Source organism: Schistocerca cancellata, chromosome 2 (genome assembly GCF_023864275.1).
Source record: "Schistocerca cancellata isolate TAMUIC-IGC-003103 chromosome 2, iqSchCanc2.1, whole genome shotgun sequence".
In the NCBI taxonomy this organism is placed as follows: Eukaryota; Metazoa; Arthropoda; class Insecta; order Orthoptera; family Acrididae; genus Schistocerca; species Schistocerca cancellata.
In genome coordinates this window covers 423,228,593-423,516,950 of record NC_064627.1, presented here as the reverse complement: position 1 = coordinate 423,516,950, position 288,358 = coordinate 423,228,593, and the positions used below count along the sequence as shown (strand labels likewise).

Genomic DNA, 288,358 nt, shown 5'->3' with positions numbered 1-288,358 from the left:
GTAACGGTGGGCAATCCACCCCTGGTAACGTTCTTACCTTAAGGTTACGCCAACGCTTCTGGGGAACTACCCTCCGCCCATGCCTGTCTAGCGATTGTGTGAGGTACTTTCAAGGTCAGGGTATAGCCCCATAACGTGTCACGTGTCCCTCCCATGGATGTAGGGTACTTGTGTGAGCTACTTTTAAGGTCAGGATGTAACCTAATAACCCGCCCATGGCCCTCGGGCAGTTGCGTGACATAAAAATGTTGTTTCTCGAGAGAAGTCATTGTCCTGCTGAGGCTGTTTTTATTTTTGAAATAAACACTTTATTTCACAATTTTTCGCTGTTATTGTGGTGTCACCGCCAGACACCACACTTGCTAGGTGGTAGCCTTTAAATCGGCGGCGGTCCGTTAGTATACGTCGGACCCGCGTGTCGCTACTATCAGTGATTGAAGACCGAGCACCGCCACACGGCAGGTCTAGTCTAGAGAGGCTCCCTAGCACTCGCCCCAGTTGTACAGCCGACTTTGCTAGTGATGGTTCACTGACTACATACGCTCTCATTTGACGAGACGACAGTTTAGCATAGCCTTCAGCTATATCATTTGCTACGACCTAGCAAGGCGCCATATTCAGTAATTAGAATGAATTCTGAACAGACAATATTGTGAATCATGTACCGTCAAGAGCGACGTTCATCCTTAATGGATTAAAGTTAAGTATCCAACTAGCTACGTCCGCTTTCTGAATTCTAATGCCTTGTCATGTTCCAGACCTCACGTCAGTATAGTTCTTCCCTCCTCACGCCAGCCTGCGTGAGCTAATACGCGTGCATTTCGGCCTCCTCTAGTAACATGGTGTTGGCTCTTCTGCCAACACTACAGTTATCTAATTCACCCCATTGGGCATTGTCAAGCTACGTAGGTGTGAATTTTCTCTGTAAACTGATGAAATACAGCCGTTATGCACGTCTTTGTCGCCGCACTGGTATCAGCCACACTAAATCCGCTGGTTTACATCCGTTGATTCACATCGGTTTGCTGCAGAATCCTTGAACATTTTCTCAGTTTGAATATATTAAATTTTCTTGAGGCCGAGAATCTTATGTCTGCGAATCAACACGGTTTTAGGAAGCATCACTCGTACGAAACTCAACTCGCCTTCTTCTCATATGATATACTGCGAACTATGAATGAAGAGCAACAGGCAGATTCATATTCCGGGAAGCGTTTGACATGATGCCCCATTGCAGGCTGTTAACAAAGGTATGGAATAGGTTCACAGGTATGTGAACGGCTCAAAGACATCTTAAGTTATAGAACTCAATATGATGTCCTCGACGGCGAGTGTTCATCAGAGACAAAGGTATCGTGAGGGGTGCCCCAAGAAGGTTTGATAGAACCGGTATATTCTCTACATACACAAAATATTCGGCGGACAGGGTAGGCAGCAATTTGCAGTTTTTTGACGATGATGCTGTGTTGTACAATAAGGTGTGAAAGTTGAGTGGCTGCAGGAGAATACAAGATGACCCAGGCAACATTTCTAGTTGGTGTGATGAATGGCAGCTAGCTCTAAATGTAGAAAAATGTAAAATGTTGCAGTGGTGAACTATGAACTATGTATCTAATTAGCTGTCCAGTGACAATGTTACTGATCATGTATCACAACTGACTGTGCAAAACGTGTCCACACATTGTTCCCTACAACGTATTGTCAGATCTTGTAACCCAGTGTCGTCCTATATGATGAAAAACGAAAGCTGGAATAATTAAATTTTATGGTCCACCACTTACGAATAAAATGATTTCAAGGCGGTATTTTACATAGTCAATCGACACAACGGTCAAAAATTACTCAGGTTCCATATTTGTTCAATCGGTTTTAGATGTCCACAGGGACATTAAAGAGAACGAATAATAGTTAGTATCTTCAACATAGCAAAACACTAATCTACACACATCCGCTTCCCAATACGATCCTGTTTACACAGCACCTCCATAAGCGTATTACGTTTGTATCTTTCGATTTTTTCTTAGTATAACATTTTAGAATTTTGTATGGTGGTATCAAGATACCTTTAAGTGGACATCATTAATGGATGTCTCTTACAGTCGAACCGCAGACTGTACTTTAAAAAAATGAGAGAGAGAGAAAGAGAGAGAAGAAGAAGAAGAAGATGTAGGAAGAGACTGCCAAGACTGGGACATGTGTGCATGTTACCATCTGATAGTTGCTACGACATATGCGTATGATGCAGTCCGTTGACTGGTTTCTGATCTCCGCACTAAAAGAGGATTCCCTGGAAGAGCGACCTCATACAAGGGCTTGTTGAAAAGTATGCCTCCGAATTTTTTATGTGAACAATGCTTTTTAAATAGAGCAAACGTTATTAACATTCTACTCCTTATTCTTCATGTCTACATATTTATTTCTCAACATAGTCACTCTGACGATGAACTAGTTTTCCTACCAAGAGACCTGTTTGTTCAAAAAATGGTTCAAATGGCTCTAAGAACTGTGGGACTTAACATATGAGGTCATCAGTCCCCTAGACGTAGAACTACATAAACCTATGTAACCTAAGGACATCAGCTACATCCATGCCCGAGGCAGGATTCGAAGAATCCAAGAGCTTCTATATGTTATGGAAACAGATGAAAATAGATTGAGGTCAAGTCATGACTGTATGTCTGATGATCGACGACGGTGAACCCAAGGCGTCGGATTGCTGCAGCAGCGCTGGTGTGTGGTCTGGCACTGTCATGTTGAAGGAGAGGGTTCTCCATGTGTGGACGAACTCTTCCTCGGTTAGAAACTGGATTACAGCTCGCTGTTTCTCACGCACCGACGTAGTCATGTTTCATACTGTGATGTTACACACTACCATTCGTAAGCCCATTACGGGCAGAGGGTTGCAACATGTGTCCGCGAAGCGGGAAAGTCGACCGAGTAATATGCATGACGTATAATACCTCAGCAGATATAGAGAACAAAATAAAAAATCGGAGGCATTACTTTTCAGCACGCCTCATAATTCTCTCAAAACTCTGCTTGGTAATTTTAGGGAGCATGCGGTTGCGATAGCCTGTGCACAGAGGCCATAGCAACAAGATACGATGGATAGATGGAGCGAAAACTAGATTTAATGACGTGAAGGTCTGTATCACTTAACAGTTTGTACGCAGAAGATAGTGTTACGTAAAGATTTAGCGCATTATTCATTTTTCTCACATGCTTCGATATTGGATTTGGGGTAGAGCAGCATGTACTTTGCGCCTCTTCCATTTGCTTCAGCAGCCTCGAAGTAATTTCTTTAATAGTGATCTGCCTAATTCTATTCGATACCTTCTGCCGGAGGTTCGAGTCTTCCCTCGGGCATGGGTATGTGTGTTGTCCTTAGCATTAAGTTAGTTTACGTAGTGTGTAAGTCTAGGGTTTGATGACCTCAGCAGTTTGGTCCCTTAGGAATTCACACACATTTGAACGTTTTTCTATTCGATACATCCCACATTTTCGTGAGACCTGTGGAGTAACAAGATGCACATTTAGATACACTGTAACTATCGTCTTTCAGCATATCCACATAGGTGTTTCTTAATATTATCAACAGGAAATCTATACCAAGTACCTTCAGCCCTGTTGAACTATTGGCAAACTCTGCTGTAACAATTACAAAAATACATCTGCTAACGACAATAATGTAATCATATCTCAAAATCAGGAAGACGAAACTTTTCTGTAAATGTCGAAGGCAATACAATTTTTTAATGGGTAGAATATAGGTGGATTAATAGTTTTCGAGAGCAATTATTAAAGAAGTCCTTAATTTTCCTTAGCTTAGTACGGTTTCTTCATGGTATTAGGTATTGACTCTAGAGTAGATTATATCCCTCCCCCCCGTCCCTTCCCCATGGACACTGCACGAACTCATCCCTTCTTGATGATTGATAGTACGCTGTTTTATCTACTCTAACATATGCTTTTCAGCTTCTGAATCACATCAGTTTTCCGAGACGATCAAGTTGTTTGTATGGGACAGTACCGAGAAAATCAGATTTGTCACGCCTGAATGCCACCTTACGGTATGTACTGTAGTAGAGTGTATACTATCTAGTGCCCTGCTCTATTTGCGTGAAAAAACTTCCGTCAACGCACAATTCTAACTGCCAAAGCCAAACATTACATATGCACTAAATCACACATATGAATTGTAAATAACGTTATTGCGTCCGTACTAATTATGACTTGAAGTCAGGTAGTCACACAGTGTCATTTTGTTAACAACCACAGCACAGACTTGCATTATCACTTTACTCCACAGTGATACAATATACCTGACAAGCTACAATACAAGCTTCACTTTAATACTTCTAAATTTACACCCGAGGCATCAGCTGTAGCATTAGATGTGTTGTGTATATTGGAGCGGTTTACTGTTGAGAAAAAAATCAGGACAGTACATTGCGGCGCTTTCTACTTCCTCACACACAAGTCTAATGAAATGACTACTTTGAGGCATTAGGGAAGTTTACTGGCAGCCATTCTTTCGACGGGTGTGGAGCATGATGTGTATTAATGGACTCTCTACCACACACCATAAGGTGGCATACAGGTGTTAAGAATATGATTTTCTTGGTACAGTCCGTGTAGACACTACGATCGTCTCATAAAACTGTTGTATTTAGGAGAATGTTTCAATTCCAAGAAAACGTATGTAAATCACATAGTGCACAATCAGGCAATTAAAAGGGACAAGTACGCACTGTTTCGATATGTGGAGCGGGGGGCGGGGAGAGAGGGAGGATGTACTAAACCCTCGTAAAAATCTGATATAATGCAGAAACTATTCCGAGCACACTGTAATTAAATTAAAGGCTTCTTTTATCATTGTTCTAAATAACTGTGAATCTAACTCTGTCAATATTCTCATTATTAAAAAACTGTGCTCTTTGAGATATCCAGCAAATTTCGTCAACCTTATTTTCAAATATGCTACTCTACTACAAATCCATTATCTAAGCTTGTGGGAAAAGTGAATAATCCTCTAACCATTTACAAATCTCGTTCCTCTGCATGTAATATTGTTTTGGTACGTCAGTGGCACTTGTCTGTCTAGTAGGCTCTCAGAAACCAATGTGGCCTGAGCTCCCAGTTGGTGCACATCGACAGCGCAGAAAGATACGTATATAGCTTCTTTTCTGTGTTTACTTCGTAGATTCTTACTTAAATTGCATGTGAGTTTCGTATACAAGGTGTAATTTCGAGTTTTAGTTACTGTAATCGTGAATTTAGGCAGATTGTAGTGCAGTCGTTAGGCATTTGTACAGGTTAGTTCACACATTCTTTGCGTGTTTCCCTTGAGTTATCTAGGCATGGACTCGTGTTTCAGTAACTGTTGCTCAACATCGATTAGAATGGACAGGGGCTTTGATTGCTGTGTTCGGATGGGGCTGAGCTGGCATCCCTTCGCTCACAGCTGCAGGCGGCGCTGACTTCGGTAACGCAACTTGAGGCTGTTGCCAATGGGCACCACTGTAGAGAGCTGGGCTTGGGTATCACGGGGATGTCAACCTCGTCCCGTCTGTCCCCAGATCGGTCTGCTGCTGTGGTTGCCCCGGTTGCTGCCCGCAGTGGGGCTGAGCCCTCGCCTGTGGTTGATTGGGAGGTCGTTCCAAGGCGTGGCAGGCAGCGAAAGGCGTCCCCGGAGGCTGATCAGAAAGCCTCCCCAGAGCGTCTGACAAACAGGTTTCAGGTACTGTCTCTGGCTGAGCCACATGCAGCTGCCTGCCCTGTTTCAGAGGATGATTCTCAGCCTTCAAGGTCCGGGCAATTGCAGAGGGTGGGCTTATTGGTAGTTGGGAGCTCCAATGTTAGGCGCGTAATGGGGCCCCTTAGGGATATGGCGGCTAAGGAGGGGAAGGAATCCAGTGTGCACTCGTGTGCATTCCGGGTGGAATCATTCCTGATGTGGAAAGGGTCCTTTCGGATGCCATGAAGAGCACAGGGTGCAGCCAGCTGCAGGTGGTGGCACATGTCGGCACTAATGACGTGTGTCGCTTTGGATCTGAGGAAATTCTCTCTGGATTCCAGCGGCTATCTGATTTGGTGAAGGCTGCCGGTCTTGCTTACGAGATGAAGGCGGAGCTCACCATCTGCAGCATCATTGACAGAACCGACTGTGGACCTTTGGTGCAGAGCCGCGTGGAGGGTCTGAATCAGAGGCTCAGACGGTTTTGCGATCGTGTTGGCTGCAGATTCCTTGACTTGCGCGAGGGTGGTGGGATTTCGGGTTCCGCTGAATAGGTCAGGAGTTCACTACACTCAGATGGCGGCTACACGGGTAGCGGAGGTTGTGTGGCGTGGACTGGGCGGTTTTCTAGGTTAGAAGGCCTCGGGAAAGTACGGGGTGGGCTGCAATCTCAAAGGGTGCATGGCAAATGCAGGACGTGCTTGGATCAAGGAACAGTCGTAATTGTAGTTGTAAATTGTTGTAGTTATGCTGGGAAAGTCTGTGAGCTTCAAGCGCTAACAGAAAGCACAGAAGCTGAAATCGTTATAGGTACAGAAAGCTGGCTAAAGCCTGAAATAAGTTCTGTAGAAATTTTTAAGAAGTCTCAGACGGTGTTCAGGAAAGATAGATTAGGCAGAATTGGTGGTGGAGTGTTTGTGTCTGTCAGTAGTGGTTTATCTTGTAGTGAAGTCGAAGTAGATACTCCGTGCGAATTGGTGTGGGTGGAGGTTATACTTAACAGCCGAACTAAGTTAATAATTGGCTCCTTCTACCGACCCCCAGACTCCGATGATATAGTTGCTGAACAGTTCAGAGAAAATTTGAGACTCGTAACAAATAAATACCCCACTCATACGGTTATAGTTGGGGGGGACTTCAACTTTCCCTCGATATGTTGGCAAAAATACTTGTTCAAAACCGGTGGTAGCCAGAAAACATCTTCCGAGATTGTCCTAAATGCTTTCTCGGAAAATTATTTCGAGCAGTTAGTCCACGAACCCACACGAATCGTGAATGGTTGCGAAAACACACTTGAACTCTTAGCCACAAACAATCCAGAGCTAATAGAGCGCATCGTGACTGATACAGGAATTAGTGATCACTAGGTCGTTGTGGCTAGGCTCAATACCGTTTCTTCCAAATCCATCAGAAACAAAAGAAATTTTATGTGTCACTAGAAGCCTTCCTAAGAGACAATCTCCATTCCTTCCGAACTGACTATGCAAATGTAGACGAGATGTGGCTCAAATTCAAAGATATAGTAGCAACAGCAATTGAGAGATACATACCTCACAAATTGGTAAGAGATGGAACTGATCCCCCATGGTACACAAAACACGTCCGAACGCTGTTGCAGAGGCAACGGAAAAAGCATGCGAAGTTCAGAAGAACGCGAAATCCCGAAGATTAGCGAAAAGTTACAGACGCGCGAAATTTGGCACGGAATTCAATGCGAGATGCCTTTAATAGGTTCCACAACGAAACATTGTCTCGAAATTTGGTAGAAAATCCGAAGAAATTCTGGTCGTATGTAAAGTACACAAGCGGCAAGACGCAGTCAATACCTTCACTGCGCAGTGCCGATGGTACTGTTACCGACGACTGTGCCGCTAAAGTGGAGTTATTGAACGCAGTTTTCCGAAATTCCTTCACCAAGGAAGACGAATGGAATATTCCAGAATTTGAAACACGAAAAGCTGCTAGCATGAGTTTCTTAGAAGCAACTCAAATCGCTTGATACGGGAAAGTCTTCAGGTCCAGATTGTATACCGATTAGGTTCCCTTCAGATTAAGCTGATACAATAGCTCTCTACTTAGCAATCATATACAACCGCTCGCTCACCGATAGATCTGTACCTACAGATTGGAAAATTGCGCAGGTCGCACCAGTGTTTAAGAAGGGTAGTAGGAGTAATCCATCGAACTACAGACCTATATCACTGAAGTCGGTTTGCAGTAGGGTTTTGGAGCATATACTGTATTCAAACATTATGAATCACCTCGAAGGGAACGATCTATTGATACGTAATCAGCATGGTTTCAGAAAACATCGTTCTTGTGCAACGCAGCTAGCTCTTTATTCGCACGAAGTAATGGCCGCTATCGACAGGGGATCTCAAGTTGATTCCGTATTTCTAGATTTCCGTAAAGCTTTTGACACCGTTCCTCACAAGCGACTTCTAATCAAGCTGCGGGCCTATGGGGTATCGTCTCAGCTGTGCGACTGGATGCGTGATTTCCTGTCAGGAAGTTCACAGTTCGTAGTAATAGACGGCAAATCATCGAGTAAAACTGAAGTGATATCAGGTGTTCCCCAGGGAAGCGTCCTGGGACCTCTGCTGTTCCTGATCTACATAAATGACCTGGGTGATAATCTGAGCAGTTCTCTTAGGTTGTTCGCAGATGATGCTGTGATTTACCGTCTAGTAAGGTCATCCGAAGACCAGTATCAGTTGCAAAGCGATTTAGAAAAGATTGCTGTATGGTGTGGCAGGTGGCAGTTGACGCTAAATAACGAAAAGTGTGAGGTGATCCACATGAGTTCCAAAAGAAATCCGTTGGAATTCGATTACTCGATAAATAGTACAATTCTCAAGGCTGTCAATTCAACTAAGTACCTGGGTGTTAAAATTAATTGGAAAGACCACATAGATAATATTGTGGGGAAGGCGAGCCAAAGGTTACGTTTCATTGGCAGGACACTTAAAAGATGCAACAAGTCCGCTTAAGAGACAGCTTACACTACACTCGTTCGCCCTCTGTTAGAATATTGCTGCGCGGTGTGGGATCCTTACCAGGTGGGATTGACGGAGGACATCGAAAGGGTGCAAAAAAGGACAGCTCGTTTTGTATTATCACGTAATAGGGGAGAGAGTGTAGCAGATATGATACGCGAGTTGGGATGGAAGTCATTAAAGCAAAGACGTTTTTCGTCGCGGCGAGATCTATTTACGAAATTTCAGTCACCAACTTTCTCTTCCGAATGCGAAAGTATTTTGTTGAGCCCAACTTGCATAGGTAGGAATGATCATCAAAATAAAATAAGAGAAATAAGAGCTCGAACAGAAAGGTTTAGGTGTTCGTTTTTCCCGCGCGCTGTTCGGGAGTGGAATGGTAGAGAGATAGCATGATTGTGGTTCGATGAACCCTCTGCCAAGCACTTAAATGTGAATTGTAGAGTAATCATGTAGATGTAGATGTAGATGAAGCGATACGGACCGCGAGTTGTAATCTACTTTTTGCCCCATCTATATCTCTTACTTTGGTATATGCAGGGCTGGACGCCTGCATATTCGTCCACCACACTTCAGTCTATCCCTCGCGGACCAGGTAAGGAACCTGCCTCACCTCGGAAATAGTTTGTAATGGTAATGTGTACAGTCAAGCTGCCTGCAGCCGCCAAGTTGTCTAGACGTTCACTCTCAGACATTGTGTCTAGTTTAGTTCTGGTAACAAAGTTTTTATTTCAAAGAGTGAATTTCATTACTACCAGTGAATCATAAACGACATTTTTCCTATGACCTCAACGCGAGGTCTGTGATGAGATTAGTAGAATTAGCGCCCAAGCCACCTCAAACGTAATCTCCCAAAAATTACCCTGCGAAGTTTTGCGAGAACTGTGTTGTCGCTCTTTCAGGGAAGCCTGTTTCACTGCGGAGATCAGAAACCAGTTGAGGGACTGCTTATGCGTCTGTCCGAACTATTACCCGACGGAACTGTAAAATAGACAAATACTCCCAAATCTTGCACACATGTCCCAGCTCTGCCAGTAGTTGGTTGGTTGTTTTGGGGAAGGAGACCAGACAGCGATGTCATCGGTCTCATCGGATTAGGGAAGGACGGGGAAGGAAGTCGGCCGTGCCATTTGAAAGGAACCATCCCGGCGCTTGCCTGGAGCGATTTAGGAAAATCACGGAAAACCTAAATCAGGATGGCCGGACGCGGGATTGCACCGTCGTCCTCCCGAATGCGAGTCCAGTGTCTAACCACTGCGCCACCTCGCTCGGTCCTGCCAGTAGTATTTTCTCGTTCTTTTTAAAATAACCTGAGACACACCCATTGTTAGTGTTCACTAGTAGATGTCTATGTACTAACGTGGGCCATTGTAAGACATTCCACTAAGGGAAGGTTAAGGTTATAAACGCGGTATACATGTATGGGGCTGCTGTGTGATGATAAACGAAATCGGAAGCTGACATTTATAAATTATTACTTTTGTTTATTGGAGATACTGGTAATTATTCGTGTTTTTCAATGTCCTTGTTGACACATACATTGATCAGCCAAAACATAATTACCAATGGCCACCGGGACGTTGGAAGCCGCCTGGTGGTGTTGCGGTAACGTGATGCGGTACGAAAGTACATAAGCGGAGCAGACGCGGACCGGGGATCACCCTACTGAAGGTATGGGCTTCAAATGGGGAAAGCCATTGAGACAAGCGACTTTGACAAATGGCAGATTATTATTACGCAAAGCCTGTGAACGAGTATCTGGAAAACGGCGAAGCTAGTTGAATGTTGACGTGCTACTGTCGTGAGCATCTAAGGAAAGAGGTTGAAAGACAGTGAAACTACCACTAGGCACTAAATAGTTGAACGTCCATGACTCTTCCACAACGTGTGGTTCGAGGCTTGTCTGCTCTGTAAAGTTGAACAAATGGTGATCCACGGCATCTCTGCCGAAAGAGCATAATGCTGGTACACGCCCAAATGTTTCAGAGCACACCGTTCATCATTTATTGTTGAATATGGAGCTCCGCAGCGGACTACCCTACGTGTTCGCATATCGACCCAACAACATCATCAACTACCACTGCAGTGGGCACGAGACAAAACATGATTCGACCGTCGCTCAATAAAACGTGTCGGCTCTTCAAGCGAAACACATTTTTGCTACACTATGTCGATGGTTGTCTCCACCAACGCCGTCATCGAGGTGAACTGCGGATCGAAACGTTCAGATCGCCGCGGATGGAGGCTGTTGGGAGCAGCGTTATGCTATGGGAACATTTTCCTGCGCTTGCATGGGTCCTGTGGTAGTAATTGAAGACACGCTGATGGCTACAAACCACCTGCATCTCTTCATGGTTGATGTCTTTCCAGACGGAAATGTCATATTTTAGCAGCATAACTGTCCATGTCTCAGAGTCATAGAAGTGCTACATTTGTTTGAGGAGCATTATTGTGAACTGACGTTGATATCTCGGCGACCAAGTTCACCTGACGTAAATCGTATATATCGCTATAGGGTGGAAAGTTCGCCTATGCAGTTCAGCGGCCCGTTATTTACGTGACGTGTGTGTAGGCATCTAACGTAACATACCTCCACACACCTACAAAAAAACTGTCGGTTCCCTGAAACACTAAATCAGTCACGTATTTAGTTCCAAAGACGGACAAACACGAGGGCGGTCATGATGTTTTGGCTCATAAGTGTAAACCGATTAAAAAAATTTCGAACTTGACTAATTTGGGACCGCTGCATCGACTGACCTTGTAAAATACAGCTTTATTGTCATTTTTTTCATTATTGAGGGGGGATGCAAAAATTTTTTATTATTTATTTTGGATTTAGTTTTTATTCAGAGAGAACATTTGTGGGTAACAGTATTTGACAATACATCACCGGAACCAATATGAGGACACATGTTGCACAATGATATGTGATAAACGATCACTGGCACTGTCATTATACAGCCCAACAGATACACCGATCATAGTTTACCACTGCATATGTAAACAAATACAAAGTCCAGAATGAGATTTTCACTCTGCAGCGGAGTGTGCGCTGATATGAAACTTGCTGGCAGATTAAAACTGTGTGCCCGACCGAGACTCGAACTCGGGACCTTTGCCTTTCGCGGGCAAGTGCTCTACCAACTGAGCTACCGAAGCACGACTCACGCCCAGTACTCACAGCTTTACTTCTGCCAGTACCTCGTCTCCTACCTTCCAAACTTTACAGAAGCTCTCCTGCGAACCTTGCAGAACTAGCACTCCTGAAAGAAAGGATATTGCGGAGACATGGCTTAGCCACAGCCTGGGGGATGTTTCCAGAATGGAAGTGCTAGTACTGCAAGGTTCGCAGGAGAGCTTCTGTAAAGTTTGGAAGGTAGGAGACGAGGTACTGGCAGAAGTAAAGCTGTGAGTACCGGGCGTGAGTCGTGCTTCGGTAGCTCAGTTGGTAGAGCACTTGCCCGCGAAAGGCAAAGGTCCCGAGTTCGAGTCTCGGTCGGGCACACAGTTTTAATCTGCCAGGAAGTTTCAAATACAAAGTCAACGATACCATAACCGTTGTTACCGGTTCCTCACTGTCATGTGGAAATCATATGAACTCACCAATATGTAGCTGTGGAATGAAGTTTCGAAATATAGGGAAGGAATAGTACACTTTTGGATGATTGTCCACTTGTGATATAATCATTTTAATAGTGACTCATTACTGAAAATATTCTCAGATGTTAGGGAGATGCATGATATGTTGTTGTTATTGTTGTGGTCTTCAGTCCTGAGGACTGGTTTGATGCAGCTCTCCATGCTACTCTATCCTGTGCAAGCTTCTTCATATACCATTACCTACTGCAACCTACATCCTTCTGAATGTGTTTAGTGTATTCATCTCTTGGTCTCCCTCTACGATTTTTACCCACCACGCTGCCCTCCAATACTAAATTGGTGATCCCTTGATGCCTCAGAACATGTCCTACCAACCGATCCCTTCTTCTAGTCAAGTTGTGCCACAAACTTCTCTTCTCCCCAATCCTATTCAATACCTCCTCATTAGTTATATGATCTACCCATCTACAGCATTCTTCTGTAGCACCACATTTCGAAAGCTTCTATTCTCTTCTTGTCCCAACAAGTTATCGTCCATGTTTCACTTCCATACATGGTTACGCTCCATACAAATACTTTCAGAAACGACTTCCTGACACTATGTTCGACATCAACGAGCAGTAACCACTCACGGACGGCAGGTGGCAAGTACTAGCAGTGGAGGATAGATAATGCCTGTCCAGGGGACGTGGAACCTGTGCAGTCGTTGTCGCCATGTGGAAAAGAGGCGACGAATCTGACGTCCAAATGGGCGTGATCATTTGATTTCGGACGGAGTGTGGAAGCAGTTTAGAAACAGCTATGTTTGTAAACTGCTCGCGTGTCGCCGTGGTTAAAGTAGATCATGCATGGCAAAATGGCGGTATCCAAAACTGGCGCTGAGGCAGCTGTGGTGCATCGCAGGGGTGGACGATGGCTGCGGAGATGTGTAGGAGCAAATAGACGTGCAGCTGGTGAGCAACTGACCGCCTAGATGGAGCTACCAACTATGTCTCCTCGACGACCGTGAGGCGAACATTGCTGCATATGGACATCAGTAGCAGGTGCCTGGTTCAATGCACCCATGCTGACTGGACTTTGTCCGCCAGTACCTTGATTGGACGTCCACTGAGCAGCGACAGGTGAGCTTTTCAGATGAAACATGTTTTATGCTCCATCGGCGTGAAATGTCTGAAAGTAAAGACCCCACAACGAACACGGGGAGTGTTCGGGCCGGAGGAGGGAGCGTTATAGTCTGGGGAATGTTTTCGTGGCATTTCCTGTGTGATCTCGTAATTCTGGAAGGAACAGTAGATGAACACAATTATGCATCTATCCTTGAGGACCATGTCCAGCCCTACATGCAGTTTCTTTTTCGTAGGCGCGATGGCATGCACCAGCAGGACAATCTACGTGTCACACGGATCGCAGTACGTGTGCGTGGTCTGAAGAGCACTAAGATGAGACAAGATGAGTTTACCGTACTCCCGTGGTCACCAGACTCCCTGGATTTAAACCCAATCTAGAATCTGTGGGACAACGTCGATCGAGCTGTTCATGCCATAGGTCCTCAGCCGAGAAACCTAGCGCAGCCGGTCGTGGTGCTTGAGTGAAGCACAGGCTTCACATGCCTGTCAGTAGCTTCCAAAACCTCACTGACTCTATTCCTGAAGGTCTCGCACCTGCCAACATTGCAAAAGATGGTTATTCAGGCCTTTACAGGTGGTCAAATTTGGTCTCAACGACCACGAGAGGTCTGCGGTAGCCCAAGTAATGCCACCTCAGAACATCACTTTATTACTATCTTTCTGCACACGTGAGACACGGCGTTTAAGGCATTCTATATTACCAGGTTGTCTCCAGACACGTTGAATGCAATTATCAGGTTACAAACAGATCTGAGTTTCGTCCCTAAGCAACACCCAGCGCCCATCCTGGACGTCAGTTCTGCGTGATTCCTTCTCCATGGTGTTTTACAGTTCGCCACTGTCGCCAGGGATGGTTAATCGCATCTGTCAATCATCTCAGAACAGTTTGATCCAATATATGACGTCCTGTAAAATCTTATAACGCCTAAGATAGTTCTGGAGCCCTTAGGTCAGGCTTCCCTTGATTCAGAAGTCGTAGATATCGATCGTTCTATGTTCGAACGTGTAGTACTTGAGTAGTATAAGTCCTCAATAACACCTGTCAATTACAACCAATTTCATGGCTCCAGTATATAGCTTTGGCACCGATGCACACGTTGAGCAACTTCTGTTTGTAGTTTGGTCATGCGGACCCGATCAGTGGTAGTGTTTCTCCGTGGCATGATAGATGTTTACTCTGCTGTTCCACAAAGGTCACTAATGCATCCCTAGTGGTGCTTCACTTTAAACTGAAATGCTAAAATCCATCTGAGTGTGACATTCTACTCGTAGGTTCAAAAATGGTTCAAATGGCTCTGAGCACTATGGGACTTAACATCTGAGGTCATCAGCCCCCTAGAACTTAGAACTACTTAAACCTAACTAACCTAAGGACATCACACACATCCATGCCTGAGGCAGAAATCGAACCTGCGACCGTAGCGGTCACGCGGTTCCAGACTGAAGCGCCTAGAACCGCACGGCCACACCGGCCGGCTACTCGTAGGAAGCTCTCATGTCAGATATGTGTATGTTTACAAACTACATCAGAGACTATCTTCTGATCGGTACAGGAATAATCACAATAGCAACACACCTGCTCAACATATCAGTGTGATGGAAAACTATTGTTGATATACGTAGTTCCAATGAAAAATTCTGTTTGTATCCTGATAATCGCAGACAATATGTATCGCGACAAACTGGTAATATCGAACTGCTCCAACACCGTGTCTCACATATGCAACAAAGTGATGTTGGAGTGCCATTGTACACTGAAGCGCCAAAGAAAGTGGTATAGCCATGCGTATTGAAATACATCGATAGGTAAAGAGGCAGAATACGGCGGTGCGGTCGGCAACGCCTATATAAGTCAACAAGTGTGTCACAGTAGTTAGATCGGCTACTGCTGCTACAATGGCAGATTTTCAAGATTTAAGTGAGTTTGAACCTGGTGTTACAGTCGGCACACGAGCGATGGGAAACAGCATCTCTGAGGTAGCGAAGAAGAGGCGATTTTTACGACCATTTCACGAGTGTGCCGTGAACATCAGTAATCCGGTAAAACATCAGATCTCCAACGTCGCTGCGCCAGGAAAAAGGTCCTGTAAGAATGGGACCGACGACTAATGAAAAGAATCTTTCGACGTGACAGAAGTTCAACCCTCCCGCAAACTGCTGCAGATTTCAAAGTTGGGCCATCAACAAGAGTCAGCGTGCGAAACATTCAACGACACGTCATCGATATGGACTTTCGGAGCCGAAGGCCCGCTTGTGCAACCTTGATGACTGCACGACAGAAAGCTTTACTCCTCGCCCGGGCTCATCTACACTGACGTTGGACTGTTGATGACTGGAAACATGTTGCCCGGTCGGACGAGTCTCGTTTCAAATTGTATCGTACGGATGGACGTGTACGGGTATAGAGAGAACCTCATGAACCCATGGGCCCTGCATGTCAGCAGGGGACTGTCCAAGCTAGTGGAGGCTCTGTATTGGCGTGGGGCGTGTGTAGTTGAAGTGATATGGGACCACTGATACTTCTAGATAGGAGTCTGATAGGTGAGCTACCTGTCTGATCTCTTGCATCCATTCATGAACATTGTGCCTTCTGGTGGAATTGGGCAATTCCAGCAGGACAATGCGACACTCCACACGTCCAGAATGGGTACAGAGTGGCTCCAGGAAGACTCTTCTAAGTTTAAACACTTCCGCTGTCCACCAAGCTCCACAGACATGAACATTATTGAGCGTAGCTTGCAACGTGCTCTTCAGAAGAGGTCTCCCCCTCCTCGTACTCTTACGGATTTATGGACAGCCCTGTAGGATTTTTATGGTGTCAGTCCCCTCCAGCACTACTTCAGACGTTAGTCGAGTCAATGTCACGTAGTATTGCGGCGCTTCTGATGCTCACTGGGACCCTACACGGTATTAAGCGGGTGTAGCAGTTTATTTGGCTCTTAAGTGAATCTGATCACCACACACTTGGTGAGGGCAGTCTCACTGCTCTGCGGTACAGCGAAGAGATTCTGAAACCGATTTTGGTGACAATTTCAGCTTGGTGGATGATAACTCGCGTGCTCATGTTTGCTGTTTCTGTGAACACATTCCTTCACTGAAAATGTGCGGGATCGACAGAAACGAGTCGTTTTTGGATGTCGATAACGACCACGTAATCCGCGTAGCTTTCGGAGAATCGCTATTGAAGAGTACGCCATAACGGAGTCAAGCCTGAACCCTAGCAACGAAATGATCCTCCACGTATTAACGTTGTCCTGAAGTGCCGCGACAAACCTCCGGTTTGAAGCAGACGATTTTGCTGTTACACAAATGTTTGTTTGTTTGATTTGGTGCCAGGACACGTCGCAAACGAATCTAGATGCATGGCTCAGAGCCATTTTTGTTCCTGTGCCATGCATTACGAAAGAAACGGGAGATGCGAAACTTTTGTTGATGTGTGTATGTTCTGCCTTCTGATGTATCATAATGGGTTTAGGAAAATTAATTTGAATGTGTATATATACTTTGAATGAACTGCTTTTGCGGTAATAAGTAGACAGACGAAAGGCTTTATATAATGATGGCGTTTGACGCGGGACCCTCACTTGGCAACGTTTGCAACGCAACATCCGACCTCGTCTGCCGTGCCTTTCACTTTTAAAACTTTTTTCGGCTACACTGCGAAATGTTTTAACGCCAGCCTTATTGAACGTTATGTTACTGAAGTCGTATTTTCAAGAACTTCGAATGCATATTCTTCTGACCGGCGCTCTCCAGGGTGGCCTAACGTATTGTATGCTGGACGTAACGTCTCGTCTAGTCGTTCACCGTAATTCGGAATTCGACCATTTGAAAGACAGAAAAGCTTACGTTAGAAGTTTGGGATACTTCTAAATCAGACTATCAAGATCGGACCAAACATGATTCTGATCCCCAGATTGTACAAAAGTATATGACTGCTTCATTATTGTGGATTTGTGGATACAGAACTGCTGGCTGATAAATGTGTTCCATAGGGTTTAGATCAAGGGAATACAGTGGACAAGATATCGACGTGATTTTATTATCGTACTCCTCAATGGACAATAGCAAAATGGTTCAAATGGTTCTAAGCCTATGGGACTTAACATCTGAGGTCATCAGTCCCCTAGACGTAGATATACTTAAACCTAACTAATAAGGACATCACACACACCCATGCCCGAGGCAGGATTCGAACCTGCAACCGTAGCAGCCACGCGGTTCCGGACTGTAGCACAATTCTGGTCTTGTGAAACGGACAGTTATGTTGATAGGAGACGTCATTGCTGCCTGGAAAGTCCTCCAAAATAGTGGATTCAATTAACGATTTAGCAATTGCAACAGTTAAACTGGGATGTGGTGTACAGGGAGCCTGATGCTAATTAAAAATTTACCGTATTTCATGATACCTATGTGGGTATATTTGAAAACAGTTTCTCTAAGCAAACAGTGAAAAATAACTGTAAGAAACACGTAAAAGCCATGACTTACTAAAGGGATAAAATTATCTTCTAAACAGAAAAGGGAAACGTATCTTATAGGTAGGAGGAGTAAAGATCTGAAACAGTCAAACATTATAATAACTACTGCACTGTATTAAGAAAAGTTATTAGAAAGTCCAGAAGTATGTGCATTATGTCTGAGATTAGTACAGCTGATAATAAAAATAAAACAATTTGGTATATTGTTAAAAGGGAAACAGGGCAACCAACAGCACAGGAAGACTGTATTTCTATCAAACCAAATGAGAATTTTGTAACAAGAAGTGAGAAGTAGAAAACTTTTTAATAATCATTTTTTAAACGTTGTGGAGAAAGTTCATTAGACAATGCAAGGCAGTATATGGAAGAGCCAATACCTATGCAATTTGATAAAACTGAAATTTAACCCACCTCTCCTACCGAAATTAGGAAAATAATAAATTCACTCAAAAGAAAAAGATCACATGGGATTGATGACATTTCCAATAGAGTACTAATATCTTGTTCCCAACAAAAAAAGTAGGATTCTCAGTCATATGTAGTAGCTCACTGGAACAGAGCATTTATTCAGATAGATTGAAATACGTTACTGTTAAACCATTGCATAAAAACGGGGATAGGTCTGATGCTAACAATCTCACTTCTGACAGGTTTATTCAGAATTCTTGGAAAAGTTATGTATTCAAGAGTAGCATCACATTTTTAAAAATGAAGTACTAACAAAATGTCAGTTTGGGTTTCAGCAAGCCTGCTCAACAGACTTCGGTACCAATGTGGTATTTACATAGTCATATGTGGAAAACTTCCTAAAACTTACGTCTTCTCTGGTCGGCTCACAGTTCACTGGGATATTTTGTGATCTCTCAAACGCTTTTGATTGTGTGAATCATGAAATTCTTCTAGATAACCGTAAGACTGTGGTATGAGTGGGACAGTGTACAAATGGTTTAATTCATATTTAACTGGAGAACTGCAGAAGGTTTAAATTAACAGTACAAGTAGTCTGCAAAAATCAGCAGATGCCTCTAACTGGGGAGGTGTTAACAATGGTGTCCCATAGGGTTCAATTTTGGGTTCCTTATTGTTCTTATTGTATTAAAGACTTGCCACTATATTTTCATGAAGATGCATAGCTAGTTCTTTTTGCTGATGATACAAGTATAGTAATCATACTCAACAAACAAGAATCAACTGAGGAAATTGTATATAATGTCTTTCGGAAAATTATTAAGTGGCTCACTGCAAATGAACTCTCACAAGATTTTAAGAAAACACAGTTTATAGAATTCTGTGACATAAATGGCATAACACCATTGACAAATATAGAGTATGAACAGAAATCTGTTGCTAAGACAGAATATTCAAAATGTCTGGGTGTGTGCATTGATGAGAAATTGAATTGGAAGAAACACATTGATGATCTACTGAAATGGTTAGGTTCAGCTACTTATGCTGTTAGGGTTATTGCAAATTCTGAGCATAAACATACCAGAAAATTAGCCTACTACGCCTGTTTTAAAAAAAAAATGGTTCAAATGGCTTTGAGCACTATGGGACTTAACATTTTAGGTCATCAGTCCCCTAGAACTTAGAACTACTTAAACCTAACTAACCTAAGGACAGCACACACATCCATGCCCGAGGCAGGATTCGAACCTGCGACCGTAGCAGTCGCGCGGTTCCGGACTGAGCGCCTAGAACCGCTAGACCACCGCGGCCGGCGCCTGTTTTCATTTACTGCTTTCATATGGTATCACATTTTGAGGCAATTCGTCATTAAGAGAGAAAGTATTCATTGCAAAAAAGCATGTAATCAGAATAATAGCTGGAATCCACTCAAGATCACCTTGCAGAAATTTATTTAAGGAACTCAGGATATTCACAATACCTTTGGGATACATATATTCACTTATGAAATTTGTTGTCAATAACCCATCCCAATTAAAAATAACAGCCAAGTGCATAGATACAACACTAGAAGAAAGGATGTTCTTCACTATTCTGGAATAATCTCACTTTGACACAGAAAGAGGTGAATTATGCTGCCTCAAAAATATTTAGTAATTTGCCAAATAGCATTAAAAGTCTGACAGACAGCCAACCTACATTTAAAAGCAAATTAAAAGAATTTCTGAACGACAACTTCTTCCACTCGGTAGATGAATTTTTAGATATGAAGTAGTAACTGAAAAAATTAAATTATTTTGTGTAAAGAAAACTTACGTTAGGGTAACACATCCCACATCATTACAAAATATCGCATTCATGATCTATGGAACAAGTATTAATGTATGTATGCATGTATGTATGTATGAAAAAAATCAGGCGTACAGGCATCCATGTGGTCGTCAATGAGGTCCAAATTATTCGCAGCTGTGATGGTGCCTTCGAATGCCACAGTATGTTCCAAGGAAGCGCAGGTGAATACTCCTCGTAGCATAAAACTGCTCTCAAAGGCTTGTGTTTGTGGCGAGTTGCATGTTTCAAGCAGACGTTCCCTTGATGACGTTGTATCCGGACACAATCATTGTTCTGTGTAAAAAGAAACGTGATTCATCAGTCAAGGTACAAGTTCACATAAGGGTCGTCTGCTGCGGAACCGCATGTTCAGCAATGTACCCTGAACGACGTACTCCAAAACAGATGCATACCATTATACTTTGATTTCAGGTTTTCCCTGGATTGCCATCTCTCCTACTTTACAGTGCAGGGAGGATTCTGACCTCCACATTATTTGATAAGGCTTGGACGTCCAACACGTTAATACTACTCTTGGTTTCATCATCCTTCAATTTTCCATAGATGCTCACGACAGCAGCAAGTGAACAGCCGATTAGTTTCCCAGTTACTGTGTCACTCATTCCCTGGCTCCGGGTCATAACATTATGTGCTTTATCAAAGTCTCCTGCGTTAGTGCATTTGCTCATTTGCACCTCTATCTTCGCTGGAGTGATTCCACAATCATTTCTGCCACACCTGTGTATAAGGGACGATCAAAAAGTTTCCGTTGCTGCAACGTATATGCAGCTTAGTACGATTCCGATGCGGGTATAGAAGCATCGACATGTAGACAATGCATTAGTGTGGCATTGATCTTTCCGACGTGCCTGCTGTAAATGTGGAAACGTGAACTACGACAACGTCATTAACAAGTGGGTCCAAACAGGACGAACGTGCTTTTATTCTGTTCTTGACAGTAGACATGCACCGAAGAATAAAGTATGTGTGTCAGAAAACACCGTTGTGTTATGGTGCGACAATGGGCGCTGCTGCTTCGGGATAAGGCATTTCCTCATACCGCAAATGTGAGGCATATGTTGTGTCAATTCAGGTGCGAGAAACTCAAGCAACCGCCCTATAAACTCATCTCTCCCCAGACGATTATCAGTCATTCGGTCCCTTACAAAAGGCCTTGAAGGCTCAATGATTCCTGTCGGACGAGGAAGGGCAGCAGGCAGTTACGGACTTCTCTTTTACCAAACGGGTGTCTTCAACCTGGCGCGCCGTGGGATGATTGCCTCAATGCTCACGGCGATTTGGACTGTACGGCATTCGAACGGAAACATTTTATCGACTGCTATAGTTTCTTAGCACATCACGTGTTGGCTACACTACCAGGCGACTTCGAGTCACGAACTGTGCATTGATGGTAATGTTTTGGCTCAGCACTGAATGCTGCCAATGATGCCACCTCATCTGTGAACGTTTTGGTGTGAAGATAGGTTACTAAAGTGGTCAACAATTCACGTGAATTGTTTTATGACTGGATTTAAATAAGAAGTCCTACAAATTTTGACTACCGTACGCTGGACTCACCGCGGGTCTGGTATTTAACCGTGACGCAGAAAGATCACAGTGTCCTCCGTTCTTTCAGTTTTCTCAAGCTGCATTTTCAAATTTAGTTTGCACCAACTGCCTTGTAGCAGTGGTAACACCGCTTCCCGTCAAATCACCGCAATTATGCGCTGTCGGGCTTGGCTGTACGTGGATGAGTGACCATCTGTGTCTGTCCAGCTCTGTTGGGAAGTGGGGTGCACTCAGCCCTTCCGGGGCCAATTGAGGAACTACTTGATTGGGAAGTAGTGACTCCGGTCAGGAAAACTAACAATGACCAGGAGGGCGGTGTGGTGACCACATGCCCTTCCGTATCCGCATCCAGTGACGCCTATCGCCTGAGGATGACACGGCGCTCGGTCGATACCGTTGGGCCTTCCGAGGTCCGTTCGGAAGAAGTATAACTATTCGCAGGGTATGCAATAAGCTATTAGTAGTGTTTGAAACTTTCCATAATCATAAATCGATTCCTGTATTGTCGGGTTTCTCAGTGGCCATGATTTCCACAAATCATCCGCACGTCACATTCCGCTGCCGAGATAACGAGCAGCTGCTTCGTGGAAGTACCATGGAGATTTTTACAATGACGTCAGCTGGAAAACCAGTGGTCTCTACACTCTCTACGTTTTTATTTCATTTAACATTCTTCTTATTAGTTAAGAACTATGACGCTGACCGAATGGCAAACTCGATTTGTGACAATGCCGTGTCACCTAATTGCTTCTGCACTTTGCCGCTTTAACAGGTTTTCTGCTCGTTGTTGCGAACGATTCTCTGACGGTTTTTTTATAGGTGGGTTACTACACACTGCACATGTTACGATTTCAAACAGCATTTACAAATCATATTCAAACGAACCCATTCTTTTACATGTTACTGCAACAAAGAATTTGTAATACAATTTAAATTATTTATATATCTCATAAAAGTTGTATACTTACAATTAATTATGGGCGTAATATTATCCAGCATCCACTGTTAATTCTATTGACACATTCTCATTCTTAAGATTTTCCGTGATTTCCCTAAATCGCTCAAAACAAAGGTCTGGATGGTTCTTGTGAAAGGGCGCGATCGATTTCCTTCCCCGGTCTCTGATGAGCTTGATGTCGTCGAGAGGTTAAACCGTTTCCTTCCTTCCTTCCAAGTCCACAGCTAGGTGATCAATTTCTTGCTATGATGGCGCGGTGAGAAATAATGTCTTTGAATTTTTTATGTGGAAACTACTAAAGCTTATCGAATGAGACAAACGTTGTTAACATTCTAGATCTTTATTCTTCAGGTCTACGTATTTATTTCTTAACATAGCGCACCCTGGCGAAGAACATATTTCTCCAAACAAGAGAGCTGTTTGTTCTTGTCGTCACTGCAGAATGTCTGACGTTCCTGACGGAGCCGCAACCTCATCCCTGCTTGCACCGCTTCATCACCGTCAAAGTGAAGTCTTCTAAGGTGTTCTTTAAGTTTTGGAAACAGATGAAAATCGGGTGGGACCACGTTGCAGCTGTATGGAGGATGATTGATGGCAGTGAATCCAAGATGTCGGAGTGTTGTCGATGTCGCAGCTCTCGTGTCTGGGCTGCCACTGACATGCTGAAGGAGAGGGTGCTGTGTGAGTGAATGAATTCTTAGAATTCGAGCTCACAGTTTTATGAGTGTCTTGCAGTACCTTTCAGAGTTTATGGTGCTGAATTTAGTCATAAATTACAAATGCACCACCTCTTGAATCCCCCAGAATACTGTGAGCATGGTTTTGCCTGCTGATGTCATATTCTTGAATATTTTTGGCGTAGGTGATCCTTTGTGCCAGAATTCCGCAGATGTTCTCTTGTTTTCGGGGTCAAAGTGGTGAGCCCAACTGTCATCCCCTGTCACAATGTACTTAAGGAACCCATCACGCAAATGAAATTGTTGTCAACGTACAATCGCTTCTGTTTCATGTCAGGAGTGAGCATTTGAGGCACCCAATGTGCACACAGTTTTCTGTACCGCAGGTCTGCAATGAAAGCTTGCACAAGCTCTCGTGATATTCCACACTTACCCGAGATCTGTGGGTGTGTTATCTGATCAAGCTGTTCTTGATGTACTACCGCCAAGGGCTGTAATAAAGAAGTCAATTAAACAAATCTGCTGCCTACTGATGTCTAATTTACTCTCCCTGCATGACAATCAAAGGGAAATCTAACGGTTCAAAATGGTTCAAATGACTCTGAGCACTATGCGACTTAACTTCTGAGGTCATCGGTCGCCTAGAACTTAGAACTAATTAAACCTAACTAACCTAAAGACATCACACACACCCATGCCCGAGGCAGGATTCGAACCTGCGACCATAGCGGTCGCTCGGTTCAAGACTGTAGCGCCTAGAACCGCACGGCCACTCCGACCGGCGAAATCTAACGCAGTTATATCTCATGAAGTGAAGGGTAACTGAAAACTGGATGTGCAGTGATTCCAAAGTGAAACCAGAACTTTAAAGAATTAACTGTTTACTATTTGCCAATTTCTTGGTTGAAATGGCTCTGAGCACTATGGGACTTAACATCTGAGATCATCAGTCCCATAGAACTTAGAACTACTGAAACCTAACTAACCTAAGGACATCACACACATCCATGCCCGAGGCAGGATTCGAACCTGCGACCGCAGCGGTCGCGCGGTTCCAGACTGAAGTGTCTAGAACCGGTCGGCCACACTGGCCGGCGCCAATTTCTTCTTGTATTCATTGCTTACTATCATAATAGGCTAATTTTGTGAAAAATTTTAAAATTATTATTTTTATATTGTTGGGACTCAAAGGGCGCGTTATTATGCTCGTCATTACATGGCTCCATTCAAGGAAACGAATAGTACAAATTATAAGAGGCTGTAGGCAGCAAGTGCCTGCAACTACATGACAAAACAGTTACCATGCCAAATGTCCAGCTTCCGATGTCTAAACAAGGAGAATGAGGTGACTATGGCGACATCCCAGAGTTTTGTGACGACGGAGTAATCGCTATTCAATAAGCTTCTGACCTCAAATAACAGGTCTCTTGCTAACTTCTGAGAAAGACAGTGACCAAGTTGTACCTTCTGAAACACACAAAGCAGGTAATGCCTTCGTTCCTCAGAGGTTCACCATCCTATCGAGGCGCCAACCAAAGCAAAGGAGGACGTTAATGTTTGAAGGAGCTTCTTTGAAGAAGATGGTGTCATTCAAATTTTCGGCTAATTCTAACGTTTGTCTTATTTTTGGAGAAATGTGTAAGTTCTCTCACAGTGATTGTGTCGTAGATCACATTCTGGGGGTACTGCTCAGCAGTATATAAGAGATTTCTTTACTCTCCTTTGATGATTTTTTCTTGTTTGGGACGCACAGTTATAATGCACTTTTTAAATGAAATCACTTCCACCGTTTGAGTGTAAATTTTTAATATTTATTTATAAGGGGTGCTCAGAAAACTTCCATTTGAGCGGGTTTCTGCAGCATATATGCTATGTAGCGCGACTCCAATGTGAGTACATAAGCACCGGCATGTAACAAGCGATTGTTGTGACACTCATGTCTTTCCAACGTGCCTGCAGAAAACATAGATACGTAAGTTACAGTGACAGTTATTACCAAATGCATCCAAAGAAGACCAACATGCACGTAGTCTTCTCATGGCTGCCAAAGGACAAACACCGTTAGGCATCCATTGCAGCATGAAGATGTGTATCGGGCAGCAAGTCTTTCGAAAACCACAGTTGTGGAATCGTGTGCAAAGTTCCGTCTTGTCACTATTCGACACAACACGCCAGTCGATCTGTGAGGCCAGCCTCAGTTGACAGGCTAAAGTGGGAGACGCTCGAGCACCCGCCCCATGGTTGCGGTCTCTTCCCATGCGATTTTCACGCCTTCAGTCCTTTGAAAACGGCCTTGAAGTGTTGACGATTCCTGTCGGCGTCTTTACGAGGTGTTTTACCAAAAAGGTTCCTTCAGTTTGGTGCATCGGTGAGACGATTGCCTCAATGCTCACGGCGATTTTGCCTCATTGGTATACCGATTCTGGACTGCACTGCCTTCGATCGGATACTTTTTGACAGCCGCTTATACTTCAGTATCGAAATTTCGGCTGCAGTGCCATTTTCAATTTCAAGGTGAGTAAAGTAAATATCAGTCACGTCTGAATGACATCTTGTCGTCAAAGTACACTACTGGCCATTGAAATTGCTACACCACGAAGATGTGCTACAGACGCGAAATTTAACCGACAGGAAGAAGATGGTGTGATACGCAAATGATTAGCTTTTCAGAGCATTCACACAAGGTTGGTGCCGGTGGCGACACCTACAACGTGCTGACGTGAGGAAAGTTTCCAACCGATTTCTCATACACAAACAGCAGTTGACCGGCGTTGCCTGGTGAAACGTTGTTGTGATGCCTCGTGTAAGGAGGAGAAATGCATACCATCACGTTTCCAACTTTGATAAAGGTCGGATTTTTGCCTATCGCGATTGCGGTTTATCATATCGCGACATTGCTGCTCGCGTTGGTAGAGATACAATGACTGTTCGCAGAATATGGAATCGGTGGGTTCAGGAGGGTAATACGGAAAGCCGTGCTGGATCCCAACGGCCTCGTATCACTAGCAGTTGAGATGACAGGTATCTTATCCCCATGGCTGTAACTGATTAACGGATCGTGCAGCCACGTCTCGATCCTTGAGTCAACAGATGGGGACGTTTGCAAGACAACAACCATCTGCACGAACAGTTCGACGACGTTAGCAGCATAGACTATCATCTCGGAGACCATGGCTGCGGTTACCCTTGACGCTGCATCACAGATAGGAGCGCCTGCGATGCTGTACTCAACGACGAACCTGGGTACACGAATGGCAAAATGTCATTTTTTCGGCATCATGATGGTCGCATCCGTGTTTGGCGACATCACGGTGAACGCACATTGGAAGCGTGTATTCGACCGCATGTTGCAGGTCCTGTACAGGCCTATCTGGATACATAAAATGTTCGACTGTTGCCCTGGCCAGCACATTCTCCAGATCTCTCACCAATTGAAAACGTCTGGTCAATGGTGGCCGAGCAACTGGCTCGTCACAATACGCCAGTCACTACTCTTGATGAACTGTGGTATCGTGTTGAAGCTGCATGGGCAGCTGTACCTACACACGCTATCGAAGCTCTGTTTGACTCAATGCCCAGGCGTATCAAGGCCGTTATTACGGCCAGAGGTGGTTGTTCTGGGTACTGATTTCTCAGGATCTATACACCGAAATTGCGTGAAAATGTAACCACATGTCAGTTCTAGTATAATATATTTGTCCAATGAATACCCGTTTATCATCTGCATTTCTCCTTGGTGTAGCAATTTTAATGGCCAGTAGTGTATTACAAAATACAGCGCGGGCAAGTCAAGAAGGGGCTATAACTGTGCTTCGCCTTTTATTTCGTCTTTTCTCCTTTCTTTTGTTTAATATTGTGACTGCGGAAGGACAGAATATTGACTATCGAAAAATTTCGCATCGTTTAGCAAACCAAAATTCTGATGCTTTACTTTGAAGACAATTATAAACCCTTTGCGACATTCGGCCCATCCTGTATTACGGAATACTAACCAGTCTATGTTAGTGACTTGGTTCTTTCTTACCTCAGCACGCCGTTGCATTTTGCGGCACTTTGCAGCGCAGCAGTCGATACTAAAAAAAAAAAAAAATGGTTCAAATGGCTCTGAGCAATATGGGACTTAACATCTGTGGTCATCAGTCCCCTAGAACTTAGAACTACTTAAACCTAACTAACCTAAGGACATCACACACATCCATGCCCGGGGCAGGATTCGAACGAGACTGAAGCGCCTAGAGCCGCACGGCCACATCGGCCGGCGTTTGTTACAGCATGGAGCTTGACGCAGTTGCTTGGAACTCGATAACAGCCATGTAATGCATAGGTGTTATTGCAACTGACTTTGAACATCGCTTAACGAGTTCTATGTGTTGAAATGACGATGGCCAGATATCGGCATAAATTAAAATGATTAAGCGCCCTAAACTGCATTATTATGTAGACCCCCTCAGTTCTGCTCTGAGCCGTTACCTTCCACGTCGCTTTGCTTCCGATCCACCGGCTTCCTTACACCTGTCCCGTTCTGATCGCAGGGCTGCTCTAGTCGCTCGCTTAACTCTGACCCTCTGCAACTGACGATTAGAGACTGAAATCGAGTTGTGTAGCAGATCAAGTTTTTGTTCAGCCTACGGGATTTATAGTTCAAGTTGTTCCCCAATGCCACATTAGCTGATTAGTGAAATGTTTCCTTCAAAAGTCTCCAGCGGACTCTTTCATTCTGCTGCATTTGAGCCATTGCCCGTGTCCAACGGGCTTATCAGAGACGGAACTACTTGCTGAATCAACACCGTGTCAAAATGTTGTCTTACCGTCCGTCTTTCATTAACATAGAATCCAACAAATATGTTTTGCTGTTTATTCTCACGATTGAAAGAGAGTGGTGTGTTTCGCTTATCTGAGAAGCATTTGCCTCCTCGTTCCCATGTTTCAGTATCTTGATGTGATGTTTAAAGCCTTCCCGGCGTACTGATTGTTCCATAAAAACATTGGAGAACCGCCGGATGTCAGTAACGTCCTGCCACGATGCTTCGGCGCAGAGTCTTTTGGCCATCTTCAGGTGAGTACCACTGTAGTAGTACTGGCGAGTACGCGATGAGCTCTGATATCGATACGCCAAGCTTTCACCGTGGAGGGCGCGAGGCGCAACGCACAGAATTGTTATGAACACACACTCTGAGCAGCGCATGCGCAATGTCACCTCAGTATGGCTTTAAATAGCAGATCTCACCGCGTACTCGCCAGTACTACTACAGTGGTACTCACCTGAAGATGGCCAGAAGACTCTGCGCCGAAATATCGTGGCAGGACCTTACTGACATCCGGCAGTTCTCGCGTGTTTTTATGGTACTTTCAGTATCTTATTTGACAAAACTGTGTTCCAGTTGTTACAGTGCTCTCACTCGCTCTAACTCCGCTTGTCGCGTAAGCTGAGGGCTGGTGTATTTGTAATTTGCATCCTTTTGGATCGAGTACGACAGCAAAATATTCACTGCTGTACCACACGTGTAAGTAAGCAGAGACTCTGACGCAATGATGTATATGTTGACTCGTTAGATTTATTGCTGAGGTCTGCAAGGTTAAGGGCGTAGCGGAGTCATTACCTCGGAATTTAAGATTTATCTAGAAACACAGAATTTATGTCCATCTCTCGAACCAGTCATCTGAAGAAATTTGCTCAAATAAAAGAAAAAAGACTCTTAATGTGTTAGGTATCTGTAATAGCTCGTAAATGCAACACTTATCCTAGTAATTCTAGTGATACCATCATTATGAGCGACAAGGTCGTGAGTTGATTTGCAAGAGCGTTGCTCGATTTAGTCTAATAACTGATAATTTCTATTGCGGCCATTGACGTCTTGCGCAGTCCTAGAAAATTGCTCGTTGGCCGTGTAATTGCTTTGATGTACAGCTTTTTCGTTTCAGGTACGTGTAACAACAACACTGCAGCGTTTATCTGAGATAATAGATTCAGATAAATTCTCATGTTTATAGCTCCGCATGCAATTGAGAACAAAACAGATAAATAGGAGATAACGGATGCTCTGCGTTCTACGTAATGCGTAGTATGCTAACTTCAGAGACAAGTGTTAACCACTATTGTTGGTCCAGTATACCTACCACCACGGAAGCGGTTTTTAGCTGGTGCCCTGGCCTCTCGAGGCGAATATCAAATTACTTCCTCATTCCCGTCCAAAACCACGGAAAACAAATCGTTAAGCACGAAAATACACAGGCTGAAGTTTACATGATTCCGTACCGAGCTAGATGGCGCAGTGGTTAGAACACTGGACTCGCATTCGGTAGGATGACGGTTCAAACCTGCGTCCGGCCTTCCTGATTTAGGTTTTCTGTGATTTCCCTAAAATCGCTTCAGGCAAACGCCGGTGTGCTTCCTTTGAAAGGACACTGTCGATTTCCTTCTCGAACCAGGTGGGACCGATGACCTTGCTGTTTAATCCCTTCTTCGCAAATCAACCAACCAACATGATTCCCTTATATACTGAAGAACCAAAGAAACTGGTTCAGTTGCCTAATATCGTGCAGGACCCCCACGAGCACGCAGAAGGGTCGCAACACGACGTGGCATCGAGTCGACTAATGTCTAAAGTAGAGCTGAAGGGAACTGACACCATGAATCCTTCAGGGCTGTCCATAAATTCTTAAGACTAAGTGGGAATGGAGATCTCTTCTGAACATCACGTCGTTTCAGGACATCCCAGGTAAGTTCAATAATGTTATTGTCTGGGGAGTTTGGTGACGAGCGGAAGTGTTTAAACTTACAAGAGCGTTCCTGGAGCCACTTTGTAGGTATTCTGGACGTGTTAGTGTCGCATTGGCCGGCCGGAATTGCCCAAGTCTGTCGGAATGCACAATGGACATGAATGGATGCAGGTGATCAGACAGGATGCTTCCGTCCGTGTCATCTGTCAGTGTCGTATCTACAGGCATCAAGGGTCACATAAAACTCCAACAACACACGTCACACACCATTACAGAGCCTCCACCAGCTTGAACAGTCCCCTGCTGACGTGAAGGGTCCAGGGATTCGCGAGATTGTCTCCATTGCTGTACCTGTAGATCCGTTCGATACAATCTGAAACGAGACTCGTCCGACCAGGCAACATGTTTTCAGCCATGAACAATCCAATGTCGGTTTTGACGGACCCAGGGGAGGCGTAAAGCTTTGTGTCACGAAGTCATCAACAGTACACGAGTCCAAAAGCCCATATCGATGATGTTTCGCTGAATAGTTCGCATGCCGACACTTATTGATGGCCCATCACTGAAATCTCCAGCAATTTGCGGAAGGGTTGCACTCCTGTTACTTTGAACGATCCTCCTCAGTCGTCGTTGGCACAGTTCTTGCAGTGCGATGCCGGAGACTTGAAGTTTTACCGGATTCCTGATATTCACGGTACACTCGTGGTATGGTCGTACTAGAAAATACCCACTTCATCGCTACCTCGCTACCTCGGAGATGCTGGGTCCCATCGCTCGTGCTCTCACTTAAATCTTGATAACCTGCCATTGCAGCAGGAGTAACCGATCTAACAACTCCGCCAGACACTTGTTATCTTATACAGGCTTTGCCGACTGCAGCGCCTTATTCTCTCTGTTTACTTATCTCTGTATTTGAATGCGCATGCCTATACCAGTTTCTTTGGCGATTCAGTGTAGATACACTATGTGATCAGAAGTCTCCGGTCACCTGGCTGAAAATGACTTACAAGTTCGTGGCACCCTACATCTGTAATGCTGGAATTCAGTATGGTTTTGGCCCACCCTTAGCCTTGATGACAGCTTCCACTCCCACAGGCATATGTTCAATCAGGTGCTGGAAGATCTCTTGGGGAATGGCAGCCCATTCTTCACGGAGTGCTGCAATGAGCAAAAGTTTCGATGTCGGTCGGTGAGGCCTGGCACGAATTCGGCGTTCCAAAACATCCCAAAGGTGTTCTATAGGATTCAGGACAGGACTTTCTGCAGGCCATTCCATTACAGGGATATTATTGTCGTGTAACCACTCCTCCACATGCCGTGCATTATGAACAGGTGCTCGATCGTGTTGAAAGATACAATCGCCATCCCCGGATTGCTCTTCAACAGTGGGAAGCAAAAAGATGCTTAAAACATCAATGTAAGCCTGTTCTGTGATAGCGCCACGCAAAACAACAAGGGGTGCAAGCCCCCTCGATGAAAAACATGACCACACCATAACACCACCGCCTCCGAATTTTAATGTTGGCACTACAGACGTTGGCAGATGATGTCCATCGGGAATTCGCCATACCCACACCCTGCCATCGGATCGCCACATTGTGCACCGTGATCCGTCACTTCACACAACGTTTTTCCACTGTTCAATAGTCCAATGTTTGCGCTCCTTACGCCAAGCTAGGCGTCGTTTGGCATTTACCGGCGTGATGTGTGGCTTATGAGCAGCCGCTCGACAATGAAATCCCACTTTTCTCACTCCCTCCTAACTGTCACAGTACTTGCAGTGGATCCCGATGCAGTTTGGAATTCGTGTGTGATGGTCTGGATATATGTGTGACTGTTACACTTTACGACCCTCTTCAAGCGTCGGCGGTCTCTGTCAGTCAACAGACGAGGTTGGCCTGTACGCTTTTGTGCTGTACGTGCCGCTTCACGTTTCCACTTTACTATCACATCGGAAACAGTGGATCTAGGGATGTTTAGGAGAGTGAAAATCTCGCGTTCAGACGTATGACACAAGTGACACGCAATCGCCTGACCACGTTCAAAGTCCGTGACTTTCGCGGAGCGCCCCATCCTGCTCTCTCACGATGTCTACTTACTGCTGAGGTTGCCGATATGGAGTATTTGGCAGTAGGTGGCAGCACAATGCACCTAATATGAAAAACGTATGTTTTTGGTTGTGTACGGATACTTTTGATTACGTAGTGTAGGAGACCGAACAGTCAAAAAAAAAAAAAAAAAAGAAAAAAAGTTCAAATGTGTGTGAAATCTTATGGGACTTAAATGCTAAGGTCATCAGTCCCTAATCTTACACACTACTTATCCTAAATTATCCTACGGACAAACACACATACCCATGCCCGACGGAGGACTCGAACCTCAGTCTTCCCCGCTCGTTCAGGCAGAACAGTAATCGTAAGAGAATCTACTCGCTGATGCTAGTATCTGATTTACGACGAGCAAATATTTATTTCATGCGCGCCCTTTAGATTTGGAAGACGTCTGAGTGAAGGGGTACATTGGTTAAGGTACTGGACTTCTATTTTGGAGGCCCAGTATTCAAATACCTGACCGGCCATCCTGATTATCTTCTCCATTTTTTCCCTGAATTGATTAAACTGAATCCCAAGATGATTCCTTTGAGAAGGACACGGTAATTTCTTCCCTACTCTTGCCATATCCGTGATTTTTCAACTTATTTACTGATTTCGTCGCTAAAAGCACGCTAAACCATAATCTCCGTCCCTTTTTTCCAAGAAGAACAGGTATCTAATCTCTCACTTTCTTAACAAGAGATTACTTATTCCAGAGTACAGTGCTTCTAGTGTGAGCCGAAACATAACCACCTGAAACTCCCTGGCAGTTGAAAGCTCTGTACTGGACCAATATTCGAACTCATGTTTTCCACGGGAAATTGCATAACCACCTGAGCTATCATTTTTTTACCATTTCTATATAATACTTACTCAAAAATGAATCAAGACTAGTATATATGTTCTGCAAAGCTAAATGCATAACTGTCAAGAATAAGAGTATTGTTGTAAAATAATTGCAATGATAAATAGTGATTAGGAGTACTATTTAGTACTAAATATTTGTTCATTTAAATACTATTTCAATCTAGAACCAATGCGTATAATGGTAATGTAGTTTGAAATTTCACTTGTTAGCGCAAAATTACAAGAATAATGTCGTCTGCTTTAAACAGTATTCAATCAGAACCAAGTAATTTCTGGTCTATTTAGTGGCATTTACTCACAAAATGGAGAATACATTGTTCAGTTTTCATTATGCGCAACCATTACGTAATCTAATGTCTTAACTTATCCTGAGGAAATCGAATAGTTTACTTTCACTAACATATCGTTTTTATACTCATTATGGAGAATAACTTGCTACAAACTGTATTTTCTTGCACACATGTCCTTTCTATGAAAACGTTTCGCTGGTCAATAATAATTGAAAGTGTCTTCCTTCTGAACAAATTTTTTGATACTAGAGACTCTTTTATAAGTCATTTGTGCTTTAAGAGAACTAGGGTATTGTATGAACCCCAGGTTCTAGAGACTCATTCTTGCTCTAGATGTTTTATAAATCATTTGTGCTTTGAAAGAACAGGGGTCTTGTTTGAACCCCATATGTCAGGTTATTTGTCTCGTGAGATTATCAATATATGTGTATCACACTGAAAGCGTCTTGTACGAGAGAGGACTTGGCACCGTAATTATTTACGCAATGTGCATAAAAACCAATTTAGTCTCAGATTTTTTGTTTAAATATTCAAATATCGCTTCCCATAGTGAGATTCCTGCTAGCACCCACAGTTTTACAGTCAATATCAACTGGCATAACCTCCAAAAAACTCTTCATCAATTTGTAGATCACCATATACCAATTTGTAGAGTTTATTTAGAGGTGAATGCTCAAAGAATGATAAAATCAGATGATTCTGAAATTATATGCTCAAATTCTGGAAATGACAATGCTCCATCACCGTCAAAATCAGCTCCTTCTAGGATATTTTATACAAGGTACTGCATATCTTATTCACTTAGCCATTGCAGCCCTGTCAAACGTGGTAACTTTACATTCTTATTATGATCAACTTTCTCTCGAACAAGAGATTTTACTTTTTGATGTGCATACAAAACCCACTCTTTTGTGACGTAAGTCAGACCCTGATAATCTTGCAATTCTTCATCCCTGAACCGGCTTTGCCCCTGTCCAACCAGCTTCACATCCACCCATAAACCAGACCTTTCTCCTGTATCACGTGTCTGTCAGCATATGCTTTGTAACATTTACTGAATTTTCCGTCGTTAGCCGTGGCGCCATTGCATTAGTAGACTGTTCTGTCTGGCGCCACTGGCTCAGGTCTAGTATCGACTATCCCTCTTGCGGTTTCAGTGCCAATATCTGTGAGGAAGAGTTGGTATATGTGGGTTGTGTCCTTAGAAGGTCTTTGCTTGCCGATATATATTCACCGGGGGCAGCGTCGACTACAAGTAGCAGGCCGACATTCCGACGGTGTGTTGGCAACATTCGTGTCGGACGACCGCTCGTGGCCTGGCTGCCCCCTTCTACCTGGCAGTCATCGGCACCACTCAGTAACCGCTTCGATGCACAGTGGATCCATGGAATTGCTTGTTGATAAAGGGGAGGAACATTCTGTTATCCTCGTCGTGATTTGTTTCTTTGTCTACCTGCCCTCCTTATTATTTTCTGGTTTGTACCCGACCCTCAGAGTTTTACTCGGTCGGCCCTTTGGTCGTGAATATAGGCCGTAGTATTGTAGTAAGACACTAGTTGTCGTTTGAAAATTTGTCCCGCTATTATACTGCCTTTCCTTTCTGGTTTCTACCATATCATTAATGTTCTAATTAATCAGCTCTTGGTCGTAAATACAGCCGGGAGTATTGTACTAAGGCACATGTTGCCGATAAATAAAAGAGGGACCCTGTGGTTAGATTTAGCTGTTAACCGGTTCAGTTCTTTGATTTTAATTGCATTTTTCAGTCATTAGTTATAAACTGAACAACCTGTTTTACTAAACTGTTTGTTTCCGTGTTTGAAAGACCGGGTCATTATTGGTGTATTTTAGTTGGATCTTGTGGTTCCATCGAGTGGGTTCTCTTGTAATAAGTGTTCACATGTGATGTTTTAAGACGTTCCTTCAGAGCGGTCTTAATAACTGACAATCAGCTTAACTTTGAAAATACTAACAGCCAACTGTCACCAGGGCTTCAGTCAAAATAAAATTGTCAGAAGGGTCGGGTTTGGATACTGTCGCGCCTTGGTTGCCGATTCAGATTAAGAGGTTGGTTGCTTTGAAGTAAGCCTTATCATTGTCATATTTTTTTCTAATCTATTTAACCTTTAAGCAGAGGTACGCATCTTAACCCCAAACTTTCGACGTACAGCTTTCAAATTAAAGGTTAAGTCATCTGTTTTGAGTAATTGGATCACTCTTGTATCAGTGGTGCTTATATAGTTTTCATGTGCTGCAGAAGGGCATTTAATGAGACAGACTGTGTCCAGCGCGATAGTAAACACCAATGTTTCACTCGATAACGAGCGGGCTGCATGTCCGGTCATCTTATAGTCATTGTCATATTGTTTTCTGTTTCGCAGTACAGCACATCAGATTTCTTTTGCGAAAATTGAAAGTTATTCAACTTAAGGTTTAAGGTCAAAAGAATTTTGCAAATATGTTCATTTTCCTAAAGAAAATATTATGGTTAAATGCTTCGATTATCTGTAAAACACAGTATATATATTGTTAAATAAACAGATTGTGTGAAAAGAATGTTACATTGGTGGGTTCTCCCTTCCGCGTTTCCCTTAATTCCAGTAAGTACCACGTATCACGTCACTGTTTGGCAGAACACGATAATAATATTAAAAGGGAAAACACTTCCTAATTTTCTACAAAATTATATTGGTCACGAATGGCTTTCGGCTTCTCAGGCCGTCTTCAGTTGACAACTTACTTTTTAATTGGTTTCACCTTAAATTCGCTACCCAAGCACGACCCGTCGTCACAGCTGTACTTCGACCAATACCTCATCTCGGGCTTTCCACACTTCACAGAAGTTCTTCTGCGAAACTTGCAGTACTAGCATTCCTGGAAGAAAGGATATTGCGGAGACATGGCTTAGTTGGCGTACTTCCCTAGGGAAGGCAAAGGTCCCGAGTTCGAATCTCAGTCCGGCACACAGTTTCAATCTGCCGTGAAGTTTGATAACAGTGCACTCTCCTCTGCAGAGTGAATATCCTCTATGGATCATGGTCATCTGCTTAATAGCATGTTGACCACCTTTGGAGCGCAATGCAAGAGATGCTGCGTGGCATGTATTCAACACAACAGGTCCGTGGTAAGTTTCCGGAGGTATGTAGCACCAGACATCTAGACAGAGATCACGTAATTGCGGACGGTTAATTTGCGAGGGCGGAGATAGCACATGATAGTGTCTCGGATGCGTACAACTGGGTTCAGATAAGGCGAATTTAATGAGAAAGACATGAATATGAGTGACTACATGCTCCTCAGAACACTGTAGTGCGGTTCTGGCCTTGTGACACGGACAGTTATCGTGCTGGAAGATGGCGTCGGGAAAGCCATCAACTGAGAATGAATGTTGTTGAGTCAACATGTAGCCACCTGGACTCGTCTTCTGAAGCCCAATTTTCAACAAAGTGCGCTGACCGATGTGCTCCCAACACTCGTGCCTACTCCAGCGTTGTCATCTGCCTTCATTTCTGCCACAGGCTGCCTCCTATTCTGCTATACAGAGTTGGGGAATACTCCGACGTCCACGTTCCGGTTAAACGTTGACGCTCAACCCATTATCGCTTCTTCGTGGTTTCAACGTCTTTTAAACTCTTTTCACAGATGCCTACGACAGCAGCATGCATACAGCTGACTAGCTTCGGCGTTTTCTAGTCCCCGCGAGATGGTTATCTGCCCTTTATCAAAGTTGCTTGTGGCAGTGGTTTTCGCCATTTTCGGTCCGAATTATCGCTTGAATGATTGACCTTTAGCTTTTGCTCAGCTTACCGTAGTATCATTGTACTTCTACTTGGAACTATGATATCGTCTTGCAACATTTTATCAATTTCCTCTTGCAAGACCTCTTTTTGCCCCTGTGGTGTTCTAAAAGGTCTCTAACATACTACCCGACCACCTGCTTCTGGTATTAACTTTATCTCATGTCCTAACACATTTGTGTGCATCAGTTGGTCTCCTGGCAAGTTAAATACACTCCTGGAAATGGAAAAAAGAACACATTGACACCGGTGTGTCAGACCCACCATACTTGCTCCGGACACTGCGAGAGGGCTGTACAAGCAATGATCACACGCACGGCACAGCGGACACACCAGGAACCGCGGTGTTGGCCGTCGAATGGCGCTAGCTGCGCAGCATTTGTGCACCGCCGCCGTCAGTGTCAGCCAGTTTGCCGTGGCATACGGAGCTCCATCGCAGTCTTTAACACTGGTAGCATGCCACGACAGCGTGGACGTGAACCGTATGTGCAGTTGACGGACTTTGAGCGAGGGCGTATAGTGGGCATGCGGGAGGCCGGATGGACGTACCGCCGAATTGCTCAACACGTGGGGCGTTAGGTCTCCACAGTACATCGATGTTGTCGCCAGTGGTCGGCGGAAGGTGCACGTGCCCGTCGACCTGGGACCGGACCGCAGCGACGCACGGATGCACGCCAAGACCGTAGGATCCTACGCAGTGCCGTAGGGGACCGCACCGCCACTTCCCAGCAAATTAGGGACACTGTTGCTCCCGGGGTATTGGCGAGGACCATTCGCAAACGTCTCCATGAAGCTGGGCTACGGTCCCGCACACCGTTAGGCCGTCTTCCGCTCACGCCCCAACATCGTGCAGCCCGCCTCCAGTGGTGTCGCGACAGGCGTGAATGGAGGGACGAATGGAGACGTGTCGTCTTCAGCGATGAGAGTCGCTTCTGCCTTGGTGCCAATGATGGTCGTATGCGTGTTTGGCGCCGTGCAGGTGAGCGCCACAATCAGGACTGCATACGACCGAGGCACACAGGGCCAACACCCGGCATCATGGTGTGGGGAGCGATCTCCTACACTGGCCGTACACCACTGGTGATCGTCGAGGGGACACTGAATAGTGCACGGTACATCCAAACCGTCATCGAACCCATCGTTCTACCATTCCTAGACCGGCAAGGGAACTTGCTGTTCCAACAGGACAATGCACGTCCGCATGTATCCTGTGCCACCCAACGTGCTCTAGAAGGTGTAAGTCAACTACCCTGGCCAGCAAGATCTCCGGATCTGTCCCCCATTGAGCATGTTTGGGACTGGATGAAGCGTCGTCTCACGCGGTCTGCACGTCCAGCACGAACGCTGGTCCAACTGAGGCGCCAGGTGGAAATGGCATGGCAAGCCGTTCCACAGGACTACATCCAGCATCTCTACGATCGTCTCCATGGGAGAATAGCAGCCTGCATTGCTGCGAAAGGTGGATATACACTGTACTAGTGCCGACATTGTGCATGCTCTGTTGCCTGTGTCTATGTGCCTGTGGTTCTGTCAGTGTGATCATGTGATGTATCTGACCCCAGGAATGTGTCAATAAAGTTTCCCCTTCCTGGGACAATGAATTCACGGTGTTCTTATTTCAATTTCCAGGAGTGTATATCATTATACGCCGTACATGTTTCCATTATGGTGTTCCTTTCTTCATTATTTAAGTGCTCAACTCCAAAATTCCCTTTCTACTTACTTCTCCTGAATTTTATTTCTGGCCTTACTCTTTTCACTCCAAGTGCCTCTTCAGGTGGCACTAACTCGGCCACCAATACTGAACACTTCATTGACAGGCTCTCCGGTGTAGTGTTTAGCGCACTCGTCATGCATGTGCCATCTATTACTGATACTACTGCTTCTGGTACATACTTTCCTCGTCTAACTTCTTGCTTAGGAGAGATCACTTCTGATACATTGCTTAAGTCTACATTCACTTTAAAAATTTGCTCTTCTCTTGGACCCATTATTATTCTTTGTTCGTTCTTCGTCTGCTCTAGCGAATTTTGTCCCGCACTAACATTTCCCTACTATCGCAGCTCCAACCGTAATTGAATCACCACCTTGTTTCACGGCTTCTCCTGTCTGCAAACCGGCTCCAGCCGCATTCGGCAACACTGTTCTCTGTCTTGTGGCTCCAACCACAATCGGACCAACAAGTTGCTCTCTAGTGGGTCCAGCCGCTTCTGTGTTAAGTTTTCGCTTATCTGCAGCTCTTATTGCCATCGAACTGGCCCCTACCGTGTTCGACACACCTTTTCCTCGTTCTGCGGCTCCGACCGCAAATGAACAAACGCATAGTTTTCTTGTAGCTCCTACCGCCATCAAAACGGTACCTATCGTATTTGACATACCTTTTCCTCGTTCTGTGGCTCTGACTGCCTGCGCTAGAGTAACTGTTCCTCGTGGCTTCTGTCACTCTATCATTAACGTTTTTCTTTTGAAATTGTCTCCTTTGGAACTGTAGTTCCCTTGAAGTTTGCAACCCGATTTATTTCTCACGAATCCATACACATTTCGAACCATAATTTATCACAGCATTTAGTCTGATTAGGAAATCCCTTCCTAATAAGCCCTCAAATGGCACATCTGCCGCTGTCCCTGTAACATTAACTGTGTGCCCGACTAACAGAGGCCGCGCGGGATTAGCCGAGCGGTCTTGGGCGCTGCAGTCGTGGCCTGTGCGACTGTTCCCGGCGGAGGTTCGTGTCCTCCCTCAGGCATGGGTATGTGTTTGTCCTTAGGATAATTTAGGTTAAGTAGTGTGTAAGCTTAGGGACTGATGACCTTAGCTGTTAAGTCCCATAAGATTTCGCACACATGTGAACACTTGACTAACAGATCTTGTAATTCAGTGTCTATAGTGCCTTCCGTCTTAGCACCGGTATTAGCGATCCGTCTGTTCCTAAAACCTGCCTCTGGATTACACATTCCTACATTCCATAAACTTTCCCTTTTAACTAAATTGATTTGTGCGCCACTATCTATTCAAAAGCTCATTGGGTTCCGTTTTCCTTTCGTACACCACAATTCTACAAAAACTTTCTTATTTTTGCAGTCGACCATAAATATCTTGCCTGATAGGGTGCAATGCGACTGCCTCATTACGCTTCTTTTCAGAATTTTAGTACTTTTCTTGTTTTTTTATATAATTACATTGTTAATCATTCGAAAAACTGAGTATATGACATGCAACCAACAAACAAAAAAGTTTTTTAACACGAAATATGAAAAAATAAAAGGAATTTCTAAATTTAAATACTTGGAGAAATCATACAAGAAAACTCTCTGGAAATAGTTGGAAACAAACTTCGCTGTCAAGAAATGATAACTGCATAAGATTAACACAAATTATTTATAATGAAAAATCGATTTCTAAATTCAGTCAGCTTAGACATTGCAGCACTGTAATCAAGCCTGACTGTCTTTATGGAGCAGAAGCTTTAATTTTAAATAGAAAGACAGATATTGAAGAAATTCAAACGAAAGAAAGAAAAATTATTAGGAAAATATTAGGCCCCAAAATTATTAATGGAGACACTTACAGGCTGAGAAGTAATAAGGAAATTGAGGAATACACAGACACACACGGAGACGTGAGAAAATGAATTCTTAAATTTTATGGGCACATTAAAAGAATGGCACTCACTAGGATGACAAAACAAATAGTAGAATTCTCCGAAAACGGAAGTAAGGCCAAAACTGAGCCAATTAAATGGATCGCTACGATTAAGGAGGATCTTAAAGTAGCCGCTATAACTCAGGCAAACGTTACAGATAGAAAAACATTCAGAGAAAAGATATGTGATTAGAAAGTTGGTAAGAGGAAAATTAGAAAACGGACTGGAACAAGGTGATCTGATGAAAGAGAGAGACTTCTTTCTGAAAGGATGAAACAAATTTGGACACAAAGGAAGGCCACTGTCAGAAGCGACATTGACTGATTGTACCTCGCGTGGTCCTATTGAGCCCATTTGTGAATAATAAGAATAATAATAAACTGTTAATTAAAATAGAGAAACAAAAGAAAAAACACAAGATACATAAAGTCCAATTGGAAAAAATACTATATTTTTAAGAAGAAAATAATACACGAAAGGAAAGATTTACATAGGAAAGAGGTCCATTTACCTAGCTATTTCAAGTGGGACGGGCTTCGGTAAACATTTCGAGCCTGTCTCACCTGAACTGGCGTATTCTATTGTACTATAGCTACTATTATACGTATTTATATTGTGATGTTACATCTAAGCGATTTGTGTTTAATGTATGACAGCGCTATTTGTTACTACGATTGCTTCCTCCACTTAACCGCGTCTTAAGCGGGAGTGTAGCCTCGGGAGCTGACCAGAAACCCGCCTCACCGAAGGGCGCTTCTTATTTATGTTGTGCCCTTGTGTTTGTTTATTTATGTGTTATTATACAGCATATGTACGTTTATGCTCAATTTTATAAAGTTTACATGTTTTACAGTTGCATCTTATACATTTCACAAATTACACCTTTCTATGTTTGAAAACAATGATCCAAAGAACTAAATAATTACTTGTTTTACTTGTACAAGCCGGCCTTGGTGGCCGAGCGGTTCTAGGCGCTACAGCCAGGAACCGCGTAACCGCTACGGTCGCAGGTTCGAATCCTGCCTGGGGCATGGATGTGTGTGTAGTGTCCTTAGGTTAGTTAGGTTTAAGTAGTTCTAAGTTCTAGGGGACTGATGACCTCAGAAGTTAAGTCCCATAGTGCTCAGAGCCATTTGAACCATACTTGTACAAACAGGAAAATTCCTAGTTTTCTTTCATATTTGTATTACTTGTAGTATTGTTCCAGTCGTTAGATCTGCTACTATGTCGTATATGTATCTTTTGATATTGGATTGTTCATGACATCATCTGAATCTATATGTTCATCTGTTTCCATATCAGTGTTTTATATCTCTGTTGTTCCATGCATCATGTTGTGGTGTAGGGTGAGTTTCGGATTCTCATCTTCTATATGGTTCTTGTTGCTTGTAAGTCTTGTATAGCGCTCTTGATATTTCATAGGTGATTTGATTAAGCATGCTCCAGTTATCTGGGTCTCTTAAAGTATGTCCTATGACTTAAATTTCTGACGTTGGCCTTACATGTGTGAGTGTGCCACATTTTAGTCTTATGTATTCGGGGGATCTATGTTGCCCACAGTGACACACATAACGTTGGCTAAGGCCAAAGCGGTGCAGATGTGTAGGGTAGGGGCCATGGCCCGTCAGGAAGTGTACCATACTGCGACTTGAGTCAAAGTGCCTGATGTTCGGGGAGAAGGAGAAAATCCGACGGCCCTTGTCAGATGTTGCCCATTCTTTTTTCCACGTCTCAATCTTCCAAAGATTTAATTGCTTTTTTCTGTAATCTGCTTTCGTGTTATATACCTTACCCAGTCTTTCCTTTTGAGCCAGTATACTGCTGCTCTAATCGTTATGTCAATAGGGTATGTTGCAAGTACAAGGCATAGGGCTTCCACGGACGTGGTGCCAAATGACCCTGACATTCTGAGCAATACAACTCTTTGTCCACGCCTCAGAATGTTTTTTTGGGTTCTGAGTGACAGTCGATGTGCCCAGGCACTTGCTGCGAACCACATTATAGATTCAAAGAGGGCTGTATTACACATTCGCATTGTCTGCAATAATAGTCTACAGTGAATTGAGTTTTGTGAGTCGAGTTTGTGCATTAGTCTTGCCGCTTTTTCAGTTGTAAGTGTTATGTGCTCGTTAAATGTCAGTCGTTCGTCGAGATGTATCCCTAGGTAACTTCTTGTTATTTTCCTCTGTATGCTAGTGTTGTTCAGCCTAGTCGTGGGGTTTCTCTGCAAGGCTCCGTTGATCAGTAAATATACTGACTTGTTTGCCGCAATTGTGGGCTTGTTATGGCTGCAGCAGTCACTTATTTTTATAATGAGTTGTGTAGCCTTGCCTTCGAGTTACATTCTCGTGTTTGCAGTTGTTACTGGCAGCAAGTTGTCAGCATAGGCTACTATACCCTTTACTCTTTCATCTCCGTGCAGATCGTTTAAGAGCGCTTCTACGGAAATATCCCAGAAAATTGGTCCACAGATTGAGCCTTGTTGGCATTCTTTAGTTATTTTCTTGATACCCTTTTGTGTTCCTGTTTGCCATTGCACAACCTTATCTTTGCAACAGTCGAGTAAGATACTGTATAAGACTGTTCGTGTCTGCATCTCTCGTAGCTTTGCGAAGAAGGCAGGTCACCAAAGATTGTTAAAGGCGCCTGCTATAGCTATTGCTATTGCTACTGCGTATTCTTCTTGTGTGTCCTGTATCATTTACAGTGCGTGGTTAACTGCATCGTCTATTGCGCTTTTCGGTCTAAAACCGTACTGATGTGTACTAAGACCGAAGATCGTCCTGTGTGACTGCAACCGATTGTGCAGGAGCTTCTCCCGCACCTTAGCCAAAGCGTTCAAGAGGCAGATGGGCCTGTAAGTCTTTGGGTGTGTTGAGTCCCGATACTCTGATTTTTTGATGATCACTACATTCACTTTTTTCTACATGGCAGGGACCCTATCTTGCACCAATGCTACATTCAGTATCTCTGTTAGAAAGTGGATGGCCTGTCCAACAATATTTTTCAGTGTTTCTGAGTGTATGCGATCTAAATCGGGAGTCTACTTATTCTTTAATTGTTTCATTGCTGACGCTACCTCTTCTTGGGCAAATAGGACAGTAACGGGGGCCATTGCGATGTTGAAGGTCATTCTTCTTTTCGTCATCAGAGAGAAACTTCTTCAGCAGATACTCGGCTGAACATCTTCTGCTCCTAGTAGAAGTGCCGTATGTGCGCATAAGAGCTGACAGTACTGTCGGCGTCTTTACCTTGCCTGTTAGACATTTAAATGGTTTCCCCAATGTATTGTGTTGTAGCTGAATTTTGAAAAAATTGTTCCAGTGGTCCTGTCTGGTCTTGTATAATATATCTTTGCTTTGCATCACGTTATAGTTCCAGTCTTACCGCCCTCTCTTGCGCTGTTTCTGCTGTTTGGTAATATTTCATTTTGTCTCCAGAATCTTTCCTTAGTTTTGCTAGCTCAGTGGAACAGGGGAGTTTCTGTTTCGGTGCACAGTCGGTCTTTAGGATAGCTAATTATTGTGCTTTTTGAAGCAGGTCCGTCACAAAGTGAGCTTAATAGTCTATGGTACCATTGACTGTCTGGAGGAAAAATTCTCCAACCTCGTTCCTTAATTTTTACCAGACTCCCTTTTTTAGAAGGAGTCGTTCTTTTTGTGACGCGAAGATTCTGTGTTCGTGTTTGTGAACTGTTTGTGTGGATGAGTGTGGCATTGTGGTCACTGCGTGCCGCATTTTCTAGTACTTCCCATTTGTTGACGTATTTGGGCTTGTTTTGAACTTTATTTTGACTTCCTCGTAGAACTCTTTCTGAGAGATGTGTTCACTTAAGTTGATGTCTTATAGTTCCCACAGGAAGTCCTGATCATTTAGAGTCATAACCTGATACACTGCAAGGAGAGATCGGAATTTCCTCGGTTCTTCACATCTAACATCTATTAGTTGGGCTGTCTTTTCTATGATTTTCCTTTTCTCTGCTTGTTTTTCCGTTTCTAAGATTACTGTGTTCGCTATGGATCTGACTGCTTTTATTTTTACTTTGTCTTGTCTGGGACTGACTGTTTTAGTGATTGTTTCACGCATGACCTATGTGTCTTGATTCTTTTCTTTTTGAAGAATAGAGCACTCGACTGTTTTGATTTGTCTTGATTTATGCGTTCTTCTACTTTTCTCTTCGGTTTTGAAGCTGAGCTAGAGGCCACAAATGCCACAAAAGAGAGTGGATTTGACCTATTTTCGGTTCCTAATCTTTGATTTTCTGAGGTCAGTTATTTCTGATTCCAGATGTTGAATTCGTTCCACCGAATCTGCTGCATTGTCGTTAGCTAATTCTTTAAGTAAACGCTCATTTCCTTAACTCCTCATTCCGCCTTTCTAATTTTGCTTCAGTGATGACGAGTGCGTAGACTTTTTTTTCACTGTTGCTAGTATAACCGTTAACGTTCTTTTATGCCTCAGTTCATCTTGAAACGCCGTAAGAAAATCGTCGACTACGATGATCTTTTCCACAGAGCCTCTGTAAGGCTGTGGCTATATTTAACCAAAACCTGACAGAAGGGATGCCTAATGCATGCTAGAACACAGAATAGCGGTGCCTATTTCTGCCAACCCGACGCCTGGCACCAAAATTAATTTGTCGCTTCTGTAGTGTCCTGCGAGAGGATCGGGATGGGAGCTGACGCTGTCTGCAATTGTGGAGTGGCTCGTCCAGTTCATAGGCCTGGTGCCTGAGAGTAGAACCTAGAATATTTTAACGTAAGGAAACTCTGTGGGAAAAGGAAGAGGAACTCTCAATAATAACTGAGACTAAACGATAAAGTAGGACTGGAAACAACTGTCCAATCCTACGAGGAACTAACACATCGACTAGTTGTGCAATTCTGCGTGTACCCTGTGCGGCTAAGTGCCTCGAGAAACTAAGTCCCGTCCCGGGGGGCAGGGTAAGGCAGGTACAGCGTCTGCTGCAAACTGAGATCAGAATCTGAATCTGAATTCTCAGCAGTACTATCCTTAACACAAAAATGCAGTTCCTCCTGTTTCCTAGCCTCCCTGCTGACGTTAGGTTCTTTAGTGGCACACCTTGTGCAACATTCTACCCTCAGCAATAGATTCACAATACTTACGCAGCTCATTCGCGACACATACACGACAGGGTGTTATGGTATGAGAGGTATAATGTTTCTTCGGCGTGCTGCTTTCCTATCTCCGAATGCTATACACCCATCGGTCAACGTTATTGTGACACCGTACTTCATCACTGCGTGCGTCTGTTCAGGGTTGCATTCGGTCTCATCTCATTTTCATGAGTGACAATGCGCGACTGCATCGAATAGTGCAAATGGAGGACCTCTTGGAATCAGACCGAATGAATTACCTTGCCCATTACAACGATTTAAATTCCATCAAGCACTTGTGGGCTGCTTTGGGGAGACGCACTGCAGCGTGTTCACGTGCACGAACGACTGCCCAGCGGCTGTCAAACTTTCTGGTGGGAGAATGAAACGCTCTACCACCAGTACTTCCTACCAACTTTGCGCCCAGCATGGAAGCACGTTGTAGAGCATGAATTGCCATCATCTACATCTACATCTACATCCATACTCCGCAAGCCACCTGACGGTGTGTGGCGGAGGGTACCTTCAGTACCTCTATCGGTTCTCCCTTCTATTCCAGTCTCGTATTGTTCGTGGAAAGAAGGATTGTCGGTATGCCTCTGTGTAGGCTCTAATCTCTCTGATTTTATCCTCATGGTCTCTTCGCGAGATATACGTAGGAGGGAGCAATATACTGCTTGACTCTTCGGTGAAGGTATGTTCTCGAAACTTTGACAAAAGCCCGTACCGAGCTACTGAGCGTCTCAGTGGTGGTCACACACCGTATTAAGAAACATTTCCTGCGCTTTATAGTTCCATGTGGCCATTATAAACCGCTGTGATTTTGGTGTAATTATTCTCTCTGAATATAAGTGTTATTTCTGTCTATATTTCTGTCTATCTTTCATTTACCTTCTGTACTACACTGTAGCAATTCTTTTTGTGTATGGACTACGTCTGATCGAGCTATACTACATGGTAGAGACACACCTGCGAAAAGCGCTTTCGTCCTCGGGTTGTGCGCACCAGTGTACTTGTCGGACAAGCGATTATACTGTTGCCAAATTGCCTTTTTATCATCTTCCATTTTCTACAGAAAATATGTGCAGGACGAAATTTTGTTAGAAACATTTTCGTAGTGTTTGTATGCTCCGTGGCGTCAGATTCCACGAAATTTACTGGACCCTGTATACACTGATGTTGCATGTTCCGCAGTCGTTACTTTTCCTTTGGGTTTCCTTACAGTAAAGTGCATTCTGCAGAACATATTTCTTTAATTCTTTTGTTTCTGAAGTATTTTTCATTGTATTAATGCGAAAGATATATCAATCAAAACCATATCACTGAAGGTCAAGCCATTACGTAATATATACCTGCCTCAGTTAGACCTTCATGGAAAGTAAGTTCCATTGCAGAAAGGAGACTACATTCATAAATGTAAATTTCTGAAAACAAGTTTGTTTGGTATTAAAGACACATTAGTGGTTGAGAAGCGAAATATGATATACAGCGCTTGAGAATTACCTGACCATCATTCCGTGCTGATTGGTCCTCAAAGTCAAAGGCTTGCTAGAGCTGGTGCTTCCATAGTGGCGGCTCTAAGTCACAGAATACTCTCAGAAGAGCTGCCTACTAAGTATGCAGCATTGGAAGCCTGTTCATAGATGTTTAGAATTTTGTCAGTTGCAGAGTTATATATAACAGCTGTTGCCTAAATACCATCTAAAATACGTGCTACTTCTGCCAGCGACTCCGGTTCGGAATCAATCCAGGCTTATGTTTGGTCTTTTTGGTTCTTTCACTGAATTATGTCCAGATCAGTAGAGCTTCCTTGCGAAATTTTGTGTGCTTAACACTGAGATTCACTTGGTACTGGGACCTTCCACACCTTGAAGTGGCAGCTGCCGATCGTCGAGACGTGAAGAGGTAACCCAAGGATAGCTGGTGCGAATCACAGCGTGTGACTACGTGAGAATGTAATACTCATGTACTTCGCCCACGTGATACTATGTGTCTGTGTCTGGTGGCGGTCACTCTGATCTTGAAACAAAACCCCACCGTTGAGCCACGGTGTAGACTTAGGCGCATGTCTGTGTACGTTTCCCCTCTTTGTACTTTTGTTGGGAAGAAGGGTCTCTGGTAACTGAAAGAAACGGGGGACGGGGATGGGTAAAGAGAAACGCATTCTCGTTGTCAGGGAATGTGGATGCAGCTGGAAGTAATCAAAGATGTGCACTTTGTAATGCCAGTCGGTTCTGTTTAAAATACATAACACAACGACTTCAGTACTGTGCAGACGTTGCATAAATGTGACTATTTTTTTTATAAAATACCGGTGCAGAAACAGGTTTAATATCTCAGTAAGTATGCCTAGTCTATGAAACTAGAAACTCTCGCAGGATTACGGTCGAAATGAACTGAAGTTAATCTCAGTCCACCCCAGGCGCTTGCTGTTCAGCTGGGTTGCTGTTGATTAGAATTTTAAGCCGATTACGCTAATATAAACGCATTTTACTCATTCTCTTACTGCGCAGGTATGCAACGGAGATACTTAAAGTCCTTGATTTAAGACGCCTAGCTGTAGTGCAACTATTGGTTCTAGAAATGCTGTAATATTCAAATGCAAAATAGCAGTTGTATAATGAAAGAAAGGGTGCTACTCGACTATTTAAAGTAACACAATTCTGGCAGTACTCGATTTTCATTCTATAATGTTAATTCATTTGGCTGCGCTGTTCACATACTAATACTGTAGTACTAATACTGTAGTACTATAGTACTAATACTGTAGTACACAGGAGAATCTCTTTGACAGGCAGATCACACAAGTCTCGCAACTGATGTATCGTGAGCATAACGATATTTTGTCCGGGCAATAACATCTCAGTTAAACTTCAAATTTTACGCTAAAAATACCGCCATCAGCATCCATCGCACAAGACATTACTTTAGTCATCAATCTTTGTGGTTCACTTCACAGTTCGATGCTTATGGCCTAGTCAACGCGGTGCGGCAAGTTTTCACCAAAAAAAGCCTCATCCTGTATGGATTGTTTCAAAATAAATACGGAAAGGCAGCGCCTGTCCTGCTCCGTGGTAGAACTGTACACTCAACAAGAATTAATTAATCATTACCGCCATCTACATCTACGTACATACTCTGCAAGCCACCTGTATGGTGTGTGGCAGCGGGTACGACGTACGCTTGTACACTACTAGTTTATTACAGTTTTCATCATTAACTGCAACTGAATGCTATCCTCCTACTTGCAACGATACTGTTGATGTCATGTAGATCACCTACAAAAACATCGTTGGAGAGAATCCTTCCAACTCTGAGTTTCCTGTACAAAACACTACACCGTAAATCGAGTCATCTACAAGGACGCCGAAGATACCAGAATCGGTATGCCAATCAGAGAAAGCCGCTGTGAGCATTGAGGTAATCATATCACTGACGCAAGAGGTTTAAAATATCCGTTCGGTAAAACACCGTCTACTGCTGCGTGAATAACTCTGTAACTGCCTGCTGCGTGTCCTCCTCCCCCAGAAATGGTCGATCCTTCAAGGTCTTTTTTAAGTGACCGAATGCGTGATAATCACTTGGGGACCGATTAAGACTATAGGGCGAGTGCTCGAGTATCTGCCACTTGAGTTGAAGTAACTTTGGTGTTACGACATTTGCGAAATATGGACGTGGCGTCATCGTGAAGCAGCAGCACACTTTGTCACGCAGAATTCCATAGCAGTGATATTTTGTTAGGCATGCTGCACCGTAACTATTTTTCACTCTCCGATGTATATCTACCGGTGTCTGTATTTCGGCAGCCAAGAAAAGAATAGCAGCACGTTGTTAGGTAATAATGTCGACATAGTCCACGTTGTCCATCTCTGTAGCTGTGGAGTCAGAGCCGCAGATTGCTAACCAAAGTGGTCCGGGTTCCATTTCCGGCGGGATCGGTGAATTTCTCCTCTCGGGCAATGGATGTTGTGTTGTCCTTATCTTCGTACCGTCATAACTGACACGAAAATCGCCAGCAGGGCATGACATTACAAGTCTAAGCCTACTTTACTTTGTACCAAGGCACAGTTGGCCCTAACGGATCTTTTAAATTGGCGAAACACTCTGTCGTATCTTTCAGTGTTAAGAGGCATGAGCACTTCCCCAAAGACAATACACACGCACGTTGCTCCATTCGCCTTACGCACGTCAGAAAGACAAGAATGCTACACTTACCCCTTGCCTACATGTCGGTGCTTATACAGAATGTATGGGGTACGAGTGCAGATATTGTCATCACTTCTACCTTAATATGTACCCACTTCAGTGTGTCAGTTGTTTTTTCTCTACATCTAACAGTCTTCCTGCAAACACATCACATAATTTACTAACTGATGTTTTCCGCTCGTCCTTAACTTCCCCATTAAGTGGACCACACCTGACAACATGGACAAACCGTTCTGCATCCAAGTGTCCACACTTCAACTTGCTGCCCATGGGAAAATGACATTTATGGCTTGGTCTTGCCACATGTACTTGGAGGTACTAACCAACCCAAAAACGTACTGCTCTTAATAGCTATAATTATTAGTCTGCGAATTACCTAAGTACTGATGTAATGTTGTTCGTTATGCTGTCACTAATAAATGTCGCCAGATATATAATTAGTACCTCCCGACCACCCCAGCGACACATCTCACTAGTACCGTGTTACGTTGCATCTTGAGGTGATAATGACTGTGGAAACAGAGTTCACAAATGTCTTCAGACATGCCGTAGCCAAATGAAGTCACTCATTGACGATCAGCTTTCATCTATGATGGGAGGAAACAGAGGGATGCTGAATTCTTCATTCACCCATTGTGCCAAATGGGATGATGTAGAGGCCCAGTCGACGTGCAGTAGGATGCCTGAGTGCTCATAGACTGCGGAGCTTATACATGCAGCCCTGCCGTCACGGCTGTTGTAATCATGGAAGATGAGAGTGTCCACAACGTAAACATTATGAAGCAGTAGAAAGAAGGGAAACAACAATCAATAAGGTTGAAATACCTACACTCTTGTAAAGCTAAATGACTGGTCCCACGTCATGGTTTGAGAAACACGCCAAAAACGACTTAAAACTACCTCCAGCTTTAACTCCATACCCCACACACAGCAGGTTATTCACCTCATTGGGCAGCTATAGTATCGATACATTATTTGAAAGAGACAAAAGTCGCAACTGGTAGGACCACAGTAGACACCTTCAGTCAGCTCCTGTACAGTTTCCGTGTTTTTTGGCCCATTGAAGACGTGCACGTTTATGTGCCGTTGTGAGCAACTTCTGTTATGTGTCGACAGAAGTGCCGACACAGTGTTATTTTGAAGGGGCCGAATAGGCACGCTATAAGCTCACCCAGAATCTCGTGAAGTCTGAAACAGGATGCTCAATGAATGCTAATAAGAAAAGTACGTTGCTTTGGGAATACTTAACTTTAATCCATCCTTTTGGTATACATCGTTTATGGTGAATACAAGTAAGACTCTCTCCAGATATGGTTAACTGCGCCTTGCTAGGTCGTAGCTATGGACTTAGCTGAAGGCTATTCTAACTATCTCTCGGCAAATGAGAGGAAGGCTTCGTACGTCTAGTCGCTAGCAATGTCGTCCGTACAACTGGGGCGAGTGCTAGTCCGCCTTTCTAGACCTGCCATGTGGTGGCGCTAGGTCTGCAAGTACTGACAGTGGCGACACGCGGGTCCGACACGTACTAATGGACCGCGGCCGATTTAAGCTACCACCTAGCAAGTGTGGTGTCTGGCGGTGACACCACAACTTCCATTGCTTGCAGTCCCTTCGCACAACGTTCATTTGGAAACTGGAGGAGATGGAGTTGTATTTACTGACAGAAGAAATTCCTGGCTGGTTTGAAACAGGTTATCATTGGGAATGATTCTTCAGACATTGTCTGTTAGGACCTTTTCACTACATTTGTTCTTACGTAGTGTTACATAGCCGTGTCTGGTACACCACTTGTTGTAGATATGTTCGACAGTCCGAGTTGATGCAATAACGAATAGAGCAACTTCATACACGGTGTGGTTGCGCCCGTCCAAATACGACAGCACTTTTATGCTGTTCAGTCACGATGCAACATCGGCCCACCTCAGTGCGCTGATTCCATACCACATTCACTATGTGAACGAAAGTATCTCCATAATCGGCTGAAAATGACTTGCAAGCTCGTGCTGCCCTCCATCGGTCATGCTGGAATTCAATATGGTGTTGGACCACCCTTAGCCTTGATGACAGCTTCCACTCTCACAGACATACGTGCTGCAATGTTTCTTGGGGAATGGCAGCCCATTCTTCACGGAGTGCTCCACTGACGAGAGGTATCGATGTCGGTCGGTGAGGCCTGACACGAAGTCAAATGTTCAAAATGTTCAAATGTGTGTGAAATCTTATGGAACTTAACTGCTAAGGTCATCAGTCCCTAAGCTTACACACTCCTTAACCTAAATTATCCTAAGGACAAACACACACACACCCATGCGCGATGGAGGAATCGTACCTCCGCCGGGACCAGACGCGAAGTCGGCGTTCCAAAACATCCCATAGGTGTTCTGTAGGATTCAGGTCAGGACTTTGTGCAAGCTAGTCCATTACAGGGATGCTATTGTTGTGTAACCACTCCGCCACAGACCAGGCATTATGAACAACTGCTCGATCGTACTGAAAGATGCAATCCCCATCCCCGAATTGCTCTTCAACAGTGGGAAGCAAGAAGATGCTGTGCTCTGATAGTGCCACGCAAAACAACAAGGGGCCCCTCCATGAAAAACACGACCACACCGTAACACCACCGCCTCCGAATTTTACTGTTGGCGCAACACACGCTGGCAGATGACGTTCACCGGGAATTCGCAGTACTCACACCATGCCATCGGATCGCCACATTGTGTACCGTGATTCGTCACTCGACACAACGTTTTTCCACTGTTCAATCGTCCAATGTTTAAGCTCCTTACACCAAGCGAGGCGTCGTTTGGAATTTACCGGCGTGATGTGTGGCTTATGAGCAGCCGCTCGACCATGAAATCCAAGTTTTCTCACCTCCCGCTTACCTGCCATAGTACTTGCAGTGGATCCTGATGCAATTTGGAATTCCTGTGTGATGGTCTGGCTTGATGTCTGCCTATTACACATTACGACCCTCTTCAACTGTCAGCGGTCTCTCAATCAACAGATGAGGTCGGCCTGGACGCTTTTGTGCTGTACGTGTCCCTTCACGTTTCCACTTCATTATCACATCGGAAACAGTGGACCTAGGAATGATTAGGATTGTGGAAATCTCGCGTACAGACGTATGACACAAGTGACATTCAAATCACCTGACCACGTTCGAATCCGTGAGTCTCGCGGAGTGCCCTATGCTGCTCTCAAAAGTGGCTCAAATGGCTCGAAGCATTATGGGACTTAACAGCTGAGGTCATCGGTCCCCTAGACTTAGAACTACTTAAACCTAACTAACCTAAGGACATCACACACATAGATGCCCGAGGAAGGATTCGAACTTGCGACAGTAGCAGCAGCGCGGTTCCGGACTGAAGCGCCTAGAACCGCTCAGTCACGATGCTGCTCTCTCACGATGTCTATTGACTACTGAGATCGCTGGTATGGAGTATCTGGCAATAGGTGACAACACAACTGCACCTACAAATATGAAAATCGTATTTTTTGTAGGTGTACGGATACTTTTGGTCATATAGTATACGCACCACTTAAGTGTCGTGATTTACCTCAGTGGTAGAGCGTTACATGGCCGCTCGTTACGTTCTACACCATCGGCAGTCTCCAAAAACCAAGGAAAATTATATTTCAATGTCCGGTCTTCAGCGCAGTCTTTGTAGACGGCACAAAAGCTTAGATTATAAAATACTGTAGAAAGCAGTCGGTCATGTCTTCTTCAATGGAACCGTCCTGACACTTACCTACAATGATTTGGGGAATCACGTTTAACTTAAAACTAGATGGCCACACGGGGTTTTGAACTGTTGTCCTCCTGAATGTGAGTCCAGTGCGCTAACCACTGCGCCATCCCGCTCGCTGCCAGAGAGTTCCAAAGTAAATGGGACGACTACTATCTTGTCCAGAGACCTTATTTCTCGTACTTTTTAATCTATAAATAATACGTTATCAGGATAGCCGTACCTGACAGACGCGACAGTAGCAATAGTGGTTTCTGTTTTATAAAGAGAATTTAGTTAATTTCTGATCTCACGTGCTTCTGCGACGAAATGAATTATATCTGTGTATTTTAAACTGTTGATAACGTACTCTAACGTAGAATAAGTTTTATCCGTACATGTTAATGCACTTGCATTGTGTGAGCTCACTTTGGAGTATAGTGAAAACTGGAAGCAGCGCAGCAGCAGAACTTAGATTGTACCCAGCGGACCCTTGGGTCAGTGATTGACGGTACTGTTGAAGTCACGCATCGCCTAGCAGTTAGTGCCAGCGCTGTTGATTCATTCTGCTGTAGCAGAGTATGTGCCGATCTGCAAAATACCAGAACGCAGTGCCACAGTGAAGCGATGAGCAGTGGAGAGCAGTCCGGTGAGGGACAAGGAAGCAGCAACAACTTAGAGCCAACGTTGGGAGCATCAGGTTGAGAATTCATGTATGGGGACGGGCCACGGATAATGTGCTAGCGAGTCCTGTTTTTACATTCCACGATGGCTGGCTTAGAGAGCTGGCAGGCGAGTAGTGGACCCTGGGAAGATCGGATTGTTTGTGGCCGGCAGTCAGTGATAATGGTCCCGTGGATCGAAGACGGGTTGCCTGCGATCATCGTGCGATTGAAAGCTAGTGGAGGCATGGACAGTATGCAGAGAGCCAGCGAGGTAGCACAACGACGAGCGAGCAACCGAGACTGGAGTCAGCTGGACGAGAAGGAGCAGCAAATTAATGTGGACAGCTGTGGAGGCAGCCTGGTGGAGTATGGGCCTGAGCTAGCTGCAAATTATTATCAACGTGTCGCATTGGTTCCTTTTCCTGACAAGTGGAATGTGCCTAGTGTCTCGGCTCCAGGGAAGACTGTGCGGATGAACCCAGGAGATATTCCACCTCCATCGTTTCCTGCTCTACATTACCTGTCGTACAAACGAAAACTGGTTAAAGATTGTGGTGGATGCACAACAGTAACTGATCAAAGTCTGTAAGAAGGTGGATGCTGTGTAGACCGTGGCCAACAGGTTTCAAGTTGCTTCCTGGGGCTGTTGTGGCGTTGGGACACCTGTGGCGAATGCTTTGGCACCCCTGGAACATATAGTGTCGCCTGAGATCTTTCATGTTGCAGCACCTTCTGATTTGCACAGCCCAGCTGGCCGATGTTTATCTGTTAGAGAATCGTGGACAGTGATGCCGCCGCAAATCTCTGGATTGAATGTGAAAGTGGGTATAGCTGTCACCTTACACCCTAATAGCCTAATGACAGATCTGAGACATTGCCCACTGCTGAAAGTACATCTAAGCCAACACACGGCATCTGGTCTCTTGGGATTGAGACTGATCTATCTGAAAAGTTTGAAGGAATACTAGGGGCTTGGGAGATCCAACATTCGGCGGTTTAGGGAAATAATAGGCAGGTCGGGAAAGGAGGGTAGTGTCCGCTGTTTTCGCTTGCCAGGTGGTGATATGTGCTGTGGTCGACGATCTACCATCTGCTACTGAGTCACTGGGAGCGACAGGGTGCACATCTTGGCCCATGTCACCACAGATGATGTCTGTCGTATGGGTCCAGAGTACGTCTGCGGTTCCTACAGCTGGCTGGCTGCTTTTGGTGAAGACAGCTAGACTCGCTCGCATAGCGGAAGCAGAGCTAGCGTTTTGCAGCATTTTTCCCAGTATCGATCTCCGTCCTCTGGTTTGGAGCTGAGTTGAAGGCTTAAATCAGAGACTTGGTTGGTTGGTTGTTTTGGGGAAGGAGGCCAGACAGCGAGGTCACCGGTCTCATCGGATTAGGGAAGGACGGGGAAGGAAGTCGGCCGTGCCCTTTGAAAGGAACCATCCCGGGATGGAGCGATTTAGGGAAATCACGGAAAACCTAAATCAGGATGGCCGGACGCGGGATTGAACCGTCGTCCTCCCGAATGAGAGTCCAGTGTCTAACTAAACCAGAGACTCAGATAATTCTGCAACAATACTGGATGCAGATTTCTCGACCTACACTAACGGCTGGTAAATTGTAGGTCTCTCTCTTAATAGGTCACATATGCACTACGTACAGGAAGCAGCCACTAGCTTAACGGAGTGCATGTCGCGTGCACATTAAAGGTTTTTAGAGTAGAGAAATCCCTCAACAGGCCCGACAAGATACATTCTGATTCCAGACACAGAAGAAGAATACCGTCTCCATTAATTTAGAGGAGTAGCATTCGTCATGGCTGATTGGAGATAGAACATATTTTTATTTAACTGCAGGAGTGTCTACAGAAAGGCCCCGGAACTCATCTCGTTTATGAACGGTAACAATGTCTACGCTGTATTAGCAGAAAACAAATTTTGATAGAAACAAAATTCTAAATTCGGATTGGATTTTGTACCGCGAAGCAATATTGGACTTCGGCGGCGCTGGCGTAGGTGTGTTTATACCAGTAAAAAAAAAATAGAATAATATCTAGAGAGATTGGTAAAAAATTAGAATTCGAAGTAATCTGCGTGATGGTTCGTTGGTTTGTGGGATTAAAGGGACCAGACTGCTACGGTCATCGGTCCCTTTTTCCAAAACTTAAAAACACCTACACAGAATAAAAACGTACCATGGAAGAAACGACAGACGACACAGGAAAAGAAAGACTTAGACAGAGGCCAGACAAAACGAATTAAAATCACACAGAGGGTGACAGTGGTTGGCCGACCATCGAGGCAAAAAAGGAAAGGCCAACCACCGAGAAACACACTAAAATCTCAGTCTAAAATCTTAGGCCAAAGTCCAGACTCAACACAAAAAAGACAAACACTTAGATTAAATGATAATAGCCCCCTGCCCGAATAAAACTCAAAATTAAGCCTGTCATGGACATGTCATCTGTTAAAAGGGCAGGGAGCGTATCAGGCAGCGCAAATGTCTGCCTGAGCACAGCTAAAAGGGGACAGGCCAACAAAATGTGGGCCACTGTCAAAGCCGCCCCGCAGCGACAGAGAGGCGGGTCCTCACGGCTCAGTAAATATCTGTGCGTCAGCCAGGTGTGGCCAATGCGAAGCCGACAAAGGACAACCCAGTCCCTGCGAGTGGCTCGCATGGATGACCGACACACAGTCATCGTCTCCTTGACAGCACGGAGTTTATTGGGTGCGAGCAGATTGCGCCATTCAGCGTCCCAAAGGGCGAAAACTTTGCGGCGTAAGACAGCTCGCAAATCAGTCTCCGGGAGGCCAATGCCCAGAGTTGGTTTACTGGTGGCCTGTGTGGCCAGGCGGTCAACATGTTCATTGCCCGGGATGCCGACATGACCAAGGGTCCACACAAAGACCACAGAGCGGCCGCAATGGGCAGGAGTATGGAGGGACTGCTGGAAAGCCATCACCAGACAAGGGCGAGGAAAACACTGGTCGATAGCTCGTAAACTGCTCAGGGAGTCGCTACAGATAACGAAGGACTCACCTGAGCAGGAGTGGATATACTCTAGGGCACGAAAAATGGCGGCCAGCTCAGCAGTGAAAACGCTGCAGCCAGCAGGCAAAGAGCGTTGTTCGTAATGGTCCCCTAGAGTGAGAGCATAACCGACACGACCAGCAACCATCGAACCGTCAGTGTAAACAACGCCAGAGCCATTATACGTGGCAAGGATGGAAAGAAAGGCCTCCGAAGGGAGTGAGTCCTTCGGGCCCTGTGTCAATTCGAGCCGAAGGCAAGGACGGGGCACACACCACGGGGGTGTACGCAGGGGGGCCCGGAAAGGAGGTGGAAGAGGGAAAACCCCAAGCCCGGAGAGAAGCTCTCTGACGCGGACCGCGATCGTACAACGCGACCGGGGCCGACGTTCTGGGAGATGGACGACAGATTGAGGGAAGAGGAGACGATAATTAGAATGCCTGGGCAAACTACAAACATGTGCAGCATAAGCGGCCAGTAAACGTTGGCGCCGTAACTGCGTGATGGTGCATGTTACAGATGCATAAAACATGTATATCAAATACTTATATAATCCCACTGATTCAAGAGCAGTAGTGGCGTAACATTTTACGTAGACTTGGAGCAAATTTCCTGGAGATGTTGTAGTATTATGTGGAGATTACAACTTACGAGCCATAGACTGAGAAATCAAGTGATTAACGCGGGTGGTACTGACAGGGTGTCATGTGAAATTAATCTAAATGAGCTATCCAAAAATTATCTTGAGCAGCTAATCAGAGAACCGATTCGAGCAAATAATCTGGTCACCAGTTGGACTGAACTTATCGGCTTAGTTAATGTAGTGATCGTAGGGTCATTAAAACATCACTGAATATGGCTTTGCATAAGAATATAAAGAAAGGTACGAAGATACTTCTGTTTAATAAGTGCGACATAAAGAGATTTTAAAAAAATGGTCCAAATGGCTCTGATAACTACGGGACTTAACATCTTAGGTCATCAGTCCCCTAGAACTTAGAACCACTTAAACCTAACTAACCTAAGGACATTACACAGATCCGTGCCCGAGGCAGGATTCGAACCTGCTACATCTACATCTACATCTACATCTATCTACAACCATACTCCGCAAGCCACCTGACGGTGTGTGGCGAAGGGTACTTTGAGTACCTCTATCGGTTCTCCCTTCTATTCCAGTCTCGTATTGTACGTGGAAAGAAGGATTGTCGGTATGCCTCTGTGTGGGCTCTAATCTCTCTGATTTTATCCTCATGGTCTCTTCGCGAGATATACGTAGGAGGGAGCAATATACTGCTTGACTCTTCGGTGAAGGTATGTTCTCGAAACTTTGACAAAAGCCCGTACCGAGCTACTGAGCGTCTCTCCTGCAGAGTCTTTCACTGGAGTTTATCTATCATCTCCGTAACGCTTTCGCGATTACTGAATGATCCTGTAACGAAGCGCGCTGCTCTCCGTTGGATCTTCTCTATATCTTCTATCAACCCTATCTGGTACGGATCCCACACTGCTGAGCAGTATTCAAGCAGTGGGCGAACAAGCGTACTGTAACCTACTTCCTTTGTTTTCGGATTGCATTTCCTTAGGATTCTTCCAATGAATCTCAGTCTGGCATCTGCTTTACCGGCGATCAACATTATATGATCATTCCATTTTAAATCACTCCTAATGCGTACTCCCAGATAATATATGGTATTAACTGCTTCCAGTTGCTGACCTGCTATTTTGTAGCTAAATGATAAAGGATCTATCTTTCTGTGTATTCGCAGCACATTACACTTGTCTACATTGAGATTCAATTGCCATTCCCTGCACCATGCGTCAATTCGCTGCAGATCCTTCTGCATTTCAGTACAATTTTCCATTGTTACAACCTCTCGATACACCACAGCATCATCTGCAAAAAGCCTCAGTGAACTTCCGATGTCATCCACCAGGTCATTTATGTATATTGTGAATAGCAAAGGTCCTATGACACTCCCCTGCGGCACACCTGAAATCACTCTTACTTCGGAGGACTTCTCTCCATTGAGAATGACATGCTGCGTCCTGTTATCTAGGAACTCCTCAATCCAATCACACAATAGGTCTGATAGTCCATATGCTCTTACTTTGTTCATTAAACGACTGTGGGGAACTGTATCGAACGCCTTGCGGAAGTCAAGAAACACGGCATCTACCTGTGAACCCGTGTCTATGGCCCTCTGAGTCTCGTGGACGAATAGCGCGAGCTGGGTTTCACATGACCGTCTTTTTCGAAACCCATGCTGATTCCTATAGAGTAGATTTCTAGTCTCCAGAAAAGTCATTATACTCGAACACAATACGTGTTCCAAAATTCTACAACTGATCGACGTTAGAGATATAGGTCTATAGTTCTGCACATCTGTTCGACGTCCCTTCTTGAAAACGGGGATGACCTGTGTCCTTTTCCAATCCTTTGGAACGCTACGCTCTTCTAGAGACCTACGGTACACCGCTGCAAGAAGGGGGGCAAGTTCCTTCGCGTACTCTGTGTAAAATTGAACTGGTATCCCATCAGGTACAGAGGCCTTTCCTCTTTTGAGCGATTTTAATTGTTTCTCTATCCCTCTGTCGTCTATTTCGATATCTACCATTTTGTCATCTGTGCGACAATCTAGAGAAGGAACTACAGTGCAATATTCCTCTGTGAAACAACTTTGGAAAAAGACATTTAGTATGTCGGCCTTTAGTCCGTCATCCTCTGTTTCAGTACCATCTCGGTCACAGAGTGTCTGGACATTTTGTTTTGATCCACCTACCGCTTTGACATAAGACCAAAATTTCTTAGGATTTTCTGCCACGTCAGTACATAGAACTTTACTTTCGAATTCATTGAACGCCTCTCGCATAGCCCTCCTCACACTACATTTCGCTTCGCGTAATTTTTGTTTGTCAGCAAGGCTTTGGCTATATTTATGTTTGCTGTGAAGTTCCCTTTGCTTCCGCAGCAGTTTTCTAACTCGGTTGTTGTACCACGGTGGTTCTTTTCCATCTCTTACGATCTTGCTTGGCACATACTCATCTAACGCATTATGTACGACGGTTTTGAACTTTGTCCACTGATCCTCAACACTATCTGTACTTGAGACAAAACTTTTGTGTTGAGCCAACAGGTACTCTGAAATCTGCTTTTTGTCACTCTTTCTAAACATTCCTACCCTTTTTAATATTCCTATTTACGGCTGAAATCATCGATGCCGTAACCGCTTTATGATCGCTGATTCCCTGTTCTGCATTAACTTTTTCAAATAGTTCGGGTCTGTTTGTCACCAGAAGGTCTAATATGTTATCGCCACGGGTCGGTTCTCTGTTTAACTGCTCAAGGTAGTTTTCAGATAAAGCACTTAAAAGAATTTCACTGGATTCTTTGTCCCTGCCACCCGTTATGAACGTCTGAGTCTCCCAGTCTATATCCGGCAAATTAAAATCTCCACCCAGAACTATAACATGTTGGGGAAATCTACTCGAAATATTTTCCAAATTATCCTTCAGGTGCTCAGCCACAACAGCTGCTGAGCCAGGGGGCCTATAGAGACATCCAATTACCATGTCTGAGCCTGCTTTAACCGTGACCTTCACCCAAATCATTTCACATTTCGGATCTCCGTCAATTTCCTTCGATACTATTGCACTTCTTATCGCTATAAACACGCCTCCTCCTTCACTGTCCAGCCTGTCTCTGCGGTATACATTCCAATCTGAGTTTAGGATTTCATTACTGTTTACGTCTGGTTTCAGCCAACTTTCTGTACCTAGTACTATATGGGCGTTGTGACCGTTTATTAATGAGAGCAGTTCTGGGACCTTTCTGTAGACGCTCCTGCAGTTTACTATTAGCACATTAATATTGTTATTCCCTGTTGCATTTTGCCTACTCCTACCTCGCCGCATCTCAGAAGGCGTCTTGTCGGGCCTAGGGAGGGGATTCTCTAATCTAAAAAATCCCCATGTGCACTCCACACGTACTCCGCTACCCTTGTAGCCGCTTCCGGCGTGTAGTGCACGCCTGACCTATTCAGGGGGACCCTACATTTCTCCACCCGATAGCGGTGGTCGAGAAATTAGCACCCCATATCTCTGCAGAATCGTCTGAGCCTCTGGTTTAAGCCTTCCACTCGGCTCCAAACCAGAGGACCGCGATCGGTTCTGGGAACGATACTGCAAATAGTTAGCTCTGATTTCACCCCGCGAGCGAGGCTTTCCGCCTTCACCAATTCCGCCAACCGCCTGTACGAACTGAGGATGACCTCTGAACCCAGACGGCAGGAGTCATTGGTGCCGACATGAGCAACAATTTGCAGTCAGGTGCACCCAGTGCTCTCTATCGCCGCCGGTAGGGCCTCCTCCACATCTCGGATGAGACCCCCCGGCAAGCAGACAGAGTGAACACTGGCCTTCTTCCCCGACCTTCCCGCTATTTCCCTAAGGGGCTCCATCACCCGCCTAACGTTGGAGCTCCCAATAACTAATAAACCCCTCCCCCCGTGTGCCTGCTCGGACCTTGCTGAAGGAGCTGCCACATGTCCACTCACAGGCAGAGCGGGCGATGCCACACGGCCAGCCTCCACATTGACCCTCCGGCTCGTGCGCCGCGAACGCCGCTGAACCCGCCACTCCCCTTGGGGAGAGGGTGGCCCAACCGCGCCCGGTACCCGCGAAGATGTCTCGACAGCAGGGACAGTGGGTGAAGCATGTAACACCTGGGGTGTACCTTGCGACGCACCAGACTCCCCACTGCCGCTACACTCCGAGGCAGCAGCCTGAAGACGGCTGACCGCGGCCATCAACACGCTCAGCTGTTCGCTAACAGTGGCCAGCTCCTCCTGCGTCCGTACACAGCAGTCACCATCCTATCCATCCTAAGAAATCAATTTACTGAAGAGAGTTAATCAAACTTTAACTAGACTGCTAATTCACTAAAGGCGGCTGTTTATTCACTAAACTGTGGTTGCTAGCCACTTCTTGTAGAAAACAATGAAAATAGCACTACCTGTCTCTGGACTGTATTGAAAACAAACACTAGCACTACTGGCACTATGGTTGACTAAAGGGACTCTCTCTGACTGTATTCAAAACAAACACGAAATCTATGGAACACTATTAATAGCACCCGACAATTAAAGCTTCCTAAAAGCAAATACTCACGGAAGAAGAAGTGACAAGTAAGAAAAATACAATTAATACTTAAATTAAGGTAGCTCGCTGCACAGCAGACGTGGGGCAGGCGGCAGTTACGACGACACCGTAGCAGTCGCGCGGTTCTGGACTGAAGCGCCTAGAACCGCTCGGCCACCGAGGACGGCAAACACATTTCAGATTACCCGAGCGATCAACGCGAAAATTTTATTTACATCACTGACTATTGGGTATCAGTGGATGGGAGAGATGCACCGTGGTTCGGCAACCATGTTAGAAAGCTACTGTGCAAGCAAATTTAAACGTAGACATAAAGCAGAGCTGAGGTTGGGGCGCCGTCCAAAAACTCATTTTCTACATTGGTGGTATCAACAAACTGGTCTCTCGATGGGGCAACGGTGTTCGTTGCCAGTGTGACTATAATGAGAAATAAATATGTAGGCATGAAGAATAACGTTTGTTTTATTTAAAACGTTTTGAGAGTTTTCACATTAAGCATTTGGAGGCATTACTTTTCAGCACGTCTTCGTGTAAGTATGCGTTGGAAGGTATATTATAGTGGAACCCCTATACAAAACTAATCTGGGACAGATAGAGGAAAAGAGACTGACAGAGGAAAAGAGAAAAGCAGAAAAAGAGCAGCGCGTTTCGTTACAGGTTCCTCTAGTAAGTGCGAAAGCTGATGCTGAGTAACTGTTTGAGGGGACCAAATAGCTAACGTAGTCAGTCTTCTGTTCAACCCACAGGATAGAAGCAGTGAACTCAACCCATCTGCGTTTACAGTAAATTCCGTGTGCTAGAATGAGGAAGTGTAAATATTTGTGTAGTGTGTATCTGAGCGGAACAGGAACCAGCCGTGTATTCACCTTGTGAGCCACCTGTAAGCTGGCGCACACACTTACCCCTCATCGTTAAACCGCCGAGTGTATCCAATCGGCGCAAGGTGTAGCTTCCCGACCCGGAAGCGGTCGTATTAACACGCGCAGCTACCAGTCGGGCGGCGCGAAACGGAGATGCGCAGTCACCTCCAGTAGCAGAGGCCAACCAGTATATTGTTTACTACTGCGCACATCTCGCGAAAAGACCATGAAAGTAAAATTGGAAAAATTCGAGCTAAAAATGAACAGAAATCGTTATTCCCGCGAATCGTTGGCAACTGAAACAGGAGAAGGGAAGTGACTCCGGTACACAAAGTACCCTTTGCCGCACCGTAAGGTGACTTGCGGAGTATGGAAGCAGAGGCAGACGTAAAGGCAGAATATCATCAGTTTCTGAAATACCGTATCTAGGACACAAGCAGTTTTGTTTATGTAATACCAAGTCGAATCGTTTAAAGTTTCTATTAAAGCTAATTTTTAATTACTTGATGAAATGCGGATAGAGAACTACGAATCATTTTCATTATTTCCGTGTCGAATGTGGGATCCATACACTTTTTGTTTGGAATACTGAATTTATAGTTTTTCGGTTGTGAATGTCAAAATAACTTAGACAAAGACCTGTGCTCGTAGCCTCGTAAATCCTGTATCGTATCTCAACGAGGTCTAAAGTTATTCCCTATCGAGCAGCGTTTTCTGCAGATTTCTTGATCCGGCTCACCTTCAGTTGGCGGTGAAACTTACTAAGATCAACTTGACAACTCTTACGTAAACAGCTGAGGAAAGCGTTTTCCTGCTTCTCAGACGTATGAGAGGGCAACTTGTGCGGCAGGTTCCCATTGGATTACATAGGAGTACCTCGAGGTCAGTGTAGTTCCACTTCATTACTCAGACTGTCCCAAACGGATATTGCTGGCAGTAGGCCAGGCTTAGTAGGTTATATGAAGCAATAAAGTATTTGGTTATTACTATTTTGTCAAAAACTGACATTTTGAGCCCGTGGCTGTGTACAAAATATAGGTTGACTCTTACACACAAGATTACAGCAACCAGCCACTTTTTACAATGCTATTTATTTATTTATTGAAACAACCCCGTTATCAGTTTCGAACCGATAAGTTTATCTTCAGACGGCTAGTTCACGTTTTACATTCCATTCCCCATTTGACGAAACTTCCTTGGGGTCGTGGTGCCCTACAACCAAAACAAAATGTTAGACAACGTCTTTTTAATTGTAATTGTGCTTCGTGACTATTTTAATGATGTAAACAAATTATTATTATTAAATGGAAGATGTTTCGATTACTTTCAATGAAGAATCCGCGTCATTACGTTAAAGTGCAGGTAGTTTATCATCTTGCAGCAGCGAAAACTATATAATGCACAAACTATCACATAAAATCCAAAAACCATCAGCCAACAAAGCTGTGTACCAGATAACCATGCAACTTACACAAGACACAGTAGAAAAGAGCAGAGAATATATTGCACTAACTTTTTTAAGGAGCATATCCTATAAAATAAGCAACCTATTTAAAAACACAAACGTTAAAATAAGCTTGTACACAAACATCAAACTTCAGCAGTTAACAATTCACAACTTAGAAAATAGCAAACCCCCATACAAAAAATCTAGCATATGCCAACTCAGCTGTCAAAGTTGCCCCTATTACTATAAAGGAAAAACTGGAAGAAGTATTGAGACACGGTTCAAAGAGCATATAGATGCCGTACGTTTGAATAACATTTCAAAATCCACATTTTCCATGCACACAACCACCAACAGTCATGGAATAAAGAGCACTGAAGACCATGTGCAAGTATTGCACCATGCTGAGAATGAATTTGCGCGAGGAGATTGAATTGTACGAGTATATACATAAAAGCAAATCACCACAAAATCTCCTCAATGAACAAACCGAGTTAACCAATGCAGGCTTTCTCGAATATGTCATTCACCTCCTTTCCAATTTAAAGTAAAAAATAAAAAAAATCCACTTGTGTAATATTTATATATGCACATCCATCCAACCCATTTACTGCGCTTTCAATGTGTGCCATAATTTGTCCATAGTTGTATTATTTATTTATGTACATCTGGCCCTTTTCATTTACTTTTGTTCCAATGTATACCATAACATTTACGTAATGTCACTGCAGTAGCAATTAATAACTGACTGCTTTATTTGTTTATCTTAATTTTAATCATTTCTCTTTCAGTGTAAATAGTAAGTGACGTAACATTAGCAATTTGTAAATTTCTACTGTCACATACATGTACATAATGAAATATGTCTGAGAGTGGAAGCCTTTGGCATTGTTCTGTTGTAATATCGCCATCTTTGTATACATACCTCCATGTGATGAAACTTTTAAGTATGTGAGTGGTGCTTTACATTATGTGCATATATATACACAAAAACTGCATTATACATTTTTCGCTGCTGCAAGATGATAAACAACCTGCACTGGAACGTAATGGCGCGGATTCTTCATTGTAAGTAATCGAAATATCTTCCATTCAATAATAATAATTTGTTTACATCCCTTAAAATCGTCGCGAGGCACAGTTAAAAAGACGTTGTCTCACATTTTGTTTTCGTTGTAGGGCACCACCACCCCAAGGAAGTTTCGTCAAGTGGGGAAACAAAACACGAAATGTAATGTAAAACGTGAACTAGACGTCTGAAGATGAACCTATCGGTTCGAAACCGATAACGGCGCTGTTTAAATAAATAAATAGCATTATAAAAGTGGCTGGTTGGTGTAATCTCCTGTGTAAGAGTCATCCTATATTTGGTTATTAACATGTAGTTGCATATTAGTTGTTTCATCTGAAATTCCAGAGTATGTGGTTACTTCTGTCTTAGACATAATAAATACTAGCATATTATAGCTTGTTTTCTACAATACTTACTACGCCTTAGAATTTTCGTCAGTAATGAAAATAATCTCGTTATGGGGGCGTTTTCAGTTATCTGGGAACAATGCTCCCCACGTCCTATAGCTCATCTCATCGTCGTAAAATCCAGTTGTATAATGAACACTCGCTGTTCACAATTACGTCTGACAATGAATCCATGACTGGAATCGCAGAATAAAACCTTAGCTATCTTGCAACTACAAATTGTGAGACCAAGGAAAACAGTATCCAGTCGCTGCTAATAATGTTACTAGGAACAAAAAGCCATGTTATCGATTTTGAACGATCATTGTCAGACGGTGTTCACGATTACATTTTGTGTTCCTGCTGGTGGTGGTGCCATCTAAAACCCTGCGTCTTTTTATGTTTGTATAAACATCTGTGTGGCCGAGGCAAATGAGTCTATGCAGCTGTACACTGTCCGTATTTTCAGAATTTATAAAACTGTCCAATCTCGTTTACTATTCAGTAAAATATGAACGTTTTCGAAGTCATCCGACAATGCTGTATAAAAAGACATGGGATTTTCGATGGCACCACCACCTCAATGAACTCTTACGTTACCACCAACAGCCAGCATCGCATATACGCCATAAGCTAAATGTAGTTTTAATCGCCATCCGCCGTCTTACGGTGAACGAGTCGTTTCGAAACCGGCAGTGGAACTACCTATTCTTAATAAATGGCATCTGGAAAACAAGAAAACCGACTTATCTGTATGAAAAGCTATTTTAACTGAACTAGCGACCGGTTTCGTGGCATTACAAAAATACCTTCAGGTAAACACCTAGATATATTGTATTTACCCCCCCAGTATAAGCATAGAATCTTAAACGATGCTGTAATAGATGATGCTCACATATATAAAGAACTACTTGCACGAAATGTAATGCCACTGGGGTTTATTAAATTACCTCTGATACCTGTCACACGCGATATGTTGGACAGATGGGTAGAGGGTTTGACATCAGGGCCAACGAACATTTACATTTAACAAGTTCAGAATCGGCCTCGAGCAAGCATTTAGATGAAAAGGGACGTTCGATCACTAATATGCCCAATAATTTAAAAGTACTGCACAGGGAAAATGAGGGCCATATCCTCAACATATTTGAAGAAGTGAACATCATGCGTTCTATAAAAAGCTCATGCTCTTCCATCTTTATTATATTTCTTAGCATGTTTTCGCTGTCACACAGCCTCACATATTAATTTTCTCCCACTGCACTTTAGGACATTACTGCTAGGCTTTATCCCTGCTCATTTTAATCATTTTTAATATACTTTTAGTTTTTATCGTTAGTTTAGCAGACGCTTACGCTGGTTTATTTATTATTCCTACGCAATTTCTTTTACTATTCCCATTCATGATGTTATGTTAATAATTTTAGAGAACTTATTCAACCTTTTTTGTCGAATTTAACCCAGCCAATATCGGGCCTTTCCGTGTTCTTGTCTCTAGCCGCTTACATGCGCGCAGTCTTGTCTCTGGCGGATGCGCTTGATTTCTTAGTTAGATGATCACTTTCGCACCTTTAGTATTAGAAAATTCGAGGTGGTGTCCTCTGGGTATCGTGAGATCGAGTTCTTGAATAACAATGAGTTTCCTAAACCGGGTTCATCGTTTTTACTGTTCCTTCATACCGTCTGCATTGTTATTCTATTTCTAGGTATTGGTTTATATACAGTGGAAACCCAGCATTGGATCTATCACTAGTTTTCAATATTTATCTTCCAAACTAGTCGACATTTACGTCTTCAGGTTAAAACTTGCGGTAAGTTGTTTCTGTTTGATACTATTCTACATGATGTTCGATACGACGATTCGCTATCTGTAGTGTCTGTGTTGTTCAGAAAGTACGATAAAATGTTCCTTCGCGCATCCATGCTCGAAGGAGAGGCACTGCGATGAATACAGCCGTTATGAAATACACTTGCTACACCACGAAGATGACGTGCTACAGAGGCGAAATTTAACCGATAGGAAGAAGATGCTGGGATATGCAAATGATTAGCTTTTCAGAGCATTCACACAAGGTTGGCGCCGGTGGCGCCACCTACAACGTGCTGACATGAGGAAAGTTTCCAACCGATTTCTCATACACAAAAAGCAGTTGACCGGCGTTGCCTGGAAAACGTCGTCGTGATTCCTCGTGTAAGGAGGAGTAATGCGTACCATCACGTTTCCGACTTTGGTAAAGGTCGGATTGTAGCATATCGCGATTGCGGTTTATCGTGTCGTGACATTACTGCTCGCGTTGGTCGCGATACAATGACTGTTAGGAGAATATGGAATCAGTGGGTTCAGGAGGGTAATACGGTACGCCGTGCTGGCTCCCAACGGTATCGTATCACTAGCAGTCGAGATGACAGGCATCTTATCCGCATGGCTGTAACGGATCGTGCAGCCACGTCTCGATCCCTGAGTCAACAGATGGGGACGTTTGCAAGACAACAACCATCTGCACGGATATTTCGACGACATTTGCAGCAGCATGGATTATCATCTCGGAGACCATGGCTGCGGTTACCCTTGACGCTGCATCACAGACAGGAGCGCCTGCGATTGTGTACTGAACGACGAAACTGGGTGCACGAATGGGAAAACGTCATTTTTTCCGATGAATCCAGGTTCTGTTTACAGCATCATGATGGTCGCATCCGTTTTTGGCGACATCGCGGTGAACGCACATTGGAAGCGTGTATTCGTCATCGCCATACTAGCGTATCACCCGGCGTGATGGTATGGGGTGCCATTGGTTACACGTCTTGGTCACCTCTTGTTCGAATTGACGGCACTTTGAACAGTGGACGTTACATTTCAGATGTGTTACGACCCGTGGCTCTACCCTTCATTCGAACCCTGCGAAATCCTACATTTCAGCAGGATAATGCACGACCGCATGTTGCAGGTCATGTGCAGGCCTTTTTGGATACAGAAAAAGTTCGTCTGCTGCCCTGGCCAGCACATTCTCCAGATCTCTCACCAATAGAAAACGTCTGGTCAATGGTGGCCGAGCAACTGGCTCGTCACAATACGCCAGTCACTACTCTTGATGAACTGTGGTATCGTGTTGAAGCTGCATGGGCAGCTGTACCTGTACACGCCATCCAAGCTCTGTTTGACTCAATGCCCAGGCGTATGAAGGCCGTTATTACGGCCAGAGGTGGTTGTTCTGGGTACTGATTTCTCAGGATCTATGCGCCCAAACTGCGTGAAATTGTAATTACATGTCAGTTCTAGTTAATATATTTGTCCAATGAATACCCTGCATTTCTTCTTGGTGTAGCAATTGTAATGGCCTAGTGTACATGATATGTATTCGCAGTTGCTAAAGTGAAAAACCATCGGCTGTATAATGGAAGGACGCTAATGAAAACTGTGCCGGACCGAGACTCAAATCCGGGCACAGATTTTCACTGTCGTCCTTCCATTATAAAGCTGGTGGTTTTCCACATTCACAACTACGAATTCATTTCATTTCAAGTACATGATGTTCTCGTGTTTTGGTTGGTTGTCCCATTGCATTTTATAGTAGGTCTTACGAATTACTTACTTTCAGTTATATTTTAGACATGCTACCTCCTTAGCTGTTTAGTTTTGATTGTAAACTGACGATGATTGTTGGATATTCCCTTTATACACACTGTCACTCATCTTATGGTCTGAGATATGGAGTGCCTTCTATTGCAGTTACGTTTAAAATTATACGCTTATACAGTAGAGTAAATATTATGGTGATGTTTTTATATCTGGGTCTTCACCTGAAGACGTGGCCATAATGCTATTAAGCCGGTCGTAAATTCATCAAAAACAATTTTCATACAGCTGATGCGGTTTTCTAATTTTCAAGACACATATTCACAGCTGTGGTTGCCCTGGCTATATAGTCTTTTGCTTAATAAATACCACTGTTAACACTAGCTGCTTCCCATATTTGTTTTATTGTATGAATCAACTTGTATTCTTCCACGGTCGCGCCAAGTCAATTTTCGACAAAACGGAAATAAGATATACATGTATTATGTCTTAAAAAATCTAATATCATGTTACTGGATATTATCAAACGTTGTCATATAGCATCAGCGAGACGCGTAAAAGACACGCATCAGGAATTTACTAGTTCACTCTGGTCCAAAAGTGACACCTGCTCTCGTCCTTTCTCTCTCTTTTAAACAGCAATATTAATTCGTACTACAAAACATCATTCACTGGACTTTATTTACCTAACGACGGCAAATTAAATTAATACATGAAACACGCATTAGCCAGTCAACCTAACAGCCTTGAGTTAGCAAGAATGTTTTATTTTCATACGGAAAGTGAACGTAACGATCCCATGCAAGTTCCGACAATCGCTTCCAGCCTTGAGCACATCGAGCAATACCATGTACTAAGCATGCATACCCATGGGATAAGCAAGTTTCATTTACACAGTTTATTGAAAGATAGAACGGGTACACCAAGGTGAGATATTTTCATGACTTGACTCACTTAACCGTCGTAATACCGGATCTCTCCAACAATGGGCTGACTATAACAGCTGATCAACAACAGGGATGCGACGTAATGATATCACATATGCCCATTAGTTACAAACCGATCGCACTGTAGCAGCTAACTACTCCAAATAAAAAAGATCTTTCTCTTGTAGGGATAATTTAATGATGTTGGAAGTATCGTAAGTATATACAGTGTGTTACAAAAAGGTACGGCCAAACTTTCAGGAAACATTCCTCACACACAAATAAAGAAAAGATGTTATGTGGACATGTGTCCGGAAACGCTTACTTTCCATGTTAGAGCTCATTTTAGTTTCGTCAGTATGTACTGTACTTCCTCGATTCACCGCCAGTTGGCCCAATTGAAGGAAGGTAATGTCGACTTCACGTCATCAACACAGATTTTCTGTGAACGTTTGGGCAGGCATTGTTGGTGATGTCTTGATTGGGCCCCATGTTCTGCCACCTACGCTCAATGAAGCACGTTATCATGATTTCATACGGGATGCTCTACCTGTGCTGCTAGAACATGTGCCTTTTACAAGTACGACACAACATGTGGTTCATGCACGATGGAGCTCCTGCACATTTCAGTCGAAGTGTTCGTACGCTTCTCAACAACAGATTCGGTGACCGATGGATTGGTAGAGGCGGACCAATTCCATGGCCTCCACGCTCTCCTGACATCAACCCTCTTGACTTTCATTTATGGGGGCATTTGAAAGCACTTGTCTACGCAACCCCGGTACCAAATGTAGAGACTCTTCGTGCTCGTATTGTGGACGGCTGTGATACAATACGCCATTCTCCAGGGCTGCATCAGCCCATCAGGGATTCCATGCGACGGAGGGTGGATGCATGTATCCTCGCTAACGGAGGACATTTTGAACATTTCCTGTAACAAAGTGTTTGAAGTCACGCTGGTACGTTCTGTTGCTGTGTGTTTCCATTCCGTTATTAATGTGATTTGAAGAGAAGTAATAAAATGAGCTCTAACATGGAAATTAAGCGTTTCCGGACACATGTACACATAACATATTTTCTTTCTTTGTGTGTGAGGAATGTTTCCCGAAAGTTTGGCCATACCTTTTTGTAACACCCTGTATATCAGAGCACTGAAAGTAGACGACAGGGGAAAATTGAAAGTACAGTCGAAACCGATGTCCTGAAAGCATCACATTATAGCCGAAGAAAATTAAAGGATGCAATGTCATATCTGACGCTTCGTGAGTGCGTGCTTATGTCAAATACACAATCCAATGATAAATGGTAGAAATTCTACTTCACTCTAACATCGTTTATCATTTAAGACGGCTCTCAACAGTGGCAAAAGCCATTGCTTGTGTGAAAATTGCACCATCGCTTCATTCGGACTTCATGTTTAAGTCTTTGTTCGCTCGTATCTTCCCGGTCAGCAGAATATCAGGATGGAAACGTCAATTCCACCAGCATCATTCATAGCAAGGCATTATGCTATAACAACCAGCCATTAATCTGCGAAAAGTATTGTGTAAACATGTGAATCATCGAAATATACTCCTCAGGAGTTTGGCCATAGCATACAGCATACCTCGAATTGTAACGCAGTACATATTCTTACACAGACGTGAATTTCTTAAAGAACAGTGGCGTGGCTCCAACTCAGCTGTTTCTTAATTAACAAGTACTTACTTTATTAGTTTCGCAATATTAGACAATTTACAGGTTGTCGTCACCCATAATATTTGAGAATGGCCTGTAACATTGAAACTGGACAATCATAAGAAACGTAATGAAGTAAATACTTGTTAATAAAACCAACGTCGTAGGTGAAACCGTGACACTGTCCTGTAACCTAGAAATGGGGCCAACTGTTGTGGATATACACTAAAGGGCTAAAGGAACTGGTACACCTGCCTAATGTCGTGTAGGGTCCTCGCAAGAATGCATAAGGCCGCCATACGAAGTGGCATGGACTCGACTAATATCTGAAATAGTGCTGGAGGGAACTGACACCATGAATCCTGCAGGGCTGTCCATAAATCCATAAGAGTACGAGGGGGTGGAGATCTCTTCTGAACTGTACGTTGGAAGGCATCCAAGTAAGGCTCAATAATGTTCATGTCTGGGGAGTCTGGTGGGCAGCAGAAGTGTTAGAAGTGTTTAAACTCTGTTCCTGGAGACGCTCTGTAGCGATTCTGGACTTGCAGAGTGTCTTATTGTCCTACTGGAATTGCCCAAGTCCGTCGGAACGAACAACAGACATGAATGGAAGCAGATGATCAGACAGGACACTTACGTTGAAAGTTAACGATGGTGGAGACTGTTTAAATGACTGATCGTGTTGGCATAATTTTAGCGTTCAAACAACATTTAAAAAAACAGACATGAATTATGCTAGACAAGTTATTGATTGAATGCCATAAACAACTAACAGGTGTCTTAAGACTGCACTGGACAAGGATCCTGGGTTGGCAAAGACGGTTTAATTCTGGCCCTAAAAATGTGGTTAACGTAATCTGAATTAATATGACACTGAGCAGACTTTGATTGATCAAATCTACTGATGTTCCTCTATATAGGTGCAGCTGAGAGCTCACAGAAACAGTCCTGGACGATACGAGCAATGTGAACATGGGCCCTGCCGTCTTGGGACACAGCATCATCACTAGAGAACAGACATTGTACCGTGGGATGAACCTAATCAGCCAAAATGGTCACATAATCCTTGGCAGTAATGCGACCTTGCAGTGCAACCATGGGGCCCCTGGAATACCATACGGCTGCCCAAATCATCACAGATCACAGTTTTACTCTTCCGACCGAAATACGGCCAGAAGTTGGTAAAAATGTGCAACGAGGTTCATCCGACCAAATGACTTTCCTTCATTGCTGCATAGTCCAAGTTTTATGATTTTTCGACACCAGCTTTTCCTGTTAGGAGCATCTGGATCTCTGATGAGTGGTTCTGCAGTTCCAGATCGCCCTAAAATTCACTGGTTCTGAAGCTCATGTGAAGCTAACTTCATGCTGTTATTCGTTCTCACAGGGTACGTGAGTTCGACCTTCAGTTATGCAGTGACTTTTGTAGCTGTCGTTCTCTTATCTTTCGTCACAGTTCTCCTCAATCGCTGTCTGCCACGATCACTCGACGCCCACTTTCGTCCACGTTGTGACTCGTAATGATTTTCTGCTATCCCTATACGCGGTACAAATATTCGATACGGTGGCCCTTGAAAGAACAGGCACTTCGGCTCCCTTAGTTACGGAGGCGCCCACCGTAAGAGGACCAACAATTTTCCCGCGTTAGAGTTCATAGTTACAAGGTAATGCACTCACAACTACACTGCTGTGACCACGACTGACACTTGGAACGTATTGCAGATATTGAAAAGGTGCCTTTCGTGGTCAGATACAACAGCGCAACTTATAGGTTTGACTATCATCCGCATTTATGTTCAAGGATGCATTTCTCGCGCTGTTTCGAACTGCTTCCATCTGTCTGCCAACTTCTTGCTCGCAGGCGTTAGATCCCCGGATATCTGCGAGCTCGTTGTCATGCTGGAAAGTATTGAAAATATTGTTGTATAAACTGCACACACTGCTACAGTGTTTTATGCCACGTTCTAAACAGCACTGTGCAAAACGGAAAAGAAAAATAAATTCAGAACTGAAGAATATCTGTTCTCACTATGCATTTCAGGTACCATGACACTGCTGACACTCTGTTCGATAGTGAAGTGGTCACAGGTGTGAGTGCTGGCTTGTTGGTCTCGTCGTAGCCACGAATACAAACTGATAACAGCTGACGGTGGGTAGCTCGTCACAGACAACGCTATCTCATTTACAAGGTAGCCCCTTGTCATTCTCTGGCAGGACTCTTAGGAGATTGGTTCGGACAACACGATTCCGAATTCGCTGGCTCCCAAGGTCAGTATTGTTGCTCTACTGTCGAGATAGCAGAGTTCAGTGCCTCTCAAAGGTTTCCACTTGACAATGGCACCACGCCGAGGAACACAATTAACTAAACAAGAGTCCCTGTATCCGACATCCGCCTGAGCGAGCCCCCAAAATAAGTTTTTGAACTCCTACTGCTTCTTCATTATCTCAGTGTGTCAAAGCTTTTTCACAGTCACTGATAGGGTGATATTCCCCCACGTTGAAACCATATTTGATAAGTGCCCGTTCAGTACAAAAATATTCGTTCATAGTGTAGCTACGGCGAGTGGCTGTCAGTAAAATAAGGCAAATGTCAGATTCTATGAATTATATGGCTACTATTTAAATTATACTGGAAATAATTCCGTGTTATTAGGAATGAAACCAGTTGCATAAAGATTTCTTCAGTATGTTTGAATTGTGGCTTTTGCTTTCTATTGCGTGAATAAAAATCTTTCACATGTGCGGTCACTGACGGTTAGATGAATTTCGTTGCAATGGATAGCGGAGGCAGAAGGATAATGAATATAGACTACAGTTACGACGTTAGAAAGGTGAGATAAATTCAAGCAACCATCACTTTGTCGTTCCAGTGAGGAGTGCGTAATCTGGAACTGATTGACAGATTTGGAGATTGAAGCTAATGGGACTATAGTGAAGGTACAGATGTGAGGTATCTCAGTAGTCACCGTGTTCTGCCATTGTACTTAACTGTAGACAAAATAATACTTCTCTTGCTGTAGCATTTTGCGGGCGTGGAGTTTCACAATACATAATTTAGCTATGCCTAATTCATCACTGTCTAGCTAGATCGATTAAGAGTGTCAATTATCAGGTACTTAGTTGCTATTGTGGTTAAAATGGGAACTCTGTCTTTAAATGAACATACGAATCTTAGAGAAAATACCGAGGCCATTTTCGTAATACGGATGGTAATCCTCAACACTCCTTCAGTCATAATTATAAGACAAGAAAGAAGAAGTTGCTTTATACTGTCACACGACACACCATTAAGCTGTATCGTACTAGGATTTTTGCGGGGTTTCATAACCTAAACGCTTTATTTCCTTGTAATATTTCTGTTATTTACCACTGAGCGTACCGTATAATTCTAAACTTTTTTATTGATGGTACAACCGCAATTCATAACTATCACTCTAGACAGGGCATAATTAAGCGAATTGTTTCTTGGCGGAAATGGGCCCTATGGTTACAGTTAAAAGCCTGACTCTCAGTAGCATCAAATCTCAGTGTAGTGGTTTTGTACGCGCAATTCCACGAACCAGAACGTTCTATTTATTTGCAGTTAGAACCTGATAAGTGAAGTGCAGGTGAATAGATTTATGAGATTTCGTAAAGATGGGAAGCTCACATACTGGTCACTTTTTCATCAGTTCACGTAGCAATTAAATGCAGCTCCTTTTACAATAGGAATATTGCCCACTGTCAGCTCCAGACTTACAATTGTGTTGCTGCAATTTTCAGCCCTTGGTGTTATAGACCAAGATCTTGGGGCTTCTTAACATCACACATATAAGAAACTTCTTGTTTGAAAGCATGATATCAAGGCCATGTGATAATTCATGAACAAGATGACAGTTATTACTCTGAACTTCTCATAAAAAGCGTCTAGGTTTTATTTATGCCTTCATTATCTCGTCAGTACAGTCTTCCTACATGCTGACCTGCTGCAAAATTATGATGGGCGATGATGACAACCAACCAGATTGTGGTACCACGTCCTCCGGAATTTCCCACGTTACAGTCCTTATGGCTGGATGATATGCTCCTCGTTCAGTCCACATCGCCTGGTGTCCAGAATAACTTGTTACGCTGAGCCAGAATTTCTCTCAGAATAACACGATGTTGGTCTCCATCGGAATATTAAAAACACAATCACTGTTGGGAATTGTTATGGTTGGTTGTCAGAGAAACGCACGTCAAGGACATCCGAGGATAGAGTTTCACGCTGTACAATCACTGTGAAATGTTTTTCGGAAAAACATCTGAAGCAATTTGTTATAGGATAGCAAAGCTATTTATTTTCTCCAATTGGGGCATCAAAACGTACGAAACCTCCACCGAATTGTACACCACTTACGAGCTCCACAATTCACACACATTTCAGCTCCTGCAATAACAGCAACTTCTGTTACTCGTAGAATGCTACGTTTCACATTCGCATCGCGTTCGCAGCGCTGGTGGCACTTTCACGTGGCTCAAGCTGACCTGTGAGGTAAATCTGTTATCAGACGTAGCCAGTTCACTAATACTTCTCTCATTAAAGGCAGTCCACAACTTATTTATACAGGACAATCTCTAATGACGTGTTTCTGAATGCACAAGGAACTCACAGCCAATAGTACAAGATTAGAATGAAATTAAACACCACATGTACGGCTCAGTCACTGCCATTATTCTCCAATGCTATCAGGCCAAATTTATGGACAACACGTATGAACATGAGGTATGTAAGCATCTGTCCACAAGCCCACCTTTCACTGGTAAGAATTTGTGGTGTCACCGCCAGACACCACACTTGCTAGGTGGTAGCTTTTAAATCGGCCGCGGTCCGCTAGTATACGACGGACCCGCGTGTCGCCACTGTCAGTAATTGCAGACCGAGCGCCACCACACGGCAGGTCTAGAGAGACGTACTAGCACTCGCCCCAGTTGTACAGCCGACGTTGCTAGCCATGGTTCACTGAGAATTACGCTCTCATTTGCCGAGACGATAGTTAGCATAGCCTTCAGCTACTTTTGCTACGACCTAGCAAGGCGCCATTACCAATTGATATTGTGATTATAAAGCCTGTAAAGTAATGAGAGATGTTCTACAAATGTGGATTAAAGTTAAGTATTCCAGAAGCTACGTACTTTTCTTTATAGCATTCATTATGTATCCTGTTTCAGACCTCACGCCAGCCTGCGTGAGCTTATAGCGTGCATTTCGGCCCCCTCCAAAAAAACAGTGTTGGCACGTCTGCCGAAACATCAGAATTATATACACTGAAGAGCGAAATAAACTGGTACACCTGTCTAATATCGTGTGACCCCCGCCCCCCTTCCCCCCACCCCACCACCCCGCGAGTACGCAGAAGTGCCGCAACACGACTTGGCATGGACTCGACTGATGTCTGAAGTGCTGCTAAGGAGAAGTGACACCGTGAATCTCGCAGGGATGTCCATAGATCAGTAAGAGTACGAGGGGTGAAGATCTCTTCTGAACAGCACGTTGCAAGGCATCGCTGATATGCTCAATAATGATCATGTCTGGGGAGTATGATGACGAGCGGAAGTGTTTAAACTCAGAAGAGTGTTCCTGGAGCCAATCTGTAACGATTGTGGACTTGTGGAGTATCGCATTGTACTTCTGGAATTGACCAAGATCGTCGGAATGCACAATGGACATGAATGGATGCAGGTGATCAGACAGGATGCTTACATACGTGTCACCCGTCAGAGTCATACCTAGACATATCAGGGTTCCATATCACTCCAGCTGCACACGCCCCACACCATTATAGAGCCTTCACCAGCTTGAACAGTCCCCTGCTGACATGCAGGATCCATGGATTCATTAGGTTGTCTCCATACCCGTACACGTCCACCCGCTCGATACAATTTGAAACGAGACTCTTCCGACCAGGCAACATGTTTCCAGTCATCAGTAGTCCAGTATCGGGGTTGACTGGCCCAGGCGAGGCGTAAAGCTTTGTGTTGTGCAGTCATCAAGAGTACACGAGTGGGCCTTCGGCTCCGAAAGCCCATATCGATGATTTTTCGTTGAATGTTTCGCACGCCGACACTTGTTGATGTCCCAGCCTTGAAATCTTCAGCAATCTGCGGAAGGGTTACACGTCTGTCACGTTGAACGATTCTCTTCTGTCATCATTGGTCCCTTTGTTGCAGGATGTTTTCCGGCCGCAGGGATGTCAGAGATTTGATGTTTCACTGGATTCCTGATATTCACGGTACTCTCGTGAAATGGTTGTACGGGAAAATCCCCACTTTATCACTACCTCGGAGATGCTGTGTCCCATCGCTCATGCGCCGACTATAACAACGGATTCAAACTCACTAAATGTTGGTATCCTGCCATTGTAGCAGCAGTAACCGAGCTAACAACTGCGCCAAACACTTATTGTCCTATATAGGCGTTGCCGACAGCACCGCCGTATTCTGCCTGTTTACGTATCTCTGTATTTGAATACGCTTGCCTCTACCAGTTCCTTTTGCGCTTGCAAAAACCGTGAATCTTCTGTGCATAAAAAGGGATAATTAGCTTGGAATAAATGAACCACGTGTATCTTTAAAAATATGTATCGATATCAGCGAGGATATAAAGAACGTTGCGATGACGTGCGAAATCACTGAGAAGGCTACATACACTAACCTGCTGCGAAACACGAAAAGAAGACTCTGCCTTGAATATGTTTGTGTGTTCCATGATATTTCGTTGCATGCTTCTGGCATTTCTATCTGCCAAACAGTGATGTGCACTACCTAATAAAAGTGCGTCTATTAAGTGATTTCTCCAATACGAACTTCTATTTTTGTTCCTTTATTGGTAGTATGCAGAAGTCCAATAGAGATCTAAAGAGCTAGTTAAGCAAGCACTTCGGGGCTTACTCTGTTGTGTCGATCGCCATGTTGACACCGGTGGGTAGCGTGTGTAAATTGAGCGACGTGTCCCTTCACAAACACAGCTGGGCTGTCGACACCGATACCTCGTTATACCTCGATACCGCGTTGCTTCACACAGCTACTCATCCCATGCGATACCTATTACGTTTCTCGTTTACAATGGAGAATGCATCTTTATCTGACTTCGCTAGTAGTCAGTGGCAATGATTATGCCGTTTAGTGTCCTGAAGCGAAAATAGAATCCTTGTTCACGACGGTATAAACAGTACGGCACTTCTTAGACTCTTGTTCGTTAAGGTGGCTCTGGCGGGGCAGCTTCACACGTCTGTAATGATGAGCTACGAAAAGTGATTTTGGTTATGTTTACATGGCAGTATCTCAGTGTTGCCACAGTGTTAGGAAGTTATGGTTTTCAGTCAGTTTTGCGTCAGCCATTTGGATTTTGCTGTTGAAAGCTGCCAACAACGCAGGTGGCTGTCAGTGAACTTTTCTCAACGTACGTAGTGAATAGTGTGCATTGTTTCTTCAATGGTATGATGAGGACTCTGTTTCACTGTGTCGACAACAAATTTCTTCTGCTACTTGCCTTGGTGTTGCAAGAGCGACTGGCATCCCCCGGACAATGCGATACGATGTAATGTCTGGAAATATTTTAGCTGTTCCTGCAATGAGAAAAGAGTACAATTAGGCGCAGTATGATTAACACCATCAACCCCCCGCCCCCTTTTCATGAAGCATCGATCTCACTATTGCCGTCTGCCTTTGCCTTGCGTGCCTCAAAGATACAGAGAACCACAACGGAGGGATATCAGTTGAGAGGCCAGACAAACAGGTGGTTCCTGAAGAGGGGCAGCATGTGTTGTGTTGCTGTTGAGCTGGGCGTGCATAGGGCGTGGACATGGGCAGCAGCCAGCAGCATGTATCTATGCATTGTACTACTGAAGTAGCTATACGTTATACAAAGTGTTCTGTATATAACAAATTTAAATTTTTTTAACATGCTGTGTGTTCACTGATACAAGGAAATATGTTCCACTCCCTGCTCCAACCTCTTAGGATTTTTTTTATGTTCTTCCTCCGGGCTAAAGCTATCTCCATACCAAATTTAATCGAAATCGGTTTAGTGATGAAAACGTATCAGACGGAACTGCTTTCGCATTTATAATATTAATATGGACGTATGGATATAGTTAACAATCGCAACTGTTTTGTCTAGAAAGATATCGGGTAAATTACTGGATTTATTAAACATGATTGTATACTTACGTAATAGCATTCTAAAAGTTTTGAAAGGATGAAAACAGGTCGTCTGTTAATATTTTAAAAGAAATTATTCACAAAAAGACGGTAACTTCGTTAAATTTGAGTGTAAACGAGCCTGTAGAATGAACGCATACTCCTCCATGTTGTCATGTATCGATAAGACGGTTTTGATATTCATTGTTTTCTAGTGTCTTCGAAACAGGTTGCACCGTAAACAGTATATAGAGCTATATACTGATCAGCTAAAACATTGTAATCACTGTCCACCGGGAAGTTTGATGCCTCCTGGTGGCGTTGCGGGCACGTGACGCTGTAGCAAAAGTATGTAAGCGGAGCAGACCGGGACGGGGGATCCTAGCGAAGATATGGTCTGCCAATGGGGAAATACATTGAGATAAGCGACTTTGACAAAGGGCAGATTATTTTTACAAAGAGCCTGTGAACGAGTATTTCGAAAATGGCTAAGCTAATCGAATGTTCACGAAAGAGGTAGAAGGACAGTGAAACTACCACTAGACGCTAAATGGTTATGGGACGTCCAGGACTCTTCACAGAACGTGGAGTTCGGAGGCTTGCCTGCTCTGTGAAATAGGATAGATGGTGGGGATCTGCGGCATGCTGGTGCACGCACCAGTATTTCGGAGCACACCGTTCATCGTACATTGTTGGAAATGGAGCTCGACAGCAGACCACCCCTACGTGTTTACAAGTTGACCCGACGACATCGTCAATTACGATTTCAATGGGTATGGGACAAACGGGACTCGACCGTCATTCAATGGAAACGTGTTGGCTGTAACCTCCCCCTCACTTATCGACCTTAATGACAGTGAAAAGTTAAACCGCGTGTACCTAATGGAAATTTGGGAAAAGCAATCGTCACCGACGTTAATCTGTCGGTAAAGAGGGAGGAAAGGGTTACATCTAAATGAAAGGAAAAATGCAAATGAAACTGGTGGAAATTAATTTGGAAAGCGGTAAAGTTAATAAAGAAAGTAAATGTGCAGCCGTTACGTTAACAATTAACTAGCGGTAATTAGGTATCTGAGATTTAGGGGAAATCACGGTCGCCAGTCCTAAGGACAATTACTATAGTAACTGAAAAAGAAAGGTTATTACATATATAATTAGCACTAGAAGCGTGGCAACTGAAGATTGACACGTGTAGTGTGAAAACTGAAAGTTTGTCAGAAGTAATAAATTTCGCTACACCCTGACTTAATTTAGCAAAAGAATTAATAAAACCGGAAAATCGAAAGTTAATTTAGTGACTGAAGTTAATAGTGAGCTTTCTTTCTGAAGCACATCGAAATTCAGTAAAATGAGATTTGGGGGAAATCACGGTCGCCAGTCCTAAGGACAATTACTATAGTAACTGAAAAAGAAAGGTTATTACACATATAATTAGCACTAGAAGCGTGGCAACTGAAGATTGACACGTGTAGTGTGAAAACTGAAAGTTTGTCAGAAGTAATAAATTTCGCTACACCCTGACTTAATTTAGCAAAAGAATTAATAAAACCGGAAAATCGAAAGTTAATTTAGTGACTGAAGTTAATAGTGAGCTTTCTTTCTGAAGCACATCGAAATTCAGTAAAATACGGTTAGTCTTGGACTACCTCAACAATCATTTCAAAAGCTACTTGAATCTACGCAATTTAGAAATAAGAGATTTAACTTTGAACTTGAATTAAATGATTCTGAACAATTAACAATAGTAAAATTTAGTACGTACCAAGCTGAGCTGCAGTCACAGGTAAGCTAAAATATGGTAACAAAACTCGCACTCTTAATTTGTGCTTGTGTAATCTAAATACTGTAGCCAGCTATGAATACTTTAACTGAACTTTGAAATTAAAGCAGTGAAATAGAATTAGCTATATTACTTTAATGCTGGCGTTTGAATTTCAACGACACTCGGGTTCATTTCGGAAAAGGAAGGGACCCTGCTTGGTAATACAACTGGGACAATGAGCAACAAAGGTTCATGCTACGTTGCTGTAATTTTGTGATTTGAATAGTTTTAAAAGCTTAGGTCCGCCATACAGTTCTAAAACTTTACGTGCTTCCAGTCTTCCTTGTTGGTTGATTGAAGGTTTGAAGCTGTCGATCGAGGAGGTGGCGACAGTCACTCATTGTCGGCCGTCGCTGTGGCAGAAGCTGGATGTTGGCGCGCCTTCTTCTCGACACGGTCACCAGACGAAACGGGCTCTTGATGTGCACCGGCTAATGCTTCCCGTCCGCGACACCATGTCAGAAACTATCATCGCAAGTCGAGCGCAATTACATGCTGCCAAACCCCGAAAGCGCGGCAACTCGCGGGAGCTTCACACAACACCCCTGCTCCACTCGCTACTCCAGCCAGACTCCCTCTGCTCAGCCCGCGCTCCACGCGACAGAGTTAACACTACCAAAGACCCTACACACTTTGATTCTTCACACGACCTATCGATGTAATCGTTCGATAGCAGTTTTCCCTAGGCAAGACCCAGCGTAAAAATATAAATAATATTTACGAAACAAACCAATTATACATCGACATAAATGCATAAATATATATATACAAATAGTAAAACAATTACAATATACGAAGACACAGAAATGTTATATATTCAGGTAACAAAAATAAGGAAAACAAATTTATAGTACGATAGATGGAAATAGGAGGATATGCATTTCCGGTGTTACATGGCTCTTCAGATGAATCACATTTTTGCTACACTAGGTCGATTGTCGTCTCCACAAACGCCGTCATCGAGTTGAACGGCGGCTCGAAACGTGCAGAGCGCCAAGGACGCAGCCTGGTGGGAGCAGTATTATCAGTATTACGCCATGGGAGACATTCTCCTGCGCTTGCGAATCATCTGCATATCTTCATGCTTGATGTCTTACCCGACGGCGATGTCATCTTTCAGTAATATAATTGTCCGTGTTTCGGAGCCAGAACCGTGCTACTGTGATTTGAAGAGCATTATAGTGAACTCACGTTGATGTCTGATATAGATCCTATGGAACCCATCTGGGTCGCTATCGGGCGCGGTCACCCCGTACACAGATCTGTGGCTCGTTATTTATGCGTATTGTATGGCCTATGCGTAGACATCTAGTGCCACATACCTCAACAAACCTACCAACAAACTGTCGGATCCCTGAGACGCAGAATCAGTGATGTATTTCTTTCCAAAGATGTACAAACAAGCTTTTAATCAGGCGGTCATTATGTTTTGGCTGATCAGTGAATAACTCCTCTAAATTCGCCGTTGTCGAAGGTCATCAAAAAAGCACATCTTCCATTTAAAAGGAATGGCCATTTAATAACTTATTGGAAGTTGCGAATATAAGTATTATTACACTCGCCAAAAATATTCTCTCGTTTACACTCTATCTGTCTTCAAGGCATTTTTTGCTCATACTGAAGCATTTGTAAAATATTAGCCCGTGTTTGTTTATATGAGACATGAATGCTGTTAAACGCTTCAGACAGGTGTATAACTGCCTGAAAAATACTGGTGGATTTATGTACTAATCTATTTATTGTGTTGATGTTAAAATTTAGATTTACTGAGTAGCTTAATGTGACTCTTAAGAAACATCCAAGCGTTCCCCTGATGTGGCTTAATGTAACTTTTGGAAAAAACCCCTTTGGACTGGCCGTTGGGGAATGAAAATACCTTCACGTTTGAGCAACTCAATTATGACTTAATAGTAATGTGATCAGAATCGGAGCTACTTTTAAATGTCATAAAAATATAGAATAAAATTTAAAAATCGGTCGTTGGCAGCAGACGTTGACTTTTGATCATCCTGAAGTTCCAGAGATTCTAGCGAGCTGCGGAACAGCGTGACTACGAAACATTTATATCAGCCTTTTTTGTGTTTTTTTCTGTGCGCCTGTATCAGAGGCAGCGAGCGACCAGCTCCCTCTGGCAGCACAGCCAGGCGTCGCCGCAGAATCACTTCGTTCCGGTGTGGCGCGCTTGTCGTTCCACACGGCTGCGTCTCGTGTGCAGCTGTGAGCGGGCGCACCTGCACCCAGGGCGCGCTTATCTCACGCAACACAAAGTCGTGCGCACCGCCTGTCCATTGCTACTCTCCGTTCTCTTGTGTTTGTTGTTTCGATTGTTTATGTACTATACTCTGGAAATGAGCGTGATAGCCAGGTTACCATTCACCGCGAATTGTTTGGAAGCAGCTGAAAACTGTAGACTAGATGTAGATGGAAGCGCAACGCTTCACCACGGAGAAAACTGGTAGAAACATCCTGGTTCATATTTACGGTAATCTGAATTAGTGGGCTCTAGCATGGTACGATCCTTTTTGTGTTTTATTTGTTTATTTATTTTACTCGTTACTCTTCTGAGTAATTTTACGCGCCCTGCCACGTAGTCCTCTCCTGTCGCAACCTCTTCATGTCAGAGAAGAACTTGCAGCCTACGTCCTCAGTTATTTGCTGGATGTACTCCAATCTCTGTCTTTCCTCACAGTTTTTCCCCACTTCCTGTCCTTCTAGTCCCATGGGAACTATTCCCTGATATATCAACTCATGTCCTATCATCCTCCCCTTCCAGTTGTCAGCGTTTTCCATATATTTCTTTCTTCAGCGATTCTGCGGAGAACCTCCTCAAAAAAAATGAGTTCAAATGGCTCTGAGCACTATGGGACTTAACTTATAAGGTCATCAGTCCCCTATAACTTAGAACTACTTAAACCTAACTAACCTAAGGACATCACACACATCCATGCCCGAGGCAGGATTCGAACCTGCGACCGTAGCGGTCGCGCGGTTCCAGACTGTAGCGCCTAGAACCGCTCGGCCACCCCGGCCGGCAGAACCTCCTCATTCCTTACTTTATCAGTCCAGCTAATATTCAACATTCTTCTTTATCACCGCATCTCAAACATTCTGATGATCTTCTGTCCTGGAACGAATGACAACCTCAAAACATTACAGAATCAGCTCTGGTCCGAAATGCACTATCCACACACTACGAGCTGAATGCATATTTGGACCACTGGTGAACTAGACATATTGCATCATTTGAAAAGAAGCAAAATAATGACTCGACGAACCACGCAACACGCCTTCTTTCACTTAAGTACTGATCTGACGGCTGACACATGTGACTACATACTTCGTAGGAAAGCTTCTCATTTTAATAAAAAGGAAGTGTATGATTTCAGAAACCTTTACAAGTCTCGAAGCTTTATGATGTATACATGCAGACTGAAGAGACCACCGTAAATTTGTAACAAAGCCGTGAGTAAAACCTCGTCTCCAGCTCAGCTGGCAGATGGACTAACCACTACCCTACTGTGCTTGCGACTGCATATACAAATCATAGATGTTTGAGACTTGAAAAGATCTTTGGAGCCATATATTTTCATTTGATTAAAAGCACTTTGCCTGGATTTCAGGCAGGAGCCCTTGTTTAGTTCGATGTCGAGGTAGTATTTCAAAACCGTTGGAGAGCCTCTGCAATGGTGCTCGAGTTTAAAGGGAATACCAAGTGATACAAAATTGTTAAGGCTTTCGTGGCCACTTGTTGACAAACTGTCTATTGGCTTCTGTCTCGGGTTCTTCGGCCGACTTCCATCTGTCCATCTGATGATTTTACTGACGTTTCGCCAGCACGAGTGCCTAGCTTTGTCAAAGCTTCACCCTCCACTGCTGGTGGTGAACTGGAGCCGAGCTCGCGGCCGCAGACTATATGTACCTGGCGTGCCAACGTCCGTGGGCTTCTCCGCGGTTATTTCCGGTGCGGTTCTCCTCTTGCTACCCGCGACGGTCGTTCGCTGCAGTACGGAAAGCCAGGATCCGTTTACCTTAAGGCTTTCCTATTTCTTGTTGAAGCTGTTCGCGTGTTTTTGTATTTCTACGGCTTCTCTGAACAATCGGGTGTGATAGCGCTTCTCTACAGCCAGAACTTCCGTGTCGGCGAAGTTTATTACGTGGTCGATCTCACTCAGTGCGGGCTCTGCCACGGCCGATTTCTCCACCTGCCCCAACCTGCAATGTCGCTTATGTTATTTGATCCTGGTGTTGATTGATCGTCCAGTCATTCGGACATAAACTTTTCCGCATGTGCATGGTATACGGTATATTACCGACATTGCAAGTGGGTCACTTATCTCCTTTGCCGATCTAAGACACTCTTTGATCTTCCTTGCCGGTTTGAAAATCGTCTTTACGCCGTGTTTGCGCAATATACGGCCGATTCTGTCCGTCACTCTGGGAATGTATGGCAGAAAGGCCGTACCCGACATTTCTTTTTCTGATTCCTTACTTCGCCGAGTGTTTGGCTCTGTTACACTTCTAATATAATTTGTGGAGTACCCTTTGCCCCTTAGACCACTTTCCAGGTGTTGCACTTCACGTCTGAAGTGCTGCAGCTCACATATTCGTCCTGTTCGCGTTACGAGCGTATTAATAATGCCTCTTTTCTAGCTCGGGTGGTGGTTTGATAGTTTGTGCAGGTATCGGTCCGGGTGTGTCAGTTTTCGATACTCGCTGTGTCCCAGGTTTTCGCCATCCCTTGTAACCAGCACATCTAGAAATGGCAATTTTTTGTCCTTTTCTACTTCCATGGTAAATTTTGTGTTGGCATGGAGGCTGTTCAAGTGTCTTAGGAAGTCACCGTGCTGTTCTTCTCCATGGCTCCACACAACGAAAGTATCATCGACGTATCTGTACCACACCTTAGGTTTGCAAGTCGCTAAGCCCAGTGTCTGTGCTTCGAAATGTTCCATGGCCAAGCGGTTCTAGGTGCTTCAGCCCGGAACCGCGTTGCTGCAACGGTCGCTTCGAATCCTGTCTCGGGCATGGATGTGTGTGATGTCCTTAGGTAATTAGGTTTAATTAGTTCTAAGTCTAGGGTACTGATCACCTCAGATGTTAAGTCCCATAGTGCTTAGAGCCATTTGAACAATTTTTGAAGTGTTCTATGAAGAAGTTGGCCACCACTGGACTAAGAGGACTACCCATGGCGACGCCTTCTAGCTGTTCTTAGGAATTGTCATTCCACGTGAAATAGCTCATGGTGAGACATGCATGGAAAAACTTTGTGATGCCTTGCAGGAAAATGGAACCGATGTGCTCCGCACCGGAAATGACGGCGGAGAAGCCCACGGACGTTGGCGCGCCAGGTGCATATAGTCTGCGGCCGCGAGCTCGGCTCCAGTTCACCACCGGCTATGGAGGGTGAAGCTTTGACAATGCCAACCACTCGTGCTGGCGAAACGTCAGTAAAATCATCAGATGAACGTCGCACGAAGACCCCTAGACAGAAACCAATAGGTGGTTTGTCAATACCAAGTGAACTGGGGCGTGAATGGGAATTTGGATTGAGGATGGAGGCATTCTAGGCTAGTCCGTCCAGTTGTGCAAAGCCGCTGTGCCAGTGTTGCGTAGAGGTTAGTGCATCTGCCTAGTGAACAGGAGACCAAGTTTCGAACTCTAGCCTTTGAACAAACTTTCATTCGTTCCTTAAATCTTGATCTATACCTTACTTTTAGATGTTCTGATGATAGGCTGCATCCGAAACGCGTCAGTAAATAAGAAGTTTTGAAGAGCAAGTGGTTACCCCAGCGACCTACTCAGCAGTGGGATATGTTTCCCCAAGTTAACACCTTCATTAACTGCTGACCAGTTTCTGTGTTGTCTGGTCCATTAAAATGTGCAGCCTTGTCTGTTGCTGCAAGCATTGGCCCTTTGCGTGGTGCCGCAATCGAAGTATCACAAGCATTTCCACTCATAATGTTCTTTCGGGACGTGGTTGAGACGAACCTGCATTTCAAAAATGTGTGTGAATTCTTATGAGACTTAACTGCTAAGGTCATCAGTCCCTAAGCTTACACACTACTTAACCTAAATTATCCTAAGGACAAACACACAACCATACCCGGGGGAGGACTCGAACCTCCACCGGGACCAGCAGCACAGTCCAGAACCTGCGTTTACTGACAGCTGCTACTCCTATCGGATTTGAAACTAATTGTCATTGGCTAGGCATGGCATTGTCACTGGTCACTGGCGGTTAGAATTTTCTTACGATCACTTACACTGTGTTACATGGTTGCAAGTGGTACACCATTCCTCGTAGACACGTTGGACAGTTCGGGTTGACACACCAACAACTTGGCCAACCTCATACAAGGTGTGATCATGGCACGTCCAAATACGACGTCTCCTTTCTGCCGTTGTGTCATGACTCATATTGTCATGAAATCACTGCCATAATTTATTTCAGCGCCGGAGGGTCGCATGACCTCCTGGAGTGAGTTGTGGCCATCTGTAGCGCTCCATAGTGACACTTGTGCTCTTTCCAGTGGGTGAATAAGAATCTTCCAGCGATCTTGTACTCACCACCGGTTTATCAGCATGTTTTACAGAACGCAATATCTTCTTTCACACGCGGTTATAGGGATACTCACTATTCACTACTCTTCAGAGATGCTGTTTAGCTCTTAGTTTGCAAGGTCCTTATTAAAGGACGTTGTCGTGTCGTTAGCAAACAGACATAAGCTGTGAATTGGTTACCTTAAATTTTGTCAGTGAGGTGTGGCTCAATGCTTATCCTCTACCACATCCTCTGTATCCTCACAGCGAAACTTCTTACTGGTGTACGATGAATTTTTACGTGTATTTCATTCCAGCCCTCCTTACCCAACGGAAAACGATGATTAACATTAAAGACGGATCACGAGCTGGTACTGGGCAAGGATGTGGACAGAAAATAGCCTTGATCTGTTCAAAGGAAGCATCACGGTTTTCGATCATGTCACTCACAACACACTACGGAGAACCGAACGTTCAGCGGGCTAGCTTAGTGTCAGAGAGAAATCCAGAGTAAAGAATTTAAAAGCAATCAGGTAGATTTCGTTAGAATGAAATGTCAAAGAGGTAGAGTGGGTAAAACATACAAATGCCGCACCACTAGCCCCAAAAACAAGTGTACATTAAACGTATTCAACCTCTGAAACCATTCGTAACAGAGCATGTGTCGACATGAATTTTTTGTTCCAATTAGCGTTCCTGTTATGTCCCTCGTATTATCCTCTTGGGACACCTTGTATACATAAATGATATGACAGAGAGAATGAGCAACAGTCTGCGGCAGTTTGCTGATAACGCTTTTGTGTACGGGAAGGTGTCGTCGGTGAGTGACTGTGGCAGGATACGAGGTGAATTACAAGGTGTACAACATTGCTCCCGCCGTTTGCAGATAGGAGGCGACAACGGTAAGTAGCGGTCGAAAGAAACAGATCGCATACTTCAGGCAGTTAGCTTGGACCTCGGTCAACATAACCTCATTCAAACATTGGCCGATTTGTGTCTGCATCATAAAGTTGTAATTGATTTAAAATGTCAGTTTACGAGCCTAATTCTCGTCATTTGCGGGAGGTGTCACTTTTTTGTTTCAGTATGAAGAAAACAGCGTCTGATTCTCATCGAATGCTACCAAGTACATATGGTAAGGACGCTATTAGTGAAATAATGTGTCGTTAGTGGCTTCAACGCTTCATGGACAGTGATTTTAACGTTGTAGTCCGCCATAGTGGTGGAAGAGAGGATGTTTTCTAAGATACATAATTGGAGACATTTCTGAGTGAAGACTAGCGTCAAACTCAAGATGAATTGGCACGATTAGTGGGAGTGACACTGCAAGCCATTTCAAAACGTCTCAAGGCTATGGGCATGATTCAGAAAGAAGGAACTTGGGTTCCGTATGAGCTGCAACCAAGAGACGTTGAACGGCGTTTGTGTGTTTGTCAACAGTTGCTTCAGAGGCAAAAACGGAAGGGATTTCTGCATCACATTGTGACCAGGGACGAAAAAGGGTTCATTACGATAACCCTAAACGCAAAAAGTCATGGGAATATCCTGGCCATGCTTCCACGTCGACGGCCAAACCGAATATTCACGGCTCCAATATCATATTCTTCATTTGGTGGTTTCAGGTCGGCGTTGTGTACTATGAGGTGTTAAAACTAAGTGAAACAATCAGAGGTGCTCGTTATCGAACGCAATTAATGCGTTTGAGCAGAGCGTTAAAAGACAAACGGCCGCAATACAGCGAGAGGCACGATAAGGTGATTTTGCAGCTCGACAACGCTCGATCCCACGTTGCAAAAGAGGTCAAAACGTACTTGGAAACGCTAAACTGGGAAGTTCTACCCCACCCGCCGTGTTCTCCAGAGATTGCTCCCTCTGACTATCACCTGTTTAGATCAATGGCGCGTGGCCTTGCAGACCAACACTTCCGATCTCATGAAAAAGTCACAAATTTGATGGATTCGTGGATCGCTTCAATAGATGAGCAAGTTTTTCAGCGCGTGATTCGTACACTACCCTAAAGATGGGAGAAATCTGTGGCCAGCGATGGAAAATACTTTGAATGATACATGTGTAACCAATTTGTTTCATTAAAGCGCCAAATTTTGGGGAAAACCGGCGGAAGCAAAGTTGTACACCTCGTAGAAAAAAAATATAGTTCATGTGATGGATGACAGAAAAACTTAACATGAATTTCAAAGGCCAAATGGAGAAACTTGAGTTAAAGGAAAGAAAAACTTTAAGAAAAATCATTGGTCCAAAATTTCAAGACAATAAGATTATATACATCAAAAATGAAACTCACTACAAGAAAATTGAAAAAATTTCAGATTCTATGCGAAAAATGAGAATAAATTTTTATGGTCATCTTCTCAGAATGAATTCCAACAGATTAACTAAACAAATCTTTGACTTCTTCCGTAACCGCAAAACGAAACCCAACTGGTTTAAAGAAACTGAGAAAGAACTAGTAGAATTAAAAATTTCAGAAAATTCACTTATTGATCGAACAGCTAAATTAATTACTAAAGATGAAAACATAAGGCTCCAAGACAAATCTACACAAAAGTCCAAACCCTTCATCTCGGAAGAAGAGAGGAGTAGAAGATCAGAAAGAATGAAGAAATACTGGGCCCTAAGAAAAGAACAACGCACAAAGAAATAATTGATCCAGCGTACCCCAAAGAGGGCGAAATGAAAGAAGAAGAAGGATACAGTTCTCTTTAAACGTAGAAAAAAGTAAGTTAATACTGATGCGTAGGAAAAATATTCCCAAACTTTCAAATACAGCATCAGTAGCGTTTTGCTTGACACAGGGGAGACGAATGGTCGACTCCGGTTTATTGGGCGAATTTTAGGGAAACGTGGTTCACCTGTACAGGAGAACGCCTAGAGAAAACTAGTGCGACGCATTCTTGAGTACTGCTCATGTGTTTGGGATCCCCACTGGGCAGTATTAAAGGAAGACCCCGAAGCAATTCAGAGACGGGCTGCCAGTTTTTTTACCGGTAGGTTTGGTAAACACTCAAATATTACAGAGATACTCCATGAATTCAAATGAGAATCAGTGGAGAAAAGACGACGTCCATTACGCAGAACATTACTGAGAGAATTTAGAGAACCGGCGTTTCAAGCTGACTGCAGAATGATTCTAATAACGTACATTTTGCATAACCACCACGGAGATAAGAGAAATTAGAGCTCGTACAGGACCAAATAGACAGACGATTTTCACTGGCGGTATTTGCCAGTGGAACAGGGAATGAAGTGAGTGGTAGTGGCACAAGCTCCCCTGCGCTATGCACCATAAGGTGGCTTCCGAAGTTTGTATGTAGATGCTATACTGCTGTCTGAAGATAAGTCTTTGTTTAAGATTGTTACCAAAAATCTCGACAATTGCTTACCGTAGGGTTGGTGAAGAGTGGCAACGTGTTCGTGTCGCTCGAGGCGGGTGTTTAACTTGGAAGCTGGCCGTCTGGGCTTGCCCTTTTACCCTGTGAGTGAGCATTTGGCCGTTCTTTCAGCAAGGTCCGAACAGACACACGGGGCAAGGGTTCGCTAGTAAACGGAAGCTCCAAAGTTACGCGCGTCGTGGAGCCCTTACACAAATACCGTCCACGTCCGGAAAGAAAGCCAATGTGCATTCGTTATGTTTGCCGGGGGGCCGCATTCGAAGTGTTGAGGAGGCCTTGCCTGCGGCTATCGAGCGTGCAGGGTGCAGTCGTCTGCGAGGTCTGCCACACGTCGGCACCCTTGGTGCTCGTCTGTTGGATTCTGAGGCCATTCTCAGCTCATATTGGCTGCTGGCGGAAGTGGGGAAGATTGCTGGCTAGCTTCATGTGTTGGGTGCAAAGAGAGCTCGCAATTTGCAACATTGTTCCTAGAGTAGATCGGAGTCCTTCTGTTTGCAGCCGAGGTGGAGGTCACAGTCAAGAATTTCGTTGACTCTGTCACGGTCTTGGCTGCCTTATCTGGTGGAGAATTCTAGGTCAGGGTTGCATCACACAAAGGAAGCAGCTATTCGGGCATCAGAATACTTGTGGAGCACACTATGGTTTCTTTAGGCCAGGCGGTAGTTTGAGGTACACTGCTGAACAAGTTCCAGTCGACATTCAGATAGTGGAATCAGACCACGATCAGAGTAAAAGCATTTCGACAGTCAAAGTTTTATCAAAAAATTGTGGAAGTATTCGTAACGAAGTTCTCGAATTTACTGCCTTCGGGAAATCCGTCATGCTCACATTATTCTCGGTACCGAGAGGTGCCTGAAAACCGAAGTGAAAAACTCTGAAATATTTACCAAGTCATGGAATGTGTATCGAAAAGACAGATAGCGCAATAGCAAGGAGAGCCTTCATTGTAGTCGACAAAAATATTGTTTCTGTTGAGGCCCAATTTGAGTTATCTGGACGCCTATAACAGGTCTAGTTGAAATAGATTTATTTTTTTATTTTATTTTTATCGGCCACCCAATTTCGCCGTGAAAGTTTTAGACTCATCCAAAGATAGTCTACGTTCAGTAGCGCGGATACACCCAGACCCTGCAGTATTACAGTTGGAGTCACGAACTATGGCGGAGAGTTTAGGCTTGCTCTGCGCACCTAGGTCACGTATTCTCCGACAGCCAATGAGCATTCGGTAGTTTTTAGAGCGCTCTGCTGTGAATGCCGTGGCTAATGTCAGCATTAAACGTGATTGCAGCGAGTTATTTAGTGAATTTCGACTCCATTTGTTGCGAGTTGTCCTTACTGATTGTGGGGGTAAGTGACAAATTCTGCATAAGCAAGCGAAAGACATAATTTTCAGGATATGCTCTTTCTTCAGGCAAAAAACAAGCGCATGCACGTATCCCAACTGTCGTTTGGAATCGCCAACAATGAAATCCCCGTCCATGCCTCGACATGTGCGAATCGCCATCGTTCGTGGATCGGACCCATCAAGTATAGACCAAGACGTGTATGGATTCACTGCAAGAGGTGCGGACAGGCATTCTTTCGAAGTGCCATTGAACACCTTTCCCGAATACTATCTTGAGCTGCTAGTTCAAGAGCCCATACGCAATGGAAATATTTTAGACATTGTTCATATAAACAGGTTTGGCCTTATCGACGGCGTCAATATATGGATAGGGATTAGTGACCATGATGTCATCATAGCGACTATGGTTGATAAACTTTATAAATCAAACAAGAAGGCTAGAAGAGTATGTTTGCTATAAAGAACAGATAAGCAGTTTTTAGCATCCCATGTACACAATGAATGTGTATCATTTAGTTCCAGCATGACGGACGTACAGGAATAATCGACAAAGGGAAAACGGATTTTAAATCGCGCTCTGGAGACCTATCTGCCGAGAAAGTGGATTAAGAACGGAAAAGACCCACCCTGCTTAAAATACAAAATTCTGAACATATTGACCAGCACTGATAAACACTTCGTTGCAAATGATGAGAGGCAAAAGTTAGTAGAGATTCGATCGATTCGTTAAGCAAACTACCACCGCCATATCTTATCAAAAGAGCTTGCCGAGAACCAAAGAAAATTCTGAACTTACTTAAAATCGCTTAGTGGGTCGAAATCGTCTATTCAGTCACTCGTTGACCAGTCTGTTCTCGCAATAGAAAGTAGTAAAAGGAAAGCTGAAATTCTGAAATTCGCGTTTAAAAAAATGTTCACGCAGAAGGTTTGTAGCAACATTGTCGTTCGACAATCGCACAGACTCCCGTATGAAGGACGTATCAACAGACATCCCTTGCGTAGAGAGGCAACCGAAAGAATTGGAAACAAATAAGTCGCCAAGTCCGAAAGTAGTCCCAGTTCGGTTTTACTGGCCCCTTACTTAGCTTGCATTTATCGTGAATGTCTCGCCCAGCGCAAAGCTCCAAGAAACTGGACAATAGCGCAGGCGACTCCTGTATATGAGATGGGTGAAAGTACGAACCCGCCAAATTACAGACCAATATTCTTAACGACGGTTTGCTGCAGAATTCTTGAACATATTCTCAGTTGGAGCGTAATACATTTCCTTCAGGCGAAAAAGCCTTCGTACACAAATCATCACAATTTTGGAAAGCATCGCTTTCGCAGCTCAGCTTGCCCTTTTCCTCATATGATATCTTGCGAGCCATGAATGAAGGACAACAGGCAGTTTCCATATTCGTTTATTCGTGAAAAGCGTTTGACATGTTGACACACTGCACATCGTAAACGGAGGTACAAGCATATGGGACAGGTACCAGGATATAAGAGTGGCTCGAACACTTCTTAAGTAATAGAACTCAATACGTTGTCTCCGACGGCGAGTGTTCATCAGAGACTAGGGTATCGTCAGGTGTGTATCAGGAAAGGATCATAGGGCCGCTGATGTTCTTGATGTACACAAATGATCTCACGAACATGGTGATCAGCAGTCTGGTGGTTGCTGATGGTGCTGTGGTGTGCGGGAAGGTGTCATGGATGAGTGCCTGTAGGAGGCTGTAAGATGTCTTAGACAAAATTTCTAGTTGGTGCGATGATTGGCAGCTATCTCTAAATGTGGAAAACCGTGATTTAATGCAGATGAGTAGGAAAAACTACCACATAATGGTTGAATGTAGCATTGGTAGTATGTTGCTTCACATATTCTTGAAGACTAAATATCTAGGGGTAACGTTGCGAAGCGACATGAAACGGAACGAGTGTGTAAGGATTTAGATAGGGAAGACGAGTGGTCGATTTCGGCTTAATAGGAGCATTTTAAAAACTGTAGTTCAGCGGTAAAGAAGACTGCATGTAGAACAGCAGTGAGACGCATTCTTGAGTAGTGCTCAAGTGTTTGGGATCCTTGCTGCTCTGTCGCTGCTGGAGTACTGGTTATTCTTCGTGTTTTACTGCCCCTGTTAATTCATATCGATAAAGCGAATATCGCACTGTACTAATTTGGGACCGCTCTTTGTAACAGGAAACAACCTATCGCTTTCCGTCGACGCTGGGCATCGCAAGATAGACGCGATTAGCATTATTTGGACTGAGTCCAGCTAAACATTGCAACATGGAAATTGCAAATATCTGCCGATATATCAGAGATAATGCGTCTGATGACTTTTAGGAGGATACATTGTAAGTAGGCTGTTTAGGTTTTCTTATTGGCAACGTTACGTAGCGCTCTGTATGAAAATCACTGGCTGTGCTGTGTGCAGTCTGTGGTTGGTTTGCATTGTTGTCTGCCATTGTAGTGTTGGGCAGCTGGATGTTAACAGTGTGTAGCGTTGTGCAGTTGGAGGTGAGCCGCCAGCAGTGGTGTATGTGGGGAGAGAAATGGCGGAGTTTTGAAATTTGTAAAAATGGATGTCATGAACTGCTGTATATATTATGACTTTTGATGACTATTAAGGTAAATACATTATTTGTTCTCTATTAAAATCTTTCATTTGCTAACTATGCCTACTAGTAGTTAGTGCCTTCCGTAGTTTGAAACTTTTATTTAGCTGGCAGTAGTGGCGCTCGCTGTATTGCGGTAGTTCGAGTAACGAAGATTTTTGGTGAGGTAAGTGATTTGTGAAACGTATAGGTTAATGTTAGTCAGGGCCATTCTTTTGTAGGGATTTCTGAAAGTCAGATTGCGTTGCGCTAAAAATATTGTGTGTCAGTTTAAGCACAGTCTTGTATAATTGTTCTAAGGGGACGTTTCAACATGTACACTAAGGGGACTAAAGTAGTGGGACACAACCTAACAACGCATCGGACATCCTTTTTCCCGACGTAGTGCGGCATTTCGACGAGGCATGGACTCACTAAGTCGTTGGAAGTCCTTACAGGTGCAGGATTATGTGCACCAACTGACCTTTCGATTGTCTCCCATCAAAGTTCGATAGGATTCATGTCGAGCGATCTGGGTGACCCAACCGTTCTCTCAAATTGTCCAGAAGTTCTTCAAACCAGTCGCAAACAATTTGGGCCCCGTGACCTGGCGCATTGTCATCTATAAAAATTCCATTGCTCACTGATTGCATATTGTCTCCAAGTAGCTGAACATAACCATTTCCAGTCCATGATCGATCCAGTTGAACCAAAGGGTGCACAGTGCCTTGTTCACAACTTGAGTTCATGGCGTCGTCGGGTGTGCGCCACACTCTAACACTACCATCAACTCTTAATACCCGAAATCGGGACTCATCTGACCATACCACTGTTTTCCAGTCGTCTAGGATCCAACCGATATGGTTACGAGACCAGGAGAAGCGCTGCAGGCGATGTCTTGATGTTAGCGAAGGCACTCGCGTCGCTCGTCTGTTGCCATAGCCATGAACGTCAAACTTCAATGCACTGTCCTAACGGATACGTTCGTCGTAGGTCCCACACTGATTTCCGCGGTTACATCAAGCAGTGTTGCTACTCTGTTAGCGCTGATAACTATACGCGAAACCCGCTGCTCACGGTCGTTAAGTGAAGGCCGTTGGCCATTGCGTTGTCCGAGTTGAGAGATAATGCCTGAAATTCGGTAATCTCATCACACTCATGACGCTGTAGATCTCTGAATACTGAATTCCGTAACGATTTCCGAAATAAAATGTCCGATGCGTTTGGATCCAACTACCATTCCGCGTCCAAAGTCTGTTAATTCCCGTCGTGCGGCGATAGTCACGTCCAAGACCGTTTCACATGAATCACCTGAGTACAAGTGACATCTTCACCAACGCACTGCCTTTTTATACTATGTGAAAGCGATAGTACAGCCGTATGTATATGTTCATATCGCTATCTCGCGACTTCTGTCATTTCAGTGTATATAGGGTGGGCAAAATAAAGCTTGCCCGGAAATTATTTACGAGATGTGATTGACTTTCGTTGACGAACGTCACAAGAGATGCTGGAAACGGCCTCCGTTGACGTCGATCCTGCGCAGTGCTCGAGACACTGTCCTCAAACTGTGAGACATGCGTAGCAGCTCTGCCTGTTGGAAAGCAGCAACAGCGTTTTCAGTGTTTCGCTGTAGCTCTTCCAGTGTGTGAGGACTATTTGAGTACACCCCACTCTTTAGTTTTCTCCACAGGTAAAAAACACATGCAGAAATATTAGGTGACAGACGTCACTAGGAGACATTTCTGTTTCTGCTCACTGACCTATCCTCACCGAAACCATGGATTTGTGACAAGTTTGTCGAAGTGGTGCGTGAAGTTCCGTCTTGCTGAAAATATGCATACCGTTGTTCGTCTTCAACGGGTTAATTTACAAGTGAACTGAACAGTTTTTGGACATCATATTTAGGAGTGACAGTTGGGTGAGGGGATCACATTACGATGCGGGTTGCAAACAATGCATACCAAACACCAGCTCTGAGATTACTCAACAGCTCTTCAAAGTACTTACGGGGATTTTCTGATGCACAACAATGCATGTTCTGTGAGTTCACCGGCTGAACTCAGAAACTGAGGATCCAGAAGTCCATATTCCACTACACTCAGAAACCACCGACAGAACACGTGAAAGTCCGACTGGAAGCTTTAACTCCCACGGAGTATTAAATCTGTAAGGAGACAGATGCAAGTTCCTTTGGCACGACTATCTTTTAATTCGCTCTTGCATAAATAAACGGCGTTGATATTTCTTCGGCTTTGCACTAGGCTTTCTGTCACTTAACCAATATTTTCTTGTACGATCATGAGTCAGTGTAACTGGTGGCAATTTGTTGTTCCAGGCCATATTCGGTGTAAGTGTATGAGTATTCTCTGTTATAAATCGAATCGACGAAATTAAATTTGTAACGTAATCTGTGCTGCAGGCAAGGCACCCGTTAATCATTGCATCAGCAGGCACTGATATTTCATCTCCTAATTTACAAGTAATTTTAAGGAGTGTTAAGCTTTTAACTTGTATATGTAGTCGCTTTTGCGATAAGTTGAGATTTCCTACTCTTAGGCATTCTCGCCTGTAGCCTTATTTGAGCAGATTAGTGTTCACTTCTGGTGTGTGCTGGCAGGGTAACGTTGGTAGCGGACGACGTGTTCCCGTTCCCTGGGCCTGGAGCAGAGACGAGTTCGCTTTCTGCGGCGACGGCACTTACGCCATCGCACGATGTATGGATGGCCGGAAATCTGGTGCCTCTACCAGCCATATCGCAGTGGCTCAAATTAAGTTGATCGCTTGTTGCATACCACGACTGAGAGTAGCCGATTAATCGGAAACCATTAGTCCGTCCTATTTGGTGAACTCAGTATGCCATGAGGTTTAGAGCGTATTCTGAAAGCCCGAAGTTCCTCCTCGCTATATCTGCTCTTTAAATACTCATTTAAACTTTGCATGCTTATTTGCCACTCCAGAAATGAGTTAAATTTTAAGGCCTTTTACTTATCAATATAAACCACTGAAACTTTCCTTTGATCCACAGTTATTAGCTACCTCCACTCGTAAAACTTGCATGCTTGTTCCTTGTCGGCTGTGGTAGCCATCTGCTGTAATTCTCTGCTTACCTTGTGTTTTGGGCAATTGTATTTTTATTAAGAGTCACTGTCAACGATTCTGCTTGTGTGTACCAGTTGGGAGTCACATTTAAATTGCATGTCCTCCCAGCTTATCTTGTATTTTGCCGCGCGGGGTACCGCGCGATCTTGGGTGCCTTGCCACGGTCCGCGAGGCTCTACCCGTCGGAGGTTCGAGTCCTCCCTGGGGCATGCGTGTGTGTGTTGTTCTTAGCGTAAGTTAGTTTAAGTTAGATTAAGTAGTGTGTAGGCTTAGGGACCGATGACCTCAGCAGTTTGGTCGCGTAAGACCTTACCACAAATTTCCAAATTTCTATCTTGTATTTTGGGCAATTGTATATTTATTTAAGGGTTATTATCAATGTTTCTGCTGGTGTGTACCAGTTGGAAGTCACATTTAAATAGTATGCCTTTCAAGCTTTGCCTGTATTTTGTGGGATTGTGTATCTTATTGCTTAAGGGATTTTTATTGTGGCTCGTTCATTGCTAAGGACTCTCTAACAGCCACAATCAGTGGTGTGACTTGTTATCCTTCCTGTATTTTGGATGGGCGTAATCCATTTGTGTAACGTGTTAGCCATGCTTGGTAATTGTTAGTACAAGTAGTGGCTATCATTGTAATTCATTTTACTGACACGAGGGTTGGAACTTAAATAGTGGCAACTGTTTATTCACAGCCGACACAGAAGAGTTACATGTTCACAACTGTTACTGTCCTTCTAAATAGTCACCAACGTTGTGTAGAACCCCTTGACAGCCATGTGGAAGGTGTAGTGTACCGTTAGTAGAGACTGTTCTGTTGATGGTGTGAATGGAGCGGCCTACTGCTTGTCGAATCTTTGGAAGAGTTCTGAAGCGAATGCCACGAAGAGGTTGCTTCATCTTCGGAATCAAATCAAAGTCACAAGGACTTAAGTCCGGGGAGTATGGTGGATGGTACAGTACTTCCCAGTCCCATCGACCGAACAGAGCAGCCACAGCTTGCGCTGTATGCGCCCGCGCATTGTCGTGCAAAATGATGGGTGGGTTGCGTAGAAACTCTCGTGCTTTTTTCGCAAAGCTGGTCGCAGGTGATGCTTCAAAAACGGCAGTAATACTGTGCATTGACGGTCTGCCGTGGAGGAACGTAATGCGTTAGGATAACACCATCACTATCGTTCACGAGAAGCACAATAACTTTCACCACACTGGGGCTCTGACCCACTTTAGACTCTCGCGGCGACCCATTGGACGCCATTCGTTGGATTGGCGTTTGAGGTTTGGCTCGTACGATGTGGCCCATGTCTCATCCATTGTTACGACACGGCGTAACAAAGCTTCTCCTTCGCGCTCGTAGTGCTCCAAGCGCGTCTGAGCAGTATCGTAACGCATCCGTTTCTGCATTTCCGTCAAGTCATGTGGAACCCATCGTGATGCAATTTTTCGCATGCCCAGGCGTTCCTTCAGGATGCGAAGCACAGTCGTATGCGCTAATCGGGTTTCGTGGGCAAACTCACGAATCGTATGGCGTCGATCACTGTCCACGCAGCGCGAGGTAGCCGTGCGATTTAGGGCGCCTTGTCACGGTGCGCGTGGTTGCCCGCGTCGGAGGCTCGAGTCCTCCCTCGGGCATGGGTGTGTGTGTTGTCCATAGCAGAAGTTAGTTTAAGTTAGATAAGTAGTGCGTAGGCCTAGGGACGGATGACCTCAGCAGTTTGGTCCCATAGTCCTTACCACAAATTTCCAACTTCTTTTTTTTTCAGTGTCCAATAACGCGGCAACAGCATGCACTTTTTCTTGAGATACGCTAGGACGATCTGCCCGATGCATGTCTGCCACAGTTTGCTGACCTTCGTTGAAGGCTTTTACCCAACGTGCCACTGTTCTAAACGGCAATGCTGATTTCCCGCACGCCTCTTGAAGACATTGATGCCACTGTCGTGCTGTACGACATCTGGCGCATTCCATCTTGATCCAACTCCGTTGTTCCTGTTTCGAAAACATAGTGACACCGTTAAGTTAGACCGCTCGCTCACAATTGACTGTGTTTCCCTCGATTGTGCGCACGCCGGTGATGTGGGACGGGAGAGTCCATTTGATTGGAGGTAAGGCAGGTATGTCAACAACGTGTGCTATCAGCGACAATAGTAGATGCCATTGCATAGTGTCTCCACAGCTGTGTTGCCACTATTTAAGTTCCAGCTTAATTGTTTGTTGAACCTGCTTGCAGCAACACCTAGTTGCTGTGACTTCTTTCTTGTATTTTTGAACTGTACACTCCTGGTTTCAAGCCCTGCTCTTAAATTGTTAAAGTTTGTTATTAATGAACTGAGCCTGTACAAGTTTTTAAATGGTTGCCAGAGTTGTTATTCTTTTAACAGTTTTTTAAATTGTGATTATCATATTGTTGTTAACCAATAAAGTGTATTCCATGAAACATCAAATGACGAAATATGTGCGTCCATCTTCCACTGTTTTTTTTTTTTTTTAATTATCCCAACCCTAGTTGTGAAGTATCAAACATATAATTCCAGTCCCCCATCACAATTAAATTTTCGCCTCCCTTAACTATCCGAACAGATTCTCATATCTATTTGTACATTTCTTCAATATCTTCATTATTTTCGAAGCTTGTTGGCACATAAACTTGTATTACTGCGGTGGGTGTTGGCTTTCTGTCTATCTTAGCTGTGATAATGCGTTCGCTATACTGTTCATAATAGCTTACCTTCATTCCTGTTTTCTAATTCATTATCAAACCTAATCCTGCATTATCCCTATTTCACTTTGTATTTATAATGCTGTATTCACCTGATCAGAAGTCCTGTTTCTCCTGAAATCGAACTTCACTAATTACCGCCATATTTGACTTCATCCTATCCACTTCCCTTTTCAAATTTTCCAGCCTACCTGTGTGTTTAAGGGATCCAACATACCACGCTCCGATCCGTATAACTCCAGTTTTGTTTCTCCTGATGACGAAGTTCTCTTCTCCACCCGGAGATCCGGATATGAGGCTATTTTACCTCCTTGATATTTTACCCAAGAGGATTCCTTCACCATTTAACCATACAGTAGAGCCGCATGCCTTCGGAAAAATATTTTGCTGTAGTTTTCCCATGCTTTCAGCCGTTTGCAGTACCAGCATAACAAGGCAGTTTTAGTTGATGTTATAAAGTCAGATCAGTCAATCATCCAGACTGCTACTCCTGCAACTACTGAAAAGGCTGCTCCTCCTCTAAAGGAAGCACAGGTTTTTCTGACCTCTCAACAAATAACCCTCTGATGTGGTTGCATCTGTGGTACGGCTGTCTACACTATGTGATCAAAAGTATCCGGACACCCCCAAAACATACATTTGTCGTATTAGGTGCATTTTGCTGCCACCTACTGCCAGGTACTTCATATCAGCGACCTCAGTAGTCACTAGAAATCATGAGAGAGCCGAATGGGGCGCTCCGCGGAACTCGCGTACTTCGAACGTGGTCAGGTGATTGGGTGTCACTTGTGTCATAAGTCTGTACGCGAGATTTCCGCACTCCTACACATACCAAGGCCCTCTGTTTCCGATGTGATAGTGAAGTAGAAACGTGGAGGGACATGTACAGTACAAAATGATATACACGATAAAACAGCACGTTTTCATGGCCGAGTCTTACGCGAAGTACAATCTGTTGAAAACGTATACGGAACCGTTTGCGCAACACGTTAAGAATGGAAGTGTTATGGCAGCCACGAACCATGTACCCCGCCGTAGGTGGAGTGGCTTGCGTGCGTCAGCGATATACACTATGTGTATGTCATTGATTGTTTAGCTGTCGTGACACAACTCGTATACTGCCTGAAGATCACACATTGTGTCTAGAATTCTCAGCCATGGAAAAAGTAATTTCTTGAGCAATTTGTGGCGCAATTGGCCGCTTGCCTCTCCTAGGAGCAATTCCGAGATTGGCAGTTAATTCGAACGTCCGAACAGCGTTCTTCAACCCCGGCGCGTGAAAAGGGCCTCTGCGTATTCCTTTAATGCATCGATAGTCGCGAAGAGCAGTAGCGCTATTGCTGTTGTTTTGATAAAACAGCTTTGTGAGTGAAGTCCTGTTGACCTCGTGCCAATCCATGTTGACTGTAACGCATACTTATGCTGGTGTTTCAGCTCTACGGCCGTATCAGTATCGGCACCTAGCGGCAAGTCATGACACTAACACTACTGATAACACAAATCCTGCAGTGCACATTCTGAATGTCATTCCTACAAAGTTGGGTGCCAGTTAGGTAATAGTTTTTCGTCAACGCTGGTCCAAGTAGAAAAAATTTAGTTATAACCAGCCTGTATATGGTTCGTACCCTGTCTGACCTGTGCCAAAGATGCTATCATTTTATAAATTCTGGGCAATGTGGAGCTTCCATTTCTGTCACTTTCATTTCTGATTAAGCTCTGCATATACAACAAATCTGGACGAGATCGATGATGACGAGTAGGCGCAGTTCCCTTGTAAGAAGATTAGTGATCCTCCTAGTGACCTTGTTTTTTACGCCGTCACTTTTGTCCCCCTTGCCGTCTAAATTTTGGTGGTAAAATTTTTTACACGACCTAGTTTCGAAACGACCACCTCAAGGTCGCGCGCCTATTGTGTAATTAGCGACGTCGGCCGAGATAACGGCTGTAACTGCATGTCAGTACCAGTCGTATAATGCGGGGTGCTACGGAGATATCACGTGACGAGCAGCGTAAGAGGAAGACATGAGGGAGGACGTTCTTTGTGTGAGGTGTGACGTAGCATCACTATCGGCGCGTCCCTGTAACCATCGCCACGGCCAATAGTACGCCGGGTAAATATTGTGGAGGCGGTCCACGGCGTGGCGGAACGCGATGCTGACCTGCACTGCGCCCGCTTTGTTTGTTTACGCTGCGCGCGCATCCTGTGACGTGGCCAGACGGAGGCTGTGGTGGGGCGCCGCGGAGCGCCTAAGTAGTGGTCGCCGAGCGGGTCTCGGCGCAGTCTACTGTCAGCTGAGCTCGCGGAAGAGAGCCGAGCCAACCCACTTCAGAGATGGCCAGCTGCTTCGCGCAACAAAGCGCCGAGTGTCCGCTGCTGCGACTCCTGCAGAAGGCGATCGACGTGTTGGCGAATGGCATCACCGAACTCTGCCGCCGCATTCGCTCCGTCTTCAGACGTAAGCGCTCCCAATTGTTGCGCCTTAGTTACTTATTTAGCAATGTAGTGCTTGCAAGTAGATCTGAGTAATTAACGTGAACGTACTTGTAACACAATGGTATAGCTTCAGGTTTTTCACACTATGCTGGAATGTGCTGGTCTTGTAGTTCTTTTCTTTGTCGTGTAAGGGAAATAATTTTTAGGTAAACAATTTGGTTTCTTGTCATACATATCTCACAGCATTAAAAATTAATTTTGATCAACAATTTGTTTCATTCCTTTGAGGTTGTACAAATGAAATTCCAAGTCATCCAATCGGCTCATAGAGGGTGTATGTTCTCTTTTGATTGCCTGACGTTACAACACTACTCCTGTGAAGTTAAAAGAATGAAATGAATTGTTTGTTTTTAAAATGGAGTTATAATGCTCTGAAACACATAAGTAAATGATCGGAATTTAGTTTCTTTCCTGTACAGTGAACTTTTTACCCTTATAAAATAATACTATAACAAGCACAATTTCGATGGCGTTTAGATTTTCCAGCATTTGGTGACGTCGATACGTTCTCGTGTGGCGACATCTAAATGTTTTCATACTTCGGCAAGCGGTTTTTTCGTCACCGTTAGTCTTTTCCAAATTTAGTACTGACAGTGCATGTGCCCGTAACACAATACTCTAACAAGTACAAATGCATATGAAACGAGCAAATGTATACATATTCGTATAATATCTAAAATGCTACTTTACTGGTTTCCAGAAATATCATCTATTTTATGTTAACATGTATTTCTTTCCATTTTTGTTTACCACTGAGATTTCCTTGATATATTAAGCTTTCGACTACATTTTTGTAGTCTGTGACCAGTGGCAGTGTACTGTGTCTTATTGTTGATGTGTGTCTTCATACACAGATATTCGTTGCTGGTTGACACAACAAATATCAGTTAATTGTCAGAATGATACAAAATAAATTTCTCGTCTCATAAAGCCAAATATAAAGTGTTTCTACAAGAATTGGGTATACGTAAAAGGTGACGTTATTACCCATTCTGAAGACAAAAGAAATCGTATAAACATATTCCTGAATGTTTCCTTATAAACAGTTGTCTCACGCTGTCAGGAATGAGAGAGCCCAAGTGACAATTTTCATTTGCAATTCACATTAAGAGCTTGCTATTCTTTTCAGCTCGTGCAGATAAATTCTGTGCCACTAAACGCTGCTGGTATTTGTTTCCTAGTTTAAAGCGCACTAAATAGTTCAAATGCAAGCGAACAATTAGTCTCTTATTTGTAATGCTTATCCGTAAACTGTAGTCTTGAAATAATGCCAAAAGGTGATACTCTAACGTGGGAAGATAGTGTACTGCGTGGCAGTGAAGTGTTTGGCAGCTCTCTAGCCGTGAGTTTGTTTATTTGCATGGTATTTTCTCATCAGGATAGTACGCTGTATTTTGCTTGACATAGGTCTTTTAACGATCTTATGTAAGGAAGTAACACCTCCAGCGCCGGGACACAAAGTATTCACAACAATAACTCCGGAACACCTGATAATGCCCTTCAGCTGTAGCTTTTATTTATTCAGGTTTCTAACAACAGCTACGTATTCACTGGATCCACTATCAATAATATACTGCAAATATAATACTTCCTTATCTACTGCATTCCCAAATACATAAAGAGGAAGGTTATTGTCTGTATGCCTCCAGAAGTGCCCTGATCTGTCGTACGTTGTTTAGATGCTTCTTAGTCAGTTACCCAACAATCAAAATTATAACATTGCTCCTCTGTCCCACAATAGCGTTCCGTGAAAATAAGGTCGTCTTTCTGCAAAATATCGAGTAGAAAAGCGGAAAACAGACTAATTTTGCGAAGTACTCAGTGGAGGTTTACATACTGGGAAAAGAAACACATAACAAAAATTAGCATTAACACAAGAAACTAAAAATTGTTTAAATAATTTCATACTGTGCTGTTACTGAGACACAAGTAAGACGATGTTGTTCATCTTTTTGCATTTATTGCGTTCGTTGCAACATATCCATTGAGTTCTGGTAAGGACTGTCGAGATTACCTCTCATTGAATGTAGCTAACTGAACAATTTTGTAACTATTAATAATCAACATTACGTTGTCAGTTATGTAGATGAGGAAAACTGGCTATGACTAAGCGGACACGTCACACCAGTAGCGCTTTCTGCGAGAGTGGCTAGAGCTTACGCTACTGGTCGACTACAAGGAAATATTCATGTACCTGTCTATCCAGTCCCGGCGTGCTGCGTCATAGATGCAACGGTCTTTCTTTCCTGTTTTGATCTAACAACGCCTGCGGCCTGCAGGTCGCTCCAGACAGCGCAGCAGGCGGACAAGTGCTTCGCGGGTTGCGTCACTTACAGGCGCACTAGTTTACATCTCCCGGTCTGTATTGGAGATCGGGAAGTTACCTCAGCGTCATCAGCACTTAAGTAACAAAATTAGATCATTCGCTTGCATCCTGGATCCGCTTACATGAACTGAAGGAGCTCTTGTTGCTCGCTTCTACATTGTTAATCGAGAGAGGAGATATAATGGCCATAATGATTACCTAACGCAGCGAACGTAATTCCTTCGCATCCCAGCAGTATATTTTACATTTGCATTTGCGCATGAATGAGCTTATATATTCGTATGAGTTTCACGTATGTCTCGATAAAAGAAATGACGATACTGAAACTCAAGTTATCAGCCATTGATGGGCCTCACAAACTCACAGCTTTCCAGTCTAAACTTAATGTTCTAAATAGCTATCAACTTACTGTTCGTAGCAATCGTCTAATCACATTAGAAACACAGTTGTTGATTGTCATTACTTGAGTAGTTAACATAAAGTGTCTAACCAGTGGAAACGCCAATTGTACCTGTCCGGTAGGGTTTTGAAACTCGGAGCTCTCGTAAAGACATGTCAATCCAAACTAAACTGTTGCTGGAGAGTCATTTTTAGTTCTAACAGGCATTTGAGACGAAATACAAAGTTGCCCAAAATTTCGGGTTCATCTAGAATGCAGTCTTAGTTGTAGGGACATCTAATAGCATTGTTGACTTTGGTAGTATTTTTAGTTAGCTATTGCCATTTTTATAACTCGACAGTTACAATCGTGAGACTTACGCTGCATTTATAGAGAAAATACCTTAAGAATATGCAGGACAAAGCAGTTTATGAAACTTTACGAGAACTGCTGATTTTTCGATGCAGGAAGAAAATTCATATTCAGCTTCAGCTACTGCGGAGCTCTGTCAATATAAGTGTAATCATTAATGTTTTTGCTTGAACATAAGCACGGATTTCTTTGTATTACGAAGCTTTGGTAGCAGGCTTCTGTATACACTTTCATGTCGATTATTTCATTTTATTTTCCTTCTCTCGTGTATTTATAGCACATGAAGCCACCTTGAATGCTATCACTGTTGATACAATCATCGTCAGCAGTTGTTCTGCCATGCGGCAGGTGCTCTCCCTTCTCGAGCATTTCTATTCAGTTGGGTGGAGATCTCGCTTTCTTCCATTACACGGTCCGTTAATTGGTATCTCCTTCTTCTCACCCTCTCTTTCTCTTTACTGTTCCTTCAATTTCTTGCTGCAGTAATCGCGGTATTACAGTTTGTAGCCTACTCACACTTCCAGTACGTTAAGCCTTCTTCCTCATCTTTCTCAACGTCCAAGTCCATGCACAAAAAACTATTTTCAGTACACACAGGGGTTTGAAACAGTCTGAAGAGCTTGTGAGGGTATTGTAGGGTAGGTAGTGCTGATAAATAATTGTTAAGAAAAAAATTCGATACGTTTCGCTTTTCCGAGTTAATTAGCATTGAAGTTAGCCAATCAGGTCGTTGTGCACGAAAATTCATGCTACCCGCCAGATACAATGTCAGTTGTTTTCATAGTGTAGATGATACCGCACGAGACTGCTCAGCTTTTGACTAGGGTTGCATCCAATTTTTGTGTAGCTCTTTTGTTCGGTTTTAGGAAACCAAAGGCAAAACACGTTCAGCGATACCAGCTCACTTGAATTTATGCACTAAGCACCATAATTGTCTCATTTAGATGCTAATTAACTCGGGAATGGCGTACAGTATCGGAAGTTTTTTCCTAACCATTGTTCTTCAGCAAAACCTACCCTGCAACATGCTTGCAAGCTTTCCAGACTGTTTCTGATCATCATGTTAATCATTTGGCCCATATCTCCCTTAGGTTATTATTCAATGACCAACTAAACAATTTTTTATCTTTGTTCAACCGCTCCTTAGCTATCGCTATTTTCAATCTAATTTTTGTTTTGCTATAGCACCAAAAATTTTCCTTGGATGAAAGTCTACGGCGTCCGTCATGACAGTAGATTCTGACGACCCCAGGCATGCTGTCGGTTAACCGTAGTTCCCGACATGGAGTAATATAAGACGAAACCGTAGGCGGCACAGCGCGATACAGAGAATTCAAAGAATTAGCTCCGCGAGTGAGATGTTTGGCAGAGTGTATGTATTTTCATCCTGTACCTGTGTAGATACGGACATACACTGACGAGTTACAACACTATGGCCAGCGCCCACCCCGAGATTGAATGCTGACTCGTGACTCTGACAGCACGTGACGTGGTAAGGTAAGCATTTGAGCGGAATAGAGACGAATGGGGAATCGTTCTGGTGACAATAAGTCGCACAAATGGGGAAATACACCGGCGTAAGCGAATTTTACAGAGGTTAAATTACTTTGGTACTGCACCTGGGACGAGCATCTCGGAAACAGCGACGCTGGTCGGCTGTTCGCGTGCTATGGCTTGAGCATCTATGGAATATAGATGAAGATGAAGAAACTATGAATAGGCGACAACAAATTGAACGTCCATACCTTATCACAATAAATAGGGATCGAAGGCCTGCCCGTTCATTTTAGCGCGATCTGTGGCAGATCTGGCGACAGAGTACGATGCTGGCGGAGGCACAAGTGTTTCGGAGTACACTGTTGAGTGCACATTATTGAACCGGTGTTTCGCAGCAGAAAACCGCTACCATGTTGATCCAACAGCATCGTCAAATATGTTTGGAGTGAAATCAGACAGTGGGTCAAACCAGTTCGATGGTAGTTTACAGATACGTAGTCATCCAGGCGAACAGCTGTTGCCGGCCGGGGTTGCCGGGCGGTTCTAGGCGCTGCGGTCTAGAACCGCGCGACCGTTACGGTCGCAGGTTCGAATTCTGCCACGGGCGTGAAGTCGTTAGGTTAGTTTGGTTTAAGTAGTTCTAAGTTCTAGTGGACTGATGACCTTGGCAGTTAAGTCCCATAGTGCTCAGAGCCATTTTTGAACAGCTGTTGGAAGAATTCACCGTGCCACGGACACAGGCCTGTAGGAGCAGAATTATGTTATGGGGGCGGGGGATTCACCTGGGCTTCCAAGGGACCTGCGTAGTAATCGACGGCACCATGACGACTGTGGACTATTAGGGACCACCTGTTTCCCATTATGAAACTTTCCTGGCAGATTACAACTGTGTGCCGGACCGAGACTCGAGCTCTGGACCTTTGCCTTTCGCTGGCAAGTGCTCTACCATCTGAGCTACCCAAGCACGACTCACGCCCTGTCCTCACAGCTTTACTTCTGCCAGTACCTCGTCTCCTCCCTTCCAAACTTTGCAGAAGTTCTCCTGCAAACCTTGTAGAACTAGCACTCCTGAGAGAAAGGATATCGCGGAGACATGGCTTTGCCACAGCCTAAGGGATGTTTGCAGAATGAGATTTTCACTCTGTAGTGGAGTGTGCGCTGATATGAAATTTTCCTGGCAGATTAAAAGTGTGTGCCGGACCGAGACTCGAACTCGGGACCTTTGCCTTTCGCGGGCAAGTGCTCTACCGCAGGAGAGCTTCTGCAAAGTTTGGAAGGTAGGAGACGAGGTACAGGCAGAAGTGAAGCTGTAAGGATAGGGTGTGAGTCGTGCTTGGGTAGCTCAGATGTTAGAGCACTTGCCCGCGAAAGGCAAAGGTCCCGAATTCGAGTCTCGGTCCGGCACACAGTTTTAATCTGCCAGGAAAGTTTCATATCAGCGCACACTCCGCTGCAGAGTGAAAATCTCATTATGGATGTATCCTATTATGCTTGATGTCTTCCGCAACATCTATGGCATGCTGCAACCGGACAACAGTTTGTGTCACAAGGCCAAATGGTGCTGCAGTGTTTTGAGGATCAGCACAGTGAACTCACGTGACGTCTTGACCATTAACTCCGTCTTGTCTGAATTCGGTGAAACACAACTAGGATGCTATCGGGTGCCAACTCCGCGCTCACAAACCACCCGCCCGTAAAAGACGGGAACTGTGTGTACGCATCTGGTGCCACAAACCTCTGGTAACCTACCAAGTACAGGTAGAATCCATGGCACGCAGGATCACTGCAGTATTACGTACCAGAGGTGGACCAACACACTTTGAAGCAGGCGGTCGTAATGTTTTGGCTGACCATTGTATGTTGCCAGACAGCGGCTGGCGAGGTGCGTCACGGTGCTGGGAGAGCCGGCCTGCGCAAAGCGTTGGTTGTTGGCCTTGGCGGCGGGCAGTCCTAGCAGCAGCTGAGCCACGCGCCGCAGCCAGCTGCCGGCGGCTGCAGCTGTCCCTGAACTCCGCAGCCGCGCCGGTCGTGCAGCAAGTACCCCGCACTGCGGGTAGACTGCCCGCAGGCGCCAGCTGCCATCTCCTATCCAAACCAGAGCAGTCACTTATCTGGCAAAGTCTCTCGGGAGGAGCACTCGCGTAGCTTTTGGACCGGCTTAACAAGGGGCCACTTTGTAGCGCTGCTCTATGGTTCGCAAGCAGAGCCTTAGCTGATACTGATGGAGCTGCTACAGAGCGAAAACGCTCAGGAAGCTCTGCTCACCTCGTGTAAAATAGGATATTTCGTTAAATTCTCAACGAGATCTGGCGGAAATTGTGATAGATGCTTGCTGCCTTCTGCATAACTTCGTCAGAGAATGAGGTGTATATAAGTCTGAAAACATATTTTCTGTTGCTGGGCTCGAGGATGAGATGCCAGTAGACAACTCTTTACCTGGAAACTGTACTAAGTGCATCCGAACAACATTTTCTGATAACTAGGGCTACTCAGAAAGTAATAGATGATTTATAACAAAAAAAATTAACGATATGGACGAACGAAATTTTGTTGTATATATTTTAAAGGTACACTGTGAAGCTGCTTTTCTACATATTCGCCTTCAAATTGAGGCAATTATCGTTTGTTGCACAAGTTTTTCAATACCGTCTCTGTAGAAATCTGCGCCTCCCAGTGCAACCCCTGGTTTATACCGTCGTGCAACTTGGCGTCAGTATCAAAGCGCTGTGTAGCGATCCATATCTTCATTGCTGGGAAGAGGTGGTAGTTGCGAAAGTTCCGTAATAATGAAACGACGATTTTTACAAATTTGGTCTCTGCTTTTCATCACCAGTTTGTTAGTCAGAAAGGTAGACATACCATTGCAGCCCTCAAATGACCTTTCTAAAGGCTATACATGAAATTTTTCTAGAACATTAATATCGTTTATACTTCAAGAAGACAGCTGTTGTATAATAGTTGGCACTTTCTCCTTCCGTTCTCGATATGGTATCATGTGTTACTTACTCCTATTCTGGTGTTCAAATGCTTCAAATGGCTCTGAGCACTATGGGACTTGACATCTGAGGTCATCAGTCCCTAGAACTTAGAACTACTTAAACCTAACTAACCTAAGGACATCACACACATCCATGCCCGAGGCAGGATTCGAAACTGCGACCGTAGCGGTCGAGTGGTTCCAGCGCCTAGAAACACTCGGCCACAGCCGCCGGCTATTCTGGTGTGTGCAAAAGATCGAAGGATAGTATTTTGTACTTCCCTCCAACCCACACCGTACAGTGGCTTACGAATGTTACGGTGTTCGTGAGTAGACGAAAACATCTTTCATGAATGCGAATGACACCGTTGGCTGCTAACTCATTTATAGGGGGTGGGAAGATGCACAAAATCTATGAAGACTGAGGGGTTAACGCTCTTCTATCCGTAGAATCATCCCAAGATATAAAAATACCATCCTTTTTTTCAGTTGATTGTCCCTATAAGACTACTTTTTTCCTTAAAGAGGTGCATATGTAATATGTTGCGCTGTCTTTTCTGGAACTACCTCTCAGACTATTCAGAAGTGTAATACTTTTGATAAACTAGGAATGAAATCATTGCAACTTTGTCACCATCTTTCTCCTCCAAATGCGAAAATATTTTGTTGACGCCGAGCTACATAGAGAGAAATGTTCGTCATACGGAATGATATAGGTGTTCTTTTTTACCGCGCGCTGTTCGAGAGTAGAATAATAGTTACTGTGCAGGTGGTTCGATGAACTCTCTGCCAGGCACTTAAGTGTGATTTGCAGAGTATTGATGTAGATGTAGATCTAGAATCTGAGTGCGAGTAGTTTCGGCCCCTGTAATTATACACGTTCCAACGTTAGCGAAGTGTTTAGCGCAGGCCATTTTGAACTGAACTACGAAGATAATTTAACTAGATAGTTAATTTAACTAGAGAGGAGAAACAGAAGCTAGAAGCTACAGGTAGGCGACAGTGTCCTTTAAGGACGAACATTCTGCTTCCAGTATGAATGAGCAAACAAATACCACAGATCGATCGATATCCGTATGTTTGCTTCCGGCGATAGTCCTTATTGGAGTTTATTCTACAGAGATATCAATGTCCGGCGCCACGGGTCAGAGCCGAAGGTCACTACTCCAGGGCAGCACTGTCTGGGGTTGTTTGCCATTGCCCGTATAAATCGGACGAGTTGATTTGTAATTTATGATCCACTTCTATAAGGAAACATTGTGTATCACTGTTTGGGAGAAACATATAGTCGATAAGACTACTATATCCATTTCTGTGTGTTCTTTTTTCTTTATTTTTTCGAGTATAGTTCCACAGAATTTGTTGAACGATAAATGAGGCAAGGAGTCCTCTGTTCGGAAATCGATCTACACGCTATTTTTGGTCTGTACAATCGATCTGCACGCTGTTTTTGGCCTGTAAATAGTCTTGAGTTTATCTCTGTTTGAATTATGTCTGCAACACGTTTAATTTAATATAGAGAATGGAAAGTAACTGATTTTTCTCTTTGGGTGTTCAAGGATTTACGGTCATTGTCGAAGTAGAAAGCGACACAGTTGTAGAGCAAACTCTTGTAGACGTTGTCAGCTGCCTATCCATTGCTATTTTAAATTTAGGCCAAGGGGTTAGATTTTCCAAGCTGTTTGTTACTGGGTTTTGTGAAGGTGATTTCCAATTTCGTGATCACAATCACTTTTTTATTCTTGCTTATCTCCACAATTTTCATCTTATACTCAGTGTGGTGTCTAGGAAGCGTGCATACTCGGTTTGCTAGATAAACAATTCAAACAAGTCGTATTAATGAGTTTTGTTACAATAAGATAATTTACAATACTTAACTTTTGCGATTACACAGATATGTCGCAAGCAAAGGGCGACATTCAAACTAAGGAATCTTCTTCGTTACAGACAATTCTCAAGTCTCTGATACATAGAGAGTACAAGCGAAGTAACTAGAGTTTACGTTGCTGTAGAACTCGCTAATCTTGAAGCTGCTATTGAACTGGGTTCTCACCACTCTGTCGCGGCGCTTATGTCCTCTTCAACTAGAGGCCGCTGCTGTCGCGTTGACGTCCTGAAGAGGGGTCGGTCAGCGTGCTATTGGCTGACTTCTCACAGCCGTCTCTTCTCTTTCGTTACCCACTGGCGTGCCGGCGCTTAACTTTACGCCGTAACAGTTATGGTCTTGAACCTGTATCAAGGGAAACAACTGAGTCGTGCTGTGGTGTAAATATACGAGTGGTAAAAGATTGCTTATAGGTGACAAGAATGAGCAGCCTAAATCAGTAATTTTTTTCTGAAAATTTTCCCATCTTATAAAAGTGAGAATTCCATATAAATGGATTTTCTTATTTAGCTGATAGTGATTTGGAGCACATTATTATGACCGTCACCTCAAGAAAATGTATGGAAGCATTTATAAGACTACAAAACCAAAGTCTTATGGCTGTGTATGTCCATCTTTTCAGAGCTGGTTGCGGGACTCGACTGTTCGTTAGAGGATGTCAAATGAAACACCTTTAAACCGTCTAGTTTCCAAACTTATTTTATTTAGTTACCAGTTTTGGCTATTTACTACGCCACCTTCAGGCCAGTGACCGACATGTTGGAAGATTCCACCTCGGTTCTGGTCAAAACAGGGGCCAGCAATACTAGTGTTAGAAGATGGTTCTGGTCAAAACAGGGGCCAGCAGTACTGGTGTTAGGAGATTTATGGTTGCTATAGCGATCACTTTAACCATCATCTGCCAATGGTGATATATGGTTCTATCCTTTGTTAATCCTAGCATATATCATGCGATGTGTCGCTGCTTCCACATTTGTTGTTTGTGAAAAAAATAAATATAGATATGGTTTCCATTTCATATTAAACTGATAGTCCTACCCCCTCTCTCCCCCCTACCCACTCCTTACAAACGCGACTGGGTTAGTTGTTTCTCCGGTTGGAGGAACACAGGGATACACGATTTGCGATAGCAAGAAGGCATGTCGTTTTCGAATCAACCGTGTTGGACAGTTTCACTTAAAATGGGTGTGTAATGAAAATTTGTTGAGAGTGAAATTGGCTTTATGAATATAGAGCTGCCACTGAAAGATTTTTTTTTTAAAAAGAAAGACAGGACTGCCAAGGAGATGCAGGATGAGTTTATTTGTTCGAGATTTAGTTTATGTGGCATTGTCATGTCCTCGTCAACGCAAACACTCATACTAGCTTACAAGCGCCAGCCGTTCTCTCGCCCTAACTAGACAGTATGGCCTTTTACATGGACCAGAAGCAGGTAATTCAGTGTAGGCTACCCATTTAACAAACAGTCATATTGCTACTCTTCAGCGATCGTCTCTTTCTTTTTCAAATAGACAGAATTTTCCGAACATTACCTTCAGAAAATACATCGTTGATGATGATCATGACGTGTTCTGGTCATAACGCAGATCCGTCATTGCAAGTTCTGCATTTTCCACTCCTCCCGGTTTTCCGCCATTCTTTTTGTAGCTGTTTCGGATTAATTAATCTTGATGTCAGTTAGCTGATATCTTCTTCTTTCTTTAGTACTTCTCAGTAAATCGTGAGCAGTTTCATCTGCAGTGGCGTGTTTAAATTGCGACTGACGGAAATGGGCGAGTGTAGATGAGTGTGAATATTGAATGGAAACGGGGGCGCGTGGTAGTGTGGCGTAAGGCGGTGAGAGGAGCAGGAACTTCAGAAAATACATCGTTGATAATGATAATGATGATGCCGGAAGTGATGATGCGTTCTGTCCATAATGCAGGTCCGTCACTGCAAGTTCATCACTTTCCACCCCTCCCTGTTTTACACCTTCCTTTTCGTAGCTGTTTGTGGTGCATTAATCTTGATGTCGTCAATTGTCTGATATCTTCTTCTTTTTATGATACTTTTCAATATATCATGAGCAGTTTCATATTCAGTATCGTGTTTAAGTTCCAATTGACGAATATGGGCGTGAGTAGATGGACGTGAAGACGTGAATAGAGAGGGGGGAGGTGGTAGGTGCGTGTGAAGGGGTATGGTGCGCGGGTACTGGATGACGGCCGTGTCCATAGAACGCTCAGTTTCGACAAAGAAACTGGAAGGAATAACTTTGGCCGGTTTTCCTGAAAAACATACTAATTCGGTTTATTCTTACAACCATGTTGTGTAGCTTGCTGCTTCGTAGTCAGAGCACGTGGTCTGTGCGCTTTTGTGGTGTCTTGTGGCTTAAGTGGAGGCGGTAGCTTGTGGTGGTGGTGGTGGTGGTTGTGGCGAGGGCAGAAGCCGCGGGTGCAAGCGCGTCGGTCGGTGCCGCAGGCTGGCGGTGCGGCGCTTTCCCCGCCGACGTGTCCGGGCGTCGAGCCCCGTCGGGCCCCCTGCGCTGCTCCGTGGAGCTGCCGGAGCACGCGGAGGTGGCATCGGCGAAGCCGGCCCTCGAGTCGTCGTGGGCGTCTCCGTGCCCGTCTGTCTGGGGCGAGGCGCCTTCCGCCACCGACTCCTGGGACGAAGACGACTGGGACGCTCGCAGCTTTGTCAGCGCCGCCAGCTCCGTCGGGGGCGCCATCTTCTGAGCTCCACCGCGCTAGTACGTCCCGCCTCTGTCCTCTTCTCTGCTATACCTCTTGTCCGCTTTAGACTTCTGTCTGCTCCAGTAGCTGCCCCGCCCTTCAAACTGATCAGTTGCTATTGGCCAGAAGCTCCATTGGCTACAGTTGTTCTTCGTAATCTTCTCCATAATTTTCGAAACGAAATTCTGTTTTCAGGTTCTTAACTCTTAAAGTATCTGATCTGGTCACAGAAGTTCCACACTTACTATGTCGTTTTCATTTTTTTCTTTATATGAATCTTTTTACGTTCAGTTTCACGCCTGCACCCTCATTCGTATACAGGCTGGTTATAACTGAACTTACGCTACTTGACAGGGGCCCCCATGAACGAGTGCGATCGTAGGAAAATGAAACTTACTGGAAACAATTACGAGGATTGGAAATATAATAGTGGCAACTATTTATTTACAGCTCATACAAAATAGATGTGTGTTTCAAAGTTTTACTAACCTTCAAAGTAGTCACCGGCGTTGTGCATAACTCGTTGCCAGTGATGTGGGTCGTAGGATACTCTTAGCAGTGCCAGTTGTGGTGACAGAGTGGCGCGGTCTATTGCCCGACGAATTTGTAGCAGTTCTGAAACGAATGCTGTGAAGTGTTTCCTTCAGTTTAGAAATCTAGTTGAACTCACGAGGGCTTAAGTCACGGGAGTGCAGTACGTCGTATAGCACGTAGCAGCCCCATCAGTCAAACAAATCAGCAAAAGCTTGCACTGTACGTGCTTCAGCATTGTCCTGCAAAATAATGGTCAGGTCTTGCAGAAAGTGTCATTACTTCTGTCTCTATGCTTTCCATTTTTGGAACACAACCTACGACCAGCTTAGAGACAGAAGTGATGACACTTTCTGCAGGACCTGACCATCATTTTGCAGGACAATGCTCAAGCACGTACAGTGCAACCTCTTGCTGATTTGTTTGACTGTTGGGGCTGCTAAGTACTATACCACCTACTGCAATTCCCTGACTTAAGCCCTTGTGAGCTCAACTCGATTTCTAAACAGAAGGGAACACTTCCCGGCATCCGCTTCAGAACTGCTAAAAGTTCGTCGGGCAATAGACCGCTCCGCTCGAACTCTCAACACAACTGGCACTGCTAAGGGTATCCTACGACATCCACATCTCTGGCAACGGGTTACACAGAATGCTGATGACTACTTTGAAGGTTAGTAAAACTTTGAAACACGTATCTTTTCAACAAGCTGTAAATAAATAGTTGCCACTATTGAAGTTCTAACGTTCGTATGAGGCCATGTGAAAGAGGAATAATGCATAAACCGTTGAAAGAAACACCTTTTAATGAGAGGGTAACATTTGTTAATTGCGTACCATGTTTACGATTGGGTTCACGAATATTGTTCAATGTGAAGACCATCCGCGTCCACGACAGCCTGAAACCGCACTAGAGATACCATTTCACAACTGTTCGCAGCACTTTTCGAACGGTAGACTACGGAATGTTCAGCTGTCATTTTAGGGCTCGTACACTGCTTCAAGATCACACATTGCGTCCAGAATTCTTAGTCGTGGCAACAGCAATTTCTGCAACAATTTGTGGCGGAGTTGGTGGTCGGCCACTCCCAGGAGCAATTCCCAAATCTTCAGTTAATTCGAACTTGTGAACCGCGTTCTTCAACCCCGGCACGGTAAAATGGCATCGACCCTCCCGATTAGCAGCAGCACTATTACTATAGTTTTGACAAAACGTTGTTACGATGAAAGCTCTGCTCACCTTATCTACGCACGTGTTGACTGTAGCGCACACTGATGCTCCTGTTTGAGCCCTACCAGTACCCGCCTAATGGCAAGTCATGATACTAACACTACTAACAACGCAAATCCTGCAGCGCACAATCTTATCATCATTCCTGTTATCTATATGGTAAATAGTTTTCCGTCTACGCTGACTCAAGTAATAAAACTTCAATTGTGATCAACTTGTCTATAGCCAAGCTATAGAGCTGGATTTGGCATCACTGTTGATTCACTAATTGCGAAAAAATATCTATAAATAAAATGAAAACAAAGTACGACTGAGGCATTTCTGTTTCCATAATAAATACTGTTCTCTTTTCTTGATGTCAGAAATGTTGATTTATCATATCAAAACATACACGTCTATGCCTTGTTGTCCCATTGACACCTTCCACATCACGGCTCCACAAGCCGTACATACCACCACATATTTCGAAACTACTTCTCATGTTCCAGTCTGTTGTTTCTGTACGCAAAGTAGTACATGCCATCAAATTGAAACACAAGTTTCCCCCTGCGAGTTAATCTGCACACTGCGTAACTACTAGTTATTACGTTACTCTTAATTACTATTCCGTAAAGGAACAAGGGTACTTCTAATAATGACATTTTACAAAACACAGTCTCTAAGGAACTGTTTCTGCGGCATCCAGCGGTTATTAAAAGTGTACGGCAAGCTCGGAATTCAGTGTCAACACTAGGTGCCGGGGTAATGGAAGGGAAGAGATGCGTGGACTCACTGGCTATCTGGAGGTTACATGAAAATGTAGCAGAATATGGGAATGAGCCACCTACAGAGGCCGTCCAACAAAATACTGCCTGACAAGAAATTTCATTGTCACCCACGGAAAAAAGAAGAAAAGTATAGAAAGCACTATTTACATTTAACAGCTCTAAACGTAATTTGCATAGCCTTTACAAGGTCTTTAAATAACTCTTCAACTTTAATTGCGATGCTTTTTAAGTTACTCTTTCTTGTTCTACCAGTGTGAAGCATTCAGACCGTATTCGTGTCTTAATGAAGTGATAGTCTTTTAGGTACAGAAGAACTTTATAATGATAGGTAATATACCATTTTGAGTAAAATCTGTGACAGAAATAATTAGGTTCAAATTCAGTTACGTACCTCCTTACCACTACACCTATACCACTTTCCTTAGAATTTCAGTTCAAGCTACAAACTTGTCCTTCCTAAACCTTCCAGACCGTGTTTTAAGCTGCAGGCGAAGATTAAAACTAGGTAATTTATTTTGAGTGAACTTTTTGGCCTTGATGTCAATAGAAAAGCCAGCAGCAGACTCAGTGGAAACACGTTGAGCTGGCACAGATGTGGCCATTTCCGTGAGGGTAATTTGAGTGTGTGTGTGTGTGTGTGTGTGTGTGTGTGTGTGTGAGTGAGTGAAAACAGGTTTTGGTGCCCTAAACCCCAGGCTATGAATAAATTTCACGAAAAAGACGCAACTGTCTCCGAAACCGGTTCCCCAATCTTCGCACAGCAGATCAGTGGCCAACGATAATCACAATCACAATACGAGGTAAATATATTTTCTCTGCAGTGTCATTTTCTAATAACTTTCTGACTGCTCGATAAATTTAAGATGGGTATTTACACCCGATGCTTTTTATTTACACTTGACAACTGCATCATTAGTGCTCTGAAATTATACAATGTACACAGTATGCTTGTAAATGAGTTTCTGTCATTGTTTTGCGTAATTCTTTGAGCCAATTTGTTGAATTTTACCCACCCATTTGACTGACTAGTTTATGATAAATTTTGGTATATAAAATGCGTAACTCTTCTTGAGTACACACAGGGCTCTTACATCGGAAAGTATGATTCCGTAGCATTCAAAGTTTAAGTTCGGTTTGAGACGGCAGAAACTATGGTTATTCAAGGTCATTATGCTAGGAAAACATTTTTTCTAAACTCTCGGGCTGCAATAGTAAGGAACATTTTAAACGGAGACTAACCTAGTCCATGTTCCTGCAGTCATTCATGAGAAGAGCCTGAAGGCTACGCAGCCCACATGGCAGCTCTGTGCAGCAGGTTGCATAGATGTAAGTTACGCATCAGTAATTCGAGCTGTGAAATTGTAAACCCTTATTTGCCTGCGCTGAGATAACGTTAGTGTGAATTCACTGTGAGGGCACAGAGTCGTGCAGCAGGGCGTAAGATAAACGTAGCGCCTGCTTGAGTCAGCGTGGGTCAACGGTCCGACGACGCGCGGCGTAGCTTGCTTGCGTTTCACACACTGACACTGTGCTGGCGTGGAGCAGTCGGCTTGTAATGGACCGCCTGGGGTATGCGGGGCTCATCTACTGATAGTCGGCCAGAGATAACTGCCGCGCCTTTGTCCCTGGTGGTGACTAAGCGCGAGTGAGAACAATTGATCCTTACCGCTCTCAGTGCGATGAGTAAGCTCTCGACACATCCGCTGCTGCTAATATAGCTGCTGGAGTAGACAGATGGCGAATGCTATCCTTGGCTTGTTGCCATATGTGCTGAATATCTCGCAAAGACCTCCTGATGATATGTGATGTCTCCACACTGCACGAAATGAATCCAGTAGCGACTCTTTCACCTTCATGTGTTCTCACTGAAGACGTTAGATGAATATTTTACTTACATGTACACATCTAGGCTGGTGTCTTTTAGTTTGTTTTCGAATCATTTCTTATTAACGTTCTTATTAGACAAGAGCAGTGGTCCTGACACATCTGAACTTAAGGTGAAATATTGTTTCCGTTTTCTAACAGCTTGTTCGGAATATACTCGAATGACACACACACACACACACTGTGTGTGTGTGTGTGTGTGTGTGTGTGTGTGTGTGTGTGTTTGTGTGAGAGAGAGAGAGAGAGAGAGATTCCATTCTCTGCCTATCTCTTAAAACTCTTAAAATTCTGTGTACGTGGTGTTGCATATTTTGTCCATACTTATCATCTATGGTACCAGCACCGGCATTTAATTTTATTAGTTTGACTGATTTTTTGACCAATAATTTACATTTTTACTTTCTCTGACTTTAAGAAGAAGCCTGTGTATGTTTATTTAGGAACAGTGCTAGTTACCGATTCCTCAGTTTTCCTGACAACGCAGTTTGGGGAAAGGTGAGGTTCCTTTTCTTTTATTGTCTTTCTGGCAGATCCCATTAAGCCATATCACTTGTGTAAAGTCAATTATGAGGATACGACCGTAAGGGCAATACGACACCCAGTCCCCGAGCGGAGAAAATCTCTGACTCGGCCGGGAATCAATCGAACCCGACTGAAAGGCGAGTTGCGGTTACGAGTATTTAATCCCGGCCGCAGAGAAAAGTCTATTCCTTTTCGAATCTTTGCAGATATTCTTTGTTTCTCGTCCTTCAATTAACCGCCTGTCTTGAATGCTGAACTTCAGGTGTTACCATTCACTATAGCTATGACAGCGTTGACCACAAAACGTTGCGGTAAAAAAAGGAGTCTAACTATTTATTCAATGCGACTGACAAGATACCGTGTATTACACACTAGAAATACGTATGTACTGAATGGTATGAGAGAACGTGCGAAGTATATCTACATCAGTGGTACTATTATGGACACATTGCAGAAAGAAGTTTCTCGTTTGAGAACATGGATCAATAGAAGACAAGAAACAGATACTTCCTTTCGGATGATCCTATGAAAAATTTTATTCGCACTGAAACTACCTGGCAGTCTGAAACTGTGTCTTGGACCAAAATTCGAAATCTGAACCTACATCTTTCGCAAACAAATACTCGACCATCTGAGCTACCCAGGCAAAACAGTACACCCCACCCCTCCCAGTCCCCAACAACAGTCCGTTCTATACCACCTTCCAAACTGCACAGAAGTTCTCCTGCACACCTCGATGGATTGGTATCCCGGAAGAAAGGAGAAGCGGAGAAATGGATTAGCTACAGATTAGTAGATTTTTTCGAGAATGAATTTTCAGTTTGTAGCGGAATGTGCGCGAAATATTGGACATTAGATTAAATGAATTTTTTTCCGGAAATTGGTTGTTGGTGACTGCCATCAACGGCTGCTTGTTGACCCTATGCAACGTACTATTCAGCTCATGTACTTTCAGAAGATATTTCGCCAGTACAAGGAAAATAATCTTGAAAATATGGATAATTTCTAACATAACTCTGTACCACTTAACGCCAGTTGCTAATCAATGGAATACTTATGATACGTGCTGGAGAGACTTGGAACCGAGCTATAGCGTTTTTCTGCAGTGGTGTGGGCAGCTACTGGAGCCATAGCCATAAAGTATACTGATTTCTTGGTGTTTCTTCCTTCCCCCTATTGGTATGCCTTATGAATATCGTGTGGATGCATAGACTGGTACCTGTAAGAGGCGCGTGCCGTCGTGTTTCAGGGTGGGGCGGGAAGCGGCGCTGCTTCAGCGCGCAGGAGGTGGAGAAGCGGGTGATGCGCCTGGCCGGAAACCGCCGCAGTCAGCTGGCGAAGGAGGTGCACGCATTCGTGGCAGCCATTCGGCGCAGGCCGCTGCTCCAGCCCGACGGCGACTGGAAGGCAGCCTTCGACGACACGCGCGACCAGATGAACGCCACCAGGAACTACCTCGCCCGCAAGGTCAGTGATTCAGCCATTCGTGTATTATTATTATTATTATTATTATTATCAGAGCTATTCGGAAAGTAAGGTCCGATCGGTCGCGAAATGGAAACCAATGTGAAAAGATTTTCACCAATTCTCTACGCTGGTCTGCAGCTCGTTATCTGTGCCAAAAAGTTGTCTTCATAGCCAGCGGTACATGTGAGGAGAGATGATACTCAAAGGGAACCAATTGCGGGCTGTATTGTGGTTGGTCAAACTGCTCCCATCACAAACGCTGCAGGACCATCTTCATTGCTACTGCAGAGTGCATCCTAGAATTGTCGTGCCGAAGGAAAGGCACGACAGTTATGTTATGTGGTCCGCACGACATCAGGCGAAATCTCTCACCAGGCTGTCATACTTGGCGGAAGACGCTGTTTCCTAGGCATCTTTTCGTTGTCACTGTGTGCTCAGAACTGGAAAGGTAACTGCCAGGTAAAGTGACGTTTCAGAGTTTGTATCAATGTTCTTTTGGCAGTCTGCTTTCACTTCGTTAGTTGAAAGTAGCAAACCTATAGAATACATGTATAGATAACACAACACCTATTTACCTATGGACTCCGTAGCTTTGCTACTAACGACGCGGAAGCAGCCTACCAAAACAACATTACTACACCGAAACGTCATTTTGCATGGCAGAAAAATGTTCTCCCGTGCAACACTTTCACGCGTAATCTGTTAAAAGAAGCCATTAGTGGGTTTCGGATTCGGGACCTTTCGCACAGCGACCTGACGCTCTACCAACTTATCTGGCAGAGATATTTTCCCCGATTGTAAGTGTTCATCGGAGGTGAGGGTATCATCTGGAGTACCCCAGTGAAGTGTGATAGGTCCGCTGTTGTTTCGTATCTACATAAATGATCTTTAGGATAGGGTGGATAGCAATGTGCGGCTTTTTTCTGATGATGCTGTGGTGTACGTAAAGGGGTCGTCGTTGAGTGGCTGTAGGAGGGTACAAGATGACTTGAACAGGATTTGTGATTGGTGTAAAGAACGGCAGCTAACTCTAAATATAGATAAATGTAAATTAATGCAGATGAATAAGAAAAAGAATCCCGTAATGTTTGAATACTCCATTAGTAGTGTAGCTCTTGACACAGTCACGTCGATTAAATATTTGGGCGTAGCATTGCAGAGCGATATGAAGTAGGACAAGCATGTAATGGCAGTTGTGGGGAAGGCGGATAGTCGTCTTCTGTTCACTGGTAGAATTTTGGGAAGATGTGGTTCATCTGTAAAGGAGACCGCTTATAAAACACTAATACGACCTATTCTTGAGTACTGCTCGAGTGTTTTCGATCCCTATCAGTTCGGATTGAGAGAGGACGTTGAAGCAATTCAGAGGCGGGCTGCTAGATTTGTTACTGGTAGGTTTGATCATCACGCGAGTGTTACGGAAATGCTTCAGGAGCTCGGGTGGGAGTCTCTAGAGGAAATCAGGCGTTCTTTTCGTGAATCGCTACTGAGGAAATTTAGAGAATCAGCATTTGAGGCTGACTGCAGTAAAATTTTACTGCCGCCAACTTATATTTCGCGAAAAGACCACAAATATAAGATAAGAGAGAGTAGGGCTCGTACAGGGGCATATAGGCAGTCATTTTTCCCTCGTTATGTTTAGGAGCGGAACAGGGAGAGAAGATGCTAGTTGTGATACGAGGTACCCTCCGCCACGCACCGTATGGTGGATTGCGGAGTATATATGTAGATGTTGATGTAGATTTAGACACACAGACGCAGTTTCCCTTTGCTCCGTAGTTCTGGTGTTGCTTTTACTTACCGTTTATTCATCTTCTATTGGACGACAGCACGCATCACTAACTACTCTCGACACAGTGTTTGGTAGCGATGAGAGTGTGACATCTGGAGGTTTTGGTGTTAGCATACTGTCGACTTCCTGTACGGCACGTGCACCTCGTCTTAACTCTGGCTGTTGTTGCGCCGCCCGGGTTCCCGGGTTCGATTCCCGGCGGGGTCAGGGATTTTCTCTGCCTCGTGATGGCTGGGTGTTGTGTGCTGTCCTTAGGTTAGTTAGGTTTAAGTAGTTCTAAGTTCTGGGGGACTGATGACCATAGATGTTTAGTCCCATAGTGCTCAGAGCCATTTGAACCATTTTTTGTTGTTGCGCAGCTGGGCACGGGCGGCAGCGAGGAGGAGGAGGACGCGTTGGAGCGGTGCGTGCAGAAGCTGCTGTACGAGCCGGTGTTCAAGGAGCTGTATCACCGCGCCATGCTGGGCCTGTGGAGGGAGAGCTGCGTGCGCGACATGGCGCTCATGGTGCGCCGGCACCGGCGCGTCGGCGTGTCGCCCGCCTGGTTGGGCGCGCCGCCGATGTCGCCCGCCGCCACGGAGCGCGTGCGCGCCACGCTGCTCAGGATGCAGTCGGCGCGCCTGCCGTGCGACAAGCTGGACTTGCTCGCCACCGCCGCCGAGGACGCCACCAAGATCGTGAGTACTACTCCGCTCCCTCCTTTCTCTCTACCTGTCCTTTCTATCTAACCAGGCGTTCGTGTTAGGCCAGGCGGAGTAGTGCATGTATTTTGTGACCCAAAGGGTTCTTTCTAAACAAAGTAGAGAGCTGAGGCACAGTGCAGAACAGCGCAGTAGTGCGCCTTTGTTGCGTCTGCGCCTGTGGTGTTGAAAACAGTGCACTGCGCGCCTCGCGTAGTTTCGGAAAACTGAATCCCTCCCGGAATCCGAGAAATCCAGGCCTCACAACGCTACAAGTCTTCTTTTAGCGTGAGCAGGCATTGCGTGCAGGGGAAACAGCGACTGTTGTTAAAGTTGTTAAGGACAGCTACAAGTCGCATTCAATGTACTATGAGGTGACGACAGCCATTCGATGGCCTTATGCACATATACAGGTGATGGTAGTATGGTAGTATAAAAGGTCAGTCCACAGGTGATTCGTGTGAGAAGTTTTCAGTCGTGATTATGGCCGCACTACGGGAACTAACACTTTGAAACCGGAATGGTAATTGGGAGCTAGATGTATGGGACATTCCATTCCTGAAATCGTCAGGAAATTTTATATTTTGTGATCCACAGTGTCAATAGAGTACCGAGGATAGCACGTTTCAGGCATTACCTCTCACCACGGACAACGCTGTGGCCGACAGCCTTCATTTAACGAGCGGGAGCACCGGCGTTTGTGTAGACTTTTCTGTGCTAACAGGCAAGCAACACTGCGTGAAATAACCGCAGAAACCAATATGGGACGTACGGCGAACGTGTCCAGTAAGATGGTGCGGCGAAATTTAGCGTTAATGGGCTAGGGCAGGAGACGACCGACGCGAGCGCCTTTACTAATAGCACGACATCGCTGCGGTGCCTCTCCTGGGATCGTGACTGTATAGGTTGCATTCTAAATGACTGGAAAACAGTGGCCTGGTCAGATGAGTCGTGATTCCATTTGGTAAGAGTTGATGGTAGGGTGTTAGTGTGGCTCAAACCCCACGAAGCCACGGACCCAAGTTGTCAACGAGGCACTGTGCAAGTTGGTGGTGGCTCCATAATGGTGTGGACTGTGTTTAAATGGAATTAATTGGGTCTTCTGGTCCAATTGAACCGATCATTGACTGGAAATGACTATGATCGGCTACGTGGATTCCAATTACAAACATTCAAGTACTTCATGTTCCCAAAAAACTATGGAATTTTTATGGATGACAATGCACGATGTCACTGGGCCAAAATTGTTCGCGATGATTTTGAAGAACGTTCTGGAGAGTTAGAGCGAATTATATGACTACTCATATCGCCCGACAAGAATCGCATCGAACATTAATCAGGTATAATCGACAGGTCAGTTCGTGCTCAGAATCCTGCACAGGCAACGCTTCAGCGATTATGGACGGATATAGAGGCAAAATGGCTCAGTATTTTTGCAGGGGCTCTGAGCACTATGGGACTCAACTGCTGTGGTCATAAGTCCCCTAGAACTTAGAACTACTTAAACCTAACTAACCTAAGGACAGCACACAACACCCAGCCATCACGAGGCAGAGAAAATCCCTGACCCCGCCGGGAATCGAACCCGGGAACCCGGGCGTGGGAAGCGAGAACGCTACCGCACGACCACGAGATGCGGGCTATTTTTGCAGGGGAGTTCCAACGACTTTTTGAGTCTATGCCACATCCAGCTGCTGCGCTACTCCGGGCGGAAGGGAGTCCGACACGATTTTAGAAGGTATGCCATGACCTTTGTCACCTCATTGTACTATGTTGACAGTTTGTGCTCACTTTAACAAGAGATTCGTCTGAAAGTGTGAAATTTACTGTTCAAAGTAGTTGGCTAAGCACATTTCCGACGTCGTCAACCACCCACTTTGAACTGTAATGCCGGCCGGAGTGGCCGAGCGGTTAAAGGCGCTACAGTCTGGAACCGCACGACCGCTATAGTCGCAGGTTCGAATCGTGCCTCGGGCATGGACGTGTGTAATGTCTTTAGGTTAGTTAGGTTTAAGTAGTTCTAAGTTCTAGGGGACTTATGACCACAGCAGTTGAGTCCCATAGTGCTCAGAGCCATTTGAACGATTTGAACTGTAAATTCCACCGTTTCAGACGATTCTTCTGTTAAACAGAGTGAAAACAGTCAACACAAAATACTGGTTGCGACTTGTGCCTGTCCTGACAGATGTAAACTACGATTCCTTTTTACTCTACAGAGAAATGCGATTCACCCTGCACGCTTCTTAATAACCCCATGGTCGTGCCTCCAATTTCAACTGTGGAACGTCGAGCTCTACGCATAAACGTTCTTCAAAATTTTCCTAATTAAATTTTCTAAAACTAAGTACTTAATTCTATTTTCCTAATGGATGATATAAGAGAATAAGTAAAACTACATTAAGTTTTTTTGTAAGAAGTGTAAATAAAACTTACCTCAAGGACATAGCCAGATTCCTTCTCTTCCACTTTCGGTATTACGAGGGGACTTCAGAAAGCAATGCCTTATTATGGCAGGTTATTAACTTTGCAGCACGTTTCCCATTGCCAGAAAATTTCAATCGAACGTTTTGATCCCCCTGTTATGTGTGCCGTAGCAGAACTGCTTCTTCCGGTAACTGGGATCACACACTCTCCTGACAATATGCCGTTATTGTTGTGCGACGGCCTCCGCGCGGGACAGCATGTGTAACTTACTTTCTGAAGATGCCACGTAAAACCTTCAGAAAATATTTCTGCACAGGACGCTGAATCTCGTGTAACTCAAAATGGTTCAAACGGCTCTAAGCACTATGGGACTTAACATCTGAGGTCATCAGTCCCCCAGACTTAAACTACTTAAACCTAACTACCCTAAGGAATCACACACATCCATGCCCCAGGCAGGATTGGAACCTGCGACCGTCGCAGCAGCGCGGTTCCAGACTGAAGCGCCTAGAACCGCTCCGTCACAGCGGCCGGCTCGTGTAAGTCACTCCGATCCAAACGGAAGTAGTTGCTGAACAGATTATCTTAAGTCAGACGTCAAAGAGAATTCAGTGACTTCTCCTATTGTTCCTGTATCTTCTTTTTCCATTTTGAATTACTCTGTTTGCAAGTTACTCAATATCAGCGTCTCCATTTCCTCATCAGAAACCACCTCTGAATTACGATCCGTGAGTTCAGCCATTGCATCACGACCTAACATCGCACGACAGTGGGTAAGAACGTCCCGTTCCGTGCTCGTGCAGTGTTGCATAGCATTACCTGCGTTGTGCTTTGCTGCCACGAGTCACTTGCTCACACTCTGCTCGAGAATGTGTACAGCCATCCGATTATCGCAATCGTGGGCCACTCGGCCCCTTGACGCGTGACAGTGGTCTCCGTTCCCTCTCGGTTAGGCTCCCTTTATGACCACCGTTCTTACGCCGTGTTACATGGCTGTCAATGGTACACCATCCCTTGTAGACATCTCGGACAGATGTACAGTACTCTACTCAATTCCTTTCCTTCTTTCAGTGAATCGGTGCCTAATGCTCCGTTTGAAACTCTCAACAACCTCTGTTTCTTTCAACTTAGCCTGGACTCGTCTCCTTAATTTTCTACTAGAATTATTCAACACTGATTTTCAGTTCAGGATAAGCGGGTCGATTGCAGGGATGCTAACGTGTCTCTTTTGTTTCTTGTCCCCAGGCAGAGGAGGAGAACGGAATCATCGTCAACTCTGATAACTTGATACCACTGATCAGCTGGATACTGATGGATATCGGCATGGTGAGTAAAACCAAATTATAAAAGTTGACTGGATATTAAGATAAGGAATCTATCGTTCTGAGAACTACCTTCTTAAAACTTTCTCAAGTCTGAAGGCTCCCTGCGTGCTTAAACAACTGTAAACAGGAAATATACTCATATTAGTTGTTAACAGTGCTTGAAAACTGAAATTTTCCAAGACTACCGTGACGGGTTGTCATAATTTACAGTACTCCAGGCCATTTTGCTTTGTGTTGGAGTACTGAACCATACGTGTAATAGTACGAAAGCGAGACTCGTTTTCTTCCCGTTTATTTGTTGCCAACTGTAACAAACTTAGCTCCTGTGGTAAGAGCGATTGTGGTGTAGCTCACACAGCTGGTTACACTGACTTAAATCTTCTACGAGGTGCTTGTGTTCCACGTCGTTTTATAACTTCATTCTAGTTAACCGAGCCACTGGATAAAAAGCACCCCTGTGTGGCCTTAGCGTTGTGAGTTTTACAATTTGTTCAGCTGAATTTGGTTATGCTTCGCTAAAAGCGGACAGCTGTTTGCACAGTGCTGTGTCACAGTTACACCCAAACCTCCAGATGTCGGACATTTAGATCGGTACTAAAAGCTGCATGTAGATAGAATATCAAGTAAAACACCGATTTAGTTCGTGCTATGAGATGTAGTTGAGTAGAACATGCGTAAACGGTAATTAAAAGTAACAGCAGAACTACGGAGCGCAGTAAAGCCATATCTGTGAGTTATAGTATTGCGGATCTCACGTGGGTGAGTTAGTAGTGTGAACGATCGTTGTACCGTGGGTCCCGCTTTCAAATCCCACCGATAACGATTTGTTTTAACTGTTTACGTGTCAAACTGTTATATGGGAGAAAATTTTCCTGACATGTAAAAGGACTTTTCAGAGTTCGTAGCAATGTTCGTTTAAGTAGCAAACCTATAGAGTACATGTGTATAGACAGGTGTGGTGTTCTGCCGGACATGTGCGACAGAACAGACACCACTCGTGATGAAGTAGCTAGTGCATTTGTAGTTCCACAGAATATACATAAACAATCGGAACAGTAGAAGAAATAAACAACTGCATCACACGTACAGCAGTATAAATAGTCCCATTCAACACTTTCACCCATAATACAGTGAAAAAATTTGTAATCATTGGGATATGAACCCAAGACCCTTGGTAGGACGATCGAACGCTCTACAAACTTCCTCACCGAAGCCATAGATACTACGTAGAGTGTGCTTTTCCTGTGGTCCATAGTTCTGTTGTTACCTTTAATTGAACGTTTACACATTTTCTGCTAGACGACAGCACATAGTACAAACTACATCGGAGTTTTGGTTGATACTCTTTCGGCATACAACATTTGGTACCGCTCTTAGTGTCTGACTTCTGAAAGTTTGGGTGTTAGTTGCGAGCCATTTTCTGAAGCTACTTAGATGAGCAATAAAATGCAGGACAGGAGGGTTTGCTATAATTATACCAAGCATACATCATCAATAAGTCTTTTCAAGTGGCTCCCTCCTCTGTCTACAGTCTTGTCCCTGTCATGATTCCGTTTCGCCGTGCTGTCGTGTAAAACGTCTTCTGCAATATTGTTTTCTTTTTCTTTTGGAAATATCTTAAGTGCCCATGACGAATTTTTAGTCATCCTTTCAGTACTGATTTTAGTTTTCGAAGCAGGTAAAGTCCCATGGAGCGACGTCTGGTGAGCAGAATCGCTAGAGGGCGACAATTATCTGAATTTTGGACAGAACGTGCAAACTGACATAAAGGAATGGACAGGCCCGTTCCCATGGTGAACCATGGTACATCTTATTATAACTGCGGTTCTTTCTGCGAATTTCCTCTCGGGAAATTTTCAAAATCATTACTCAGTAACGGTGGTGGGCTGTAAGATCCTACGGCAAAAAATCTCGAAAGGAACAGTGCCACTGACATAAAAAAACTGGATCACATTTACAGTAAATCGAGACTTTTGTATCTTTCTGGGTGTATAAGTCGTTTGCCAGCCGCTGTGATAACTTTATTTTGGTGTTGACGTCACAGCCATAAAACCAAAACTCGACTCCTTTTGTAATCCTAATGTTTCGCCTTCGAAAGCTTGTTCAGAGATTACCTTGCAAACGTACTGTCGATACTCCTTTTCGTACTGCTACTCTTTAAATGTTCAACTTCTCGATTAATATCCTAAGACGCGAACCAGTTGAGATTTAGACAGGTTTTCAGGCAGTTAAATGATGTTTGTCACGCACCAGCTTCTTGATCTTCTGACTGTGTGCCACTGTTGAGGTACACAACCTTCCTGGCCGAGAGTCATTTTCGATTGATTGACGACGAAATTCGATCTAGGAGTGCCATTCGGAACATCATTCGGTCTAGAAGATTATCTATACTCGGATGATAACATGAAACGTTTTCGAAATTGTCTTTCTCGCTTTCTCGAAAAATTTGAGGTTTAGTCTTTAATATCGGAAATCATTGCAAATATCACCAGGAAAATGGTACCATCTTTCAATCATTGTACAGGGTGACTCAGAAAGAACACCCCTTTTCAACTGTTTACAACAGCTTTAATAGCACAGGAATCCACGATTTGCAAGTACAAGCGTGTTAGTGAGACTTTGGAGTTTCATGCGGTACAAAGCGCTCACTTCTTAAAGATCACACGACTCACATGAGCACCGTCATTGTCGGAGTGCTCATGTAGACGAGCTATTAAGGTGCTACATAAAGTGTTCACCAGTACTGCAACTGGATTAGGGGTGACGACGTCCCTACAGATGTTGGCCTCCAGCGCCTGGAGGTTTGCAGCGCGAGTTTCGAACACTCTGAGGAACACCCAGAGGAATAAATCGGGAGACGTAAGATCGGGTGAACATGCTGGCCAAACCAAATCACCAAATCTGGGGTGAGACGTCCAGGAAACGGTTCACGAAGTTCATCCGTTGACAAACGGGCGGTGTGTGTATTCCACCGTCCTGTTGATATCACGCTATTGGACGGGGATGGTTTAATCTGCGGGAAGTTCGTTTTGTCGCTACTATTGACTTCGTTTCAATGTAAAGTTCTACGACTAGGACACGGTCTTGTACACTCTACTTCTCCATCGTAACTGAATTTTCCACCCCCTTTCAACGCTGCTTGGGTATCACCGACAACCTGCGCACGCACCCGCAGTCGCAATTGCCAACTGAAAAAGGGCGTCCTTTCTTGCTCACCATGTATGAGCAAAGCATATTACATGGCTCGTATTCTTATTTCAGTTGTCAATTTCGGCGAAATTAGGCCATCTATCTAGCCATGCATCAAGCGGTCCACGTTGCAAAAATGAGAGATAAAGGGAGAGATGCCAGCTCACGCCACTAAGAAATGCCATCCTCTTCATGGCTTACGTCCTTAGATCTGAATCTAGCCCAGTTTTCCCAAAACCAAACATCACAATCAAAAATAGGTGAGCTAGTAGGCTGTTCTTTGTTAATCCGATGACAAAATAAGGTTACTGTTTTCCTGCGGCGACACAATGCAGCCATTTTGTATCTCTCATTCCGATAACAGTAGCTCGGAAACTAAAGGAGATACTTACAATGTGAAGCAATGCAGTTACTCAGCAGATTGAGACGAATGCACTGCTGCCGACAGTATGGCGCTATGACGCATCACAAAAAAGAATTTTTTTACAGGCTTCATGTGTTGTTCTCGGTACGAAGTTCTGATCTTTTGCTGATCTTCTTTTCAGATATACGCCATAATCGAGGCAGAAATGATGCTGAAGCTTCTGCCACCAGAGAAGGCCCACGGAAAGGCCGGCTTCTACCTGACCATTTTGTACTGCGCTTGTGTGTGCGTCAAGACGAGGCCGGACGAGCGGAGTCGTACAATCACCAGCACCGAAACCGCGACGGCGGCCAACAAAAACAGTTGCGACGCAGCCGCCGTGTCGCTCTTCAACAACACCACTTGCGACGAAGCTGCGGAGGTAGGCGACGGCCGTGCGAGTGACGTCACGCCCTGCGACGAAATCAACTCAGCTGTTCGGCCCCCCCTCGACGACGATATGCAGAAACCCGAGCCAGATGCAGACAGTCTGGAGCGAGCCAGCGAGGGCTACTGTTCCGACCGCGATCGCGACCGCGACCGCTCTTCCGAGCCGGTCGAGCTCGCAAAGGTCGATAACGCTGACCACGACTCTTGTTTCGGAGACGACTGTCTGCTATTCCAGTCGAAAACTTCGCTCTGCTCGTGGTCGTCGAACGTGGATCTGGACGCTGTATCTGGCACCAACGATTCCGGGACGTGGAGTCTCTACAGGAGTTTCTCGAACCTCAGCACTGACTTCTCCGACGAATCTCTGTACGAGTCTGACATCGTAAACAAGAAAACAGCTCAGCTGGACAGCGCCGGCACGCTCTTCAGCGCCGTTCCGGTGTTACTGACTGCACCTTTGATGGTTTAAGGCCGGTATACTTGCAAAATATAGATTCCAAGGTGTGCAACGACATTGAAGACGTAATTTAAGTTATACTACAATAATTTTAATTTAATGCTAGAATCGCGTGGTGCTCTCAATTGTGAACAAATTCGGCTGTATGTTTAAGCTTCGTGCTTGCATTTCAGTAACTATCTTGTGCAAAGTATTTTATGTATCTTTGGACAAATCCGATTACCCCATTTGCGTCACTGTAAAATTCTCCCAGACAAGGCTGTTTTTCGTAAAACTTTAATTTCGGGTTTTTAGAAGACACTTAAAACTATTAGCAGCAACAGAACGTCCACAGTAGCTCGTAAAAGAAACAATGGCTACATCTTCGAAAAGCTGTGATAATTTCCACTCAGGGGTAGATTAGTGTTTCTACAACATGTCCAGTCTAGCGACTTTATACTCTAATTTAAGAATGTCTTTCGATGTAAGATTATTCCAGAGTAATTGAAGAAGAAGTACAAAAATAAATGTGCAGCATATTTATTCGATTAGTGTTAGTATACTAGTTGTAGAATATTCGAGAATTTATGACAAATTCCAGCTGGTGATGCCAACAAAATCAACAGGATAAGACTATCGTGAAGTAGGTGCTGGTCACTTTTTTCACTCCGTTGTCCATGTAGTCACCTTGGCATAATATAAAATGACAGGAAATAAGAATCATCATTTTGAGATCCTCGATTTTTCATTCTCTCAACAAAATGATAAGAAGTAGAAGGGAATTATTCATAAAGGTTACCCTTAATCAGTTTGATTTCGTTGAGAAAAGAGTAGCATTTCACAGGTGACTTGTCATTGGGACAAGATTTGTTTTGGTATTTTGGATTTACCTGCCTTGTGCTGCAGTTTATAGACATGTTAATAAGACGTTCATAGCGCTCTATGGTACTGTACTTGTTGTATGTTTGTACGGTGCAATTGCTTTTCTACTGTTGTTACACGAACAAATTTGTTGTTTTGTGGCTTCAGAGGCTACAAGAAGTAAGCCGTTTGATATGCCTGGCCATATGAAACTCGAAGCTTCCCTTGCTTGGCAATGAAAATTCACTATTCTACGTGGCTGAGACGTGAAAAATGTCACTAATAGTGAATATCAGTTCAAGAAAGTAACAGCTCCTATTCCTTTTCTGCAGACAAGGCGTCTTCCCCTGAATCGCTGTTGAACTTCATCCAGTGAGTTCATAAATTTCTGATCTCAAATCTACAACTAGATTTTAATTTTTAATTATTTTTAAAATAATGAGTGCTAGTAACTTGAGGACAACGCAACTTCAGCACTAATAACAGTACACCAGAGTTGTACGTGAAGATAAATTTAGCAGGTACAAATCTTAAACGTAAAAACGTTTACTGTTTTAGTATTTTGCGCATTGATTGTTGCGTAGCCCTCGTATGTACTTCAAAGACAACAGCAGTTGTTTGTTGATTAGACGTAGGTTAAATGTTAGCCTAAGGATAGTCAAAATATATAAAGATACTCATTTAGCAGTATGTTTTCTGTTTTGTGTTGACACTAACAGTGTTCTGAACCTACTCAGTACCGCAGTGTTTCTTGTCGTGTGCATTAACTTATTGTTTTGGTGCTACAAAGCTAATTTATTGATATTTATGGAAGACTACCTTCTGTGAAGAAGTCTACATTTTATTTTCTATTACATCCTTCTCTTTTGTACTGTAGTTGATGCAAAATAAAGCAGCTGCAAGATATTCCATTTTTTAAAAATGGTCTTAGATGTTTCTGTCATTTCCTGTTACGTGGATCCAAAGCTGTCTCTAATAGAAATGTACGCAGCTACCCAAACAAACTTCCTCATAACCCATGAAATTCCTATCCATTAGTCCCTCAAACTGTGTTAAATATGTATGAAATATACTCAGTTTATTCATTCATTTGAGTTATCTCAGCTTTTATTTGTCGGAACAGACGCGTTACTTCACAATCATATAAAAAGTAGTTGTCCTTACATACCAATGGCTGTATTTCAGAAACGTCTACCTCAAAATCAGAAGGAGTAGCTCAGAAAAACTGCAATTATTTGTGTTGGGTGTATGTTATTTCCAGTAAAAGTAAATCTCAGAACTTTAGTTGTGAGGTAAAGATAAGGTAAGACCCTGGAAATAGAGGACGAAGGAGACAATAAAAAATGGTGAGACTTGAGTTCACTTCGTCATACAGTAAAAAACAGAACATACGAATAAAGTGCATTTCATAGCCAGAGGATTTTTTTCATTTTCTCTGTTTCCCTGTTCCATTATCATAATATTAATTTTGATACACTGAATAAAGCTTTACTAGCGTGTTCTCATTCTCATCCGGTTACGCAATCCGTAACGTAATTTTGGAATTTTTGGTTCGTTTGTCGGATAAAAAGCAAGTTTAAATTGTGTGCCCTTAAAACAATACAGACTAAATATTAAATTTCCATGTTTAACCGCAGCTGTTATACGTGAATGCAGTTCCATACTTTGCCACCTGGTACTTTATTAGTACCCAAACGAAGCTACGTGAAGAATTTTGTTCAATTGACACATACAGAATGAACGAGAAATCCGACAACAGAATTTCAGAGGTTGTCCACGGCTATTTTCTGAGTATTTTGGTGCAGAGAACCTGTCATCTCCGGTGGCTCTTTACAGACTTATTACAGAGATTTATTACCTTCCTCCTCCACATTTATCTCTATATCTATAATGCACTGAAAGTATCTACACAACAAAACTATATGTCTTTTCCTCTCTACGGAGCACCGCTACACATTACACTTGTAGTCAGCAACCACATTAACGTTCAAAATCGACGACAGTGGTTTGGTCTGTGTCGTCCTGTTCCATGAATGGCTTGATCACCGAAAGAAACGCTGATAGACTACTTCTTCCTGGCAATGTGAAGAGCCTAGTTTATGAGAGCCAAAACCTGGTAGTTTTGGAGTTTCGCCGCATCAGAAGTACTAGGCTAAGCCCCTGGTACCACTGAGCGAGTCAGACGGTCGATGACGAGTCGCTGTAGACTCTGGCGTGATGAGGGTGATAGTCATTTTCAACAATGCTTTTAAGAGAGCAACTGTGTATTTGTTACGCACTGCACTATATAGTGACACGGATTGAACACAGTTATAAAAGTGTAAACAATTTATGCAATAAAACACGTCGCCAGTTTGTTGTGTTGTGTGTGTGTGTGTGGGTGTGTGTGTGTGGGTGTGTGTGTGTGTGTGTGTGTGTGTGTGTGTGTGTGTGTGAGAGAGAGAGAGAGAGAGAGAGAGAGAGAGAGAGAGAGAGAGAGAGAGAGAGAGAGAGAGAGAGAGAGACAGAGAGAGAGTCTGTCTGCGCAATGAAGAAGTCACAGTACCATTAAGTAGACAGACAAAAAATACTGTTTTCTAATATCAAGCGAAAATCAGAACATTTATTTTTTGGGGTTTTCCTATTGCAGTAAAAAACGCAAAAGGACTGCAGCGCAAGAGAGGCAGGACAACACACACGAAAGCATAACATAATATGCCAATCTAAATATCTGCACTTGATAATGATTATAAATTCTCGAAACGCGTAGTGCTACATAGGGAAGAAAAGGAAAATTGGTGCACTGTTTTATTGTTTAAATCATGAATGACACAACTGCAGGCTCTCTAAAATCGTCGATTGCGATGAATGAAAAAAGATTACGTTTCGTCAATAATTATTTACATTGCTTCGCTTTTTGTGTTGGATTTTTTGGTGATTGCAAATTACTGGTTCTTTTCACTGTTGCGAAGGTAATTAACTGGGTTAACAAACCGAGTAAATCATAGTTACATTATAACTCCGTGATGAGCCACCGAGCACTGCGGTTCCTTTCCACCAAAATGCTGAACAAAATAATTCATCAGCAGCCTCAGAAGTTTTGTATGTCGAGTTTAGATTCGCCCTGCATAATTTAATTCCTACGAAATACTCGTGAAGCTATCGACAAACACAAGAATTTTCCCGTTTATTGTTTTCATCTGGACACTGTTACAAAAACATAGGAAAGTGCAGAGAAAATCAGAAGGAACTCGTGGCGCAGGCTCGGGACACGGGGACGCAACGACGCGCCGCAGCTGCCGGCCGCGCTACTTGCTGGCCCTGACGGGGTGGTAGGGGTGCTGCAGCGACGACAGGTCCGGCGGGCTCTTGCTGAACGTCCTCAGCTCCAGCATGGCGGGCTCCGCGATCGCCCAGAGGCGTGGCGCCGCCTGCTTGAAGCCCGCGTACCACCGCAGCACGCGCGGCCACGGCGACAGCTCCAGCTCCACCGCCTCCAGGCACATGGTCGCAGCCACCAGCGACAGGTCCGCCAGAGTCACGTGCTCTGTCCAAACAGAAACGTTCAACATTACTGATTAAGTAATCAGACACGTAAAGCCGCATCAAAAGTGTGAGCAACACGACACCGAACCCATAACGAAATCGCTACCCGACACTGTTCGTGAAAGACTCTCGCAAAACTAGCGCGACTAGCGGATGTGCGCGTTAACACTGCTTGCTGCTGCCGTTCGACAGCATACGTTTCATTGTAGAGCAGTAGTGCGAGTGAAGTTGTGTTTTTTCAAACTGCCTTATTCAACAAAGGAGAGGATAGCTGAGGTTTATATTAGCCCTCAAACTTTCGAAAAAAAAGAAGAAAAAAAGGAAACATATCAAGTGTGTACAGAAAAATTTCTGTTTGCTGGCACCCCAGCGAAGAGTACAATGCACGATTTAATTTTAAAAAAAGGTTCTATTTCAAACGCAAAATGAAATAGGGAACCTTCCATAAGGATTCTAAAACCCATAGCCGGTATTGAAGGCAGAATTACTCTCAGTCCAAAGAAGTCACTATGCTAGTTATCCCAACAATCTGGCGTTAAATATACACAATTTAGAAAAGTTCTTCATCAGTTAAAACTTCGCCGGCCTTGGTGGCCGAGCGGTTCTAGGCGATTCCGTCCGGAACCGCGCGACTTCTACGGTCGTCGTGAAGTGGACCGTAAGCTGTCTTGTGAGGATTCCTTACTAACAGATACCTGGTGTTCTGTGAAGTAACGTGGCCAGATAAATCTTTTCGAGAAGCCAGTTGCAATAAGCAGTTCGTTTTGAGTCTCCTGTCTCCTTCACTTGGCGCAAAGGTGCAACATACTATGGTTGAACTTTTAAATCAAAAATTGGTTCAAATGGCTCTGAGCACTATGGGACTTAACATCTGAGGTCATCAGTCCCCTAGAACTTAGAACTACTTAAACCTAACTAACCTAAGGACATTACACACATCCATGCCCGAGGCAGGATTCGAACCTGCGACCGTAGCAGTTGCACGGTTCCAGACTGTAGCGCCTAGAACTGCTCGGCCACCACGGCCGGCGGTAATCGTGTAGTGGAACCAATATTTTTTTTTTTCAGTGGACTCTCTGGTACAGAAGTTTACCTAACAATTTTCGAGAGATAATTATGCGAAATTAAATAATAATAAAAAAGAATACAGCCACTTTCAGCAAGACGGAGCAACCTGTCACACATCAAACGTTCCTCTTCATCGCTTTCAAGCATCTTTCACAAACGAACATGTCGTCAGCAGTGGACAATGGCCTCCACGTTCCCCAGCCTTCGCTATTTGCGATACTTTGCTTTGGTGCTACGTGAGGGCGAGACTTTATGCATTTAATGCTCACAATATTGATGAGCTGCAGGGTAAGATTCAACGAGAAATCAACGCAGCTGACTGTAAGGTTTTGCGCCAGATCACTCTAAATACGATGAATCGAGCACAAAAGTGCGTTGACGCTCAGGGTGATCCTTCACAAAACCCAAAGACATTCTGGTCGTTTGTAGAGGTACCAAAGTTAGTGTCCAGTCACTCACGAATAGACAGGAACTGAAATTGAGGGTAGCAAAGCACAAGCAGAAATGATTAACCCAATTTTCAAATATTCCTTTACAATGGATGGCCCAGGAGTATTGCCGAGTTTGATTCTCGTACCACTGAAAAGATAAATGAAACAGACATTAGTGTCTGTGGCATTGATCATTAAAAGTCAACAAAGCTCCACAGTGGAATCGCAGGTTCTATACCAATTTGTGGCTTAGTTGGCCTCTCTATTAACTATAATCTATTGTAGATTTCTCAAACAAATAATTCTCCCCATTAGCTGGCATATATATATATATATATATATATATATATATATATATATATATATATATATATATATATATATTTGAAATTCGGGCGTCGAGTGGAAGTCTTATTTCAGACGACGCCACATTGGGCGACTTGTGTATCGGTGATGAGGATGAAGACAACACAACACCCAGTCCACGAGCGGAGAAACAACTCCAACCCAGCCGGGAATCGAACCCGGGGCCGCTGCACGCGAGGCAAGCAAGTTACCACCCATCTAAACAGGTGAACACTAGTTTGCAAAAAGCGCAGGTCACACAAGGCGCAGAAGTGATCCACAAAATTACCTTCAAGTAACCTTCACATCCACTTGTTGTAGTATCCTAAAACATATTCTTAGATATCTAGGTACCTTTAACAGGAAGACCTCCTCCATGCCAACCAGCATCCATTCCGGAAACGTTGATCATGTGAAACTGAAATAACATTTTTCTCACATGGCATCTTGCAGGCTGCTGGCTAAGGCATACAGTAAGATGCAGTATTACTTGACTCTGTAAAGCGTTTGACTCACAAGGGGAAGGCCTCAGACACGACCAACCGATTCGGCTCCGATTTTACAGGTCGCTTGTGTACAACTTTAAACGAAGTAATCTAAGATATTTTGGGTCAACACCCCCGCGTTTTTGAGAAAATCACCCCTAAGGGTTACGAGGAGCAATCGACTCAAAATTGGAGGGATCGATAGATAATTGTAAATAGAGCATTTATCATCATCAGTAATGGGTCCGCAAACGCATACTTTTCCAGAAATCGAGGTAAGAAACTTTTACAACTGCCGTTCTGTAACCACATGGTAAACGCTTCTCATCGACAGCATCGATATCGCCGGCACGGTAGCTCAGCGTGTTCGGTCACAGGGTTAGGTGCCCTCTGTAATAAAAAAACTGAGTTAACCGATCAACAACGAACTTAAACGGATGTCTTACGACGTCCGCCCCGAGCAGATGCAACGAACGAATGTGAACAACATGAGATTAAAAAAAAAAAAAAAAAGATAGCGCAACGGCCATGGTAAGTGGCTGGGGATCGGAGAACCCGTGCTCGAATCTCGAAGAAACCTAGCAGATGTTCTTCTTTCCGTTTGTATTTTTCCGTATCTCAATTGATAGGGATAGGAGGGTTAATAAGGTAAGTAAATCAATAAGGAATGATAATAATAAGGTAGGCAAACAAATTTCTCAAACCTCTTGGGATAGTCAACAACTAAAATGTTACTACAAGTCACTTTACAATGGCTCTTCCAGTCACTTTTACGTGTCCTCACTTTTCTTCGAACAACTAGATGGATGGTACTTGTCATATAAACATTCGAAACAAATTTACTCACGGCACCAAGAACATGTAATGAATGCAATCTTTCGACAGCTACACTGCTTCCGAAGAGTTGGCGAAAAGCGTTTACCATGTGGATACAGAAGTGGCAGTTGTAGAAGTTTCTTTCCTCGATTTCTGGAAAAGTTTGCGTTTGCGGACCCCATATCTGATGATGAAAAATGCTCTATTTACAATTATATATCGATCCCTCCAATTTTGAATCGATTGCTCGTCATAACCTTTAGAGGCGATTTTCTCAAAATTGCGGGAGTGTTGATCCAAAATATCCAAGAGTCCTTCGTTTTAGGTTGTACACAAGCGACCTGCTAAATTTGAGCCGAATCGGTTGGCCGTGTCTGAGGCCTTCCCCTTGTCAGTACGATACATACGCTTATTACCGAAAATGCGATTTATGAGATATCAATCGAAATTTGTGAGTGGATTGAAGATTTCTTAGTGGTTCCCTTGCTGTTAATGTTGTATATAAATGATATTCGGACAATATTGATGCCGGCCGCTGTGGCCGAGCGGTTATAGGCGCTTCAGTCCGGAACCGCGCTGCTGCTACCATTGCAGGTTCGAATCCTGCCTGGGGCATCGATGTGTGTGATGTCCTTAGGTTAGTTAGGTTTAAGTAGTTCTAAGACTAGGAGACTGATGACCTTAGATGTTAAGTCCCATAGTGCTTAGAGCCATTTGACAATATTGATAATAACCTCAGACACCTTGCAATTGATACAGTTATCTACAGTCAGACTAATAAGATTTCAAATTAGTGCACAGACTGGCAATTTGTTTTAACAGATGTTAAACTGTGCTCTTCACAAAACGAAAAAACTGTAGCGCTTTGTAGAAATATGAAATGGAACGATTACACAGGCTCAATCATGGGCAAAGCAGGTAGCAGACTTCGGTTAATTGATAGAATACCAGGGAAATGCAGTCAGTCTACAAAAGATATTTCCCTCGTGCTTCGAATCCTAAAATATTGCTAACGTGTGTGTGAATATTAGCAAATAGGACTCATACGGGATACTGAACGGATACCGAGAAGGGCAGAGCGAATGGTCACGAGTTTGTTGTATCCACGGGAGAGTGTCACAGACACTTTGAAAGAAGTAAATTGGCACACATCTGTAGATAGTTTACGTCCATCCCGAGAAAGCCTAGTTATACGTTTCAAGTACAGCCTTGAAATGACGACTCTGGGAGTATACTACAACCCCGTAGGTATCGCTCCCACAGGGATAGCGAGGACAAGGTTAGAATAATTACAGTACTCCCAGATGCATTTAAACATTCTTCCCACGCTCCATTAGTGAATATAACGGCAAAGTCCTAATACGAGGGTCGTTAAATAACTACACTCCTGGAAATGGAAAAAAGAACACATTGACACCGGTGTGTCAGACCCACCATACTTGCTCCGGACACTGCGAGAGGGCTGTACAAGCAATGATCACACGCACGGCACACCGGACACACCAGGAACCGCGGTGTTGGCCGTCGAATGGCGCTAGCTGCGCAACATTTGTGCACCGCCGCCGTCAGTGTCAGCCAGTTTGCCGTGGCATACGGAGCTCCATCGCAGTCTTTAACACTGGTAGCATTCCGCGACAGCGTGGACGTGAACCGTATGTGCAGTTGACGGACTTTGAGCGAGGACGTATAGTGGGCATGCGGCAGGCCGGGTGGACGTACCGCCGAATTGCTCAACACGTGGGGCGTGAGGTCTCCACAATACATCGATGTTGTCGCCAGTGGTCGGCGAAAGGTGCACGTGCCCGTCGACCTGGGACCGGACCGCAGCGACGCACGGATGCACGCCAAGACCGTAGGATCCTACGCAGTGCCGTAGGGGACCGCACCGCCACTTCCCAGCAAATTAGGGACACTGTTGCTCCTGGGGTATCGGCGAGGACCATTCGCAACCGTCTCCATGAAGCTGGGCTACGGTCCCGCACACCGTTAGGCCGTCTTCCGCTCACGCCCCAACATCGTGCAGCCCGCCTCCAGTGGTGTCGCGACAGGCGTGAATGGAGGGACGAATGGAGACGTGTCGTCTTCAGCGATGAGAGTCGCTTCTGCCTTGGTGCCAATGATGGTCGTATGCGTGTTTGGCGCCTTGCAGGTGAGCGCCACAATCAGGACTGCATACGACCGAGGCACACAGGGCCAACACCCGGCATCATGGTGTGGGGAGCGATCTCCTACACTGGCCGTACACCACTGGTGATCGTCGAGGGGACACTGAATAGTGCACGGTACATCCAAACCGTCATCGAACCCATCGTTCTACCATTCCTAGACCGGCAAGGGAACTTGCTGTTCCAACAGGACAATGCACGTCCGCATGTATCCCGTGCCACCCAACGTCCTCTAGAAGATGTACGTCAACTACCCTGGCCAGCAAGATCTCCGGATCTGTCCCCCATTGAGCATGTTTGGGACTGGATGAAGCGTCGTCTCACGCGGTCTGCACGTCCAGCACGAACGCTGGTCCAACTGAGGCGCCAGGTGGAAATGGCATGGCAAGCCGTTCCACAGGACTACATCCAGCATCTCTACGATCGTCTCCATGGGAGAATAGCAGCCTGCATTGCTGCGAAAGGTGGATATACACTGTACTAGTGCCGACATTGTGCATGCTCTGTTGCCTGTGTCTATGTGCCTGTGGTTCTGTCAGTGTGATCATGTGATGTATCTGACCCCAGGAATGTGTCAATAAAGTTCCCCTTCCTGGGACAATGAATTCACGGTGTTCTTATTTCAATTTCCAGGAGTGTATTTCCCCACATTTTTTTAAAAATCCAGTAATATACATTGACAAACGTCCTTGATGGTGCTTCACACTGGATGTTTGTTCTATGCGCCGGTGAAGCTTCGAACCGTTCTGGCAGATGGCAGAGCCGTAGTACTGCGTCAAAATGGCGTCTACATACGACTCACGTTACAAGCAGCGTGCTGTTATTGAATTCTTGTGTGCTGAAAAAGAAATCGTGATGAACATTCATAAACGTTTGTGTGCAGTGTATGGCGATGCTGCAGTTGATAGGAGTACAGTTGGGTGATGGGTAAAGAAAATTACTGTCTCAGAAAATGCAGAAACAGTGCTCCATTATCAGCCACGCTCGGGACGTCCTGTAACAGCCACTGCTCCAGACATGCATTATTCGTACCGACCGGCGCATCACAACTAGACAATTGGCTCTACACTAGTTGGTCAGCATTGGAAGTGCGTCTGCAATGATCGAGACTCTCGGATATTCTGAGAGTTTCACGAATGCTCGCAGAAAGGGCATTTCATCTGAATTGTTGTAGCGTTTTGAGACTGACGGGGAAGCATTTCTGTAACGGATCGTTACGGAGGACGAAGGCTGGGTGTACCACTTTGCACCGGAAAAAAAGGCAGTCCATGGAGTGGCATCATCCTCATTCACCACAAAAGAAGAAATTAAAGACAACCATCTGTGCCGGAATAGTCATGCTGACAGCCTTCTGAAATTGTGACGACGTCATTCTCGTGGATGTGATGCCAAGAGGGTCAACAGTGAATTCAGAAGCATACGTGAAGACTCTGAATAAACTCAAGAACCGTTTCCGACATGTTCGATCGGACAAGAATCCAGCAAAAATCTTGCTTCAACACGATAATGCACGCCCACACACAAGTCTGAGAACCCGGGAACACATCGCCAAATTGGACTGGATACCATTGCCTCATCGACCCTACAGCCCCAACCTGGCACCGTCGGATTTCCATCTCTTTGGGCTGCTTAAAGATTCTCTACGGGGAACACACTTTGAAGATGACGAGAGTGTCAGTCATAGAATGAAAACATGGTTACGCCTACAGGAGAAGAGCTTTTACCAGCAGGGAATACATGATCTTCCACAACGATGGCGTACGGTCGTAGAACGTGATGGAGACTACGTAGAAAAATAGAACATGGACAAGACATCTTGATATATATTGACACGAAATTCTGACTCTTAACAATAAACAAGTTCTGAAAAAAATGTGGGGCATTACTTATTAAACGTCCCTCGTTACTGGTAGAATGGGACATTGGGACATACCTCTGCCGTGTACTTCACAGTGATTTTCAGAGCATAAATATAGATAGATTTTGAATATTTTTTCATCCAGTTTCGTACTGTCAAAATATACCCCACCTCCTATTAACATAGTGTGCTGACAAGAAATAATAAACGGTGCAGAAAATTGTAGTTTTTCAGATGTGCTTATTGATGAAAACTGACAATGAAAAACCATGTAGTAGACCTACTAAAACATTTAGGATCGGCTACTTTGGCAGTAAGAATTGCTGCCAGCTTTCGAGATATAGAAGTCTGTAAGTTAAGGGTAATGCAGATCAGTTTTCTTTTTGGGGTTGTACTTTTGAATATATCTGTTGCTCTAAGGCTTTGATAAAATGTTTGTAAAATATTATAAGTGAATAAATGTACTATGAGCGTTAATAAAACGGACGGACTCCTCACTGGAAATGGAGAAGGAAAGGTGCTTCAATCAAATGAAACTATGGTTTCAGAGATGTTTTCAAGTTTGAAAGAGCTATGACGGTATATATGAGGACTGAAGAGCCTCAGCTCTCTTGGTATTCCCCCTAAACTCAAGCAGCCTGTGTCAGGGTGGTGTAGTGGCTAGCGCATGTGCCTAATCAGGAGGAGATCTGTTTTCGAATCCCGGCTTTGGTAAACATTTTCATTCGTCGCTTCAGTCTGCATGTGTACATAAAGATGATTATTTTTATCGTTATCGGTGATCACGAGTTACTCTTTCTTGTATGTCTGCATGTAGAGTACACTGTGGTCTGTTCTGTCTTCCAAGATGACGATAGCCTTCTTCAGAGGGGTGCGCGAATTCGTTCCTTATTTGATGACTTTCAGGAGACTAAATTACATCTGGACTTCCCCCTCTAAATCACGCTCTCTTAATCCCAGAGAAAATTTTTGGGCCATTTGGAACAGCTTTTCAAACACAGCAGTCAACATTCCCGCAATATTGAAGGTTCCGTCCTCAATTGGTGAAAACGGAAGCCTTGTAGGATCGCTTTGTTGTCCGTCTATCTGTCTGTCTGTCTGTCCAACAGTTAAGAACCATTTTCTCAGAAACAGGTAGACGTATCAATTTGAAATCAGTATTACATACTAAAGTCTACAGTCCCTAGGTAGTGCAACAAAATATAATTGTGCAAGTCTATACAATCAAAAGATACGGTCATATATGGGACATATTTTGACACCATGCCAGAATCGATATCGATAAGAGGCAAAAGTCGTCGAAATTCCCGATTCCCGGGATGGATTAACTATCTACAAACATGATTAAGTTTGTACAGAAACCTCGGTGAACGAGTCCTACTTATACTTCCCCACATTTTTTTTTTTTACCTCTACGGAATCTAATCTTCATATCGATTTGGCATACCTGAAGAAACTTGCGGACTCCCTTACTCGCCCACGTGACGCCATTATCGTATTAGCGTGATGACTATGGGGGCGACCAATTTTTTGGCAGGTGTCATTATTTCCGCTAATAAACACTAAAAGAGACAAAAATGAAGGCTGTAGCAGAGGTGCCAAATTCGTTTTGTTCTGGAACTCAGCACTGTGTTTTACTTGATAGCGGAACAAGGGGATGAAGGGGATGTCTTTCTTTAAGCACGCAGAACTAGCTGTTGTTGGTGGATGATTCATTTTACCACTCTTGCTGTGACTGGACGAAGTTAAACGTCCCTATATTTTGTTTCATTTACAACACAGTTTCGATGTGAAGGCCTTTTCGAAATAAAATTTAGTTTCGCTCCATGCCTACTGTACTACAATCAAATCGCTCAGACAATTTGTCGTGCGTGTGAAATCTTTTTCAACAAAACCATTAGCTGTCGTAATTCAGAAAATCGTGGAGGTTGGAAAATCAAGTCCATTGCGATTGTATTAGCATGTTTATACTCATATATTTACATTTTAAAGACGTTACGACAGAATAAATGTGACTTGATCTATTCCAGCATCCATTTAGAAAGATTTAGGTAAATCATGAATTGGACCTCAAGTACATTCTCATAAATATGAATAACAATGTCTCCCTCTAACTCTCACCGCACTCACACACACACACACACACACACACACACACACACACACGAACATACATATTCTGAAACTAATAGCATAGCATACATAGAATACTCTGAAAAGCTGTAATGTGAGAATTAGCAGAAAACTGGAGAACTCAATTGATTATTAAATTATTAACTACTTATTAATATTTTCCTAATGCTGATGTAGTGTTTATCAAAGATGCGATGAGTGAATACAATAACATGAACTACATTAATAAAATTTAAGGGGGCACTGAAACTCATTGGAGCACTTTCTTAGGATAAGATTAGTATCCAATCATCCTACATTTATTGAAATTAAGCCTGACGAAAAGTTCAGACAGCCAGGTAGTAGAAATGTGAAAATATCACAAGATTCTCATAACACTACAGTGAAAAATAATCTTAGTATGTCACAAGATTCACATAAAAGCACAGTAAAAAATAATGTTAATATATTGCATCAGAATATCAGGGGATTTAAAAAAAGTAGATGAGCTTCTTGTTTATATAGAAGATTTAGAAACTGAGGGTGGAATGGATGCACTATGCTTGTCTGAACATCATATAGTCACAGGTATGGAAATGGTAAATGTAGGTGGATATAAGCTTTCAGCTCATGGGTAGAGACACTATGGAGAAAGGAGGAGGTGCCATATATGTTAAAATCAGTCAGAGTATGAAAAATTAGGAAACTAAAAAATTTTGCATATAGCAATACATAGAAGCATGTGCATGTGAGCCTAAACTAAATAAAGACACTTTTATAATTGGGAAATTTTCAACTATTTTTGAAAAACTTGGATTCTTTGTTGTGCTACCTGCCAGATAATCTACAAAAACCAGCAGAGTCCTCTAACTGGGGAGGTATCAATAATGGAGTCCCACAGGGTTCAGTTTTGGGTCCCTTATTGTTCTTAATATATATTAACGACTTGCCACTCTGTATTAATGAAGATGCAAAGTTAGTTCTTTTTGCTGATGATACAAGTATGGTAATGACACTCAAGAAGCAAGAATCAGCTGAGGAAATAGAAGATTATTAAATGGTTCTCTGTAAATGGACTATCACTTACTTTTGAGAAAACACAATTTATACAAATCTGTACAGTAAATGGCATAACACCATTCATAAATATAGACTATGAACAGAAGTCTATTGCTAAGGTAGAATACTCAAAATTTCTGGGTGTGTGCATTGATGAGAAATTGAATTGGAAGAAACACATCGATGATATGCCGAAACAATTAGGTTCAGCTACTTTTGCTATTAGGGTTATTGCAAATTTTGGTGATAAACATATCAGTAAATTAGCCTACTATACCTATTTTCATTCACTGCTTTCATATGGCATCGTATTTTGGGGCAATTCGTCATTAAGAGAGAAAGTATTCATTGCACAAAAGCGTGTAATCAGAATAATAGCTGGAGCCCACCCAAGACCACCTTGCAGACATTTATTTAAGGAACTTGGGATATTCACAGTACCTTCACAATACATATATTCACTTATAAAATTTGTCATTAATAACCCATCCCAATTCAAAAATAACAGCGAAGTGCATAGCTACAACACTAAAAGAATGGATGATATTCACTATTCAGGATTAAATCTAACTTTGGCGCAGAAAGGGGTGAATTACGCAGCCACATAAATCTTTGGTCATTTGCCAAATCGTATTAAAAGTCTGACAGGTAGCCAACCAACATTTAAAGGCAAATTAAATTAATTTCTAAGTGACAACTCCTTCTACTCAATAGATTAATTCTTAGATATGAAGTAGTAAGTGAAAAAAAAATTAATTAATTATTTTGTGTAACGAAAACTTATGTTAAAGTGACATGTTCCACATCATTATGAAATATCGTATTCGTGATCTATGGAACAAGGATTAATATATGTATGTATGGATGTAAGACAAACTGCGTTGTTATTTGTACATGAAAGACCATTACATGTTGCTCTATAATGAATACAATGAAATTTTTGTATGATTTGTTGTCGAATCTAATGAATATTTGTGCACATAATTGCTTCATAATGCAAATTCGAGACGATATGTATGTGTAAATGTAGGAAAAATTTCTTGAAAAATGGGAGTGTGCCTTAAGATGTCACCGCAATTTCTTGTAGGGAACGTAATTTATGATTTCATTTAGATTGTGAAACTTCTGGAAAAGAGTCCTTAAAAGAAGTTCAAGCTTTGTATCAAGTAATTCACATTATTTTTGCACTGCTTACTTAAGCATATTCCAAATAATAATTTTTCTTCTTGTGTTTCTCTCGTGAGTAACCATATTCCCAGATTTCAGCGGCCTGTCGAGTGTTGGAATGACTTTAAATTATTAATCTGTAATCGATTCGAAACATTCATTGGTAAGTCATTAAAATTTAGTATTTGGTGCAGTTTCCGTATTTGAGTGGTATTCAAGTTTATTGTTTACACCCGGACAGGAAAGCTGTGAGAGTGATTGTAATTACTGCGAAACCTGCATTTTCAGAGATTTGGGTATAATCATACAGCCTCATATTCATGTTTCCCCATAAACCACACTTAAGTATGAAACACTTCAATCAATTGGGCAAGTGCAAAACGTGCATACGTTAGCAGATTTTCCAGGTTGATAGTTGACTTAAATAGTAGAATCACTCAATCCTAGTTTATTCACTAGCATTTACTAACACTGGAATTACAAAGTACAATAAATCGCACCGAAAATATTTAAATGTACTTACAGAGATATGAGTAACCTTAGAATATCCAGTAGCTCTTAAATAAATAAGATAATGCTACAAGAAGATCTGAACATCATCCATCTTGATAAAAGGCTGTCCTGATATTTTATAATAAAATATTAATTTTCTTACTTTTGTATATATTTACACACTGAGATGGAATAATATTATTAAAATAGCTGACATGTTCATAACTGTGTGCGGCGGTATTAACTATGCTGTTAATATGAAACCAGGCTGACAAGAAATATCTTAGGGATGCTGATATGTGAGAGGTAATAGGAAACTAGTGAAAGGGATAGAGCTGGTGGGATGTAAGAGAGACGAAGAGAGGAAAGATGGAGGTAGAGAGAGAGAGAGAGAGGAAGAGAGAGAGAGAGAGAGAGGGAGCGATGGAGAGGGAGAGAGAGAGAGAGAGAGAGGGGGGGGGGAGCGACGAAGAGAGAGAGAGAGAGAGAGAGACCATATATGTAGGAATACAAGTTGCTGTAATCGAGGTGAGCATTTCAAATACATCCAGAATGTCTTATAAGAATTATGTGTAACTGATGTTGGAATAAAGACAGTGGTCCAGGAAAATGAAGAATTTCTTTTCCTTCAGTTCATTGAATGATAACAAACAAACTGTCGTCGGTCTATTATCTATTTTGTTCCACGGTGACCATCTTCAGATAACTCAAGAAAAAAAGAAAGAAAATATAACTGCTTGAAAACATATATCTTACACCTTATTCTTCTCATAATATGTAGTAGCCCTTCAGCTCTAATATCGTTTCTTCATGATCAGTTATTATACTTGTCACATGGTAATATCTACCGAACCTGGTGTTTGTGGTTGATCACATTGTCAAGTATTGAGTATTAGGTTTATTTCAATTTAACAATAACACAGACTAAGCTCAGAGAGAAATAAATATACACATCAATAAAATATGCCTACATAGTAAGAAACTTAATAATGATACTATGCATTGGTCAAAACAGTATAAAGATGTAAGTTAATACAAACCTCCTGCTGCAAATTTGGTTCCCTGTCTTTCTAAGATGGTGTTAAAAACGTTCAGGGCTATCTTCAGTTTTTTAAGACCCTCGGGAGTCCTCTTGTAATCAAAGAATATCGGTGCCACCTGCAAAAAGAAATGTGTCTTAAGCTACGTTCAAATTAATGAAAAGTACGAATTAAAGGGTTACTGTTAACGATATCTTAATTTTCTTATTATGCAACGTTCACCACTCTTCGTCCAAAGTTTTCAGAAAGTCAATAGTTTTCGTTTCTACCATTTTACCAGATAAATTATATACCAGAGCCTAGATATTCAATGACAGATCTAGCATGTCTATCCTCCACTTGAAAGAGGAATTTGTGGTTCAGATGCCATTTGCGAACTATATTGAAGGGTTGTTACTACACTCTATGTGGTGTCCAGTCTGTGTGGTGAGTCCTAACAAACAGTTGAGGCCACAGTCTGTATTTGGGAGAAGTGTTTTCCAAATCACCGACTAGTCATCCTGATTTAGATATGCCATCGCTGTTCTAAATCATAGGAGGAGGCTGCTGGGATGATTCCTACAGCTCCTCAGATTATCTGTCCAGTCTTGTCCATCAGGGCCGATGCTTCCTCCATCTCGAGCAAAAGATAAAATGTGTTGACTGCCCGCACGTAGAGTCAGGTAGGCCGCCTGTGAACTATGAGAAGCATTGTCGCTTGAAACTGTATAATCGTACGGTATTTTCGGTTTTTGTCTGTACTTATTTTGTAAGTTTGTTTACGGCGTTATGAGTGAACGCTGAAGATGGAAGCACTCCGTCTTCAGGCCACAAGTGGCCCATCGGGACCATCCGACCGCCGTGTCATCCTCAGCTGAGGATGGGGATAGGAGGGGCTTGTGGTCAGCGCATCATTCTCCCGGTCGTTATGATGGTTTTCTTTGACAGGAGCCGCTACTATTCGGTCGAATACCTCCTCAACTGGCATCACGAGGCTGAGTGCAAAAAAATGGCAACAGCGCATGGCAGCCGGGACGGTTAACCATCCAAGTGCCGGCCACACCCGACAGCGCTTAACTTCGGTGATCTGACGGGAACCGGTGTATCCACTGCGGCAAGGCTTGAAGATGGAAGGCTGTGATGATAAAGAGTTGACAGAGTTATAGTTGCACGTAATTATAGAAAACTAACAAGGGAATGGTTCAATTCGACATGTCAAAAAATTCCCCGAAATTTTTTGTCATATAGGAACAATGCACCAGAGGAAAGACCCTGTCAAAATTTTGGCTGCTAATACGCCCTGCAATTCTTTTATGTTGAACATTGCCAGATTCGTAGCTCGCCAGGCGGCTGGAGACATGTACACCCCTACCAGAGCCGTAGCGGACTGTGCATCTGCAACATGGCAGGCGCATGTCCTTGCTTAACGGTGCATTGCTAGAAAGTTAAGACGACTCAGTGCGATCGTAATGTGTAAGGTGAATTTCAGTTTTCGTCATAATTTCTCTGAAACAATTGTCTGCACTTACCGTTCGTTCAAATTTGCAACTTAATATCCATAATAATTATCAGTTGCTTTTGCAGTAATGTAAGTGTTAACAGCAAAGTTAAAACTGATTAACATTCATTTTGGTTAATGCTTAATGTTAACCAATGTGCAAAGCTGGTTTGCTTTGTAAAAGATGGCGGTGAACGGTATAATAATGTAAGAAGGACTTACACGAAGTAATAAATACGTGCAGAAATGAAACTCGTGAAACTGTGAAAGAAAAACATACGATAGATTTATTTTACGGGGTGGCCACAAAGTCCAGTTACCCCATTACTAACTAACAGAAACCCATAAACATGAACAAATAACGCGAGCACCAGTTATTTAGAGGAGGTTTCCGGAGATGCTGCTCGTGAGAGGCGCATTGTTACCGATGGAAGTATAAGAGACTGGGCTCCTCGATTTGCAATTGAGATGAACATCGCAGTTTTTAAGTCTTCTTTGACCTAGTTAAACAAATTCTAGAAATCGTGTAGTATGAGAAGTTGCAAAACTATGAAGTTTCCTTCAAGTAAAAGTGCAGAGGAGATGCCATAAATTTATAGCTGACCTGAAGACAAAGTTTCTATTATCCCCACATCTGCTTTGTGTAACGACGATCAGTCAGGTTTTGTGAAAGAACTGCGAGCTAACTGCAAGTTATCTTTTCCAGGCGAAGAAAGACACATTGTGTTGTGTAATCTTTTAATGCTATGACACATTCATATACAACTATAATAGTGATAAGTATGAGTGAGATACCGCAGCTTTGTCTTCAGGGACCTCAAGGCTTATCTGGACCAAAATTAAAGTATAGCTGTTTAGCGTCAAAAATATTATAACCGACCTATAAAATTCTGGAAAAACAGGAGACAACAGTTTTTAAGATTTCATTCGAAACCGTTTCTAACCAGTAGCAGAAATTAATTCATTGCTTTAGTTGGACTCCTGGCCTGGACATAACGATACCTCTGTCTTCCAGGAGGACGACGAAAAGACAATTGATATAATTTAGATTCCATCGAGGACAACCAATCTAACTCTCGAGGAAGAATTTTTTCGTCTGTGGGAAGTATTTATAAGGAAGTTGTCGAACAATACACTATCCGATAGCTGTTGGCGATTTCAGGTTTATCAGGAGAACAGTGCTCTTAAATTTCAGTCATCTGTGCATTATCGGTTTGCATTGGCACAATTTACGAGTTGCTTTAAGTATGCTTGGTAAGCAGTACAATAAGTAGAGCAATGACCAGAACCATTTCTTACTTCAAAGCAATTCTGTCTAAATAAAGCTAGTAATTACTGTGTACTGAAAGCATTAATTTTCCTTTCTTTAGATGTACCTGATGTGAGGAAAATGTTCCAAATGACACTCCGCTTTATTGTGACGACTATGGGTAATAAATAAGGAACTATGTTATTGTTACTTAAATATATATAATACAAAAATTATCATAAGGACTGTGCTACGGGAGTTGTTATGAAATGATGTATGTGTAAGAAATAATTCATTTCAATAAATTAAAGTCACCATTGATGGAAATCGTCTGTAATGTAACATCAGACACTGACTTGATTTATTTTCTTGTGTTAGTCGCCTTAATATGAATTACACATGCAAAGGTTTAGATGTCGATACGAGCTGCCTTTTATGCAAAACATTAATGACACGTAAAAATATTTGTATGCTTTAGATGCTTCAAATTCGCTTGTGTCACTCCAGATATTAACACTACACGGTGTTATGCAGTCTTCTTACGGCCGATTGCGCGTTAGACAGGAAGAGCTGTACAAACCGCTGACATATGCGCTTCTTCGAGCGACAAAAATAATCAACTTCAACGTTTTTTAAAAGATGCTAGTAGTGTGCCCTATCAGCTAAAATTTTTGTAAAACATTTCTCTCGTTGTGTTCTCCTGTAAAAGAAATTTCAGGGTGGCTTTCGGCTTGTCGGATTGAATCATTATCTTGTAAGAACAAAGTATGCTCACTTTTTCGTTCCAGCGTGCAGATCTAGCTCCAGAGAAAGTAAAGGTAAATATTTTTTACGCCGACAAAAACCGAAGTAGAATTTTCAAAATGGATGATAGCAGTTCTTCGTGAAGACAGAGATATGATTCTCAGTTGTTTTGAATGCGTTTCACACGTCGGCGACGAATAACGAAAGCAGACATATGTATGAAAGGTAAACAAGTCGGAATTCCAAGATAAAGGTGCTTTCTTAAACCATGAACGGTTGCTTGTTTATTTCTGTTTTTACTGAAATACGTATAGAAAATATTACATAAAGGATAATCTCTTGTAAAACCCTGGCGAAAGAGAACCTGCGGTAAAGAAGGTGGTAAACAAGATGAAGTTGCGATATCTGGCAGCGTTTCCTCTGTCGCGGAAAATGTACAGATCTGATCGGTACCGGTCGGAGATTAATTTTATTAAAAAGAAAATAGAAATGCAAGGAACTGGAAGCTGTGCGGTTACGTAATAAATTAAGAGCAGCGATTGCCAGAATAAATCTCCTGTGAAATCATCTCTCACGGCTCAATCAAATGTCCTAGATCATTGTAAACTTAGTAAGAAATAGAAAATTATAATTGACACTACGTTAAAGAAATACCAATTGAAAAACAATGAGGGATGCGATATGATGAGATTCTTCTGGACAGGGTACTCTTAAAAATTATTTAGCCCGCAGGATACAGACATTATTTGAAGCAGGGATTGTTGCCACTTTCATTCGAAACACCACCCCGAAATTTAGTAAATGATGTAAAATTCCGATGTGGAATTAATGCACAGGTTGTGGAAGCAATTAAGGATTGCTTTCACGAACGACAAGATGGAAACGAAGGTGTGCTGATTCTCCACGAAGTTAAGCTCCAAGGAAAACTACTTCAGAAACACTTCGCTGAAAGTTAACTGTTCCGTCAATTTAGGGGAATATACTGCAAACAACTGCAATACTTTTGGAAAATCATGGTCTGGTGTTGTTTCTTCCTCTGCTGCATAACTGGATTCAGTATGTTGCTGTGTATGCAAGTCCCAACGCAACTCCTGGCAATGTCTCGTAGATATTTATTCAAGTAATTATGTAGCTAGAACAAGCTGGAAAGAGAATTATAGCATTCGCTTCTTACAAAAGTCAACCAAATACAGAGGTCTGGCAATGTCTACAAATTATTGGCGTAAAAAGTACAGTTACATACTCTTGAGTATGGGTGTTTTCAGAAGTCATACAACTAGTAGCGTAAGAAGTTGTTTCTGTGATAAAACTGATGTACTTTTCAGCGGCGACATGATGAACTGTAATTTTTTTCGACGAGTTTATGGACAAGATACTTTCCCAACATTCACTGAATGGAAAGTTTACCACAAGTTAACGTCCGCTCAGTTGGACAAGAAGTCATTTGAATGAATGAATGTAAGATTAGCTCTGCGGTTATTCCATGATTCGGTAGCCAACGTTATAAAATTCTTTAGGCAAATTAAAACAATGTGATTCGAAGAAAGCGAATCAACGGGATGAGTTATACGATATACGAACAGCTTAATGGTGACACTTATTTTCGTAATGGTGCTTTGTACGAAACGTAAGAGGCTCACAAAACGTTAATTGAATGGAGAAGTATTCTCGCCGGTAAGAGTAACAGCTTCGCTCCCAAAACAACTCTCCAGCCTCTAAGAGTAAACATTGGCAGTACGTTCGGAGTATCCCACTGCGTCCTGAGAACAAAATTTAACAAGGATCCACTTCAACGTCATTTGAAAGTCGTATGATCTCTGACTTCCAATCATCATCCATCAGTAATGGAGCACCTCAATTGCACATGTTGCAGTGCGTTTACATTCCTGCAAAACTTTCATTATTTTCTCTGGAAGCGGCGAACGTAAATGTGAATTTTTGTTGACGTTATACGTAAGCCAAATGCGGAAATTAGCTAGGCATTTCCAACAAAAGAACACAGATAGAGTTCTGAAATAGGAAAACATAATTAAGAAAACAATGTGTGTAATTTTTCCATAATGGGTGCAGTTTAACTCTGTGACCGTTCCTTTATACGGTGTATAGTAATAACCGCTACCAGTCATAACAAAAGGTGATTTTATTTAGCACACAGTTGGTTTGACAATCAGTGGCAAGTTCCCATACTCAGTGCTAGAGATCAGTATTTAAATCAAAAACAAATAATATGATGACGACTAAGTAGGCAAAAATGAAACATTTGGAAGGAGCTAAGTGGCATGTATTGCAAAATATTGTAGTATTTAGATAAAGATAGTATATCCATATCATTTTCACATTACAAAGATCACCTTTTTGTGCAAAACTATTTAGTTTTTTACAAGTTAACTTCATATTGGTCACCATGCTAATTATTGGTGCTTGTATGTTATATCTTTGATAAAATAGTTTCAGTTTAGATGTTGGTTCCTTCTGCCAACCATGCACTTAGAACGTGTTTACATTTGAAAAACAGAGGTCAAAGAAGTACAAAGAAGTACAGAGACGTTACATGTACAGATACGTAACAGTAAAAATGGCTAGCTGTGATGGGGCCATGATATACAGTTCTTGTTTTTTAAAATATTTCATTAAAGTTGTGTAGAAATGACTTACTTGCAAGATGTATCTGTACATTGGAAATTGTTGTGATTTCCACCTATGAATGTAAATTTTGAGCGCTTCAAGAAGATTCATTTTCATTCCTTTCCTGACAGTGTTTAGTATCTGTCGGTTGTCCTTATTGTCTGTGTCTGAGTGGTCACAGTCTTTCAGATGTGTTGAAAAAGTTGATTTATCAAAATTATATAGCCAGAAGGCATCCATTTTTTCCCAGTATTTTATCTTGAAATTCCTTCCTGTCTGGCCTATGTAAAATTCTGGGCAATTGTAACATAGGAGTTTGTAAATACTTCATTAGGCACAGCACTGGTTGATATTTTTGTTACAGTGAACGACATGCTGTTGTAATGTTTTGTTAGTGCTGAATGATATTTGAATACTGCTTTTACGAAAAAGGTTAGCTACATGGCATTAAATTTCTTCCATAAACAGGACATGAGCAAATGTATGGTTGTTGTGAATTTGAATTAGGAGGGGTGCATTATTTATTTTCCATTTATTTCTGAAGTTTACCAATTATACCTGAATTGTATCCATTCTGTATGCAATTTCTTTCATAATGTTAATTTCCTTTTGTTCAGCAAGAGGCCTGAGTAGTACTTTGTGTATATAGTTGAGTGTAGATCTAAGGAACGCCAATTTCTTTTTCTTGTTGTATTTGGTGACATGAAGTGTTGTTTATGGTAACATCACTGGTGATTGGGTTTTGGTAAATTTGAAAGCCATATTTGTTGGTTACATTAGAGTCTGAAAGATCAAAAAAACTGATTCCTTTAGTTATTTGATGTTCTACAGTAGGGTTTATGTTGTTGTGTATGCTACTGAGAGCATTTGTAAGTTTTTCAATCTCTTCAGTTGTAACATTATACAGGATAATGGTATCATCAACATACCTTTTATAAGAAATTAGCTTGTCTTTAAATAAAGATTCTGACTTTAACAATTGATTTTCCACATGATTAACTCCTGCTGTACTGACACCTACTGCAAGATTATATTCTTGCTTGTAATTTTATTTGTTAAACATGAAATAATTATGTGACAGGATTAGTTCTCGCAGTTCAGTGAGTCCTTGGATAACTGTTTGTGCTTTAATAAGCTTTTTTATGATCTGGATTGTGTCTTTAATAATTATGTTGGTATAAAGGTTTGCTACACCCATTGAGTCAGATTTGGTACCCTGTGGTATTGGTATGTCTTTGATTCCATCAGATTATAGCTGTTTTTAATTAATAAATTCTTTTCACAAATGAAAGTACTTTATCAAAGACGTAATATGAAAGCATGAATAAGCAGCATGGTGACTAATGTACAGTTATATTGTAAGAAACGAATTATTGTTAAAAATCTGATAAATGTAATGTAAAAATGTTATGTATACAACAGTTTTGTGTACTTACTGTAATATTTTGCCACACATGTCGCTTAGCCACTTCTAGATGTTTCATTTATGTTTATTTAGTCATCACATCATTTGTTTTTTATTTAAACAGTGATCTCCAGCACTGAATATGGAAATGTATAACTGAATGTGAACCACCTGAAGATGGACACAATGCTGAAACCTGGTATGGACACAATGCTGAAACCTGGTATATGTTAAATAAAACCACCTTCTATTGTGACTAGTAGTGGTTATTATTCTACACTCTACCAAAGAACAGTCACAAAGTTCAACTGAATCCATTATGGATGAAATGCAGATCATGTTACCTGGCTATGCATCACAAATGGTCAGTCCATTCAGCACATGAAAAATCGATATGCTGAAGACCATTCTGGCCATAAAATTTAACAAAAACAGCCTTTTTTCTAAAGTAACACCCAATTACATTAAAATTAGCGTAAGGAGCACACTCAGCCAGCCAAAACTGCAAAGTTAAACTGTAAAACTATTTGTTTAAAATATGAAATCAAATCATTATATAAATGCAAAGATACTCTTAACAAGCAAAAGCTCAAATTGCAGTTGCCACTAAGTAACTCTTTGATTCCCATGGAATTCATGTAGATATTAGATAAAATCAGTAACCAAGTCAGCAAAGAAGAACTAGTTGTGTCAACTAGACATAATCAGAAATTATTTGCTCTCAATTCTAACGTAAGACAACAATTAGAATCTCCTCCCATACCAAAACAAACGTTTTATGACAGGGTGATAAACTCCACCACTATCACATTTGACAAAGATGGAAAGTGGGTAACTTGAGAAAGGCCTCAAACATAACATACTATCACTGTTCGATAATAACAATATCAAGCATTTAATTGTCTGCTCTGACATGGCATGTGACGCAGCAGAAATGAAAGGAAGTGAACAGATTATTATTGCATTCAAAATTAAGAATATCATACACAAAAACCTACAAAATTAAATAACACTTTTATGCAAATACTGTCGCCAAACTGATCACAAATACAAATAGAAAACTATCTGGAAACAAACCTGTTGCAGTGAAATCTGACAAGAGGAACTCAGTCATTGTAATCTGAACCTGAATACATCAACAAAAACTTGTAATTTTTTCATAAGTATAACATGGTGAGATACACAGTGAACCCAACACCAAATTTCAAGATCAGCTCAGGAGACGACTGAACTCTTCTGATTTCTTGTTATCTGACTCTGATGCTTTAAAATGCCTTGTCATTAACGCATCTGCACGAAAGCTACATGCACAACTAAAGATTCATAAGTCTGGTTCTACATTCAATATGTAACTAAAGAAATAGTCCAGCATATTTTATAAGCAGGAAGCTACAACATCCCCAGAAATTTTTATATATCTGAAAAGAATTTCGCAGTGAAAAATAGTTAAATCTTATAGAAGATATCAAAGATGTACCACTACCATAGGGTGCCAAATCTGACTCAGTGGACATGGTGAACCGCAGCACCAACGTACCTATTCATGACACAATGCAAATACACTCCTGGAAATTGAAATAAGAACACCGTGAATTCATTGTTCCAGGAAGGGGAAACTTTATTGACACATTCCTGGGGTCAGATACATCACATGATCACACTGACAGAACCACAGGCACATAGACACAGGCAACAGAGCATGCACAATGTCGGCACTAGTACAGTGTATATCCACCTTTCGCAGCAATGCAGGCTGCTATTCTCCCATGGAGACGATCGTAGAGATGCTGGATGTAGTCCTGTGGAACGGCTTGCCACGCCATTTCCACCTGGCGCCTCAGTTGGACCAGCGTTCGTGCTGGACGTGCAGACCGCGTGAGACGACGCTTCATCCAGTCCCAAACATGCTCAATGGGGGACAGATCCGGAGATCTTGCTGGCCAGGGTAGTTGACTTACACCTTCTAGAGCACGTTGGGTGGCACGGGATACATGCGGACGTGCATTGTCCTGTTGGAACAGCAAGTTCCCTTGCCGGTCTAGGAATGGTAGAACGATGGGTTCGATGACGGTTTGGATGTACCGTGCACTATTCAGTGTCCCCTCGACGATCACCAGTGGTGTACGGCCAGTGTAGGAGATCGTTCCCCACACCATGATGCCGGGTGTTGGCCCTGTGTGCCTCGGTTGTATGCAGTCCTGATTGTGGCGCTCACCTGCACGGCGCCAAACACGCATACGACCATCATTGGCACCAAGGCAGAAGCGACTCTCATCGCTGAAGACGACACGTCTCCATTCGTCCCTCCATTCACGCCTGTCGCGACACCACTGGAGGCGGGCTGCACGATGTTGGGGCGTGAGCGGAAGACGGCCTAACGGTGTGCGGGACCGTAGCCCAGCTTCATGGAGACGGTTGCGAATGGTCCTCGCCGATACCCCAGGAGCAACAGTGTCCCTAATTTGCTGGGAAGTGGCGGTGCGGTCCCCTACGGCACGGCGTAGGATCCTACGGTCTCGGTGTGCATCCGTGCGTCGCTGCGGTCCGGTCCCAGGTCGACGGGCACGTGCACCTTCCGCCGACCACTGGCGACATCGATGTACTGTGGAGACCTCACGCCCCACGTGTTGAGCAATTTGGCGGTTCGTCCACCCGGCCTCCCGCATGCCCACTATACGCCCTCGCTCAAAGTCCGTCAACTGCACATACGGTTCACGTCCACGCTGTCGCGGCATGCTACCAGTGTTAAAGACTGCGATGGAGCTCCGTATGCCACGGCAAACTGGCTGACACTGACGGCGGCGGTGCACAAATGCTGCGCAGCTAGCGCCATTCGACGGCCAACACCGCGGTTCCTGGTGTGTCCGCTGTGCCGTGCGTGTGATCATTGCTTGTACAGCCCTCTCGCAGTGTCCGGAGCAAGTATGGTGGGTCTGACACACCGGTGTCAATGTGTTCTTCTTTCCATTTCCAGGAGTGTATTTAAAAACAACCAATTAAAACAGAAGTTAACCAAGGCTGAGATATAAGAACTCACTGAACTGCTGTAACTAGTCATATCACATAATAATTACATTTTTAACAACACAATTTATGTGCAAGGAGTTTGTCTTGCAATGGGCAGCAGTTTAGGAAGAATCCCTGCTGATATTTGCATTAATTATGTAGAAAATCAATTCTTAGAGTCAGAATCTTAATTTAGAGACAAGATAATTTATTATAAAATATGTGTTGATGATATTACTGTCCTCTTCATTGTTACAAATGAAGAGATTGGAAAACTTGCAAACACTGTTAGTAGAATGTACAATAACATTTACTTCACTGTAGAACATTACATAGGTAAAGGAATTAATTGTCTTGATCTCACATTTTCTAATATAAACAACAAACATACCTTTCAAAATTTATCAGAACCCATCACCAGCGATGTTACCATAAGCAACTCCTCCTGTCACCAAATACAACAAAAAATGGCATTCTTCAGATCTACACTCAATCATACACACAAAGTTCCACTCAGTCCTCTTGATGAACAAAAAGAAATTAATATTATCAAAGTAATTGCACACAGAAGTGGATACAGTCCAGGTATAATTGAAAAACTTCACAACAAAATTAAAAACAATACACTACTCCTAATTCAGAGTCACATCAACAAACACACACATTTGTTTGCAGCCCATTTATAGGAAAAATTTCATACCAAGTAGCTAACCTTTGTTATCACAGCGGTGTTCAAATATCCTTCAGTACTGACAATAAGCTACAACAGCACACCATTCACTGTAACCATACAAACAGGCAGCCTCACAGCTAATGAAATATTGACATACTTTTATTTTACAATTGCCCACATTCTACATAGGCCAGACAGGAAGGAGTTTCACTAAAAGATACTGAAAACACATGGATGCCTTCTGGCACAACTTCTTTTGATAAATCTACTTTTGTAACACATCTAAAACAATGTGACCACTCAGCCACAGACATTAAAGACAATCTACAGATAGTATACATCGTCGGTAAAGTACAGAAAACGAATCTTCTTGAAGAGCTCGAAATTTAGGCCTGTGGGTCTGGTTCACAACACCTAATACTAAGTGAACAAACTGAGTTTTAAAGAAAGTCATTTGTACACATCTGTAATGAAATATTTTAAAAACCAAAACCTCTGTTTTGAAAATAAACATGTTGTGAGTGTTTGTGTCTGAAGTTACCAACATGTGAAGGGAAACTACTTTATCAAAGACATAATATGGGAGCACCAATAATTATCTTTGTGACTAACATACAGTTAACGTGTAAAAAACAAAATTTTTCTGTACAAAAAGGTGGTAAATTCAACGCGAAAATGATATGGATACACCAGCTTTATCTCAGTTCTATAATATTTTGCAACACTTCCGCTTAGCCCCTTCCAAATGTTTCATTTGTCTCTATTTAGTCGTGATCACATTCTTTGTTTTTTATTTAAAAAGTGATCTTCAGCAGATGGAAACATGTAATTGAATGTAAACCACCTGTAACTAGGCACAGGTGGTCGTATATGAAATAAAAATCAACTTCTGTTGTCCTTAGAAGCGGTTATTATTCTACCCTCTAAAACCTATGTTCTACGTCACTCTACAGTGGCTCAATTCGATCACAATATAAATTTCATGAATGGATGAGACCGTGTGCTACGTTTGCCTTAGTAACATGTACCTTACTTCCTTGGGGCACAAGCGGAGCAACTGACGTCTCGTGGCGGAACTGATGAACTAGGGCAGTCAGCACGTTTCCTCTTGTACTGGCTACGCTTTCTCTCTAACGACGTCGACACCAACGGAACTTTACTTCGTTAACCTTTCTGATATGCAGGGCTCCTTCAAGGAACTATCTTAGGTAGGGACGTAAGTTTTTATAGCTAAATGTCACAAATGGCACAATTTGTGTGGCTGTCAACTGTTTGGGAAGCCGTGTAAATGTTACATTGTACTGCCGACTGATTTTTGAAATACGCTTTTAGCAGTTCAGCTTCAATTAGTGTTGCCTAAAAAGTGTATGTAGTTTCAGAATCAACTTATTCGGTAAAAGTGGTATCGTGCTGAACACTTCAAGGTATACTGTGGAAAAACCTGATAACAGATACTATGTGTTGCATGAGGCTTTCGTGACGGACCGGTTTTAGAAACGGTTCTCGAGGTACTCGTTGGATGACGTTCTGAAATCCCTACAATTTTTCATCGGCGCAAGTGACCGGCATCTTCAGGTGCGACGAATAAACTGCTGAGTTACGACTGAAGTATTCTAGTTATGTCAGTCTAAGCAGTAAACGCCTGGGCATGAAGGCGCCAAATTCGGTGACCAATAGTGAAAATTTCGTGATCGATAGTGGCAAGGACAGCTACAACACACATCTGATGATGAACGGACTTCGACACAAGAGCTAAGGCTGCCGTCGGCCGCCCAGCGCCGTCTGTACGAATACGCCTCCCGAAATACACGTCCACGTTGGAGTGCGGCCATTCTCGCTGTTGTCATCCGAATATTTAAGTCGCCACCATACAGTAATTTGTTTTATGACCCATAGTTTCTCTCTGTGTTTGCTGTGACTTTAATATTGTCAGCCATGGGTCCCATGTTGTGCTAAGCTGGAACCCTATATGTCCGCTCACAATTTTTATCAAGCTGCGAATTTCCACCTCTTCTTTAATTGCGATATCCCAGAAAGAAGACGTAAATGATAGAAATTTGGTGTTTTTGTATTCCTTATTGCACCCCATACTGAGACAGTACTTGGCCACTGCAGATTTCCCTGCTTGGTCTGGAGCTGTGTGTAGCCAATGTACGTCGCATCTGTCTTCCACCAGGTGACAACTTCCGCCAATGAGTGACTTTCCACAGCTACAAGGGCCTTCTCAGCCCAAGACTGACCGTCACAGAAATTCGTTGGCGGGTGGGAGACGGATTTAGCTTTATGTTTCTTTGTTAATATTCCTATTTTCGTAGAAACGCCAACTGCGTGTGGCAAGACGCCCTCTTTCTTGTTCACTTTATTATAGTTCTCATATTATTTAAAATGCATCGTGTGTAAGACACGCCGAATATCCCGATCAGCATGTCAACTTTTCAGGAATACGACACGGAGGTAGCGCAGCTCATCGGGTAAGCTGAACCCAATTTGGTTCGTTCTCTATGGACCAACACCCTAAGCGCGCCATTCATTGAACAGGATGGTAGCAGCTACTGGTCTGTAACTGCAAGTCTGTGTGTATTGGTTTATGGTACACAGCTTGACCCAAGTTATCAACCGCTTTTCTCCGCACGAACACGTTCAGAAACGGTAGTTCGCCGGTTTTCTCCACGAGCATTTTAAAACTGACGTTAGAGTGAAGAGAATTTCGATGTTGTACAAATACGTCCAGTGATGCAAAGCCGCGATCGACGTCACAAAGGTGTAATCCATCAGCAAAATGACGTAGGATTTAACTCACTCAGCCAATTGGAGTGCTCTTTTCTCGAAACCTTCCATAAGAAGATTAACCACAATGGGTGGCACGGACTGCCCATTGCGACACTTCGGTCTGTATCGGTCACTGAATAAAAATAGGTCGAGGTGAGCACGTGCTTGAACAAATCTACAAGTTCCCCTTCCAGCTATTCACCAATGAGAAAAAATTAATTCCTGCAGAGGTAGTCGAGTGGAATGTGAGATTACGTCAAAACTCAGGAACATATCTGATGGTGCGAGTAGTAAATTCTTGAGCGGACAAACGAAGTGATGCTTATATTTTCCTCTTAAAGGGCCTAATTGCGCTGCTAGATGTTTTGCCAAGTTGTGTGTTGACACCCCAGTATTGTTCACAATTGGTCGATGCAAAATGCTATTCTTATGAATTTTAGGCAATCCGCGTAGCCTGGGATAGAAGGGGTGCCTGTATACGTAGCCTCTTGGCCACAGCGTCAGACATCGTGCTGTTCTTGAGGAGCTGAAAAATTTTTCAGGTGTTTTGGCCATAGAGTCACGTGATATTCAGAGTCATCCTATAGCTGGTTCATCTTGCTTAAGAACATCGGTCTGCAGAGAACGAAAATTTCCCTTGCTTTTATCTGCCGGTAAGATCATAATATCAAAATCCTCCTTTACGGATGGAAGCATTGACCTCTCTCGGACTGAGATACGGTTGTTGGGCGCATATCACCCACCTCATCTCCTTAGCAGTGACCCTGGGCAGTTCGACATTTGGCAAGAAAGCAGTCGTACGTAACTGCGTTAAAATTGGTACCACCGACACGTAAATAGTCCTGTCTAGTCACTGAGAAGGTGTATATCGATTGCACATTAGTTGCCGTGTGAAGACAAAAGCTGAACCTTTCTTAGCTCAAAATATTTCATAATGTGGAAGAGTCTTTCAGAAACAAATTAACTTAAGCCCGTCGATCTTGAGATTCACGCGACTCCGTCTACAACATTGTATTGTGAGAATTCTACACTACTTTAAATAAGACATTTTTCTGGCTGTTTCAAAAGACCATGCTTAAAAAAATTTTACCTTATTTGATAATACAACAAGAAATAATTTTTCTATAATTCTAGGTTGAGCTATGTATTACATGATCCTTTAAGAGGTCTCGATTCCACCTGACATTTCGCTGACTATTCGGGACGTTAAAATTGTCAATAAGTGGAATTAAAGAATTACTAAACGTGCAATCCGAAGTTACCTCAAGCTGAAATAGCAAAGTTGCCAGATATTGTTTATTGTGTTGTTAGCGACGGAGATGTAGTCGCGGGGGGAAAGGGAAAGTGAAATATGACGTCATCATTAAGTCTTATCCTTTCTGAAATGTCGATAAAGACAGCCTTGTCTTTCAGTAGAAGGTCCAACCTCTTTAAGATATCATTTCAAACGAACCTGAGGAGATGCTTGTGCTGTGTCACAGTATGTTGGCTAAAAATAAATAAATAAATAAATGGGCCGACATAATTTTGGAGACTACTTATTTTCCACCAACACGGCTTAGGTAATTTACCTCAGTGTCTAACATTGCACCGCGTCTTTACGTGACCTTGACAAAGATACAGGATGACATGATGGCGTTGCTGAAATCAGGTTTGTGGCACGTTTGGAGCCACTTACCTTACACTTAAGAACAGAAGTGAACTTGGCAAGACCTTGGGAGATGGAAATAGACAGAAAGTGAAGTACAAGTCTAATATTTTCTTCAAGAACTTATATCTGACAATAACTGCATATGCTCCGTTCAATGTAAAGCGACGAGTGTGAGATGACGTTTTAAAGTCATGCACTAGAAATGTTGGTGTTACAAAGGTGTCTCATACTAACCGCATATTCTGCTATTCGAGCGTAGTACGTGGAAATGTTGAAGGCGAGCCTGTGGTTGACCAGGGCCCGCTGCTGTGGATCACGCGGGTAAATGCTGTGTCCAGGGCCGTACTTGTCAGCCAGGTACTGCAGGATGGCGATGCTGAAACAACAAATGCAAAATATCGGGAGAGAACATCACAGCTTAACGTTACTCAACAGCGAAAACTTACTTTCTCCAGTGCAACAACAAATATTGCAGAAAAACGTGTCTCATACAAAAATAAATTTACGTTCCTTAATTCTGTAGGTGCAAATTTACTGTATAGCGGTCGTAAACATTACAGAGACCATATGTAATGGAGATGGCTTTTTACCTTTCACTTAGGAAAAAACCGTTATCATCCAGGCAAGGAATTTCTCGTTGCGGATTTTTCTGCAATAAAACAAGAGATAGTAATTACTCTTTCAGCATTATTTCATATGACAGCATGGTATTCACAGTACACACTATTTGTGCGCCATGCTGATTATGAAATGTGTTACTGCTTGACTGGTGCCAATAGGTAATGGTTATTAATAACTAAGAGTCTGCTCAGACGGCCGAACTCTTTCTGAAAGTGAGAGTGTTGCACCTTGGAGAACTTTTCAGAATTTGTTCTCTACCCAGTCCTGTAATAGAAGTTTAATAGACTTCCTTATTCCATTTTTAAATAATAGTATCCGTTTTTTAAATTCTGCAGCCTTTTTTGCGAAATTAGAAAAATTACTCTGGAAGATTAAGGTTTTTCCAAATATCAAAACATGTTCCAAAGTGGAACACAGTGATGTGCCTAGAAACAAATATTCCTTTGAAGTTTAAAAGCGTTTCCGTGGAAGAAATCTGTTAAATAATGTATTTATTCGTGTATCTGATAACTGTTCTACGAAACACTAGTAGTCATTGAATGAAACACAACTAAGCATAAGTGTTATCAAAAACCAGTTACATATATTTTAAACTTGGACCTATTGAAAACTAACACAAGTTTCCATCTCAAGATAAGTAAATTTGTTAAGACATTAACGAAACTCAGTTAATTTGGAAATATCACACTTTTCTTGGTAAAAGACCCGCTTCCTATTCAAGATACAAGATGGTGCACGACTGACGAAGTATGGCTCAACAGTTCACACATTATATAACTAGCTTTAACAGTAAATAAATTTTACTTGCAGGTTTAATATTTTACTCAGTACTTAAATGTGTTTAACTCGAAATACAATCAAAGAAAAAAATACTGAAGACGGAAATCGACAGATGTGATGTAAATGCACAGACAAACAAATGATTACAACTACAGAAAAATTGGATGATTTATTCAAAGAAAGAGCTTCACAAACGGAGCAAGTCAACAACGCGTTGGTCCACCTCTGGTCCTTATACAAACAATTATTTATGTTGCCATTGATTGTTAGAGTTTTTGGATATCCTTCTGAGGGATATCATGCCAAATTCTGTCCGACTGGCGCGTTGTACCGTCAAAATCCCGAGGTAATTGGAGGTCCTGCCCATAATGCTCCAAACATTCTGAACTGGGAGAGATACGTCAGTCTTGCTGGCCAAGGTAGGGTTTGGCAAGCATGAAGAGAAGTAATAGAAACCCTTCCGTGTGCGGGCAGGAATTATCTTGTTTAAATGTTAGCCGAGGATGACTTGCCGCGAAGGGAAACAAATCGGGGCGTAGAATATCATCGACGTACCGCTGTGCTGTAAAGGTGCAATGGATAACAACCAACGGCGTTCCTTTATGAAAAGAAAATGCACCCCAGACCCATTACTCACGTTTGTCAGGCCATATGGCGGGCTACTGTCTGGTTTGTAGCCCACCACCATCGGGGCTCGGTCCGAAGCGTGAGTCATCACTGAAGACAGTTCTACTCCATTCAATCAGATTTCAGGCAGAAGACGTGTTTAGAGACGCCCCGGGCAGCGGTGGGATCCGAACCTGACTGTCGCCCGCAGTAAGGCCCGACGACCAGGAGTGATGGGTCTGGGGTGCCATTTAATTTCATAGCAGGAGCCTTTGGTTGTCATCGACAGCACTCTCACATCACAGCTGCCCGTAACGCTATTCTACGTCCTGTTTTGTTGTCCTTCATGGCAAGCCATCTTCTGCTAATATTTCAGCTAGATAACGCCCGCCCGCACACGACAGGTGTTTCTACTGCTTGTCTTCATGCTTGCTAAAGCCCACCTTGGCCAGAAAACTCGCCGAATCTGAGCCCTCCAACCAGCTCTGGATTTTGCCTATTTAACGTCCCAGTTGGACAGACTTTAGAACAATATCCATCAAGAGGACAACCAATAGCAATCAGAATAACTGCTTACGTAAGGGTCAGAGGTGTAACGACGCGTTGTTGACTTGCTCAATTTGTGGAACTCTTTCTCTTCAATAAATCATCCAAGTTTTCTGAAATTGTAAACAGTTGTTTGTCTGTACACGTGCATCACATCTATCGATTTCCGTCCCATTGGAATAATTCCTTCGTGCCGCGTCGTTTTGTTTGTCTCACAGTATTGCACAATACACGACCTCATGTTCAATAACTACAAAAATTGTAGAAAGTGGTGGAGACTGCTTATGGAGGTCTCCCGTGCACATTCCTTCATGTCGGTCTAAACTCAGTCACTAAATTAACGTACAGACCAAAAAACGACATGTGCTCCAGGCACAACACTCTCCTCTGTTAACTCCCAGGGAGCAGAGAAGGGGTCGAGTTCTGTTACATCCCGCTGCTTGTTTGTGACCCGGACTTTCTGTGTGGACTGTATTTCGTAGACACAACACGGAAGAAGGTTAGTGCTTTAAGGGACGCCATAACACGCGGATCACAGCAAATTCCACTCCACACTGACGAGCCAAACATTATGACCATCTGCCAAATAGCTTATCAGTTCACACCTGGAATGAAAAACAGTGATGCTGAGTGGCATGTAATCTTAGTGTCATGGAGTCTCACGTAGGCTTCCGGAGATATGTCACTCCAGGTGTCAACGTATGGGTCACGCAATTCCCGTAAATCGGGGGCCAGTGGGTAGTGGGCACGGAACATGCACAGCACTGCACGTCCGCAGTGCTGTGCATGTTCCGAACAGCTGATCTGCATTATGACGTATCCAGACAAGACCATCGACTTGCTGAAACAAGAATCGAGATTCATCCCAACTACGACACGCTTCCATTGATCAACGGCAGAATCTCGAGGATCCCGTGTCTACTGAAATCGTAATTGACAGTGTTGTTGAGGCTACATGGGACACGCAGGGATCCTCTGCTGCGCACTCCATGTTCAAAAATGTGTGATCAGCGTTCTGCTCCGAAAACCCTTATTCCTACACCAACAATGTTCCCTATTGTCAGATCTACCGGCCGGAGTGGCCGTTGCGTTCTAGGCGCTACAGTCTGGAGCCGAGCGAGCGCTACGGTCGCAGGTTCGAATCCTGCCTCGGGCATGGATGTGTGCGATGTCCTTAGGTTAGTTAGGTTTAATTAGTTGTAAGTTCTAGGCGACTGATGACCTCAGAAGTTAAGTCGCATAGTGCTCAGAGCCATTTGAACCATTTTTATTGTCAGATCTGCTACAGATAGTCGCCCATCCTGCTCTACAGGGACGATAAGTCTGCGACCTACACTTTTTGTGGTAAGACGCGGACGTCCAACATTTCGTCGACTATTCGTTTCTCCACGGTCTTTCACTACAGGCGATCACTTTCACTGTTCCCTAGACTCTCTTTCCTAAGCGCCGGGCCATAATAATCTGCCCTATGTCGATGTCGCTCTCAGTGGATTTACATACATGCGGCTCGTGTTGTACAACAGTTCCTAATTCGTCTCCGCTTAGAAATGTTCCGATGTGAAAGCGATGGCGGCAGCGAGTGAAATAGATAGGCAGTACCAAGACTTTCAGCAAGACGCCCCCCACCCCGTCCACCGTAACCATCCGAAGGTGGTGCCCACAGGCAGTGACGTCTTTCTCAGAGGCAAGCTACTAGCCCACCCGTTGCATCCTCGGCAAATAAGTCTGCAGATGGAATCGACACTTACCCTCAAGGTGATGAGTGGAAAACTCGTCGAAACTTTGCGACAACATGACGCAACTACCAGGGTAATAACCGAGAAGTTTTCATTAATATACACTCATCAACAAAATTTATTTCTAAATTCATGGCACAAAAACGAGAAAATGGCTGTAAGGCCTACATGTATAGCCACTTACAATGTATTCGTACGACAAAAAAATGTGGAACGACAGAATCGTCTGTTTCCAATGGGGAAGTTTCCACAACACTTGTGAGCAACATCAATACGTGGTGTAAAGTTTCCTTGCTCGGATATAGGCTTTAATTTGTCGAGGCGAACGACCGATGAGAACATCAGGTCAGCCCTTTTCGGAACTGTCCCATCCTTCAGTGGCGATTGTGCGTATGTCACGCAGTATACATGGTCGTTATCAACGTCCAAAAACATCTCGTCTCAATCTACCCCACACATTTCCCATTGGGTTCATGTTCGAGAAACAGGCAGGCTAGATGCGCGGAGTGGCCGCGCGGTTAGACGCGCCATGTCATGGACTGTGCGGCTGATCTCGGCGGAGTTTCGAGTCCTCCCTCGGGCATGGGTGTGTGTGTGTGTTGTTCTTAGTATAAGTTAGTTTAAGTAGTGTGTTAAGTCTAGGGGCCGATGACCTCCGCAGTTTGGTCCCTTCGGAATTCACACACGCAGAGTGGCTACTCCATTTTAGCCTCAACAGCCACGAGAGTTGTACTGTGGTCCCATGCAATACCATCCCTGAACTTAACTCCACCATCATCTTGTTGCACATGTGAGACATAGCGTTGGGGCATTCGATATTGTTGGTTTTTTTGTTTGTCCTTTTGGCCTCCGTAGTCTATGTATTAAGGGGTTGTCTCTAAACTCGTTGTCCGCGGTAATCAGGGTACCAAGAAATCCTAGATTTGTCCGCAGCCAACACCTGAAACCAATCCAGAGGCGTCCATACTGCATGATTTCTTCCCCATCTGCACCGGAGCCATGGTCACATCACGCAGTCGTCTCCTAACAGTCTGATGCGATACAAACCGTCATTTTGCTTCTTCGAATGTCGAATTCAGTTCGGGGTACTCAGCCCACGGTTGCTTTGACTCGAAAGTAGTAGATATCGACCGTCCTGTGCACCTGTCGGATATGAACATGCTACAAACAATTGCAGGGCAGCGCTCTACCCACACACAGCACTCTTGGAGTCTGTTTGTATGTTCACGTCAGGTGTGACGTTCTGATGTGTAGAGGAACAGTCACAATAGCAACACATCTCTACGATATACCGAGATGATGAAAAACTTATGTTGATTTGTGTATATAAATACAATAAAACAGTTATTGGACATTGCTTATAACTTACTAGTGATCCTTACAGACAATTTTTCTATACATTGCTGTATTGTATACAAAAAACTTCCTGTTACAATGAGGTTTCTACTCTATTTAAAGAAGAAACAAAAATCTTCAGAAGATTTCTGGTTATGTAACACTGTTTCTGTTCACGTAATCTCACACTGCAGACTACCTTTGCTATATGTAAATAACTCACTTCATCTGAATCAAAAAGAGTCTTTGGAAATGAATGTAACTATAAAGATCATGCAGAAATTGTTTGTACTGCATTTGAATTGGAGACACTCGGAGTACAGTGATTTCGTCAGTGATTCCGCCAGTGAATAAATTCGTTTATTCACTAGAAAGGATGGATTAATGGCCTACCACTCAAGTTTCACATAGTCTTACTAACTTTTCACATGCAATGAAAGTATGACAAAGTGTACAAAACGTAAAATGTCGAGCGAGCACATTGTACCATGCAAAACAATATGTGTGATTGGTAAATTAATTACGAAACATTATAATGATTATAGCAAATAACGGAATGATAATCATTTAATCATAAGGTATTGATGTGAGACTGTAAGATAAGAAACATTTAACTCTTTTAGCAATAATATTTCCTTATAATATACTGAGAAACACTATAGGACATAATACGAGGGCTATTCGGAAAGTAAGGATCGACAAGTCGCGAAATGGAAACCGCAGTGAAAATCAAAACTGCTTTAATTGCAACAGTTAGCTACAACTTCCAACTGCTTATCTCCATAGTCGCAGATCCGACTTAGACGTTTGTCGTAGCGTTGTACCAACTTTCCAATACCCTCGCTATAGAAAGCAGTCGCCAGTGCTTTCCGCCAATTCTCTAAGCTGGCCTACAGCTCGTTGTATGTGTCAAAATGTTGTCTTCATAGCCAGCGGTTCAACTGAACAGAGATGAAACACAGAGGGAGACAATTACGGGCTGTATTGTGGGTAGTCAAACATTTCCAAATGGAAACGATGCAGGAGCATCTTCATTGAACCAGCAGAATGCGGCTGAGAATTGTCTTTTAGAAGAAAACGCACGACAGTTATGTAATGTTGGCTGCATACCTTCAGGTGAAATTTCTCACCAGGCCCTCGTACTTGTTGGGAGACACTATTGTTCTAGGTATTTTTATGTGTCCCCTGTGTGCTCAGAACTAAAAAGAACGACGTAACGCGATCGAGAGGCACACTAGAGACACTGCCCAATCCACCTGTGCAAAACGTCATCGGATTTTCACTGTGTTTTCCACTTGAGACCGATCGTTCCTTACTTTAAGAGTAACCCTCGTATGACGCGGAATGAAAAACTAAAATATTTCGTAGAATACTAACTTCACATATGGATATAGCCGCTCTCAGCAGAAATGAAAAATTTCTTCAAAATCAAAGGAGTCATCTGTTTTTATGTGGCAGCTGCCACGTGTAAAAGATACGTTGCCCGGAAGTTTTCCTTCAGTCACCTTTGACAGCTGAAGCTCGGGAGCGGACGTCGGTTTACCAAATGGTTCAAATGGCTCTGAGCACTATGGGACTTAACATCTGATGTCATCAGTCCCAGAAAACTTAGAACTACTTAAACGTAACTAACCTAAGTACATCACACACATCCATTCCAAGGCAGGATTCGAACCTGCGACCGTAGCGGTCTCGCTGTTCCAGACTGAAGCGCCTAGAACCGCTCGGCCACACCGGCCGGCTGTCGGCTTACCCTGTAAGCAAATGGCACTGCTTGGCAGCACTGACCACCCAGTTGCTTAATGCCGAAATCGTAGGCGAAGTCACCCTATAAGCTGCCTAGCGTGTGATGTGTGTGATAGCCAGGTATTAGGTCGATCTGAGCTGAAAAGGCCACCAACAGGGTCTGATATATTCTCTCTTGAGAGAAGCGACTGAAACTTCGAAACTAAAAGAGAAAAGCAATATATAAGAGCAGTCATAGATACCATAGAGACGCTGGATTTTGGAGTTTCCTTGTAGAACATAGCACTGAATATTATATATACCTTTTTTACACAGGATGTAATCATATTTTACGAACAAAGATCACATTGTTCCCTGTAGAGAAAGACGATGACCGAATAGTGAATTTTAGGACGGCTGAATCTATATTTAACTAAGTTAATTCCCCTTGGAGATTTATAATTTTTTCCTTCGATAACTTCTATTTAATAATTAGAATACTTTTAACAGGTCTTATTTCATTGCTACACGTCTTTTAGACAGTTTCAGCATACTCTAAAATAGTTTCTATGACACAAAATTGGCTACAGAGATTGCATTATGAAAACTGTTTTATTATCCTCGACAATCTAGGCCAATGATTCTTCAAACTAAACATTCTTTAGTTTATCGATAGTCAAACAGCCAAAAAAATGCATAATTATAAATCTACACCTTACCAACATTTAGCAAAAGAAAAGAAACACAATTGTGTGGAAAGTAAATAAAAGGAAAAAGAAAAACACTTAAGCTACGGTTCTCACCAACTCACCTCCTCAGTTATGAAGCTGTTCTTAGGAATTGGTCAGCTCCAGTCACACACGTTAATAGGAGCCATTATTTAGTGTTAGTGGTAGTGGCTACATCTATTGTTAGTAGGGCCTAGAACTATGGCAACAAAATAGGTGGCACTGAATATGTAACTACGATGGTAAAACAACAGGAAACCACAGTATTTCACATTTTTGATTAGCAAAATTATACATTATACAGCGCTGCCTAGGCTTTTGGCTAAACTTTTTGGCTGTCCTGTCGCTTTCGAACTCTGAATGGCCCAGTGGAGTCCTAGGAGCAGCACGACATGCGTTTTCCGATCGAAGCGTTCAGTCGTACGGAGTTGGCTCCAAGCTCTATGGAATACATAATCACCTGTACAATTCAAAACACTCGCTTCCACTTAAGCTGGGCGAATGACGTGTTGGTCCTCACATCTAAAACAACAGTCAATGTACAACTGATGAAAAAAGGGACCTGCCACCTTATTTAAAAATTTTCAAATCTGTTTCTGTATTCGATGTAAGGGATATTCTTGTACCATATCCGGTCTTAGTTGTGCGGTTGTTGCTGCAGTACACCATGCGCTTGGGGACGCATTCATACAGTCAGCCGTGTTTATATGGCAGTTGTCTTCAGACATAGACTGTGGGCTACTGTTTTGGATGGAAACAAATCTGCAATGAATGCGGTAAGTCTTAAGTTCAGCCACTCCCATGTATCACATCAGACAAATGTGGAAGCATTAGGTCGAAATTAATCGTGAAATAGAAGAGTCATGAATAAAGCTGCCTCATCAGTGCGTACTCTTCTTCCACTGAATCGAGAATTAATCGCGAAATTCTTTACCAGCCCTTAAAATACGAGGGCTATTAGGAAAGTGAGGAACGATCAGTCGCGAAATGGAAACCACTGTGAAAATCCGACGAGGCTTTTCACAGACGTTTTGGGCAGTGTCTATAGTATGCCTGTCGATCACATCAAGACACTCTTTTCAGTTGTGAGCGCGCTGTGAGCGAATAAAGGTGCCTAGAACAGCGATGTCTCCCGCCAAATAGGAGGACCCGCTGAGAGGCTTCGCCTTAATGAATGCAGCCCACCTAACACAACTGCCACGCACTTCCTTCTTCATGGCAATTCTCAGCCGAACTCTGCAGGGGCAGTGAAGACGCTCCTGCAGCCTTTTTGATGGGAAGTGTTCGATCACCCACAACTCAGCCCTAATTGGCTCTTCCTGAGCATCATCTCTGTTCACATGAAACGCTGAATACGAAGACAACACTTGAGCGCAGGCTACGCGCTATAGACCACCGTAGAGAATTATCGGAAAGCATAGGCGGCTGCCTTCTATGACGATGGTGTTGGAAATTTGGTATAACGCGCCAACAAATGTCTAAGTCGGAGCGGCGACTACGTAGAGAAGTACCTGGAAGGTGTAACTAAATGTGCAAAGAAAACAGTTTTGACCGATCGTTCCTTACTTTCCGAATAGCCCTCATATAAGGGGCGACCAAAACGTTTTGCGTCTGAGAGCGTTACTGCAGCGTATGTGCAATATAGCGCGACTCCTATGCGCGTATATAAGCACCGACCTGTATGCATTCGAATCTTTCCGACGTGCATACGGTAAATGCCGAAACGTGAACTTTAGTGACGTTATTACCAAATGCGTCCAAACAGGAGGAACATGCTGCTATTCTTTCCCTGGCTTCCGACGGAAAAACACCACTAGAAATGCATCGTAAAATGAAGTATGCATATGGGGTAGCGTACCTGTTGAATACCAATCTTCTGGATTTGGTGTGCCAGGTTTCGTACTAGTCGTGATTCGACACAATGTAAATCGCAAATGTCATAACGCAGAAGTTACGCCAACTCCAGTGGGACACAGTCAGACATCCGCCCTGTAGTCCTGATCGGTTCCCTTGCGATTATCACGCCTTCGGTCCTGTCCGACGATCAGGAAGTTACAGACTTCTACACGTAGCAGATCACAGTGTTTTACCAAACGGATATCTTCAATCTGATGTGTCGGTGGGATGATTGCCTCAGTGCTCAGGGTGATTTTTTCTGAATGACATACCGATCCTGGACTGTATGGCCTTCGAACTGAAGCTTTTTGATCGCCCCCTTATACATTACCTTCCAAAGTTCACGCATATGATTTTGTGATGGTTGTTTTAACACGATCTTAAACGTAAGTTGTGAGTCATTGCTACACAGCATTCTTTGGTTAAAGGAGATGTGGAAGAGCTGCTTCGTAGACTGCAGGAAGGATAAATCTCTCTGGATAATAGTCCAAAGAGAGACCTGCAGGTACTGTGCAGCGACATGGTGAAGCCGGATGGTAGGTTTATCTATGCGCTCAGCTTCAAGAGCCTACGGCAAAGTTATCCCGTACACGGGAAAGTAATATTCAAAATAACTTCTGTAATTATGAAACCTCAATGGCTCTGCTAATTGTGATCCTGTTTATCAACACCAATTGGATGTGGATCATAAGTACAAAGTGTTGCTTTCCTTTGAAAGAAGTTACATTTGCGATTAATGGATGACGGATATACACTCCTGGAAATGGAAAAAAGAACACATTGACACCGGTGTGTCAGACCCACCATACTTGCTCCGGACACTGCGAGAGGGCTGTACAAGCAATGATCACACGCACGGCACAGCGGACACACCAGGAACCGCGGTGCTGGCCGTCGAATGGCGCTAGCTGCGCAGCATTTGTGCACCGCCGCCGTCAGTGTCAGCCAGTTTGCCGTGGCATACGGAGCTCCATCGCAGTCTTTAACACTGGTAGCATGCCGCGACAGCGTGGACGTGAACCGTATGTGCAGTTGACGGACTTTGAGCGAGGGCGTATAGTGGGCATGCGGGAGGCCGGGTGGACGTACCGCCGAATTGCTCAACACGTGGGGCGTGAGGTCTCCACAGTACATCGATGTTGTCGCCAGTGGTCGGCGGAAGGTGCACGTGCCCGTCGACCTGGGACCGGACCGCAGCGACGCACGGATGCACGCCAAGACCGTAGGATCCTACGCAGTGCCGTAGGGGACCGCACCGCCACTTCCCAGCAAATTAGGGACACTGTTGCTCCTGGGGTATCGGCGAGGACCATTCGCAACCGTCTCCATGAAGCTGGGCTACGGTCCCGCACACTGTTAGGCCGTCTTCCGCTCACGCCCCAACATCGTGCAGCCCGCCTCCAGTGGTGTCGCGACAGGCGTGAATGGAGGGACGAATGGAGACGTGTCGTCTTCAGCGATGAGAGTCGCTTCTGCGTTGGTGACAATGATGGTCGTATGCGTGTTTGGCGCCGTGCAGGTGAGCGCCACAATTAGGACTGCATACGACCGAGGCACACAGGGCCAACACCCGGCATCATGGTGTGGGGAGCGATCTCCTACACTGGCCGTACACCACTGGTGATCGTCGAGGGGACACTGAATAGTGCACGGTACATCCAAACCGTCATCGAACCCATCGTTCTACCATTCCTAGACCGGCAAGGGAACTTGCTGTTCCAACAGAACAATGCACGTCCGCATGTATCCCGTGCCACCCAACGTGCTCTAGGAGGTGTAAGTCAACTACCCTGCCAGCAAAATCTCCGGATCTGTCCCCCATTGAGCATGTTTGGGACTGGATGAAGCGTCGTCTCACGCGGTCTGCACGTCCAGCACGAACGCTTGTCCAACTGAGGCGCCAGATGGAAATGGCATGGCAAGCCGTTCCACAGGACTACACCAGCATCTCTACGATCGTCTCCATGGAAGAATAGCAGCCTGCATTGCTGCGAAAGGTGGATATACACTGTACTAGTGCCGACATTGTGCATGCTCTGTTGCCTGTGTCTATGTGCCTGTGGTTCTGTCAGTGTGATCATGTGATGTATCTGACCCCAGGAATGTGTCAATAAAGTTTCCCCTTCCTGGGACAATGAATTAACGGTGTTCTTATTTCAATTTCCAGGAGTGTATAAAGAAATTCACTTTGGAGCACCTAGCGCGGTGGCGGAATTGAATAGAGGTGAGACAATAATGAGAGCTGTTTTGATGGACGTTTGAAACAATCAATTAACCCCTTCAGACCCTCTAGCTACAATCATGTACTTTAACTTTTACTGTGTCTTAGCTACAACAGACGTATTTTTCCCAATGGAAAGCTGAGGTACACGTTTGTGAATGTTCAACCTTATCATCGTGTGCTATTACTATCAATTTTATGCATCACTATGAAAATATCGGCAAGTCAACGTAGCAGTGCACAGGAGTTCGTGACCACTAGACTACACGGATGTGGTTGGTTTGCTATGTTCCACTGTATAACTCAATATTGGTATTGTTATTTTGCATGTTGTTGTTGTGGTCTTCAGTCCTGAGACTGGTTTGATGCAACTCTCCATGCTACCCTATCCTGTGCAAGCTTCTTCATCTCCCAGTACTTACTGCAACCCACACCCTTCTGAATCTGCTTAGTGTATTCATCTCTTGGTCTCCCTCTTCGATTTTTACCTTCCACGCTGCCCTCCAATACCAAATTGGTGATCCCTTGATGCCTCAGAACATGTCCTACCAACGGATCCCTTCTTCTGGTCAAGTTGTGCCACAAACTTCTCTTCTCTCCAATCCTATTCAATACTTCATCATTAGTTATGTGATCTACCCATCTAATCTTCAGCATTCTTCTGTAGCACCACATTTCGAAAGCTTCCATTCTCTTCTTGTCCAAACTATTTATCGTCCATGTTTCACTTCCATACATGGCTACACTCCATACAAATACTTTCAGAAACGACTTCCTGACACTTACATCTATACTCGATGTTAACAAATTTCTCTTCTTCAGAAACGGTTTCCTTGCCATTGCCAGTCTACATTTTATATCTTCTCTACTTCGACCATCATCAGTTATTTTGCTCCCCAAATAGCAACACTCCTTTACTACTTTAAGTGCCTCATTTCCTGCTCTTATTCCCTCAGCATCACCCGACTTAATTCGACTACATTCCATTATCCTCGTTTTGCTTTTGTTGATGTGCATCTTATACCCTCCTTTCAAGACACTGTCCATTCCGTTCAACTGCTCTTCCAAGTCCTTTGCTGTCTCTGACAGAATTACAATGTCATCGGCGAACCTCAAAATTTTTATTTCTTCTCCATGGATTTTAATACCTACTCCGAATTCTTCTTTTGTTTTCTTCAATGCTTGTTCAATATACAGACTGAATAATATCGGGGACAGGCTACAACCCTGTCTCACTCCCTTCCCAACCACTGCTTCCCTTTCATGTCCCTCAACTCTTATAACTGACATCTGCTTTCTATACAAATTGTAAATATCCTTTCGCTCCCTGTATTTTGCATGATAATTATTGAATGATCATTTTACTGCTTATTACAAGAGGGAATATTTCATAACTAGTTATTTTAGTCCATGAAATGAAGCCAAGTTTACGAAGTATGTTTTGAAAACGGTTTCATATTTTTGTATAAATCTTGCACCTAAAATCATTAAAAAGTCAACTAAGACCACTGACAAATAAAAACAATTCCTTCTTCCAGAAAAAATTCAGGTCTGACAAGGTCAAATTGGCAACACATAAAAAATGTGTTGGGTAGATTGGCTCTTACACGACATTTTGTTAAATTCTTTATATACATTTTTTTAGCTTTCCTCTTAGCTTATTTCCATTACATGTAAAAATGAGAACGAAAATTGAAGTCTGGGTTCAGTAGTACAAGGATAAGCGGTACCTGTGGGCTTTCAAACTGCGAAAGTTCAGAAAATTAAGGAAAACTATCAACTTCTCGAATATTACATCTGTTTGGCAAATTCATTCATTAGCTTATATGATACGAATTTTCTTCTAAATGTAGAAAGCCAGCCTCGAAACATTTCCTAATCGAATGATAACAGTAGTAATAACACGAACATATGCAGCAATGTTGTGTAGGAGAGCGATGTATCGGCGTTGTTTACCATTTTCACTGGGAAGATGTATGCGAATTACAGCGGCAAACGCTAGGAAGACTTAATGCAGGTAGGCCAACACCACCCACATGTGTTATCTAGATATTTTTCTTATTCAGTTATGGCACACTTCAGGGTATCAATAAATCCATACTACATATGTGCTAAGCGGGTTTGATTGTTAGTGGTGACTAAAAACTGTATGAGATTACTATTTGTGGATGCTTCGTCTGTTTCTTAGACATCTAGACGTACATACGTAGCAGCAGGCCACAAGACCCTGTCAAATATTTCATGTAAAGAACTTTACGAAACAATACCACGTTATACCTGATTTCGGAAAGATAAAGTACTGGTATGACTGGTACATCCAACAATCCAGTTGGATAATTACAGTTTTTTTAGTGGTAGGAGTGACAAGACAGCCTGTGAAGTATTACTAAATGCCTTCTCCGAAAACTGCCTAGAGGAGGTAGATCCAAACCCCACTCATGACGGAAATGTTTTAGATCGAATGGTGCAGAAAGACCTAACCTCTTGAGGATGTCCGCTTCACAACTGATATCAGTTGTCTTGAGGCAGTTTTAGCGACACTGAATAACGATATATGAAGGGAAACTACAACAAGTAGAAAGACATTCAGCAAACCAGACAATGAAGCAGTAGAATCATATCTCAATGACGAACACGAAACTTTTACCTCATGTACCCAGTAGTTCATAGTGGGAAGGACCCTCTATGATATATAGTCACTGTAAAGAAACTTCTAAGGGAAAGGAGAATACTGCATAATAGACGTTAAAGAAAGCGTAGGACTATAGGTAGAGAGGTGCGGAATGAAGCACATTTTGCTGTCAAGAAGCCTTAAAGCCTTAAAGTAAATAAAAGAAAAAAGAACAAATAATAACAAAAAAGAACCATACTCCCCTTTCATGACCACAACAGTTTCTCTATTATATATAAGCAAAGACAAATATGGAACCTGTATACCAATAAATGTATTATATGTATTATATCATACTGTTTTTATTTAATCTTTCCTTTCACTAATAATAAAATAAGATTAAATAATACCTAAAAAAATCTAATAAAAATAGCTGAATATTGTCAAAAGATCCTTCACAACACCCAAAGAAATTCTGACCGCACGTAAAGGCTCTTAGTGGTATTAAAGTTAGTGCCCAGTCACTCATGGACGAGACAAGAACTGAAATTGAGAGTAGAAAAACAAGAAATATGGAATTTGAGAACGATTTAGCTCCTCATTTAACTAAAATAGACCATAGCTTCTCACCACCCAAGAAAAGAACTATTCCCAGTGGTTGGAAGGAAGTACAGATCACATCAGTCTACCATGTATTTCGAAAACGTTGATCACTTGAAACCCAAAGTCATAATTTTCTAACATGACATCCTGGAGGCTATTTGTCGAGGCATTCAAGAAGATTTAATCTTACTTGATTGCTGAAATGCATTTCAATCAGTACCAAATACAAGGTTATTGTCTAAAATATAGTAGTATGGGGTATGAAGGGAAATTTGTGAGTGGATAGAACATTTCTCAGTGGGGGGGAAGCAACATGTTAGCATGCAAGGCGAGTAAGTGGCAAATGAGCCACAGTAGACTCAGTAAAATCATACAAATACTGGGTCTAATACTTGGTGGGGACATGAAATGGAAAGATCATATAGGCTCAGTTGTTGATAAAACAGGTAGCAAATTCGGTTTATTCTGTAGAATACCCGGGAAATGCAATCAGTCTACAAAGGATATTGCTTACAGAGCACTCGTATGACCCATCTAAGTATGCTAGTCAAGCGTGTGGGACCCGCGCCATATAGTACGAGGTGCATTCAAGTTCTAAGGCCTCCGATTTTTTTTCTCCGGACTGGAAAGAGATAGAAACATGCGTATTGTTTTAAAATGAGGCCGCGTTCATTGTCAATACGTCCCAGAGATGGCAGCACCGTACGACAGATGTAATTTTACCGCCAGCGGCGAGAATGAGAACTGTTTTAAATACTTAAAATGGCGACGTTTTCCTTACTTGAACAGCGTGCAATCATTCGTTTTCTGAATTTGCGTGGTGTGAAATCAAATGAAATTCATCGACACTTGAAGGAGACATGTGGTGATGGAGTTATGGGTGTGTCGAAAGTGCGTTCGTGGGTGCGACAGTTTAATGAAGGCAGAACATTGTGTGACAACAAACCGAAACAATCTCGGGCTCGCACAAGCCGGTCTGACGACATGATCGAGAAAGTGGAGAGAATTGTTTTGGGGGATCGCTGAATGACTGTTGAACAGATCGCCTCCAGAGTTGGCATTTCTGTGGGTTCTGTGCACACAATCCTGCATGACGACCTGAAAATGCGAAAAGTCTCATCCAGGTGGGTGCCACGAATGCTGACGGACGACCACATGGCTGCCCGTGTGGCATGTTCCCAAGCAATGTTGACGCGCAACGACAGAATGAATCGGACTTTCTTTTCGTCGGTTGTGACAATGGATGAGACGTGGATGCCATTTTTCAATCCAGAAACAAAGCGCCAGTCAGCTCAATGGAAGCACACAGATTCACCGCCACCAAAGAAATTTCGGGTAACCGCCAGTGCTGAAAAAATGATGGTGTGCATGTTCTGAGATAGCGAGGGCGTAATCCTTGCCCATTGCGTTCCAAAGGGCACTACGGTAACAGGTGCATCCTACGAAAATATTTTGAAGAACAAATTCCTTCCTGCACTGCAACAAAAACGTCCGGGAAGGGCTGCACGTGTGCTGTTTCACCAAGACAACGCACCCGCACATCGAGCTAACGTTACGCAACAGTTTCTTCGTGATAACAACTTTGAAGTGATTCCTCATGCTCCCTACGCACCTGACCTGGCTCCTAGTGACTTTTGGATTTTTCCAACAATGAAAGACACTCTCCGTGGCCGCACATTCACCAGCCGTGCTGCTATTGCCTCAGCGATTTTCCAGTGGTCAAAACAGACTCCTAAAGAAGCCTTCGCCGCTGCCATTGAATCATGGCGTCAGCGTTGTAAAAAATGTGTACGTCTGCAGGGCGATTACGTCGAGAAGTAACGCCAGTTTCATCGATTTCGGGTGAGTAGCTAATTAGAAAAAAAATCGGAGGCCTTAGAACTTGAATGCACCTCGTACTATCAAGGGATACTGAATTCGCACGGAGAAGTGCAGCACGAATGGTCATAAGTTTATTTGACGTAATGGAGAGCGTAACGGCGATGTTGAAAGGACGAAACTGGCAGACACTTAAAGGTAGACGTAAACTACCCCAAGGAAGGCTACTTCAAAAGTTTCAAGAACCGGTTTTGAATAATTATAGGAATATACTAGATCCCCCTACTTATCACCCCCGTAGGGTTCGTAAGGACAAGATTAGACTGATAACAGGACAAACAGACGCTTATAAACAGTCATCCTTTCACCCTTCCCGAGCTCCATACGTGAATTGAACGGGTAGAATGGGGCGTACTCTCTGCCACTCACTTCATTGCGGTTTGCAGAGTATGGATGTGCACGTAAATGTACGCATCGGTGCGTAACTAATATTATTTTATTTTCGTTTGTATTATGTGAGTTATTTGTAAGAGGAGTAAACTTACTTCGTGACGTATTTAAGAAGATGTTGAAACGGATGTAATTTTGTTAATTAAGATAACCAGTTGGTTTTTACACGCATTCATTTGTTCATATTTAAATGTTATTGTGTAAAATTCCTCCTATTTTTTTGTCCTGTGACAAACTATAGAATTATGCTCTGTTTTCCACATATGTAAATTATTGTCTAGGTTTTAATTATAAAATGATCCAAAAATATTATTCTCTACGTTATGTGATGGCCCATTTAAAGAGATATTTTATCTGAGTAAAATGTTGTCAAGATTCAGGAGAGTTTTTTGTTGAAACAAGAGGAAGTGAGTTACCTTACAGGGAGGATGATATTAGTTTATGCAGACACGGTGAGTGAACATTTTAACTTGATTTTGATAACGGATTTGAGATTGGGCCTCAATTACCGGTTCCCCAGAGACCCTTTAGTTGTACGAGGGTAGGGGAAGCCATCGTGGGAGCTGTGAAATACTAATTTCTTACGGAGAATTATTATGCAAATGGAGGTGACTACTGTATTAAACCCGAAAATTATTGAAAGACTGTCTTCGTGGACTTAAGCTGTGGGGAAACGGAAAGTGTAACAAGTGAAAGTCGCTGATGAGAAGTGTGAACTGTGTTAATTAGATGCTGAGATGTACCTAACTGTGATTTGTTTTTCAGGGCTGCATTAAGGACAGAATAAGATTTTAGGGATCAAACGTTGTGTGCACAGCACAGTGAAGTTTAAGCAGACAGAAGCTGACCGACTGTACCGGCCATTCCTGCACTTTTCGTGTTGCGTGTATGGACTAAACTGTGAACACAGTAATAAAATTAACTTTCAACGGGCGCTGGTTGTGTTAAATGTATATTGCCCTAACTGGGCACCAAACAGCTGTTCTAGTATTTGTTGGGACTATTGAGGCTTTCAGCATGTCGCGAACTGTCGGCCGGTGGACTCTCACTGCAGAACTTCAAAACCCTAAGATTTAACGTGATATTAACCTTAGCAAGTACGTTATTGCCAAGATCGTTCATTTTGTCCTGGTGTAGCAGACGTCACAGATCCTATTGCAGCACCAGTGAGGATACGTCATCCCCAAAAGGCGGTACAGGTATTGACGTCCTCGCATGACAATATTTATTTAACAGCATGAAATTTACAACTACCAGTACTAATGTACAATCAGAAATAAATCTAGTAAAAGGTAGATGGTTATCACTCTCAAGAAAAATCACTGTTATATAAGCAAAACAAAAAGAGAGAAAGGAAAAACTCATGATTGATGGACTATAATATAAACAGTCGGCTTTTGAGACGAGTGAAGTATTTGATTGACAGTTTGGTAACAGCATTCGACAAACCATTGAAACTTAACTGCATTGTAATATCATGTATTACTTCATACAGATAGTGCGAGCAGAACAGTAAACAATTTACGTTTGTCAACTAATTTTGGAGGGTCGGATATTAAATGATTAACGCAATCATTTCTTGGAGTCGTGTGTTATCACAGGTCATTAATTATGAAAGCAACCATCACAACTGATTTCACAACGGAGGACTCTGTACAGTCTACTTACTTATCTGACATAATTTGTCAAATACTTGTTTGCTTATTCTGCCTTCACATGCATTACAGAGATTTATTCACATCAGTACAATCTTGATATGTCTGGACTTTAAAAAACGTGCTACCTTGTTTGAATATGTTACTATGAAGTATGATTGAGACAGAGCATATGACTAATGTGTGTGCGTTCTATGCTTACATTTGACGGGATGTGAATCCAGTATTTGCGTACGATATGTAGCGAAGGACAAAGATACGTCTGGCAGTCGCCAATATACTGTTCCGTTATCCAAGGACAGGCTAGTTGTCGTAATAAACTAGATAGTACAGCAAGTACGTTTCGAAACAGGATAAAACACCAGTGCATTAGCGTTCTCTAGACTTTCAGTACTAATCTTTTTCGAGGATAAGTTACTTATTTTTCGTACAGTTTCACAATTTTTGACCAAACACATGACAAACTAGCGGCTCGTTTTGCAAGTTTTCCTATTTCTTCCATTAACAGAACTTTACAGAGTTTCTAAACTACCAAAACGATCAATAAATGGTGGATGAGTTGCATATATGTATCTGTTTGTCATCTTATTCACATCCATAATGAGAGTTATGTCGTTGTTCCAACTGAAACAGCTCTAGATGGATACCTGTGGCCATTTCAACTGACGAGCATCAGCTACGACAGTTCTTTCTCCCCGTAAGGATTTACCTGCAGCTTTTCCTACATTTCTAAACAACTTTCTGATGATGCGAGCATCCTGTGAACAATGGCGACGTTCATATTATGCTTCCACGATGAATACCCTAGTCCTTCCCATGCCTCCCAGTTAGGAAAGACTTGCTGAGTTGTGTTTCGACAAGAAACAGTGCTCAGTAGTACAGGACAGTATTAAAGGCTTTCTGGAAGGCATGGTTCACAGCATCAACTCGGGTCCAGTTATCAGCAATCATTTGAATTTCTAAAGGAAGAAGAACGAACTACTCACAAGTTCTGTGTTAAGAACGCGACATGATTCTTGCGAACGGACAGTTGAGCATTCAGAGAAGCTGTTATACGTGAGAACAATGCACGTTCCTACAAACTGACATGCTATGGTTATGTTTAACTGTATCTGTTCTGCCACAGCGTTGAAAAACTGTTTCGAAGTGAGCATTTCCACTGATAGAGAATACTCTATTATCCAATACATCTACAACAAACTGTAGGAAGTATGAGGATCAATTCTATCACAAAGTTCATGTGAAACCTAAGAGTTACCCCATCCTGCGTGATTTTCGTTGCTTTACGACTTACCAAACTTCACTGTGTCACGCCTCTAATCCTATAGGCAAGAATAAATAGCAATTAGCATCTTTATTAGATCAAGATCGTTGAGGGTTACCGCAAACAACCACAAATATTTTCACAAGCTTATTTTATTTTGTTACCAGTACTGCTAAAAGTATTTTTAGGTGGTTATGGTCAGACTCAACAGTCTTCAGTAGAATGATAGCCAAGGAATTCAACATTGTTCAGGAATGTATGTCGCAGTGTACTGTTGTATCGTTCGACTCTCCTCGCACACATAGATCGGTTTTTGGCGTCCTAATGACTGCAAGGTGTAGAGGCGCCATACCTTGGAAAACTCTTCGCTGAGGTGCTCTCCGGCTGCGAAGTCCACCTCTATGTTGGTGTACTCGAGTGCTAGAGCCTCGAGCGCCATCTTGACAGCCGTCGACGGGGGACTGTCACTGACCGAGTACAGCTTCAGGCCAGCCATCTCGGACACAGTACGGACGACACGTCACCTGCAAACAGGACTGGCGTCACTAAAACGTCAAAAACTTACAGCACGTCCAAAGCTCCCAGTGAATGTTCTGTACTCTACGTAATTACTAAGTTACAGAAAGAATCATTTGCTCGAACGTGGAGTGTACCCGATCACGAATTTTGCGTTGAAGGAGCATCATAATGGCTACGGGGATTAGTGGCACAGAGTTGTTGTAGCAAGACTTAATGTCATAACACCCAAACACAGTAAAACTATACGAAAAATATATCTATTTAAAGAAACAAATAAAAATTTGCATGACGCCCTCCTAAGAGACAGTCTCCAGTTCTTTCAGTCTGACTATGTAAGGATTAGACCACGCTAGATTTAAATTCAAAGAAATAATATCGATGACAATGGAGAGATATTTACCAAGGAAATTAATAATAGATGATCCTGATCATTACGCTAAATTGGTCAGAACACTATTGCAGAAAATAACGAAAAAAACATGCCAAATTTAAAAGAATGCGAGGCCCCAAGACTGTCGCAGTTTTACAGAAGCACGAAATTTCGCACGAGCTTCAATACGAAATGCTTTTAGTAGTTTCCACAATGAAACTCTGTCTCGAAATCTGGCAGAAAATCCAAAGAGATTGTGGTCGTATGTAAAGTAAACCAGCGGCAAGACGTGATAGTACCTTCACTGTGCGATAATACTGATGGTGTTACTGATGACAGTGCCACTAATGCTGAGTTCTCTGAAATTCCTTCACCAAAGAAGTAAATATTCCAGAATTTTCATCAAGAACAACAGCAAACGTGGGTTACTTAAAAGCAAATATCCTCGATGTAGCGAATCAGCTTAAATTACTGATTAAAGGGAAGGTTTCCAGTCTATTTTGTATACCAGCCAGGTTCCTTTCAGTGTATGATGATACGACAGCTCCACGCTTAGCAATCATATACACTGCGGGGCAAATAAAAGAGCCTTTATGAGTGGATACGATTGGACGTGAATGTATGCATACAACCACACCCCGTAAGACGCACACAACGTGTACACCCGCCAAGTGATCGAAGACGGTTCAGAGCGATATGCAAGATGTGTTAGTGTGAGTTGGGTTCGTGGGTCGCTCAACTACGATGTCATAAGCGCATCGGTATGTTACTGTGAGTGGAGCAGTGCAAAGAGGACTGTGGTACTCACAGTGGAGTAGTGAGTGTTCGTTGTGGAAAGTTACGTGACAGCAAAGTCGTGGAAACAGTGTGGTCAGTTGTTTGCTGAGTTGTTTAATGGTGTCACAGTGCCAGCAAAGAGTACCATGCAACGACTAGTCAGAAAATGGCGTCAGACAGGATCTGTTTTGAACAAGTCAAAAAACATTCCGAAACGTGCCCACACACCTCAAAATGTGGCTGCGGCTCAGCAGAAAATGTTTCAGTCTTGCCAAATCATCCCGACGCCTGTCGCAAGAAACCGGCATATCACGTCGATCACGTGGACGAATTTTCCACCTGGATCTGCCCATGCATACCTTCCTAGTGTCAGTTGTTCACATACAGGGTTATTACAAATGATTGAAGCGATTTCACAGCTCTACAATAACTTTATTATTTGAGATATTTTCACAATGCTTTGCACACACATACAAAAACTCAAAAAGTTTTTTTAGGCATTCACAAATGTTCGATATGTGCCCCTTTAGTGATTCGGCAGACATCAAGCCGATAATCAAGTTCCTCCCACACTCGGCGCAACATGTCCCCATCAATGAGTTCGAAAGCATCGTTGATGCGAGCTCGCAGTTCTGGCATGTTTCTTGGTAGAGGAGGTTTAAACACTGAATCTTTCACATAACCACAAAGAAAGAAATCGCATGGGGTTAAGTCGGGAGAGCGTGGAGGCCATGACATGAATTGCTGATCATGATCTCCACCACGACCGATCCATCGGTTTTCCAATCTCCTGTTTAAGAAATGCCGAACATCATGATGGAAGTGCGGTGGAGCACCATCCTGTTGAAAGATGAAGTCGGCGCTGTCGGTCTCCAATTGTGGCATGAGCCAATTTTCCAGCATGTCCAGATACACGTGTCCTGTAACGTTTTTTCGCAAAAGAAAAAGGGGCCGTAAACTTTAAACCGTGAGATTGCACAAAACACGTTAACTTTTGATGAATTGCGAATTTGCTGCACGAACGCGTGAGGATTCTCTACCGCCCAGATTCGCACATTGTGTCTGCTCACTTCACCATTAAGAAAAAATGTTGCTTCATCACTGAAAACAAGTTTCGCACTGAACGCATCCTCTTCCATGAGCTGTTGCAACCGCGCCGAAAATTCAAAGCGTTTGACTTTGTCATCGGGTGTCAGGGCTTGTAGCAATTGTAAACGGTAAGGCTTCTGCTTTAGCCTTTTCCGTAAGATTTTCCAAACCGTCGGCTGTGGTACCTTTAGCTCCCTGCTTGCTTTATTCGTCGACCTCCGCGGGCTACGCGTGAAACATGCCCTCACGCGTTCAACCGTTTCTTCGCTCACTGCATGCCGACCCGTTGATTTCCCCTTACAGAGGCATCCAGAAGCTTTAAACTGCGCATACCATCGCCGAATGGAGTTAGCAGTTGGTGGATCTTTGTTGAACTTCGTCCTGAAGTGTCGTTGCACTGTTATGACTGACTGATGTGAGTGCATTTCAAGCACGACATACGCTTTCTCGGCTCCTGTCGCCATTTTGTCTCACTGCGCTCTCGAGCGCTCTGGCGGCAGAAACCTGAAGTGCGGCTTCAGGCGAACAAAACTTTATGAGTTTTTCTACATATCTGTAGTGTGTCGTCACGATATGTCAATGAATGGAGCAACAGTGAATTTATGAAATCGCTTCAATCATTTGTAATAGCCCTGTATTAGAACCAACAGATGCTTCCCAGCGTCTCCGGTTTTGTGAGTAGCTGCTCACTGAGATAACAACGAATGGCGTGGACATGAATCTGTTCTTCATGTCTGATGAAGCCTGGTTTCATCTGAGTGGTTATGTCAACTCAAGGACTCATAGGTGCTGGGTAGCGGCGAATCCTCATAACCTCTACGAAACACCATTGCATGATCAGAAGGTTAGGGTTGGTTTGCAGTGTCTGCACGCCGCATTATTGGTCCCATCTTCCTTCATCAAACGCTCATGGAACAACTGCCAATATAGCCGGCCAAACCTTGGAGCACATTTAAACAACTGACAGAGTTGTTAGCAGAGGTCAGTCGGGCCGCGGTCCTAGCTGCTCATCCAGGTCAACTGATCGGTCAGTGCGCAATTACTTTGCGTGGGGAGGCCTCAAGTCTGAGGTGTATCACAACAACCCTCATATATTTCAAGAACTGCAGCGGAACATTTCAGTTGAGGTTGCATCAATTCCATCAGACCAGCTTCGATCCACCTTCAGCATCTTGCTGACCAGGGACGAAAAGTGGCAAGAGATGAATGGTAAGCACTTTCAACATCAACTATAGTGACGGTAGTACAGTATTTCCTGCCTCCGCTGTGTTTCTGTGTACCCTTCTACAGCTCGTGGTCTCGCGGTAGCGTTCTCGCTTCCTGAGCACGGGGTCCCGGGTTCGATTCCCGGCGGGGACAGGGATTTTCACCTGTTGTGTCGTCTTCATCATCATCATTCATCCTCATTACGGTCGAATGAAGTCAATGGTAAACCACCTCCACTAGGACTTTGCCTAGTACGGAGGTGCGGATCTCCCGCTGTGTCCCCTACGCTCTGGGGACTTCATCATCATCATCATCATCTGTGTACCCTTGAACTCTGTTCTGGGGCCATTTTTATTTGCTCTAGGCTGCACAACAGCTTTATCGCTGAAACATCGTACCTAAAGACGGGAAATTCACACAAGCCATACCAATACCAGAGAAATGAAATAGGAGTAATCCGCTGAATTACAAACTCATATCACTAACATCGATACATAGTAGGATTTTGGAACATACGTCATGCTCGAATGTTGTGAATTACGTCGAAGAAAACGATTTATTGAGAAACAGCCAACACGGATTCAGAAAATGTCGCTCTTGTGAAACACAAATAGCTCTTTATTCTCACAAAGTAATGAGTGCTATCGACAGGGGATCTCCATATTTTTACATGTCCAGGAGGCTTCTTACAGCGTTCCTCAAAAGGAACTGCTAATCAAATTGCATGACTAGGGAGTATCATGTCAGTTGTGTGACTGGATTCGTGGTTTCCTGTCAGAAATGTCACAATTCGTAGTAACTGACGGAAAGTCATCTAGTAAAACAGAAGTAATGTCTGGCGTTCCCCAAGGAAGTGCTGTAGACCCTCTGCTGTTCCTGATCTACATAAACCATTTAGGAGACAATCTGAGCATCTCAGTTTGTTTGCACGTGATGCTGTCATTTTCCCTCTTTTAAAGCCATCAGGTGATCAAAAACAACTGCAAAATGATTTAGACCAGGAAAGATGTGAAAGGTGATAACTGAATCTACACGATATATCACACAAATCTAAAGTCTGTCAATTCAACGAAATGGTTAGGGACTACAGCTACGAATAACTTAAAATGAAACGATAACATAGATAAAATTGTGGGCAAAGTAAACCAAAGACGACTAGAAAATATAACAGGTCTACTTAGAAACCGTCAAAAATACTCTTTCCCGTCCTCTTCTGGTGTAATGCTGAACGGTATGGGAACCGCATCAGATAGAGTTGACGGAGGAGATCGAAAAATCCCAAAGCAGGACAGCTGGTTTTGCATTATTCTCAAATAGGGGAGAGAGTGCCACGGATATGATACGCGAATTGGGGTGTCACTCATTGAAACAAAGGCGTTCTTCATTGCGGCAGGATATACTCATGAAATTTCAATCGTCAGGGTCGTCTTCTGAATGTGAAAAAATTTTCTGGCGCTCGCGTACATGGGCAGATACAGTGACGAAGCAAAGTATTATGAGCATTGCCTATAGCGACGTTGGATGCCGCCTGGTGCCGTTGCGGCCACGTGACGCGGTAACAATAGTATGTAAGCGGAGCGTACACGGACGGGGGATCACCGTAGCGAAGATATGCGCTGCAAACGGGCAAATCCATTGAGATAAGCGGCGTTGACAAAGAGCAGATTATTACACTACTAGCCATTAAAATTGCTACACCAAGAGGAAATGCAGATGATAAACGGGTGTTCATTGGACGAATATACACTCCTGGAAATTGAAATAAGAACACCGTGAATTCATTGTCCCAGGAAGGGGAAACTTTATTGACACATACCTGGGGTCAGATACATCACATGATCACACTGACAGAACCACAGGCACATAGACACAGGCAACAGAGCATGCACAATGTCGGCACTAGTACAGTGTATATCCACCTTTCACAGCAATGCAGGCTGCTATTCTCCCATGGAGACGATCGTAGAGATGCTGGATGTAGTCCTGTGGAACGGCTTGTCATGCCATTACCACCTGGCGCCTCAGTTGGACCAGCGTTCGTGCTGGACGTGCAGACCGCGTGAGACGACGCTTCATCCAGTCCCAAACATGCTCAATGGGGGACAGATCCGGAGATCTTGCTGGCCAGGGTAGTTGACTTACACCTTCTAGAGCACGTTGGGTGGCACGGGATACATGCGGACGTGCATTGTCCTGTTGGAACAGCAAGTTCCCTTGCCGGTCTAGGAATGGTAGAACGATGGGTTCGATGACGGTTTGGATGTACCGTGCACTATTCAGTGTCCCCTCGACGATCACCAGTGGTGTACGGCCAGTGTAGGAGATCGCTCCCCACACCATGATGCCGGGTGTTGGCCCTGTGTGCCTCGGTCGTATGCAGTCCTGATTGTGGCGCTCACCTGCACGGCGCCAAACACGCATACGACCATCATTGGCACCAAGGCAGAAGCGACTCTCATCGCTGAAGACGACACGTCTCCATTCGTCCCTCCATTCACGCCTGTCGCGACACCACTGGAGGCGGGCTGCACGATGTTGGGGCGTGAGCGGAAGACGGCCTAACGGTGTGCGGGACCGTAGCCCAGCTTCATGGAGACGGTTGCGAATGGTCCTCGCCGATACCCCAGGAGCAACAGTGTCCCTAATTTGCTGGAAAGTGGCGGTGCGGTCCCCTACGGCACTGCGTAGGATCCTACGGTCTTGGCGTGCATCCGTGCGTCGCTGCGGTCCGGTCCCAGGTCGACGGGCACGTGCACCTTCCGCCGACCACTGGCGACAACATCGATGTACTGTGGAGACCTCACGCCCCACGTGTTGAGCAATTCGGCGGTACGTCCACCCGGCCTCCCGCATGCCCACTATACGCCCTCGCTCAAAGTCCGTCAACTGCACATACGGTTCACGTCCACGCTGTCGCGGCATGCTACCAGTGTTAAAGACTGCGATGGAGCTCCGTATGCCACGGCAAACTGGCTGACACTGACGGCGGCGGTGCACAAATGCTGCGTAACTAGCGCCATTCGACGGCCAACACCGCGGTTCCTGGTGTGTCCGCTGTGCCGTGCGTGTGATCATTGCTTGTACAGCCCTCTCGCAGTGTCCGGAGCAAGTATGGTGGGTCTGACATAGCGGTGTCAATGAGTACTTTTTTCCATTTCCAGGAGTGTATTATAATAGAACTGACATGCGATTATATTTTCACGCAATTTTGGTGCATAGATCCTGAGAAATCAGTACCACCTCTGGCCGTAATAACGGCCTTGATACGCCTGGGCATTGAGTGAAACAGAGCTTCGATGGCGTGTACAGGTACAGCTGTCCATGCAGCTTCAACACGATACCACAGTTCATCAAGAGTAGTGACTGACGTATTCTGACGAGCCAGTTGCTCGGCCACCATTGACCAGACGTTTTCAATTGGTGAGACATCTGGAGAATGTGCTGGCCAGGGCAGCAGTCGAACATTTTCTGTATCCAGAAAGGCCCGTACAGGACCTGCAACATGCGGTCGTGCATTATCCTGCTGAAATGTAGGGTTTCGCAATGATCGATTGAAGGGTAGAGCCATGGGTCGTAACACATCTGAAATGTAACGTCCACTGTTCAAAGTGCCGTCAATGCAAACAAGAGGTGACCGAGACGTGTAACCAATGGCACGCACTACTATTACGCCGGGTGATACGCCAGTATGGCGATGACGAATACACGCTTCCAACGTGCGTTCACCGCGATGTCGCCAAACGCGGATGGGAGCATCATGATGCAGTAAACAGAACCTGGATTCATCCGAAAAAATGACGATTTGCCATTCGTGCACCCATGTTCGTCGTTGAGTACACCATCGCAGGCGCCCCTGTCTGTGATGCAGCGTCAATAGTAACCGCAGCCATGGTCTCTGAGCTGATAGTCCATGCTGCTGCAAACGTCGTCGAACTGTTGGTGAAGATGGTTGTTGTCTTGCAAACGTCCCCACCTGTTGACTCAGGGATCGAGACGTGGCTGCACGATCCGTTACAGCACGTCATCTTCGTGGCGTAGCAATTGTAATGGCCAGTAGTCTATTAAGCAGAGCCTGTGAACAATTATCTGGAAAACCGGGAAGTTGGTCGAATGTTCACGTGCTGCTTTCGAGAGCATATACAAAACAAACAGAGGTAGAAGGACGGTGAAACTACCACTAGAATGTAAATGGTTGGACGTCCACGACTCTTCACTGTCTTGTCTGCTCTGTAAAGTAGGATAAATAGTGATCTGTGGCGTCTCTAAGGAAAGAACACAATGCTGGTGCAAGCACAAATGTTTCGGAGCACACCATTCATCGTACATTGTTGAATATGGAGCTCCGCAGCAGACCACCCCTACGTGTTCACATATTGACCCGACGACGTCATCAGTTACGATTGTAGTGGGCACAGGACCATCGAGAATCGACCGTCGATCAATGAAAACGTGTCGGTTCTTCGGGTGAATCACATTTTTGCTACGCTAGGTCGATGGTCTTAGGTCGATGGTCTTAGGTCGATGATCGCCTCTACAAACGCCTTCATTGAGCTGAACGGCGGCTCGAAACGTGCCGCGCGCCACGAACGGTTGGTGGGAGCGGTATTATGCTGTGGGAGACATTCTGCTGCGTCTGCATGGCACCTCTCGTAGTAATCTGAGACACGCTGACAGCTGCGAACCACCTGCATCCCTTCATGCTTGATGTCTTCCCCGACTTTCTGCAGTATAATTGTCCGTTTCTCGGAGCCAGAACCGCGTTACAGTAGTTTGAAGAGCATTATAGTGATCTCACGTAGATGTCTCTGGGACCAAATTTGCCTTATGTAAATCCTATTGAACCCATCAGTGTCGCTATCGGGCACCATCACCGCGTCCGTAAATCAGCGGCCCATTATTTACTCAAATTACATGACCTATGCATCTAATGCCATGTACCTCTGCAAAACAGTCCACTAACTGCCGGTTTCCTAAAACGTAGAATCAGTGATATATTTCGTTGCAGTGTCGGACAAACAAACCATTAAGCTGATGGTCATAATGTTTTGATTCATCAGTGTATGATTATCATAATAAAATAAGAGAAATCTGAGCTCGCACGGAAAAATTTAAATGTTCGTTTTTCCCTATTTCTTCCGTACCCTCTTCTAGAGTGGAATCCTCTGTCAGATACTTAATTATGAACTGCAGAGTAATCGTGTAGAAGCAGATGTAGAAGTAGAGTGAACATTTAAAACTATATGTCGAACTTGTAGTCGACCTGAATGATTACCAGGTTCAAGTGCCTGAAGTACAGTCACTTTTATTCTGAAATTTCGGGTACTCATCCAATATCAATTTTCTGACAGGTAGCATTAGGTGATTTTTCATTTTCAAGCTTACATCTCGTAAGCCATGACACAAATATCAATGTCGGAAGGGTATGAAATCGGCCAGACTCAATTTCACAGCGCCATAAACAGCTATTATCTCCAAATGAAGCAATACGTATGGCAGATTTTAGACATGTGTTTATTTTCGTCGCCATGAAAGTTGGCAATAACAGCACAGGTCCAACTGGGTTGAGTATGGGAATCCAACAAACATCAGTACTTCGATCAATGCTATATGATATGTACACAGTAGATGTGCATGTCATTTTCGGCAGCAACAGTAACTTACTTCCATACGACGTTTCATCGATATACACAACAAGTGACAACCTAGAAGGACATCACGAAATACATGCAGATGTGATAGCTCTTGAAAACTGGTCATAGGAAAGTGGGTTAATAACACTGCAGAACAAGGCTGCCGTGAGTACATATACCACAAAGAGGATGCAAGAGATCTCCTCTAACATGACAGTAGGAGCATAATTGCTGCCGATGAATGTGATGATGCAATACAATCTAAGGAAGAAAAAATAAATAAAATAAAAAAATAAAGAAAAGGATCACTACGAACGAACTATCCTAATATGGCGGAAATCAGTAGATCAGATGTACAGACAAACAAACTATTCCTATTCCAGAAAATAGGATGATTTATTCAAGAGAACGAACTTCACAAGTTGAGCAAGTCAATGAAGCGTTGGTCCACTTCCCACCTTATATCCTCCTGAGGATATCCTGCCAAATTCTGTACAACTGCCACGTTAGATCTTCAAAATCTCGAGATGGTTGGAGGATGCTTACCATTATTCTTCAAATGTTCTTAATTGGGGAGAGATCCGAGGGTCCTTCTCGCAAAAGTAGGGTTTCAAAAATGGTTCAAATGGCTCTAAGCACTGTGGGACTTAATATATGAGGTCATCAGTCCCCTAGACTTAGAATTTCTTAATCCAACTAACATAAGGACATCACATACACCCATGCCCGAGGCAGGATTCGAACCTGCGACCGCAGAAGCAGCGCGGTTTGGGACTGAAGAAGGAAGGGTTTGGCAAGCACGAAGACAAGCTGTGTGCGGGCTGGCATTATCTTCTGAAATGTAAGCCAAGAATGGCTTGCCATGAAGGCAATAAAATGGGGTGCGGAGTATCGTTGACGTACCGCTGTGCTGTAAGGGTGCCGTATATAACAACCAAACGGGTTCTTCTATGAAAGGAAATGGCACCCCAGACCATGATTTCTGGTTGTCAGGCAGTATGGAGGGTGACAGTCAGACTTGTATCCCACCATTGTCCACAGCGTTTTCAGACAAGTCTTCGTCCTGGAATCTCACTGACTGGAGTAAAATTGACTTCAGTGATGAGTCCCGCTTCGAAATGAGACCCGATGACCAGGTAAATAATGTTTATACTGCTTGCCTTCATGTTTGAAAACCATATCCTGGAAGGCAGGGTCGCAGGGTCTTTCCCAAAATGAGAACATTGGGAGCATTGTGGCTCAGGATCGTCCAACCAGTCGAGATATTGACGATCTAACGCAACAATTGTACAGAAATTGGCACGATACCTCTCAGGAGAACATTCAACAACTCTGTCAATCAATGCCAAGCATAATAACTAATTGCAAAGGCACCAGATGTGGACCAATGCATTATATTTGCTCAATATGCGAAGCTCTTTCTCCTGAATAAATAAATAATTTTTTTCTGAAATTATTTTCATTTATTTGCCTGTGCATGTGCATGACATCTTCCGATTCCGTCCCATTTGGATAATTCCTTCGTTCGTTTTTTATTTTATTATTAATTTGCAGTTTATTCAGGGCTAGTATTAGCTCACCAGATCAAGTATTAGCCACAACCTTAAAACAGTACTATGGTCGCCTCGGAAAGACCTAGATGGTGTCTAACTGGTACCAGGCGGGCATGTGACGCTCCACTGCTGACGTAGGTGATGGCAGTGAAATGGTGTGCGAGGCGCTCTTGCGCAATCAGCGCAGTAACGTGAGTCAATGTGGGGACGGGATACAGTCACTGAAAGGAACTATCGCGTTTGGATGTGCCTGGAATATTGTTTTGTGAACGTGCACTGTCCAACGTGTCTACAATCATTGTTGTACCATTCACAATCATGTAATGCGAAGTGAGAACAGTGGTCGAATAAATATCTTAAACGAATGGGACCTGGGACGAGTGTCACTCCTTGTCTTTGTCAATCGGTCTCAAACCGAATGGGAATTGTTGACATTAGGGAAAGCAGCTGGATCTCAACCAGTACCAGTGAACACTACGAAGGACCTTGCAAAAGGGCATTTCTTTCAGGGCCACATAAACGTGCAAGTTTTCAAGGCTTATTTTGTGTACTATGACCCAGACCAACTCGGGTTTTCGTCAACATAGACCAGAAGGTTTATTTCAGCATTCTCAGTGACAAAGTGCTGCTTTTCTTGTTTATGCTATAGGGACATTAACGTGACCATCACCTATGTTCGACCTCAATGTGCAATAACCACTTATAGAAGGCAACTAGCAGCATTAATAGTAGGGGGATATAAAACATGTTGTGGGAGACACGGAAAACAGTGCAGTCGTTGTCGCTATGGGGAAACAGAGCTATTTACCTGACGTCGAGGAGCGTATGACTATTGGCTTTCGGGTCAAGGGTGGAAACATTTCCGAAACGGTGAAGTTCGTAAACTGTACGCGTGTCGCGCGTGGTTAAAGTATAGCGGGCATGGGAAAATGACGCCATCCAAAACTGGCATCAAGGCAACAGCGGTGCACCACGGTCCATAGATGTCAGGTCTGAACAATGGCTGCGGAGATACGTATGGGTAAATAGACTTGCAACTGTTGAACAACTGACCGTCCATATGAACCAGTGGGCTACCAACAGTGTCTTATCCATAACCGATCAGCAAACGTCTCTGTAGCAGCCACCTGGTTCATGCACCCATGCTGACTGCTGATCATCGGTGACGAAGGCTGGAATTTGCACACCAATACCGCAGCTGCACGTCCACTGAGGGATAACAGGTGGTCTTTTCAAATGAATCAAGTTTTACTCTACATCAGGCATATGGCCATTGGCGTGCACGGCCATACACCAATCATCAAAAGGATCCAGGCCGGAGGAGGGAGTGTTATAGTCTGGGGAATCTTTTCGTGCCACTTCCTGGGTGATCTCGTCATTCTGGGAGGCACAATGGATCAATAAAAGTATGCATGTATTCTTACGGACCATGTCCACCCCTACAAGCAGCTTGTTTTTCCTCGGCACGATGGCATCTACCAAAAGGTCTATGCAGCGAGTCACACAGCTCGCAGTATACGTGCGTGGCTCGAAGATCACCAGTATGAGTTTACCGTGCTCCTCCGGGCACCAGACTCCCCAGATTTAAACATAAATCGAGAATCTGTGAGACCACCTCGATCAGGCAGCTCGCATCATCGATCGTCGTCCGAGAAACCTAGTACAACTGGCCACGGCACATGGGCTTCATATTCCTGTCGGTGCCTTCTCTTCTTGCATGTTTCGCAGTGGTCTGCGTTGCAAAAGGGCGTTATTCAGGCTTTTGGCAGGTGCTCACATTCTTGTGACTGGTCATTGTACAGCTTCAAGATGAGCATGCTGTGGACTTTCTCGTCTTCCAAGACGACTACACCACACGTTTCTTATTTGATGAACACTTAGGTACCCTATCGCTCATCGATTGGCCCACTAAATCACACGATCTTAATTATATAGAAAATGTCCGAGACTATTTGGAATAGCGTTTGAAACGAAGGAATCAATCTAACCGCAATTTTTTAGCTCTACTCGATCAGATTACCAATGAGTGGATTCAGGTGGATTTAGAATACCTGAAGACGTGCAGACTCTCTTGTTCGTCGAACTGAGGCTATTATCAAGGATGGAGACAGTGTTGCGTGGTATCAGCCACTTATCTCACTGAAAAAATTAATATTTTTCCCTCTGTGTTTACGAAGCCAACTGTAAGGACAGTACATATAAATCAAGTATAAACAAAATATGAGGAGAATATCAACGTGCTGAGTGCAGTGACAAGCGTAACACAGAGGACAGATTACAACACCTGCCCGAATGTCAACAGCGTCCTTGTGTAACAAAATGCCTCCACCCGCGAGGGACTGTACCGAAAGTAGCACTTCTATTTCAGCACCTTTTTAAACATGGTTACTTCTATACCGCCTTTGAACCCGATGTGAGGCTTCACTAGCCGGCTAAATTAACTATTTTAAACGACCTTAAAAAAGGGTAGTTAAACAGAAAAAGAAATTCACATTTTCGGATTTTTATCTCATTATAAAATTTGCAATTTTCCGAATTTAATTATATATGTATCTTATAAACTCACACGGGGAGTATTTTATTTTACTTTTTAAATATAATCTACACTGGTTGAAAATGTTAAAAAGTTTTACGTGCATGACTTCAAGATCTAATAAAATCGATAATTTTTTTTTATAGAGAAGGCTGTGGATTGCTGTACTATAAAAGTCATGTCCAGAAGAGGATGGGCACTAGGCTGAGGAAGCTGAAACAAAGTTTGAGAGACAAGAAACTTTCTGATGGTAAAACCATAAGAGGCAGGCTGACAGACAGAATGATTGATAAACTACAGTAGTATTATGGGTATGGCCCTTGGAAATAATACTGAGGATTTGTTGAAAATGAAACAGGCAGTATGGCCTACCTTCTTCCACAACTTTTAGCTGATGAAAAATCAGTACATAGCTTTTGACTTCCTGGACCTGATTCATTGTGCAATTACCACAAATGCCCAGTACTCAAACAGTTCATATAGCCATAAACAGTCCATCCGAGCAGCAGTCATGGATATCATAAAACCTATTTACGGAGACCTGACAAATCTGAATTACTGAAAAAGTGTCTACATCGACAGACTCAAAATCCCATTGAGTCGTTCAATAATCTTATATGCACTCGCTTACCAAAAAATGTTTTTGTTGGAATGAAGACACCGAAGTGGAGCCGGGGGAGGGGGGTCAATAATGCTGTTATTGTTTTAATGATGACAACATTTGTAGGGTGAAAGTACTACAGCGTATGGCAATTAATACTGCAGGAAATTGCATCAGACGACTCGAACGGATGGACAAGGTTTGCATGGATAAAGCAGAGTATGCAGCACAGTTGGCCACTAAGGAGTCCAGAAAGAAGAAAAGAAGAAAAAACTTGGAAAGTGATCGAGAGGATGATATACAGTATGGTTCAGGGTGCTTCTGAGTGACTAAAAATAACAAATTAAACATATATTTAGTGAGTTACAGTGTTTTGAAACTTTAGAAGCCGTTCCTGAAAATTTAAATTTTCAGTTGCATTTTTTCCTAAAACTCAGGAAGCACTTCGAGTAGAGATTCAAATTTTCAAGTAGTAATAAAATACATATCCTGAGTCTACTGAACTAAAAGAAGAACATAATGTTATGTACAATTAAAATTATTCAGGATAACGTACAAAAAAAGTACACAAAATATTTACCGTGTAATTGTATTTCCGAAACCAGTGGCTGAAATGCAATTATTCTTGTTCAGTAGACTCAGAACATACGGTTTAAAGTCCTGTAAAAGTTTCATGTCAATTATTATAGTGGTTCCTGAAATACAGGGAAGAAAAGCCACTAAATTTAATGTTGTCTGAATAGGGCGTTCCAACTCCCCTTAAGCAAACATCGATCCAATAACCCACAGGCAAGGAAACTCTATCCAGAAGATTCAAAGAACGAGGAAGGAACAGAGGCTTTAAATCTTCTATAAGCATGCGCGAGAAGAATTTATGTAAAAGTTGCGAAACGTAATTACTATAATGACGAGATTACAGAGATCTTGGGGGTCCATAAAAATTGTCATATGATATCTGCGCAAAACATAATCCTCTTGTCGCAGGATCTGCCTTGATTTTCCTTAAATCGACGGCGTATAAACCAACCTATACTCTTCGACATAATCGAATCGCTTCACAGCTGTAATCTGTTTGATGATACATGTATACGTCTCTCATTAAAAAAGAGAATAATAAGTTTGTGGAACCCATTTTAAAATGAAAGGCGTCAGAGGCTCCACGTATTTAATTAAAGCACTATACCGTGAATGAGAATGCCGATTTTTTTGCTAATGTAGCAGTGATCTCACGTAAAGAAGGTTATATATTTGTTCCTGATGAGTATAGTATATGTCACGAACATACGAGAAGAATATTAGTAAAAAATTGGACAAAGAGTGGAAAATCTCTCAGATAACTAGTAAATCATTACAAACAATTAAAACCGGCAATACCAGCCAGGCCGTGGGACGGTTGTAGCTCACTCATTACAGCCTTCCACAGCAACTAACATCCACAAGTGTTGTACCACACCTATTTTGTGGCTGTGGCGACACAGGGGAAAAGAATCACATATTTCTTGGATGCACCAACCAGTAAGACCTGATATAAAATGTTATGATTGAATGCTAGGAGAAAGTATCAGTTATCGACATTTACTGCCTACAATTTTATCACTCACCAACTGTAGAAAATATAAAGAAGTTTATACCTTCCTAACCGAATCGCAAAAGAAATGCATATCCCAGCAAATGTAAATCAAAGAATTTGGTGCGGTTCACGCATGTTGTATGTATTTATTTTATTTTTATTTTTATCTCAGGAGCATGTGCATGTTCTTTTTCTCAGTTTATTGGTAGTTTATAATTAATATATCTAAACCAAAGAAAACTAGATAATTTTGCATCCTTATATCAATTTCTTTCGTTATGTGCACCGTTTTATGTACATCTGTTTTATCCATATGGGTGGGTGTGTCAGGTGTTTTCAAAGGCCAATAAAAAAAACAGCAATATCAAAAGAGGCAAGAAGAAGTTTTCGGCCGAGAATATCCAAAGTGATGTTCTTGTCCACAGAAGAGGAGAAACGCCGTTCCTCCTTTCCAACCACCGCTCTTGTTTTGGACTTAGTGGTGGGACTTCATGCTCAGGGAATGGAAGACACGATTTTAGGCACAAGCTGTTCTGCTTAGAGCTATACTCCACTCTCATACTAGGTAACAGTGGACCGTTCACTTAAACTACTGAAAAGTTTACTGTCGCAAACCCAATTCAATGACAGAAGGAATCTCTAAAACCTGAACACAAAGGAAAATTTTACTAATTGGAAGCATTTCAATTGAAGGTAACTGTTCTATAGCTGCACAAGGTCAACTTAAATTTCAAGAGTGGGCAAGGGTATCGGAATTAGTACTTCTTCTGAATGTCATGACTTCTGTTTGGGTGCCTGAAAAGAAGATTTAATACAGTTTCTTTAGGAAGAAGTATAGTATTGACATTCATTCACGACACAAAGCTTTCATACTTGTTTAAGAAAGAGTTAAGAAAGCTCAACAAATAGGTTAAGGCCCATAAAAATAAATAAATAAACAACGGAGAGATGAGAACAAAGTGGACAATAAGCGTAGTAAAACTTAAAGATTAAGAGGAGTAACGTAACCGTCCTCCTGTCACAAAAGAGGATTTTCAGAGTACAGGCAGATTCAGCTCCCCTACCGATAGATGTTATACAACCTGCAACGCCTTCAAAAACTGCACACTCTATTTTTACATTCTCATGTTCGATACCCACATACTGTTAGTGCTACATAAAAAATGAACGAGACCTTTTTGTAGAAAATTTATTGTAGTTAAATTTTGTACTGTGATACGTTATCGCTGGAGGCCATAGTTTTCAAGTTATTCAAGCAGGCCTCACGAAGGTGAGCGGACCCCGTTCCAGAGCTTGCTGCATCAGAAAAATACACGAGGAGGTACCGGGAATCGCATGCAAGTCGTCCTGCATCGAAGCTGCGACGCTAACCGTTCATATACGTAGACGATCCGTTACACTAACAGTGATGACAATATTCGAAGTATGCAAAATATGCAAAATATTAACAGCAGAAGAGTTGTAGGTGTGACTATTGCATATCTGTCTGGAAGAATCAGGTAAAGAAAGAGTGTTTTTGTTGTTCACTATGGTGCTCCGGTGTCTAACTGTTAACGAAGCCTCTCAGTGAAATAATACTGTGGCAATGAGGGAAATTTGTTCTGCCGTTAGTGTGGGTGAAGGGGTGGGGGAGGGGAAAGGACCGTCCGAGCGTTAGAAGTGGCACAGCTTGCTAAACCTGCTCGCAATTTGAACTGGTACTGAGTGGAATAATAAAAGAAGGACCACCACCGGCTTCAGGGCGGTGTCACGTACAGGACTATCAGCCTGTGCTGAAGGGTGGAGAACTGTAAAACTTCCCGGAATACACCACGACTACACTACACCCGGTTAGCAGGTACTGAGGTGTGATCGTTTTACAAGATCGTATTGAAAAGTAATGCCTCCGAGTTTTTATGCGAAAACTTTTAAAGTTTTGTAAGTGATGATGATGATGTTTGGTTTGTGGGGCGCTCAACTACGTGGTTATCAGCGCCCGCACAATTACCCAATCTTTGCTCAGTCCAATTTCGCCACTTTCCTGGATGATGATGAAATGATGAGGACAACACAAACACCCAGTCATCTCGAGGCAGGTGAAAATCCCTGACCCCGCCGGGAATCGAACCCGGAACCCCGTGCTCGGGAAGCGAGAACGCTACCGCGAGACCACGAGCGGCGGACAAAGTTTTGTAAGTGAAAAAACAATTATTAACATTCTACATCTTTCTTCTGCATGCCTACATACACTACTGGCCATTAAAATTGCCACACCACTAAGATGACGTGCTACAGACGCGCAATTTAACCGACAGGAAGAAGATGCTGTGATATGCAAATGATTAGGTTTTCGGAGCATTCACACAAGGTTGGCGCCGGTGGCGACACCTACAACGTGCTGACATGAGGAAAGTTTCCAACTGATTTCTCATACACATACAGCAATTGACCGCCGTTGCCTGGTGAAACGTTGTTATGATTCCTCGTGTAAGGAGGAGAAATGCGTACCGTCACGTTTCCGACTTTGATAAAAGTCGGATTGCAGCCTATCGCGATTGCAGTTTATCGTATCGCGACATTGCTGCTCCGTTGGTCGAGATCCAATGACTGTTAGCAGAATATGGAATCGGTGGGTTCAGGAGGGTAATACTGAATGCCGTGCTGGATCCCAACGGCCTCGTATCACTAGCAGTCGAGATGACAGGCATCTTACCCGCATAGCTGTAACGGATCGTGCAGCCACATCTCGATCCCTGAGTCAAAAGTTGGGGACGTCTGCAAGACAACAACCATCTGCATGAACAGTTCGACGACGTTTGCAGCAGCATGGACTATCAGCTCGGAGACCATGGCTGCGGTTACCCTTGACGCTGCATCACAGACAGGAGCGCCTGCGATGGTGTACTCAACGACGAACCTGGGTGCACGAATGGCAAAACGTCATTTTTTCGGATGAATCCAGGTTCTGTTTACAGCATCATGATGCTACCATCAGCGTTTGGCGACATCGCGGTGAACGCACAATGGAAGCGTGTATTCGTCATCGCCATACTGGCGTATCACCCGGCGTAATGGTAGTGCGTGCCATTGGTTACACGTCTCGGTCACCTCTTGGTCGCACTGACGGCACTCTCAACAGTGGACGTTACGACCCGTGGCTCTACCCTTCATTCGATCCCTGCGAAACCCTACATTTCAGCAGAATAATGCATGACCGCATGTTGCAGGTCCTGTACGGGTCTTTCTGGATACAGAAAATGTTCAACTGCTGCCCTGGCCAGCACATTCTCCATATCTCTCACCAATTGAAAACGTCTGGTCAATGGTGGCCGAGCAAGTCTCTCGTCACAATACGCCAGTCACTACTCTTGATGAACTGTGGTATCGTGTTGAAGCCACATGGGCAGCTGTACCTGTACACGCCATCCAAGCTCTGTTTGACTCAATGCCCAGTCGTATCAAGGCTGTTATTACGGCCAGAGGTGATTTCTTAGGATCTATGCACCCAAATTGCGTGAAAATGTAATCACAAGTCAGTTCTCGTATAATATATTTGTTCAATGAATACCCGTTTATCATATGCATTTATTCTTGGTGTAGCAATTTTAATGGCCAGTAGTGTATATGTTTCACTGCATAGGCATCCTGGCGACGAACACACTTCTCCCAACCAGAGATCAGTTTGTTGAAACCGTCACTGTAGAATGTTTGTGTCTGTTGACGGAGCCAGAACCTCACCTCTCCCTGTACCGCTTCATCACTTTCAAAATGAATTTCTCGAAGGTGCTCTTTATGTTTTGGGAACTGACGAAAATCCGATGGAGCTAAGTCGGGACTGTATGTAGAATGACCGATGAATGTGAATCAAAGGTGTCAGTTTGCTGCAAATATTGCATCGCTCGCCTGTGGTCTGTCATTGTCATCCTGCAGGAGGGGGTACTCAGTGTGCAGATGAACTCCTCAAACTCGATACTCGGTTAGAGCACGCCGTTACTATCGCATAGACATAATTACGTTACACACCACCAAGTTACACGCTAAAATTCGGAACCCTCTTATGGCAGAGGGCTATAAATAAGTAGACATGAAGAATAAAGATATGGAATATTAAAAACGTTGGTTTTATTTTAAAAACCTTAAGAGGTTTTACAAAAATAATACTAAGGTATTACTTTTCAGCACGCCTTCTTAGGTAGAGAAAGCGATCATTGCGTACAATCATGATTTGTGCTATAAATCACCAAAAGGGGATGAAATCTCTTACATATAATAACAGTCAAAAATAAAGTTACATGCTAAAAATTTCTTCTGTCCAGAAAGCCAAGAGCTGTTAAGTAAATGGGCGCTCACAACTTGCGAAAGTACTTGGTACCCAGCTCCTGGACACACTGTTAATTTCTTACATGCAGTTAACAGGACAGTTGTTTTCTAATGATTAATGTTACAAAAAAATGGTTCAAATGGCTCTGAGCACTATGGGACTTATCTTCTGAGGTCATCAGTCCCCTAGAACTTAGAACTACTTAAACCCAACTAACCTAAGGACATTACACACATGCATGCCCGAGGCAGGATTCGAACCTGCGACCGTAGCGGTCACGCGGTTCCAAACTGAAGCGCTTAGAACCGCACGGCCACACCGGCCGGCATTTAATGTTACATTAAGCATATTCAGTAACGAGTACTTACGTCATAATATACCTGATGTCGACAAGGAGAAACTATTGAAGCATTCTATGTGCGTAATTGATTGGAATCTGGGACTTATATGGTCAAATGTGACAGAATTGTTTTATTCATAGGTAATCTACCCGCCATAGCATGTCCTTGAACTCAATAATCTATACTCGAAAAGTTTTAGAATTATGTCACAGTAAGACGTGTATAATAGTTTAGTTAGACAAATATTACATTTTCCTTTTTCTTACCTTTTCACATTAAACTTGTACAATGGCAAGTTTTTATCCTTTCGGATATGTATTCCGTGTTATGTAATAGGTGTTATTCGGTGATGAGTTCTTGATTGTTTCCTTCTGTACTCATGCCACTAGTAGGTTAACGAATCCTTTATTATTATAAAATATTGCACAGTAGCTCGGATGAGGAATAACACTGAGACGCACTTAGCTGGGCAGAAATAGAGCGCAAAGAAAAAAAAATAAGTTGGCTCGAATAGCTTTCTATGCGTACAAGAGGGGAAAGAAAATACAAACTTTGTTAGTTAAGACACACCGAAAATATAGGTCAATGAAGGAACCCTACGATTCGCAGAATTTAGAAAGGAAGCCAGTAGCCTTAGTAGTTTAGACATAAAATCAATAGGACGTAAAGACAAGCAAATATATCATGGGAGAAACGTGAAGTAACAGAAAAAGCAAGAACTGTGAAAATAAACGGATAACGTTTGCTGAAAAGTGTATAGGAAAGCTTTACGGAAGAACTGAACTACCAGAAGTCAACGTGACAACTCTTTTGAGGAGCAGTGTGTATGCTGTGCCCAGCCATTTTTTCTGTTCTGAACACTCAAATTTTCGTTGTTAGCGGAATATGTTGAAATACTATGTCAGAGATCTCTTCTTACCTCAAACTAATGTCAGAGGCACGTTTCGTGTAGACGACTACGATGAGTGTTCGTACGATTGTGGTAACGAGAGCGAGAGAGAACAGAGAGGGTGAAATCTGGTGTCGGTATGACCCAAACAACGCCAAGGGCATCGCTGCGGCTATCTTCCCCCATCTGAAGGAAAAATAACGTTCTCACCACATGGCGCATAGGAGAGAGCGTAGATTTCGAGCATTGGTCTGTAGTTCTCTGATCGGGAACCATATATCACTACCTCTCGTTTAGAAGCACTGTAGTGGGAAATTGTACAGAACACGAACACTTACTATGAAGCACAGATCGTTGTGGTTACTTGCTGTATATTTAGACACTGATAGAAGATAAGGAAAAATTACAAATATGTTGCACTTATACTGATCACATTGAGTATGTTATATCTGTCAATGTGTGTATATCTATTCTTGTTACAGAGTGGTTTATATTTCGACTAGGCCCTTATCGTGGCATTTGAAGTTATTTGCTGAATAATGAGACTCGTAAGTAGCTTACAAGACATTCGTTCGACCGACTTTTGAGTACTGCCGTTGGTCTGTGACTCTTCACAGGGATTATTAAGAAGGGGGTAGCGAAGATCGGAAGAATTCCGTTATGGGACAACAACCACGAAATTGCGACTGCTTTTAGTTCTAGCCTCAGATTAGTTATAACTTTAGTGGCTGTTGCTACGACGAAACGAAGTATAGCTTCGTCCACGATCGACTGCCTTTGTATTGCATTCACTTGTCTGTTAACTTAAGTCTGAAACATTGTGCAAAATATAGGCGTTGCCCTAATAAAAATACACAATTTAAATTACGATCCAAATTCTTTCCGATCGGTAGACAACGATTATTAGAGAATGTCGTGATGGTTCCTTCGAAAGGGCTTCCTCAACGTCACCTAAACCGAAATTGTGCTCCATCTCTAATGACCTCGTTGTTGTCCTTTTCCCTCCTATTCTTTTAACAAATTACTCAAATTGTCCATAATTTAAGGTCACGGAAACGTACGAGATTAATCAACAATTCTACGAGTAATTTAAAAGATAGAGAAAAAGTGAGTAGTTGCTGATGTTTATACACTCCTGGAAATAGAAAAAAGAACACATTGACACCGGTGTGTCAGACCCACCATACTTGCTCCGGACACTGCGAGAGGGCTGTACAAGCAATGATCACACGCACGGCACAGCGGACACACCAGGAACCACGGTGTTGGCCGTCGAATGGCGCTAGCTGCGCAGCATTTGTGCACCGCCGCCGTCAGTGTCAGCCAGTTTGCCGTGGCATACGGAGCTCCATCGCAGTCTTTAACACTGGTAGCATGCCGCGACAGCGTGGACGTGAACCGTATGAGCAGTTGACGGACTTTGAGCGAGGGCGTATAGTGGGCATGCGGGAGGCCGGGTGGACGTACCGCCGAATTGCTCAACACGTGGGGCGTGAGGTCTCCACAGTACATCGATGTTGTCGCCAGTGGTCGGCGGAAGGTGCACGTGCCCGTCGACCTGGGACCGGACCGCAGCGACGCACTGATGCACGCCAAGACCGTAGGATCCTACGCAGTGCCGTAGGGGACCGCACCGCCACTTCCCAGCAAATTAGGGACACTGTTGCTCCTGGGGTATCGGCGAGGACCATTCGCAACCGTCTCCATGAAGCTGGGCTACGGTCCCGCACACCGTTAGGCCGTCTTCCACTCACGCCCCAACATCGTGCAGCCCGCCTCCAGTGGTGTCGCGACAGGCGTGAATGGAGGGACGAATGGAGACGTGTCGTCTTCAGCGATGAGAGTCGCTTCTGCCTTGGTGCCAATGATGGTCGTATGCTTGTTTGGCGCCGTGCAGGTGAGCGCTACAATCAGGACTGCATACGACCAAGGCACACAGGGCCAACACCCGGCATCATGGTGTGGGGAGCGATCTCCTACACTGGCCGTACACCACTGGTGATCGTCGAAGGGACACTGAATAGTGCACGGTACATCCAAACCGTCATCGAACCCATCGTTCTACCATTCCTAGACCGGCAAGGGAACTTGCTGTTCCAACAGGACAATGCACGTCCGCATGTATCCCGTGCCACCCAACGTGCTCTAGAAGGTGTAAGTCAACTACCCTGGCCAGCAAGATCTCCGGATCTGTCCCCCATTGAGCATGTTTGGGACTGGATGAAGCGTCATCTCACGCGGTCTGCACGTCCAGCACGAACGCTGGTCCAACTGAGGCGCCAGGTGGAAATGGCATGGCAAGCCGTTCCACAGGACTACATCCAGCATCTCTACGATCGTCTCCATGGGAGAATGGCAGCCTGCATTGCTGCGAAAGGTGGATATACACTGTACTAGTGCCGACATTGTGCATGCTCTGTTGCCTGTGTCTATGTGCCTGTGGTTCTGTCAGTGTGATCATGTGATGTATCTGACCCCAGGAATGTGTCAATAAAGTTTCCCCTTCCTGGGACAATGAATTCACGGTGTTCTTATTTCAATTTCCAGGAGTGTATGTCAAAGAGAAATCGTACCAGTCGGTTGGTCCAAATATTGGTTGAGTAAAATAGTGTAGATCAAAGCCTCCGAACCTTGACTGGCCATCGGATGCAAGAACTGAACATTTCAACGAGCACCATACAGTGAGCGAATTCTGACACAGGATCTTTACCCACACCCGTACCTGACTTAACAGACTCAACGGTTGCCGCCAACCGACGATTTGAAATAGCATGAATTTCCCATTTGGGTGTTGGTAAACAAAATATTGACGACAATTTTGCGAGGAATGTCATCTTTACCCATGAGGCGTATTTAGAAGTGGATGGGAATTCAGCGAGTATAACAGTCGGGTTTGGGGCGGTTAGAGTCCTCGCATACCAGTTCAGCAACTGATGCACACACAGCGCTCCATTTTTTGATTTGGGATTTGGGCTGACAGGGATTTGGCCACGGCCATACTTAGCGTATGTAGACGCACAGGCTGAATGTGTAGTGTGAGACCTACCAGGATGTGTAACAACTAACTCGCAAAAATTTCCCTTAGACCAACTCCCAAATTAAAAGCCTATTACGCAGCGTTTGTGGTTTTTAATTTAATTATATTATGTTCTGTTATGCATTTTCTGACTTAATTAACGGATGAATTTCGAATGGTTCAAATGGCTCTAAGCACTATGGAACTTAAAATCTGAGGTCATCTGTCCCCTAGACTTAGAGGTACTTGAACCTAACTAACTAACCTAAGGACATCACACACATCCATGCCCTAGGCTGGATTCGAACCTGCGACCGCGTTCTCATCGATATTGCCCTGATTTACTTGTGTAATCGCTTCGCCACAATTTCCAGATGTACTGTCCGAATTTTATTGCTTACAGAATCAGCAGTCACAGGCCTTACTGGATGCCCTTGGACAGCTCGTCCAGGGTCAACGTGTGATGCAAAATGATACGGCAACAGACGCTCCACTGCTCACGCAGCCACAACATGAAGTTGCACCAACTTCTCGACCTTTTGATGCTGCACTGGAAAGCTGGACGGAGTGGTCACGCCAATTTGGATTCCATCTCGCCGCCTACTGAATTCAAGGTAACGAGCGGCAGCCTTATCTCTTATCATCGGTCGGTGTACAAACGTACCGTGTGATAGTCAAATTATTTCCCTGACGTGATGTAGCAATTCTGTCCTACAAAGAAATTTTGTCTGCATTAGATGCATATTTCAAAGAATCAGTCAATGTAGTTGTGAAAAGGTATACCTTATTTCGTACAAAACGTAGGGCAGGTCAGACTAATCGGGAGTGGGTTGCAACCTTGCAAGGCCTTACTAGGGATTGTGCTTTTGAGTGTCAATGTGGACTCCCTTATTCGGATACTATGGTAAGTGATGCAATTGCACAGAACGTTTCTGATGTTCATATAAGGGAACAGATTTTGAAACTAGTCAATCCCTCCCTTCAACAAGTGATGGACATATTGGATCGGCAGGACACACTTGACTTTGCTCAGGAATCATTTGAAACTTCACCAGCCATGTGTCAGGTTAACCGGCCCGCCGGGCGAGCTGCACGGAGCAGTAAACAGCCCTCACGCCCGGCCGCGCCGCCGCCGCCAGGCTCTCAGCTATGTGTGCCGTGCCGGCAAGCAAATGCAGGGCTAAAATCATGCCCACGGTGCGCTACTAGACATTCGCGTGATAATTGCCCATCACGCCAAGCATTTTCTGTAATAAAAAAGGACATGTTCAGAGTATTTGCCAGAAAAAGCTCACATCGGAAACTCACGACCATTCCAGACCCTTTGCTTCGCGCCGGATTCGAACCAAGAATACTCAGGCTCGTGAAACTTCGAATATGGAAATTCATGTAATTCATTCCACTCCGCTCAGTGCCACTCTCTCAAACAGTGACTGTGTTCGTCCCACAAATAGTGTGCATCAACATCACCAGAAATCCCGTCGAGTCGCAAGTGATTTTGTACCAGTGTCAGTTCACGTTGCACGAGACAGTCGCTCTTGTCATCAGCAGGACAATAAACTTTTTGTGGACTTGGTCATTAATGGCGAAGTGATACCATTCCAGCTCAATACTGGAGCTGCAGTTTCACTGATCAATCAAGACACTTACAAGCTGCTGGGCACACCTCCGTTGCTTGCCGCAAATGTTAACTAGCTATTCAGGTCAAGAGATCCCTGTGTTAGGACAGTGCAGCCTTCTTGCAACATACAAGGACAAACAAAACTTGTGTCATTTTATGTCCTTCGTTCTTCTTCTGCAGTGAACTTGTTTGGTTTCGATTTATTTCAGTTGTTTAACTTGTCTATAGTAAATCAGGTCCTATCAGTGAACCAGACTGAGCCTTCCGACAGTGTTTCTCGTCTATGTGAAGAGGAACTGAAAGTCAACTCGCAACCAAAATTTTTCAGAGCACGCAATGCTCCCCACGCATTGCGTGATGAGGTCGCAAAAACATTACACGATTTGAAATCACAAGGTGTAATTGAACGTGTGCAGGCTTCTCTCTGGGCATCACCCTCAATAATTTTGCCAGAAACGTCGGTAAAATTGAGACTTTGTGTGGACTTCAAGGCAACAGTGAATCCACAACTAGTGATTGCAACTTTTCCTTTACCCTGCCCGGAAGATCTTTTTGACAAACTGTGCCTTGGTAAATGTTTTTCGAAGTTGGACCTCGCAGATGCGTACTTGCAAATACCGGTGGACGAAGAATCCCAGCGCGTTTTGGTGGTTAACACGCATCTTGGTTTGTATCGATTCAAACGACTGCCATTCAGGTGTGCATTCGCCCCGCATTGTTTCAGCAATATCTGCAAACTGTTTGTGCGTCGGTCCCTACTGCAGCAAACTATCTGGACGATATTGTGATCTCCGGAAAGATGGAAGAAGAACATTTGGCCAATCTCAGAACATTATTTCAGGTCTTGCGACAAAATAGTCTTCGCTTGCGGAAGGACAAATGTGTGTTTTTTGCTCGTGATTTGCCATACCTGGGACATGTACTCAATGCCCAAGGCATACATCCCAGTCCCACGCACCTTCGTACCATACAAGACTTGCCTTCGCCGCAGAATTTGAAGCAGCTACAGAGTCTGCTGGGAAAAATAAATTACTATAACATATTTGTGCCACATGCCTCTTCCATTTCAGCTCCGCTTCATCGCTTACGCCGTAAACGTGTTCCGTTCGTCTGGACGACGGAATGCGAACGCGCCTTTCGCCAGTTGAAATCGGCGTTGCTTTCCAATACTTGTCTTACGCCATTCGATCCCCAGAAGCCCCTTTTGTTGATGGTGGATGCATCGGATTTCGGGATCGGTGCTGTGCTTGCGCACAAAGATGGATCGCACGATCGCCCTATTGCCTTTGCGTCCCAATTGCTCTCGTCTGCGCAAATAAATTATTCACAGATCGAGAAAGAAGCATTGGCTCTCGTATTTGGTGTTACAAAGTTTCATAATTTCTTGTATGGTCGTCACTTTACCATCATCACCGACCACAAACCTTTGACATCGCTTTTTCATCCGACCAAGCCTGTACCTCCACGTACAGCGCAGAAATTCATTCACTGGTATATTTTCCTCTCGCAGTACCGCTACGATATCTTGTATCGGTCCACTGCTAAGCTCAGAAACGCCGACGCGTTGTCCCGCTTTCCTGTTGCTGAGGACAGGGCATTCGATTCCTCCGAACTTGCTTGCATGTTCATTGATGCGGAAACCGATGACGTGGTCGAATCGTTTCCGATTGATTTTCGTCGTGTAGCTACAGCCACAGCTGCCGACCCTGTCCTTGCTACCGTTCTGAGTTTCGTTGCTACGCAATGGCCCTTGTCAAAGTCACGGATCGGGGACCCGTTAGTTCGCCGATTTTTTGCTCACAAGGAGAGACTTTTTGTTCGACGTGGTGTTTTGCTGTGGCGTTCTGATAATGATCAGTCCAGGGTCGTGGTCCCACGTTCGTTACAGTCCTCTGTCTTACAGCTTCTCCACCAAGGACACTGGGGTATATTGAGAACGAAACAACTTGCTCGTCAGCACTGTACTTGGTTCGGAATCGATACCGCGATTACGAATATGTGCTCTTCTTGCATGGTGTGTGCCGATCAACAATCAGCACCACCGCGGAAATTCTTTGCATGGCCAAAAGCCACTTCCCCTTGGCAACGCTTACAAATCGATTTTGCTGGTCCATTCTGGAATGCTCGATGGTTGATTGTGGTAGATTCATTCAGTAATTTTCCTTTTGTTGTCCGTATGTCTTCCACGACGTCAACTGCCACCATCCAAGCGTTATCTGCTATCTTTTGCATTGAAGGTCTTCCACAGACTATTGTTTCCGACAGTGGCCCACAATTCATGTCCGCAGAATTTCAGTCATTCTGCAAGGCCAATGGTATTCAACATCTGACGTCCGCGCCGTTTTCGCCACAGTCAAACGGTGCCGCTGAACGATTGGTCAGGACTTTCAAGTCACAGATGTTGAAGTTTAAAGAGTCGAATTCTCGGGAGGACGTGTTATTGCTCTTTTTGTCCTCGTATCGCTCTCAGCACCGAGATGGTCGCTCGCCGGCTGAGCTGCTCCACGGTCGCCCTCATCGAACATTGATGTGTTTGCTACATCCGCCGCATCAGGTTCCTGTGCAGCGGCAGACACCTGCTTTAGCTCCAGGCGACGTTGTCTACTACCGCCACTATCGAGGTTCATGGCGTTGACTCGAAGGGAGCATTCTTCGCTGCCTCGGACGCGCTATGTATCTGGTTTTAGGGGCCTCTGGTGAGGTGCGCCGCCATCTCACTCAGCTGCGCCTCTGTCGTCGCACGGGATCTGCCTCTCGCCGTCTGCTTTCAGCGACGGTGCCATCCGGTCAGCGCCCTGGGGACCCATCTACTGGCTCGCCTCAGCCCCAGGTGTTACCGACGCTGCCTTCCATTTTGCCCCATGGCGACGTGCCACCGCCGCCGCCTGCTCTCCCGCCGGCGACACCCGCAGTAGACGCGTCGCTGCAGCCGCCGGGCGCCTCCCTGGGTCACGCGCCGCCGATCGCTTCCCGTGACGAGTTGTCCTCCGACATGGACCTCTTGCCCGCTCCGGACCATATGTCGTCTTCGCCCGTCGGGTGCCCCGGCCCGATGGAGGTCGACTCTTCGGCCCCTCCTGTCTCTCTACGGGCGCATACACCGCATGTTGGCGTGCACCCTGGAGCAGGTTTTCAGGCGCTTCCTAGCTCCCCGCGGTCCGAATGGCAGGGTGCGGGTGTCACAGCCTCGCCTGTTGTTAGGCTCCCCACCTTGTCGCATACGTCAACATGGGGTCCTTCCCACGGCAGGCGGAAACCTTATACCACAACCGTACGCCGATTTGCGGGGGAGGAATGTGGTGTCACCGCCAGACGCCACACTTGCTAGGTGGTAGCCTTTAAATCGGCCGCGGTCCGTTGGTATACGTCGGATCTGCGTGTCGCCACTATCAGTGATTGCAGACCGAGCGCCGCCACACGGCAGGTCTAGAGAGACTTCCTAGCACTCGCCCCAGTTGTACAACCGACTTTGCTAGCGATGGTTCACTGACAAAATATGCTCTCATTTGCCGAGACGATAGTTTAGCATAGCCTTCAGCTACGTCATTTGCTACGACCTAACAAGACGCCATATTCAGTTACTATTGATATTGTGAATCATGTACCGTCAAGAGCGACGTTCATCATTAATGGAGTAAAGTTAAGTATTCTACCAGCTACGTCCGTTTTTCTAAATTCTAATTTCCTTGTCCTGTTCCAGACCTCACGCCAGCCTGCGTGAGCTAAAACGCGTGCATTTCGACCTCCTCTAGTAACACGGTGTTGGCACTTCTGCCAGCCACAACAGAAAATATCAAAGGTATCGAGGCAAAGAGATTGCGACGCCCAGCAGCACGCGATAGGTAGCGCGCCAGGTGACCAAATGACATAGAATATAATCAGTGTGTAATCTCCCCACAGAAAATTACCCTCTACCACGCAATAATTAATAATGGTCAATCAAATCATCCACATTTATTTACGTATGAAAAGTATCTGAGCAGATTTTCTAGTAATATATGCGCCGACAGCTCGTCGACGCCAAGGTATTTTTCGAGTACGTTTATTCTTTGGAATAACAGAGGTACACAGATGTATGCTCCATGGTCATTATAATTATAGTTATAGAAAGAGAGATAGAAAGAGAGAGAAAGGAACAGCTTCGGAAAGTATCGGTTGGGAGATTTTCGTATTGCAAAAGGAGATTTATTTAATCTTCTTCGCGATAAAGCGAGGCAGGAAAGTTTGTGCCGCTAGCGGGGTAGACAAAGAGAAAGAAGGACTTGTAAAAGTAAATTTCATGAGACTAAAAATCCACGGAAACGGAACATGTACGGAAATGGATTCAATATACAATTTTCCTCAGAAATAAGGTTTGTGACCATTTCATTTTAGAGTGAATGACGAATGCGTTCTCTGTCTGAATTGTTGATGATTGTCTGGGGCCTGTAATTAATTGGGAAGTTTCAGCTGTGACGAAGAGAGCCTGCAATCTCTGAGTTTTATTGAAATCGTCCAAAAAGGCTTCGTCCACATCTGAAATTTTAGATCTGTCGTAAACTGAACGAAGTGTTCAAAACGATCGATTTTTTCCCAACTGAATGCAGCGCTTAATAATAATAACGTATGTGAAGATCTTTTCTAGCAAGCCAGCCGCTGAATATTAAGAAGAAGGGCTCCACCAGAGATTTTAATAGGCTGATTTCATGTAACTTAAGACTTTCAGCAAAATCGATTTAAGTAGTAAGGGCATTCATTAGAATGGCCAATCCGTGACAGGACACGTTTTTGGACGTTGTTAAAATAATTTTGTTCTTTGTTTCATGTGAACTACGACGAGACAACTTAACGGGGAAAAGAGAAGAAATACTCGCAGGCGCATTATTTCATCGACAAATAAAAGCAGCACGCTGGACATAATTTTAGACTTGATAGTATTGAGGAAGTAGACGTAGATTTGAACATTTTCTAATTGTGTTCATAACAGAAGTAGTTTGATTCACTTGCCCTAGTTGCATTTACCTGTATAAGTACCATAACAAAGTAGCCACAGAAGTATTCGTGTGAAGGGAGATATATATATATCTTGACGGTAGAACATTTATATGGTTTTAACGAGGGCAATGTTTAAAATGAGTCAAGCAGAGCAGAGCAATACGCAACAGCCTTCAGCTGTGAGCACTGATGATAATGATGTAGTAAGGAGTGTTGTAGAACCGATCGCTACAGATAGCGCAATAGAACGCCCGGTAGACACGGCGGGAGATGTATCAGCCAGTACGCAACATGGATTAGACCCATTGGTCATTATCATGAGGCAGATGCAGATGTTAACGGAGACCGTGAATAATATGAATACAAAATTAGCCTCAGTTACTGAAGGGCAGGAAAATATGAAAACTGACATTAACGCGAAATTAGCCTCAGTTACTGAAGGGCAAGAAAATTTGAAAACCGACATTAACGCGAAGTTCGCCGCAGTGAATGAAGGGCAAAATGATCTGAATGCGAAGTTAGCCTCAGTTACTGAGGGGCAAAATGATTTGAATACGAAGTTAGCATCAGTTACGGAAGGGCAGGAAAAGCTGAAAGCTGAGATTAAGCAGCAATTACACGACAGTTTTTCCGAATTAGAACAACGGATAGAGGCGAAGACAAAGGAACTTAAAGATCAGGCCGAAGAGACGGAACGAAAATTAACTGCACAAATCGAATTGGTTAAAGCTCAATGTGAGGAATCTACTCACCGCGTACGTGTAGAAATGAAGGAGTACGTGGCTATTAAGATAGATACCGTACGCGAACAGGTGGAAATGGTTCCGCAATTAGTACAAAAGCAAGATGCCATGTCGTGTGCAATTGCGCAACTTCCTGAATTGGCACGTACGCAGACGAACATAAAGGAAAGTGTGGAACATCTGACAGAACGTCAAGACGTTATAGACCACCAGATTAATGTATTAACGGGTAAATTATCCGAAATCACATTAGAAAACAAAAGGCTAATGTGTGAAAACGTTGAGCATAATGTTAAAGAAGCATTCCAGAGTCTGTGCGGCAAACAGGAAGAGAATTTGTTTGCGAAAGGACTAGAGGAAGTGCGACAGCAGTTAGGTGCTGATTTCGAGCATTGGAAACAAACGATAGCAGAGTCGATACGCGTTTCACAACAAGGCTCAGAACAAATGAATACCGGCCAGCAGCAGAAGTTGCCAGCGACTATAGAGCCAGTTACTGCACATTCGCACACAATACCGGCTTGTGTGAGTAACTCAAATATTAAATTGCCACGAGCTAGTTGTTCGCGTGAAGTTTTATCTGACGGAGATTACGAAAGCCTTTGCCATGCCGAAGAAAAAATGATAAAGCATCGGCAATTTCAGATTTTTAATACTGACAAAAGGGGGGTCCATCCGATTGTTTTTATTCGAAGTTTTAGAGGAGTTCTACCCAGAAATTGGTCGGAGTGGCAGAAGATCAGTTTCGTTACTGGGTATATACAAGGTTCGGGGGCGATATGGGCATCGGATATGACTTCTGTTTGCTCGACCTATGACGATTTTGAGAAAGCGTTTTTAGCAAAGTTCTGGTCAGAAGGAGTACAGGAACGCCTAAGGCAGGAGGTGCTCTACCCAGAGCCTTTCTCCTTTTCGAAAGGAAGCCTTAGGAAGTATTTTGAAAAATATATAAATAAAACTAGATATTGGGACAGACCTATGCCTTTGCCAGACATAATAAACATACTTAAAGCAAGATTACCAACGAGCATCCGGAATCAATTAATTTACGGCAACGATAAAGACCTGGAGTCGTTCCTCACGACGTTAGATCATATAGATATTATAGAAGAGAACAACCAGAAAGCCCGTAACAACAGATTCCAATATCGGGAGATAGAACCTCCGCCAAATGGTAGGCAAGGGAACGCACAGAGATCGATAAATAGTGGAGAAACCCCTCAAAATCTCAATAATAATACCGGCAATAGTCTTGCGAGGGGCTATCCAAGGAACAACAGGAATGGGAAACGATATAATCCCGTATGGGGGAACGAAAGGAATTTCAGACCACAAGCTTGGAACAATAACAGTAATAGAAAGTGGAACCAACCGGGGGGAACAAACTCAAATAACCAACATCAGTGGGGACGGACATCCGCGAATCAACCGGTAATTACCGAAGTGACGGATGAGGTCAACCACCAGGTGAATCAAAATCCAACAAACTTGTAAGGACCCACTCGTGCCCCGGAGGAGCGGTCAACAATAGGTTGAGGGGCAACAGGATATGTATACCCATGCTAACGTATAATGATGGACGATTACTGGCAGATGAATTGACCGAGGACTTAGAACCCCAAGATGAGAATAGGGAACAGGTGGCAGTAGCCGAAGTGCAAGTCATTTTGGAAACTGTACCTATAGTGGCAGTTTTAGACACAGTTGCAACCACAAATGTCATTTCGGAGGCTCTATTCAACAAGATCAGAAATATAAGACGAGTACCAATTTTTCCAGTTCAAAATTGCAAAATAATAGGCGCCGTTGGGGCTCGATCGGCGAATGTAAAAGTGCAGTCACTACTTAGTGTAGAAGTAGGAAATGTAGCAATATTAAGCACATTCCTTGTGGTGAAAAATTTGGTGGTGGACTGCATTATCGGAGTCGACAGCCTGCGTCAATACGGATGCAGAATAGATTTTAAAACAGGAAAAATTTGGTTAGATGTAAATAAACAAGAAATTGAATTGGACTTGTTGAAAAAAGAAAGCCTTACCAGAAAATATAATAGTGGGATCAGTGTGCAAGTAATCAGGACTGCACGAAATTCTAAACAGCACGTGAATAATGAGTTCAAAGTCAAAGGAGATTTCGGTCAATTAGTGGATGAGAAGTTAAATGAATCCGACTACATCACGGAAGATCAGAAGAAGCAGCTGAAAGGGTTATTATCAGCGTATGAAAACGTGTTTGATGAAAGGCCAGGAGTGATTAAAGGATACATATGCCATCTCTACGTTAAGCCGCACGAAACGTATTGTAGAACTTTCTATCCTGTTCCCTGGAGGTTAAAGGCTCAAGTTCAAAAGGAAATAGATCGCATGTTGAAATGGGGTTTGATCGAACCCTCTACAAGCCCATACTGCTCCCCATTGTTGGTTGGGCCAAAAGCAAATGGAACTGTGAGACTGGTACTCGACGCCAGGGAAATAAATAAAATTATAATTCCAGTGAGGACACACCCGGAAAACATAGACGAACTGATACAACGGTTCCAGGATATCCAATATTTGACGAGCATCGATTTGCGGAGTTCTTATTGGCAAGTCAAGCTGGATGAGGTATCGAGGAAATATACAGCTTTCATTTATGCAGGAAGAAGTTACCAATTTACTGTAGTTCCTTTCGGACTCAACATTAGTGCTGGAATTTTTATAGCAGCGCTAGATTACGCATTAGGCCCAGAACTAAGAAGCAGGATAACAGTATTTGTTGATGATATGCTTATTGCATCGAAGACCTGGGAAGAGCATATTACTTTACTGAGGCGGGTGTTGGACGTTTTCAAAACCATGGGAATAACTGCTAACCTACAGAAATCACATTTTGCACTAAATAGAATCAAGTTCCTGGGGCATATAATTGACGCAAAGGGAATTTTACCGACCAAGGAGAAGCTAATGGCGATTAGTAAGTTTCCAACACCAAGAAATAGGAGGCAACTAAAAGGGTTTTTGGGTCTTGCATCATTTTTTAGAAGATTTATCACGAATCAGGCCATGAATGCAGCAGCACTGAATAGTTTGCTGAAGAAGGATGTGCCCTGGCTCTGGACATTAGAGTGTCAAGAAGCATTCGAAGAGATAAAGAAGCAATTAGTAAATGCACCGCTTTTGTACCATCCGGACATGCAAGAGGAATTCTATTTGTCAACAGATTCGTCAAATGTGGGTCTTGGAGCGTGCCTTTTCCAAGTACGCAAGATAAATGGACAGCTTAACTTTTGTCCGATTGCGTTTGCTAGTCGTGTTTTGTCCAACTGTGAACGAACGTACACGACGACAGAATTGGAGGCTCTTGCGGTCGTCTGGGGATTTAAAAAATTTCACTATTACTTATATGGGTCGAAGACTATCGTATATTGCGATCACCACTCATTAACGTTTTTACAAACGTGTAAACTGTTACACCCCAGACTGGCTAGATGGACTCTCGCTCTGCAACAATACCAGTTTCAGATCGTACATGTCTCAGGGCAGCAAAACATGATTGCGGACGCTCTATCAAGGTCACCGCAGGGTTTAACCAAAGAGATTGAAGTAAATAATTCCTCAGAATTCCCGATATTGCTGCTGCAAGAAAATCCATATAAGACGTACTACATCAATTTGTGTGTGCATATGGCCCAGTTACAGAAAAAGGATGCTAAATGGGGAAGTGTCATTCAAAGGTTACAACAGCAACCTTCGGATCAGATTGCAAATTATTACAAGCTAGTAAATGGCGTATTATTTTTCCGCTGTGGAAGGCCAAACAAAGTCCGTTGGTGTGTTTGTATACCTGAGGCACAAATAGAGAAACTTGTCTGGTTCACTCATTTGACCTGGGGACATTTCGGTGCGACAAAATGTGCAGACAAGATAAGTGGGTACTGTTATTTCCCCAACATAAAGCGCAGAGTGCACGAGGTCTTAAAGAGGTGCATAATCTGCCAAAAAACAAAGCCGGATTCAAAAGGGACTAAGCACCCATTATGCTCTATAGTAGTACAAGAACGAAAAGGATTAATTTCGTGCGATCTGTGTGGACCGTTACCTACTTCAAGAGGTGGTGTTAAATATGTGTTAGCATTTCTGGATGTGTGCACGAAATACGTAAAGCTATACCCGATAAAGACGGCTACAGCAAAAGTAATTGTATTAAGATTAATAAGAGATTATCTTCCACATGTGGGTATACCAAAGGCGATCATAACTGACAATGCTAAAATATTTACGGGACTCCGGTGGAAGCAGACTTTGTCTCAAGTAGGTGTGAAACACGTACTAACATCATTTTACCACCCACAAGGTAATTTGGTGGAGAGGATTTTTAGAGAATTCAATCGATTTATGAGGACGTATTGCCATAATAAGCAAACTGCGTGGGCAAATTATGTGGAAGAGTTTGAGCAAATATACAATAACATGCCACACTCCTCAACTGGATATACACCTCGTGAATTGATGTTCGAAGAAAAGGAGGAAAACTTCTGGACTCACCATATCCCCAAAACTCAGGAAACCGAGATGCCTTGGGAAGAAAAAATAAGACAAGCTATCATAAATATGACGAAAAAGTCTGATCAAAGAAAACAACGATATGACAAATGGATCAAGAGGGTACAGACATACCATGTCGGCGAGAAGGTACTAGTCAAACGACATACCAAATCATCCGTAATAAAGAAAAGTATAAAGAAGTGGGAGTTACTATATACTGGACCATTCATTATCCTACAAATTCCGCGTCCTGGAGCTTATCTGTTAGCATACCCGGGATCGAACAAAATAAAAGGGTTATTTCCTCATAACGACTTAAAAAGATATAATGAAGATTAGAAGATAGGGAGGAATGGTGTTCCGAGTGACAGAGATGAACGCTCGTAAAAAATATAACAATAAACTGTGTGTGTGTAATGTTAAAAGCCTTTAAATTGAAATAGTTAGTTAGTGACATAGAGTATAGAAATAATGACTAATTAGTACTATTGAGGGTTATAAAAAAGGATAGTGGAGATAGGCTTCACCTGTGGTTTGGGTGAACATAGAACTTTAGCATTGCTAATGTTATCAAGATGTATAAAAGATCGGACTGACCTTCAAGAAGAATAAAATGTTTCCCTGCAAATGACGCTGAATAATCTAAAGAGGTTCGAGTGAAGATTCGTATATAATCTCATGTGAACGCTTAAATGTGTAAATATGTGAATTGTGGTAGTGAATCGTGAGTGACGGTTAACGCCGCAACGATTATTTCCCGCGCAAAACAGTTGACGTCAGCGCGAGAATTAAAATCGATATAGACGATACAGATATTCTTTGTAAGAGACTCGCACCAAACGCGAGGATAAATTGATTCATGTTGAACTTTAAAAGAAATAGGTGGTATAATTAGAAGTTAAGAGTTTTAATTTATTATAGAATGATTAAAGAAAGTAGTATTCATAGATTCACTAGTAATTTAATGGTTCGTGTTCATTTGGGAATTTTGTGTGAAAAATCCATTTCCATATATGAGCATGGATGAACGCTGTATGAATCAGAGAGTAAATGAAAGAAGTGAATCCGCATTCTTCAATGCTAATAACTTCTACATTTCAGCACTCAAGTGTAGAAATATATGTATTTAGAATAAAAAGTTTTTTTTGAGTATAGCTAAATTATATGACTTATCAAAGAAATATGGATGATGTCTTGAAATAAAATGAACTACACTTTCCATTATTCGATAATTTGAATCCAAAATCTATAGTCAGTTACATGAATCCTTTAAATTACGAAGAACAAATCAGTCACAGAAAATCTGTTAAAACTTTTGGACTTATAAGCACAAGTGGGGAGGCAAAGTCAAAAGGAGTATTCAAACGAGAGTAAATCGGATGATGCTTTTGGCAACATCATTAATTAAGAGTTGAATTCCTTGAAGTACGTCGTAACAAAAAGGATCCATGAAGCCACAAGGATTTTGCTTTCAAAAAGGAGAATCTTGGACGGTGCTACTTAATCAGTTCTCTTACAGGAAGAGTTTCCCTTTTGGTCATTGCTAATCCTTTTGGAATGAATGTTGCATGTGAATTCGAGTATCCCTGTCCCTTCTACTCTTCCCATTGTGGGCCGCGTAGAAGATCAACGACAGAGGGGGCCGCATAGAAGACCGACTACAACTGTGGACGTCGGGCACATGCAAGACCCGGGGGAGTTTAGCACCGCAAGATATATTGTCCTAGAAGCAAGATTGTAAAACGCAAATTCACGTTATTTATTGTAAAACGTTTTTTTTTGCTAGAGGCACAAACTACTCTTCTCCAAATCGTGGTACTAATTAGGCCCTATCTTTCCTTTAGAGATAAATTTCAAAATTATTTTTGTTCTTCTATAGGCTTTCCTATCTTCTATGTACCGTAGGCTGGGGGTCTAAGCTTAAGAGGTTTTCCAAGGTTTCCCTGCTTAAGAAAGTTCCCGAATGGGTAGACCCTGACATACGTTCATGAAAGATCATCTTCCTTGGTTGTGCACAGCAAACATAACACCTAGATGCACGTAAAAGTAATACAGCCGCGGTACCGGTCTCTTCATTTCTTCTGTCTTCAACATTTCTTTTCTTCGTCTAGTTCAAACACAATATTCTTTTTCAGTCGGAGGACTGACAATCATCACTTCCGGGTTATCCACGCTAATAGATAGCTCGCGAAGTGTGTTCGGTGAATAAAAATTGACCTCACAAACTTCGCTCGCTGCGAGGGGCATTGTAATCTCCCCACGGAAAATTACCCTCTACCACGCAATAATTAATAATGGTCAATCAAATCATCCACATTTATTTACGTATGAAAAGTATCTGAGCAGATTTTCTAGTAATATATGCGCCGACAGCTCGTCGACGCCAAGGTATTTTTCGAGTACGTTTATTCTTTGGAATAACAGAGGTACACAGATGTATGCTCCATGGTCATTATATTTATAGTTATAGAAAGAGAGATAGAAAGAGAGAGAAAGGAAAAGCTTCGGAAAGTATCGGTTGGGAGATTTTCGTATTGCAAAAGGAGATTTATTTACTCTTCTTCGCGATAAAGCGAGGCAGGAAAGTTTGTGCCGCTAGCGGGGTAGACAAAGAGAAAGAAGGACTTGTAAAAGTAAATTTCATGAGCCTAAAAATCCACGGAAACGGTACATGTACGGAAATGGATTCAATATACAATTTTCCTCAGAAATAAGGTTTGTGACCATTTCATTTTAGAGTGAATGACGAATGCGTTCTCTGTCTGAATTGTTGATGATTGTCTGGGGCCTGTAATTAATTGGGAAGTTTCAGCTGTGACGAAGAGAGCCTGCAATCTCTGAGTTTTATTGAAATCGTCCAAAAAGGCTTCGTCCACATCTGAAATTTTAGATCTGTCGTAAACTGAACGAAGTGTTCAAAACGATCGATTTTTTCCCAACTGAATGCAGCGCTTAATAATAATAACGTATGTGAAGATCTTTTCTAGCAAGCCAGCCGCTGAATATTAAGAAGAAGGGCTCCACCAGAGATTTTAATAGGCTGATTTCATGTAACTTAAGACTTTCAGCAAAATCGATTTAAGTAGTAAGGGCATTCATTAGAAGAGGTCGGAAGACTCTGAGTCTGACTACGCCCCGAGTGAAGACTGTACACATCAACCACATCACGCACTAATGGATCCCGGCTGCCGGCTACTGATTTGGACTTCAGATTTCACTAAGGGTTGTTTTCTGCCTTCCTGATTACTACTTTGCGATGAGTTACGGACTTTCTAGTATCATTGTTACACCGTCGTGCTTGTTAAATCTTATTTCTTACAAGAAAGTATTTCTAATGGGTTGAGGTTGGGGATATTGCAAACCAATGTACAGGTCCTCCCTGACCTATGCATCGACTGCTGAACATACGGCGACTACAGTGATACGTGCTGTTGACCAGGAGGTGCTTATCAGTCCTTGGCTTCTCCTAACTAAAATTGATGTAGATTAACTCTGGTGTTTTGGCATTATACCTTGTTGTTTACATTATATGCAATATTAACGGCGTGCCAGTAACATTGGTTTTTATGAACATGACGCAAGAAAAGAGAACTCATGGTGAAAGAGAGTCGTCCTGTGATTAAGTTTTTCTTTTCTTAACGGGAGCACTGCCAAACAAATTTATCATTATGCATACGGTACATTTGATGCTAACTGCCCTTCCTACTCCATTATCAAGAATGGGTTTATACAATTAAAACAGTGAATTTCAGCACTGAAGATGAAGAGCATTGAGGAAGGCCAACTCAAGTCACAGTTCCGGAAGCCGCGGATCTTGCTCCTTCCGTGATCCTGGATGATCGGAGGCCAACTGCTACAAAGACAGCAGAGACCCTGGGCATATCCCCAGAACGTGTGGGTCATTTTATGCATGGGCTCTTGGACATGAAAAACCTCTCAGCCAAATGGGTTCCCAAATATCTCAATGCAGATCAAAAGCGTGAACGTTTTATTGCTTCACAGTCCATTTAGAACCAATTTCGCAAGGATCTTGGGGGTGGGGGGAGGGAGGGGGAGGGAGGGTTAGATCGTCTCGTCACTACGGATGAAACATGGATATAGAATTATGATCCATAGACCAAGAACAGTCCACGTCCAAAGAGGTTCAAAACACAAAGATCAGTAGAAACATTGCTCGCATTCGTCTTTTGGGAGGAAGATAGAATCCTAAATACTAACGACATATAACATGGTAAAACCATCAAGGCAAAATACTGTTTTGAACTTATCGACAAACTGAAGCAGGAACTGATCTCCAAACGGCGGGAAAAGCTGAGAAAATGGTTCTTCATTATGGAAGACAATACCCTCTTCATAAGGCTACCATCACGCAGGGAAAATTTGGAACTCGTCAATTTCAGATACTCAAACATCCACCCAATTCACCTGAAATAGTCCCCTCAGGCTATTATTTGTTCCCAAACTCGACAAATATTTGAAAAGGATACGCTTTCTGAACACTAAGGAGGCCTTTCTAGCCGCGGATAAATGCCGCAAATATGTTATGTTTGACTATTTTTTTTCAAATCCATGCTATCATTTTTTCTTTATAAAACTAAGGACTGATCATCGTCTCCTCGTACTACCTCACTGCGAAAGCCAGGACGTCACAACGCTACGTGCTTCAAACGAAATCCGTTGTAATGGTGTGTGAAAAGGATACTTTCTGTTTATCTTATTCGCAGTGGGAGTTCTGGCACATACTTAGTGCTCAATCATAATGTGTTTCCGACACCTGGTTTCAAAGCGAAATATATTTGTTGTTTGCTACGTCGTAATATCTATCAGTCTGGACACTGAATTTTCGAACACTCCATGCAATTCACTGCACAGTGCACGAGAGGGTACTATCTATTTTCTTTCCTACGCCATTCGCGTACGCGAGTTATACGTTGCTGACATCATAACAGCCGCGCAGTGTCCCTGGAGTACGGGTCCTCTAAATTTCTCCAACAGGGATTCGCGAGAAGTATGTCACCTCCCTTCCAACGCTTCCCCTTTAAGTTTCTCAAGCTTTCCCGTTACACTATCGAATGACACCACACCCACCTGTGACGATCCGAGCAGCACGTATCTGAATTAGCTAGATGTCTGATGCCTTGCTTACTTGATAAGTACACCAAACACTGGAACAGTTCTCTAGAATCGGTCTTTCTTACGATTTGTATGTGGTTTTTTTACAGATGCAATAAATTTTCTCAGAACGTCTCCAACCAATCTTAGTCTAGTTGTGGCTCAATAAACTTTCCCGGCTTAGTAATTTTTGATATTCGTGTCGGGTCTCCAGCTGGAACATATCGTCATCTGGACGCAAAATTTCGGCGGTCCACCTGCCGGCTATCTTCAGGTGAGTAAGCCGTCGCACTATCTTGCGGGAATTGAAATCAAACAGGCTGCGGCGGCTCCGTTTACCAGAATTTCTCTTGCAGATTCTTTGCAATTAATTGGCGAAAAATTGGACGAATAAACAACTAAGCTTTGTCGACATGTGTTGACGTCGACGCATTTTTTATTTAATGACAAATACTTTGAACACAGTCGCCAGTTTGTTTATGAAAGATTTTGAGGACATGGTACTGAAGACGGAATTCTTAAAACCAACTTGTTTTTGGAGATACGTCGACGATACATTTTTGGTATGGCCACATGGTAGGGATGCTCTGGATCGTTTCCTAGATCATTTTAACTGTCTGCTTCTCAATATTAAGTTCACGATGGGAGTTGAAAAGGGTGGAAGACTTCCGTTTTTGTATGTCTTGGTCTACTGGAAGGATCATGGAACATTAGGACATAGTGTTTATCGTAAGCCCACGCATACGGACCGATATCTTCATGCATCAAGTTTTCATCCATCGTACCAACGCAATAGGGTCCTACGTACATTCGCAAAAAGGTCTTGCGCCGCCTCAGATGCAGATAGTTTGACATAAGAACTGGATTGTCTAAAAGCTGTGTTCAAGCAGAATGGTTACACTGACAATCATATCCGTCGTGCTCTACACGACCTTCGCGGGAACCAACAGAAGATATAAGCAAATCGGTGGCATTCCTATCTTTTGATGAAAGCATAATTTCAAAAATAGGAAGAATTTTAAAGAAATATGATATTAAAAGTTTATTCCGTCCGCCAGCTAAGACCAGAGCTCTGTTGGGCTAAGTGAAGGATGATTTGGGTTTGAGAAATCCCAGGGTCTACAAGATTCCCTGCCATTGCGGGAAAACCTGTACTGGACAAACGAACGTGCGGTCCAGGATCTATACGAGGAGCATCATTGTCACACACATTTATTTCAGCGAGAAAAATCTGCAGTGGCGGGCACTGTCTTACTGAAGGACATAAGTGGTTGCCCCTGCGTCACGGTGTTGAGACTGTGTAGTGAAAGAAGCCATCGAAATCCGGCTATCTGACAATATTATAAACAGAGGTAAGGGGTATTCTTTAAGTAAGAGTTGGAAACTTGTTTTGTTTGACATTAAGAAACAACCGTGTTTGTTTCGGTCATCAAAAACTGACAATAGTAATTGATACCGATTTATTGTTTCCACTGGTGCGCTGTTGTGCCTTGCGCTAGAGGGCAGTTATGTTCGCGCATGCGCTGTGGACCTACGGTAATTGTATAAAGGAGCCGCAGCAGCGTGTTTGATTTCCTCGTGTGTGTACTTCGTTTTGTGTTTCGTGTTCTTTCGCAGTTACAACTCCACTGTTCTCATGTGCCGTCACCGTCCTCCGTGTTCTGTGCACCGTGTCAACAAGTGTTAGTGTTTTTATCGTCCAGCGTGAACGGCTTCATGTTTATTGTTTTTTGTCTCTACTTTTTTTGCCCGCCATTTTCATTGTATTGTCTATGTCGCCTCTTTGTCTCATGATTGTACCACTTAAGGCTGAAGAGCGGCGTACTATGCTCCTGACAGCCCGCCTGTATGAGGTGCTAAAATTACAATAAAGAAAAAAAAAAGTGTTTGATTTCAGTTCCGGTGAGTTCGTGCGACGGTCTACTCACCTGAAGATAGCGGCCAGGTGGACCGTCGTATTATTCAGTCCAGATGACGATATGTTACAGATGGAGACCCCTTAGTCTTTCACCCCTGCTTCTTAGTATTACTCCTAAAGACCTTACGATGTCACACGCTCACAACGTTCAGCGCTGATCTATAATCGGATTCAGTCGACATCTTTCTCTTTCTTGTACGTATAATTTTACATCCATCCACATTTAATGAGAGTTACTATTCGTTATACTAAGTGGAATTTCTGTCCGAGTCTTCTCCCAATTTCTTGCGGTCTTTCGACGACGACGATACTTACCAGTACACAACAGTTTCGTCAGCAAACAACCCAATAGTGCTTCTGTTAAAAATATCCGAGCTCCTCGTCCAGACCCTGAAAGGCCAAGAGATGTCGACCGGCCGTTTTATCATCTTCTGCCTTGTGGCTTCATCCAGATGCGATTGGAGGGACATGTGGTCAGCCAGCACACAGCTCTTCAAAATGTTCAAACGCGTGTGAATTCCTAAGGGACCAAACTGATGAAGTCATCGATCCCCAGGTTTACACACTACTTACAGTTACTTTAACTTATGCCAAGAACAACACGCAAACCGCTGCCCGAAGCAGGACTCGAACCTCCGCCGGGAGGGGCCAAGCAATCCGTGACATGGCGCATCAAACCGCGCCGCCACTCCACGCGGCACACAGCTCTCCTGGCCGTTTTGCCACTACTTCTCAATCAAATAGTTTCTCAATTGGCATCACTAGGCTGAGTGCACACCGTGCAAGTCCTACAGCCAAGAAACAATACCTGACAGTCCTGGGAATCGAATCCGGGTCGTCCGCATAACAACTATATACGCTGACCACTCAGCTACGAAGGTGGATTATTGATAATTTGTTTAAGTATATTGAAAATATTAGAGGTGTTGCTACGCTTCCTTAGGGCTCAATCGTTGCTAATTTCATTTCTGTGGAATGTTCGCAATCCAGTATAACGAACAGGGTCCTAATAGACAAGTTGTAGACTGTGCAAAGCCTTTTGCCAATCTAGGAAGACGGTATTTGCCTATTCACCAACATAATTGTTTGCAGGATGTCGTCTATGAATAAAGCAAAAAGTGGTTCACACGTGTGGTTTCTCTTGAATCCGTCCTAATTTTTCGAGAAACATTTTATCGTGATGAAGTTGTTACTAAACAGGGAACCCGAGAAGCTTTCGTCACTTTTTTTTATGTATCACTGAGTTAGTGAGATGATATCTGAATCGTCTTCACTGTTTTTTTTTTTTTCGTTGTTTGTCACTTAAGCGGATCGAAGGTGTCTATTCAGTAGACTCATAGACCTGTCTGTAACAGACAAGAAAACGGAACCTGCAATTTTAAATTTCGCTTTTAAAAATCATTCACGAAGGAGCGTCGCACAGACATACTATCGTTTGACCGTTCCACAGACTCCTGTATGGAGATAACAGAAATACGATTCCCTGGTATTGAGAAGAAACTGAAAGAGTTGAAACCAAATACTTTGGCGAGTTCGAATGGAATCCTAGTTCTGTTTTACAAAGCGTACTCTTCGTTTTCGGTCCCTTACACAATTTGCATCTATCGCGAATCTCCCTCCCAGGACAAAAGCCCCAACCGACTGCAAAAGTGTGCAGGAGTCTCCTGTATATATGAAGCGTGAAACGACAGATCCGTAAAATTACAGACCAATACCCTTAACAACGAGTTACTGCAGATTTGTTGAGCACATTCTAAGATCGAATATAATGAATTTCCGCGTTTCTGCCCCAAAATCAGCACGTATTTATAAAGCACTGCTCGTGCAAAACACTTACTCTTTTCTCAGACATTATCCTGCGAACCATGAATGAAGGAGAACAGGAAGACAAGATATTCCTAGATTTCGGAAAAGCATTTGAGATGCTGCCCCACTACAGACTCTTGAAGGTCAGAGTACACAAAATAGGTGCCCAGAAATGTGAGTGGCTCGAAGACTTCTTGAGTAATAGAACTCAGTACGTTGTCCTGAACGACGAGTGATCATCGGAAATGCCATAGGAAAGTTGACAGGACCGCTCTTGTTCTCTACACAGGCTGTCACACGTCCGCCGCTCGTGGTCTCGCGGAAGCGTTCTCGCTTCCCGAGCACGGGGTCCCGGGTTCGATTCCCGGCGGGGTCAGGGATTTTCACCTGCCTCGAGATGACTGGGTGTTTGTGTTGTCCTCATCATTTCATCATCATCCAGGAAAGTGGCGAAATTGGACTGAGCAAAGGTTGGGAAATTGTACGGGCGCTGATAACCACGCAGTTGAGCGCCCCACAAACCAAACGTCATCATCATCATCACAGGCTGCCACAGGAGGAATGGTTAGTATTGAGGGATATGACAAGAACGATCAATTAAAGCACATAAAGTCTAGTAAACATGGGCTCAAAAATTCTGACCTAAAGAGCTATGAGTATCTTCGAAACTGTGAAACGAATCTCTTCTACTGCAAGTCTTTTCCTTTCCATTTTTTAGGAGGAGGTAGTAGGGACCAAAATAAGAAAAAATGTCTGGTAAACATCGGGCCTAAAAAACTAGGAGCACTTGTTCAGTGGAAGAGACGTAATTGTCAATAGGGAAGATGAACAAGCGCTAATAGATCTTAAGGTATGCCTTTGAGAACACATTTTTAATAACTTTTCTTGCTTATAATGGTCGTTTCTGTCGTATCTCTGAATACTGAACATTGGTCGTGGAACACCCTGAGTACATACACGATCTGACGCGTAGGGTTTGCAGCAATCTGGGACTCTTTGCTGATGACGTTGCAGTGCACAGGAAATTGTCGTATGTGAGTAACTGTACAGGATACACCGTGACTTAGAGAAAATTTCTGTTTGGTGTGATGAATGGCAGCTTGCTTCAGATTTAAGTTAATGCAGATGGGTATTAGCAGTGCGCTGCTTGGCAAAGCCACGTCGATTAAATACTTAGTCTAGGCGTAAAGCTGCAAAGCTATGAGAAACGGAACGAGCACTTGCGTTGGTATTAGGGCAGGCGAATAATTGAGTTCGGCTCTAGGAAACGCTAGCTCATCTATGAAGAATACCACGTGTAGAACACTATTGCAATCCAGTGCAATGTGCTGCCTGAGTGTTTGGGCTCCTCATTAAATCGTAAAGTACTTGAGAGGCGTGCTGTTAAGTTTGTTACCGGTGGGCTAAATCAACACACGAGTATTGTGAAAATGCTCCGTGAACTCAAAGGGGAGTAACTCGAGGGAAGATGACGTTCTTTTCGCGAAACAATGCTGTAAAAGTTTAGAGAACCAGTATTTGCGGATGACTGAAAAGCTATTGTACTACCCGCCAAGGTAGCCAAGAGCTCTAATGCGCTGCTTCCCGGAGGATTAACTACGACGGCCGGTGTGCCGTCCAGCCTGGATGTGGTTTTTAGGAGGTTTTCCACATCCTACAAGGTGAATACCGGGCTGGTCCCCACGTCCCGCCTCAGTTACACGATTCGCAGACATTTTAAACACATTCACACTCTTTCACGATTTCACTAGACGCAGACAGCTGGGGTACATTAAATTAACCATGCCAATTCCATACTTAACCCTGCCGAACGTGCACACAATGCGGGATAAAGGCAGTTGCGAAAGAAAGAAAGAAAGTCTGAAAAGCTATTGTACTGGCGCAAACGTAAATCCCGCGAAACTATCGTGGACACAAGATAAGAGAAATCTGGGCTCGAACAGAGGCGCTAACGTCCACCATGCACCGTACAGTGGCTTGTGGAATATATATGTAGATGTACGAGGGCTGTTCGATAAGTAAGTTTCCGGTAGGTCGCGAAATGGAAACGACAGTGGAAATCCGATGAAGCTTTGTACGGATGTTTTGGGCAGTGTGTCTAATGCACCTGTCGATCACGTCACGTGGCTCTTTTCAGTTCTGAGAACACAGTGAGCACATAAAGATGCCCAGAACAGCAGTGTCTTCCGCCAAGTATGGGTTTCCACTGCGCAGTTTCGCCTGATTTCGTGCAACCTCACATAACGTACCTGTCATACATTTCCTTCTTCGTGATCATTATCAGCCGCACACTGCAGGTGCAATGGATGACGCCACTGCAGACTTTTCGATGGGAAGTGTTTGATCACTAACCATACGCCCCGAACTTGGCTCCCTCTGATATTCATTTCTGCTCACATGAGCCGCTGGTTTTGTAGACAATATTTGGGCATAGACAATAGCAGACCAGAATAGAGAAGCGGCGCAAAGCACAGGAGGACGCCTTCTACGACGAGGATATTGGAAAGTCGGCACAACGCTACGACAAGCGTCTAAGTCGGAGTGGCGACTATGTAGAGAAGTGGCTGGAAATTGTAGCAAACTGATGGAAATAAAACAGTTTTTATTTTCACTGTGGTTTTCATTTCGCAACCGACGGGATCTTACTTTCCGAATAGCCCTCGAAGATACAATGAGAAACTACCAATAGTATAGGTAAAATCACAGGCATCTGCTTACACGTCGGTCTTCGCGTGTGTGCTGTTGCCGTGCGCGTGAGCGTTAACGTACGGTGGCAGGTGTTCCCACTCACCTGAGGATCGGCAGCCGTGCCGACGCGAACTGCACAGAGGTAACTGACTGCCTGCTCTGATCCGTCCAGCGGCCGCAGCGCAGCCCAGGAATGTGGGTCGCGCTTTCTCCGCTGCGCTGGGGCGGGTGGGAGAGCGCGCCTCGCCCGCCGCCTTATAGCTACCGCACACCGCCGGTCTGCTGCCTGCTCGCGCTTCCACACGTCGTCACAGTCGCACAAGCGTATCCTGCTCCATCACACCAGCATAAATTAAATACGAATGTCAGTTTCACACAACTCATTTACATCTACATCATACTTAATGGTGTGTGGCGTAGGGTACTTGCGGTACCACTATCCGATCCCTCTAACCCTGTTCCACTCGCGAATAGTGCGTGGGAAGAAGGATTGACGGTAAGTCTCTGTATTGGCTCTAATTTCTCGAATTTTCTCCTCGTGGTCAATACGCCAGATGTGTGGGGGGAAGTAATGTGTTGTTCGACTCCTCCTGAAAAGTGCTGTCCCAAAATTTTAATAGTAAATCTCCCCGTGATGCACAATGCCTCTCTTGTAACCTCTGCCAGTGGAGTTTGTTTAGCATCTCCGTGACGCTCTCTCGCCAGCTAAACGATCCCGTGACGAAACGCGCCGCTCTTCGTTGGATCTTCTCCATCTCCTCTGCCAGTCCTACCTGATAGGGATCCCGGATAGATGAACAATACTCAAGAATCGGGCCAACAACCACTTTACAAGCCCCTTCTTTCGGGGAAGAGTTACATTTCCTTAAAATTCTACCGATGAATCTGAGTCTGGTGTCTGTTTTTCCCACTATCTACTTATGTTGTCATTCCACTTAAGGTAGCACTGTATAGATACGCCCACATATTTTACGGCAGACAATGTCTCCAGCCGTTTGCCATCAATAGTGTAGCTGTACAGTTGTGGATTTCTTTTCCTGTGAATGCGCAATGTGTTACATTTACTTTCGTTCAGGATCAACTGCCAGAGCCTGCACCATTCATCAGTTCTCTACAGGTCGTTCTGGAGATTCTTGCTATCTTCTGGCGTTACTGCTTTGTTACAGACAACTGCATCATCTGCGAATAGCCTTAAAGAGCATCCGACGATTTCTACTAGATCATTTGTATACATTGTAAACAGCAACGGTCCTATCACACTTCCCTGTGGTACTCTGCGTATTACCTTTACATCTGTCGGTTTAGTTCCGTTGAGAGCGACGTGTTGAGTTCCATCTGCAAGAAAGTCTTGAATCCAATCGCAGGTCTGCTCCGATACTCAGGTAAGCTTGTATTTTGTCATTAAACAGCAGTGCGGGACGGTGTCAAATACTTTACCGAACTCAAGGAAGACGGCATCACCTGAGCGCCGTTGTCCACTGGGCTGTGGATCTCATGGAGGACCGGAGCAGCAGCATCTCTGTTTGCGGAATCTTTATTGATTTTTATACAGGAGATGTACATTTTCCAAAAACATCACAATTCTCTAGCATCTAGTCACGTTAATGTGACAACCTTTCAAAAGCCTGAATAACAACCATTTGCAGCGCGGACCGCTGCAAGACGTACACGAAGAGAGTCAGTGAGATCTCTGGGAGGTACCGAGACTTATATGGAGCCATGCCGACACTAGGTTTCTCGGCTGGGAATCAATGACATGAACAACCCAATCGAGGTGGTCCCACAGATTTTCGACTGAATTGAAATCGGAGGAGTTTGGTGGCCAGTTGATTATGGGAAAGTCATCCTGGTGCTCATCGAATCACGCACGTACACTGCAAGCTGTGTGGCACGTTGCATTGTTCTGCTGATAGATACCATCATGTCGAGGAGAAACAAACTCCATGCAGAGGTCGACGTGAGCCCCAAGAACAAAAGCATACTTGCGGTGATCCATTGTGCCTGCCAGAATGACGAGACCATCCAGGGAATGCCCTCCAGCCTGGACCCTTCTGGATGTTTGTTACTGCAGGATGCTTGTTTCAGACATTTTACGCTGTACACGCCAGTGTCCAATGGAGCATAAAACGTGATTCACCTGGAAAGGCCATCTGTCGTCATTCGGTGGACGTCCAGTTATGGTATTGGGGTGCAAATTTCAGCCTCCGTTGTCGATGAACACCAGCCAGCATGCGTTCATGAACCAAGCGCCTGCTGCGGAAGCCCAAGCAGAAACGTTCGCTGAACGGCCGTTGAGGAGAGACTGTTGGTAGCCGCTTGTTCATCGGGTCCGTTGGTTGCTCAATAGTTGCACGGCCGATTTCGCCTGTACACATTTCCGCAGCAGTCGTTCACTCCTGATGTCTATGCTTGTGGTGCACCAGAGTTTCCACAGCGCCAGTTTGGTTAGTGCCATTTTGGCATTCACGGTGTGATTTAACCATAGCGGCATGCGAACAGTTTAAAAACTTAGCTGTTTCCGAAATACTTACACCCTTGGCCTGAAAGCCAATTATAACGCCCTACTGGACGCTAGACAAATCGCTCCGCTCCCGCATTCCGACAACGACTGCACTGTTTTCTCCGTCCTCCTGACACGTGTTATATACCCTCCACTGCTACTGCTGTCACCTGCCGTCTGTGAGTGGTTATTGTACGCTGACGTCGATGGCGATCACATTAATCTGACTGGCCGGTGTCAAATCAATACAGGACAGATAGAAAAAAGTAAGTAAACTGTTTATTACTGGCCGGGCGATGTGGACGATCGGTTCTACGCGCTTCAGTCTGAAACCGCGCGACCGGTATGGTCGCAGGTTCGAATCCTGATTCGGGCATGGATGTGTGTGATGTCCTTAGGTTAGTTAGGTTTAAGTAGTTCTACATTATAGTGGACTGATGACCTCGGATGTTAAGTCTCATAGTGCTCAGAGCCATTTGAGCCATTTGAGCCATTTTGTTTATTATTTCAAAAGGAATCGACATAACTCCTAATACATTTATGCCTCTGTGAGGCAAGACGGTCAATGCCTTCGTGGAAAAACGTTTGCGGTTGTCTACGGAACCATGATTGTACCACGCGTACAACTCTTCTACGCGAAGATTCGCTGGGAAGCCGTTAAACATTTTCCATAGAGTCCCAATCACTCGCCATACGATTTCCATATTTTTGGAGCCATCAACAAAGAAATTCGTGGCTATTGATTTGCTTCTGTCAAAGAGGTGCACGCCTGAGTACAATCGTGCTTCCGTAAGCAACAGCGAACATTGTTTCCATGAAGGCATTGACGGTCTTGTCATATCGTGGCATAAATGTATTAACAGTTATGACGATTACTTTTGAGATAATGAACAGTTCACTTTATTCCGTAAGTCTCGTTTCCACTTGACGGCCCCTTATACAGTGTGTAATGAAATTACCCGTACAGACTTTGAGGGTAGGTTCCTGATACCAAAACAAGAAAAAAATGTCTAGCAAACAAGGGGTCTAAACACATGGGCTCTATAGTGCACAGCTTAACACAAACGTCTGACACAGTTTCAAGCTTCTTGTCGCGGACACCACCCACAGAATGATGAGAGCAAGGAAGTTTATCGCTTACTACATTTTCACTGCTCGTGCAGCGAAACTGCGGCATCAGCTATGACATTTTATTTAATACTTCTTCTAGAACAAAAACAGTGCATTAGCTAATCCAAAACATAAACTACAGGAGAAGTAAGAGAGGTACTGAGAAAGGCAAGAAATGGAAAAGCAAGGATACCGGAATTTGTGATAGAATTGTGGCAATATGGATCCCCTCAGATGATGAGAGTTATATGTAAATTGTTCAGTCGAATTGTGGAGGGAGACTAAACACTAAGAGAGTGGTTTATATCATACACGGTGACAGTTATTGAAATATATGAAGAAAAGGTAAATTAAATACAAACTAGAGCGCGCACACACTTAATTCAACATGTAAACATCAACACAGTATTCGGATTTGGGTTATAACATATTCGATATGCCTGCCATCATTGGCGATGATGTGGCGCAGACGAATAGTGAATTATTGCTGTACACCTTGTCTTCAATATAGCCACACAGAAAGGAGTCGCATGTGTTCAGATCCGGAGAACGTGGCGGCCAATCGAGTCCCGTGCCAGTGGCCTCTGGGTGCCCCAGAAACAGAATGCGGTCTCCGAAGTGCCCGTCCAGCACCCTCCTGATTCGATGGGGTCGAGCTCCGTCTTGCATGAACAACATCTTGTCGAAGTCAGGGTCGCTTTGGATAATGGGAGTGAAATCATCTACCAAAATCTTCACGTATCGTTCGGTAGTCACAGCGCTATCAAGGAGTATCGTACCGGTTACTCCGTGACTGGACATTGCACACCACACAGTCACCCGTTAAGGGTGAAGAGACTTTTCGATCGCAAAATACGGATTCTCAGTTCCCCAAATGTGCCAATTTTGCTTACTGACGAACCCATCAAAATGAAAGTGGGCTTCGTCGCTAAACCAAACCATACAGCGTATACTAATTCTTATCATGCCCCGTGGCCAACCGTGCAGTTTGAAAGTCATAACGCAAACTGTTCTAAAGTTATGACGATTCTTTTCATATAGTTCAATAATTATCACCTTGTACAAGAATGGAAACTAGAAGTGCACAAATAATTGCTGGGGAATTAATGTTACGTCTCTATCAGCAGGCTTTTAGGGCCAGACTGAAAAACAGTTTGGAGAATGAGATTGAGAGAAAGATGCAAGAGCGCCAGGCAGGTTTTACAGCTGGACTATCTTGTTTGGATCATTTTTTTAGTGATAAGACGCATTCTATGGGTCAGAAAATACACATAAAATTTGTGGATTTAGAAAAAGCATATGATTCTGCACCCATAAATATACTTTGGGAAGCGATTGAGTATATAGATGCAAAATCACAAGAAATATCCCCAATTCGGAGAACCCACCACCAATCGTATGCAACAGTTTAAGCAGAGAGAAAATTGAGTGAGCCATTCCGAACATCGAAATGACATAGACGGGGCTGGAGTATGTCGGCGTCTCTGTTTAAAATATATATGCAGTATAGATTGAAATGTTGGAATAGATTTGGTTACAAAGAAGTAATACATTTAAACGTCATGCAGGATGCGGCAGTTTTTCAAGCATCTCAGTGTTACGCCTTATCCCCTGAACTATTTGGCGTACGATGATGCAATGTTACAGGTACATTCAGTGTATATGAGAATACTGCCCGCAAAAGTGTCGTCAATACAGTTAATAGTATAGATGTAATAAATTAAAACGACATGCCTGATTTGGCAGTTTTACTGCACGATCATCGAAAATGTAGTAAGGGATAAACTTTTTTCCTTTAATCATTTTGTGGGGATTATCAAGAAGAAAAGGTTTCCTAAATCTTTGAAATTATGTGTAAACTTTGTTGCAAGTCAATAAGTGCAGTCATTCTCGAAACTGGGTTTATAAAGTCTGGATATTCGCGCGTAGAGTTGGTTTAGGAGGAGATGTGGAACACACATACATACCTTTTTATAACAATACGTATGGATTTCTTACCTTTCCATGCTCTTTCATTGCGGTTCAGTCACTATATTATACTTCTCTTTCATCCCTACCCCTTTGACAAGTAGGCTGTGTGGTTTTAACCCCATCCAGACGGTGTGTGATAGATGTACGAAGTCAGTTTGAAATCGACCCATTGGTTTAGGAGGAGATGTGGAACACACATACATACCTTTTTATAACAATATGTATGGATTTCTTACCTTTCCATGCTCTTTCATCGCGGTTCAATCACTATATTATACTTTGGCTTGCACGCAGTCATAACTGTCAGTTTGCGAGGGACTCCCAAAATCATTTGAATGCAATGAACTGTCTGTATAGCTGGCTATCAGTATAGCTGAAAATTACGTGAAATTTGATTTGAGTCATGAGGTACGTCGTATTTCTGTCGTAAGGCTTGGTTGATGACGTGGAAATGACATCTGCGACCTCGCTTCCCAGTCAAGTTGCTCGTCTGTATGAACTGGTCTCATATTAGAAATAGGAGGCGGTCATTCTCCTCTTCCTGGTACACCGTTTTGTCTATTACCTTTCCATCTATTCCTAAGCTAACCTTCCAGATTTTCTCTATGACCTGCCAAAGACTGTAACTGGTCCAGCACCCCCACAATGGCACTGACGTCTGTTTTTTGCCATTACTATTTATTTTCCTACACTGCTACACGTAGCTTAATCATTATAATTAAAATTGGATCGGACTCCTTGAGCGGATCGTCTAAATTCAGATTCTTTTCTAAATAAGTCTTAAAGAAATTCGTTTGACAGGCTACCGTCATGTATAGACAGCAGACGTGCGTATGCTTCCAAACGGAGGCTCTTCTGTTTTTTCATTGTAGTGAAGGGGGCATAACTGACCCATTGAGGCTGCGAGACATTTCAGTGCATCGAGCTCACGTTGTTGTTTTTGTCGAGAACAATAATAAACACTCAGTATTTATTCATAATTTATAAATTTAAAAAACCACTCATTCAACATAGGAAGGTATGGACTTAAGTCAATGGACTACAAACGACGACGAGGTAAGTACGAATATATTCGTGGGAGATGTAGATTTGGTAATCCACACTGAAGAGCCAAAACATTGTGGCCAGCTGCTTAATAGCTTGTCTGTCCCTTTTTGAACCAAATACATCACTGATATTGCGTATCAGGAATCCGACAGTGTGTTGGTAGGTGTATGGAGGTAGGTGGCATTACATGTCTAGGCACAGATCACGTAATTAGCGTAAAAAATGAGCCACTGATTTTCGTAAGCGATGATGTCGGCCGATAGCGCCCCATATGCGTTCCACAGGATTTGTATCAGGCGAATTTGATCGCCAGGACATCAAAGTGAGTTCACTGTAATGCTCCTAACCACGTAGCACTCTTGTTGCTCCGAGACACGGACCATTGTACTGCTGAAAGACGAAACGGCGTCGGGGAAGACATCAAGCATGAAGGGATGCTGGTGGTTCGCAGCTGTCAGTGTGTCTTCGATTATTACCAGAGGTCCCACGCAAGAAAAGGAGATTGTCTTCCATAGCATACTACTGCTGCGTCCGTAGTGCCCTGAACGTTTCGAGCCGCCGTTCGATGACCGCGTTTGTGGAGACGATCATCGACCTAGTGAAGCAAAAAATGTGATTCGCCCGAAGAGCCGACACTTTTCCATTGATCGATGGTCGAATCCTGATGGTCCCATACCAACTGCAAACACAACTGGTGGTGTCGTTGGGTCAACATGTGCTACGCAGCTCCATGTTCATCAAAGTACGGCGAACGGTGTTCTCCGAAACACTTGTGCGTGCACCAGCATTGTGCTCTTCCAGCAGAGATGCCACAGGTCACCATCTATCCTATTTAATAGAGCAGACAAGCCTCCGAACCCCACGTTCAGTGAAGAGTCGTGGACATCCAACCACTTAGCACGTAATGGCAGTTTCACTGTCCTACCTCTTTCCGTAGATGCTCATGACAGCAGCACGCGAGCATTCGACCAGCTTCACCGTTAGAGATACTCGTTCATACACTCCGCGTAATAACAATTTGCCCTTTGTCAAAGTCTCTTATCTCAATGGATTTCCGCATTTATGGCCCATATCTTCGCCTTAGTTACCGCAGCACGTGCCCGCAGCGCTTCAAGGTGGCATCCAACGTCGTGGTGGGCAGTGGTCATAATGTTTTGGCTGATCAGTGTATGTTATTAGTGGGATCGCCTATGAATTTCATTAATAATAAACTACAGATCTATGCCACTGGTTAATGAGTCGATATAATGCATAGCCTGTGGTTACTACAATCCATGCCTGTATGATTTTTGCCTCATTAAAAAGAGTCTTATATGTAGATAGCTGTACATGAAGCTTTGTACACGGTGTCCCAACGGACACTACCCTACGAAATGACTTCAGTGAACGTGTAAATAATCTACGTTGTATATGGCGACAGGAGTAACTTCCACAGTTCACAAATTCACATCCTATACGAGGAAATATGTATAGCGCCGAGATGGTTAATGTACAGTTATTGTTGTTGTTGTTGTTGTTGTTGTTGTTGGTGGTGGTGGTGGTGCTCTCTTCAGGCTGAAGACTCGTTTGATCAACTCAAGTCTTTCCGCGTAATCACTACAATCAACGTACTTATAATGAAATAATAAGCAACCACTTGCATAAAGGAAATTTAATTTATTTGCTGGATTCGGGCACTTAGTGCCCCTCTTCAGAAGTTTATACTTATCGACGGGTACAATCTTATACAGGTTGGTCCACTGATCGTGACCGGGCCGAATATCTCACGAAATAAGCGTCAAACGAAAAACCTACAAAGAACGAAACTTTTCTAGCCTGAAGGGGGAACCCAGATGGCGCTATGGTTGACCCGGTAGATGGCGCTGCCATAGGTCAAACGGATATTGACTTTGTTTTTTTAAATAGGAACCCCCATTTTTATTGCATATTCGTGTAGTACGTAAAGAAATAAACCACTTTTTTCGTTTTGTGATAGATAGCGCTGTAATAGTCACAAACATATGACTCACAATTTTAGACGAACTGTTGGTAACAGGTAGGTTTTTTTAAATTAAAATACAGAACGTAGGTACGTTTGAACATTTTATTTCCGTTGTTCCAATGTGATACATGTACCTTTGTGAACTTATCATTTCTGAGAACGCATTCTGTTACAGCGTGATTACCTGTAAATACCACATTAATGCAATAAATGCTCAAAATTATGTCCGTCAACCTCAATGCATTTGGCAATACGTGTAACGACATTCCTCTCAACAGCAAGTAGTTCGCCTTCCGTAGTGTTCGCACGTGCATTGACAGTGCGCTGACGCATGTTGTCAGGCGTTGTCGGTGGATCACGATAGTAAATATCCTTCAACTTTACCCACAGAAAGAAATCCGGGGATGTCATCCGGTGAACGTGCGGTCCATGGTATGGTGCTTATTCGACCAATCCACCTGTCATGAAATATGCTGTTCATTAACGCTTCAACCGCACGCGAGCTATGTGCCGGACATCCATCATGCTGGAAGTACATCGCCATTCTGTCATGCCGTGAAACATCTTGTAGTAACATCGGTAGAACATTACGTAGGAAATCAGCATACATACCATTTAGATTGCCATCGATAAAATGGGGACCAAGTATCCTTCCTCCAATAATGGCGCTCCATACATTAACCCACCAAGGTCGCTGATGTTCCACTTGTCGCAGCCATCGTGGATTTTCCGTTGCCCAATAGTGTATATTATGCCGGTTTACGTTACCGCTGTAGGTGAATGACGCTTCGTCGCTAAATAGAACGCGTGCAAAAAATCTGTCATCATCCCGTAATTTCTCTTGTGCCCAGTGGCAGAACTGTACACGATGTTCAAAGTCGTTGCCATGCAATTCTTGGTGCATAGGAATCTGGTACGGGTGCAATCGATTTGATGTAGCATTCTCAACACCGAAGTTTTTGAGATTCCCGATTCTCGCGCAATTTGTCTGCTACTGATGTGCGGATTAGCCGCGACAGCAGCTAAAACACCTACTTGGGCATCATCATTTGTTGCAGGTCGTGAATGACGTTTCACATGTGGCTGAACACTTCCTGTTTCCTTAATTAACGTAACTATGCGGCGAACGGTCCGGACACTTGGACGATGACGTCTAGTATACCGAGCAGCATATATAGCACACGCCCGTTGGGCATTTTGATCACAATAGCCATACATCAACACGATATCGACCTTTTCCGCAATTGGTAAACGGTCCATTTTAACACGGGTTATGTATCACGAAGCAAATACCGTCCGCACTAACGGAATGTTACGTGATACCACGTACTTATACGTTTGTTATTATTATGGCGCCGTCTATCACAAAGCGAAAAAAGTGGTCCAACTAAAACATTCATATTTCTTTACGTACTACACGAATTTGTAATAAAAATGGGGTTCCTATTTTTAAAAAAGCGCAGTTGATATCCGTTTGACCTATGGCAGCCCCATCTACCGGGTCAACCATAGCGCCTTCTGGTTTCCCGCTTCAAGCTAGATGAGTTTCGTTCTTTGTAGTTTTTTGGTTTGATGCTTATTTCGTGAGATATTTGGCCCGGTCACTATCAATGGACCACCCTGTATATGACCACAGTTGCTGTGGATAGAAAAATACTAAACCAACGTAATGCGTACTTTATTTAAGATTTGGTCTTCCAACTTCACCGATGCGAGCGTCGTGTAAGGTCAGCCACCGCCCCTGAGGGACTTTGACTGACGTATACCATGCTATCTGTGGTCCCTATGCGAGATGTCCGCCATCGTAGCCTCCTAGCTACTTACACATTATCAGCCAACCTACTGGTATGCTCCTGTGGGTTGAACACGGCACTGCTGCCCGGCATCAGGACATCTAGTATTGGCTGTTGGTCTGGTGTTCAGTTGACTATTTTATTTCATTTTATTTTATTTGCACAGGTAAAACCAACAGCGGCCATAACTCACTATTGCAGGCACCGAAACAGGGCTTATTGTGCGGTATCATTTTCTGTGCTTCTAGTAAAGCCAACCAGTAGAAGGAGACCCTTTACTAGTTCTTCATTAGAGATATTTCCTTCAGGATTTGATTACGGGATATTATGGGTCTTTTGATCTCCATCGCTTTGCACTGGAGTATTAGTTGTGGTGTAGCTTCATCACCTTTACCATACAGGCTACACATAGGGGCTTTTTTCTCTACATCCATCATATGTTGGTCTCTCTTGAAGTTCCCATGGTCTGTTATTAATCGGTGCGAGGGATTAGCCGAGCGGTCTAGGGCGCTGCAGTCATGGACTGTGCGGCTGGTCCCGGCGGAGGTTCGAGTCCTCCCTCGGGCATGGGTGTGTGTGTTTGTCCTTAGGATAATTTAGGTTAAGTAGTGTGTAAGCTTAGGGACTGATGACCTTAGCAGTTAAGTCCCATAATATTTCAGACACATCTGAAAATCATCATCTGTTATTAGTCCCACAATGAGTTTAGTCTGTTTCCTGTTCATGCCCAGGATTACAGAACTTCTCTTATAACATGGCTTTGGCACCGTCAGCTTGCCATGTTTTTGTTTTTCGATCATGGTCCAATATCCTACATGGTGCCTCCTGATACATTTTCAGATTAATCTTAGTGATAATTAGAACAGGTTCCGGTCCTATAAATGGAGTTGTCACAAATGACCTGGCCAGCCTGTCAGTGTCTTAATTGTCACTGATTTCTGAGTGATCAGGGAACGACAGCAGGTTTACTCCGTTGCTTTCCCATAGTCTCACAAGTGCTTTGTGGCAGTCTGCAAAGATGTATGACGATCTTGCAAGGGATGATGGAGATTTGAGAGTCACTTGGACGTCTGAATAAATGTAGATGCTATGATTTTGTACCTCCTACGCAAATTCTCCTCCGCCCACAGCCTGATAGCTGATGATTCGGCCAGGAATACTGCGGCCAGCTTCCCTAGAGAGACTGTCTAGGCTGTACCACGTATAAACCGACTCCACTGCCTTCGTCTGTTTCCGACCCCGCCAGTAAACCAGACTTTGTCTCCCGCACCGTGTCGTGGTTCGTTCTTTCACTGCTCCCTACTTCCAATTGTTGCATGCAAAATTTATTGAAGCACCTAGAAGCTATTGTGTAGTCAACCGGCATTTCCCAGATCATTCGTATATTTATCACATACCTTAGGTCAGTGACGGATTAAGGGTGTCCTAAGGGTACCCAGTTACTTGAATTTTTATATCCCCCTGCCGCTGCCTCCGTTTTATGCCGCAGGTGTAACAGCGGCATGCCCAGCATGGTTGCCATCCCAGCAGTGGACGTGCTGCGAATACGCCTGTTACGGATGAGCAAGCTAGTCTCTGCAGCTTACCAAGCCATTTTCTGTAGGAGATAGCTTCGCACTTAAGAAATCGTTCACGCCAGAGAATCGTACAAACATGCTATCATTAGACCACGCACAGCCTCGTGCATGGAGGACATAGCAAGTATCACTAGTGTAGATAAACAAGTCAAAGAGCTGAAAGCAAATAAGTCGCCAGCTTCTCAAGGAATCCCAATTCGGTTTTGCGAAGAGTGCTCTACAGAATTGGCCCCTCATTTAGCTTGTATTTATCCCGAATCTCTCACCAAGCACAAAGTCCCAAGTGACTGGAAAAAAGCGCAGGGGACTCCTGTACATAAGAAGGGTAAAATAACGGACCAGCAAAATTATAGACCAATATCTTTAATATCCTTTTTTCTGTAGAATCTTTGAACATACTCTCAGTTCGAAAGAATAAATTTGCTTAAGAGCGAAAAAAATTCTGTCTACAGATCAGCACGGTTTTAACAAAGCATCGCTCGCGCAAATCTCAGTTTACCCGTTTCTCAAATGAAACCTTACAAACCATCGATGAAGGGCAACAGGCGGTTTGGCTTTAATATTCCTAGATTTCCATAAACCGTTTGACACGGAGCCACACTGCCGACGGTTAACGAAGGAACAAGCATACGGAATAGCTTCCCAGGTATGCGAGTGGCTCGTAGATTTATTGAGTAGCAGAACCCAGTATGTTATCCTCAACGGCGAGTGATCATCAGAGGCAAGGTTATCGTCAGGCGCGTCGGGGAGCTGTGACAGAACCGCTTTTATTTTCTATACACAGAAATGGTCTGGCTGACAGGGTTAGCAGCAGTATACCGCTGTTAACTGATGATGCCGTGGTGTATATGAAGCCGGTAGGACGATAAAAGGTGACATAGAGAAAATTTTTAGTTCATGTGAAGAATGGCAGCTAGCTTTAAATGTAGAAAAATGTAAGTTAATGTAGATCAGTAGGAAAAACAAATCCATTGTGTTCTAATAAACATTAGTACTGTCCTGCTTGACACAAACACGTCGATCAAATATCTAAGCGTAATGTTGCAAAACAATATGGAATAGAATTAGCACGAAAGAATTGTATTGGGAAGGCGAATGGTCGACTTCGGTTTATCAAGAGAATTTTAGGAAAGTGTGGTTCATCTGTAAAGGGGACCGCATGTAGGACACTGGAGGAACCCATTTTTGAGTACCGTTCGAGTGCTTGGAGTCCGCACCGATTCGGATTAAAGGAAAAGATCGAAGTATTTCAGATGCTGACTGCTAGAGTTGTTGCCGGTAGATTCCAACAATAAACAAGTACTGCGGAGATGCTTCGGGAACTCAAATAGGAATCACTGAAGGGAAGCGACTTTCTTTTCGATGAGCACTGTTGAGATAGCTTAGAGAACCAGCATTTAAGGCTAACTGCAGAGCGATACTACAGCTGCCAATGTACATTTTAAGCAAGCTCTGTGAAGATAAGATTAAAGGGATTGGGGCACGTATGGAAGCATACAGACAGTAGTTTGTCCCTCGCTCTATTTGCGAGAGACCGAGCGAGGTGGCGCAGTGGTTAGCACACTGGACTCGCATTCGGGAGGCCGACGGTTCAATCCCGTCTCCAGCCATCCTGATTTAGGTTTCCCGTGATTTCCCTAAATCGTTTCAGGCAAATGCCGTGAGTACCTTGTTCCATCATACTGTAGCCTCATAAATTATATATTCCACTATAGCGGTGGTGTATATTCAGTACATACTCTTGAGGTTTAGATTTCAATTTTTTCCACGTGCTCTTCTAGTGCTCACAAGATATGTTTCGTCTTGGAACATACCTTTTTTAGGTGAGGAGTCCATGATAGTTTCACATCCATGATTACCGCTATATATTTCACTACCGCTCTGAGGTAGAGTTTCTTCGACAAGCTTAAGGTTCCAGTATCTGTGCTGGAAACTCTTTCTCTAAATGTTATGCTGGGGCTAGCCTGCACCATTTTTGCAGTATGGTAAATGCACATTGTGCCATAGGTCTAACAGTACTAGCAAATTTGACAAGTATTACTATGACTAACACCTCTGGGTATCCTTGACTAAAGTAGTCTCTTGTATTTAGCTGATCAACGAGTTCATTAACCATTAGATTCCACAGTACTGGGGACAAAACTCTTCCTTGTGGGCAACCTCTGCTGTTGTTGATCGTTCTTTCATTCATCATGTTGGCTTCTCCCTTTCTTCTGCTCAAGATGATCTTAATCCATCTACATGTGGTGGTCACAGTGCCATGCTTTTCCTCAACTCTAACCATGGCTTTGATGGTCTTATTGCTAAAGCCCCTCGACATCCAGGAAGGCCGGCCGTTGTGGCCGTGCGGTTCTAGGCGCTTCAGTCCGGAACCGCGCTGCTGCTACGGTCGCAGGTTCGAATCCTGCCTCGGGCATGGGTGTGTGTGATGTCCTTAGGTTAGTTAGGTTAAAGTAGTTCAAAGTCTAGGGGATTGATGACCTCAGATGTTAAGTCCCACAGTGCTCAGAGCCATTTGAACCATTGAACCACCCAGGAAGATGCAGAGAGCAGTTTCCTGAAAGTGTAACGCTTTTCCACCTTACCAACAATTTGGTGAAGTGCTGTTTCGTATGACTTGCCTGGACGATATGCGTCTTGGTTTACGTATAGAGGAACCTTAGATAGCATCCTTTCCCTAACGTGCACATTAACTCTTCTTTCTAATGTCTGTAAGGGAAAGGAAAACATACTGGTCGGTATCACGTCCTTGTCCTTCGTATGATCAGTTACCCCTGGCTTCGGAATGAAAACAACTCTTACTGTCTTCATTCTATTAGGAATGATATCTGCTGTTAGGGTGACCATAACAGTCTACATCGGAATCTGATTAAACTCTCTCCTGCCTGTTACAGTAGAAATGGACAAATTCCGTCTTGGCCTCGTGACCTGTATAAAGTTTCGGCCGTCTATCAGTTGGTCATAGTTGCAGCATACTGCAACAGTTAAAATGTGTCTCAAAATTTGGAGATTTTCGCTGATAACATATTCCTAAAGAAAGCGTAAAACACAGACATATCCTCTGTCGTTCGCCTGTGATCGAGTGAGATATATTTCTTTGCGTGACAGTGTTTGTTGCTGTTAGACGTAGTTTAACTTGTCGTGAAATTTAAGTAGATACTTCCTGTGAGTTACTATGGGCAGAGGTCATTGTTGCCAACCGGAATAAAATAATAATTGGATCCTTTTACCGACCTCCCAGTTCAGATGATACAGTTGCTGAAAGGTTCAAAGAAAACTTGAGTTTGATTTTGAAACACGTACCAGACTCACGCGATAATAGTTGGTGCTGACTTTAATTTACCCTCCATATGTTGGCGAAAATACATGTTTAATTCCGGAGCTACGCATAAAACATCATCCGAAATTGTGCTAAACGCATTCTCTGAAAATTATTCAAGCAGTTAGTTCATGACCCCACGCGAGTAGTAAACGGTTGTGAAAACACACTTAACCTCTTAGCAACAAATAATCCTGAGTTAATAACCAGCATCAAAACCGATATAGGGATTAGTGAACACAGGGTTGTCGTAGCGAGATAGAATATTATAATCCCCAAATCCTCGAAAAATAAGCGGAAAATATACCTATTTAAAAAAGCAGATAAAAATTCACTTGACGCCTTCCTGAGAGACAATCTCCACTCATTCCAAATTAATAATATAAGTGTAGACCAGATGTGGCTTAAATTCAAAGAAATAGTATCGGCAGAAATTGAGAGGTTTCTATCAAGTAAACTAACAAACGACGGAGCTGATCCTCCTTGGTACACAAAACGGGTTAGAACTCTGTTGAGAAACAACGAAACAAACATGCCAAAGTTAAACAGACGCAAAATCCCCAAGATTGGCGACCCTTTACAGAAGCTCGAAACTTAGCGCGGAGTTCAATGCGAGACGCCTATAACAGTTTCCACAACGAAACTTTGTCTCGAAACCTGGCAGAAAATCCAAAGAGATTCTGGTCGTATGTGAAGTATGTTAGCGGCAAGAAACAATCAACGCCTTCTCTGTGCGATAACAATGGAGATACTATAGAAAACAGTGCTACCAAAGCAGATTTACTAAACACAGCCTTCCGAAATGCCTTCACAAAAGAAGACGAACTAAATATTCCAGAATTCGAATAATGGAGCTGCCAACATGAGTAACGTACAAGTAAATATCCTCGGAGTAGTGAAGCAACTCAAATCACTTAATAAATGCAAGTCTCCTGGTCATGACTGTTTACCAATTAGGGTCCTTTTGGAGAATGCTGATGCATTAGCTCCATACTTAACAATCATATACAACCGTTCTCTCGACGGAAGATCCGTACCCAAAGACTGGAAAGTTTCATAGGTCACACCAATATTCAAGAAAGGTAGTAGGAGTATTCCTCTAAATTACAGGCCCATATCGTTAACGTCGATATGCATCAGAATTTTAGAACATATATTGTGTTCGAACATTATGAATTACCTCGAAGGAAACGGTCTATTGTATTGACACACAGTCAACATGGGTTTAGCAAACATCGTTCCTGTGAAACACAACTGGCTCTTTATTCACAAGAAATGCTGAGTGCTATTGACAAGGGATTTCAGATCGATTCCGTATTCCTGGATTTCCGGAAGGCTTTTGACACTGTACCACACAAGCGGCTCGTAGTAAAATTGCTTGCTTATGGAATATCGTCTCAGTTATGTGACTGGATTTGCGATTTCCTGTCAGAGAGGTTACAGTTCGTAGTAACTGACGGACAGTCATTGAGTAAAACAGAAGTGATTTCAGGCGACAATCTGAGCAGCCGTCTACGGTTGTTTGCAGATGACGCTGTCATTTATCGACTAATAAAGTCGTCATAAGATCAAAACAAAGTGAAAAACTATTTAGAAAAAATATCTGAATGGTGCAAAAAGTGGCAGTTGACCCTAAATAACGAAAAGTGTGAGGTCATCCACATGAGTGCTAAAAGGAACTCGCTAAACTTCGGTTACACGATAAATCAGTCTAATCTAAAAGCCGTTAATTTAACTAAATACCTAGGTATTACAAGTACGAACAACTTAAATTGGAAAGAACACATAGAAAATGTTGTGGAGAAGGCTAACCAAAGGCTGCGTTTTATTGGCAGGACACTTAGAAAACGTAACAGACGTACTAAGGAGACTGCATACACTACGCTTGTCCGTCCTCTTTTAGAATACTGCTGCGCGGTGTGGGATCCTTACCAGGTAGGACTGACGGAGTACATCGAAAAAGTTCAAAGAAAGGCAGCACGTTTTCTATTACCGCGAAATATGGGAGAGAGTGTCACAGAAATGATACGGGATTTGGGATGGAAATCATTAAAAGAAAGGCGTTTGTCGTTGCGACTGAATCTTCTCACGAAATTCTAGTCACCAACTTTCTTCTCCGAATGCGAAAATATTTTGTTGAGACCGACCTACATAGGGAGGAACGATCACCACGCTAAAATAAGGGAAATCAGAGCTCGTACGGAAAGATATAGGTGTTCATTCTTTACGCGCGCTATACGAGATTGGAATAATAAAGAATTGTGAAGGTGGTTCGATGAACTCTCTGCCAGGCACTTAAATGTGATTTATAGAGTAGATGTAGATGTAGATGTAGAACCTGTCACCGTCTCTAGACGACGCAGCATTAGTTTTCTCTCAGAAACTTCGTTTCAGCCGGCCGCGGTGGCCGCGGTGGTTCTAGGCGCTCAGTCCGGAACCGCGCGACAGCTACGGTCGCAGGTTCGAATCCTGCCTAGGGCGTGGATGTGTGTGTTGTCTTTAGGTTAGTTAGGTTTAAGTAGTTCTAAGTTCTAGGGGACTGATGACCACAGATGTTAAGTCCCATAGTGCTCAGAGCCATTTGATTTTTGAACTTCGTTTCATGGCTACACGAATAACGTTCATTACATAGTGAAATTCTTTATAACTTTCCGAAAAATGCTGTACTGTTTGACATTTAATATGTCTTCGCCTGTATCTGAGTAGTCCAGCTGGTTCTTTGGAAACCATGTTTTGTTGGCTGTCATGTCAGCAGTAGAAATAATATATGGTAGACTTGTCGCCATTGAGTGTCAGATTTTCTACTATCCGTTTCTCCTCCTTGCAAGTAAAACAGACGAATTTTCTCCATTTCATTCATCAGTTTCTGTGAATCTCGTCGAAGCAGAGTAGGGTATATTCAAGTTCCTGACAGTCTTTTTCTATCCATTTGCGCAACACAGTTTAAATATTCATCTGTTTCGCTTTAAACCGCCCACAATGCTTTGGGATACTATACATCATTAAAATATTTTTTTCAGTTTACTGTTTAATAACAATAGATATCAATGAGTGTAACTGACTGTGAACTGTGGTAAACAAACAATTTTCAGTAAGTAGACTGGAACACTTGTTTGATAGGGACTATAAGTCGATACTACAGAAAGTAGTGCACATCAGTAAGTTTTCATTCTAAAAAAACAAGGAGAAGTAAAGAAAAACACCGTGAAAGGTGGTACAATTGTTAGGAAGGAAGATTAAGCAATGAAGGCTTTCACGACCGGATGTTTCAGCTGCCGAGAATTCTTCCGGGTTGTATGGTCGTGGTCCGTGGAACTTTTCTATCCCCGACGTTTCGTCCAAAGCTACGTTGGACATCTTCGGAGGTGCTCCTGGTTGTGCCGGCAAGACTCCCGCCACGCTCTTTCAAAGGAACCATGCCATCCCGGCATTTGCTTGGACCGATTTAGGGAAATCACTGAGAATCTAAATTTGGTTGGACGAACGCGAATTTGAATCGTCAGCCTCCCGAATACGAGCCCAGTGTGCTAACCGTTGTGCCACCACGCTCGGTGCAGTTGTTAGTAAGCTGGGTTCATTTTCGAGAAAACTGGATTTCAAATCCTCTTCTGTCCGTTTCATTAATAGTTTCTTTGACTGCCTTTAACCACCTTAGGCAAATAATGGGATGGTTCCTTCAAGAGCGACAAAGCCGATTACATCCCTATTTATTCTCCAACTGAACCAGAACATTGTCTGTAATGATCTTTACGAGAAGTTATGCTAAACTCAAAACTACTATTTGTTACGTAAATTTACGGAAAATTTCTGATACAAAGCATTTTGCGCTAGGACGCTTAGTACTACACAGCACATTTTAACGTTTTCGAATGCATTAAGTTTATTAATATTGCATAAAGTAACGAAAATCCAGGAAAACGAAGGAGAAACGGTGCAACTGCGTTTCATATTCCATGAGGTTGACTTCTTCACCAACATGGATGGTCACGTAGAGGGCGAATTATCACCTTGTCTATACCGAACTGGTCTATCTTTTGAGACGGTTTAAAAACAGTAAATCCTTCTTTGTTTTAGATACTACTTGTCCGTTGGGTTCAGAAGGACTTAAAGTTGCTGCCTAATTTTTGTCAACGTTTGGCGCGTTTTCATTGTTGACCGTCCAAGCGGAAATGGCGTCAGTTCAGGAGAATGACAGAATGCGCTTTGGTACGCAGAGTTTAAATCCGTTGTTACAGTGCAAAGGTAGTTTTGTTCTGTACAGAATGAAGCCAAAAGGACAAAATCTTGCTATAGACTGTTTCTCAGTTTCTGGACACTGGCAGCATTCTGAAGAGTATTGCGGGGGACGGTGTGTCTGTGAAGAACAGATTGAGAATGTCCGCCAAGCGTTGCAACGAAATCCGCGCAAATCAATTCAAAAAATGGTTCAAATGGCTCTGAGCACTATGGGACTTAACATCTATGGTAATCAGTCCCCTAGAACTTAGAACTACTTAAACCTAATTAACCTAAGGACATCACACAACACCCAGTCATCACGAGGCAGAGAAAATCCCTGACCCCGCCGGGAACCGAACCCGGGAACCCGGGCGGGGGAAGCGAGAACGCTACCGCACGACCACGAGCTGCGGACCCAAATCAATTCGTCAGGCGTCAAGGGGACTTCAGGTGCCACGTGTAACTATTCGTAGCTGTTGCGTTTCCATTCACGCAGGATGCAGATTCTGCAGGCCATAAAGTCGGATGTCAAGCAACGACGATGTGAATTTGCATGTGAAATGCTTAACCAAATCGTTATGAAACGAGTTTCCTTCTCAAGCGTAATATTTTCCAATTATACCTTATCCCATGCCTCTGAAATTGTGAATAACCAAGAGGTTCGCTTTTTGGGGTCACAGAATCCACACAATAGCAGGAAAAACTAGGGAGACAGCCGGAAAGTAAACGTTTGGTGTGGGTTCCTGAGCTACATGTTAATTGGATCGTTCTTCTTTGCTGAGGAGACTGCTACAGGAACGACATACCTAAATGTGTTGGAGATGACTGCTTTTCCCAAGCTGATGACCTGTAACCAAACCTTTGGTTTCAACGAGACATTCTCCGCCTCATTGGTAGTTGAATGTTAAGGCAATTCTGAAAAGGGCATTTCGAAGACACTGAATTGGACGAGTTGACCAGTGAATTGCTCTTCACGTTCTCCTGACATCACACAACTGGATTTCTTTCCGTGGTGCTACGTGGAGAATAGGGTGTTCCCCACTGCAGTGCGGCGGACATTCAAGACCTTCGTATTCCAATTGTGGACGTCATCTGTACCATGCCTCTGAACACGTTGCCGTGGACCTGCATGGAAACTGAATACAGACTAGACATTCTTCGCATCACCGCAGGGACTCACATGGGAGTGTTTCAATCAGATGTTGTAATTTTTTTAACATTTAACTTGACATACAACTTATTTTTAAGAAGTATATAAATTTACTTAATTTAATTTTGTCTTGATAGCAAATTCAAACTAGGGAATTTCGGTGTAGATATTTTATGAGGGGGGAATTTTTGTTCACTCAACATCCGCATAAATATGACAACCTGGATTTGGACGCAAAATTAGGGAAAAAGACTCTTCTATATCTGTCTATAACCACACACTTTTGTTTAAGTGCCAGCCGGTGTGGCCGAGCGGTTCTAGGCGCTTCAGTCTGGAACCGCGCGACCGCTACGCTCGCAGGTTCGAATCCTGCCTCGGGCATGGATGTGTGTGATGCCCTTAGGTTAGTTAGGTTTAAGTAGTTCTAATTTCTAGGGGACTGATGACCTCAGATGTTAAGTCCCATAGTGCTCAGAGCCATTTGAACCATTTTTTTGTTTAAGCCAATTTACACCAACAAGTATACACACACACACACACACACACACACACACACACACAGACACACTTGTTACTTGTTGGTGTACACTGCCACAGGCACATCTCGACAAATAGATAAGGAATACTCTTTTCCTCTGCTTTTACTTCCAAGTACAGGTACCTTCGGTTATCCAGTTGCTGTGTGAGCCAAAATACATACGGTAGAGAGAGGAGAGGAGGGAAAGGGAGGGGAAGACTATTCTGCCTTTTTGTGAAAATAACAACTAGTGCATCCTGCCTGATCAACGGCCACAGACGAGACCAGGTCAGAAGTGGTTGTGTGCATCTCTCTCTCTCTCTCTCTCTCTCTCTGTGTGTGTGTGTGTGTGTGTGTGTGTGTGTGTGTGTCAGGGGCCTCAGGAATCTACTTCAATTCAGACATATGTTTTACAATCCACGATTATTCACTGGTATATGTCAACTGTTGATGACACAAAGGTACACTGCCATCGGTCTTCTTGTCCTTCCTAGCACAAATCATTTACCAAAAGTAAAATAATATTAACCTTATTTACAACAACGGAAGTGCTGTAAAAACTCTCAATCGTATCCATTACGCACCCAAGTCATTGCGGAGAGCATCCGTACCGTCGACAATGAACGTCGAGCAGATAGTGGGAAGAAAAAATTTTGAACCACTTACTCAGGTGTACTCGGATGGCTCTACAGGAGAGACCACTGCACGCGGAAAGCACGCGTTGTGCTCCACTCTAAGATAGCCACGGCGAGCAGTTTTAAATTGTCGCAAGTAATCAGCACAGTACGTACACCACTTAGAAAAAAAACACAACCGTTCCATCTTATTTCCGACCTCTTTCTGATCTAAACCTCGCAATGAAGGACCCTGCATCGGCAGAAGCTGGAATACTATGTATTCCTTCATTCTACTCATTCCATGTCTGAAGTGATTCTGTTTCTGTTCTTTGCTCTCATTATTTTCTCTCCTTGCAATGTTGTACTGCCCTGGTCCTTGTTGTTGTAGTGGTCTTCAGTCCTGAGACTGGTTTGATGCAGCTCTCCATGCTAATCTATCCTGTGCAAGCTCCTTCATCTCCCAGTACCTACAGCAACCTACATCCTTCTGAATCTGCTTAGTGTATTCATCTCTTGGTCTCCCTCTACGATTTTTACCCTCCACGCTGCCCTCCAATGCTAAATTTGTGATCCCTTGATGCCTCAGGACGTGTCCTACCAACCGATCACTTCTTCTAGTCAAGTTGTGCCACAAACTCCTCTTCTCCCCAATCCTATTCAATACCTCCTCATTAGTTACGTGATCTTCCAACCTAATCTTCAACATTCTTCTGTAGCACCACATTTCGAAAGCTTCTATTCTCTTCTTGTCCAAACTATTTATTGTCCATGTTTCACTTCCATACATGCCTACACTCCATACAAACACTTCTAGAAACGACTTCCTGACACTTAAGTCTATACTCGATGTTAACAAATTTCTCTTCTTCAGAAACGCTTTCCTTGCCATTTCCAGTCTACATTTTATATCCTCTCTACTTCGACCATCATCAGTTATTTTGCTCCCCAAATAGCAAAACTCCTTTACTACTTTAAGTCTCTCATTTCCTAATCTAATTCCCCCGACTTAATTCGACTACATTCCATTATCCTCGTTTTGCTTTTGTTGATGTTCATCTTATATCCTCCTTCCAAGACACTGTCCATTCCATTCAACTGCTCTTCCAAGTCCTTTGCTGTCTCTGACAGAATTACAATGTCATCGGCGAACCTCAAAGTTTTTATTTCTTCTCCATGGATTTTAATACCTACTCCGAATTTTTCTTTTGTTTCCTTTACTGCTTGCTCAATATACAGATTGAATAACATCGGGGAGAGGCTACAACCCTGCCTCACTCCCTTCCCAACCACTGCTTCCCTTTCATGCCCCTCGACTCTTATAACTGCCATCTGGTTTCTGTACTAATTGTAAATAGCCTTTCGCTCCCTGTATTTTACCCCTGCCACCTTTAGAATTTGAAAGAGAGTATTCCAGTCAACATTGTCAAAAGCTTTCTCTAAGTCTACAACTGCTAGAAACGTAGGTTTGCCATCCCTTAATCTTTCTTCTAAGATAAGTCGTAAGGTCAGTATTGCCTCACGTGTTCCAACATTTCTACGGAATCCAAACTGATCTTCCGTCAGGTCGGCTTGTACTAGTTTTTCCATTCGTCTGTAAAGAATTCGTATTCGTTAGTATTTTCGAGCTGTGACTTATTAAACTGGTAGTTCGGTAATTTTCACGTCTGTCAACACCTGCTTTCTTTGGGATTGGAATTATTATATTCTTCTTGAAGTCTAAGGATATTTCGCCTGTCTCGTACATCTTGCTCACCAGATGGTAGAGTTTTGTCAGGACTGGCTCTCCCAAGGCCGTCAGTAGTTCTAATGGAATGTTGTCTACTCCCGGGCCTTGTTTCGACTCAGGTCTTTCAGTGCTCTGTCAAACTCTTCACGCAGTATCGTATCTCGCATTTCATCTTCATCTGCATCTTCTTCCATTTCCATAATATTGTCCTCAAGTACATCGCCCTTGTATAGACCCTCTATATACTCCTTCCACCTTTCTGCTTTCCCCTCTTTGCTTAGAACTGGGTTTCTATCTGAGCTCTTGATATTCATACAAGTGGCTCTCTTTTTTCTAAAGGTCTCTTTAATTTTCCTGTAGGCTGTATCTATCTTACCCCTAGCGAGATAAGCCTCTACATCCTTAAATTTGTCCTCTAGCCATGCCTGCTTAGCCATTTTGCACTTCCTGTCGATCTCATTTTGTTTGTATTTCTTTTTGCCTGCTTCATTTACTGCATTTTTCTATTTTCTCCTTTCATCAAATAAATTCAGTATTTCTTCTGTTACCCAAGGATTTCTACTATCCCTCGTCTTTTTACCTACTTGATCCTCTGCTGCCTTCACTACTTCATCCCTCAGATCTACCCATTCGTCTTCTACTATATTTCTTTCCCCCATTCCTGTCAATTGTTCCCTTATGCTGTCCATGAAACTCTGTACAACCTCTGGTTTAGTCAGTTTATCCAGGTCCCATCTCCTTAAATTCCCACCTTTTTGCAATTTCTTCAGTTTTAATCTACAGTTCATAACCAATAGATTGTGGTCAGAGTCCACATCTGCCCCTGGAAATGTCCTACAATTTAAAACCTGGTTCCTAAATCTCTGTCTTACCATTATATAACCTATCTGATACCTTTTAGTATCTCCAGGATTCTTCCATGTATACAACCTTCTTTTATGATTCTTGAACCAAGTGTTAGCTATGATTAAGCTATGCTCTGTGCAAAATTCTACCAGACGTCTTCCTCTTTCATTTCGTAGCCCCAATCCATGTTCACCTACTATGTTTCCTTCTCTCCCTTTTCCTACTGTCGAGTTCCAGTCACCCATGACTATTAAATTTTCGTCTCCCTTCACTACCTGAATAATTTCTTTTATCTCATCATACATTTCATCAATGTCTTCATCTGCAGAGCTAGTTGGCATATAAACTTGTACTACTGTGGAAGGCATGGGCTTCGTGTCTATCTTGACCACTATGCTGTTTGTAGTAGCTTACACGCACTCCAATTTTTTTTATTCATTATTAAACCTACTCCTGCATTACCCCTATTTGATTTTGTATTTATAACCCTGTATTCACCTGACCAGAAGTCTTGTTGCTCCTGCCACCGAACTTCACTAATTCCCACTATATCTAACTTTAACCTATCCATTTCCCTTTTTAAATTTTCTAACCTACCTGCCCGATTAAAGGACCTGACATTGCACGCTCCGATCCGTAGAATGCCAGTTTTCTTTCTCCTGATAACGACGCCCTATTGAGTAGTTCCCGCCCGAAGATCCGAATGGGGGACTATTTTACCTCCGGAATATTTTACCCAAGAAGACGCCATCATCATTTCACCATACAGTAAAGCTGCATGCCGTCAGGAAAAATTACGGCTGTAGTTTCCCCTTGCTTTCGGCCGTTCGCAGTACCACAACAGCAAGGCCGTTTTGGTTATTGTTACAAGGCCAGATCAGTCAATCATCCAGACTGTTGCCCCTGCAACTACTGAAAAGACTGCTGTCCCTCTTCAGGAACCACACGTTTGTCTGGCCTCTCAACAGATGCCCCTCCGTTGTGGTTGCACCTACGATACGGCTACCTGTATCGTTGAGGCACGCAAGCCTCCCCACCAACGGCAAGGTCCATGGTTCATGGGGGCAGGCCCTGGTCCTTATGGGACAATTTATTAACATTTACATTACTTACGACTCAAACTATGTCATGATATCCATACTTATCTTTTCATTTGTGTGTTATCCATACGTTTCCGTTGTGGTCATCAGTCCAAGGACTGTTTTATTGCTACTCTCCACACTATTTCATCCTGCGCGAGCCTCTTCCTTTCCGAAACTACTGTAGCCCACATCTTTTTGAACTTGCTTACTGTTCCCATCCCTTGGTCTGCCTCTACAATTTTACCACCCCCATTTCCTCCCATGCCAAACTGACAGTTACTTGGCGCCTCCAAGTGTGTCCTATTAACTGATTCCTCCTTTTAGCCAAATTGTGCCATAAATTTGTTTCCTCCTCAAATCACTTTTACTTACGGGATCTACCCATCTAACCTTCAGCATTCATTTTGCACCAACACTTTTCGAAGCTTACTAGTACAAATTTATACTCAACTTTAAAAAAGTCGTCTTTTTCAGAAATTTTTTTCTGCATTTAATATCCTCTCTACTTCGATCATCACAGTCAAGTCGCAGTCCAGATTAGTAAAACTCACCTACTACTTTCAGTGTCACTGTTTCTAATATAACTCCCTTGACATCGGCTGATTTAATTCGATTACGTTAGAATTAGTATTGTTTTACTTTTGCTGATATTCATCTTGTTACTTCTATTCAAGAAACTGTCTATTCCTCATTTGTGTGGCCATATTCTCCGTAACTGCTTTACAATTCCTGAGGGCATTTCCGTTCTGTTGTTGCAGCTACAAGAGAACGCGTTTTTTTTTGTTTTTTTTTTTTTTTCAACAGACGAGTTTAGCTCGTAGGTGAAGCACCTACATCCACATCATACCGCGCAAGCCACCTAATGCTGCGTGGCGGAAGGTACTTGCAGTACCAATATCCGATCCCTCTAACCCTGTTCGACTCGCGAATAGTGCGCAGGAAGAGTGATTGTCGGTAAGATTGGCTCTAATTTCTCGAATTTTCTCCTCGTGGTCAATCCGCCAGATGTATGTGGGGAGAGAGTAATACGTTGTCTGACTCCTTCTGAAAAGTGCTGTCCCAAAATTTCAATAGTAAATCTCTCCGTGATGCACAACTCTTCTCCTGTAACCTCTGCCAGTGGAGTTTGTTTAGCGTCTCCGTAACGCTCTCTCGCCAGCTAAACGGTCCCTCGACGAAACGCGCCGCTCTTCTTTTTATCTTCTCTATCTCCTCTATCAGTTCTACCTGATAAGTATCCCATATAGATGAACAATACTCAAGAATCGGACTAACTAGTGCCTTATAAGCCACTGACTTCGTGGATGATGTACATTTCCTTAAGATTCTTCCGATGAAACTGAGTTTGGTGTCTGCTGTTCCCACTACCCGTTTTATAGTCATTACACTTAAGGTCGCTATGGATAGTTACGCCTAATTATTTTACGGCAGACGATGTCTATATCTGTTTGTCATCAATAGTGTGTCTGAACAGTAGTGGATTTCTTTTCTTATTTCTGCCCAATATGTTACATTTATTTACGTTCAGGGTCAACTGGTAGAGTCTGCACCACTCATCAATTCTCTGCGGGTCGTTCTGCCAATTCTTACAATCTTCTGGCGTTGTTACTTTGGTATAAACAACTGCGTCATCTGTGAATAGCCTTAAAGAGAGTGACCGATGACCTCAGCACTTTGGCCCCATAAGACCTTACCTTACCTTAAAGAGCATCCGACGCTTTCTACTAGATCATATATATATATATATATATATATATATATATATATATATATATATATATATATAGGGTGAGTCACCTAACGTTACCGCTGGATATATTTCGCAAACCACGTCAAATACTGACGAACCGATTCCACAGACCGAACGTGAGGAGAGGGGCTACTGTAATTGTTTAATACAAACCACACAAAAATGCACGGAAGTATGTTTTTTAACACAAACCTACGTTTTTTGAAATGGAACCACGTTAGTTTTGTTAGCACATCTGAACATATAAATAAATACGTAATCAGTGCCGTTTGTTGCATTATAAAATGTTAATTACATCCGGAGATATTGTAACCTAAAGTTGACGCTTGAAACCTCCGACGTTCAGTTGCGTGTTGTAACAAACACGGCCCACGGTCGGCGAGCACTATCTGCAGGGACATGTTTACGATGACGACCGTGTTTACGAGTGTGGCTGTAGTGCACTGTTGTGGTTTGGTCTAGCTGTCGCAGTGTCGCAGTGTCCGCATGTAGCGCTTGCTGCTATTGTTATTCTGCATTCGTCTCCGCACGCAGACCAACTGTAGTACACCGTGTTACCAGACGTCTGTGATAGTGTAGTGTTGTAGGAACTGTGACCATGGTGTATTCGAACTCTGAAAAGGCGGAGATGATACTCCTCTATGGCGAGTGTCGACGAAATGCAGCTCAAGCCTGCAGGGTGTATGCAGAATGGTACCCGGACAGAGAGCATCCAACGTGCCGCACATTGCAGAACATCTACCGCCAACTGTATGCAACAGGTATGGTCGTAGCACGCAAACGGGTCCGTAACAGGCCCGTCACAGGAGAAGCGGGTGCAGTTGGTGTGTTAGCTGCTGTTGCCATGAACCCACACATGAGTACACGGGACATTGCGAGAGCCGGTGGACTGAGTCAAAGTAGTGTCATGCGCATACTGCATCGTCACCGCTTTCACGTGTTTCATGTGTCGCTACATCAGCAATTACATGGTGGTGACTTTAATCATCGAGTGCAATTCTGTCAATGAGCATTAACAGAGAATGCGTTGCAGTTCTACCTGTTTACCGATGAAGCGGGAATCACAAACCACGGGGCAGTGAATCTACGGAACATGCATTACTGGTCCGTGGACAATCCTCGCTGGCTCAGACAGGTAGAGCGACAGCGACCGTGGACTGTAAATGTATGGTGCGGAATCATTGGCGACCACCTCATTGGTCCTCACTTCATTGCAGGGGCCCAAACAGCTGCAACATACATCGCGTTTCTACAGAATGATCTGCCAACGTTGCTCGAAAATGTCCCACTGGGCCGGCCAGTGTGGCCGAGCGGTTCTAGGCGCTACAGTCTGGAACCACGCGAACGCTACGGTCGCAGGTTCGAATCCTGCCTCGGGCATGGATGTGTGTGATGTCCTTAGGTTAGTTAGGTTTAAGTAGTTCTAAGTTCTATGGGACTGATGACCTCAGCAGTTAAGTCCCATAGTGCTCAGAGCCATTTGAACCATTTTTTTGTCCCACTGGAAACGCGTCGACGCATGTGGTATCAGCATGATTGTGCACCTGCACATTCCGCAATTAACACTAGGCTGACCCTTGACAGGATGTTCGACGGGCGTTTCATAGGACGTGGAGGACGCATAAATTGGCCAGCCCGTTCTCCTGATCTTACACCTCTGGACTTCTTTCTGTGGGATACGTTAAAGGAGAATGTGTACCGTGATGTGCCTACAACCCCAGAGGATATGTAACAACGTATTGTGGCAGCCTGCGGCGACATTACACCAGATGTACTGCGGCGTGTACGACATTCATTACGCCAGAGATTGCAATTGTGTGCAGCAAATGATGGCCACCACATTGAACATCTATTGACCTGACATGTCGGAACACTCTCTATTCCACTGCGTAATTGAAAACGGAAACCACGTGTGTACGTGTACCTCACCCCTCATGGTAATGTACATGTGCTTCAGTGAAAAAGACCAATAAAAAGGTGTTAGCATGTGGACGTAATATGCTGTTCCAGTCTCTTCTGTACCTAAGGTCCATCACCGTTCCCTTTGGATCCCTACGTAATTCGGTGCTCTTCGATACACACGATCGAACAGCGGAGGAGTGGTACCCAAGCGTCAACTTTAGGTTACAATACCTCCGGATGTAATTAACATTTTACACTGCAACAAACGGCACTGATTACGTATTTGTTTATATGTTCAGATGTGCTAACAAAACTAACGGGGCTCCATTTAAAAAACGTAGGTTTGTGTTGAGAAACATACTTCCGTGCATTTTTTTATGGTTTCTATTAACCAATTACACTAGCCCCTCTCCTCACTTTCAGTCTGTGGAATCGATCCGTCAGTATTTGATGTGGTTTACGAAATATATCCAGCGGTAATGTTAGGTGACTCACCCTATATATATATATATATATATATATATATATATATATATATATATATATATATATATATATATATATAACGGTTATGTCATACTTCCCTGTGGTATTCCTTTACATCTGTCGGTTTATTACCGTTAAGAGTGATGTGTTGGGTTCTGTCTGCAACTGCAAGAAAGTCTTGAAACCAATCGCAAGTGTGCTCTGATACCCCAGTAAGATCGTATTTTTGTCGTTAGACGGCAATGTGGGACGGCGTCAAATGCCTTACTGAAACCAAGGAGTACGGCATCAACCTGAGCACTGTTGTCCACTGCGCTGTGAATCTCATAGAGGAACAGAGCGAGCTGAGTTCCACAGGATCTCTGTTTGTGGAATCTATGTTGATTCTTATAGAGGAGATGTTCATTTTCCAAGAACGTCATAATTCTTGAGCATGAAACATGTTCCATAATTCTACAAAAGATCCACGTCAACGATATAGGTCTATAATTGTGTGGATCTGTCTTACGGCCTTTCTTAAAAACAGAAATAACCTGCGCTTTTTTCCAGTGGTCTGCAATTAAAGATATTTATAATTTGGTTTGCTTTTAAGATCGAAAAACAGTTCTTTAACAGTATGTTGCTTTCTCCTTACTGTGATATCGCTTGGATTCTCGCCTACATCGGGAAATACCAAATGGCTCTGAGCACTATGGGACTTAACTGCTGTGGTCATCAGTCCCCTACAACTTGGAACTACTTAAACCTAACTAACATAAGGGCATCACACACATCCATGTCCGAGGCAGGATTCGAACCTGCGACCGCAGCGGTCGCGCGGTTCCAGACTGTAGCGCCTAGAACCGATCGGCCACTCCGGCCGGCTCGGGAAATACCGTCTGTTGAAAAACTGCGAAGATGTTGTAGCAGACGGCATTTCCCGATGTAGGCGAGAAACCAAGCGGAAATTACAGTAAGCGAAACGCAAAATATTGTTAACGAACTGCTTTTCGATCTCAAAAAGAAACTGATATATCTTTAATTTCAGAGCACTGATGATGCGTGACCTCAAGAATGTGAAACGCGTCTGATGAAAAAGAAACTCATTTTCCTTTAGTTGCAGCTACATAACGAAAATACCCCCAGGAACTACCTATTCCATTCCTGCTGACATTCTACCTCCTTTGTTTCCATGACAGAATTACAACGACATCGGTAAACTTAAAAGTTTTTGTTTCTTCTCCTTGAACTTGGATCCCTTTTCCAATTTTTTTTTTGTTTCCTTTATTGCTTCCTCAACCTACAGACTGGATACCATCTGGGATAGGCTACAAACTTGTCTCACGCTCTTATCAACCATTGCTTCGCTCTGATACTCTTCGACTCTCGTAATTGCAGTCTGGTTTGTGGACATGCGGTATATGACTTCCGATTCCATATTTTCATCCCTGATATCTCCAGAATTTCAAAGAGTGTATTGCCGTCAACATTGTCGAAAGCGTTCTCGAAATCTACAAATGGTATAAAAGTAGGTTTGTATTCATTTAGCGTGTCTTCTAATTCGTTGGGGCAGTATGGACTCGCGTGTTCCAACACTTTTCCGGAACCCCAACTGATCTTCCTCAAAGTCGATTTCTATGATTTTTTCCATTCTTATGGAAATAATTGGTGTCAGAATTTTGCAAACACTACTTACTAAAGTGATAGTTCGGTAATATTCACACCTGTCAGCGCATGATTTCTATGGAACTAGAATCATTATTACTTTATTCTTGAAGTCTGAAGGTATTGAGTCTATTTCGTACATCTTGCACGACAAGTGGAAATATTTTGACATGAGATGATGATGATGATGTTTGGTTTGTGGGGCGCTCAACTGCGTGGTTATCAGCGCCCGTACAATTATCCAATCTTTGCCCAGTCCAATTTCGCCACTTTCCTGGATGATGATGAAATGATGAGGACAACACAAACACCCAGTCATCTCGAGGCAGGTGAAAATCCCTGACCCCGCCGGGAATCGAACCCGGGACCCCGTGCTCGGGAAGCGAGAACGCAACCGCGAGACCACGAGCGGCGGACTATTTTGACATGGCTGGCTCTCCCAAGGATCTCTATAATTTTGACGGGAGATCGTCTACGTCTGCTCTTATGGCCATGTTGCGACCGAGTACTCTTTCAGTTTTCTGTCAAATTCTTCTGGCAGTATCATACCTCCCATCTCATTGTCATCTACTTCCACTTCCTTGTCTATAATACTGTCTTCAAGTTCATTTCCCTTGTAGGATCCCTCTATACACGATGAGGCAGCTAAGAGGGGCCACTACAAATATATCCAGAATAAATAGTATATCGAGGTGCAGTTTTCGCCGCTTTATAACAGACAATATGGCGAATTTCCTAACATTTGCAAGTATTTTTTATCTTTTATAGTTGCCGAATTACGACACCGACTTTTTTAAATATCCCATCTGAAAAAAGCTACTAAGAGAACTTCAACTACATGAAAAACAGGGCTATTAAAAAAGAAGGAACAGGTTTCAAACATTTATTGCTTCCGAACTCCAAAAGATAGAGACACAATCCCAGCGTTCCTGGAAAGAGAAAAGTTAAGATTGTTTATGGAAAGAGAAAAGTTCAAATTTTTATGCATTTATTGTGACACCATGTCACCTGGAAGAGGAGGAACAGAAGATGAACTTCATCGCTGGTGACCTGCTAGGTCTCCAAACCTCACACTTCGGGTGGGGTTACGTAAAAGATGGCGTTTTTTATCTCCCCTATGACCGACACTCTTGAAAGTCTGCGACGTCGCATTGTCGAAGCTGTGAATTCATGTGTGGCAGGGAATGAGCCTCTTTTTGATATTTGTCGTTTAACAACACATGGTGCTCACGTTGAATGAACAAAAATTTGAAGTTTTCTCTTTCCATGAACGTTGGAATTGTGTTTCTATCTTTTGTAATCTGCAAGCAATAAATGTTTGAAATCTGTTCCCTTCTTTTTGAATAGTCGTTTACTATCAAGATAACAGGTTTCGCCATCAGTAGAAGATGTTCCACAAGCGTCTGCCTCATTATACCAAATGTAAGCTAACACGTAACTTAGGTATGGTTCTTGTGTTTATGTGTGACCTTCAAGCACATCCATTTGTGTTCTGCTGTAGTAGCAATAAGATAACTGGCTCGTAAAGCTACTGAGACATTCACAACTTATATGACAATCACAAAAGTGAATAGCGTTTGTGGCTAATGTCGGCAAACTATTAGAGCAGAGGTGTGGTTGTGTGCCGAAGGGTATGCAGATCGTGCCAAGCACTCACTGTCTGTCTTTGCAAACATTATAAAAAAAATTTCTAGAAAATGGAAGTGTGAGGAATAAAAACAGTCAAAAAAAGAAAAACAACTGATGAAAGAAACGAGACCAACGATTTAGCAGGAGTAACACACAATGCAACTGTCACTAAGCGGCATCTCTGAAGTACGAGGGAGATCAACCAAATGAGTGTTCTGTGAACATTACATTCCATTGCATTTGACCATCTTCACATTTTGCTGCATCTACAGTTTCCTGGCAGTTACTTCCAAAACTGGTTTCAGTTCTCCGAATGTTATCTACGAAAAGTGCAAAGTGGTATGATATATCTATGGAAGATTTTGTTGAAGGAAGCATCGTTTTGAAACCACTGGAAAGTCAGTCTGCAATATGCACTAATCGTTAGTTGAAACTCTACGGTGACTCAAAGAAGCGTATGAAAAACCGCTCTGGTCAATCAACGTACATGCGTGTTTTTCAAGACCCGCATCATTGGTCCTCGTTCTATTTGATGGCAATCTAAATACTCTGAAGTATCTCGAGTTCCTAAGCAGTTATTGGAAGACATCCCACTGGATATAAGGCAATCAATGATGTACCAGCATGACATGTCCCTCCCATACCACACAAGCTATGATGAACCTTGGTGATCATTGGAACGATCCAGAATGAGATTTTCACTCTGCAGCGGAGTGCGCGCTGATATGAAACTTCCTGACAGATTAAAACTGTGTGCCGGACCGAGACTCGAACTCGGGACCTTTGCCTTTCGCGGGCAAGTGCTCTACCAACTGAGCTACCCAAGCACGACTCACGCCCCGTCCTCACAGCTTTACTTCTGCCAGTATCTCGTCCCCTGCCTTCCAAACTTTACAGAAGCTCTCCTGCGAACCCTGCAGAACTAGCACTCCTGAAAGAAAGGATATTGCGGAGACATGGCTTAGCCACAGCCTGGGGGATGTTTCCAGAATGAGATTTTCACTCTGCAGCGGAGTGCGCGCTGATATGAAACTTCCTGGCAGATTAAAACTGTGTGCCGGACCGAGACTCGAACTCGGGACCTTTGCCTTTCGCTGGCAAGTGCTACCGCGAAGGCAAAGGTCTCGAGTTCGAGTCTCGGTCCGGCACACAGTTTTAATCTGCCAGGAAGTTTCATTGGAACGATCGTTCAGGAAACACAAAATGATCTGCGGACTCACCAAAATTAACGCTTTCATACGTCTACCTGTGGCGTAAATTAAAACAAGAAGTCTAAGGAAACATAGACGACTCCCGAAGACATGAAATCCTTACAACGCGGGATTGTGTTGCCGTTAACTTCAGATAAAGTTCAACGTAGAGTATCGTTCTGCCAGAATTACTTTATAGCTTATGGCATTGGCTCAAGGTGAACACTTTGAGCACTTTGTAAGGCAGCCGTGATAATTAACACACGAACCATACCAGACTTAAGTACTTCTCACGTTTGATATAACTGGGCAGTTATTTGTAGAAAACCTCTTCTTCTGATGGCGGAACAACGGCCTGCGGATAATCGAACCCCATCCCACTATTGACGACAAAAATTACTTGTGAACGTCAGGAAAGTCGCCAAACTGTCCGCTACAAATGGTTCAAATGGCTCTGAGCACTATGAGACTTAACATCTATGGTCATCAGTCCCCTAGAACTTAGAACTACTTAAACCTAACTAACCTAAGGACATCACACAACACCCAGCTATCACGAGGCAGAGAAAATCCCTGACCCCGCCGGGAATCGAACCCGGGAACCCGGGCGTGGGAAGCGAGAACGCTACCGCACGACCACGAGATGCGGGCTGTCAGCTACAATTTGACGAAAGCCATAACTCTATATATTTATTCATTCTGGATATATTTGGGGTGGCCTATCCTAACTGCCTCGGCCCGTATACTCCTTCCATGTCTTAGCTTTCTCTTCTTTTCCCAGAGCTAATTTGCCATCTAAGTTCTTGATATTCATACAGTTGCTTCTCGTTCCTCCAAAGGTATCTTTAATATTTCGACAGGCGGTATGTGTAAGAGGCAGTCAAATGGAAACGAGACTGACGGAAAAAAATAATGAACTGTTCATTATTTCAAAAGTAATCGCCATAACTGTTGATACAGTTGATCCCACTACGAGACAAAGCGGTCAATTCCTTCATGGAAAAATGTTTGCGGTTGCCTGTGGAACCATGATTTCATCCAGACGTCCACCTGTTCGTCCGATGCAAAGACGGCTACGAATGCCTTTCTCCAGGGTTCAAAAAAGAAATAAAAATCGAATGTTAAGAGATCGGTACGGTATGGAGAATGTGAAGAGATCAGGATTTTCCAACAGAACTTCTGCAGCGTACTCGAATCAATGATGGAAACTTGTGGGCGAGCTCACATGTTGCCAAGGTTGTTTCAACCACGATGCAAAAGTCTCACTGGGAAGCCTGTTCCCATTCACATCCTCCGTACTGTCCCGGCCTTTCTACATGCCATTTTCATATTTTTGGAGTTATGAAGAAACATATTCATTATTGTAGATTTTCTTCGGACGAAGAGGTGCATGCCTGGGTACAATCACGGCAATGGCAAGCATTTGTCCATGAAGCCATTGACCGTCTTGTCTCATACTGGGATATATGCACTAACAAGTATGACGACTACTTTTTAAATAATGAACAGTTTACTTACTTTCTTCCTATCTGTATCGTTTTCATCTTTTCCTTAGTTATTAACATTTAACAGCGTCGCGCTTTCTGCCAATTTCATCTTTTAACGTCTATATTCCTTTTCGCCTGCTTCATTTGCTGCATTTTTATATATTCTCATTTAATCAATTAAATTCAATATCTTCTGCCTATCCAAGAATTTTTCTAGGCCTTGTGTTTTTATCTATTTGAGCCTCTGCTGCCTTCACTATTTCATCTCACGTAGTTACCCATTACGAGTATTAATAGTACCACCTTCATTGGTGAGTTTAACACTCTTTATTCAAAGCCGACCTGTATCTGTGACGCACAGCACCGTCTTCAGTCCTCTGCGTTCGAGGAGCGTTCAATAACAAACACTACACACTTTTTTTCTGAAAGCGGGTAAGTTTTATTCAAGATTCCAATACATCATATTATGCCCACTCTTTTGGCAACGAAACCCTATTTTTCAATACAATCTACGTTCATTGCGAAGTCCTTCCGCCATCTTACTGGGAGGGTCTGTACGCCTGCTTGATACCACTCTTCTGATCGACGTCGGAGCCCACGTCTTGTTGCATCAATAACCTTCCCGTCATCCACGTACTGCTTCCCGAGAAATACATCCTTAATTGGGCCAAACAGACGTAAGTTGGAACGTGTGAGATCCGGGCTGTAGGGTGGATGAGGAAAAAAAGTCCAATGATATTTTGTGAGTTCCTCTTGGATACGCTGACTTGTGAGAGGCATTGCGTTGTCATGGAGAAGGAGAGGTTCGATTGAAGTGCGATGAATACGCTGAAGTAGTTTCTTCAATTTTCTGAGGATAGCATAATAAACTTCAGAGTTGATCGTTGCACGATGAAGGAAGACAAACAGAATAACGTCTTCAGAGACGCATAACACCGTCGACATAATTTTACCAGGTGAGGTTCAACTTTCTTTCGGAGGAGAAGTGGTGTAGCGCTACTCCATGGACTGCCATGTTTTTTTCCGGTACGAAGTGATTAACTCGTGTTTCATCACCTGTGGCAGTGTTCGACAAAAATTGTCGCTATTGGCCTCGTAAAGCAAAATCAATTCCGCAAAGACGGTCCTTCGTTGTTGCTCAGATCTTCTGTCGGGCGGCGAAGATGCCAGAAGAAACAGACCTTTGAGTATCACCACCGGTGGACGAGTGTGCCAGCACTACAACACAAAGACGTCCAGCTCTGCAGAAAGGTGTTTCACTGTCATTCGTCTGTCACTTCGAATGAGAGTGTCCGCACGTTTCAACATTGCAGGAGTCACAGCTGTGTGCGGCCGGCCGGCTCGCAGCAGATTGGGCCGGCTTGCGCGACATTATTGCGATGATGGCAGGCGTCTCGCACAACGACTCATCGTGCTCTTGTTCACTGACAAGTCTTCGTAGACATTCTGCAAGTGCCTTCATATATCTGCGACGCTCTGGTTTTCTATCAAAAGAAACTCAATGACAGCTCTCTTCTTGGAACGCGCCTCCGTCACAGACGCCATTTTGAAGGCTATTTATAGCTCCGCCACCTTTCGGAACTTCATGAATCTAGAAAGGTTGAAGCGGGAATATTCCACGATGTCCCACAACAAATTACGCATTTTTTTCAACCGAAATTGGTTGATAAAAAAGTATTGTATTGCGTATTGAACACCCTCGTATGTCAAATGTGAGAAGAGCGTTACTCATCCAAAAGATAACAGACATAACACCAAAATATATGCTTCCAGATACTCTGGAACAATATGACAAAGCGAACTACTTAAGCAAATTACATTATCAGATAGATGAAGAAAGCTATACATTAATCATGATTTATTCTGTTCAATAGTAAAATTACCTGTGAATTCCAAATGGCTACAAAAGATGCCTGTTGCTTAATATGTGTAGCCAATTATATATAGTAAACCATTACAAACGTATAGAGAGTACCGCACTCTCGATCCATGCGAACTGCACAATCATATATATTGAACGTATGGTGTATAGGAAAGGTAAACGTAAAATGGAACGACGATCTACAGCCGCGTGTTTCTCACTAAACGATATACCACTAGCAGCCAGACAACATGCAATCGCTGCCAATCCTAATGTAGCTATCTATGTGACAAATGCATACCAGCTTATAAAATATAATCACTTCCAGCTTGATGGACGAATACCAATATCGTAAGAGGCTATGAAAATCTAAGCACGGCTTGATATGCGTAGCTGGATAACCTAAAGACAACAATAAGCTGGTTCTGGAAGATAACAGAAACGAAACATCTTCACAGTGCCACTAGGTCATACGTAATAAAATTAATCTGACGTTATTCGGATAAACAAGCAATCCATAAAACGGATATAACATCGTCTGGTACAGGACAGAAGTCAGAAGTTAAACCCATATTAGACAACATATGAAAAATGCACGGAAAAGGAAACTCATGTATCTGTTCCCACCATCCTTCACATGTTAAAAGAAGCAGGAAACTATCGTCTGAAGAAGCCACAGTCTTCGGCAGTTAACATGCCCCAAACAGTAATACCATATTGTATAACATCTGTAGCTTTACATTAGATCGCTCCAGCATTAACAGATAGGAAACAAGTATCCAGAACAACTAACATAATGAACACTGCAATATTGTGTCAGTAAATCAGTGACAAGCAACGTCGCCGCATACAGCGACAGGACAACTTTGGAAAAACATGCCTACACAAAACGAAGAATTATCCAATAAAAACATATCAGGATTAGCATGTACGTAACTAGCAACAGCCTGCGTGGTACTTCAGGAACCTACATGCTTTGAAGGACAGGACAACTGGCCTAAACACACCAGAGACATATCCAGTAGTGTAATGTCATGCATGCCATTTACGTTACTGGCAATAACCTGCAAGGAAGTTAAGGAGCTTAATGCCTGTTTCACATTACACTTACGGTGTTGCTCTTGGACGTAGCTGACATTGCCTGTGGACTGGCTAAAACACGTGGTTTGTTTGGAAGTTAAAACTCATGCATACAAAAATATGTAGTTGGACTACAAAAACTTTTTAGGTTTCTATACTTTCTACTTTAAATATACATACTTTGACATTGCTAGTGCTGAATCTCAATCCACAGATGAAACTCAGTTTTATAATAACTACCAAAGAAACAGTGTCAAGCTAAACTACACTCATGCTCATAAATTAAGGATAATTGTGAATGTGGTGCCACACAACATGACACTATACAAAACTGGCGCTAATAGCGTAGGCACATAGAGAACACAAACGACACAGATCTGTAAGTCCACGGTATTGGTGACAAGTTGAGAAAACCGTCCCCAAACACATGTGCTACAAAACGCCACTGTTTCCTGCGCATGTACCCCGACATCAATATGGGATATGATCACCATGAACACGTGCACAGGCCACACAACGGGTTGGCATACTCTGGATCAGGTGGTCGAACAGCTGCTGGGGTATAGCCTCCCAATCTTGCACCAGTGCCTGTCGGAGCTCCTAAAGTGTTGTAGGGGTTTGAAGACGTGCAGCGATACGTCGACCGAGAGCATCCCTGACGTGCTCGATGGGGTTTAGGTCTGGAGAACATGCAGGCCAACCAATTCGCCTGATATTTTCTGTTTCAAGGTACTCCTCCGCGATGGTAGCTCGGTGGGGCCGTGCGTTATCATCCATCAGGAGGAAGGTGGGACCCACTGCACCCCTGGAAAGGCGGACATACTGGTGCAAAATGACGTCGCGATATACCTGACCTGTTACAGTTCCTCTGTCAAAGACATGCAGGGGTGTACGTGCACCAATAATAATCCCACCCCACACCATCAAACTACGACCTCCATACAGGTCCCTTTCAAGGGCATGAAGGGGTTGGTATCTGGTTCCTGGTTCACGCCAGATGAAAACCCGTCGAGAATCACTGTTCAGAGTATACCTGGACTCGCCCGTGAACATAACCTGGAGCCACTGTTCCAATGACCATGTACTGTGTTCTTGACACCAGGCTTTACGGGCTCTTCTGTGATCAGGGGTCAGTGGAATACACCTTGCCGGTCTCCGAGCGAATAAACCAGGTCTATTCAGTCGTCTGTAGACTGTGTGTCTGGAGGCAACTGTTCCAGTGGCTGCGGTAAGGTCCCGAGCAAGGCTACCTGCAGTACTCCGTGGCCGTCTGCGGGCGCTGATGGTGAGATATCGGTATTCTTGTGGTGTTGTACAGTGTGGACGTCCCGTACTGTAGCGCCTGGTCACGTTTCCTGTCTGCTGGAATCGTTGCCATAATCTTGAGATCACACTTTGTGGCACACGGAGGGCCGGTGCTTCGACCTGCTCTGTTTGACCAGCCTTCAGTCGCCCTAGTATTCTACCTCTCATAACGTCATCAATATATGTTCTTTCAGCCATTTTCAATACCATTAGCAGGTCTGAAAGCGTATACACACTTACTCGCTGCACCGTACCCTGACATGCACCAACACACCTCTGCGTATGTGGACTGCTGCCAGCGCCACCGTGCGACGACCGCAGGTTAAATGCACCGCATGGCCATAGCCCGAGATGATTTAAACCGGCAAACCGCCCACCAGAGCATTTTTTCACCATGTATCAGCATTATCCTTAATTTATTAGCATGATTGTAGATCAACACACAGAACCCACAACAACTCATCTCTATTGATAAAAATTGCACCCACAACCAACTTTCCACAATGCCATAACTTGGCATAAGCATCAAACTCGGCGTTCGCAGGCCTGTATCCGGGACAAAAAGACATGTCAATCAGAAAACAGAGACTCCTGCTACGTCGTGGCACATATCGGGCCACGTGTACGATAGTTCGATACCTTCTCTTGCATGAAGTGCCCGTTACACATATCAAGCAACTACTAGTTGTAAATGGGTTTCCAAGTGAAAGAGCCAACGATGTAGCTTCTCACTGTAACCAACATCGCTGGCTGTAATAGCCTTTGGTGAATACATTGGGGCGATTGTCAACACCAGGCAATAAATTGATTCATTGCCATACACTAACAGGCATTACTAATGTCCTAACTAAAGAAGACTGTCAGTCACAGGGAACGTTGCAGCAATTCTTATACGCGATAAACACATATCTAAACATACATCACACATGACATATCATGATTTAATGTAAAACTTCGTTTGCTATCGAGCGAACAAAGGATCATACTGAAGTATGAGACGATACCACAACTTCTCGTTGCCTACCATTGTATACAGTAGCGCACCTCGTGATATTAATTAGAACCAATTTGACTCTTGTGTCGCAAATAGAACTGCGCTTTCACCGGCCATGCAGTCCCTGTATTGAATAAAACAGTCTCGCTTTCTAGCCTTCTGGAATTTACAGTTGTTATTACACACTTACTTACTCATTATATATGACTGATTACTCCCATTGAACAATAAAACTATTTTGTAGCCATCTGGGAGCTACAGTTAATTTTATTACTGAACAGAATAAATTACGATTCATGTACGGTTTTATTGGCTACAGTGAGAAGCTATGTCGCTGTCTCTTTCGCTTGGGAACGCATTTCTTCTAATAGTTATTTGATATGTGTAGCGGGCACTTCATGCATGAGCAGGTATTGGACTATAGTACATCTGGCCTGATATTTGCCACGACGTAGCAGCAGTCTCTGTTCTCTAATTGACATGTCTATTTGTCTCGGATAAACGTCTGCGAACGCCGAGTTTTATTCTTATCCCAAGTTATGGCAGTCTCGAAAGTTGGTTATAGGTCCAATTTATACCAGTAGAGGTGAGTCATTGTGGGTTCTGTATGTTGATCTAGGTTAGTTTAACGCTTAGCGCACGGCTGAGATAATATTACGGCGCTTGCAGGAAATTAATGTCTGCAGCAGACGATACATGTAACTGAAAATATGATTTGCTTAAGTGATTTGAATCATCACACTGTTTAAGAGTATTTGGTAGCATTTGTTTTGACATTATGTCTTTTATTTGTCGGTTGACTAACGCCTTTGCCACAGTTGATATAGATAGGAGCCTGATGACGTTGTAGTGTGAAACCGAAATCTGTCACATTTGAATAAAGAGATTTTTAAACACACAGCTCAAAATGTTACTATTAATTCTCATATTCTGACCAACCGTTGTCCCACTCCCCATCTGCAATAGAAGATGGGTACACAATATCTACCAATTCGTCTTCTATTGTGTTTTCCCACGTTGCAGTCAAACGAGCCTAAGGCTCCCTTTGCAACTCTCAATAATCTCTAATACTTTCAAGTTATCCAGATCCTACATCCTCAGTTTCCTACTTTTTCCGCTTGTTCTTAAGTTTTAACTTGTAATGCACAACCAATAAATTATGGCGAGAGTCCATATCTACATCTGGAAATATCTTACAGTTTAAAATTTCGTTTAGAAATATCTGCCTTACTATTATATTATCAATCTAAAATCTTCAGTGTCTCCTGTTGTCTTGCACTGAAACAACCTTCTTAAACCAAGTGTTAGCAACGATTGAATTACGTTCGGCTCAAAATTTTACCAAATGGCTTCCTCTTTCATTCCTTTCCCCCATTCCAGCTTTCTATTCGCTTCCTTTTACTACTTCCGAATTTCAGTCCATGATCAAAGTCAAATTTTCCTCTCCCTTCATTATTTGAAAAATTTCTTTTATCTCATCATTCATTCTTTCAACCTCTTCACCATCTACCGAGCTAATTGGCCAATCAACTTGTAGTACTGTGGTGGATGTTGGCTTCGTGACTTTTTTGGCTACGATAATGCATTCGCTGTCCTGTTCACAATAACTTTCCCACATTACTGTTTACTTATTCGTTATTAGACCTGCACCTGCATTACCTTCGTACGATTTTGTATTTATAGCCCTGCATTCACCTGCCGTTGTACTTCACTAATTCCCACTATAACTTCAGCCTATCCATTTTCCCTTTGAAGCTTTTGTAATCTCCACACCCAACAAAGGAATCCAACAAACCATGCTTCGACCTGTAGAATCACAGATTTGTTTTTCCTGACGATGATATCCTACTGAGTAGTTTCTACTCTGAGGTCCAAATAAAGGATTATTTTATCTCCGAAATATTTTACGCAATAGTATGCCATCAGCATTTAACCATGCCGAAGAGTTGCATGTCCGTGGGAAAAATAACAGCCGTTGTTTCCCCTTGCTTTAAGCCATTCGCAGAACCAGCACAGTAAGGCCATGCTGGATAAAGCTACAACTCTATGTCAGTCATCCAGACTTTTGCCCCTCCACTGCTGAAAAGGCTGCTTCCCCTCTTCAGATAAAAGCAAAATTCCATGGTCTGGCACTAGGCGAACCAATCAGATCCCTACCGACCGCCATGTCATCCTCTGCCAATGACGCTATTGGATGCGGTATGGAAGGGTATGTGATCAGATCACCGCTCTCCCGGTTGTTGTTATGTTTCTTGCTATTGGAACTGCTACTAATTGATCGAGTAGCTCCTCAGTTGACCTCAGGAGGCTTAATGCACACCGTAGGAGCCCTTTCACAACGGAAAAATCCCTGGCAAATCAGAAATCGAACACGGTTCCTCGGATTTCCAGCCAGCCACGCTGACGACTCAGCTACGGAGACGAAAACCCCATTTCAGGAACTACCTGACTGGCCTCTCCGTAGATACCCCTTCGTTGTGCTTGCCCTTACAGTACTCCTATTTATATAGTTGAGATACCAAGCTCCCCATCTAATCAGGGACATGATTCATGGGGTGTGGGGTCCACACGGAATAACTGTAATAGTGATATGACTTTTCAGATGGTTTTACATATCAACATCAACAGATCAAGGAGATCTGGATTGACAATAAATCCTTAACTATGAGCCACTCAAATCTCAAACTAAATTTTTAGATGATATCTTTCAAACGTTTGAGTTAAAATGTGATTGAGACAAGTAGAGACTCTGTCCTCGCTTCCTTTTAATCACAGTCAGGGAGAAATTATTAATGTACAGAGGTGACAACTAGACGTAAAAGACTTCAAAAGCAATTAAGAAATATGTATAGTACCTGACCCTACTGACAACGTCGTCGTCATTTTCTTGCACGAAACTTTAAAGGGACATTAGAACTTTAAAACGTTGTAGTTAACTTCAAAGACCACTCAACAGAATTCCGTGTAGAAACCGAAGGAGGCGGACTCTTTAAAGATGAATATCATCCACGAGATGCAGCTATAGCTAGTTCCTACGGTGATAATGAGGACGAAGAAGTGGGTGAAAGAAAAGTATAGACGGAAATAACTTCAAACTAACTCACCATACACACAAACTCGGACTCCTCACCTTGCACGTGATACTGAGAGAATAGTGGAGCCTAGTTCTTGCTGCTACGGAGACATTATTGTTGAGAAACCTTTCAGTTACCGATATGAAGGATATGTTTACAGCCCACGAAAATGTGAGAAGGGAAGTCTGTTTTCATCAGATGACCTGCAGTTACAATGTCTGAAAAAATCCTATCACCAAGAAATAATTAATGTAGAGTAACGACGTTTCGGAAATACATTTGTCTAGGTAACGTATTTGATAAGTGTTGCAAGAACACAGGTTAATATAAGCGCGAGAAAAGCCATTGCAACTGTGAAATACTGGTACATTTATAACCGATGTGCGCGGTATTAGCCGAGCGGTCTGGGGCGCTGCAGCCATGGACTGTGAGGTTAGTCCCGGCGGAGGTTCGAGTCCTCCCTCGGGCATGGGTGTGTGTGTTTGTCCTTAGGATAATTTAGGTTAAGTAGTGTGTAAGCTTAGGGACTGATGACCTTAGCAGTTAAGTCCCCTAAGATTTCACACACACACACACACACACACACACACACATACAATAACCGGTGTAATAGCCAGAATGCTGAATGCAAGCATGCGAACGTGCATGAGTTGTGTCGCACAGATCCCGGATGTCAGTTTGTGGGATGGAGTTCCATGCCTTTTGCACTTAGTCGATCAATACAGGGACGGTTAATGCTGTTTGTGGATGCCGCTGATGTTGTCGTCCAACAACGTCCCATATATGGTCCACTAGAGACAGATCTGGTGATCGGGCACGCCAAGGCAATATGACGACACTCAGTAGTGCATATTGGGTTACAACAGCGGTATACCTTTTGGAAAACACCCACTAGAATTACGATTATGAATGGCAGCCCGATAGGTCAAATCACCAGACTGATGTACGGATTTGCAGTCAGGTTGCATGAAGTAACCAAGTGAGTGCTCCGGCTGTCATACGAAATCGGACCCCAGACCATAATTCCAGGTGTAGGTACAGTTTGTCTAGGTCACAGACAAGTTTGTTGCAGGAGTTCATGTGGTCTCCTTCTAACCAACATACGGTCATCACTGCATCGAAGCAGAACCAGCTGTCCTCAGGAAACACAACAGATCTCCATTCCGCACTCCAGTGAGCCCTGCTTGACGTCACTGAAGTTGCAAACGGCGGTGGTTTTGAGTCAGCGAAATGGACATCACATTGCGCCTGGCTGGGAGGTGTCCTTGAGGTAACCGATTTGTAACAGTTAGTTGTTTCACTGTGGTGCCAATTGCTGTTCAATTGCTGGTCTTCTTGCGACAGTACATTCTCGAGACTATCGCTGCCAGAAATAATGTATAGCGGCTACATTCCTGTCAAATCTTTCTCCAATATCATGGAAGAAAGCCGGCCGTAGTGGCCGAGCGGTTCTAGGCGCTACAGTCTGGAACCGCGCGACCGCTATAGTCGCAGGTTCGAATCCTGCCTCGGGCATGGATGTGTGTGATGTACTTAGGTTAGTTAGGTTTAAGTAGTTCTAAGTTCTAGGGGACTGATGACCTGAGCAGTTGAGTCCCATAGTGCTCAGAGCCATTTGAACCATGGAAGAAACATCCGGCTTCTCGTAGCCCCATTACACGAACTAGTTCAGACTCAGTGATGAGTTGATAATGGCGTTTTTGTCGTCTTAAAGGCTTTCTTAACTAATATCACCTCTTGGTGTCTAGTGTCAAAGATAACTAACACTCAAGATCGTGTATTTCCAGCAAACCTGATGTACATCCTCATATTGGCGCTACTAGTGCCACTCTTATGCGACTGGCGCGAAATTTGAGTAGACATCATCTTTCAGATGTAGAAACACGCCTATTAACTTTCGTTTATGTCGCTTTCGTTTAACTCGCGCTACTTCTTCTTGGTGTTGAGCTTTTTTTCCGTCAGTGTAAACTGCTGGCCATTAATATTGCAACAACAGAGAGAAGCAAAAACAAAAAGGGAATTTATTTAATTTTTGTATACAATTTAGTAGCGAGAATCTGTGATTTAGTTGTAGGTGATTCGGGGGTATACAGGGCGCAATATATAGTAGATAAAGCAGCAACAACGACTCTAAATCGACTGGGCGTCGAGCTTTATTGACAGGTTCGGGAATGCCAATCGATGCTGTTTCAACTGTTAGCGAGGCTTCATCAATCGTAGGGGCTGGAGAGAGGTGATAAGATGTTTCCAGTAGGTGAGAGTTCTGGAGAACGTGCGGGCCAGGGCAACTGTCGTACACCCTCTGAACCGTGGTTGCTCAGAACGGCAAGAGTAACGTGCTCTCCTTGCGTTATCCTGTTCAAAGATAACATGTTACGTAATCTTACCTTACGTACAGACTGCAGACGGCGTTACTACCATCTGCCCTACGTGAGTGTGCTGAAATCCTAAATATTTGCATATCCAAACATGTTGCACACTTTATGTCAATCTAACGTTTGTTGTATTCGTATCCACCATGCTGCGATGGTCTCAGAATTCATAAAAGCCTCTCACTCTCTGGAGATCCGTAGCTAAGGACTGGAGAAGGAGGAGTGGGGAGGTTAGTTTGACGTCCCTTCGACAACGAGGTCATTGGAGAGGGAGCACAAGTTCGAATTACTGCCGGACAGAGAAGGGAAGCGGCCTTTCGAAGGGCCATCTCTGCATTTGCCTTAAAAGATTTAGGGAAATCACGGAAACCCAAATCAGGATGACCAGATGTGGGTTTGAACCATCGTCCTCCCGAATGCGCGTCCACTGTGTTAACCTCTGCACTCGGTCCTATTTAAACTGAAAAGTTCCACAAGCATACAAACTCCGAAGAAGGGGAATAGGAGTGATCCATTGAATTACAGACCTACATCGCCAACGTCGATATGTAGTAGTATTTTGGACCTATACTGTGCCCGAAGATTGTTAATTACCTCGAAGAAAACGATTAATTGACTAATAGGTAGCGTGGACTCAGAACATCTCGTTCTCCCGAAACACAACTAGCCCTTTATTCTCTCGAAGGAAGGAGTGCTATCGACAGGGGATGTCAACTTGATTCCATGTTTTTAGATTTCCAGAAGGTTTTTGACACCATTCTTCACAAGCGACTTCTGATCAAATTGCGTAGATACGGACTATCGCCTCAGCTGTGCGACTGCATTCGTGATTTCCTGTCACAAAGATTACAATTCATAGTAATGAACGGAAAGTCATTGAGTAACACGGAAGTAATATCTGGCGTTCCAGAAAGAAATGTTATAGGCCCTCTGCTGTTCCCGACGTATACAAGCCAGTTAGGAGGCAATCTGAGGAGTCCACATAGAGTGTCCGCAGCAGATGCTGCCATTTACCGTCCTGTAAAATCATATGATGAAAATCAATTGCAAATTGACTTAGACAAGACTGTATGGTGCGAAAGTTGCAATTGACTGTAAATAATGAAAAGCGTGAAGTCATCGACATGAATACTAAAAGGAACCCGCAAAATTTCGTTTACACGATAAATCATAGATATCTAAATACTTAGGGATTAAAGTTACGAATAATTTAAATTGGAACAATAACATAGATAATGCTGTAGGTAAAGGAAATCAAAGACTGCGGTTTATTGGCAGAACATTTAGGAAACGCTACAGGGCTACTAAAGAGACTGCGTACACTACGCTTGTCCTCCCTCTTCTGGAGAATGGCTGTGCATTGTGGGACAGCATCAATTAGGGTTGACGGAGATCATCGAAAAAGTTCAAAGAAGAGAACTGCACGACAGCGACGAGTATATGACAGCGCGAAAGGTAAAGGCAGCTCCTTACGTATGCCCAAAGACATTGATGGGTAAGAGTGTTCAATCATCACAAGAAATATCCTTCTAGCTGGGAGAGGTACATAGAAATACCAGTGTAACTGGGATATAGGCAACAAAAATATATACTTCCGGTGAAAGAAAAATTCACCTTATCTGATCTAACAATATTCTCGAAATCATCATTATGACAAGGTGCGAGATGGGGCAACCGCTTAGAAGTTGAACCAGCATTCTAGTGATCTAGTTTCTTATACACGCACAGTCATTCTGACTTAGATTTTCTGTTCTTTTCCTAAATCACTCCGGCCAATGACCAATGGCGATATCTTCCATTCCCTCACCATTGTTATCTAGTGCACGTCAATAACGATTTCAACTCGAGAAGAATCCAGAAACGCAGCTTGCTGAATGACGAAACACGTTGATGGAAGAACTTGAGGAAAGAAACAAAACATTTTAAAATTGTATGCTAAAAAGCGTGAACACAATAACAAAATTCCACATGTAACCTGTGAATTATTCTCCACAGAAGAAGGAATCTATAAAACAATTCTAAATCAACAACAATAATTATTTCATCAGTTTATGCTTCAGTTGATTGTTTTCATTTTTATAGGCACCAAACAGCACATGAGAGTACTCAGATACGACTTTTTTCTTATATGTCTGTACTGTAGAGTTCTTATACAGACCACAATTCACACAGGGTATAACATTTTATCCTGAATTTTTTTTATTTTTATTATTGTGACCTAAATCTTCTTCCATTACTGAAACTGAGTTTTTATGTAGTTGATTTAATCGTCCTTCTCATTTTATAAAAGTACTGAGAAAACTGAACTATTATTCTACAAAAAACCTCTTCTGATTCAAACAGAAAGTACTCTTTAATTTTTAGAATTACTCAATATAAATATTTTTCCTTCTTTCAATAAACACGTAATAAACATCCAACAAAAGAACTTTCATCTTTTTCGACTGTGCTGTTTCTTCTTCAGTAATCTTTGTTACATTTTTATTAAGTGAGGATTACTTTTTAATACACTGAGTTTTTACTTTTGTAATCTCATTAAGGGATATTGAGAAATATTGACAAGGATTTTAAAGTGCTTGAAATTCTGCACCTATCATGCAACAAGCACAGTAAATGAGGTTCCGAAAAAAATAATTTTGGAGTAATTGACTAACTTTCTGGTATTCAGTTTGTCATTTCTTTGGTATTATATAGGAAAGATGAGAAGGCACCTTTTGCCTTCAGTACACTTGAAACACATTGGGAACGACTGCAATACATATGATATTCAGTGCATGGAAATGGACGAAAGATCTTAAAGGCAATTTTATCCTTAACGTCCATTATCAGTTGACAAAGGACATTGGATAACCATAATCAAATAAAGCCGAAAGTAGTTTCAGGCAGTGTAACTGAAGAGCACTTCACAAAGAATTTTAGGAAAAAAATATTACTCCTTTCTAAACAGTTTACCCTAAATATCAGGATGAAAAATACTTCCATCTAGCAATTAATACCACTCTGTTAGAATGATAAGAGAGTCTGAAGGTGTAAATGCAACCAGTTGTACAATCTGTGGAACCAGCAAATGATTAAGAACATTGAAAATGGAGATTAATCTCAGGTCTTTGACAATTCTTTACACCATATAGTAGCATTTTATAGATAATATTAATACCATCTGTGGATATGTGCTTGAAAATCATGAATGAATATCTTTTGTCCTAAGTATTACTGTGATTTACAAATAAAATATGTTTATAAAAGTTAGACAGGAAGGCAAACATGCATTTTGAAAGTGTAATATATTTTGGAACGAATAAATAAATGCTATAACAGTTAAATACATAACTAACGACATGTCATGAGGGATGATAATTCAGGTACTGGTGCCTAGAGTTCGTATAATAAATTAGATGCAGAGAGTAAAAAGAAATTCATTCATTTACTAAAAATGTAAACTATGTGTAATGCATGTGAGATTCTCTTGAGTTTGTTTGTTCACTCCATTATGTATTTGAATGAGATTCAGTTTGCACTTTTCCACAAACTCATATGTTTACATATAATGTCAACATTTCAGTTTTAGCATGAGGGACTTATAGTAACTGCTTGTTCTGAGACAATATTTGGTACACATAGTTCTACTTGTATTATTTCCCTGAGACAGCAACCAGTATAAACTTCATTATTAACATATGGGAAAAATAAAGCCTATGATATAGGACTTTAGATGTGTATGTGGTAGAGGGAGTAGAGTAAATGAAACAGGTAATAGTAATTTATTAGAGTTTACTGAACTCTAATCACGGTGAGCATCAATATAATTTTTTTGTTTGATACAGCGTTCTTTTCCGCGTTACCCATTTTGTTTTTATTATAGATGTGACAATTATTTTCATAACAAGCAACAGGGCTTCTCCATTTTACTGAATGGCAACAACTGCTCATTGGCCTTGGAGGCTGCATGTGCTACTGAAATAATTTTGGAAAAAATTAATATTTGCAAAAGTGCTGGTGTTGTGTCTGAAGGTATATTTACTACTGAAAAAGTAATGAACATCTGACAGTTGTCATGAATTGCATTGACCTCAATGAAGGTGTTTCTATGAAAAATCCAGTTTAAAGTTAAGTTGATACTGCACGATAAGTATGCATTGGCACTTACTGTGGAAGCCAACTTCTCAAAAAACTAAAATGATAACAATTTACAGTCTTGTGTGAACATTTTGCGCTAACTATATAAAAATTAATCTGCAGCATATTACAATTTAAAAGCATATACGATTTTTGAACATACATCCAAATTTAAAAGTGTTTTACAGTATATACAATCTGCTACAGTTTAAACTGGAACTAACAAATATCTGATGGCCAGTCTACGCAAAACTAAATTTAAACTCTGTTGTACAACACATATGCATTTAAATACGGCATACATACATCATTATTTTACAAAGTGAAGGACTTTAACAAGTATTTCAAATTGTTGAGCTCCATATTACAACAGCCTAAAAGTCATTAAGCATCCCTTTATAGTTTTGCCTACAGAATTATTCTTAACATTGCAGTTATTTAAATATTATTATTATAATTATTATAAAAGTGAAATGCAATTCTTTTGAATCATAAATACCCAGAATTAGTGTGTAACACTAGCATTATATGACTTGTTTAATATTATAGTATAGTTAAATAATTTGTGTGTGAAGAACTTATCTAATGCCAATATAAAATCAGTTTATTTAGTGCACAACCTTCTACAACATTAATTAAACTTCAGTTTACAGGACTCCTATAGCACACTGAAATTTACAATTCCTCTCCCACAAACTATTTCTTTTCTTGTACACACTACAAAATTTTAATTTCTCTAGTGCAAGTTGGACACTTAACAAGACCGATGTAATCTATTTCTTACAGCATGTGCTGTTTCCCAAATATTAAAGCAGGTAAATATAACAAAAACTTTTTGGTGGCTCACACATTGATTAAAACCAAATATATTGCTATGCTATTTCTTCACAACCAAAAATCAGTGCATAGATGATAATCTGAGAATCCTGAACAGTGGTCTGCATTGGTTTACAGATCAGTAATAAAATAAAAGCTGCTCAAATTGAACATGCAACTGATACTCTAAAGTTTGTGACTAGTTTTCCAAGGCACATGCATTCATTGCCGACATTGTAATTTAGTTCTTGCCATTTCAGCCTGAAAAAAACAGTGACCTGCTTGCGTTTTCTTGTCCTAGCAGTATCCAATATAGTGGATGCAAGTACATGGAAATCAGATATTCATAAAGCCAAAAGGTGCACAATTGCACAATTGTGAACTCTTACCTTCCAAGGTAGCTTCATAAGCTAGTGTATGTTATGAGCAAATTAGAATCCCTGAGCTTTGCATTGGTATTGATATGGATTACTGTGCAAACAAGTATTTAATGATGACTTACGAAAAATTGTACTAACAAAGCATATTGTCTAGAAGTGATAACTGAGAATTAAATAATGTCTGAAACAGTGAGGGGCTTTACATTTGCAACTCAAAACATAAATGGAAGGTAACAAATATTAAAACCAGTCACTGGAATGAAGGCTTTGCAGATGACCAGTGAGTTAATTTTATATGCTGTATCTGTGTGTCTGTTAAAGCTGTTAATATTGTTTCTTAGATCAAGAACCGTGAAGATAAATCGAATGATAATGATCAGTTGATAAATAGTTTGATATTATCAGATGAAACATAATACAGTTTTGTGACAAGTGTTTCTGTGGTTCTGAAACAATGAGCTTCAGAAAGGATATGACAAACTGAAATCTGTGTTTTAAATACAGCTGCTGTGAACATCTCACAACTAGTCTATGAAAAATCAAGTAACAAATGTTTTCTCAAAGATAAACTACAGTACGAGATCAGAAATTGTTTCAGAATCCCTACCAGCCACACACGGGAATATGTATAGTGATGAAAATGCATACATTTATTTATGAAACCTATCCCATACATACTTCTATCTGCAACTTCATATTAGTGTCTCAGACTACAGTTGCACATTTACAACAACTTACAGCATTTAAATCATATTTTTTATGCAGATGGTAATTTCTAGGAATCTAATATAGATCAAAAATATAAATCTATCTTCCCACTCACGAAGAATGACAATAAAACTTTTAAAATAATATATTCAAATCCAGAGCCCTAAAAGATTTTATTTATTGTTGCTGCCCATATTTCAACACCTGAAATTTGTATGTAGGAGAGGTTTTCCCATCAATATAGAATCAAAAGGACTACTACTCTACAAAATATAAAAAATATTAATTTCTTCTCAAAGAAGAAAACCTGTATGATGTAGTGAATGAGACGCTGAGAAATTATTATTCAAACTGTATTTCTGCCAATTTAATTCACATACCTTTTCCTTAACGTTTTCAGCTTAAACAGATTTAATGTCCAGTTGTGAATAACAAAAACAGTTAAGATCACTCTTCATAAAAAGATCATATTAAATATTTAATACAAAAATAAGACTGTTTTACTTTTATTGTGATTCTTTTAAACATCTTATTAATCATTATTTTGGCATAATTAAATTAATTAATTGCTTTTTAGATCAGTTATTTAATGTGTTTCAGTTTATGGCTCTTGATTTACAGAGGAGAAGAAATGTACAACTCTGGACAATTTTGCATTAGACTTAAACCTTTATTTACGATACAGGTTATGCTGAAACATGTTGTCAGCCGGCAGGTCAAG

At 43.3% G+C, this 288,358-nt stretch overlaps 2 protein-coding genes across 4 annotated transcripts; one reads left to right on the top strand and one right to left on the bottom strand.

Annotated features, from left to right (window-relative positions):
* The first annotated feature begins 104,604 nt into the window (after positions 1–104,604).
* LOC126161884 (uncharacterized) lies at positions 104,605–135,759 on the top strand. Of its 2 annotated transcripts, XM_049918021.1 has the most exons (6): positions 104,605–104,769; positions 116,704–116,971; positions 123,136–123,353; positions 125,505–125,822; positions 129,495–129,575; positions 133,309–135,272. In XM_049918021.1, the coding sequence occupies exons 1-6, from the start codon at positions 104,725–104,727 to the stop codon at positions 134,023–134,025; spliced, it is 1,647 nt and encodes a 548-aa protein (XP_049773978.1). In that variant the 5' UTR covers positions 104,605–104,724; the 3' UTR covers positions 134,026–135,272. The 2 variants fall into 2 exon arrangements, with proteins under 2 accessions (XP_049773978.1, XP_049773979.1); XM_049918022.1 differs by lacking the exon at positions 116,704–116,971 and having other exon boundaries at positions 133,309–135,759.
* Positions 135,760–138,006: 2,247 nt separating this feature from the next.
* LOC126161885 (glutathione S-transferase 1) lies at positions 138,007–235,608 on the bottom strand. 2 transcript variants are annotated; one of them, XM_049918023.1, is made up of 6 exons: positions 235,493–235,608; positions 187,963–188,134; positions 167,606–167,664; positions 167,250–167,391; positions 151,417–151,534; positions 138,007–138,379 (listed from the first exon to the last, which is right to left on the bottom strand). In XM_049918023.1, the coding sequence occupies exons 2-6, from the start codon at positions 188,104–188,106 to the stop codon at positions 138,141–138,143; spliced, it is 702 nt and encodes a 233-aa protein (XP_049773980.1). In that variant the 5' UTR covers positions 188,107–188,134; positions 235,493–235,608; the 3' UTR covers positions 138,007–138,140. The 2 variants fall into 2 exon arrangements, with proteins under 2 accessions (XP_049773980.1, XP_049773982.1); XM_049918025.1 differs by having other exon boundaries at positions 235,420–235,529.
* Positions 235,609–288,358: the final 52,750 nt, after the last annotated feature.

What these genes read in the sequence shown, in the direction of transcription:
- LOC126161884 (XM_049918021.1), top strand. Translation starts at nt 104,725, where the DNA reads ATGGCATCACCGAACTCTGCCGCCGCATTCGCTCCGTCTTCAGAC. An exon ending in TTCTGAGCTCCACCGCGCTA is followed by an intron (nt 116,972 to 123,135) that starts GTACGTCCCGCC and finishes GTCGTGTTTCAG; the next exon opens with GGTGGGGCGGGAAGCGGCGC. An exon ending in TACTGATGGATATCGGCATG is followed by an intron (nt 129,576 to 133,308) that starts GTGAGTAAAACC and finishes TCTTCTTTTCAG; the next exon opens with ATATACGCCATAATCGAGGC.
- LOC126161885 (XM_049918023.1), bottom strand. Translation starts at nt 188,106, where the DNA reads ATGGCTGGCCTGAAGCTGTACTCGGTCAGTGACAGTCCCCCGTCGACG. An exon ending in GGTTTTTTCCTAAGTGAAAG is followed by an intron (nt 167,392 to 167,605) that starts GTAAAAAGCCAT and finishes TTGTTGTTTCAG; the next exon opens with CATCGCCATCCTGCAGTACC. An exon ending in AACCAAATTTGCAGCAGGAG is followed by an intron (nt 138,380 to 151,416) that starts GTTTGTATTAAC and finishes CTGTTTGGACAG; the next exon opens with AGCACGTGACTCTGGCGGAC.